This window comes from Pelobates fuscus, chromosome 1 (genome assembly GCF_036172605.1).
Source record: "Pelobates fuscus isolate aPelFus1 chromosome 1, aPelFus1.pri, whole genome shotgun sequence".
In the NCBI taxonomy this organism is placed as follows: Eukaryota; Metazoa; Chordata; class Amphibia; order Anura; family Pelobatidae; genus Pelobates; species Pelobates fuscus.
In genome coordinates this window covers 172,399,174-172,652,961 of record NC_086317.1, presented here as the reverse complement: position 1 = coordinate 172,652,961, position 253,788 = coordinate 172,399,174, and the positions used below count along the sequence as shown (strand labels likewise).

Below are 253,788 nucleotides of genomic sequence, written 5' to 3'. Positions count from 1 at the left end.
CCTGTACTGCAGCCCAGCCCCATCACAGGGCGCCAGCCGCGCTGTGTGGTACACAGGGAGCAGGGATATGATGTCATTCATATCCTCGCCCCCTCCAACACATGGCGGCGGGCACCTGGTCGCAGGGGTTGCAGGGCTGTGACCCCTGCGACCGCGGTATTTACGCCAGTGCATGCAGATGCACACACAATTAAAGGACCACTACAGACACCCAGATCACATCAGCTCAATTAAGTGGTCTGGGTGTCAGGTCCCTCTAGTTTTAACCCTGCAGCTGAAAACATAGCAGTTTCAGAGAAACTGCTATGTTTCACCGAGGGTTAATCCAGCCTCTAGTGGATGTCTCACTGACAGCCGCTAGAGGAGCTTCCGCTATTCGAAAACACTGAACGTCCATAGGAAAGCATTGAGTAATGCTTTCCTATGGGCGGTTTGAATGCATGCGCGGCAAGAGCATTCGGAGCTGAGAGGCGGAGGGATCCCCAGCGCCAAGGGAGTCCGGCGCTAGAGAAAGGTAAGTGCTGAAGACACACACTCACGAACAGATGCATACACACCAGCTAACAGACACACACATTTACTGACAGACACACTCAGCGACATACATACACACTCACTTACAAAACATACACTCTCACTGACAAACACTCACTAACAGACATCAAACAGACTCACTAATACACACACAAACACACTCAGTAAGAGACACACAGTAACACACTGACACTCACTAGCAGACACACTCACTGACACTCACTAGCAGACACACTCACTGACACTCACTAGCAAACACACACACTGACACTAGCAAACACACACACACTGACACTAGCAGACACACTCACTGACACTAGCAGACACACTCACTGACACTAGCAGACACACTCACTGACACTAGCAAACACACACACTGACACTCACTAGCAAACACACACACTGACACTCACTAGCAGACACACACACTGACACTCACTAGCAGACACACACACTGTCACTCACTGACACTCACTAGCAGACACACACACTAACACTCACACTAACACATGTTTTTTTTTTTTATTTAATCCCTCAGCCTCCTTACCTTTTTGGAGTGCTGAAGGGATTCCCTGGGGTCCAGTGGTGCTGCTGGGCTCCTGGGCTCCTTGGCTGGCTGGCTCCCTCCCTGGCTGGCTGGCTTTTTCCCTTGCTGGCTGGCTCCCTCCCTCCCTCCCTCCCTGGCTGGCTGGCTCCCGGGCGGGCGCGAGGGAGCACTCTCCCATGTGTGCTTCCTCTTCAGCTCCCTCGCGCACCGCGTAGGGATGCCGGCGCCGGAAGATGACGTCATCTTCCGGCTCCGGTATCAGTATGCGGCGCGCGAGGGAGCTGAAGAGGAAGCACACATGGGAGAGTGCTCCCTCGCGCGCCCGCAGAACCGGGCGCTCGGCCACACTACAACAGGTCGTCGGTTGGAGGGGAGCGCAGTGCGCTTCCCTCCTTCCGGTCAGCCTGATTTTGCGCCCCCACGGCCGGTGCGCCCTAAGGCGGCCGCCTGGGCCGCCTTATGGTAGCGCCGGCCCTGTACAAGTGCCCAATAAATAAGAGAGAAAATAACAGAATAAATCAAATTTACCATATTTTTCGCTCCATAAGACGCACCTCACCATAAGACGCACCTAGTTTTTAGAGGAAGAAACCCAGAAAAAAAATATTCTGAACAAACTGCCCCATAGTGTTTCTTACTATGGGACAGTTTGTTCAGAATATTTTTTTCTCCCCTGTCTCATAGTGTCCCCCCCCTCCCATAGTCTTCTCTCCCCCCCTCCCCATAGTCTTCTCTCCCCCCCTCCCCATAGTCTTCTCTCCCCCCCTCCCCATAGTCTTCTCCCCCCCTCCCCTCCCCCATAGTCTTCTCTCCCCCCCTCCCCCATAGTCTTCTCTCCCCCCTCCCCCATAGTCTTCTCTCCCCCCCTCCCCCATAGTCTTCTCTCCCCCCCTCCCCCATAGTCTTCTCCCCCCCTCCCCATAGTCTTTTCTCCCCCCCCTCCCCATAGTCTTCTCTTCTCTCCCATACTGTCCCCCTTCCCCTTGTCCCATAATTACTTACCTGTCTTGAAGCGTGGGCCGGCAGCACAGGGTGCACCGTGGTGCTGGAACTTCAATTTCAGGTTCCGGTTTCCGGCGGGACTGAAAGGAAGTGTGCACACTGAGGTGAGTGCGCACTTCCTTTCAGTCCCGCCGGAAACCGGAACCTGGAATTGAAGTTCCAGTACCGCGGTGCGCCCTGTGCTGCCGGCCAACGCTACAAGACAGGTAAGTAAAGCTTCATATTCGCTCCATAAGACGCACAGACATTTCCCCTCACTTATGAGGGGAAAAAAGTGCGTCTTATGGAGCGAAAAATACGGTAAATAAAATAAATATCTTTAGTGGCGTCCAGACGCGGCTCATTTCCAGGTGTGTGAACAGCATGTGACGTCACTGGAACGCAAATGAGGCACAGAGCACACAAAGCGCATAATTACTACATACTGCATCTCCACAGAGCGTCCATGTCATTAGACATATGAATAAACTGCAGAGCACAGGCGAAGGATCAAACCCATTATGTACAGTATGCACCAATGTCTAATTGAACAAAAACATAATAATTATTCATATAGATATCCATTTAAAAGACAGATTCAGCATAATCAATTCCATAGAGGGATACCTAAGATAATCATTCTAACAAGTGAAAACATGATAAAAAAATTATATATATATTTACTCTGCTTGAAACCTGAAGTAGGTTGACAGGGAGACACCTAACACTCCTCGTGTCTCCTACACATAGAAAAGAGTGCAAGCAATTCAAAGATGGCCACCATGAATCTTGCAATATGCAAGATCCAACATGGCCATTGGAAAAACTGAACAATCGCACAGGAGACAAGACAATACCGCCACCGAGTGTTTGAAGTACAGTGCGGCCAGAGAGCTCCCAAGTACCAAAATAAAACAGCACTAGAGAGCGCACAGTGTAAAATAGCTGAACAGACACTACAATTTGCCACAGCCCCAGAAGAGCCAAAAAAATAGTGATCTAAGGGTTCCAAAACCGAGAGAGGAAATAGGGTGACAATCACTATAGAAAACATATAGCACAGAGCCCCTGGAAAGGGTAGGGCTATTGGAGGGGTGTTTTAATTAAACAAACCAAATAAAAGGAGTGGGAGAAACAGCCTACAATAGCACACAATGCAGCAGCAGCAAATAACTCTGAGATGCTTAATTCTACGTCACCTCATATAAATACTGTCTCTTTGCAATTGGTTCCTTTGTTTCTATGTAGTATTCTTTAGTGCAATGGAGTTCGGTAAAGGATATGCAAACTATGAAGTCTCTTGTCACGTGGTAACATTTTACTGTGCATATCCTGCTACCTTTGTAGTCTATATGTTTAAGTTGTTTGTGTTTTTGCCATTTTCTGCAGTTTTTTTGATTATATAACAAAAATTGGAAATATTTCATGTACATTTCCTGGATTTATAACACTTGGCCTTATTTCTGTCTGTATTTCCAATATCAAAAGATTGAAAGGAAATCTAAACTCTTAACTCAGGTAAACAGAGAAAGTGATTTGTAGGTCTATATAGTGTACAGGTGTCTGTCAATTTTAAAATTTATCACTAGGTGGCGATAGTACACGTTGTATTTTACACCATGACTAGTTAGAAATTGATTCCTGTAAAGAAGTCACCCAAAACACTGTGATCTGCTAGGCTTCCCCCTGGTTATCTCTCTTTCCGGTATGTTTTTCTTACCCAGTGCCCCTTGTTCCCTACCCAGGAGACATTTGAGGGGAGCCAGAGTGTCCAGGTGCTAACAGTGGGAGTAACCTATTTTCGCCCTGGAACTCCGGCTCGGAGTTCGCCTGTTGTCCCGGTCCTCTGTACCTTAATTTTCCGTCCCCCAACTACCCAGGAAGACGCTTTTTAAAACTACCAGGGAGCTCCCCTGCCACAAAAAGATATAGGCCCCAGTAGTTCACAGAGGAATGGCCCTGACCGCATGGTACCCTTTTTGGTCAATCGTGTGACAGCAGTCGGCTACAACTTTGAGGCAATGGACGTTTGGACAATAGCTCATGGATCTGAGTGCTATTTTTCACAGAGTGAGCTCTCGGATCAGACCTTTTTGGAGATATATGATATGTGGGGGTACGTTGATGTTTAATGTATGTTGTGGGGGTATTTAGTAATGTGACCTCTGTATCCGGTAGATAATTGGTTTACCGAGGACTGACTCAATTATCTCCCAGACACAGAGGTGCCTGGGCATGCTTAGGATGTTTTGAATAGAGACCCCATTCTGGGGGTAGGTCATAGGCGTGCGCAGCCAATTGCATTAGGGTGTGCACCCTAAAGCACAAACACACGGCGCATATATATATATATATATATATATATACATACACACACATACATATACTGTTGTGTGTGTGTGTGTGTGTGTGAGGGTGTTTGTAGTGTGCTATGTGGGTGAGGATGCTGGTAGTGTGCTGTGTGTGAGGGTGCTGTTTGTGTGATGTGTGTGTGTGAGGGTGCTGTTTGTGTCGTGTATTTGTGAGGGTGCGGTTAGTGTGCTGTGTGTGAGTATGCTGTTTGTGTGAGGGTGCTGTATGTGTTTGTGAGGGTGCTGTTAGTGTGCTGTGTGTTTGTAAGGGTGCTGTGTGTGTGTGTGTGTGTTTGTGAGGGTGCTCTTAGTGTGCTGTGTGTGTGTGTGTGTGTGTGTGTGTGAAGATGCTCTGTGTGTGAGGGTGCTGTATGTGTGCTGTGTGTGTGGGTGCTGTATGTGTGCTGTGTGTGTGGGTGCTATATGTGTGTTGGTGCTGTTTGTGTGCTGTGTGTGTGAGGGTGCTGTTTGTGTGCTGTGTATGTGAGGGTGCCGTGTGCGCGCGCTGTTTGTGTTAGGGTGCTGTATGTGTGTAGGTGCTGTGTGTGTGTGTGGGTGTTGTATGTGTGTGTGGGTGCTGTATGTTTGGAGGGATTGTGAAGGTGGGGGCAGATTAGTAAATAACCCCCCTCCCTTCTTACCTTATGTAGGGAGGGGGGATCCTTGCTGTCCAAGGGAGAGTGAACTCTAGCCTGCGGGGCTAGAGTCCACTCTCGCGAGATCTGAGCATTGCCGCGGCAAAGCTCAGATCTCGCGAGAGGAACCTGGCGGAGCTTCTGTCTAGAGCTCCCCGGGTCCTCTCCTTCCTCCCTCCATGCTGCTGTGGCTGGTGAGGTACATCGTTGATCTCCCCGCCGGCCCATGGAGTCTAAGAGCAGAGCCGGCACTCAGATAGCGCCAGCTCTGCATGAGCCGACAGGGGAGATCTGGAGATCTCCCCTGCCGGCAGGGGTCAAGTCCTGGGGAATAATATGTGGGATCTCTCCTAGATTCCCACCCCCTCAAAATAATATACACTTGTGTGTGTGTGTGTGTATATATATATATATATATATATATATATATACGCGTACACACACATACACTCACACACATATATTCACAGACACATACACACAATTACATACACTCACACATACATTCACAGACACACACACACACACACACTTACAGGCACACACACACATACATTCACAGACACACACACACACTTACAGACACACACATATATTCACAGACACATACACACTTACAAACACATACACTCACAGACACACACACGTACACTCACAGACATTAACAGACACACACTCACAGACACACACACATTCACACATACACTCACACACACATACACTCACACATACAGACACACACACACACACACACACACACACACATACAGACACACACACACACACATTCACAGACACACATTCACAAATTATTATTTTTTTAATTAAAAAAAAAAGAAAATTGTCCACCCAGCCTCCCTACCTGGAGTGCTGGCATGGACTTGTCCCTGGGGTCCAGTGGGGCGGGCGTCTCTCTCCATATCAGCCGCGGCGAGGGAGCTGTGAGCTGTGAGCTGTGTGCTCTCTGCTCCCTCTCGCCGCGCGGGCTGTCTACAGTAGCTGGGAGCCGGAATATGACGTCATATTCCGGCTCCCAGCATCAGCAAACAGCTCGCTGCGAGAGGGAGCAGATAGCACACAGCTCACAGCTCCCTCGCCGCGGCTGATATGGAGAGAGAGGCTGATATGGAGAGAGAGGCTGATATGGAGAGAGAGGCTGATATGGAGAGAGAGGCTGATAAGGACAGGGGGGACACAGGGGGAGGAAGGGGGACATTAAGTTGCGCTGAGTGCCTGCAGGAACGGCGTTCCTGCGCAAATAACAGTGCAGGAACGCTGTTCCTGCAGGACAATCCATAGACGTGCCGTGGGGATTAGGGTGTGCCCAGGCACACCCGGCACACCCCGTGCGCACGCCTATGGGGTAGGTGTGTAAATGTCTGTGTTTTTCACTAATAAAACAAGTTATTGTACCCTTCATCAAGTCTCGGCTTGGGTATATGAGCGCTATAATTCACTAATGCCTTGCGGGATCTTGGAGAGACTACGACGGAGGTACTACTCTGGGTACAGGTGCTGTGTTACAATTAAATTGATCCGATGCGGTGGTTGCTATCTATGGAACGCTGAAGGACAGCCTATGAGAGGTCTCTTCTGCTTTCCTTTGTTAGTCAATTTCAAATAGTTTTCTTCTCCCACTTCTTATGCAGTTTTACAAGATAAGTTGCAGGTACCCTTTAAACCTGTATTGCCCTTTAGATGGTATCAGGAAAGTGTCAAAATGTTCCCAGGTAAATACCCCTACCTAAAGTGTCTATTTTCTACATATAGATCATATACATTATGTATTCCTCATTTTCTGGTCCTCTACCAGAGGCAGTGACTGCTCACTGTTGTGAAAAAAAAGAAAGATCCCCACCACGCCCCCTCCTAAACCCAATAAACCTATTAAAATAATAAAATGGGGGCTAATAAACTGATCGGGGGACATGAGGATCAGATGCCCATTATTCAATGAAAATTAAATAAATTAAATTGAAATCTCTCTCCCAGTCGTAAACTCGTAACATCCATTATAGTGAATATGAAAAAAAAATGATAAAGACGTCCCTTGGCATACATTTATTTTTATTTAGTATCATTTTGGATGACAGAAGGTCATTGTCCTATACAATTATTTTTCACTTAGTCAAAATAATTAAGATGGAAGGTGTTCCTTTAATTTAACGGTTCTATTTGACTCTCAGATATGAAGTGCACGCCCCAAATTTACTTTTTAGCACCAAAACTTTTTTCATTTGTCAAACTGCAATGTCACAGCAGTATTTAAAATGCCTAGATGTTGCCCACTGAGCTACCAGAACAGGATTAAAGTAATGTGCCTGGCACACATGCAGACAAATGGCAGTCGACACCCACCTAACAAACAGACTGATTGCTTATTTCTCTGTGGCACTGGGCTCAGGGCAGGGTACAAAAATGTAGTATAGCACCCACAAAAATAATCGCTGTAGTTTGCAGATTCAACACCAGAATTCTTTCCTAATCAGTCTCTCACAGCTGCAGCATCCTCTCCCTACACTAATATGAGCTCATTTGACGTGCGGCACTACGTGACTCCAGCTTAAATAGAGGCTGGGTCACATGCTGCACTGGCCTATCACAGCCATGCCATTAGGCTGTGATGGCTTCTAAGGGCACACGAGTCAAACGCTTGTTGATTGGCTGCCCTGCAGCTTTTCAAAACGCGCCATTAAATCACTGAACACCGAACTTGAACCTAAACTGTTACTGAAATGTCCGGGTTCGGGTTCGGAAGATCGTAATGTTCGGTACGAACCCGAACTTTACAGTTCGGGTTTGCTCAACTCTATTTATGAATAATTGTAAAACTGTTTATTTTGACATACTATTTATAAAGCACACAACAAATGGTCAGTTTGATCCTTGAGCATGCTTTGAAGCACATAGTCTTCTTAAATCAGGTTCAAATGATTTAGGATAGAGTCTTAAATGTGGAACTACATTCAGCTTACAACAGCAATTATTTTTTTTTCCAAAGGTGTAAGAAGAGAAAGCCCTCTCCACCAGCTCCAGATTTGTAAATGGTAACAGAAACTTAAGTGCATTATCAGAATGTTCATATTCCCTGGTGATGTCTGCCCAAAAGTTAAAGGGATTTTTTTTTTAAAGTCAGCTTTTAAAGTAGCATCAGTTGAAACTTCGATTAAGTTCTCATTTTCCTTTATTGATATTTTTTTTTTGTAAATATAATTTTTATTATTTTTGGAATAAGTATTGTCAAACGTAGAACTTCAACATGGAGACTCGCAGGTCTCTAGCTCACACATATACACATGGGCACGCAGGCCCGTTTATCGTCTGTTCTTAATTTTGGCTCGCAGGCCTCAAGTGATCTCCAGAAGTAAAGTGTTAAGAGAGAGACAGACCGGTCTCATTTAGATAGCATTATGCTCAACATATCTAGACATTTCAAATCTCTGGAACAGTAGCACATAGGAAAACCTTTACCGCCCCTGGCTTGGTAAACACTCTGTTCCAAGATGCTTGTGGAACAGCTATTTTCGCGTGGCTTGGCCGTGTCTGTCCCTGCCTCCTCTGTGCCCTCTCAGAGTGTCTGGTTAGGGGTGTCAGTTAGCGCCAGCTTGCCTATGGCAACTGTTACCTATGTTAGCTTCTAGTTCGGTCTGCTACTCCCGTCAGGCCCGTCTGTTATTTCTAGGTCGTAGACTTGGTCCTTCTTGGTCGGGGTGTGTAGGAGAGGTCGAGGATAGAGGGTTGGGGTCATGGAATTAGGGGGGTGTCGGGTGCGTCTGTAGTCCCTTATGGTTCGTTCCTGTCTATCAGTCTCAAGCGGTCCGTAAAGTCTGGTTTTGAGGTCTGTAGTATCCAGTGTGTCCACGTGTTAAAATATGTCTGTTGTGTGTTTGCTGCTGTGTGTTGGAATTCCTCTAGGATTCGGAGGTCTTCCATATGGGCGAACCAAGTGGTCAGTGGTGGGGTTGTGGTTTGTTTCCAATATTTGGGGATGATGGATTTGGCCGTGTTCAGTATTCGTATGGACAGCGATTTTTTTGTATGCGGATCTCGGTATCTTAGTATGGTGCAGGAGCATTTCTGCGGGCTTGAAGGGGGGTGGGTCATCTGAGAACAGTTGTAGCATCTTGTGGATTCCCTGCCAGAACGGGATGATTCCCTTGCATTCCCACCAAATGTGCAGGTGTGTGCCCCTCTCCGCTTCACATCTCCAGCATTGTGGAGAGTGTGTCGGGGAGATCGCGTGTAGAGTCGTTGGCGTGCGGTACCAGTGTGTCATGATTTTATATGCCGTGTCCTGAGTCTTGCTATAGCTAGCGCAGTGGTGTGTGAGGTAGCAGATTTTTCCCCATGCCGCTTCGTCAAGTGTGTGCCCTAGTGCCTCTTCCCATTTTCCCATGAAGCCTGGTGTGGTCGCTGGTGTGTGAGTCAGTAGTAGGTTGTATAGAAAAGAGACTCCATGTGCCAATGGTTGGGGTTCTAGGCATTCCCTTTCGAATGCCGTTGGGGTTCTCGTGAGCGATGTGCCTTGAGGGAGTGTGGCAATGTAATGGCGTAGCTGTCGGTATTTGAGTTGCGTCAGGAATGTGATTGGTGCTTCTCCTCTAAGCTCCCTCAGGGTTTTAATGCCGTCGGGTCTAGAGATATGTCTGAGCCTGGGTAAGGGGTTTGGAATTATGGCCCTGAAAGCTTTCAGGTCTTGACCTGGGGGGAACTCAGGGTTGTATGTCAGAGGCAGCATGGGTGAGGGGTGCGTTGACAGATTGTGTTTTCCCTTCGCCCTCTGCCATTCCTGGATGGTGGCCCTCACATATTGTGATTGTGTTAGCGTCTTACTCCCTGATCCTGGTGGTATCCATGGTATTATCGCTGTCGGTATCCCTGCCTCTCCCTCCTCTGCTTGCTTCCAGAGCTTGTGTACCCCCTCCTTGGACCATTCCAGTATCCGCAAGAGGTGGCAGGCTCTATAATACAAGTGGAAATCCGGGAGGGCTAGACCGCCTCTGTTTTTGGGAAGTGTAAGTGTGTTGTGGCTTATCCTGGGTCTTTTCCCGTCCCACACGTATCTGCCCAGAGCGGATCGTAATGTGGTGAAGAATGTGCGAGGAATTGTTATGGGGATGGTCTGGAACAGATACAGCAGGCGTGGTAAGAAGTTCATCTTGACCACCTGTATTCTGCCCAGCCAGGAGATGTGTGGGTATGCCCATTCCCTCATGTCTGCATGTAGCTGTGCATGCATCGGTGTAAAGTTCTCCCCGTACATGTCCCCTGCCTTTCTGGTTAGCCAGATGCCCAGATAGCGGATCTTGTGTGCTGCCCACCTAAAGGTGTAGCTTTGTCGCATGTGTGTTGTCCTGTGTTCCGGTATGCTGATGTTAAGTATGGATGATTTTGTGTTGTTGATTTTTAAATTAGATATGGCCCCGAAGTCATGTAGTGCCTTCAAGATGTTGGGGAGAGAAACCTCCGGGTTCGATATGTAAAATAGCATGTCGTCTGCATATGCCGCGATTTTGTGGTGGGTCTTCCCCACCGTCACCCCTGTGATGTCTGGGTTTGTCCTGATGGCCTGTAAGAGTGGTTCCAGTGCGAGGACGAAAAGCAATGGGGATAGGGGGCAGCCTTGACGGGTGCCATTTCGAATTTCGAATGCCGTTGTCAGTGCCCCGTTCACCACTACCTGTGCGGATGGTTGTGTGTATAGGGCCTCTATCCAGCCTCTAATTCTGGGGCCCATGCCGGTGTGTGCTAGTGTTCTAAACATGTATGACCATCCGACTCTGTCGAAGGCCTTCTCCGCGTCCGTGGACAGCAGGAGGAGGCCCCCGTGAGCGTGTTTCTGGCTGTGCATCAGAGTGAGGGTGCGCATAGTGTTGTCCCGTGCCTCTCTCCCCGACACGAACCCCACCTGGTCCGGGTGTACCAGGCAGGGCACGTGTGGTTGCAGTCTGTTGGCCAGTATTTTGGCCAGAAATTTAAGGTCACAGTTGATGAGAGAGATGGGTCGGTAGTTTCCGCAGTGGTCCCCATCTCTACCCTCTTTTGGGAGGATGGTGATGTGAGCTGCGAGTGATTGTTTGGGGAAGTGGTGTCCCGCCCTGATAGCGTTGTATGTGTCTACTAGGGGGGTGTAGAGTATGTCCGCAAATGTTTTGTAGTAGCTCCGGGGTAAGCCGTCGGGGCCTGGGCTTTTGCCCGGTTTCGTCTGTTTTATTGCGAGGGCCAATTCTTCCAGCGTGATCTCCTCTTCTAGGAGGTCTGCGGTGTTTTTGTCTAGTGAGGGTAGGTCTTGTGTAGTGAGATAGTCATTTATTTTATTCGTCAGGCGTTCGTCGGCAGCCTGTGTCGGTGGGCGGGGCAGATCGTATAGGTTGGCATAGTATGTTTTAATTATGTCCTGGATCTTCGTGGGTAGTCGGTGTAGTGTGCCTTCTTCGTCTCTAATGCGCTCTATATATGTCTGCTGTCTGCGTTTTGCTAGCATCCTAGCGAGTAGTTTGCCACTTTTGTCACCATGTAGTGCAAAGAACGCTTTGTGTCGCAATGCGTCCCTGAGATGTCTCTTCAGTAGGAGTTGGGTCAGTGCCCTGCGGAGTGTAAGAAGTTTGTCTTGTAGTGCGTGTGATTGGGTGCCCTTGTTTTGTGTGTCTATCTCCTGGATTTCGGTGAGTATTGCGGATATCTCCGCTTCCCTTCGCTTTTTCAGCAAGGCTCCTTTTTGGAGGAAGTGACCTCTCGCTACGCTCTTGTGGGCCTCCCATAGTATAGTCGGTGTCGTTTGTTCGGGTGTGTTTAAGGTGAAGTATTCTCTCAGTACGGTGCTAATGTCCGCCTTAATGTCCGGTTGCGTTAGCAAGTGTTCATTTAGGCGCCATTTGGTCACCCTAGGTCTGTGCATCGGGGACGTGATCGTGATGGAGATTGGTGCGTGGTCCGACCACGTCACTGTGCCTAGCTCCGCTCGCTCAACGAATGGTAGGTGGAAGTGAGTCATAAAGAAGTAGTCAATCCTGGTGTAGGTGTTGTGGGGGTGGGAAAAGAAAGTATAATCCCTTTCATCAGGGTGGTGGGCCCTCCAGCAGTCAATTAGCTTTTGTTTAGATAGGAGAGTTTTAAGTGCTGTTAAGTGTTGGGTCGGGATATGAGATGTCCCCGATGAGGAGTCCCATCTTGGGTCCATAGCTACGTTGAAATCGCCCCCCAGGATGAGTACCCCTTCCGCAAATTTCTGGAGTTTGCGCAATGTGTGGGATAGGAACTTATAGTGTCTCTGGTTGGGGGCGTAGATGTTGGCGAAAGTGTAGGTTTGGCCTACTATCTTCCCTTTCACGAATAAGTACCTGCCCTCCCTGTCTGTCAGTATCTCTTCTTCTAGGAAGGGGATTCTCTTGTGCATTAGGATCGCGACCCCCCGTGCCTTTCCCCCCTGGAAATCGCTATAAAACCCCTTCGGGAACCTGTGGTCGTGGAAGCGGGGCCGTGCCCCTTCTCTAAAGTGGGTCTCCTGTATGTAGGCTATGGACGCTTTTAGAGTGTGGAGTTCGCGTAGTGTAGTCGACCTCTTTTCAGGTTTATTAAGCCCTTTGGCATTGATGGACACTAATGTGAGGTTTGCTGGTGTGAGTGACATGTTTGGTGTGTGGCTGTGTGTGTGTCTATGTCTTCAGTCGTTTGGTCTCGGGGCGTAGGATGGGAGGGGGGTGGGGAAGGTGGGGAGGGTGTTGGGAAGTGAGGGGATAAATAGGTGTAGGAAATAACCGTCACCTGGGTGACGTTAGGGTTATGGCGTCGAGGTGTATGTGTGGGCCTGGGCCGTTTTGCACGCCGAGTGCCCCTCTCACCTGGATGTGGCGCCTATCCCGTCGGGGTGTGGGAGGAACACCGAGAAGTGTCGTGACCACGTGGGAAACTCCTCCCCCAGGTGGTCCGGTTCTCGATCTCTTCCTAGTCTGGGTGGTCTGGGAACGTCTGCCTCCCATGCCTCCCTGTTCAGTGGCTCTAGTCGTGATCGTAGGTGGCTGTATCCGCCTATGGACGTCTCTGCAGTCGAATCGTCACCCTGGGCATATCTTCAAGTAACACAAGAACAAGAAACAATAAATAATAACACAAGTAAACCTTCATAAACATTCAAGTTATTACTGCGCGGCTTTGTGGGCCGGCCGACCCCCCCGCTCACCCTCCCCTTCCACAATAAGATGATGGTGCCGTAATACAATAGTTTTGCTAATGCTAATACCTACAAAGTTGGCTACAGATCACCCCCTGCCTCCAGTTATTCCCAGTTACCCTAGCTCGTGGTGGTAGGTGTCCCTGTGCCCTGCCAGCTCTTCCGTGCTCTGGATGGGTATCTTGAGTGGTCTGGGCATGTGTTGGAGCCTGTGTGCGAGGTGGTCCGCATGGGGTGACCTACGGTCCCCTTTCCTGTGTATCTGCTCTCTAGGCTTTATGGAATGTCCCCCCCTCCTCCCTCCTCTAACCTCCTCCTCTACGGGCCGATAGCGGCCCTGTCAGTTCCCGAGTGAACCGGGCCCACGCCTCTCCCGCCCGCTCCTGCTGGGGTCATCACGGGTCCGGTGTAGGAGAAGCGGTTGCCCAGCCCTGTCGGCCTCATCTTGTGCCCGTCTCCCTCCCGGCCCTTGCGTTATCTGTTACCTTTTGGCTGTACCTGCCCACCCTTCAACCCCCACCCCCTCCCCAGGTGGTTTAGCCAGTCCTGTGTTAAGAGTCCAGTATATACTTGCGAGTCTTTCGGTATGGGCGCCGTCTCGGTTGTGGCCGGGGGCGGCAGTCCTGTGATATATCGAATGATTTGCAAAGTCCGGGCCGCACCCGGGGTTTCGTAGTTCCGAAGGCGGGTGTCTCCGAAGGAGGGGTTTCAAAGTTCTAGATAGAACATTAGGTATAATCCATAAGGTGGGCATTCCTCGTGTCCAGGTATGGGGAGTCCGTGTGAATTGTGATAGTCCGTTTCTGGTTAGGATTTTGCTATTGCGTCAGGGGAGTCCCTACTGGTGGTGGTCGGCCGGTGTCGTCCGCCATCTTGGCGTGTGTCGTCGATCCCCTCAAAGTTGGGCCCCCGAGGGCCTCAGCGCCTGTTACCGCGTAGTTCTCCGGGTCTGCGTACTCTGTGGTTGGGGTGGAGCCCCTCGAGCAGGCGTGTATGGTGCTAGCGGGTCCGGCCACTGTAAGGGTGCCGGCGTGATATGGAGTTCTGCTGCTAGGGCATTCAGGTCTTGTCTGTCCTTCATCAGGAAGAGGCCGTTTGGTGTCTGTACTTGCAGCCCCGTGGGGAAGCACCAGCGGTAGCGCAGCTTATTTGCTTGCAATTGTTTGGTGAAGGGGCGTAATGCTCGCCTGTAAGCCAGCGTGGCTGGTGCCAAGTCGGGAAAAAGTTGTACCTCGGTGTCACCAAGGTGCACCGTTCCTGCGTCCCTGGCCTTTCTGAGGATGTCCTCCTTGAGTTGGTAGCTCATCAAACAGCATATGATGTCGCGCGGTGGGGTCCCTTCCGGACCTTTGGGCCGTAGAGCCCTATGTGCCCTTATAAAGTCAATGGGATCATGGTGTGTGCGGCCCAGTATGGAATTGAAAAGGCCGGTCAGCGTGGTCTGCACTGGGGCGGAGTTGTCTGCTTCCTCCGGGATCCCCCGGACTCTGATATTCTGCCTCCTGCCGCGATTGTCCAGGTCTTCCATATGGCCCGCCATTTGCTGTAGTTGGAGGGTGTGGAGTCGCAGCGTGTCCGTGTTCGCAGACTGCGCCGCTGACATGTGGTCGCAGTCCGCCTCCACTTGGGCGACCCGCTGGTGTAGGCCTCGGATTTCCTCCTTGAGCGTTTGAAGCTCCGTTGAGATGGAGGTGCGGAGTTCCGAGTTGGCCGCTTTTAAGTCGGCTTTTGTGGGTAAGTTGCGTAGCATTTCCATCCAGTCTGAGTGGTGGGTGGCTGGATTGGCAGGCAGGTTGTCCGCCATGATCCCGTCTCCGTTTGGTGTGAGTGGGAGCGGGTCCTCTGGGGCCGTTTGGCTCGTGTAGGCCTGAGGGTCTGCGTCCGCTTGTGCGGTCAAGAATTGCCTCATGGAGGGGTTTTGAGACCTCCTGGGGGTATCCGCTTGTTTAGGGGGTTGAGAGGGTCGATTTGTCTTGCCCATTTTCGGGGTGAAAGTGTGCTTTAGGCGGTGATTTAGCGGAGCCTTACAGGGAGCTCTAGGTCTATGCTGCCATCTTCTTCAGCGTCCAGGCCACGCCCCGCCCTTTATTGATATTTTGTCATCGCAGAAGTATTCTCCTTCAAAGGGATTTTCAATCCAATTATTTTCTGCTCTGGGTTTGAAGAAATTCTTTTGGAAAGATGATTTTAGCCCTGTCAAGTGTTATTTTCACGATCATTTCCAGGGAGAGCTGTAGCTTGTTCTTAAATAGGTGCTGAAAGCAGCTAGGTGAATTGTAAGTGTAGGAGTAAGTTTTGCCTTGACATGGTAGGTACTAAGCAATCAAACATACTATTTACGCAATATAGGCAAGTATAAATGAGTATGTAACACTAGTTATTGACATTTGTAACTATTTGGACTTGCAAAATGTTTTAAGAGGACTACAAGGTATTCCTTACACTATAGTTCCCTCTAGAACCCTTCCCCCCTCACCGCCCACCCCCAGCATGGAAATTGTTAAAAAAAAAAAAAACTTCTTTGTGTGCTTACCCGATTCCATTCCGATCTCCCTTGGTGCTGGGTTGGCACTCTGCCTCCTCCTACGTCATTTGATGGGGGTTAATGCGCGTGCATGAAGAGCACATTATAACTTCAATGCTTTCCTGTGGGGATTTAATTGATGCTGGATGTGGGGGGGCCTTAAGGTGATTTTCAGAAAACACCTCTGGTTATTGGATTATTGTGATTTTGTTATCAGATAGAAAAACATTTTCAAATACCTCAGGTTGGTCTTTTTCAATACATGACTTCCAAAAATCAGTTTTTATTTTTAATCCTAGATTACATTTTTTCTGAAACTTTGAAGATCAATATTGAACTATTCTGAAGTGCCAAATGTAGATTGTTTATTTGCATAAAAATATCCGATAATCATGCAAGAGCCTGAAGCCAATCACAGTCGTGCAACTTTGAAGCAAGTTTGAAAGGATGGGCTTTTCTCAAGTTCGAACAGCTGGGTAAGGACTTTTCCCTGAGATAGTCACCTTACTTCTGTATGAAGGAGCAGGGTAGAATGAAGACAACTCACCTACGCACACAGTGCTTTAAAAGATCGAGACTTTATAAAATTAACTACTTTACAGCTTCAGAAAAAATGACTTATAATTCACCAGGGAGGTACTTAGATGCTGGGCTTTGCTAGCCGCTGAATAAAACTGGATTCCATGTTTATATAGCTGGCATGCTTTGTTTGTAAATGCCGCAAGAGTAAAGAAGATTTCATGCTACCATTGGATAATACTTCCCAAAACACTACGCACCAGGGTTTAGGACTGTCCTTGTCTCGTATATATGAAAATCTATACTTCATATAATTATCCAGTATTTTCTCTTTTTACCAGTTCGAAGACTGTGTCTTCTCTTTGTTTTGCACTAGAGTGTTAGATGGGTCCTTGGAAATTCTTGGTTATTGATCAATATCCACATTATGTGTCAGTGTTCTTACTATGCTGGGTTTCAGCCACTGATCCATATCTGACAATACACAAATTGAAAATTTATTTAAAACTTAAAATGATGAGGGGGGTGGGGCCGGACCGCCAAGCTGGACGGTCGCAAGACAGACCAGCTCCAGAAAAAACTAAGCCATTCAGCCACAAAACTACGACTTTTATAAAAAATACCGTCCAGCAACGGCGGCCCTCGACGGGCAGAGTGCACTGAACCCAGGGTGAGGCTTGCTCGACGAGTATTAGTCCCCTGGGGGAGAAATATTCAATGCTGAAGTTGAGGCCTACTCTGGCGGTGAGTGGAGCGGACGGCCGCCGCCCCGCTATCCTGCCGAACAGTGTCCAACCTGGGGCTTACACCCTCGAGGAACCGGCTCCGTTCCCCCCCCTCTGGACCGGCGGGGGTGATCCCGGTCCTCACCCTGAAGCCCTGACCACTACGACTGAGACTAAGGCCTAGCAGCACTAACAGATGCAGACTCTAAGATGGCAGAGAACGCGCGCCTAACCCCAAGATCTGAATGAAAGATGCCCACCCCACAAACGCTGCAACCAACGTGGTTCAGCAGCACCAAAGGATCAGACACCCACAAAATCCAGCCGCACGCACGCATCCTGGCACCCTAACGGGACACCTACCTCGGGTGACTCTCTTCAAGTTCCCGGCTCCGGTAAGGGGATGGAACAGCAACTAGCGGCGGGAAAAGGGGCACAGCACGTCAAGCCAGCACTTGCCTGAACAGCAGGGAACATCAGCCCCCACTCCACACCACGCCACCCTCTAGACACACCGGGGCCCAGGTCCAGCGAGCCGGATGCCGCCCACCACTCCGTGCAGCACCTGTCAACCAGCCCCGCAGCAGCCGCAACACAGGCAGACCACCGGACAACAGCGCGAACAAGCTGAATCCACAGAGGGCATGAATTAACCAGTCACAAGGGGACTTTCTAAATATGACCTAACTAGTCTTTACCTGCCCCAGTATAACTATGGCAATGTCGAAATATTACCTGTCTTACTGTTCTAGCCTTACTAACTGCATTCATATGTAGCTATAGGGGTCTAAGGGGTGATGCTATATCTCTCATATCTAAGCATGTACCTAGCTAAACTAAATATACTGCCTGCATGTAACCTTATCTTGCACCTAATTTACCAAAAAATGTGCAACTACCCTATTTGTTATACAAGCCAAGCAGCTCAAGGACTGCCGTTGGGGTACCTGGAGCCAGTTTGTAATTTTTTTTTACCTGCAAAGCAAAAATAAAGATTTAAAAAAACAAACAAAAAAAAACTTAAAATTATAACAATGAGAAGTCAGACAGAAGACCCAGAAGAACTTGCTTATTATGCACAGCTCGCAGGAGTGATTGAAATGCCTTCAACAATTTAGTAGATGGCAACATAATTCTGTGTTTTTATGAGGGATTGCCATATATCTGTTTCATGAGCCGAGCCCTATAATAATAGTACATAACACAAATGTATTATAATCCCACAAATAAGGAGCCATCTACTAAATTGCTGCAAAAAGATAAAAATCACAGACTAGTTTATACATGAAATGCTTTGTGCATAAAAATAATAGATTTGTTGTTTTGTTTTTTGCCTTATTGGCTGGCAGCTGCAGAGGTATAAGGTGGAGGTGCACCGCTTTTCAATAACTCGTGGGTGGAGAGGGGGTGACATGAGGATATGGCTCTCCTCATTGGCTGACAGCGGCCGTTTACAAATGGATGCAGAAGTCAGTTCTACCATTACAGAATTTTTTTTGCATACCCCTGTGGGAACTGGATTGAATCATTGGGTGGTACCGTACCACAGATTGGGAACCACTGCTCTAGGAGATCCAATTTTTAGTCTGAAGGGGTGAGGTCATACACACATCAGGCTCCTCCTATCCAAGACTCCTGTTGCAGCAGGTAGGAGTAGCCGCCCCATCAGGTATTTACTGTAGGCAGATGCCTACTCTGCCTAATGGGAAATTAAGGATGCAGATTGTTTTTAAAATATGTACTTATCCATCATGACGATCTATTTGCCCTGACACAAAAAAAAAGAAAAAATTCAAACATTGAGGCCCCTATCAAGAGCCTTGGACTTTGACAAGACTATTTACTAAACTCAGAATAAATATAATTGGAAAAATACAGGCAAAAATAACTGATCTAAAAAAATTATTTAACTTCACTACAGTCACAATATAACTTTTTGCAATTTGTATTTATTTTGCAAAAACTCAAGAGTTTCTCCTCCTCTCCCATAGTCTCCCCCTTTCCTTGTGTATATATGTATGGTGTTTGCTGGCTGTGTGTCATATGTGTGTGGTGAGCGTTGGCTGTGTGTAATATATGTGTACATGCTTTAATTTTTACCGGCTAAACTTTTCAATGAGAAGTTACTACACTACTGCTAGTGTATATTTTAAAGATATATATATATATATATATATATATATATATAGAGCTGGGCCTTAAGTTGTGGGAGGGTCCTGGTTTCCCTTCTTAAGGAGCACCAGTCCCCTCCTCACTACCACCTCGGGTCTGGCGATTTGCGTACCATCACTTCCGGTCCGTGCAAACCGGCATTTACTTACCTTTCACCTCGTGGGACCGTGTACCTGGTTTGCAGCCCCTGGTCATCCGTCTCTTTGCTTCTTGACCCGCCAATGCCTCATCCAGGATTGGCCTCGATACCGGGATATCCGCCCCTACTCCAGTCCCAGAACTTCCGTTCCACGGCAATTGCGTCGTGACCCATGTCGTAACCATAAGTCAGTAGTTGCAGGCATACAGCATCATCCTGCAATGGCCCTATACTTCCTTCCATTTTGTGCTTCTATGTTCGGTTTGATGTCGGGTCTTTCGTGGACATACGAACAGTCAGGTTACTGCCGGGAGCATGCGCACAAACGCTCAGGTTCGACATACGAATTAATAACGATTGTCTCACCCAGTCTATCTTATGCTCTTCAAGTCACCGAGAGGCTGTCACCCCACCACAACGTTCCGTGGCCGCAATGACAATAGTGCCAACTCATAGATAAAGCCTCTCAAGCCGCTTGGCTATTAGCAGGGTGTCATCTGTCATTTCTTCTTAGGTAATTTTTCGCCACTTGGCATTAGCTAGCCAGCCAGTGTAAGAGAAGCCTAGCATAACCTCCTAATTTTTATTATAGTATGTCACAACTACCTGAGGGCGGGGAAGAACTATCGATCCCCAGTACGCCAGCCAGATCAGTGACCCCGTCCCAAGTGGGTGACACCGCAAGTCCGTTATCCCTCAGATCCTGGACCATCCCAAGGATCACTGCAGAGCGACGCAAGAGAAACATCCCCTATCCGGCTACAGCCAGGAAAGCGGAATTGTACAAACTATTAAATACCCAGACCGACAACGACGGGGAAGGAGAGGGATCTAGTAGTGGCCAGTCTTCCGACCTACAGGCTGTTTTGTCATCAGTTCTATCCTCTTTAGGTCGGATTAATGACAGATAGGATGGACTCAGGACATCAAACAAGTTCTCTATCAGCACCAATTACCCCTGACTCGGCCATTCTCCCCAGAGTGGCACACTCTGAGGGGGTTACCTTGCGACCGGCGGCCCCATCTCATGTGTGGTGTATGACTGCTGTGAGTATCAGTGAGTGTGCCAGACAGCCCCCTAACGAGTCCGGCGGCACACTCACTGATCCTGGCAGCAGTACAGCTGTCAGCAGAGGAGGACTGAGGGAGGAGGCAGAGCTAACTACCATGCTCCCTCACGGTTCCCACAATTCCCAGCACAGCCACATCATAGAGTAGTGATTAATCTATGATGTGTCCATGCTGGGAATTATGGGAAGCGCGAGGGAGCATGGTAGTTAACTCTGTCCCTCTCTCAGTCCTCCTGTGACAAGGTCAGTATCAGACACAGGGGGAGGGGGGACAAAGAGACAGAGGGGTAATAGAGAGACAGAGGGGTAGGGGGGACAAAGAGACAGAGGGGTAATAGAGAGACACAGGGGAAGGGGGACAAAGAGACATGGGGGTAATAGAGAGACACAGGGGAAGGGGGACAAACAGGGCCGGCCTTAGGCATTTAGACGCCCTATGCGAAAAATCTTCACAGCGCCCCCCCCCATCATCCATGTATGCTGTAATGTTTGTGTTGTCTGTGTATGTGATAGTAGGTGTGATGACTGTGTGTGATATGTATGCTATGTGTGATATTTGTAATGGGTGTATTAACAGTGTGTGATATGCGTGTATTGGTTGTATGTGACACACACACACACACACAGAGTCAGGCGGCCATACACACACACAGGAAGACATACACACACAGGCAGACAGTCATACACACACACACAGACACACAGAGGCAGACAGCCATACACACAGAGGCAGTCATACACACAATCACACACACAGGCAGACAGTAATACACACAGACAAAATATAAGTGGAGCTTCAGTTTACCTTTTAAGACAGTAATATTGTATAACTGGACAAGGTGCTATTACAATAATCTGCAAACAATAAACAAGCAAATCTTAGTGCAGATGGTTTTTACAAAAATACGTAGAAGTAAATAATAGATGGGTAACTTACAAACATAGAGCCAATAATACACTTGGCTCTGATGGAAAACGCCTCTGGATCTTCTAAGGGAGATCCCACACCTTCTTTTTGTCTCCGCTCCTGGTCTCCTCCACTTTAAACCAATTTGGTAGAAATAGAGAATGGCAGCTCCAAGGAAGGTTTAAACAAAATTTTTATTGTATATATTAAAAAAAAAGGAGGGGAAGTCCTCCCCTCCTTCTTTTTTTTTTTTTTTTCCCAGTTTTCCTCCATAATTCAAATTGAGAATTTTATAGTTTTCCATTTTATAGTAAATTCTCCTCTCTACCCGTCTGGATTTTTTACCCATTTTTATCCAAACTTTATTATATGATTACAATAGTTTGTTCACATATATTTTTTATTATGATCATCTCCTATATTTCTAAATATTTTTAGATGTATTTTTTATATTTTCTTAATAATTTTACTATGTTCCTTTTTTTCATTATTTATCTGTATCTGGGTCCGTTGAGACCTAATGGACAATACACTCAAAGAGTTTATGTTGGACATTTATTTAATCCGGCTGTGGAACGCATGCTATGCGCTCCACGAAGAAAAGGGAAGTAGAACAGCCGACCTCGGCAATTGATGACTGTGAAACGCACGCGCTGCGTTCCACGAAGAAGAAGAGAGAGACAAACAGTCAAATCAGGTGATTGACACACGCACGTATGACCGAACGTGCGTTCCAACAGATCCTACGTGCGTTCCACACAATAGACTTCCGGACCAGCAGATGCCGGCAATTTTGAATTAAGACACACATAAAAGAACACGAGGCAACAAGGTACATTAGACCAACTGAGGAAGCCAGTTACTGGCGAAACGCGTTTTGGACTGATTCTATATAGATATATATTTTATTAATCTTTGAATCATTATTTTATATCGATAAAAAATTATTATTTTTTTAATATATACAATCAAAATTTTGTTTAAACCTTCCTTGGAGCTGCCATTCTCTATTTCTACCAAATTGGTTTAAAGTGGAGGAGACCAGGAGGAGACAAAAAGAAGGTGTGGGATCTCCCTTAGAAGATCCAGAGGCGTTTTCCATCAGAGCCAAGTGTATTATTGGCTCTATGTTTGTGAGTTACCCATCTATTATTTACTTCTACGTATTTTTGTAAAAACCATCTGCACTAAGATTTGCTTGTTTATTGTTTGCAGATTATTGTAATAGCACCTTGTCCAGTTATACAATATTACTGTTGAAAAAAGGTAAACTGAAGCTCCACTTATATTTTGTTTGTTTTGCATGTCCTGTGTTGTGAAGGTTAAGGGATTCCTTCACTTAAGTGTAAGAGCTCACTTTCACCTTACTGTTTCTGTGTGCACCCTTTTTTCTTATACATAGTAATACACACAGACACACACACAGAGGCAGACAGTAATACACACAGACACACAGTGGCAGACAGTCATACACACACACAGGCAGATAGTCATACACACAGGCACACAGAGGCAGACAGTCATACACACAGAGGCAGACAGTCCTACACACAGACACACACACAGAGGCAGACAGTAATACACACAGACACACAGTGGCAGACAGTCATATACACACACACACACACACAGGCAGAGTCATACACACACACACACACACACACAGCAGACAGTCATACACACACACACACAGAGGCAGACAGTCATACACACACACACACACACACAGAGGCAGACAGTCATACACACACACACAGACAGTAATACACACACACACACACAGGCAGACAGTCATACACACACACACACACAGAGGCAGACAGTCATACACACACACACAGGCAGACAGTCATACACACAGACACACAGAGGCAGACAGTCATACACACACACACACAGACAGTAATACACACAGGCAGAGAGTCACACTCACCTGACAATCACACAGTTACTTGTGGAGGCAGTGCAGCTCCTGGTGACTGTTTGGTGTGGAAGCAGGGACTCCTTCCTGCTTCCCCTGCAGCAGTTTTCCGGCACTTTTAGCTCCGCCCCCACCGCAAATTTTTCATCCCGGCCGCACAGCTCGCACAACCCTAAGGCCGGCCCTGGGGACAAAGAGACAGAGGGGAAATAGAAAGATACTGTGGAAGGGGGCCAAAAAGACATAGGGGTAATAGAGAGACACAGGGGAAGGGGGGACAAAGAGACAGAGGGGCAATAGAGAGACACAGGGGAAGGGGGGACAAAGAGACAGGTAATAGAGAGACACATGGAAAGGGGGACAAAAAGACAGGGGTAATAGAAACAGGGAAAGGGGGGAGAAAGACATAGGGGAAAGATAGAGACAGGGGGATGGGGCAAAGAGACAGAGTGGTAATAGAGAGACACAGGGGGAGTCCTGTAGCTCCTGAATTCTGAAATAAGAGACAAAGGAGTAATAGAGAGACACGGGGGAGGGGGGGGAGTCTGAGGGGGAAGAGAGAGACAGAGGGGGAGGGGGAGAAAGAGACACAGGGGGAGAAAGAGACACAGGGAAGAGAAAGGCAGAGGGTGGGGAGTGACACAGGGAAAGGGGAGAGAGACAGAGGGGGAGAGAGAGAGAGAGGGGGAGAGAGAGACAGAGGGAGAGAGAGACAGAGGGAGAGAGAGACAGATGGAGGAGAGGGGGCGAGAGACACAGGGAGGAGAGGGGAGAAAGCGACACAGAGAAGGTTTGTTGTGGGGGACAAAGTGACACACAAGGCTTGTGGGGGGCAAAGCTGGGCCGGGGGTAAAAGAGACACAGAGTGGCTGGGAGAAGAGAAAGAGGAACACAGAGAGTCTGGAGTTAGAAAGAGACACACATAGAGGATTTGGAAGGGGAGAAAGAGAGAAAGGGACTGGGGCTAAGACATACACAAAAGGGGCTGGGGGATATGACAGGGACCAATCAAAATAGATGTTTAGCTATTTATACTTACCTCTTTCCCTTAGTTCTTTGCCCTATCGTGGTTTCTACTACAGTTTCCTTTAGCGCTTGTGGTGTTCAGTTGTGTTCCTGCGTATTTGACCTTGGCTTTGTATTCTGACTTTGTTTTCTCTTTATCCTTATCTGTTCTGTTTGCCGGCTTGCTGTTTACTGTGTACCAGACCCCGGCTAGTCCTAGTTTTCGCTGTCTCTTTGTGCCCTTGATCTCGGATCGTTCCTGACTCTGTACTTCTCCTATATACGTCGAGTCCGGCCACTCTAAGGACCGGTAGCATATTTCCTCTGTGTTGTCTTCTGTTTAGCTGGATCCTGCGTGTTGGGGTATAATCTCGTTACAACTGTGCCCACTTGCCCAGTGCCACCACTCATATCTGGTGTCACAATAGCTTAAGCTTGCATTTAAAAACAAAAAAAATATTTTTCACTGTAATAGATTGAATAGCAGTTAGTTGTCTGCAAGCGTCTGGGTGTCAGGCCTTCAGCGTGTACTCTGCCAACCTCTGCCAGTCCACTTTGCCACTCATATCAGGTGTGACAATAGCGTGCTTTTAAAAAGAAAAAAAGTTTTTCCACTTTTATAGATTGAATAGCAGTTAGTTGTATTCAAGCGGGTGTCAGGCCTACAGCGTGTACTCTGCCAACCTCTGCAAGTGCACTTTGACACTCATATCTGGTGTGACTATAGCGTGCCTTTAAAAAGAAAAAAGAAGGTGCCGTCCGGGGTCCTCTATTCATCCGACGGCTGGAACTGGAAGGCGGGCAGTGACCGCGAGAAGCGGTCACGTGTCCTGCCTGACTCTAAGAGCGCGCTGCGAGTCTCAGGCGCGCTCTTAAAGGGACAGTGGGAGCCTAAATTAGAAAAGGTCTCCCATTGGTCCCAGGTACTATTCCACATCCCGGAAACGGCAGTGTCACGCCGTCTTGGGTTTGACTTGCTTGAAAGCAGAGAGTCACACCGGACAAGCACTCCTGTCCGCCCTGAACGCACAGGTGGAAAAGTGGCTGACTCCGCATCAACTGGATATCGGCAAAGTGGTTTGTGACAACGCAACAAATTTGTTGGCGGCATTGAAGTTGGGCAAGTTGACACATGTGCCGTGCATGGCACATGTGTGTAATCTGATCGTACAACGCTTTGTGCATAAGTACACAGGCTTACAGGACGTCCTAAAGCAGGCCAGGAAGGTGTGTGGCCATTTCAGGCGTTCCTACACGGCCATGGCGCACTTTGCAGATATCCAGCGGCGAAACAACATGCCAGTGAGGCGCTTGATTTGCGACAGCCCGACACGTTGGAATTCAACACTGCTAATGTTCGACCGCCTGGTCCAACAAGAAAAAGCCGTTAATGAATATTTGTATGACCGGGGTGCTAGGACAGCCTCTGGGGAGCTGGGAATTTTTTTGCCACGTTACTGGACGCTCATGCGCAATGCCTGTAGGCTCATGCGTCCTTTTGAGGCGGTGACAAATCTAGTCAGTCGCACCGAAGGCACCATCAGCGACATCATACAATTTGTTTTCTTCCTGCAACGTGCCCTGCGAAGAGTGCTGGATCAGGCCGTAGATGAGCGCGAAGAGGAAGAGTTGTGGTCACCATCACCACCAGAAACAGCCTTATCAGCATCGCAGATATCGACACTCTGAGGAGCGATGAACCCCTTGACTACTGGGTGTGCAGGCTTGACCTGTGGCCTGAGCTATCCCAATTTGCAATAGAACTTCTGGCCTGCCCCGCTTCAAGTTTCCTGTCAGAAAGGACCTTCAGTGCAGCAGGAGGTATTGTCACTGAGAAGAGAAGTCACCTAGGTCAAAAAATTCTAGATTACCTCACCTTTATTAAGATGAATGAGGGATGGATCCCGAAGGGACTGACAGTGGGCGATACATTCGACTAAAAAAGGCCTGATGAGATGAGCTGCCTTGGGCTAAAAATGGTCCACATGCTGCTGTATTTTAGCTCTGAATGCCGGTTGACTTGCATGACTTATCCGCCACCAACTAGGGTTCAAGCCACAATGTTTTAGGGCACTTTCTGACTGGGAAACAAACATCATTTTTTATGGCCGCTGCTACAGCAGCGGCTGCAACAATACCTAATTTTTCAGGCATGTGTACATGCCGAATTTTTCGGCCCTCTGGTGCTGCACTGTGGCTTCAAAAACCAAACCAAAAATAAGGCACATAACAGGGATTAAACTGATAGGAATAGTACTACGTAACACACCACTCCTATCTGGTGGCACATTAGATTGCATGCGCAGTGCCCCAAGTTTGAAGTAGGAGGACCGACCAAGCATCTTTTTCCATCTCCCGGTTCCTAAAATCATATACACGTACCCTGATAGGGCGCCAGCTCGTTATTCTCTTGGGCGCCAGCTCGTTATTCTCTTTTTCACTTCACTAGGGACACTTTACTGCACTATGGGCACTTAGACCCACTCTTTGTCTTGCACACTGTTATTCCTAGCCAGCATCTGTGATGGGAAATCAGGCAGTCATCTAAACGTTTAGATTGAGCTTTAGCTTAGAACACCCTTGAAGGTGTTTAAGGAGATTAGGGCTAGTTTAGAGGATTCTTCTTAGACCTCTCTGAGTCTTTATAGCCCTTCTACCTATCCAGCATTTCTGGAAACTAGCTAAGAGAAAGGGTGGCTGTGTGTCTGTGATACATTTAACTTTATATCACCTATTTGACACTTTATCACTCCGGTCTCCATACTCTCTGCCTATACCCATCTATTTAGAGGGAGTTTCCTTGCCCCTGCCAATATTATATAATAGGTAATAGTATTACCATTATTACACAATTAGGTTTCTGAGGACAGGTGTCAATCCATATCTGCCAAGTGACCCTATGTAGGAGGAACAGTCCCTATTCTGCTCTGTGTCAGTGTGTATCAGGGATCCTTAGGATAGGTGTCAATCCATATCTGCCAAGTGACCCTATGTAGGAGGAACAGTCCCTATTCTGCTCTGTTTCAGTGTGTATCAGGGATCCTTAGGATAGGTGTCAATCCATATCTGCCAAGTGACCCTATGTAGGGGGAACAGTCTCTATTCTGCTCTGTGTCAGTGTGTATCATGGTCTCTGAGGACAGGTGTCAATCCATATCTGCCAAGTGACCCTATGTAAGGGGAACAGTCTCTATTCTGCTCTGTGTCAGTGTGTATCATGGTCTCTGAGGACAGGTGTCAATCAATATCTGCCAAGTGACCCTATGTAGGGGGAACAGTCTCTATTCTGCTATGTGTCAGTGTGTATCATAGTCTCTGAGGACAGGTGTCAATCCATATCTGCCAAGTGACCCTATGTAGGGGGAACAGTCTCTATTCTGCTCTGTGTCAGTGTGTATCATGGTCTCTGAGGACAGGTGTCAATCCATATCTGCCAAGTGACCCTATGTAAGGGTCTCTATTCTGCTCTGTGTCAGTGTGTATCATGGTGGGAGGGGAACTTCCGGAATCGACGAAGACAGGTGAGTAGGGGGTTTGCTGGGTTTATATATGCCTAAATCCCTCCCACAACTTCAGGCATACGCCTTCTATTTGTGTACGGGATTATGAAAAGGGGCGTACATTCCAAGTAGGTTTAGTTTTAACAAATAATAGTCGGTTGAGGTGTGCCAAAACCGACGAGAGGCTAGGCCTGTAAAAAAGAGGCCAAAAAGTAAGTAACGTTTATATATTTATTAACACCACAACAATAAACATTATTTAGACATACTGTGAAAAGCGAGTCTGATCTCTTTCTCTGGGTTTGGAATGTACCGGTTATACACTGCAGATTTCCAGCGTCCCATTTTCTTTATTATGTGTGATGGGACATGATTACTTGAAGCCGTGGTGGCTGCTCCGATTCGAAACGAGTGTCCTGAGAAGGAGTTTGAGTTGAGGCCAAGTCTAAGTAACAATGAACGTATGTATAGCATGAAATGTTTCGTCGTGAGTGTTTTTCCTTGTAGGGACAAAAGCGGCAGTTCTGGATTCCTAATCTGCTGACTTAACAGGTTATCCAGCACCTGGACTGGGCAACATTTAGACCCTGTAGGGAAATACTTAACCTCCACGGGGGGGCCTGTTTGATTTGTTTTTGTACGGGGAATAACTAAAATATAATGATCATTTATTTTGGACAAATTTTTCTGTTTAAGGCAAGTGTCTGTGTCTGTTATTTTTTCTACTGAAAACTCTTTGGGCCGTAGGAATCCGAAAAAAGCCAAATAAGCTGCGGATTTAATTATCAGATTAGTAGGGCAATCAAAAGGACCTTTATCTAAGAGCTCAGAGATTTTCTCAAAGATGTTACTATCAATTGGGAGTCTCTCAAGGGTTTTATGGTTATTTAGTCTCTGGATACCTTTAAGAACGTTTTTAATTGGGTATGTGGACAAGAAAGGGGTCTTATCGGGATAGATAGTAAGCATGAAGTGTTGTATACCTGTTAAGTATAGTTTGATGGTGTTGTAAGCAAGCTTTAATGAGATGTGGCAAAAAGTTAAAAATGCAACCATAGTTTCTACTGAAAATCGATTTATTATGTTAAAGTTGCGTACAAAATTATTAAACATTTCAAATGCCCTATTGTACGCTTTTTTTGTGTTTGCCGATAACCCGGCCTGTGCTAGAATTCTACCCTGGGCCAATAATTGATCTAAAGCATGATTAGATCTGCAAACTGTGGGGGAGTTTTGGGTTGCTTGTTCGCAGTAGGGTGAAGGCGGAAAAAATCCTGAAAATTGAAACGTGATAATGCGTCAGCAGCGTTATTGAACATTCCTGGAACATGTACACAACAAATGTAAAACTGCCAGTTTGCTGCTAACCAAGTGAGCCTTCTTACTAACTTCATGATAGACAGGGACTGAGACCGGCCTTTGTTAATTATATTGCAGGCTGCTATGTTATCCGAAAAACACTTAACCGCTTTACCCCTCCAATTCCCACCCCAAATGTGTGCTGCTGCTACTATGGGAAAGATTTCGAATAACGCTGAGGTTTTGTCGAAGTTATCTAGTGTGTTAGTCTCAGGCGGCCAACTGTCATATACCCATTCGTCCCCAAATATTGCTGCGTACCCGACTGAAGCTGCAGCATCTGTCTAGATAACTGGAGAATCGTCGGAGATGGGAGGAATGAACAATGACCTACCATTCCACGAGGACAAGAATAGTTTCCACATTTCTAGGTCAGCCCTTGCTGAATTGTCTAAACTGATCTTTGTGTCGTCGTCAGGGAGGCCGTGTAGTAGCGAGAGTAACCTGGAGATAAAAGATCTGCCTTGCGGGATAACTCTCATGGCAAAGTTAAGAGAGCCCAAGAGAGACTGTAATTATTTCCTGGTGCAAGACCCGAGGTTGGTACAGGTGTGAATGCAATCTAAAATCCTATCCACCTTGATTTGAGGGAGGCTGGTTTGCATGGATACAGAATTGATCGTGATCCCTAAAAAGGTGATTTCTGTACCGGGACCCTCAGTCTTATTTGCGGCTATGGGAACACCAAGTTCCTCAAATAAGGAGAGTGCCCTATGTAGGCTGAGCGGTGTGCAGTAGTGAGGTTCTATATACAGAAAATCGTCGAGGTAGTGGATTACTACTGGGCATCTGGACTCGTTGAGTAACAGCCAATTCAGGGTCTCTGCAAACAAGTCGAAAAGTTTCGGGCTACTTTTTGAGCCAAAGGTCAGCCTGGTAGCAAAATAATATTCCCCTTGCCATTTGACCCCGTGTAGGTGCCAGAGCGACTGTTTAATAGGTAGCAGCTTAAAAGCATTCGAGATATCCGTTTTGCTCAACCAGGCTGCCTTACCGAGGTTGACAATGGCTTGAATGGCATCGTCTATCTTGGCGTACTGCAGTGAGAAGTCTTCGGATGGAATAAGGGAATTTAAACTTGGGGAGGTGGAAGAGTGCGGTGCAGAGAAGTCAATTATTAACCTCTTTTTGTCGTTGAATTTACCCGTGGCTATACCTAAAGGACTTGTTCTCCAGGACGTGAAAGGTGGTGTGGTGAAGGGACCTATCATGAAACCATTTTCCACCTCCTTGTCGAGGAGATGTTTTAGACTGGCTGGGTCGGATATTGCCGACTGCAGGTTGGGGCATTCTAGTGTGCCTGAAGGGAGTGCCACAAAACCTGTGTGAAAGCCTTTGGTGAAACCGGAGATGAGAAAGTCCGCTAATTGAGAAGAAGGATGTGCAGTCAGGTAGCGTTGCAAATTTGGTACATTTATTGGAGTAATTGCCTTTTTCGGAAACAGTTTGTTCGGGCACATCGTTTTTGCGTGTGCCCTGAAACAGACAGAACAAACGTGGAGCAATCTACATGCGCTATAACTACATCCCCCTTCATTAAAGTTATTACAAACCTGCGTTTTCCCGAGAAACACTATGGGTCTGCCTAATTTGTCCTTCATTTCCCTTTGACTAGAATAGTCTGGGTTAGCGAAACTAGTAGATGGACTAACTGCGGTACTAGGACAAAAGTTCGAAGTATGAGAAGCTGAAGCGCATATTGCACATGCTGGTGTCCTAAGCCCGGCGAAATGCCTACAAAATAATTCAGTGTCCAACTGACTCCAATCAGTGGGAGTGTTGAACTGTGCCAGGGATGCGGCTGATCTGGCTGAAAAGGACTTGTGGTAGTCGTAGAATGCATAACCACCGTACTTGTAGGCTAGGTCCACCAGCTTGTGCAAATATAAGTCCAGCTCTTCCCTACGGTGCGGGAAAGCGGAGCAAATTACGTCTCGATATAATCCAAAGGCTAATACGAACTCGGGAATGTTAAGTTTTTTATTAAGCCTAGGGTCCCTGGCTTTCATCACTAATGATATATCTTCAAAGGTGTAAGCCCTGTTCTCGATAACATCCTGTGATGCGATGAGGAGGGAAGCTAAGTTAACATCCTTCCCTTCTATTATGTCCCGTCTAAGGTTTTGTGGGATTAAATGAACTGGGTTAACGATATTAGACTTTTTGACAGGAGTAGTAGTGGAGTTACCTCCTAAGTCGGACTCTGGTTGTACCAGAGGAACCTGAACTTCCGTAACGCCGGACCGACCAGAGGCTTCCAGGGTATCTAACCTGGTACTTATGCTGGCTACAGAGGACACCAAAGAGGACATCATGCTCCGCAGTTCAGCTAAACTATTCTGTATAGAACCGTCAGAACTAGGGCCTGGTGAATCCTCCGCAATTTGGGCGTTAAGCAAACGGAAGAGTTCAGCTTTCCTGGCTGTAGCCGGGAAGGGAATATTCCTCCTATTCAGCTCGGCCGTAATCTTTGGAATAGTCCAGGATCTGTAGCTGGATGAAGCACTAGGCTGTCTTGGCTGGGAACTAGATCTGGACGGAGTGCTTGCGACTGATAGTTCGTCGTCTGGTACCGAGGCTGTTGACATGCTACGGCATGAGAGGAAACTTAGTGTTAATATTATTTTTTATTTTTTTTAATGTGTGTGTATGCTGGTTGACTAGCTAGTGCCACCGTGGCGAAGCAATTAAACTAGGTTGGTGACTGGTGAGGCCCTGCTAAGTGCCAAGTGGCTTGAGAGGCACTATCTATGAGTTGGCGCGAGGGGGTTTGAGGCCACTGAGCGTTGTGGCGGGGTGTCGGCCTCTCGGTGAGAAGTAATCATAAGACAGACTGGGGGTGACTGGTGAGGCCCTCTCTATACAAAATGCGAGGCGGCTAACTATGATTTGGCCCGAGGGACGTAGTACCTCCGAATTGAGGATGGGAGTTGGCCTCGCGGGACCACTAACCTAGGCGAAGAAGCCAGGGAAGATTACCGCTATTGGGCTCCTAAAACCCTAGCAACCAGCAACGACTAACTGAACGGGGGAATAGCGGCGAAACTGAACGTGCTCGTATTGTAATATTATTAAACTTACCTGAACGATGAATTAGTGACAGGATTAACTTAAGATGACCTAGAGAGTAATTTACACTGTCGGCTTGTACTGCTGACGTCCCAAATTGCAGAAAAACGGACACAGGTGATGTTAGATAAAATAGGAAAAAAAAACAAGCCAATTTTAGTTTATGAATTTTTTTTTTTTTTTTTTTAAATAGACAAACGAGTTACCGACTCCAACTAGTAATGAGCAAGGTAGGAAAGAATAACGTAGTGTAGGAAGGGAAATATTACTAACCAAACCGTAACTTGTAATACAGCTTTAATTGAGGAACGTATCCTGGAAGGATTACCCCTGTAATTTTAAAAACAAAAGCATACAGAGGAGACCCATGAATTTAACAACCAATAAAGAAAATTAAATCAGCAAGTAAACAAAATATACGCATACTAGGTTAACCCATTTGTATATACCACAACAACTGCTAGTGAAATCCAAGATATGGTAATGTGTAGAATTTAATGTTAACCCAAAATATTGCCAAACTGTCCCATAACTCCTTATACTAGATTATAATACCTTCCTGTTACGCAGAAACGTTCAAGTACTTGAATTGGTGTAAATTAGAAATGTTATATGTGTTTAAATGCTTGTCAATCTAAGGATATAAAATAACCAGTTAAGTAACACCAGCATAGACCGAAATTTACGAGACTTTGAGCTAAGAATAGCCGTTATGGAGGACAAGTGATAGTACTGAAGACATTAGATGCGTTGTTCGAATGGCGTTTTTAAACGTGAGTAAGTGAATTATGAGCTGTTTAGCCGAATGCGAATGTATAAATGACACAAATATAATCCACTAACGAAGTGGACTTACGGTTGTCGGGTGATTACTGATGCCAGCGTTCGCGTGGATACTGCACTGACCGGCGGGCTGTGCGAACGTCGCGGACGAATGACGTCAGAGGGTCTGTGAAGCGGAATGAAGGCGAACTTCCGGAATCGACGAAGACAGGTGAGTAGGGGTTTGCTGGGTTTATATATGCCTAAATCCCTCCCACAACTTCAGGCATACGTCTTCTATATATATATATATATATATATACAAACTTGAGATTGATTTGGCACAGACTATATATTTTCCCACCTCACTGTTTATCATAGCATGTCTACCCATTTCAGTGATTATTGCTCTCACTGTATCACCTTTTAACACATCTGTGCCTTATCTCTCTACAGATACCAGATCCTCTTTTCTCTTCCCTGTTTGTTTTTAAGTCTATCACTTTACTTCCACAGACACTGTTTCATATCTACAGTTGTCTTTGTGGGTTTCCTAGCAACCACATTTGTATCCGCGAGCGTCACAACGCGATGATGTCATTTGTGGTCTTCTCACACTTCCGGGTTTCGATCGGCTTGTTGGTGGTCACTGCACTTGATTGGTGAGAGTTTTATTGCTATTTTCTTATTTAAGAATGTGTGATAGTATTGTTTGTTATTTTGAGAAAGACCCCTTGATGGTCGAAACGTTGATTTGATGCAAAAGTAATTGTATTTTTTTTCATTAAACCACGTATCCGCTTAAAAGTCCTGTGAGTGCACCCTCTTTTCCGAATAGTTTTTATATACAGTGTGTGTGTGTGTGTGTGTATATATATACATATATATATATATATATATAGTTAATACAATGTTAAAGGGACACTATAGTCACCTGAACAACTACAGCTTAATGTAGTTGTTCAGGTATTATTTATAGCTCCCTGCAGGCAATCTGATGTAAACACTGTATTTTCAGAGAAAATACAGTGTTTACATTGATTGATAGGAATACCTCCAGTGGCCGTCACTCAGACGGCCACTAGAGGGACTTCCTATCACGCAGGGCCCTAAAAAAGCCCTGTACACGTCAGACGTATTAAAATACGTCTGACGTGTTCAAGAGAGAGAAGGCACTGTGTGCGCGCCTTCTCTCTCCAGCCTGTCAGCGGAGGAGGGGGGCGGGCAAAGACCGCGAGCTGAGCTGTCACTCAGCTCAGCTCGCGGCCGCCCACACCGCGCGCATGCGCGGTAGTGCGCTCAGCACTTCAGATGGTGGCATGAATGCCGCCCTCTGAAGTATGTGCGCATGTGTGGCGAAGCCGCGCATGCGCACAAGGGAGCAATGACGCTTCCAAATGGAAGCGTCTGATTGCTCCCTGCTCGCGCCCGCCTATTACGTCATTTTGACGAAATAGGGGGCACGGCTACACGAGGCTCCCGGCGCTGGAACGAGGTGAGTAAAATCTCCTCCCTGGAGAGTCCCTTTAAACAAAAATCTGCACACCAGTCAAGCCATAAGACTTGCTTTTCCCACAGAAATCCCAAATCTGCAGTGATGTTACAACCGCAAAGGATTCTGGGTGGGCATATGCAAATTAGTTTAACAAAGAATCCAAATGTTGGTGCTATATTAATGCCAATAGTAACCGTAATACATATGATTGCTATTCAATTATGTATCTTGTGGGGTCATAATTGTCACTGGTACTTTATAAAATGGGGGAGAGCGGTTTTAAGTGTTGGCTATGAGATGTTTAACAATGACTTTATTTGTTTAATTGGATTATGTTTTATTAAAAGCTGTGTAGTGCCAAAAAAAGAAAGAGAAAGGGGGAAGGGGGGGAAGCAATCTATGCCCAAAAAGTCGACTATACGCAAGTCATGGATTTCCCAGGCAGTACATGCAAGACATCAAGGCACCAGAAGGTGGTGCAAACAAAGAAAATCCCTATAAAGCTGGCTCTCTCGCAGGGATCTTATTTTAACTGTCCTTTCATAGACCATTTTTTAACACGTGGCTTATTGCTAATTATTAAAATGTGAGAAATGCACACTGGAGCTCCCCTGCAACATACATACTATTAACAAAACGTGTACAAATATCAGCTATGAAATCAATATACAAATTAAACCAAATCTATTCTATATATATATATATGCAGGTCCAATGGTTTCGGCGCATGAGCGTTCTTTTTCTCGCATCATTCTCCTGACGTGTAACAAATGACGAGCCGGGATGGGCTTGCAAAGTTTGCGCATGCGCACTCAGCTCCGCACACAGAACGCATGCTCTGTCGCCTAGTTCGTGTCGCCTCGTTTGGTTTAGGGCGCCTGTGCGAGTACGCCGAAGCCGGCGCATGCGACTGGTACCCCATGCCATCTGCGCATGTGTCACCATGTAAAACCCCCCTACAAATCGGGACACGGAGCAACGGGGACAGCACTTCAAAGAAAATTAAAACAAACAAAAATTTACAAAAAAATCGGGAGAATTGGCAAGTATAAACGAGCGAAGGCACGCCTTGTAATGTTTGGGAAGTGATTTTAAAGTTGGCTGCATTGCATGTCATGCACTTGCATTGTCCATGGGGTGGTCATAGCGTGTGTATGGGAATGGGACCAGTTGTTTTTATTTTTATCATAGTAACAATAGTCATGGGGAGTAAAATATTCATTGATCCTTGCCTTAAATGAACTGAAAAATAACCCATCTGATAGAAAGTGAAAGCTCATAGCGGTTTACATTCCATAAAGCCTCGATTATTAATTCAGCCTCTGTTCATCTGCATGACAGCAATACTTGAGCCTTCAATTAAATGTGGTCATTTTTTTGCTTCATGTAATACCATGAAAGTACAGAGACAGTAAAATTAGCTACTGGATTTTTAGATATGCAACAAATATGTGTGATATAGGATTTTTTTTATATTCTATTTTTTTTTTTTTTGTACCATATCAGTAGTCTCATCTCATTGCAACACACCCAGTAATGCACATTTGCATGCACTCTTACTGTGCACATGGGGTGAATTTGCAAGGGCTTTTGTAAATGATTGCACACAATAGTGAAGATGTGAAAATTTGCAATTTAGTTTGCTTTAATTTGGTATTTATTAAACAAACAATATAATTCTGAGGGCTTCTTGTTTGAGGAGTAAATATATTATACTTCTATTATGGTAAATACGGTTTCCTCTTTAAAGTTGCCATCCAAGCACCTTAATCACTTTATAGGTTATGTTATGGTGCCATGCGCGCCCTCCCATGTCCTGCTTGCTAGGCGACTTTTGGTTGCCTAACCAATGCTGGACGTCCTCACAAAATGCATTCTGCATGGGGAAGGTGACATCGGAGAAGTCGGAGCACCGACAAAGCGCCATTGGAGATCGGCGCTTGAATCGGCTAAGTACAGTAATGGTTTTATTGGATGGGGTGGTGTGAGGGAGGAGGGGGCCAGCTGCAGCTATAGTGTAAGGGATATAGATTTGTATTTCTTACACTATAGATTGCCTTGTAATGGACGCTATAGGCACCCAGACCACTTCAGCTCATTGAAGTAGTCTAGGTGCATAGTCTCAGGTCCTTTAATCTTGCAAAGATATTTATTGCAGTTATTAATAAACCGCAATAATTACCTTTTGAGGGTTAATTCCACCTCTAGTGGCTGTTTACTAAACGGACTTCAGGGTCGTTAGCGACTTTTGGTCGCCTATCTGATGCTGGACGTCATCACGCTATGCATGAGGACATCCAGTGGCACCCCAAACCCCCATAGCAAAGCATTATACATGCTTTCCTAAGGGTGAAATATTAATGCAAGCTCGGCACTGGAACAAAGTAGGTGGCAGAAGGGGTTTTTAACCCCTCGGAGGGGGGCACTATAGGATGCTATAATGCCAGGAAAACAGCTTTGTTTTCCTGGCACTATAGTTTCCCTTTAAGTTATGTAAATTAGTGTGTAGTGTATTTCACTATCTGTGCTGTATCACTTGAAAAGGTTGAGCTGTAGATATTAGAGGGTAACTCCGTTCACATACTGTGTTGCTTATAATGCTAGAACAAAGGTGGCCAAAAGGTAGATCATCAGAAAATGAGGAAGCAATCTGGCCTCATTATGCCATTGCTTTGAGGAAGTGGGCTTTAGGTGCAGGAAAGGTATTTTTGTTACCGGATTAGAGTTATACTCCTGAAATGCCTGTATATACATCTTGGATATGTAAGTGGTTCCATGTATTTTATTAAAGCATGACGTCACAGAGAGCACTTGTTTTTTTTTTTTCCTATACCTACTATAGCTAGTATGACAGACTACCTAGTATGTTGTAGGCTCTGGGTTGTTTTTGTTTTTTTTGTTCCCTTGAGGGATTTATCCTATTAGGTTTCACATTCAGTTGTTTGCAGTTATTTTTGTTGTTCCACTTGTGCATTGGTAAATTTAGCTTTAATACCCTCTTCTTTTGTTTGGCCAATGGCTTAGTAAACTGCTTGTTATTTAGGTATTTCTTACACTGCATTGAGATATAAGGTAAAGTTGACTGTGCCAAATTGCCGCACCCTTTCAGCACATATAAGTTTTTGTATGCTCCCTGTGTTGACTTGGCACACCCAAGTCTTCCTATGCACACTAGTGCACGCTCACACATGTACAAGCACTTGAAAGCAAGTGAATTGCTATTTGGAGGGGTTGTCTTTGGGTGCACTAAATTCCTCATTTTCATTCTTAAAGGGAAACTATAGGTAGGCACCCAGATCACATAATCTTAATAAGATGGTGTAGGTGCCTTGTTCCATTTAGTTTTAACTCTGCAGTGTAAAACATTGCTGTCCTGCAGAACAACAATGTTTATATTGCAGGGTTTAAATGCTTTTAGTCACTGTCACTAGGACAATGTTTTACAATGCATGTGCACTAGCCTACTACTACTTTCCTATGGGAAAGCATTCGATTGGCTGAGATCATTAATCATGATTGTCTCAGCCAAGAAGGTGGGGCAGCAATGCAGAGGTAAATAAAATAACATATTCCTCTCACAGAGGGGGGCCTGAAACTTTAACACATTTGTATTCCTAACACTCCGGTAAATAAGGTGATTTTGCTCACCATTTTCCAGAGCTGCGTAGGTCCAGTCTGTCCACGCTGTGCACTTTTGGCTGAGATCATCAAACTTAATGTTCTCAGCTAATCCAATGCTTTCCCGTAGGAAAGCATTGGGAGGCTATCGCGCATGTGCAGCAAAACACTGTTCTGCACGAATTAGCATCTCTGAGTCAATGCATCTATATGGGAAAAGTTAAACACCTTGTTGTGCAGCACTAACCGAGGAAGCATCTCTAGTGGCCATCTGAGTGACTGCCACTAGAGGTGTTTTCTCTGAAAAGGCAGTATTTACATTGAAAAGACTACACAGGGACAGGCAATAGACACTAGAACAGCTACATTAAAGGGACACTATAGGCACCCAGACCACTTCAGCTTATTGAAGTGTTCTGGATGCAGTGTCCCTTGTCCCTTACAATAAACTGTAGCAGTTATGGAGCTTTGAGTTTCCTCTACATCCCAAAGAAAATTGATTATAAAACAGCTTTTTGTGAGTTCAGTGTTTGTAAGTCATTTTTGAGCAGCCTTGCCTCTTGCTTGACTATTGCTAATGAGGAAGTTAATCCATACTTGGAATGTATTAATAGGACACATTTAGGCTATCAAAGCCATCCAACTTTAAATTTAAATCAGCATTGGTAATGCAGAAGTAGAAATCTTTTGAACGCCCTTATGTATATATCTCAGTTCATTATTTGTGCCGATATTTTATGGCTGTAACAAAGACGACGTAGTGTTAAGGTCTCAAGGAGGCTGTCTATGGACATGTAGTTAAAGTGCAACAGTCATCAAATTTTAATTTCTCTTTTTTGAAAGTTTATGGTATTTTTAATGATGTATATTAATGTTTTTTGAGGAAAAAATCACTTTTTATCTGGCTGAGAAGTAGCCTAGCACCATAACATTTACAGCTTGCTCGTTGTAATGGTCATAATGGCCAAAACAATAGTCTGGGGTTGCTGTATCTTTCATGCAGAGGGAATTTATTGGCATTTCGGTTCTAGACTGTCGTTGAGGGAGAGACCAGTCTGATATGCTTCAGATATGTTTTCTTTGTAATGGCACAAGTGAGCAAAAATTATTTTGAGACCTGAGCATTGATTTACTGAAGGGCAAGCTGAGTTTTTCTAAGCTTTTGTCCGTTCTCCGAGTTCTCCTATTCTTTGTTTTGCTTCAATGCAGTTTAACTTCTTGTTCAATGCTTTCCTATGGGGATTCCGGCAACGCTGGATGTCCTCATGCATAGCGTGAGGACATCCAGCGTAGTTTAAAACACTTTTTTCGTGTTCTAAGAACACAGAAGTCCCTCTAGTGGCTGTCTGATACAGCCACTAGAGGAGGACTTAACCATGCAAGGTAATTATTGCAGTTTATAAAAACTGCAATAATTACACTTGCAGGGTTAAAGGACCACTATAGTCACCCAGACCAGTACAGCTCAATAAAGTGGTCTGGGTGCCAGGTCCCCCAGGTTTTAACCCTTCAGGTGTAAACAAAGCAGTTTCAGAGAAACTGCTATGTTTACATTGCAGGGTTAATCCAGCCTCTAGTGGCTGTCTTCCTGACATCCGCTAGAGGCGCTTCTGCGATGCAGAATGCCAAAATTGTATTCAGCGTGCAGAACGTCCATAGGAAAGCATTGAGAAATGCTTTCCTATGGGCGTTTTTAATGCGCACACGGTTCTGGCCGCGCATTCCGCTCCTCTCAGGAGCTGACGTCGGAGTGGGAGGAGAGATCACCAGCACCGAGGGAGCCCGGCACTGGATTAAAGTAAGTGGCTGAAAGGGTTTTAACCCCTTCAGCCCAACGGGAGGGGGCTCTGTGGGTGGGGGGGGGACCTAAGGGTTATATAGTGTCAGGAAAACGAGTTTGTTTACCTGACACTGTAGTGATCCTTTAAGGGTGGTGGGAGTTGGCACCCAGACCACTCCAATGGGCAGAAGTGGTCTCGGTGGAGACAGTTGAAAGACAGTGGAGCTTGCATTAAAATGTATAGCACATGAAAAACAGGGAGCGTCCGCTGATTATAAACAGAGCATTAATAAGTCTATAGTTCAATTTATTTTATTTTGTGCCAAGCTGATAACTCTTAAGCAGGCAATTTTGCCAATATAGACTATGCTTATTTTTTCCTGAACCAGTTTTATGGATGATTGTTGATTTTATTTATGTATTTTTTTGAGACAATAACTTTCACTTTTTGACATCTGAATGATTACATTGTTACTTAGTTTCCTTCTATGTATTACTCTAATAATCTTTAAAATAAACAACAAAAGTAATTGCTAAGAATTGGGAAACGTAGAAAATCATAGGTGCTTTTGCAGTTTCACTGTACTATATAATTGAATCTATAGGTTTCCTGTGAGTTTCACTAGCACCATGTATAGATTGATATATATATATATATATATATATATATATATATAATTTTTTTTTATTGACCTCAAGAGGAAGGATATGTCTCACCACTTCCTGTTGTGTCTATTGGTATGCTTAAGATTCTAATTGCTTTATTTCTAAGTTGTGTATAAGAGTATGGCATGATTTCTGATGATGCCAGTGTCCCTCCCTGTTGATATCTGTCATGCCTGTAGGTACAAATTCTGAAAGCCCAACATGAATGGCATTTAATACAAATTTCCTTAGAATCTAGGAGCCAGCTAAAAAAGTTAGGAGTCCGTTTAAAACACACAAAAAAACTGTATTTAATGACAAAAATACAATTCTTAAAGGGACACTATAGTCACCAGGATCACTACAGCTTAAAGGGAATCTCCAGTGCCAGGAAAATAATCCGTTTTCCTGGCACTGGATGTTCCCTCTCCCTCCCACCTCCCAATCCCCAGTTACTGAAGGGGTGAAAACCCCTTCAGTCACTTACCTGAGGCAGCGACGATGTCCCTCGTCGCTGTCTCCTCCTCCGTGTCGCTCCTCCCTCTGATTCCGTCGGCTGGTGGGCGAGACTGATCCCGCCCACCGGCCGAGGAGACCTAATGCGCATGCATTGAAAAGCATTGAAAACCAATTTCAATGCTTTCCTATGGGGAATTGAGCGACGCTGGAGGTCCTCACACAGCGTGATGACGTCCAACGACGCTTTAGCACAGATAATCTGTGCTATAGAGCAGGAAGTTCCCTCTAGTGGCTGTCTAGTAGAGGTGGAGTTAACCCTGCAAGGTAATTATTGCAGTTTATAAAAAAAACTGCAACAATTACACTTGCAGGGTTAAGGGTAGTGGGAGTTGGCACCCAGACCACTCCAATGGGCAGAAGTGGTCTGGGTGCCTGAAGTGTCCCTTTAATGTTCTTGCAGGCTTTTCCATCCAAACACGTGTTTACATTGCTACATTCACTCTAGTTGCATTCACTCATATGGCAACTAACCTGCTTCCTATCTCAGTGCTGCATAGTGTTCAGCAGCTACATTCAGTGTCTCAACCCCCTGCATGGAGGCACTGAACGTTCTCCTATAGAGATGCATTGATACATACACAGACAGACACACACACACTGAGAGACATATACACAGACACACACTCACAAATTATATTCTTTAATTAAATGTAAGTCAACCCAGCCGCCCTACATTTTAGGAGAGCTAGAGTGGATCGGCTTTCCCCGGGGTCCGACTGTGGAGGAGAGCGGAGGCTGGCCACTGCGCTTACTGTAGGAGGGCGGCGAGGGAGCTGTGATCTTCTTGCTTTCTCTCGCGCGCTGCTTAGTGATGCCGAGACCAGAGTGATGTTATATTCCGGCCCCAGCATCACCAAATGGCACACAAAGGAGCAGAGCAAGAAGATCCCAGCCGCCCGCCTAGACTACGCATAGCTGTCTGCCCACCTGCCTCGGAGGGAATGGGCTACCAAATCTCATGTGCCAGGACAAAATCCCTAGTCGCCATGGTGACCTGGCGCTTGGGATTTGTTGGGCCATGGTTTAATAGCACAACAGAGACAGTCTTCATTAGGGTGATCTCTCAGGATTGAAATTGAATTAATCATACTTCAACCAATTTTACCACAGATTGAGCCCTTAGCTTTGAAGAACTGCTACCTGCTTCTAGCAGGTTGACTGTGAATGTGCACACTATGTATGAATGGATTTTATGTGTGTTGAAAGTGTATCTGCATGTTTTTTTGCATCTACCTTTTTAAAGGAACATTCTAACATATATTATATACAATATATATTTACTAAAACTCCCCTCTAATCAAAAGAAGAGATTGTCTGTCTCTATGCCAATGTTCTGATCAATACTGATGATCTCAAGCCAATCCATTGCTTCTCATAGAGAAAAACTGAAGACCTACGGCATATGCCTCCCAATTGTCAGAATCTTCCAATGGAGTATTTCTCATACAAAAGCTTTGAAACCAATGTCAGGAGAAATCAGAAGATAACTGTGGTAGAGACAGCTTTCACGGCTTCTTCTTGCACTCTTTTACTGCATCCTGACTCACAGTGCCGGGAAAAAGCTATACCATACCATCCTCCTAGAGCACTTGCTGAATAGAGGGCTCGGAAGTGTGATGTGAACTAGGCAACCTCTGTAACATATCATGCAGAGACTGCTCATGAGCACCTTGCTGACTCTAGAGATAATGTTTCTGTCCTACTACCTCCTCTCCAACCTACCTCATAGCAAAGTTTGAGTAGCAGGGGAGTGAGGTGGGAAAATAAACAAAATGGCATCCCACGCTTCCCCCTCTGCCAGTTCCTACTTTGGCTTCCTCTAAGATAAAGGGCTCAATTTAAGATCCTGGTACTTGCTTATTAAACTCTACACAATGCTGCTCCGACCTGCCTATCCTCACTTATGCACAAATATAACCCGTCTAGGCCCCAGCACTCTGCCGAATACCTACATCTAACCTCTGTTCGTATTCCTACCTCTGATGCTCACCTTAAAGACTGCTCTAGGGCTGCACCATTGCTATGGAACACCCTTAGCCTCTCTAATAGACTTTCACCCAGTTTCCAATCCTTTTAAAAATCTTTGAAAACTTACTTCTTCAGGAAAGTATATCAGTTAAACTACCAACAGCATTCCCTCCCCGCAACTTGATTCCTCTCCTGCAACTGTCATCAAAACAAAATACTGATCCCTCAGTGAATACTATCCCAGCAACATACTTTTCTACACTTTTTGTTTCAATATACCCCACTCCCTCTAGCATGTAAGTTCATTGAGCAGGGTCCTCGATCCCGCTGTTCCTGTGTATCCAACTCGTCTGGATCTGAAATGTTGGAGCTTTATAAATATAATAATTATATTGTATACAGGGAGTGCAGAATTATTAGGCAAATGATTATTTTGACCACATCATCCTCTTTATGCATGTTGTCTTACTCCAAGCTGTATAGGCTCGAAAGCCTACTACCAATTAAGCATATTAGGTGATGCGCAGCTCTGTAATGAGAAGGGGTGTGGTCTAATGACATCAACACCCTATATCAGATGTGCATAATTATTAGGCAACTTCCTTTCCTTTGGCAAAATGGGTCAAAAGAAGGACTTGACAGGCTCAGAAAAGTAAAAAATAGTGAGATATCTTGCAGAGGGATGCAGCACTCTTAAAATTGCAAAGCTTCTGAAGCGTGATCATCGAACAATCAAGTGTTTCATTCAAAATAGTCAACAGGGTCGCAAGAAGCGTGTGGAGAAACCAAGGCGCAAAATAACTGTCCATGAACTGAGAAAAGTCAAGCGTGCAGCTGCCAAGATGCCACTTGCCACCAGTTTGGCCATATTTCAGAGCTGCAACATCACCGGAGTGCCCAAAAGCACAAGGTGTGCAATACTCAGAGACATGGCCAAGGTAAGAAAGGCTGAAAGACGACCACCACTGAACAAGACACACAAGCTGAAACGTCAAGACTGGGCCAAGAAATATCTCAAGACTGATTTTTCTAAGGTTTTATGGACTGATGAAATGAGAGTGAGTCTTGATGGGCCAGATGGATGGGCCCGTGGCTGTATTGGTAAAGGGCAGAGAGCTCCAGTCCGACTCAGACGCCAGCGAGGTGGAGTACTGGTTTGGGCTGGTATCATCAAAGATGAGCTTGTGGGGCCTTTTCGGATTGAGGATGGAGTCAAGATCAACTCCCAGTCCTACTGCCAGTTTCTGGACCTTCTTCAAGCAGGGGTACAGGAAGAAGTCTGCATCCTTCAAGAAAAACATGATTTTCATGCAGGACAATGCTCCATCACACGCGTCCAAGTACTCCACAGCGTGGCTGGCAAGAAAGGGTATAAAAGAAGAAAATCTAATGACATGGCCTCCTTGTTCACCTGATCTGAACCCCATTGAGAACCTGTGGTCCATCATCAAATGTGAGATTTACAAGGAGGGAAAACAGCACACCTCTCTGAACAGTGTCTGGGAGGCTGTGGTTGCTGCTGCACGCAATGTTGATGGTGAACAGATCAAAACACTGACAGAATCCATGGATGGCAGGCTTTTGAGTGTCCTTGCAAAGAAAGGTGGCTATATTGGTCACTGATTTGTTTTTGTTATGTTTTTGAATGTCAGAAATGTATATTTGTGAATGTTGAGATGTTATATTGGTTTCACTGGTAAAAATAAATAATTGAAATGGGTATATATTTGTTTTTTGTTAAGTTGCCTAATAATTATGCACAGTAATAGTCACCTGCACACACAGATATCCCCCTAAAATAGCTATAACTAAAAACTACTTCCAAAAATATTCAGCTTTGATATTAATGAGTTTTTTTGGGTTCATTGAGAACATGGTTGTTGTTCAATAATAAAATTAATCCTCAAAAATACAACTTGCCTAATAATTCTGCACTCCCTGTATGTGTCTGTTCGTCCACCCATTGTACAGCACTGCAGAATTTGTTGGAGCCTTATAAATAATAATGTATGAATGTATTGCGTACGTGTGTCTCTCAGTTTATGAATATAGGCGTTTGTGTGAGAAAGTGGCAGATGTAGTGATGTCACTGTAGTTACCTAGATGTATGTGAGAAAGTACAACTAACTGTGTCTTGCGCTAGTTCAAATTTTGCATAGCCCTATGCAATGCACATTTTGGTCCAGTCAAGCTCTGACTTGCTCTGGAATAATAATTACTTGTAATTGGTAAGTTTCACATATATCATGTCTGCACTGCCTCAGCATATAATGAAGATGAGGCTTCTAAATACTTGCCTAGCTCGTGCAAACCTGATGTGGTACAAAGTTTGACAAAACTTGCCGAAAGTTTATTCCAGCATCTGTTCTTCTGTGGAATCAAAATTAAGTTATGGTGCCCAGACATCCCTGACACTTTCTTACCTGACTGGGTTAAACCGCTCACAGATAGTTTAACCCCAAAGGATACTCTCCAGCACCAGGTCTACCTTTCACCAGCTGCATCCAGCTTCTTCAATTGAGCTTCAGAAAGTGCAAAGTCCCACCGGGCTGGTGCGCTGCTGATTGAAGTAGATTGTCAGCTGACCGCTCTAGCCAATCTGCGGCACCCCTGCTGATCTGCACTTAGCGCATCCTGAAACTTAATTTAGGAAGCTGGATGCCACTGGGAAAATAGAGATCTGGTTTCATGTAACAAAGCACCGGGAGCCTCAGGGCAGTAGCGTTGCTTTAATGCTACACAAGTAGAAACCTTAAAGAAATAACTATTGCTTCCTAGGTGTGCAAAGTACTATTCAATATTCTTTATCCTGTACCTGGGTGCTCCATTGTTATAAACTCTATTCTTTGCAGCTGGCAATCAGCATGGAGAGCGCATACCGGGAAGAGGAGGAATGAAACAATGAGGGTTATGCATAAAAGTCTGTATGTTCTAGAAAGTGGACTAAAGTACTAATAGTGGGGCAGTCACCTAGGAAATCCACGTTTGCTACATGTTTCAGAACAGACACTTTTAATACATGTCTGGAGTAAAATGGATTGTGACATTGTTTGCTAAATCATCAATATAATTTAAAAGAAAACCGATCACCACATGAAAAAAGGTTAACACAAGTTCTATCTGAGTTTTAAAGCAGCTCTGTCACCATCTGGGGACTTTGCTTAAAGGGAATCTCCAGTGCCAGGAAAACAATCAGTTTTCCTGGCACTGCAGGATTCCTCTCCCTCCCACCCTCCCCAATCCCCAGTTGCTGAAGGGGTGAAAACCCCTTCAGTGACTTACCTGAGGCAGCGACATGTCCCACGTCGCTGCCTGCTCCTCCCCCGCCACTCCACCTTCTGCCTACGTCGGCCGGTGGGCGTGACTGATCACGCCCACCGGCCGAGGTGACCTAATGCGCATGCACGGCAATGCCGCGCATGCGCATTAGCGCACACCATAGGAAAGCATTGAAAGTGATTTTCAATGTTTTCCTATGGGAAATTGAGCGACGCTGGAGGTCCTGGTCCTCACACAGCGTGAGGACATCCAGCGACGCTCTAGCACAGAAAACCTGTGCTATAGAGCAGGAAGTTCCCTCTAGTGGCTGTCTAATAGACAGCCACTAGGGGAGGACTTAACCCTGCAAGGTAATTATTGCAGTTTAAAAAAAACAGCAATAATTACACTTGCAGGGTTAAGGGTAGTGGGAGTTGGCACCCAGACCACTCCAATGGGCAGAAGTGGTCTGGGTGCCTACAGGGTCCCTTTAATTTGCAAAGACCTCCAACAGAGACTTCTTTTTTGGCAGTGTTGTACTAGAAAGGTGCAGGGGAAGGTGATTTACACTTATCTGATCCTCATGGCAGCCACCATCTTCTTCCATCTGGTCTGCTTCAGCTGCCAGGAGCCAACGTCAGCGATGCACTCTTGCGCATGCGCAAGAGTAAAACACTGAGATCTGTGAAGGATAGTCTCTAGTGATGGCTAGACCAAAAAAAAGTGTAGGAAAAATGTAAAACAAAGTATCCCTTACTTTATCTTTTAGTATATCTTTTCACTGTGTGGGAATTTCAGCTGTAATGTTTTTTTTTATTTTATTTTTTTTGGTGTCATTTTTAGATACTTTACAGTATCCCTTTAAAGGGACACTATAGCAGTGCTCGACAAATCCTAGATGCCTGGTTGCCATGGCGACTAGAAATTTTGCCGGTTGGGCAAACAGAGCCGAATGCCCACCCGCGGGAGCATTGAGGCGGCCGACTCAGCAAGTGTTCTAGCCTCCTGCCCTGGGCGGTATGAAGACGACAAGCTCAAGGAGCGTTGTAGCTGACTGGCTGCCCGCCCTGGGGAGCATCACGGTGGTCTTCTGATGCAGCGTGCGAGGGAGCAGTAATCTTCCTGCAGCTCCTCTCTGCTCCCTCGCGCTTTAATGATGGCGAGAGCCGGAATATGACGTCATTCCGGCCCTGGCATCACTACAAGGAGCAGAGAGGAAACGCGGGTAGATTACTGCTCCCTCGCAGTGTGTCTGATCACATCTGTGTTTTTACTCACCTTTTTTCACACCCCGTGCTGGTTTCGCCGTGGCTTGTCCCACCTCCATACGAAACAAAGCTGGATGTCCTCACACATTGCATAGGAAAGTTTTGCGTAAATGCTTTCCTATGGAGAAGGCCTAATTCTCGCTCAGCGCGTGCCGTGCATGTGCATTAGCTTCCCCCACCGTCTGTCGGCAAAAACGATGCCAAACCCAGTGCTGAGGGACATTGACGCTAGAATCAAGTAAGTGAAAAAGATTTTTTTATTAATTTAAACCCTTATATTGTAGGGGGAAGAGAAGTTGGAGTCAAGGGCAGGGTGGCAGAGGGTTCCTATAATGTTAGTAATATAGCTTTGTATTCTTAAGATTTCTCTCATATAACAATTTAAGCCACCAACAGTGACACATGCTTGGAGACTGGTATACTACAGTTGCGCAGGCAGATATAAATAGCTGATTGAATTGCTGGCCTAATGAAAATGTCCCAGGACATTGTGACAAATGCTTTCAGCGGTTTTTCCTGTCACCTTGACTGTATTGCCCAGGGGTTTATCTCCTTGTTGTCAATAATGTAATTTTGATGGTAGGTAAAGATGTGCCAAAACAGAGCTCAGAATTTCAAAGACTGATCTATAGTCCTGACCTAAAACATTTTCAAACTTTAAATGTAATTTTGTTTTTTATGTCATTTTTGACTGCAGCATGGACTGTCAGGTACATGGGCACATGTTTTTTTCTTTTTGTGCTGGTATTTTTTGACACTCAAGTCACCAAAACCACTTTAGCTTAATGAAGCCGTGCTTGTGTATGGGTTGTGCCTCTGCAGTCTCACTGCTCAGTTCTGTCATTTACGAGTTGAATCACTTTGTTTATGCAGGCCTAGGCACACCTCCCTGCATGTTACACAGCCTTTCTAAACACTTCCCGTAAAGAGTCATCTAATGTTTACACTTCCCTTATTGCAAATTCTGTTTTAGAATGTATTCTTTCCTGCTCTGTTAATAGCTTGCTAGACTCTGTAGGTGCCTCCTTTGTGTCATTAAAGCTCATTTTACAGAGCAGGATAAACTTTTACAGTAAGTTACATCTGATTGAAAATGAAACCATTTTGTTTTCATGCAGACTGTCAGTAACAACCAGGGTGGGATGTGGCTAGGGCTGCAAATGCAGAAACAAAAGTGATCGTTAACTCCTAAAGTGAAGAGAATTGAGCAGTGAGACTGCAGAGGCATGATCTATACACTAAAACCTCTTAATTAATCTAAAGTTATTTTAGTGACTATAGTGTTCCTTTAATATGGGGGTGCCAGCGGGGGAAAAAATGAGTGGGTTTAAAGAAGTTGCTCTCTCCCGCCACATAGTGACATGACTGCAATTGTGATGTTGAAGATGTGTAAGGATGTGTCAATATCCCTTCATCTCACTTTTTCCTTTACTTCAATTTTTACACAGCCTCTCTTTTCCTTCTTGTTTGCTTAATATTGTGAAAAGGTGGTAGCCTTATCTCTGGCGTCTAAAGCTGGGGTGTGATATACTGCATATTCCTACAGTTCTATATAGCAGGGCTCGACAAATCCCAGGTCTCTTACCGCCTGGGATCTGTGAGCCCAGCGGGGGCCTGGTGGAGAATTATGGAGGCGGGCGGCATGCTGGGGGGGGGGGGGGGGGGGGGGGAGAGATCATATAGGCAGGAGCTGTATGCTGGGGGTAGTCATATTCTGGCCCCAGATTCACTAAGCGGCGTGCTAAGGAGCAGAGCAGGGACCCTCGCCGCAATACGCTCAGCATGCCATCCGCCTTCATAATCCCCCAACTTGTGGCTCGCCTGCATGTTCCCCAGCATGCTGCCCGTCTGCACAATCCCCCAGCCGGTCGCCCACTGGACCCCACAGGTATCAATACAAGCAATAATGTGTATGAGGCTCTCTATCATGGCGTCTGTGTCTCTGTCGTGGTGTGTGTGTGTGTGTGTCGTGTGGTGTGGTGTGCTGTGTGTGTTTAAGTTACCAGACCCCTTCCGTTCGCAAGGGAATGGTGTATTTATGCACTTTTTTTTTTTTTTTTGCCGTGCTGGTCTCCCCAAGCTTGATGATCTCTGCCAATCCAATGTTTTCCCATAGAATTGGCTGCAAAATGCTGAAAAGGCAGTGTTTACATTGAAAAGCCTGTAGGGACAGGCTATAGACACCAGAACCACTATTGTGTCCCTTTAAGAACTGTATTTTTGTCGTTGAATATAAAGCTATGTAAGTTTAAAAAAAATCTGGCTCCTAACTTTTTTTTTTTAGCTGGCTCCTAGATTCAAAGCAAATTTGTCAAGCCCTGGTGATACCGGTAGCTCACTAGCAGAAAAAGTACAGCTGAACTCACATCTCCAGTAGAGTGGGTAATCTTACACTACACCAGGGCTCAATTTCCACTCTCCAATGATGGGAGGAAGAGTGGACATTTTGAGACCTGGTAATAGTAATTTATCTATTATTGTGTTTGTTTCTGACTTGCAATGCAATAAAATTACAAATGGTAAAGTAGTACAATATTGATGACTTTTTAGTCTTAGAAATGAGAAAAAGCTGGAGGTGTGTTGTGACCTTGCTTTTATAAAGCTCAGTTATAATCCCTATTAATGTATTGAAGCAAAACAATATTTAATAATAATCGGTGGTTGTCTGTGTGAACTGGTTGTGCTATACTGCAGGGGGATTATATGATTTGTTTAAAAGTGGAACTTTATATATGGACTTTTATTCTGTAATTACGGTAAATTAGAACACCGAGCAACCATAATATGTCTCTACAGATATCAATACCCCTTTCCTCTTCCCAACATCAGCCTCCTCTTAATGTCCCTGTATGTCCTAGTGCCCATAGCATTGTGCGAGCATGTCTAACTATAAGCTCACACTATGCTTTCTGGAGACTTTCCTAGTGTCCCCAAAAGCAGGACACCAGGGTAAAACTTGGGAAAACGGGAATGGACCCTGGAATAGGGGCAGTCCCGCTGACATCGGGAGAGCTGGGATCCGTTACAATCCCACAGGGCTGTAGGTGCTTAACCCAGCAAGTCCACATAGGCAGGGGGTGTATTTACCACGAGGCTGACAATGAATTTGCCTTGGGCGTCAGAAAAGCCGCACCCCAATCGCCCTGGCAAATGCCTTGCCTGTCTCTTGTCCCCCCCGCCTTCTAAATACACACTCACTGACAGACACATATACACTCAGTGTCAGACACACACACATTCACTGACAGACACGCATACACCAGCTAACACATACACAATCACTGACAGACATGATACACACTCACTGACAGACAACATACACACGCTGTCCCTAACAGACACAAATACTAACACAGTCACTAACAGACACGCGCACACACAAACACATTCATGTATTTTTTTTTTTATTCGATCCCCCATCCTCCCTACCTTTTGGAGTGCTGGGTTGGATTCTCGCTTTCCCTGGAATCCAGTGGGGTTGCTGTGCGGCCGGCCGGTCACTGCAATCGGCGAGGGAGCCCTGATCCTCCTCTTCAGCTCCTGCGCTGCGTCATATTCCGGCATCACTGCGCGCGAGGGAGCTGAACAGGAGGATCAGTGCTCCCTTGCCGCCCGCCCGGAAAGTGCTGCCACTGCCATCCTCGGGGGGACCCTGAGGTGGCCAGCCGGCCAGCTACTGGGCCCCCCAGGACAAGAGGCTTGCAAGGCATTTGCCAGGGCGGCTTTTTATGACGCCATCATGAAAGTGCCGCCCAAGGCAAATGCCCTGTGTGTGTGTGTGTAGGTGTCTCTTAGGGAATGTGTTAGTATGTGTTTGTCTGTTAGTGTGTATGCATGTCTATTAGTGACTGTGTGTGTGTGTATGTGTATTTAGAGAGCATCAGGGAGGGGGGGGGGAGGGCTGAGTTTTGTCATGCCGAGGGCAGCACAAAACCAGAATACACCACTGCACATATGCAGTTCATTGGACAAAGGTCACTTTTTGTCATCGCATTTTTTTGTGTTCATTATACTTGAGTTTAGAATTGAAAAATAAATTGCTAAATTTAGGCAAAAAGTACTGATTTGGAAAAATTGGCAAAGAGATACTCACAGCTTGGCTATTTTGGATTGTATTTTGCAGTTTGTTTTACAGTTTACTTCAACTTGCTGCTTTGTAACTAAACCTAGTTTTTTATAAAAGAGTCCCATACTTTAAAATACAGGTTCATGGAACGAGAAAAGTGGTATATTTATTAAAGGAACACTATAGCATTAGGAATACAAACCTGTATCTAGCTATATTAGAGACTCTCTCCGCAGTGTGAGTGTTTGAAAGGTAAGTTTTACTTATTTTTCAGCCCTAGATATGCCAGTCTCCTTTTTGCCACTCCACCTCCGTGGTTAATAACATTCATCTTGATGATCTTTCTCATAGGAAAGCATTGGAAGGCTAGTGAACATCTGACAAAATGCCATGCTATGCCAACTAAATGGTCTTTGTGTGTTTGCGAGTTGTACTTGGCTATTTAGATGTATGCGCTTCTAATGGCTGTTAGTCTGATGGCCTCTAGAGGCCTTTTAAACATACAATGTAAACATTGCTGTCGCTGTAGAACAATGTTTTTAGATAGGAGTTTCCTGGGGCAGTGCTGCATAATGTGCAGCAAGGACATTCAGTGTCTCCACCCCCTGCATGGAGATGCTGAACCTTCCTCATAGAAATACATTGATTCAATGCATCTCCATCTGTTTGACCCTGCCCATATCATGCCTCCTTGACTGAGGTCACCGATTGTGAATAAGTCAGTCAAGAGGGCGGTGCCAGTGCTGCCTGACTCTTGTGGCGCTGGAAATAAGCTGAGTTTTCTAGTTATTTAAGACAGAGGGAGCATGTTTTTTTAACTCTTTATATGTGCCTGACCCTATAGCGTTCCTTTAAAGTCTTGCTACATGTTTCTTCTTTGTGCAAAAGAACTTGTACTCTATACATACATCTTAACAAAAATATCCAAGCAGGTTTAGCTAGGACAGGGCTCAACAAATCCCAGGTGCCAGGTCGCCACGGTAACTATAAAGTTTGCCCTGGCGCCCGGGATTTGCCAGCTCTCTAGTTAGTGTGGCAGCCGAAAGAGCTTTGAGGGCAGCCGTCACGGGGAATATTGGAGAAGCGTGGAGGCAGACGGCTGCCTTGAGGAGCATTGTGGGCGGCGTGCGAGGGAGCAATACTCTGCCTGCATTCCAGCCCCGGCATCATTACAGAGCGCGAGGGAGCAAATAGGGGCTACAGGCAGAGTACTGCTCCTTCGCACACAGGAAGAGAGAAGACCCACCAGCTCTCCCAAAGGTAAGGAGGCTGAGTGAGTTTCAATTAAAACAAAAATGTAAGTGTGTGGGAGCCTGTCAGAGTTAGTGAGTGAGAGTGTGTGTACGTGCAAGCCTGTTGTCAGCGGTCCCACGCCGTGCCTGTTTTGCCATGGCTGAGATTATCAATCTTTATGATCTCAGCTAAGCTAATGCTTTACCTTAGGGAAGGCATTGGGAGGATTTTGTGCATGCGCAGCAAATGTACCAATCCACATCTCTTTATCAAGATGCATTAAATTAATTAATCTCTATGAGGAACATGCAGCACCTCCATGCAGAGCTTGGAGGCACTCAACCTGGGTGCTGCATGTGGTGCAGCAGTGACCCAGGACTCTCTAGTGGCCGTCTGAGTGTTACTGAGCAGCAATGTAAACTCTGCCTTTTCATAGAAAAGGCAGTGTTTACACTGAAACGCCTGCAGGGACAGGCTATAGACACCAGAACAACTACATTGAGCTGTAGTGGTTCTGGTGACTACAGTGTCCCTTTAAGAATTGCATTTTCTCGTTGAAAATGACTGGCTCCTAACTTTTTTAGCTGGCTCCTAGATTCCAAACAAAATTGTCAAGCTAGGACACATGGTTATCTAAACACCAATGACCTTTGCATAGTGATCAGACATATTTTTTTCTGCATTTTGTAAAGAGCTGGTCTCCTGGAATATTCGCACACTGTCTAGGGCAAGGGTAGGCAACCTTTTAGCAGCACTGTGCCGAAATAAGATTTTGATGTTCCGTAGTGTGCCGGTCCTATTTCTTCAAATTGAGGTGTGGATGTTGCTGTATTCTGCTTGTGTTACTTATATGGCAGTTGCTTTGGATTTTGTGCGTATATGAGCTGTTATATTGTATATGTTCATGAGTAGTTTGTGGTATCGTGTAGAATACCTATGAAGGTAGGTTGTGTATGGGTGCTGTCTGTTGAATTGTGTGTGTGTGTGTGTGTGTGTGGATGGATATGTCACATTGTGTGTTTGGTAGTGTATGTATGTGTGTATGGGCTGTTTGGGGTATTGCATGGGAGAGGCTGCATGTGGGGTTGTGTGCATGTATGTGGATTGTCAGTGGTGTTTTTTTTTTTTTTTTTTGTCAATCTTTCTTTTATTTAAGGCATATATGATGGGGTACAGAAGAAAAAATATGGGAAACGTACCGGGAAGTTACATCAAAGGGTAGTTACATCGGTATTGGCATAACAGTACAGTTTCAGAATAGTGATGCCTCATTTTTTTAATTTTTTTACGTTAAACATAAGCTAAACCATTGCTTATAAGTATCTTGTATGCTGTATTATGCTTTTCTGAGCTTTAATCGTGTGCGTCAGGAATGGTCAGTGGTGTTGAGTTTGTGCGGATTGTGTGTTGTGTTTGGGCTCTTCGTATTATTTGTATGAGGGGAGGCTTATTCTGCATTCCTGTGTATATCTAGCAGTGTGGGTGGCTTCCCTGGGTTCCAGTGTGGACCAGGCTGGCCAGGTACAGGTCAAGGACAGGAGCTGCAACAACAGCTGCGGGCGGCTCTACCACAGTGTGGATTCCTATTCACAAGTGCTGGAATGAAGTGATCTGAGATCACTTCCTCTGCGTGCCGCAATGTATAAATTGTGGATTGTCCTTCACCACATTTTCGTATTACCAGATATCTGAAGTTTCACTGGGACTCCTGATAGGCCAGAGCCTGTTTGGCTCTAGCAGCCTTGAGTGCCGTGCAAAGACACCTCAAGTGCCGTGCATGGCACTAGTGCCGTAGGTTGGCTACCCCTGGTCTAGGGCTTACAGGTTATGATGCCGTAAGAAAACTATTCCATGAAGTACAGGCCTACTGCAACAGCACCATGATAAAGGTGGACTATACATTTTGAAGTCTTTGTATTTTTCCCTGACATATCAATTGAATGTGTATTTTTCCATATAGCACAGTAAAGGTATACGTAAAGGGCAGTAAGTAGATATACAAAAACTAGTTATTGTGTTTCCTTCTTTGCCAGTATCTTGAAACTAGAAATATTTGATATCTTACACCACTTTTATTTTTTTCATATCCTTGATGTAGATTAGTTACAATGTAAAGGTTGAAATTGTGACTTCACAAAATTAACCTTCTTAATTTTGTGCCTCCAGGTGTTTTTGTTGTTGTTGTTGTTGAAATCGAATCTCAATGAGTGGACCGAGATCAGCCAAGAGAAGATGTGGGGAGCTCAACTCAGACGTTACCTCAAATTGTGGACATCCCATCAAAAAACCATGTGTACTATGCAAGTTCATAGAGTTACCGTCTCCCCCACTGTCCCGCCACCAGTTAAAAAGATTAGAAGAGCATCGCTATAATAGTTGTGGGAAATCCCTCCTAGAGCCATTAATGCAAGGATTTTGGGAATGGTTGGTTGTCAGAGTTCCAACATGGATTGCACCAAATCTCATTACAATAGTTGGACTTTTAATCAACATCCTTACCACAGTAGTCTTAGTTTATTACTGTCCGACGGCCACAGAAACGGTAAGATGTTTTTTGTTCTCCTTTTTTTAAATATTATTATTATTATTATTATTATTATTCTCTCTTTCTTTTAATTGTTTATTTTCCCTGTTTCATATTAAAGGGGTATTTGGCTACAGTTGACCATATATTTAGTACATTATGCAGATTTTGCATTAAAATTATACAGATACATTTGTAGGATATGTTGTTTTGGGCTAGAGCAGTTTCCTTCATTAAAAGACATGAATACATCTGTTGCCCAATATTTTTGATTCTGTGGCCTTTTGTTTTCACAAATTATTTAAAGCAGAGCTGTCACTTTAGTTTCGGAGCTCTTTGCATATTTAGCAAAGGCCCCCGAAAGTGACAATTCTGATGTGGGGCCGAGGTGCCGTCGAAGTTAAGAGTGTTTTTTATGAAATACTGAAAAGTGACAGATCTGCTTTACATGTATTAAAAAAAAAAAAAAAAAGCTGTCCTCCTTGCCCTAAACCATGCAAAGAGCATACTTAGTTGAGGTGATTAGCATGTGTTTTGGGTGATTTACATTCCATACAATCGTTTTTACTTATTTATATGTTTTTGTAAAGTTATAATGTATATCCCCTTTACATTATATATGTTACAAGATAAATATAACTGGATATTCAGTTCATGGTCCATTAGATCTGTGGAACATCGAGAACAAAAAGGAGAAATGGTGGCTTTTTAAAAAGTGTTTTAAGCAGTCTCACAGGAAGTGTTTACATCAACAACTTTGTGCAAACCTAAGCTACTAACCAAGTCTACACTTTATTTGCCACTCCACTCCAGAGCTGCATTTTGTTCTTGTGTGTCATGTTAACAGCGCTGAGTGTCTCTGCATTTGTATGCAGGTATATATATAGTTGAGGCTTAAGTGTCTGTCTTTGTTAATTCTGTGCTCTAGATCAGTGGTTCCCAACTAAGTCCTCAAGTATCCCCTACCAGTCCATGATTTAGGAACTACCCAGTCTACCTCCTGTCCCGTTTTGTTTTTTTGCCCCACCTCCTATCGACTGTGAGCTTGTTTGAGCAGGGCCTAGTCAACCTATTGTTCCTGTAAGATTTTGTAATTGTCTCATTTATTGTTAAATCTCCCGCTTTGATAATATTGTAAAGCACTACGGAATATGCTGGCACTATATAAATAACAGTAATAATAATAATAAGGTGTTTTTAGGAAAAAAAACAAAAAAACACTTGACACACAACAGGGAACTCCCTAAATCCTGAACTGGTAGGGGGTACTTGAGGACTGGGTTGGGCACTGCTGCTCTAGATGAATGCTGGGATGTGTTTGTGGGGGCTTTCAGTGTGCGAATCCAGGGTGGGAGAATTGTTGGTATTTAAATGAAGATATACATTACCATATGCACCACGTTCCACTGGCCAAATCACGTTAAAATCCCTAACCATATGATTTTGTCACTTCCTCTCCTCATTCATGACCATTTCCCCTCTGTGTCCACGTTCGCTTCTCTTCCTCCATATCACTTCCCTTTTCTCATTTTTATTTCTCGTCTCTCACTGTTACATTCATTGCTTGCATGTATTGTGGAACTCAAGTGCTCAAAACGCCTTGTGGATGGAAGTCTAAGCAAAATATAAAATGTTTTTTTGCTTATACAGCACTTTGTTTTTGTTTTTTTATAATAAAAATATACATTTGTAAATGCTGTAAAATAAATTTTAATCTATTAAAGTAGCTTGTGCATGCAAATGGGTTACCTTTTGGCCAATTTATTTTGCACATTTGAACTCGTTTAATTCAATATTATTATTAAAGGTATACTTTACTATAGACCAGGGGTAGGCAACCTATGGCACTAGTGCCATGCACGGCACTCGAGGTGTCTTTGCACGGCACTCAAGGCTGCTAGCGCCAAACGCACTCTGGCATATCAGGAGTCCCAGTAAAACTTCAGATATTTCCTAGTACGAAGAGGTGGTGAAGGACAATCCTCAATTTATGCATTGCAGCACATAGAGGAAGTGATCTCAGATCACTTCCTCCCAGCACTTGTGAATGGGAATCCACACTGTAGTAGAGCAGCTCTCGACAGCTATCGCAGCTCCTTTCCTTGACCTGTAGCTGGCCAGCCTGGTCCCCACTGGAACCCAGGGAACCCACCCACACTGCTAGATATACACAGAAATGCAGAATAACCCTGCCCTCATACAAATAATATGAACAGCCCACACACACACACACACAACACACAATACCCACAAACGCAACACCACTAACAATCCACATACATGCACACAACCCCACATGCAGCCTCTCACATGCAATACCCCAAACAGCCCCCACACACTACCAAACACACAATGTGACGTATCCATCCACACTGACAATTCCACAAGCAGCCCTCATACACAGCCCACATTCATATGTATTATACACGATACCATAAACTAGTAATGAACATATACAATATAATAGCTCATATACGCACAAATACAACGATACAAAGCAATTACAGTAACAATAACAAGCAGAATACGGCAGCATACACACCTCAATATAAAAAAATAGGATCGGCACGCTACGGGACATCACAACCCTATATCGGCACAGTGCTGCTAAAAGGTTGCCTACCCCTGCTATAGACTATAAAACAGGTTTGTATTAGGAATACAAACCTGTTTTTCTAGCACTATAGCTCCCTCTGCCTCCTGATTCCATCCAAAACCCTCTATTAGCCCACCTTATCCAGGTTTGCTTTCCTTCGGCGTTGCGCCTCCTCTGGCGTCATCCAACAGGGAGAGCTAATGCACATGTGCGGAGAGCATTAGGCCCTCCCCGTAGGAAAGCATTGCTTTAGTGCTTTCCTGTGGGGATTTCTTTAACGCATCAGGCGACCAAAAGTCTCCGAGCAAGCAGGGAGCGCCTCTAGTGCCTGTCTGGTAGCAAGCCACTAGAAGCTGTCTTAGTACTGCAATGTAAACATTGCAGTTTCTCTAAAACTGCAAAGTTTTACATTGCAGGACTAAGGGCAATAGGGACACTGTCCAAGACTACTTCAATGCCTATAGTGTCCCTTTAAAGTAGTGATCTGCTGACTCCTTAAACAGGCCATCACATATCTCCATCAGCAGCAGAGGTTCTCTCACTACGTAAAGTGTCTTCATACAAGGAGAATTTATTTTTGTACAACATCTTTAATTTCTTATGTTGTTATCTCAAGTGAATTTACTGCTATTTCAGGCCCCTGTGTGGACTTATATCTGTTGTGCCATCGGCCTGTTTATATACCAGTCATTGGATGCCATTGACGGGAAGCAAGCAAGAAGAACCAACAGCAGCACTCCTTTGGGGGAGCTTTTTGATCACGGCTGTGACTCTCTGTCTACAGGTAACAACTATGTGACTGCACAATGTAACTGTTAACCTTAAAAGGACATGCATCACTTGACAATTTTAGCAAACACTTTTACACAAATCTAAAAACTAAAATAAACCAAGAAAAGTTTGTAAATGTTTATAAACTTACTATAAACCGTGCCTGTTTGCTTTTTCTGGCACACCTTTAAGCTAGGGGATTTTCTTTAGCATTCTCAACCCTGCCTCTTACCCTCCTATTCCACTCCCAATTCCCTGCTTATGTCCCATTCTAGTTCTTGTTCATGTGAACGCTCATGACATTTGCAAACATAACAGCTAAGGTGCTGGGAGGTAGGGAAACAATAGTGACAAACTGCTTATCTGCATCTGTGAATACAGAAAAGCAAGTGTAATAGTACATATCATAATGCAACTCGCATCATTCACATGTATGTATGGGGTACAAGGATCAGGTGAGTTGTCAGTAGGTAGGTAAGAGGGATAAGTAGAGCTATCAGTGTGCGAGATGGGGGGGGAGGGGATAGAATCATGGGAGCTGTCAGATAGGAGGTTACAAGGATCACTGGGGGGAGAGCATGGATTAGATCTGTCAGTAGGTAAGAGTGTACAATATTCAGGGGAGCATCAATTATCTATCATAGCATCTGTAGGTGGGGGAGAGATCTGCAATACAAGTTCAGTTCATCCATGTGTGATTAATTTTGCATGGCACCAGTAGTGTAGACTGTGCGTTCCAAGATTAAAAGAGCATCATTATATATTAACAAGCCCGAGGAAGAACTGTAGATGATAATTAAACTTAAGGAGTTTAAAGTATGTATACAGTGATTTCAAATACCCTTTCCCAAAGAAATCGTGGACATTGCAGCACCAGTAAATTTTAATTGGTGTTTATTCCATATCAACTCCCCAACATCCAACCAATGTCCGCCCTTTAGAGGTAGATGCTTATTGTGTAGGGGAACTGCCATGTGTGAATGGCAGGCAAGCCGCAGAACATATATAGAATAGGAATTTTATATAATAGCTACGTTTAATGAAATAAAAGGCACTCTGGCTTAAAGGAACACTATAGTCACCTAAATTACTTTAGCTAAATAAAGCAGTTTTAGTGTATAGATCATTCCCCTGCAATTGCACTGCTCAATTCACTGTCATTTAGGAGTTAAATCACTTTGTTTCTGTTTATGCAGCCCTAGCCACACCTCCCCTGGCTATGATTGACAGAGCCTGCATGGAAAAAAAAAACTGGTTTCACTTTCAAACAGATGTAATTTACCTTAAATAATTGTATCTCAATCTCTAAATTGAACTTTAATCACATACAGGAGGCTGTTGCAGGGTCTAGCAAGCTATTAACATAGCAGGGGATAAGAAAATCTTAATTAAACAGAACTTGCAATAAAGAAAGCCTAAATAGGGCTCTCTTTACAGGAAGTGTTTATGGAAGGCTGTGCAAGTCACATGCAGGGAGGTGTGACTAGGGTTCATAAACAAAGGGATATAACTCCTAAATGGCAGAGGATTGAGCAGTGAGGCTGCAGGGGCATGTTATATACACCAAAACTGCTTCATTAAGCTAAAGTTGTTCAGGTGACTATAGTGTCCCTTTAATTTTTACTAAATGCTGCTTATTCAGAAGTTACAATAGTGTTGCAATTTCTGAATAAGCAGTGTGCATAATGTTTTTATAACTGGATTTAAACTTGCATTTTGAGCATGCAAGTGTGTTTTAAGAAGGCATCTGAAAGTTTTGCAGCTTTTTGATGATGGGTTTAGTTTTTTTTTTGTTTTTTTTTTAGAAATTGACTTTTTCCTCTCGTATAGTGGCAGTACTGTACAAGTGGGATGGAACTCCTGCTGTGGACAAGAAGCTCCCTCTCAAATTTGAATCTTTTAAAATAGACCCCGCCTGCTGCCCATATAAACCCTGTACCTCCAAGGAAACTCCAGTTCTTCATGTCCCAGCAATCAGCAGGGGATCAAATACTTTGTTCCCCTCGCTATGAGGGCATATACCCTAAGAAATTACTAATTGGGTTCCTTGAAAGTACTCATAAGTGTGGTGATTTCTTCATTTGTTCTAATTTTGTCACATTCTTTACCTGTGATGTGTTTTTATTAGACTTGTGAATTGTTGCGAGAAAGTATCGCATGTAACACAAATGTTTAATCGCCACACTGTTTCTGTAAAGACTGTAATGATTTTAATGTTGCCCTGCAATGTGTATTTTCTTTTTTATCAGCTTTCCCAAAACAGTGTGAAATGTGTTTATGTTTAACATTGTGCTGGCTTTTCTTCAGTGTTTGTGGTTTTGGGGACCTGTATCGCAGTACAGCTCGGGACAAACCCAGACTGGATGTTCTTCTGTTGCTTTGCGGGCATGTTCATGTTCTACTGCGCTCACTGGCAAACATATGTGTCTGGAACGCTGCGCTTTGGGATGTAAGTTACTCTTCTTTTTTTTTTTTAATTCTTTATTTTTGTTCCAGCATCCGTAACGGCATCAAAAAAATGCAGTAGATGACCCACGCAGGGGTCTTTCATGTACATGTAATACAGTGTTTTAACATGATGTATATCGTGTCATTATACATGAGTATAAAGGGTTATGCCGCTCGGCGCTGGTTTTCCATAGTCCGGGCATTGGTAGCCCAAGTATCAAAATGAAACATACCATAAAAGAAAAAATAAAACTAAGTGTCTATTAACATGGTTATTAAAGTTCTGTACCACATTTCGTATCGCGTTTACCAGTTAACTTTATTTGGGTCTGGCAATCTGCTGGTGGGCGTGGAGTGTCTGTGTTTGCGAGGTAGTGCTCTGTATACTAACACAGTTACTAATCGCCTTTTGCGTCGTAGTGCATTATTCTACCCAGTTGAGGTAGTCGTACTTGTCTGGTATGTCAAGCCCTCTGTGGTACTGATCAGTCGTACTGAAAGGGGGTAGGATAGGGTAGGTTGGGAGTTACGGGTGAGGGGGGGGGGGGGGGAGGTAGTGGGAGGTGGGGGTACTGTGCCCGTTGGGGCGCCCGGCAGGCGGAAGCACGCCGGGCCGCAACCCGCGACTCTCGGTTATTTTGGAATCATTCATTGGCATAAATTTCCCATGGTTGCCAGATTTTTTGGAATGATTTTTCTGTATGTCTGACTTGAGCAGTCAGTTTGTCCATCAGATAAGTGTCTTTGATTTTGACTATCACGTCGTTGTCAGTAGGGACCGTGGGCTGTAGCCATTTTTGTGCTAGTGCCCTTCTAGCCGCCAGCGTAAGTTTATTTAGTAGTTGTTGTTCTTTTTTAGAAAGGCAGTCATTAGGTCTGGATAGGAGGATCGCCCAGGGATCTAGGTCTATGTGTCGTGCGAGGACCTCTTGAAGTAGTGTTTGGATACTTTTCCAGAATTTGGTCACCTCTGGGCATTCCCACCACATGTGGATGAAGGTGCCTTTGCCCCCGCATCCCTTCCAACATGTGTCTGTCGTTGTTTTTCCCATTTTATAGAGTTGGGCAGGTGTGGTGTACCACCTCATGAGCATTTTATATGCTTGCTCCTGTTGTAGCACACAGATTGACGTCTTTGCTGTTACTTCCCATATGTCTACCCAGTCCTCTCCTTCTATTGCTCCCCCTAAATCAGTTTCCCACTGGTGTATGTAATTTGGGTCTGCGGCTCCTCTGTCTGGGGCACTGAGCTGAGCATAAATTGTGGTGATCATCCCTTTTTGGATTGTTTCGGCGTCGCATAGTCGTTCGTAGAATGTCATAGGGGTCTGGGCTGCTTTCTTTATGTTTGGGAGTCTGGCAAAGTCTCGTAACTGCATGTGGCGGAAGACGTCCTTGGTCGTTAGGGGTGCTATAGTTTGTAGGGTTTCAAAGGATTTGAAGGAATCCCCTATGTACATATGTTTATATCTTTGCATTCCTGTGCTTTCTAATCCCCTGAAGTCTCGTGCGCTCAGCCCGGGCCCAAACGCTTTGTTCCGTAGGTACGGAGTCAGCGGTGAGGGTGTATGTGTCAGGGCGAATTTGGTGGCTGTTAAGTCCCAGATCCTAACGGAGTTGAGGATCGCTGGGCAAGATGTTTGCAGTGAAGGTCGGTCCTGTTTTGGTACCCATATCCAAAATTGAGGGAGGTCATTGTGCATTAGTTTTGTCTCGAGGTCGACCCATCTGTGTGCGCCCTCCGGTGTATGCCATGCTACTATCTGGGCCAGTTGGGCTGCGAGGTAGTAATGATAGAGGTTCGGGAGTCCCAGTCCACCCCTCGCTTTAGGTCGGTATAGGGTCTGTCGAGCTATCCTGTGTCTTTTTTGTGCCCAGATGAAATTGTCTATGTGTGTTTGTAGTACTTGTAGGTTTTGTTTGGTGACTTTAGTTGGAAGGGCTTGAAATAGGAACAAAATGCGTGGGAGCAGCGTCATTTTGACTGCATGCATCCTACCAATCCACGATATGGGCCTCTCATGCCATTTTTCTAGGTCCCTACAGAGCGCCTGGATGGTGGGCGTGTAATTGGCGCTGAATAGCCTCTCAGGGTCTGCCGTGAGTTTTACTCCAAGGTATTTGAAGTCTGACCGTGTGAGTTTGAAGGGGTAGGTGTTTTTTATGTTGTCCGTTCCTGCCTTGTCCATTTCTATAGGCATGGCTACCGTTTTATCTAGATTAATTTTGTAGCCTGAGACGCTTCCGTACTCTTCCAGTATTGTCACCAGTCGAGGCAGGGATTGAGCAGGTTTGGTTAGTGTGACCAGGACGTCGTCCGCATATGCAGAGACTTTGAACTCCTCCCCTCCCACCTGTATACCCGAGATGTTCTCATCCTCTCTTATCCTCTGCAGGAGAGGCTCCAACGAGAGGACGAAGAGTAGGGGGGAGAGGGGGCAGCCTTGTCTCGTGCCGTTGGTTGTCGCGAACGGGGTCGGGGTCGCTCCCGGCACTTTGGTTTGCGCCCTCGGTTGGGCATAGAGGGCATTAATGCCCTTTATGAAGGTTTCCGGCATCCGTAGTTGTTCGAGAAGTGCAAATAGGTAGTGCCACTGCACTCTATCGAACGCCTTCTCTGCGTCCAGGGAAAGGATCAGAGAAGGCGTTCGAGATCTCACCGCCCACCATATGATGTCTGCTCCCCTCCTGGTGTTTTCATACAATTGTCTCGTTGGCACAAAACCGACCTGGTCCGGGTGGACCAGCATGCCCAGATGTTGGTTAAGTCTTGTGGCTAAAATCTTCGCGAAGATCTTAACGTCAAAGTTAATCAGGGAAATGGGCCTATAGTTGGAGGGTTCGGTTGGGTCTCTCCCTGGTTTAGGTATAAGCGCTATGTCAGCCGTGAGCATGTCTGAATTGGGGCACCCACCCTCCATCCATTCTGCGTACATTTTCACTAGGTTGGGCGTCAATGCGTCCCTAAAGATCTTATAATATGAGCCGTCAAAGCCGTCTGGTCCTGGGGCCTTGTTGCCCTTAAGGTCTGTGATCGCCTTACTAATTTCCTCCTCATCTATTGGGGTCCCTAAGGTGTGTAGAGCTTCCGGGGCCAGTCTCGGCATGTTAGTCCTAGCTACGTAGTCTGCTACTTCTTTTATATGGTCCGCGTTGTCGCTGTTGAGTGTTGGTGAGTGGTTGTAAATGTTTGCAAAGAAATCTGTGAATATCTGATTAATCTCCGCTGGGTGTTGGGTTATTAGACCCTGTTTATTTTTAATGGCCGAAATGGTATGGTAGGTGGGCTTGGGGTTCAGCGCCCTAGCTAGCAAGGTGTCCATCTTATTAGAGCGTTCGTAGTAGAAGCGTTTTTTGCGAACTAAGTCTTTCCCCAGATCCTCTACTGCTATTGACCTGATTTTATGTCGAAGTTCCCTGAGGTCGTGTAGTCCCTGAGGTGTGGGGTCTTGTTTATGTTTGGCCTCTGCCCCCCTCAGTGCCCTTTGGAGCCCGAAGAGGGTTTCAGCTCTCTGTTTCTTTCTGCGGGTAGCTATTTTTATTAGGGTACCTCTCAGTACCGCCTTATGTGCGGCCCATATCGTGGATTGGGTCAGCTCTGGGTGATCGTTCTCTCTAAAGTATGTCAGAATTTCCTCCCTGAGGTGCTTCTCCGTCTCTGGGTCTTTTAAGAGTGTGCTGTTAAGTCGCCATTTCCATGGTGGTTTAGGTCCCGGGATCCTGAGGGTGAGTTCTATGTCGGCATGATCCGACCAAGTGATGAGGTTAATATGTGCAGTTTGCACCCACGGGATCCCGGTTTGGTTCACCAGGAACATGTCGATGCGAGAGTATGTGGAGTGTGCGGCCGAGAAGAACGTGTAATCTTTCACTCCTGGGTTCCGCAGCCTCCAGGGGTCAAATAGTGTTGCCTGCTGTATAAATTGTGTTAGGAGTTTGTCCTGTCCCCTCGTGCTTTGCGCCCTCTGTCCCCCAGTAGGGGTGCTGCGGTCCACTGTTGGGCAGTGAGTGGCGTTCATGTCGCCCCCTAGGATTAGGATGCCATGTGACAGGGCCTGGGTTAAGGCTTGTATTTGGTCCCAGAAACCTGGGTCCGGCTGATTGGGTGCATAAATGTTAATGAGGTGGTATGTGGTAGCATGGATCGTCCCTGAGACGATTATATATCTTCCCGACGTGTCCGCTTTTGTCGACTGTGCTATAAAGGGGCAATTTTTGTGTAGGAGGATTTCTACCCCATTCTTTTTTACTAGGGCCCTGGAGGAATACACCCTGGTGTATGTGTGGTCCTTCAACTGGATCCGGGCTGAGCGCAGGAGGTGGGATTCTTGTATGAAAGCTATGTCCGTTTTTTGTCTTTTCAGTTCCCTCATTAGCAAGCGTCTTTTGGTCGGTGTGTTTAACCCGTTTACATTAAGGGAGGTAAATTTTAGCGTCGTCATGTTGTAGAGTCTTTGAGGTTACCTTGAGTCGCTAGTGCAGCAAGACTATGCTCCGCCGCCGAGCGCCCCCCCCGAGCCCTGCTGTTCCCCGGGTATAACCCGTTGGGGTAAGTTACTCTTCTTAACAGTGAGAATCATTTACTTTGGTTTTCCTGAAACTGGAAACAATAGGGCAAGTGGTTTTATGTATATAATAATTATATAAAAAAAAAAAAAGTGTGTGTATGAATGTGAGGAACGCAGTATCCATTTAATGAATATAGAGTATCATCTGGCAGTATTACACTTTCAGTATATTAGTGGCTTTTCAAAGCTGTCTCTGGAAGGAAGGATATTTATCTATACTATACAATATCTGTATGGCCTGTTATTTCAAAATAGCCTTTTGAAGTTTCCTGTTTTTGCTGAACATTATCAAAAATAGACGAGGAAGTGCCTATTCTAACATGCCTAGGCCAAAACTGGCTTGATCAATCATCAGATTATATTTTTTCCGAATGACATTGCAGTCGTAGCTGATTAAAGCGTGAGAGATATATATATTATATATTGGTGTAGATTGGATTAGCCATATTAGTCCAGTAGACAAGATGCCAAAATACCAGAGTATTGCAGTATGCAATGATACCTTCTTTATTGGACTGGACAGGTCTGGAGAAGAGAGGAAAACGCAGTATTGCTTCAAACCTGAAGAAGAGAGGAAAACTCTTGAAAGCTTGTCTTTGAAATATGTTAGTCCAATAAAAAAAGGTATCATTGCATACTGTTATACTTTGGAATTTTGGCATTATATCGATCCATCCATCCATCTCCTTGTCTTGTTTGATAACAGGCACACATCAAACTATTGCTTCTCGAGCTTTAGAAGGAAGGGATAGTGTGATAATTATATCTTTTTAATCTCCTCATTGCTTGCGCAACTGCCAGCACTGTTTATAAATTAAATGTGTGCCTACCAGAAGTTATCTTTGTTACTCAGGATTGCCAGAGTTTGAGCTACACACAGATCTTCCAAAGGAGTACAAAAGGAAAGGCTAGTGATATATTTTTCTGAATTTAAAAAGTAATTTTGCTCTTCATACTTAAAATGTAAAAGGGCACTGTAGGCAGCATAACTACTTTAACTGATTCACATGGGTATGGTGCCTAGGGTCGCCAGGTCCTACAACAATGTTAAATGGTTTAATTACTGTTTAGCAAAGGTACTCGGTCCCCTGCAGAGTGCCTGCCTCCAGTGGCAATGTAGGTAAGATGGAGCTAATCTCCATCTTCATAAGGGAATCGGTGCTGATCATGTAATGTACAAGTGCACATCTGCTTGTACAGCATTTTCTAATAGGATGTTGAGTGCACATGAGCTTGCATGGAAGACCACAGGGTGATAATATAATGTTAAGCATTCTGCTGTGGTAAATGGTTGATTTTGTATTTTAATGGTGTATTGTAATAATATGAATAGCCACAAGATGTCAGTAATGCTTCGTGGAAGAGTCTAATTAGAAACAAAGCAAATTAGCTATGTGCGGAATGTTAAGATATGGGACGATAAGAATATATGTATTTTATCACCACATTTACTAATGTGGTACAAATGAATGAAACTTAAAAAAATATATAATTTTTTTTACTGTTTTTACATTGATTCTTTAACTTTCTATATGATGAGCATGTCGACAAGATTTGTTTAATAACTGTTATATCTTTTTTTGTTTTTCTTCCTCCCGGCACTCCTTTTCTGGCATCTTATACATAATCAGAATTGATGTCACAGAAGTGCAGATCTTCATAATAGTTATGCATTTGTTGGCTGTGATTGGTGGACCTGCTTTGTGGGAATCAATGGTAATTTAAAAAAGAAATTCTTTTAATTGTTTGTAATTTGTAAAATGATCTAATTCCAAATCACTTTTAGTTTATGAGATTAAAGGGGCAAACGAAGCACCTTAACCACTACACCTCCAGTATTTGTACTGTACCTCTTGTCAAACTATTTTGAGTGGTACAAGCAAAAACACAGGGCTATACACTGCACACCCAGATTGGCTCCTCTTAAGCTTCCTTGATAATGAGGAATTTCAATTTACACATCTACATTATCAGTTCCATTCAGCCTGGACAGCATTTATATATTAAAAAAAAAAAAAGAGAGAGAGAGTAAAATGCACACACTAAAAGAGCGGGGAATACTACTTGCAGGTAGCTCTAGAAAGGGAGGGCCAATCTATGAAGACCTCAAATGAAGAAAGAAAAGAAATATCCAGGCACACATGAGGTTTCTTCTAAAAGGCAGTCTTTATTTGAAACAAAGAAGTGGAGACCACGTTTTGACTCCTCTCTGAGCCTTTATCAAGTCTCAGCATATATAGATTTATTGGACAGCATTTATAGGCTGATAGCACACATCTGCCCCCAACACTATCCCCTTCCATTGAAGTTGGAACAGAATTGACACTGATAATGCGGAACTACAATTTACATATCATCAATGAGCTGAACATGAGCCAGTATCTTGAGTTGGGGGGTAGTCTGGGTTTTTCTCAGTACACACTCTTATTGTTTGAAAAATCAGGAACAGTGCTAACAGACTCTTTTGCACCATAACGCTTACATTGAACTGTAATCATTATGGTACTTGGACTGGCCCCCTTACAGTAGATTGTAAATTATCATAATCGTTTGTAAAGAGCGCTAATCCTAAAAGAGAATCAAAAAAATATCTGTTCTAATTATGGAATACAAAATGTATGTAATTTAATGTGGGAGATAGTGGTCTATCTAATATGCAAAGTGTGCCATTATACATTGTCATCATAAAGACAGAAAAATTACATGAAATCCACAAAATATGTGATCACTTACTTTTATGACTTTAGCTGTTACATACTTAAAATTTCTTATGACTGTCTATACACGATGGGGAATTAAGTATCTAACAGCTACAACATACATATGACTCTTTACTTTTCCATGCTATTTCATCATGCTAGATGATTTGGCATCATGGGAAAAACAGTCAATAACAGATATAGTAACAAAGGTAAGTGTATGTTTGTGTACATTAGACTCTCTGAAGGGAGTATGACTTATAGACATCTAATAGTAAGTATGAGTATGACTTATTGGACCTTCTTTCACTTATTAAGGTGATTGGGTAGGAAGGATTTTTTTTTTTTTTTTTTATTGGCTTAGGGACTCCTAGCCACATGTGGAGGGGACTTTTAAGGAAAAGTGGGACTAATGATTTGTCAATACCCCTTCTATATTTATTAAAAGTCCCTGGTTGGCCTGGAGAGGTCCCCCCAACCCTTTGACCACGGATGGTAGGGCACTAAGTTCTCTCCTCCCACCCACCCACCGATGGGCAACCATCATTATGGCCTCATGTTGGTACAAAGGAAGTTTGGACTGTGAGCAGAGTCATGTCTGCTAAACAGACCAACCACACACCTTGGAAGCTCGTGTTGAGTCGAGTCACAGCAGGGCTTACATGTTTATTTTTATTGCATATGTGCATTGTGCTCTGCATAAAAACACCCAGTGTCTTCAAATCCCCAATTGGAAAGCATTAATTTAATGCTTTCCTTTGGGGAGGGCCTACTGTGCACACGGAACTCACAGTGTATGTGAATTAGGTTCCCCATTGGTGCTGACATCGGAGGAGGCATAGACTGACCCAGCGCAAAGGGACCTTGGTGCCGGAATAAGGTGAGTGTTTTTAACAGGTTAAACTATGTGGGGAAGAGGGGGGAGCAGGGAAGATGGACACTATAGTGCACCTTAAAAAAAAATAAAAAAAAAATACTTGGATAGAACACACTCAATATAACACCAACGTGTGAAATCGAACAATGTACATGTACTACAAGAATAGTTGAGCAACTATTTATTGAAATAAAAGAATAATGTAATCCTATGCAAAGTTCAACATTTTTTAATAAAACTTCTGTTGTAGCAAAGAGCAGAGTGTAAGCAGGTATGTGTTAAAGGTCTTCAATTGTAGTTTAATGAATGGTAGTTTGATAATATCATTCTGCACTCTCAATTTAAAGTTCTAGCAATTTATGGATCCACAAAAACCAAACCTAAATAACCATAACCGTAAACAAGTTTCCAAATCAGCTGGGAGTACTGTGGTAATTTTATTTAATTGTTTTTTTTAACTAACTAAATTCTGTCTAATGTAGCCCTAATTTTCTAATTGGAGATATTCTGTTTTCCTTTCTCTTTACACCCTGATTGTTTTCTACGGTGTTTTTCTAAATAATGCTACATATGTCTTCCACTTAGATACCAATACTTAATGTTCCATTGAAGCTCGCTCCGGCCTTTTGTACTGTTGCAGGCACGATATTTTCATGTACAAATTATTTTCAAGTTATATTTACTGGTGGTGTTGGGAAGAATGGATCCACTATTGCAGTAAGTTTGTTTTCAAAATCATGTATGTTGTGTTATCTGCAGAGGATCTTTATTTATTTGGGGGGGCGGGTTCTTCTACATTCTTGAAAATTGAACAGACACAGCTTTTGCAAACTTAGCTGCAGGGTGAATCCCTGTAAGACAAATCCAGTTTCCCATGAGAGCACAGAAACGTTACCTGTTGCTAAACCTTGTAGTCTCTGCTTCCAAGCATCGGTCAGAAGACATCAGACTATAGACACGTTGTGCATGTTTGGAGGCAGACAGCTATCAGTGCTCCCATTTAGTTTTTCACATTATGCACCCTCTTTTCACTGCTGCAAATCCACACCATACAGATATAGCATTGCATTAGTCTCTAGGGTCTGCCCGTCAACCAAGTGCTATCTCATCCCTGGCAGATGCATTTAAACCTGCCTGGCCACTTTTATTCTGCACACTCTACAACCTGCCTCCCAGATCACAGCATCTTTTTCCCTTTTTCAAATCTCACATATAAGTCTGCAGTAATCTGTTTAATGTTTGTGTGTGAGTGCATTGTAGATACGAAACATTGGGGAAGGGTATGTGTATTAAAAGGACACCCCACTGCCCAAATACAAAATAAAAAGCACTGTTTAGTAGATATACCCACTATAAAAACATGCATGCATTTTATTATGATTTTTATCATTAGGGTTATATTTAAAAACAGCTTGCAAAATAGGCATTTCTCTTGTCTGCAACCTTTACCTGCCCAGACTTTTTGTGTCTGTGCAATCACAGACTTTTGAGTGCAGCTCAATGAGAAGTCATTAAGTTAGGTGCTCTGAGCAATTGCTGCCTTTTGAGGTCAGCTGCATTGAGCTAACGAAACAAGGAAGTAACATTACTTGTCGTCTGCTGCAAAGCCAAGGGGGTTGTAACCAGGTTAATAAAAGTGTCAAATTCTATTGAAATCTGTTCTTTTTGCATACATAAAGCTTTTCAGCAAGCTTAAGTGCTTTAGGGTTCTGGAGTGTCCCTTTTAAAATTTAAGGATTTTAATATTTAAGGATTTCAAATAGGCTTAAATTAAGATTTTCAAGAAATTCAAAAAGGCTTGCAATTCACAGCAGTGGTGCCAGGTGCAGTGTGTTGCAATACCATGAAAGTGTAAAGCGGATAATGTAGCAATTGCCTGGAAGGGCAGTAGCAGGATTGTAATGGTAATGTGTGTGTGCAGTAAATGTATGATTGTGAGAATGAGACATTTTAGTGCAATTAATAAAACAGCTGTGTGTAACTTTTGTTTATCCAATCCTTAGGGAACCAGTGTCCTGTCCCCAATGTTACATATTGGATCGGTCATTGTTCTTGCTACAATGATCTACAAAAAATCTGCTGTTCAACTCTTTGAGAAGCACCCTTGCCTCTACATTCTTGCATTTGGCTTTGTTTCTGCAAAAGTTACAAATAAATTAGTGGTAAGAACTAAATTTTTCCTTGTATTATTATTATTATTATTATTATTATTATTATTATTATTGGTATTTATATAGCGCCAACTAATTCCAGTGTTTTACAATATTATGAAAGGGGAAATTTACAAAAAATGAGACAATTACACAATGACACAAGAACAATTGGTAGATGAGGGCCCTGCTCAAACGAGCTTACAGTCTAGAGGAGATGGGGTACAAATACACAGCAGGGCAGCAAGGGTGACAGCCACTAAACAAGGTGGAAAAGTAGCAAAGCTGGAGGTGAGAGTGGAGTATGGCTCTTTTTAGGAGAGCAATAGACAGATTTTGAGAAGTATAGGTAAGTTACTCTGGGAGTCCATAAGCATTTTTGAACAGATGTGTTTTAAGGGACTTCTTAAACAATTGAAGACTAGAGGAGAGTCTGATGGGGGTATTCAGGCTGTTCCAAAATAAGGGAGCCGCCCGCAAGTAGTCCTGCAAGCGCGAGTTAGCAGTAATGGTGCGAGCAGCGGACAGGAGAAGGTCACATGCAGAACGGAGAGACCAAGAAGGGGCATATCCATGAATAAGGGAAGAAATGTAAGAGGGGCTTTTAAAGGGAATCTCCAGTGCCAGGAAAACCGTTTTCCTGGCACTGGAGGGTCCCTCCCACCCCCCAATCCCCGGTTACTGAAGGGGTAAAAACCCCTTCAGTGACTTACCTGAGGCAGCGGTGATGTCCCTCGCCGCTGTCTCCGCCTCCGCGACGCTCCTCCTATCCATTGCGTCGGCCGGTGGGCGAGACTGATCTCGTCCACCGGCCGAGGGGACCTAATGCGCATGCGCGGCAATGCCGCGCATGCGCATTCGGTATCCCCATAGGAAAGCATTGAAAAATAATTTCAATGCTTTCCTATGGGGTTTTGAGCGACGCTGGAGGTCCTCACACAGCGTGAGGACGTCCAGCGACGCTCTTGCACAGGTTTCCTGTGCTAGAAACCAGTAAGTTCCCTCTAGTGGCTGTTTAATAGACAGCCACTAGAGATGGAGTTAACCCTGCAAGGTAATTATTGCAGTTTATAAAAAACTGCAATAATTAAACGTGCAGGGTAAGAGTAGTGGGAGTTGGCACCCAGACCACTCCAATGAGCAGAAGTGGTCTGGGTGCCTAGAGTGTCCCTTTAAGTGTTTGTTTTTATTTAAAGGGTTACTCAAAGCAGCACGACCACTTCAGTGATTTGAAGTGGTTCGAGTGCCCTGAGTCTGTATGTGCAGCGTTTTGCTTTGAAACACTGCACATACATAATTCAACACCTGCACCTCCAGCTGCGGCATTGGGGTGTTATCAGCCAGCCTGGAAGTCGCCTGCTGAATTTGATGGACATATGTCTCTTTTCAGCCTATATAACTATGTAGATTTCCAGGCAGGCTTATTTAAATTCTGTGCACAGAATTGCATTAATTGACTGAGAACGGACAGTTGACGCTCTTCAGAAGCTAGACTACCAGTGAGCATCACGTGACCACCAGAGAGCATCAAAGCCTGGCAGGGTAACTGGGCCAGAGTACTGAATAACTGATTAAGTAGAAGACAGAATGAGAATAGAAAAGCTACTGCATGAGCAAGAAATATAAAATTTAAATTACTGCTTAATGGCTTCTTTTTTTTTTTTTTTTTTTTAATGGTTAACTGCTGTTCTGTTGAATGGTCATTCCACCTACTGCAATGGTTATGCTGTTAGGAGGTTATGGAAGCAGCCACTTCACTTTTTGTCCATTTGTTTTTAATACGGATCCTAATCACCTCTTTTTGGAGATGTGATAACCAAATATTTTGATAAGGTCTCTAAGCTGCATTTTATTCTTAACCTTGCTGTGCTACACAGTGACAAACGGGTTCCTTTTTCTGCACAACAGTTGTAAACCAAACCCTGGACCTCTTGTGAATATAGTGCTTTTTTCCTAATAGAGTGACATTCATTCTCTTTTTTAATTATTTTTTCGATACTGCACGTGTAGTATACAGGCATGGACAGTATACCAAATGAGAGCAGCAGACATTTTCAAATAATACTAGACTATGGCTGACTGACCCAATCAAATGCAAAAAATTATAAACCCTAACCATATTCTCAATGGCTTAAATCCACTTATGTCTATGTGTATCCAGGGGGTTTTAAGTCAAAGACTACGCCAGAGCTGAAGGTCATTTGCACCTTACTTTTACTGTGTTGAGCTAAATACATTTTACAGTGGATATCTCCCAGCTGTATAAGCTATATAGATAAATTACAATAGAGGCAAGAACCAATACAATAGATGTAAATAATATAAGGTTCTCCCAGGAACGTATATAATGCTCATTAAAAAAAACGAAAAAATATCAATAAAAAAACTCAGAACAAAGTAAAAAAAAAAAAAAAAGACCCATTAAAGTAATATTATTTTTATCTAACCAATTTATTGTGAGTTTAGTTAGAATATATTTTGACAATCTGGCAGTTCTTGCATGTGGAGATGGTCATCACATTCTTCAAAGCATTATTGATATTTACTTATGGAAAAGAAAGCATACATTTCACACTTAGTATCCGTAGCCAATTAAATGAGAGGAGCAGAATGATTAGCACTTGTGGAAAGAGAGAATGAGAGAGTGCAAAGTTTTTTTGTTTTTTTTAAATATTTCATTCTGGTCTGTATGTTAAAGGGAACCTATAGTCGCGAAAGTAACTAACTATTTCAGTACTACCTTCTGTCCACCCCACTTTGCAGCTAAAAATTAAAGTTAAATAAATATTACTAACCTTACTATTCTGCAGCCTCCAACTCCTCATCTGGTGATGTCAGCATCGAAGCATAAATCACCCACTATATCCCCCAATCCATTATTTCTCACAGTAAAGCAGTGGATTGGAACTAGGCTTGCATGGCCAAATGCTACACTCCTCCAATCAAATGCTACTATTTCCAGACTGAATGTTACTCATTCTATTATCTAACTTTTATTTTTATTTTTTTACTTCTAGGTTGCTCATATGACCAAGAGTGAGATGCATTTGCATGATACTGCTTTTATTGGACCTGCACTTTTGTTTCTAGATCAGTATTTCAACAGCTTCATTGATGAGTACATTGTGTTATGGATCGCACTCGTAAGTACATTTTTGTATCCCCCGTTTCAGTCAAAATGTCCATCCAGCTTTCTGGCTTGGAACTCTGATGTCTCACCTGTGAATGTGTATTTAGCATGTAGGTTGGGAAATACCACACTTTGTTTCAGACTGGCTCCGAAAAATCGTTTTATTGGTAGGTGATTTTCTCTCTCAATCCATACCTTATTAGAAAAAAAAAAACAAAAAAAAAAAAACACACACACACTCTCTCTCTCTCTCTCTCTCTCTCTCTCTCTCTCTCTTCTAATAAGGTATGGATTGATATATATCAACACACAGATGTAAACGCACAAACGAGGTACTTCTCTGTGATTTTACAATAAAATATTCTGACTTTCTCCAGGTGATGACATAAAGTAGTCTGCAGTTGCAACCCATGTCATTCTAATTCTGTTATAGCTTCTGTTAGTTGTTATTTAAAATCATGTTCATGCATTATAGTTTCCTACTCTGTATATTCTGCATTAAAACTTAATTCAATTATTTACAGGTACTTTCCTTGGTCGACCTGATCCGTTACAGTGTGAGCGTCTGCAATCAAATAGCTTCTCACCTTCATATTGAAGTCTTCAGAATAAAGACAAATACAACAAGTTTTAACCATCACTAACAGACCTAAAATAAGTCATAAGAATGATAATGAAATGCATGATTCCTGCAAAAAGGAGAAAAACCTAAAGGAATTCAGATAAACTCAGTGTCTTTGCAGTTTGGTCTTGAATTACACTCCCAAGTTTACTTTACTTTATATGAGTAATATGTATGTTTGTTTCTATAAATTACTGACAATATACTAAAATATTGCATACTGTGTTATCAATGTTGCAGTAAATGAACACACCAAAATGAACTAACAGAGGCATGCAAAGAATAAAAGATTTTGCAATTAACCAAAACAAAACCTCCAAATCAAAATTTCACTATAGCTGTTTTAATATTATTTTTTTTTATTTAGTATACTCCAAACAGTTATTTTTGATTTTTAATATAGCATTTTTTTAAAATTGTCTCTGAAAGGAGTGACTCATGAACATGTGAAGTCTCCTGTGTGTATTCAGTAAAGGAAAAAGCAAAAGCAGTTCCTAATTTGAAAACTATGAATTTGGTAAATGGGAAACCCAAAATGTTTTAAAGCATAAGATACCATGGAAGCAGTTTTATATGGATCTAAGTATGACAAAGGCACGGCAAAAGTAAGATTGTTTTATATTATAAAGTATTTCTCCCTGCTGTTAATATATTATTTACTGTTTATATTTTGTATTAATTCTGAGGAATATGTGCCTATAATAAACAGTGAAGTACCACGCTTGGGGCGTTTGTGTTATTCCTTGAGATCCCACTTAATTAGACGTGTTTTTAATAACAAGTAGGTTGGAAATATTTTGGTTATATGTGTAATGACTATAGCAAAGTCATTGTGTTATTTCTAATAAGGTATGGATTGATTACATATGTTAACTCCAAATAAGATTGCTCATTGTGTATAGCAATTAAATACATTAACATGCGCAAATATTGTTTGTATTTGAGGCAAACTATAGACAAAATCATGTCCATCACTGCTAACACAGACCGCTGCCTGAAGGTTAACTTGCAAATCCTACACCAATGTCAAAATCCTCCACACCAAAAGATGTCACCTGGCTTATAAATACAATTTAATTCTGTGTTTGTGTTCTCACTTTGAAGGGAATTCTTTCTTGCATTGTAGTGAATGCATTCTGTTGACTCTCTTTAACAGTGGGCTGAGAATTGTGGGAGTTACAGATTCGTGTCAGCTGGAGAGCAATCTATTGTGATTTAAAGGTGCATGTCATCATTAAACTCACAAGGTCACATTTTAGGTCTGAAATGCGTCCTCACACTGGACTGGGCTCACGCATATTTATGGGTTAAATGTTACAAGATGCACCGATTTTACAGATTTTGTCTCTCGGGAAATTTATCATGTCAGTGAAATGTGTAGGGAAACAATCCTATTTTAATCTGCATTTAAATAAAGCTCAGAGAAATCCAATGTATTTAGACGGGATAGATTCACCAAACGGTTTGACTAAAATACAGATATCATATATAATGTTCAAATATTGATTTCCTTTTAGTTGTGGACTTTATTCTAAGAGTAGTTCTATCCTCATCATCTCCTTTTTTGTTTTCCTACACATTTCACTGACATGATAAATTTCCTGAGAGACACAATCTTTACATCTGTGCATCTTGAAACATTTAACTCATACGTATGAGTGAGCCCAGTCCAGTGTGAGGATGCATTTAAGACCCAAAATGTGACCATGCGATTTTGACATTCACCTTCTAAAACGCAATAGATGGCTGGTCCTCATATATGCTGAACCTTATCAAGCATATCCATTTAGGGTAGCTGTATTTTAGTCAAACAGTTTTTAGTGAATTTCTCACTGAATGTAATTTTCAATTAGAAACCAGACCCCATGTAACTAGTAGGATGGTTAATTACTTATCTATCCTTATACATTGAACTAGGTAGTTTGAGAGTCTGGCTTCTCATTCTGCCTTGGGATTATTGGGATTCACTTTAACAGCTACCCTAATCTAATTAGCAAATAGGGACACACTTCTGTTTCAGTGTTCATTTTGGCAATGAATAAATAAAGCCTATAAATCACTGAATAAGTAAGAGAAGTAAGATTACCTTGTTTCTAAACTGTACCCATTTCCCCACACTTGACTGCGGTCAAGTACATTTTAGGATTGCTACATAGTCCGTCTAAATACCAAATTAGAGATCTCCCTCTTGGGATTTTTCTAAGCTTTATTTGGAATTGGTACCATTTATACCAAAATATGCTAATTTTACAACCACAAAGTTACTTTATTTTTATTAAAGCATTATTACAGAATGGATGCCCAACAACGGGGTCACTACCATAATAAGGACAGTTTTTTTGGCTATATCAATCCGTTTCCTCTTCATGCCCAGTTACAGCAATTGCAGCTGGTATCAAAAACAAGGCCTGTCTGACAGGACTCCTGATAGGTTTTCCCATTAACGCAGTTAAAGAAGCCACTTTTTTCACTGGGATTTTGATAGAGACCATTTGCCTTTCCAACACAGAAACCACTGCTGCTGCTACCGGCAGTTGGTGCTGCGGCCGTAGCTGGTTGTGCTGTATTGGGAGCAACAGTTACAGTGGGTGTCTTACAATCTGCAAAGAAGAGCAAAAATTATAATGGTGAAAGTGGCACTGATATTTTGTAGTTTTTACAAATATATAATCTATTTTACTAGTCTTATGTACATAGCTAATTTTTATTAAAATGTTGCAAAGGTTGCCATTTCAGTATGCTGTCTTTTGAAATTTCCAATCCACTGTCCCTTTTCTCATGTAAAGCATAATCGATTTGTATGGCATCGCACTGCTCATAAAGAACTTTGGCGTTTCCTGCAGTTTTACATTGACCCCCATGTTGTACTCTTGACTACACGGACGTTTAGTACATTAAGATATTTATTTCTTTGTATGCATGCAAGTCTTTTTAATTGGCAATAAAGTTATCGCAGTTATTTGGCCAGTGGAATAAAGTTTTTTTCCATATTCCTGGGATAGACACATTTCTGCTTTTTTGGAGGGTTATGCTGGAAAAACCTGAAAATAAAGGTGGTGTGCTGCCTTAAAGGCAAGGAAGCTCTTCTCATACATTGGTTATGTTTAGCTAACAAATGTATATGTGTGCTTTGCGTAAAAAGATGAAACAGCCGCTGGTGGGTTCTTCTACCAAGAACAGAAGAAAGGCAGTACAAGTAAGTATGTCTCCTTCACCACTTCAATCACTTACACACAAGAGGACATGTCCATTAAGGAGGTCTTTGCAGAGAGAGAGAGTACCCCTTTAAAACAATACTGCAAGCACCAGGCTGTATTGTGCCAGGAGTGTCATTGTGCCCTCCCATGGTAAGTGGTAAAACCGTTTGAGAACTGTTTGAATACTTACCCTCAGAGAATGCCAGAACGCACTTGGCACCATAGCCACATCATTAGCTGTATGGAATGTACTACATATTGTGTGCATTAGTTCTTATCACTGGTGGACTGTCATATTTGGGGCCCTAGTTCTATCTGTGTCAATGTTGATCTATATATACTCTTAGGCTGGGCTGTGGACTCTGTCCTCAGTCTTTATTGGTATGTTGGTTGTGGGAACCAATATGAAATTGATGCATAAAAGTTGATCTGACTTGTGCACATGTTCCTTCTAGATGGGTAGTTCTAAACATATTTTAACACAATCACTGGTCTCAGAGCTTGTTTTGCGTTGTGATTAGAATTATTTGACACTGGTGCAACTGGAATCTTGTAGCCCATCTAGTGAACTGCATTATAGCTTACTGACATCTTCAATACTCACTTGGAAATGAGATTCCAAGAGTAGATTTTAGAGCGTTCATCATGGGGTATTTGCCTTGTCCACAGAAAGTCCCACTGAAGTCATCCAAAGGAAGAGCCCAAACCATGGCACCTCCAAAGTTGTTCTTCATCAGCCACTCTGCCTTTTACAAGAGGAACCATTTTAATAAAGCACATGCAGTATAGAATAAACACAAATTATTACTGATCTATGAACAAAATTGGGAATTATTAGCTAAAAATAGATATCAGGTTCACCAAAACTTATTTTTTTCTTAATATAAACTCCGTTTAATTTAAATAGGTTGAATTAGTTTCCTTTTTGAGGAAATAGAAGTAGTATTTAGAAAGGTGCTTTAGGTGGGTCGAAAAAGGGAAATCTACATCAATAAAGACCAGGGATGTTTAACTGTCAATTCAGGACCACAAGATGTGTCCCCAGTTTTTGGAAGAGGGGCATATATTGACCTGACAGCTGCCCACAATAAGTAGTTCACTGTAGCTGCACTACCACCCCAATACAGTGAGGACCTAGATGACACATACAAATGTTTCAAAGACTTTGTTCCATTTGTTTTTACACCTAATTTTTAAAACTGCATTATGGGTGGTCAAGAAAATGCCCTGTGAGCATTTGGGTCTGTCAAAAGCAGTCAAAATCGCTAATATACACCATGCATGATTATGCTAAAAGATGATGCATCTGTTTAGTCATTTTGGATGAAAAATGACTTTGAATTTTGTCTGCGGAGGAGGAATAAGAGGGGAAAGGCACTATCGGAAAAGTAGAGTGGTAGGACTGAGGCAAATGTTTGATGAAACGGAAGAAAATGGTGTAAAGTAGGTAAATAAAAAAGTGTTAAGTGAACATCTGAAAGATGTTAAGAATGCAGATTCTTAGTGTTACATGTTCTATAGATGAAACATGAAAGTATCCAGAATTGAATTTATATGCTATGACTTGGTATTCATAGGGTAGTTGGAAAAAGTCTCCAAATGAGTACACACTTCACTATTGCTATATAGATATGGCATTTATTTCTAATTGGTTGACCTCTTTATTTATGCTTGCTAATAAATGCATGATATTTGTGATCTGAGTGATTGATAGATGTTGATATGTGATGATACTGATCAGTGCTATGTATGTGCCAATTGGGTGAGTGATGGGTGCTTTGCAAAATATGGTGGCATGTGTTGGAGCCATATGGAGCTGCTCAATATCATGTGTGACGTGGGTAAATAGTGTGGTAAATATAATGTGGCTTGTAGCTTTCTAAATGATGTTGTGTCTGCTGTGGATTACTGATAAGCATCATGTCATGTTAAATTACTTAATTTAATAAATAAATAAATGACCATTCACTATGCATTGTAGATTCTTTGTTTAATTGTTGAATGTGTTCGGTAGTGACTGAATATTACAATCCCAGGCAGACTTTGCTGCTATCTGTAGCTGCTATATTTTATTCAGTATTTTATTCAGACCCTATCCTTACAGTGATATGCTGGGAAAGTAAATGGGGAGGAAGGATTACACTGTGTCTGTCTCCCAAGGCCACCTCTTTGAACCAAGGTCTAGTTACCAGTGGGGTAATCAGGGATCTGTACTTGGACCCATTCAATGTAATATTGTTGTTATTAGTGACATTGTAGAAGGTCATGATGGTAAGTTTTTTTGCTGATGATACAAAGGTTTGCAACAGGGTTGATGTTTCAGGAGGGGTAACCCAAATGTAAAATCATTTAGGTCAACTAGAAAAATGGTCAGAGCCCTGACAACTGACACTTAATGTGGATAAGTGCAAGATAATGCATCTAAGGGCAGAGTATATAATATTTGATAGAGTTCTAACCTCAACATCTGAGCAAGGGGATTTAGGGGTAATTATTTCAGGTGACTTAGCCCCTTAAGGACCAAACTTCTGGAATAAAAGGGAATCATGACATGTCACACATGTCATGTGTCCTTAACCCCTTAAGGACACATGACATGTCTGACATGTCATGATTCCATTTTATTCCAAAAGCTTGGTGGTTAAGGAGTTAAAGGTAGGCAGACAATCTAAATGGAGTAGCAAGAAATGCTAGCAGAATGCTTGGTTGTATAGGGAGAGGTATTAGCAGTAGAAAGAGGGAAGTGCTCATGCCATTGTACAGAACACTTTTGAGACCTCACTTGGAGTATTGTACGCAGTACTGGAGACCGTATCTTCAGAAGGATATTTATACTTTGGAGAGAGTTCAGAGAAGGGCTACTAAGCTGGTCAAGGTTTGCAGAATACAACTTACAAGTAAAGGTTAAAGGATCTTAACATGTATAGCTTGGAGGACAGACAAGACAGGGGGGATATGATAGAAACATTTAAATACATAAAGGGAATCGACACAGTAAAGGAGGAGACTATATTTAAAAGAAGAAAAACTACCACAACAAGAGGACATAGTCTTAAATTAGAGGGGTAAAGGTTTAAAAATAATTTCAGGAAATATTACTTTAGAGAGAGTGTAGTGGACTGGACACATTGAATTGCCTTCCAGCTGCAGTTGTAGAGGTTAACACAGTGATAGGCATAAGGTTATCCTAGTTATAAGATAAGGCCAGGGACTAATGAAAGTATTTAGAAAATTGGGCAGACTAGATAGGCTAAACAGTTCTTATCTGCCATCACAGTCTATGTTTCTCATTTTACACTACTGAATTGTTACTTGTTATGTCTTGAGGAAGTTCTCTTGGATGAAACGTGTTGATGAGATTTGTGTCATTACGGTGTAACATCACACTGGTGTTGCGTGGCACAGTGGTACAGCTTTTACCAGGATGGCTCTTTGCTTCTGGCACATTGAGTTTCAAGAGAACTTTAACAGAAGGACTTTATTTAAATTATTATTTTTTACAATTATTTTGATGGATTTTGGTGATCTGCTAACTAGGTTCCAGCATGATTTATCATGCCAAATTGGACTTTGGACTAGTATTCGCCCATTCAAGGTTAATAATTTATGAGCCTTACCAGAGCTGACCAACTAATCTATTTTATTCGTTAAAGGTGTGTAATTTTTTATTTATTCTGGTGCACCCATTTTCCATTTTTCTTTATTTAATTGTTGCTATCTGGAAGACCCACAGGTAAATTTAATTTTATAATGTTAAATATATATATATATATATATATATATATATATATATATATAACAATTAATTTCCTCTTTCGAAACTGATCTCTGTCCGGAGGGAAGATGTGGCCTTGGGAGACAGACACAGTGTAATCCTTCCTCCCCATTTCTTTTTCCAGCATATCACTGTAAGGATAGGGTCTGAATAAAATACTGAATAAAATATAAAAGCCACAGATAGCAGCAAAGCCTGCCTGGGATTGTAATTCCCACCAATCTCAGAAAGAACAGAACATGCATATCTTGGTGCTACCTTAACATGAAAGGACACCTAACCTTGTACACTGAATTTCCAATGACAATTTGCAATTTGCTACTTACTTTGATCTGGAAGCTCTTTGGGTTGTCATATCCAATCCACTCACTTCCTTTGTAAGCATAAGGAACTTCTTGAGGGCTGTTCCAAACCACTGTAGCATCTTGTTTCAAGAAATCACAGATCTGTGGTAAAATAGGTGGAGATTGAAGTTGAACTGTTTGAGTATAACATAAATGATATCATAAAAACACATGATCATCACCCTAATATAATTGCCAGATGAGGTACTTCTTAGCTTCTTTTTTATTTTTTGCCTTTCACATTGTATGCATTCTCTCATATCAAGGGATTGATATTGCTCTACAAATTGAGTTATTCATTAAATCTTGGACTGTAAAGAATTCACCAAGGCATTGCACATTTTGTGACAAAAGTGGAATGGAAAACTTCTTTTAAAATTGTTTGTAGCTCATTTGTCAAAATCATTTGATAAGAGCAGTAATAAAAAAAAAAGAGAGAGAAAAGAAGAGAAATATGAGTATTTTAAGTCATAACATTATCATGTATGTATGTTTGTTTGACTGGCTTATTAGAAAACTGGAAGATTTCCTGGTGGGTCTTTTAGCCTGTGGCCAGCTGCTGACAGTAAAAAGTTGTGTAAAAACTAAAAAACAACCAAACATTTCACACAAAGCTAGGCAATGCGTTGTTGAACATTGCTGGCCCTAAAGAGTTCCAAGGTGGTATATTTAATTTGTACTCTGTAGCTGCCTACACCCTGGGCTGCCTTGAGTGAGTGTGAGTTACCCACATTGGGCATGGCATCGTTCTTCTCATCCTTGGTATCCTCATCTATGGTAACATTTTTTTTCTAGTCTTCCCTGTAGCTTATCTGAATGGTAAGTCTGCAGAGCAATATGCAAAACTAAAATAATTTCTTAAGAATTAATAAATTGACCCCTTTATTTTAGGAAAGGGGTTCTTCTCATCTCGATTCTTCTCATCCTTGGTATCCTCATCTATGGTAACATTTTCGTCTAGTCTTCCCTGTAGCTCATCTCAATGGTAAGTCTGCAGAGCAATATGCAGAATTAAAATAGTTTCTTAAGAATTAATAAATTGACCCCTTTATTTTAGGAAAAAAATCCAACAGCATACAGTCAGCGTTTCCATCCACTTACAAGGCTTTTCTCTAGACAACATTGTAAGTAGAATATAAAGTTGAATGTATGTTTCTGCACATCTTCAAATAAAGAATTATTTTGAAGACATATGAGAGGACTCCCTTGCATTTGAGAAATTATTTAACATTTCCCCCTCCTGTGCTAAATTGACACAGTGCATTATATGACTGATAGAAATTTCTTCCCAGTCTGGCCCTACATCTTCCAATAGATCTAGTATTCATAATGTTATGGTGGTACCTCAAAGTATGCCATGAATCCAGCCTCTTGTGTGTATGGGGCAGCAGGTCCTCCACCTGATGTTGGTGCACCAAGGCCATTATTAGATGGATTACTAAGTGTGAATGTCCGTCCATATGCTGGGAACCCAACCATGAGCTTTTCAGGTGCAGCACCATTATCTTTCCAGTAATTCATAGCATAATCCTAAAAAGAACACATACAGCAATATATCAGCTCTCAATTTGTTAATTTTTCTTTTGAAAATGAAATATGTATCATGTGACTTCCACTAATAGTAATGGTACTCCATGAGCTTACCACATTGAAGTAGATGTAGCCACCCTGATCAGCTGGACCCTGGAACAGAGGACTGTCCTCTCCTGTAAACCCTTCCCATGAACCACGGAGATCATATGTCATCACATTAATGAGATCCAAGTACCTTTTGGTGAAGAGGTGAAACACTGTTTAGTGAAATACAAAATTATATTGTCTTCTCATGTATAATGTTTACTAGACATTGCATGGTATGAATGTTTGCAATACTTGTGACAGGTTCATACAAGTTCTAAGAGAAGGATTAATTGCAGTTCTGCAATACACCATAGATGTACGTGTTAATATACCTCTGAAAGTTATTTGTGAGGAATTTTCTGTTATTTTTTTAGGATTGGTGGTGAAGTATACAAATTGTGGGGCAAAACTTGACTCTAGTCCTTGGCTTTTTGTGCTTTGCTCATTTACTCTCTCATTCCTAACCCAAGACTCAATGAAAAGTAGTGTCCTATTCAATACCATAAGCTTATAGATACACATATTTTGTAATAAACAACAAAGTATGGTTTGACTTTACCCCTTGATACTTTTACCCATTGACAACACTTGAAGAAGAGAAACAATGTAGGTCTCTCTAGTAGGTTCTCTCAGTCCAATAAAAATAAACAATGAGTGATGTCATAAATCCTGTTAGAGTAGACTAACTATGTCTCAGCAGAGCATAATTAACTATAAGGTGTTGCTGTGTTACTTTCTAGGGCCCAGAGGTGAAACAGTAGACAGTAGACATAAAGTTGCTTGATTCTATTCATCTTCCCAATATGAAGGAGGTACCCCGAACTGGGGTGGTTTTTCTGTTTTTTCATTAAGAGTGTTTAGCTATATCCACCAATATTAGAAGATAAATAAAAATATATATCTTACTTTTGGGAAAACAGCTCTCCACATTTTGGTGTTTTGATTAGTTCTGTATTTATTAAGAAGATGTACACAGGAGTATGAGCTTATAGTTTTGCCTGTTTACTATCAGTCACTTATATTAGCTTTAAGTTTGGTCTAGTAATCATATCTGGAACCTGAAAAGGTTAAAAGAACACCTCTAGCACCTTATCCACTACAACTCAGTGTAGTGGTTATGGTGCCAAGAGTGCCTTGCCTTCCCGCGCAACTCACATCTCCATTGGAAATAGTCAAACTATTATTGAATGGTGTGATTTGTTATATGGAGCCTGTCTGTCACTGCTACCCACTATTAAAACAGTTTGACTTCTTAAAATGAGGGGTTGCCAGCATACTACCAGAACTAGAACCACTACAGTGAGCTGTAGTAGTTATGGTGCTTGAAGTGTTCCATTAAATACATGTAGTCTTCATATTCTGTGGCAGGGTTAGGCAACCTTCACACTCCAGATGTTTTGGACTACATCTCCCATAATGCTCTACCCAAAGCCTCAGGGGTTATGTAGTCCACAACACCCGGAGTGCCGAAGATTTCCTACCCGTCGGGATTTCTACTGTCATAATGTTACTACCAACTAAAATGGAGAGAAGAAAATAGAAGCAGCAGGTTGCAAGTATTAGCACTTCCTGAGTCCCTTAATGGGCGCTTAGGTAGTCCCACTCCTCCTTCCCTACCCACCTTATCTCCATGATGTGTGTCACACTGATAGTTGAATTGAATAATTTTTAAACTCCACCTCACTCCTAATGTAATGTGTGCAGACTATACACTTTACTCTAGGCGTGAGGCGGATTAAAAAAAAATGATGCAACACAACTATCAGTGTCACACACATCATGGAGATGAGGCGGGTAGGGAAGGAGGAGTGGGACTATCTAGGCGCCCTGTATCAGCATACTGGTATGATACCATTTAATATGATTTACATAATGCCTATTAATAGCTTGATTTGCGGTTTGAAGATACAGGCAGTACGTTCCAACTAGAAATCACACTAATTTAACGCTAAGGATTAAATGAGAACAGTATGACTGTAATTAGCAAGAAAAATAATGAAAAAATGTACATGGCAATGTCTATTTGCCCTGTCATGTTGAAAAACTGCGTATAATGTTCGAACATTGGGAGATTTTATGTGTGATTTCCTATCACTGCTTTCTTTTTTATTCTTTTGAAATTTTGCGCCCCAAATAATTTTGCACCAAGACAGAAGTCCCTGTGCATCCATCCCCCCTCCCACATTACACCACTGAATAGCTTCCACAATATAAGTGTGGAATAAACTCTTACTAAAGACTTACTGAGATAGCTGTGGGATCTGGTAACCAGCCTCAATGGTGGACTTGCCAGCAGACACAGCAGCAGAGATGAGCAGGCGTGGTTTGTTGCTCTGACTGGCTTCTTGAACAAATGCATCATGCATTTCCTGCAATATCAAAAGAGTAAATGAATCTTAACAATTTCATAAATATGCATGTATTATTCTATTGTCCCAGCTTACATGATGGTGGGATGTTGAGGAGTATATATATAACTGTAATCCCTTTTGGCACAGACTTTCAAATGGGAAGATAGTGATGCATATAAGATTTTGCTAACAGTAGAGAAAATATGTGTTGTAAGTCATAAGGGTGTGTTCGGCACCTCAAATTGTTCACCAAAATCACTTGCCTTAGTTGCATGTTTCTCTAAATAGATGGTTATGCTGCAACAGACTACTTACAGTGTCCCTGTTTGTGTCTTCTCAAAGTGATCTTACCTTCTGAACCTTGAAAAAGTACCCCGTACTTTAGGTTACTAAAAGGGTTACTCCAAGCTCCATAACACTTCTAGCAGGCTAATCCAATTGACATTCATTGGCCGAGAGCGTTGGTTGACTACTCTCAGCCAGTGAATGGAACAATGTGCATGAAAAAGTGCACAGAATGGACATTAGACAGCCCAGGGAATCTTGTTCCGGGCTGACTAATTATGCCTCAATGGAGCTGCTGGAGTTGGAGTTCGACCACTGGCAACAAAGAGGTTAAACTTCGTATGTGCAGCATTTCATACGGAACACAGACACCACTCCAAATCACTGAAGTGGGTATGGTGCTTATATAATTTCCGTCTCTTCTTTTCTGTATTGTTTTAGGTCTAGCCTGCAGGTTTATTCACCTTTCTTTTTAAAGACACCCCTCCTCTACAAGGTCCGTTGATGTTTTTTGAATTAGGAATGTTTTATGACTCTAACCTGCAGCAGAACAGAGAACTGCTGTTGGGTTTGTGGGGGACTCCCTCTGTCTGAATCACCAGGGTATTCCCAGTCAATGTCCAACCCATCAAATCCATACTGTCTCAGGAACTTGATGACAGAAGTAATGAATGTCTGTCGGTTCTGGGAATTGGACACCATTGTGTTGAATCTAAAAAAAACAACAATGAAATAATGTTTTAAGATGGCAAAAAGCATATCATGTTTTCAAATGGCAAAATGCATACTCACCAAAACCATCTATATATTATTTTACCTAGCTGAATATATTGACTTTATCAATAAATACTAGAAGAGTAATACTATTAGTTATGAAAGAACATCTTGACAGAAGAAGGTTTGGTGTTAACAAATATTGTTCAGCTTTATCGGGACAGCATTGATGAAGGCCTGTTCTATGTTCCAATGTGAATTAATAGTTCAAGATAACATACAAGATAAAGTTAGGCTTACCCAGAGGTTCCATAGTTCCAACCTCCAACGGAGAGAAGAGTTTTCAGTTCACTGTTACTGTAATCAAAGACATGTGTAAGAGAATGCTTACTTGTGTAAAGATACTTGATGTTAAATAGAACATATTGGAAACTTACGTATTCCTAATAAATTTCTATGACTTAAAGGGTTACTCCGAGGATCATGACAACTGCAGTTATTTGAAGAGGTCATGTTACTTGGTGTCTGTATGTGCAACGTTTCATTAGTGTGTCTGAGTTATGTGCTGGATGTCAATTATGTGCATGTCATAAGAATGTTGTCAGGGTGCATAGCACTTCAGGCCTAGTGTACTTTAAAACTGATTAAATTAGAGTGCCTAGATACTTTATAATTTTGGGAATACGTTTTGATAATATAATACAGTAACATGATTGGGATGTCTTGTTAACTTACTAATTCTTCAAGGCGTTAAATGATGCATAAAGTGTTGGATCATTCCACTCAAATATTGCTATCTGGTTGTTTGTCATGGTGGCAAAAGCATAGATCAGGTGAGTACACATGCATGGGTCAACATTATCTGGCATATACTTGGCAGCTCCGGGGTAATACTGAGCCCAGTTGGTGAAATAACATACCAGCTTAAAAGAGGCACCTGGATACACAAGAATACATAGATTACATTTGATACATTTGATATATTTTGATATCCATTCAAGTATAAAACTGTGTTAAAATAGATTTTCTAATTTCCTACATCCACAGGTGTGCAAGTTAACATATTAAATTTACTTTTAAAAAAAATCCAAGTTCAAAATCAAAAATCAAAGATCAAAACACAAAGTTTTTGCTGTAGTGATAACCAAGTGTAAGGAGAGATAATAATCATCAAGCTTACAAAAACCATTGGAAAAGTGATCAAAAAGATCTAAACATGGAAAAGGTGTTTCTGGGCACAGCTGGTACACCCCTTGTACACGTCTTTGCCTACAACTCATAAAACTTAAAAGAAAATAAATGCTGTAAAAATCAATAGGGGGAAATGAACAGTAAGGTAATGTACACATTTCTACTGCATGATAATATCTGATAGTGTGGTTTGAGGAAGGCCTGTCTCCACTATCATCCTGCACTGGATTTCTACTTCCAAGTGGTGCTGTTCTGCTAAGTTGCTGTGATGGCTTGAAGCATATCCAGTGCCCTAGGACATGATGCTTGGTAACAATACGTAAGCCGTAGTGAGAGCATTAAAAATTACCCAAGGACAACATGACCAATGTACCGCTGGGTATAAGCCGGTGCCACTGAGATTTCCAGAGTCCTGGCTGGACTATTGACTTGACAATACTGATGGTTGACACATAGTGAATACTGAGTTTACTTGAGGAATATGGAAACACGAGTATTCCATCCCTTGTTGCATGTTGAAAAAACCTGCATGGCTAATTCTTGCCCACATCAATCTAAACTTTCTGATGTCTTTCTGATGTCTGATGTGCTCCGATGTTATATAAATAAATATATTATTACCATTTCCAATGGACTTTAAAGATCTTAGACATGGTTGTATTAATATTATATTTAGCCAATATTTTGGATATTTTAAGCACATGTTCTGAATATGACATTTATTGAAAACACATGACTATACAACCTACCAACAGATAAAATGTTTCATATCTGATATGTGCGAGTTAATCTTTTTATACAATTGTAGCAGTTTGACTGAGCTGATTTAAGAGAATACTTAGCAATTTAAGTTGAAGTTGATTGTGTTTTATGTTTGAGAAACTTGTAAATACAAATTTTCACTTACCTAGCTGCACTTGCAGCACTAGTGCAAGACCTAGAAAAGATATGAAGGAGATTTTCAGTATCAGATCACTAATTGATACAAAAACTGGTGAAATGTACATTGTGTTTCATACAAAACCAACCCGTGAGGAGTAGTAGCTTGTTCATGTTGAAATCCAGTAGGCACATACTCTATTCCATCTCGCTTATATAGGTCGTAGTGTCACCTCTAACTGGGCACTCAACATGCACTGTACACAAAACTCCTGTTTTGTTGACTGGATAAAAAGAGTGTGTTTTCCTTGCCCCTTCAAATCAGTCATAGAATTTTATTTGAGGTCATGGGTAGCTGTTGGACTCTGCAGTCCATTTTGGACATCTCCCAAAACAAATATCTCAAGTCTGCCAAATAAAATAAAAACTGGCCAAAGGTTCTAAAATTTCACGCACAAGTCCAAAAAATCTGGAACTTAGAAAGAGAATCACAATGCAGGCAAATGCCAAATTTCAAAATAAATAAATTAATGCTAGGTAAATATTTTATTAACATATCAACAGTGTGAGTTTTTAAATTTATCCTTGATTTGAGTTCCCAGATGTCTGTATTTTCATTTTTTTTTATGTTGCGCCACTGAGTTGTGGGAATATGCAATTCAGCAGTGTTGAATTCATAGGCCCCTTGGGCTACGTCACTTAATCAGAGACTTCCTTGTGAGGGATTATTAGTTTCACATTGGTAGCACATGAGTTCCACACACTTGCTCATATAGAACTTTCAAGTCCTGTCCCATGTGAAGTTGATAGGAGTCTTGCAGAAATATGCTGAATGGGTACCCTATCTATAACACACATATACACATTGCAGTATAAATAATTTTACACATTTGTTTTATTTGTTTCAGTACTACTTCACTGAATACGCTTTGTTATTATTCCAACCTTCAACCAGGTATGGGTTATCAAAAGGTAGAGTCCTGGTGCAACCAAGCAAAGTTTGTATTTATGGTATACAGTTTGAATTCTTTAAAGAATGGTTTGCTATAGGAAATGCTTGTATGAAGACTACATCCCCCTGAGCGCGGTCTTGAACAACACAGGACTACAAAGTCTACAGGAATGGTCAACCACAGAACAGCAGACGACGATGCACAGATTCCACTACACACAATTGAGGCACTTCTACCACAACATGCCTAAGAGAGAAGCAGTGCACAGGGAGACGACATGGTTTGAACAACTGTGCATGTCGGACTCTAACACGGACGGCAGAGTATCAGCCATCTACCAGAAACTGATCACAGGGGACCACACTAGGAAAAACGCATTTAAAAGACAATGGGAGGAACTAACCGACAAAACTTACACAGAGGCCCAATGGGAACAGATACTGATCCTATAACACAAGAGTTCCATAAGCACCAGATATCAGGAAGTCAACTTCAAGCTACTGTCTCACTGGTACAGGACCCCTTCCTTGCTCCATAGAATATTCCGGGGGACACCAGACACCTGCTGGAGATGCGACACAAACAGGTCTACATCTGGTGGGACTGCACACCGATTCAGGCATACTGGGCAGAAATAAAACTGGAAATAACGACAATTCTGGGTGACATACCCGAACTCACCATAGAAACAGCGCTCCTACACTACACCATAAGCTCGATATCCCAATATAAAAGATCGATACTAAGGCATCTGCTCAATTCAGCTAAGACACTAATACCAGCCAGGTGGAAGCAAACACAACTGCCCACCAAAGCAGACTGGCTACAAAGAGTTGAAGAGATCCACTCAGCAGAGGCAAGATACGCAGAACTGCTGGGGAGAAGCATGAAACACGTGGAACTCTGGAGACCTTGGTACACTTATATCTCACAAAACAGAACATAGGGGAGATGTGAGATGGCTCCCTGAAACCTGTAGGGACCCAGGTGCGCTCCAACGTACCCCCCTCCCCCTCCCCTCCCCCTCTCTCTCACACAGTTACAACCCTGAGGGTCGCCAACAATAGCACCACACCATGTGTCCGAATTCCGAAATGGAACGCACGATACGCTCGACATGCGTTCCAGTGACGTCAGTTGATAGAGACGGCGCCATCTGAAAGTGGAACGCATGCCGTCAGCGGTGGAACGCACGTTGCGTTCCATACGTGCGATAGCCGGAACCCGGAAGTGAAAAGACACAAGGGGATTAAGAAGACGCCAAACAGAGAAGGAAGCCCATACACCGATTGAAAAAGCCCCTGGTACGGGGCGAAACGCGTTTCGGACATTTGGACTTTTGCCAATCGGCAGGACTATATACAGTTACACTATCTTTTATTTATTTTATCGAGATTTTAATTTTATCCATGTTTTACTCCACATTGGGGAGCAATAAAGTTTTCTCCTGAAAAATTCAAGTCAAGTTGTGGAACCTGGATTATTACCCAACCGGAGCATCATATAAGTGATCTGGGAATAGGAGAGGGACATCCTGAAAAGTCCCACAGCGCTATCCATGAGAGCCATATGCAGAAATTTGGCTCTAGGCTTGTGAGTACCTGACGCTCATTTCGATTGATACAATTGTATTAGCATATTACACTATATTGCTTTTTATATTACAGAACCATTCTAGAAGTGTGAATCATCTCCTACATTGTATGTATTTTATGTTTGTATTTTATAGAGTGGTGTAAGGGGTTTCCACTCAGGTGATCTGTGGCATTTATTGCCACCACACTTAATCCCACTTTGTTTGTATATTTTGTGTTTCACTTAATATACAATACATGTCACAGAAGAAATCAAAGCAGGTCGCTGTAGTAGATCTGTCACCCTGATGTATCATGGAGGTTTCCCATGTTTCTGCCGTGAGACAGGGCTGACTTCATAGTGTTTCCGAGTCCAGACAAACCGGAGGAGTGAAATGGTTAACCGATACCTGCTCTGCTAGTACTCAGTGTCAGGTTGCAATCGTCCGTCAGAGCAGGTATCCAGGCATAGTCCATCCGCGTTGTCCTTTGAGTTCCTTGCCGTGTTCCCTTGCTGTGGGACTTGCCAATGTCGGTTGTCTGGAGGCTGGAGTCAGGTCTAGTCGGGAGCTCGGCCTCGGTCCCATGTGTTTGCTGTTTTCGGGGTGTTGCATGTTGAGTGGCAGTATGGTGCAAGGTGGTTCTTCGTGCAGGCGTAGCTCGCTCGGTGGCTGGTTCTGACATCCCATGTGGAAGTTGTCATGGGACGATGTTTCTTCCCCCCAGTGCGTTCTCCTTACTACGCTCTTTGGGGTCTCTTGTGCCACTCAGCTTCGGCATGTGTGGCTGCTGGAGTAGGGTTGTTCGCCCCTTTTTTGTTACAGGGCCAGGGTGTTGGGGTTCCGTTGTCTCCCATGAGCGTGGAGATGGTGCAGGTCTCCTTCCCGCCACCCGCGCACATGGCGCCCGCCATCTTGGTAGCCGTTCTCAGGCCTCCAGCTCCCTCAGCGTTATCCTGAGAGGGGCCTCCGGGTGAGGACTGGGATAACCCCCGCCGGTCCAAGGGGGGAGGAGGGGGTCCGGATCCACTTGAAGGTGCGCCTCGAGCTGGGAACCGTGGTGCAGGATAGTGGGGCAGCGGCCGTCTGCCCCACTCACCGCTGGAGAAGGCCCCGTTCGTGGCGACGAGAGTATCTCCTCCCGGGGACTGTAGCTCTCTGAGCCAGCCTCTCCCGGTGTCCAGCAGTCCCTGTGTTCTGGGCACCATCGTTGACGGTCTGATTGTGTATAATAAGGCATTATTGTAAAGCATTAATGTCGGTGGTTTGCAGGAGCTGCTCTTGTGTGCGACTGTCCAGCTCGGCGGTCCGGCCCCGCCCCCCGTGCCTGTTGTTTTTATTGCCATTTGTCCTTTTGCTGAAACCTCTGGTCCAAAAATGATGTAATACCTCTCATATTCCTCATGGGCCAATGCTTTTAGACCCATAAGGACTCTAAAGAATGTCTAATACATTTATTCATAGATGATGTTCATTTACAAAATCACAATTTGATTTATCGTTACCTTATTTAATAGCGACTTTATATGAGTATAGCTTTATTTTACTATTTGCTATTATATTATATTAAATTAATTAACTCGATGCTACTATACAGACTAAACATAAAGCCAAAGCCTTACCTGTTTAATGGATACCCTAAGCACTATAACCATTTCAAACTGCAAGGACCCAATCATTGCAGGGCTTCCTCTTGATATGTTACCAGATATGAGATGTTTTACTTCTTTAACTAGAGTAGCTCCACCTCTTTTTCCTGTCAATCAGCTAGTCTAAAACTATCTGGGCTGACTATATCAGTTTTATCATTTTATCCAAATTTTGAAGATGTTGAATGCTCAGGGGACCAGCAGAGGCCTTACAGAGAGTGACTTGCATGACACCCTTAAAGTTTTGGTCAGATTTATTTTAAATATCAGTATAAAAACTGCTCACTAGAATGGTAAGCAAGGAAACTATTTGTGCATGCACAAAAGCCAAGGCACTGATTGTCCTTGAAATAATCATATTCAAACATATTCTTGTTTGTGCTAATAAGATTGTTTCTCAGATTTGTGTCCAGCGGGGACTGAATACAGAGTTTACGTAACATTTACTAACAAATATTCCAGTGATTTCTAACCATGTTTTCAATTCACCTTTAAATTATGACCCTTCATAATACATTACCAAACAACCTATGGTTTGATTTAATTGGGTATATAAATAGCTAAAGGAACACTGTACTCAGTATAACAACTTAATCGAAATTAAGTTATTTAGAGTTTACAGTAGTTCCCCCTTTTTAGTATTTAACTAAATAGATGGCTTGGAGTGCGTCATACGGCACGCCTCCAAGCCCTTTTGGTAGGAGAGCTGGGACTGTTGCAACCCTAGCAAACTGTGATGTCTCGCATCCAGGATGACATCAGGAAACATGGAGACCGCGGCAGCGCAGACCGAGATTCAGCACTATAGAGAAGGTGAGTCTTTTTTTTGTTTTGTTTTTATACATTTTTATTTGTTCTACATGTGCAGGTGGGAAGGAGAGGGCGGTCCTAAAACTAACTAGTGTTAGGAATACATATATTATATGATTGTTACTATATTACATATATTATATGATTCATGCAAACAAGATGGCCGCCACCTCGTGGTTGTTCATAGGAATTGCGGCCACCCAGACGAACAATTAGAACATTGCAATGAGAAACGTTCCAAGTTGTTAATGGGTGTTAACAAGCTCCAGGGTGGTCTCTGTGCGTGCAGTTGTTCAGTAAACTAACCATATAGTCCCAATTGCACGAACAGAGCCTGTTTGAAGCATATTAGCCAGTTTTATTGCAGGGACCATAGTCACACGGTAGGAGGCTGGCAAACAGGCCCCTCCAAAAACCAGTAGCGAGGTCACTTTTGCCACAATGAATCTAAAGTGTCCTTTTAATTTGAAGTCCATAAGAAAATGATTAATCTGCCTAATGTCTTTTCTGGAAGCTGTTACTCAGCCTTCGGTACAATTAGCAGACAATTTGTCAGGATCTTCTGGAACATGAACACACAGACAGAATAACTAATAGAAATATTCGTAATACCGGTTGTAACGGACCGCCTGGCACCCCGACCGGGTACCTCCGTCAATCGCTGCTTCCTAGTACTTGCGAGCACCATAAGCGCTGCACTGGGACACCATAACCACCGTAGACCCCACAAACCATTGCAGCTTGGTTGGGGTCTCGCCGTCCTCCAACCACGCTGGACCCAAGACCAAGATCCAGGTTCCAGTGGGTAGACCTCTCCTAGTCCAGAGAGCGTAGCAGGAACAGCTCTTATAAGAGCTAGTGATTATACTCAGGGTAGTATTGTTATATAGCAATCCCCAGAGTGAATGTAGTTCTCCAATCGACCAAACATGAGCCAAGACTTCATGAAGGGGTAAACGAATCTCCTTTTAATGGGAGCCACACTTGACCCTATATGAAAATCCCCATGCAAGGGGTACGACCACAGGGACCTTGTGAAGGACTGATTTGCAACTTCACAGACCAATAACAATAAGGTTACAAGGCACGACACTCCCACACACAGCACACAGCACACAATCCCTTCCCATCTGCCTGGGAGATAATTGGATCAGTAACTGTACAAATTCTAATCCAATTATCTCCAAGCACCGAAAAAACATACTTTTTTAAAAACACCCCACATGTACCCTAAAAATACCTAATACCCCACAAATCCCCTGTTACATCCAAAAATCACCCAGATCAGTTCAGGGGTTCAGGAGTTTCCTGGAAGTATTTGTTTGACCGACCGCAGGCATTGTCCCATAACCAAATATAGTTCCATAGAATCGCGGCTAAGTGCCGCTGGAGGACCAACCAGGAACTGCAAAGTTTTCATGCTGAAAATAGTTCCAGGGCATTCGCGGCTAAGTCCCCCTGAAGTCTATTTGCGGTTTTGGTCTATGCGAACAAGATGGCCGCCACCTTGTGGTCGTCCATAGGAATTGCGGCCACCCAGACGAACACTTAGACCACTGTGGTGGAAATTGCGACAATGTATCAATTAGGTTAACAAGCTCCAGCGTGGTCTCTGGTTCATGCGGATTTTCGGTAAACGAACCATATAGTCCGAATTGCACCAACAGAGCCTGTTTAAAGTATTTTAGCCAGGTCTATTGCAGGGGTCGTAGTCATAGGATAGGAGGCTGGCAAACAGGCCCCTCCAAAAACCAGTGGCGAGGTTACTTTCGCCACACCGGTCCTTAGAATGACCGGGTTATACGAATTAACAATCAGTATATCAAACCGAGGTCAAAGGGGTACAGAGGACAGCATCATCGATACACAAGAGCCAGTTAAAGTTCCAAACAATACACAAGAAGGACGCGCTATTGGGCTACCAAGAAACCACAACAGGGCAACAAGGAATAGCAGATGTAAGTATATATAGGCTATAGTTAACAGTGATTAGATTAATGCAGTTTTGAATTAACCACTGTTTGTGGGGGTACATGGCCCTCCTACTCTGAGCCCTGACATCATTGATATGTGCCAAATCCCGTGGGTCATTCAGCCGCATATAAAAACATGCTGCACGCTAAGTGTGCAGCGTCCAACGGAACGCCAGAGGGGATCGCTGGACACTCGGAGCCGTCGGGTTAGCAGGCGGAAAGCCTGACACAATTATTTCCAATTGTTGCTCACTGGCTACCATCTTGTGTTGAAAGTTGAGGTGACTTTTCAATTTCAGCTGAGAATAGTCGTAAGAGTGAAAAGTATGTACAGTATGCTTTTGTAGTAAAATAGTCTCTTTCTCTGCCAACATTAAACACAATCATGGATCAACAGCCAGTATATTATTTTGTACTTGAAGGAACACTATTCGGTTAGGAATACAAAGGTGTATTACTAAAGCTAAAGTGTCCCTATGAACCAAAATGATTGTCCAGGCCCTGAAACCCACCAAGTTAAGGGTTATATAACACTTAAAAAATTTACCCGACTCTGGGTACCCTCAGCACTGGGTCGGGCTTCTCCATGTCGGTAATCAAGGGGAACCTAATGTGCATGCATTAGACCTGGTAGATTTGTACATCTGGTAGACAGCCACTAGAGGCAGTCCTATCACTTTTATGTAAAAATTGCAGTTTCTCTAAAACTGCATTTTTTACATTGCAGTGTTAAGAACACAGGGACACCTAGACAACTTTAATGAGATGACATTGTCTGAGTACCTATAGTGTCCTTTTAAACAACATAGGCTCACCTTAGAGTGAATTTACAGTTTTAGTTTTTTTTTTGTCAGATTATTTGAATAATTATTTTTAGTTTACCCATAAGTAAATCTACATTGCTGTTCTACGTATCACCACTTGGTGGTGCTATTTAGATGGTGTTTGGATGGTGCTGCAAAGCTCAATACATTTTTGGAGAGTAGCCATTCACTTGGTATGTTAATGAGATTAGCTTTTTTTCCCCCACATTTTATTGGTTTGGAAGAATTGTAATAATACTATTAAAATGAACATGACTGCATTATAAAAGAAATAAGTACAACAAAGGGTGGTGTTGTTTTCTTGCTGATGAAGCACACAGATCCGGGTACGGAGGCTGCTGATAGTTCGAGGTGTGTGCTTATATGTCTCTGCAGCCTCTATCAGTATAACTTGCACAGTATGAAGCAGCATTCACAAAGAAATGTGCATGGTCAAAGGATGTTGACTCTGTTTCTCACTGACTTCTTTTGTTACTGGTGACTGATGACGTGTGTGTTATGAAAATCATGATCACTGTCTCATCTCACTCTGTGGTCCTTGGCAAACACCTCCAGGCCTATCATACATACATTGTAGTCTGATAGCCTCATCAGCTGCAGATACTGCAGGCCACCAGGAAATATCCCAATAGACCAGTCTGGGTCTATTGCATTGAGAGGTCAGGCAACCATCCAGGCTAGTAAAGGCCCTATATGATTCCTGTCTGCTGCTTGTAGGTATGTCAACACAACTCTGGCATTAAAGGACCACTATAGGCACCCATACCACTTCAGCTCAATGAAGTGGTCTGGGTGCCAGGTCCATCTAGTGTTAAAGGGACACTATAGTCACCTGAACAACTTTAGCTTAATGAAGCAGTTTTGGTGTATAGAACATGCCCCTGCAGCCTCACTGCTCAATCCTCTGCCATTTAGGACTTAAATCCCTTTGTTTATGAACCCTAGTCACACCTCCCTGCATGTGACTTGCACAGCCTTCCATAAACACTTCCTCTAAAGAGAGCCCTATTTAGGCTTTCTTTATTGCAAGTTCTGTTTAATTAAGATTTTCTTATCCCCTGCTATGTTAATAGCTTGCTAGACCCTGCAAGAGTCTCCTGTATGTGATTAAAGTTCAATTTAGAGATTGAGATACAATTATTTAAGGTAAATTAAATCTGTTTGAAAGTAAAACCAGTTTTATTTTCCATGCATGCTCTGTCAATCATAGCCAGGGGAGGTGTGGCTAGGGCTGCATAAACAGAAACAAAGTGATTTAACTCCTAAATGACAGTGAATTGAGCAGTGAAATTGCAGGGGAATGATCTATACACCAAAACTGCTTTATTTAGCTAAAGTAATTTAGGTGACTATAGTGTTCCTTTAACCCTGCAGCTGTAAACATAGCAGTTTTAGAGACACTGCTATGTTTACATTAGGGTTAATCCAGCCTCTAGTGGCTGTCTCATTGACAGCCCCTAGAGGCGCTTCTGCGCTTCTCACTGTGATTTTTACATGAGAAGACGCCAGCGTCCATAAGAAAGCATTGAGAAATGAACTTGAACTGACTGAATGCACGCGCAGCTCTTGGAGAGCCCGGCGCTGGAGAAAGGTAAGAGATTAACCCCCTCTTGAGCCCGGCACCCTGTGGGGGGGGGGGGGGGGGGGGGGGACCCAAAGACCCTATAGAGTCAGGAAAACAAGTTTGTTTTCCTGGCACTATAGTGGTCCTTTAAATTTAAAGGAACACCTTACAAGAACAATTTGTATTTTTCTGTTCAGCAATTTAGTAGATCGATATAACCCAATAAAAACTTGCTTGCATGTATTGCTGCATTTTTGCATAGGGGGTATATCTACAAACAGCTTGCAAATGCTGCAGATCTGCTTTCTGCAGCCTTTGCAAAACTTTGTTTTAGACTATATCTATGTCTAATCTCTCCCCATGTTACTTTTGCTCTCTTTCTGCTGTGTTCTCTCTGCACACGACCCTCACTGCTCCTAACACTTTGATAGACATCTTCTGTCCACACAGATTCAAACAACATTTAAAAATCAAACATGTGTTATGTGTATACAATGGAAATATATGTAGCATATTGTTTCTCAAGTATAGCTTGCTGTAAGCAAGTGATTCTGCTCATCCTTCTGTAGTATGTTGTGACAATCCTATCTGTCTCACTCTCTTCTCTTCTGTTGCTGTCCTCGGCTTTACAGAAAGACAGATAAAGGTTTAGTGTATAAAAAATAGTTTTAAACATTATAAACACTCGATAATCAGGCACTTGCTCAATGTGACAACATTTCTTATACCGTTCCATTGGAAAGAGAATATTCTGTCAACTATTGGTGAATGGCTGGGCAGGGGGGAAGAGACTAGCTAGGTGGAATTAGCAGTGGCATTCTTGCAGTGTAGATCAGAAAGGTTGGCCCGCAAATGGTTTCTATTGGATTCTTTCACTGACTCTTAGAAATATAGGTTGTTGAATCTAGCTGGGGGTGTTGCTGTATCTTAAAGGCTGCTGATTAGTCCAAGCTCGGAGGCCAATTCCTGTATACGTGGTAGGCTTAAAATGCTTTTGTTGCCTGGGATCCTATCCCATTACCGCTCTCTCTCCCCAATCTTCAAACCCCACTCCTGCCATCTTTTCTTCTTTCTCTTCTTTTCATCTTCTTTTCCTTTCTTTTTTTTTTTGCAAATATATCTTTATTTGATTTTAAAAAAATTTCTCATCATATCAAAACATTATTTCATATAAACATGTAGACAGTTTCCACAATATTAGTAGACATCCAGTCCTCCAAACTAAATCATAAGACATATTTCACAGTTCATTCATACATCATACCTCATACATTCTTACATTTGTGGGAGTAGGCAGCAAGTTACAATAGAATTTAAACATACAAAGTCATTTATATCTGTTAACATTTCTGTGTATACATCACAAAAGATTACTATTGTTGCTCATTAGTTTCTAAGAGTTTTAAGCACTTTTTCCCCATTTCATATTTCTGTACACTATCCTTCCTCTTAAAAAGCCCTATCTCGTTATTAATCTGAAGTTTTAATTGTTTCTCCCAATGTTTGAACTCAATTGTCACGGAGCTCTTCCACCCCCTTGCTATCAATATTTTTACTGCCATAAAAGAATGGCAGACCAGAAATTGTTGGTATTTTAATAACTCAGGCCATTGAAGGTGTAAGAGGGCCCTTACTGAAGATTGTTCTATAAGAATTTTGTCCCAAACATACAATTTTCTAAAAACCTCATCCCATAACCTCTTAATTAATCCACAACTCCACCAAATATGGACAAAACTTCCCAAATTACTTCCACATCTCCAACATATTTTAGATTCATTGTGATCAATTCTGTTTAGTCTCATTGGCACTAAATACCAACGATAGCAAACTTTATATTGAGTCTCAAACAATATATCGTTGTGAACATTTCTTTTTAACTGTATCAACATATCCCCCCACTTTGTTGGGTCTATTTTTATATTACATTCTTTTTCCCAACTTTTTATTTGTTTAGACCTTATATTTTTGGGGGTCGCTCTTATAAGGGCGTAGCATTTTGCCATGTTTTTTCGAGTACTATTATTTCCGAAGATCTGTTTTATGAGGATACTACTACTTATATTACTCTTAGCAAGTGATTTATCCAAAAAGGATTTTATTCTTAAATATCGAAAAGCCTCATCCTGAAGAAGACCAAATTCCCCAGACAGAGTTACAAAATCTTTGATTCTATCTCCTATTATTATATCATCCAAAGTTTCAATTTTCCTATCCTTCCAAGAGTCTATTTTTAAGTCTGGCAATAGGGCTTCTAATATTTCTATTCTCATAAACCCAAAAATGTTTCCCAGGATATTTAATTTTTTTCTAATCTTATTCCATTCATTCAACAGATATTCTAGAATTACACTGCTGAGTTCTTTTTCAGTTTTTTTGGGTTGCCAAATGTACCTAGTCAGTTCTTTACCATTTAGGGCTCGGGTCTCTAAGCGAAACCAGCCCGTTTTTTCAGAATCCTTTTTATTTAATAACTGAGTATGGAATATAATAGAGGCCTCATAGTGGCTTATTATGTTCGGGAAGTTTACCCCTCCCTGCTCTGTATTATTTGTTAATTGATCTAATCCAATCCGTGGTTTTTTCCCCTTCCAAATAAAGTTTTTAATAAGCCTCTGTGTTATCTCCAACCATGGTAGAGGGATTTTTAACGGAACCATTCTAAAAAAGTATGTCCATCTAGGCACTATGTACGCATTAATTACTTTTATCCTTCCTAACCAACTCAGGAACAAGGGGTTCCATTTTTTTAACGATATCCCAGTGGTTTTCAAAAGCCTAGTAAAGTTGATCTCCACCATTTTATCCAAATTCTCCGATATTATTACCCCAAGATATTCAAAACTCCCCTTCGCATCCACAAAGCTGTAAGTTTTCAAAAATTCACTTTTCCACTCTTTGCTACAGTTTTTAAATAAGACAATCGTTTTATCTGAGTTTATTTTGTAATTTGAGATAATGCTAAACATTTCTATTTCTTTTATCAAATTATCAATTGATTTAATTGGGTCTATTAGAGTCAAAATGGTATCGTCAGCGTACATACTTATTTTTAGTTCTCTATCCGTAGTTGGTACTCCCCGGATATCCGGGTTCTCTCTTATTCTGATTGCAAAGGGTTCCATTGAGAGAATGTATAAAATAGGTGAGAGTGGACACCCTTGCCGTGTGCCATTTTTCAATGGAAACCAGTCTGAACATAAATCTATGCCCACTACCCTCGCCATAGGATTTTGATAAATAGAGCCTATTGCCGACAGCATCCATCCATCTATGCCCATTGCCCTCAGTACTCCCATCATATATCCCCACCCGACCCTGTCAAAGGCCTTTTCTGCATCCAATGACAGGGTCAGGAGGGGAGTTCGCATTCTATCACTCCAATCCAGAACATTAATCATTCTTCTTATATTAGTGCTAGCTTGTCTGGTTGGGACAAACCCTATCTGGTCTCTGTCTACCAATTCCATAATTACCCTTTTCAACCTATCTGCCAATATAGATGAAAATAACTTTGAGTCGACGTTGATAAGTGATATCGGGCGATAATTCTTTAGATCTTGCGGATCCTTATCTTTTTTATGGATAGGGATTATATTTGCTTGTAATAGTTCTCTAGGGCCTGTACCTTTCAGAGAGATTTCATTATATGTTCTAGTCAAGTAATCTGCCAATATATCTCCATAGACCTTATAAAATCTATTAGTCAGACCATCTGGGCCGGGAGTCTTATAGTTCACAAGTTTTTTAATTGCACCTGTAAATTCCACAATTTGTAAAGGGGCATTGAGCATTATTTTCTGTTCTTCCGAAATCCTAGGGAACCTAATCTCCCTCAGATAATCGTTTATAGCTGCTTCTTTTGATTGATTTGGTAAATTATACAACTTTTCATAGTATTTTTGAAACGCCTTAGCTATTGTTTCTGGTTTTCTACAGATTCCTAATTCGGTTCTAATACAGCTAATCCTATTTTTACCATTTTTTGTATTTTTAAGTTTTTTTGTTAGCCACTTATTAATCTTATTATTGTCATAATAAAAATTGGATTTCATCCTCTCCAGATTTTTCTCTATTCTTTCTTTCTCCATTTTTTCTATTTTCATTTTGATCTCAGAGAGTTGCTTGAAAGATTCATTACTTTTGTTTCTTCTGGCCAACTTATAGTACTCTATATATAGTTTTTCTCTGGTCAGACCTCTATCTCTTTGAATCCTTTTCTTAAGTTTAATCAGATACCCCCGTACCACTGCTTTGAATGCGCACCAAATAGTGGTTATCGGGAGTTCTTCTGAGATATTCTCACTAAAGTACAGTTGAATCAGTTCTCTAATTTGTAACTGATCTTTACTATTCTTCAAAATACTGTCGTCTAAACGCCAGGTCGTCTTAGATCTGTACTTTTTAACGTCGATTATAGAAAAAATTATATAGCTATGATCTGACCAGACATTCTCTTCTATATATATGCTTTTTATTTGTTCCACTAAATTAGCTTCCCCCAACACAAGATCAATTCTGGAAAGTGAAGAGTGTACCCTTGAGAAATGTGTATATTCTCTTCCCTCTGTGTTATATACTCTCCATATATCCAATAAGTTATTTTCTAAAAGTGAGTTTCTCAGAATCCTAGCTTGATTTATCAAATGTTTAGTTATGGGTTTATTATTTTTTGTTTTTTTATCCAAAGCTGTATCCACCACACAGTTAAAGTCTCCTGCAATAACTAATAATCCTGTCTTGACCCTTTCTACCTTTTCCATAATCTCTTTAAAACATTTAGTGGGTAGTACATTTGGGAGGTATACATTTACCAAAGTGTAAACTTTCTCCTCCAACTTGCATATTAATATCTGGTACCGTCCTTCTATATCTATATCTTCATATATGATTTCTCTATTTATTCTTTTTGAAAGGATTATGGCCACTCCTCTTTTCTTTTTCTTAATCAAGGCTGCTTGTGAGATTATCTCATATCCTTCATCATTCCATCTAGTCCTATCTTCCCGTATCCAATGTGTCTCTTGCACCATCGCTAGATCTATTCCTTTTTTTTTTAGCAATCCTCTCATCATAGCTCTTTTATATGGGGTATTTAGCCCCTGTACATTTAGTGAGATACACTTCATGGTTTATGTTTTCCTGTAACACCTATTCCTGCTGCCCTCTCTCCCATTTCATTCACACACGTCTGAGCTCTCATAGTACAGAGTAACCCATTCCCAAACATTCTTACTTGTTGTTTCAAGAGATAATAAAAATTAATCATCTCTTCAACCTGTAAGCCTTGACAATATCTTATGTCTAGGGCTAAGGTCTATCTCTGACCTTAAAGTGGTAGCTACTCAGGGGGAATCCGAGCAAAAGCAGCCAATCTTTCTCCTTCCCTCTGTCTGTCCCTCATACTGGGCAGAGAGAGAAGGAGGAAGAGAGGGAGAGAAAAAAAAAAAAAAAAAAAAAAAAAAAAAAGAAACCCTTACCTCTCATTTCCCCCCCCCCCATTCTAATTATTTATACTCTTCCATAAATCACTGATTCTTCTCACAGGGCTTTTGGTGAAACTGTATATTTTCCCTTGGTATTTAAGTGTTCGTATTGTTTTACCCTTAGTCCCTTATTTCACCTTATCCATGCAAAATTTTTTATTCTCGTGTTCATTTATATCCCCTACACAGCACTCCATCTATTCTATGTTATATTTAAGCAAATCTCTTACTAATTTATCTATTTTTTATGTATCCCATATCAAAATATCACGAACAGACACCCCTCCGTGTTATACAGTATCATTATAAACCTTCGGATTATTTATGATATCTCCTATGCAAACATCTTCCCTTAATCCCGGAATGCATCTTCCCATTCCATTAGTGAAAATATACTGTAAATCTTAATATTTAAGTGCTCACATTTTTTTTTATATTACTCCCTTGTTACCTCTTATACTTATAAAGATTACCTCTCATATTTTATCCGTAAACAGAATTCATTCATTTCTATCCCCTGTACCAAACTCTATCTATTGTGTAGTTATGTTTAACCAAGCTCTTATTAATGTTATCTCTTTGTATATCCCTTATCAAAGTATCACACTCAAATTCACGCCCCTCCGTATATACAATATCATTTTATCCTTCTGATTTTTGTGATACCCCCTGTACAAAGCCCCTTCCCTTAGTCCTGAAATGCATCTCCCACCTCCATTAGTGATTTATACTGTTATTCCCAAAAAATTCCTTTTAAATTATATCCCATCATTCATCTATTGTATGTACATTAAAAATCTCATATTAATTTATCCATGGGATAACATATCCCATACACAATTTCATATTCAGCACTCTTGTCGGGGGAGAGAAAAAAAAAAAAAAAAAAAAAAAAAAAAATCCTTCCTCTCTCCCATCTCTTATCTCCTTCTCCCCTCCTCTTCCCCTTTTTTGCCAAAGTTCTTGCGTTTTCTCTCCTTATCACTTAAATTGTTGAGCTGTCCATTCTTCTAATTCTTTTGGGTTCAGAAGGACTTTCCTTGTATCGTTCCAATTTATTGTAATGGCCTTGCCTGGTCCCCATCGATATCCGATATTTCTTTCTTTCAGTGGTTTTAATTTTTCAAAATATCTTTTTCTCTCCATTCTTACTGCTCTGGGTAGATCTTGATAAATTTGGATATCTTTAAATTTATCCTCTTCTGAGAATTTTTTATTTCTTATTGCATTTATTATTTGCTGCTTGGCAATCAGGGAGTGGAGAGTAACCATCGTATCTCTAGGAAAAGCATTCTGGATTCCCTGTGGCTTCTTAATTCTGTATATGTTTTCCATACACACTGCCGAAACTTGAGTTTGTAAGTTTAGTGCTGCAAACAGCCCATTCAAATAGTCCTTGATTTTATCATGAGAGATATCTTCTGGAATATTTTTTATCCGTATATTTTTAGCTCTCATTCTTTCTTCCATCATATTTACTCGATCTTCTAAACTGTTTATTTCCACCTTTATTTTGGTTTGTTCTTCTGTGATTAGATTATAATGGTTAGTTATTTGTTCTTGAAATTCTTCCACTTTTACTATTTTTCTGTTAATTTCTTCCATTTGTCTTGTCATTTGAGCTGTGCTATTTTCTGGTTCTTTTTTAAAAATTTCAGTTTGATTGTCCAGGCTTGTTTTTATAAAATCTTGAAAATTGGTTATTGAAACTCTTTTATCTTCAAATGTTGATTCATCCAGAAAGGATAGTTCCTCATTCTGTTTATTATGTGGTAAGAAAAAGTTAGAAACCACTTTTTCATTTTTGTTATCTTTTTTGACCTCCTTGGTTTTTTTTGAGATCTTTGGCATCGCCATCTTTATTTACTATTGTGTCAAGGGACCCTTATCCTTTCCACTTTCACTTTCTCACCAGCTTCTCCTTTTCTTTATCTTATCTTGAAAACAATCTGTCTTTGTAGTCAATATCTCTGGTCTTGGCTTTATTGTGCTTTGACCTTTATGACCTTTATGCTGTTTTTTCTCCCCCCAATTTCTTGGTCTTATTATCTTCACGTTTTGCAAGAAGTCTATTGATCCAATGATCCAATTAGGGATCCAATTAAAGGTCCAAAGATACCAGTGATGTCGGTCAGGGAAATCAAACGTTATAAAATTCACATCTATGATCTTGCAGTTCCAACATATATATTTTAAGTGGTATCAGCCACCTTAACAAGAACAAACCAAACTGAAGCACCAAAAATAGCACCAAAATAGTAAATTATTTACCAACTGAAAGTAAAGCTATAAGCTGTTAGATTTCTCCTCATCTGTTTCTCAGACAGTTAGCCATCAAATCTTGTGGTCATAACCTTTCCACTCTGTTAAACCACTTTATTAAGCCATTGATTATATATTTGATTATATATTTGATCTTTGTACTGTCTTTCTCATCCAAATTTTATATATTGCTATTATCTAATAGGTTGTTTGTAACAAAAAAAAAAAAAAGAAAAGAACAAACCAAAAAAAAAAAAACTAAAAGTTCAAGGTTATTGAATTTGATCTATATTTGCAGTTTCCAGATTTGCAGTTTCCAACAGTTATATCATTAAATGGTATCGGCCACGTTACGAAGTAAACCGAGCCACATAGAAATCGCTGCAATTATTTACCAGCTACTGCTCCGGTATACGTCTGGCTGTCCGGTTATAAATCCACATAACATTGGTTGCCAAAATTAGTATATACCCCGATTCTTCCTCTCCTTGTAGTTATGTAGTTATGTGTCCGCATTTCTCCGAACAGATACCAGGCAGCTGCTGTTTCTCAGTTCCCCGACAGGCTCTACACGGGCTCAGCACAAACGCCATTTCCTCGTGGCTGCGCCTTCCTCCGATACCCCCATTGAGCTCCACCTCCTAGTGCGTGCGTACGCTTACGTCCCGCCGCACTCCGTCATCCTCTTTTCCTTTCTTTTGCTGGTTCTGTACTTCTTTCCACAGGGAGGTGTCTTGCAACGTTTTTTTATTGCTTAACTTTAGTACTCGTCATACGCAGTGGTGTATTTTGGTTTTGTTCTGCCATAAGCATGACAAATCTCAAGCATCCCCCCCTCTCCCCATCTAAATGTATCTTCCTTTTTAAAACCAACACACTCTTTTCCTGACAGACACACGCCCTCACTGATGCATACACTGACATACACTCACTGACAGATACACAGTCATTGGCACACACACTGTTTAACCAACACATACACACACACACTCACTGACAGACACACACACTCACTCACTCACATTTACTGACGGACACACACATTTACTTACAGACATACATACAGACTCACTGACAGACGCACACTTACTGACAGATGCACACTCACTGACAGACACACACTCACTCAGTGTCAGAAACACACCCAAAAAAAATCAGAGGTACCAAATCAGAGTCAGACACACATACACCACACAGACACTTACAAACACAAATTGGCACTAACTGACAAACACACATACACTCTTACTGACAAACACACATTCATTGGCACACACTGGACACACACACTCACTGACAGAAACACACACTCACTGACACACACAGTGTCAGAAACACACCAAATCAGAGTCAGACACACACACTGACAAACACACATAAACTCTCACTGACACACATACACTATTTGACAGACACACAAACACATACAAACTTACTAACATTTTTTCAAATCTTCACCCCACCTCTATACCTTTGAGAGTGCTGGCATGGGCTGAAATAGGGGCATGGGCTGAAATAGGCTGTTGTGTGTTCCCTGTGGTCCAGTGGGGCTGCTGAATGACTGGCATGCAGTCAATGCAGGCGGCGCGAAGGAGCTCTGATCTCCCTGCTCAGCTCCATTGCGAGCCTCTTAGTGGTGCTGGGGCCAGAGTGATGTCACATTCCGGCTCCGGCATCGCTGCGGTGCGCGCAAGGGAGCTGAGCTTGAAGAGCTCAGGGGAAGGTGCTCCCTCGCAACCAGGGGCGGGCTGGGCCAGGGGGCAGGGAGACAATCCTTTTAAGACCGGCCGCGGCGGGCCGGCCCTTTAAATGCTGCAGCCGCCTGAGCGCTCTGTAAAGAGCCTCAGGCGGCTGCAGGACAGATTCTCCCCTCCCCTCCCCTGTAGCGTGGCCGAGCTCCTCTCTGGTCCGCGGTGCCCGGCCGGAGTGATGGGAAGGTGCACGCTCAGTGTGCACTTCCTTTCAGTCCGGCCGGTTGCAGGAAACAGAAATTCCTGTTCCGCGCGTAGTTTCTGTTTCCTGTAACCGGCCGGACTGACAGGAAGTGCACACTGAGCGTGCACCTTCCCATCACTCCGGCCGGGCACTGCGGACCAGAGAGGAGCTCGGCCACGCTACAGGGGAGGGGATAAGAAGAAATGGGGGGGGGAGTAAGAAGAGGGGAGTGGGGATTAAGAAGAGGGGAGAGGGGGAGAGTAAGAAGAGGGGAGGGGGAGTAAGAAGAGGGGAGGGGGGAGTAGGAAGAAGGGAGGGGGGTAAGAAGAGGGGAGGGGAATAAGAAGAGGGGAGAGGGGAGTAAGAAGAGGGGGGAGTAAGAGGAGGGGGGAGTAAGAAGAGGGGAGGGGGGAGAGTAAGAAGAGGGGAGGGGGGAGAGTAAGAAGAGGGGAGGGGGGAGTAAGAAGAGGGGAGGGGGAGTAAGAAGAAGGAGGGGGGAGTAAGAGGGGAGAAGGAAGTAAGAGGGGAGGGGGGGAAGAGGAGGAGGGGAGTAAGAGGAGGGGGAAGTAAGAAGGGGGGGAGTAAGAAGAGGCGAGGGGGGAGAGTAAGAAGAAGGGGGAGTAAGAAGAGGGGAGGGAGGGAGTAAGAAGAGGGCAGGGGGGATAATAAGAGGGGGGAGTAAGAGGGAAGGGGGCAAGTAAGGGGAGGGGGAGTAAGGGGAGGGGCGGAGTAAGGGGAGGGGTGGAGTAAGAGGAGGGGGGAGTAAGAAGAGGGGGAGTAAGAAGAGGGGGAGTAAGAAGAGGGGGGGAGTGTAAGAAGGAGAGGAGAAAAGAAAAAGAGGGGGGAAGAAGATGGGGAGGGGAGTAAGAAGAGGGGGAGGGGGAGTAAGAAGGAGGGGAGATTGTCAGGGTACCTGCGGTCTCTACCTCCGAAAGAGGTAGAGACTTAGCTGTTCCTCCATCCAGACGGCCTGATGGCTCCCTTTCCCACGGTCTATCCGGTCATGCAAGGCCGGCCGCGAGGGAGTGACTGCCTTTTACAGCATCTAGGCAGGAAGTTGTCATCAGGACACTCCTCCGGAACGACCTGTCACTCAATTGCTGCAGGACCAATCAGGACGCCTCGGAGGCGTGGTTACTGCTCTGAACAGGGTATTTAACAGAGCTTCTTTCATTAGCTCATTGCCCTGTCGTGGTTCTAGCTTGTTCTAGTCACTCAGTGCTTGTGTATTCTATTATCCCTTTTGGTTTTGACCCGGCTTTTTTACCTTACTCTGCTTATCTCTGTTACCCTTGATTCGGCTTGTCTCTCGCTTACCTGTCTTCTGTTACCCTCGACCTCGGCTTGTCTTTGACCATTCTATACTGTACTACTTACGTTAGTCCGGCCATTCTAAGGTCCGGTATACGTATCTGGCTACTGTTTGTACTCTGCGTGTTGGATCCCTGTCCCGATCCTGACATTACGACAGGGCCAATGGATCCTGCGAGTACAAACAGTCAGCTTGCCTCTCCTGATCCTAGGTTTGAAGCCATGGATCACAGAATGGATCAGATGGCGCTTGCGCTACAGGCTCTATTATCTCGTGCCAATAACCCACCAGAGGAGATACGTAATACCCCTGTTTCTCCTGTCGGTTCAGGTCTAGAGGTAGCCACAGTGGGTGCTTCTTCTCGCATTACCCCCCCAGTACGCTATGGTGGGGCTCCTGAGAAGTGTCGTGGTTTCTTAAACCAAATTAGTATCCATTTTGAATTGCAACCTCGCTCTTATCCTACAGATAGGGCAAAGGTAGGATTTATTATCACCCTACTTATTGAGAAAGCTCTGAGATGGGCCAACCCATTATGGGAGAACGATAACCCATTAGTTTATAACTATAACGCCTTTGTAGCTGCTTTTAGAAGAACATTTGACCCTCCAGGTAGAAAGGTTAATGCAGCCAGATTACTGTTGCGTCTGAGACAGGAGAACCGAACACTGGTGGATTATGCACTAGAGTTCAGGTCTCTGGCGTCAGAGGTCAAGTGGAATGAGCAGGCGTATATGGATGTATTTTTGAATGGCTTATCTGAAGTAATCCTTGATGAGGTTGCTACCAGAGAACTCCCTGAGAATTTAGAGGATTTAATTTCGTTCATCTCCCGTATAGATGAACGTTTAAGAGAGAGACAGAACACTCGAGAGAGGAACCGGAGACCTTCTTTTAGGTTAACCCCCGCTTTTCCAAGTCCTGACTCCACGGTATCTTTGCTTCCTAAACCTATGCAGATAGGGTATACCCGCCTCTCTGAGGAGGAAAGACAGTACAGGAGAAGAGAGGGCTTGTGTATGTATTGTGGAGCTAAGGGTCATTTACTCTCGAACTGTTCTAACCGCCCGGGAAACGCTCGCACCTAAGTCTCTCTAGAGGACAGGCCTTGGGTGTTTCTATTTTGTCCTCTACTCCTAATTATAAAGATCACAGGCTTCTGCTACCAGTTTCCTTAACTTGCGGGAGGGAAGTAGTAAGGGCTATGGCTTTGATAGATTCCGGTGCTGCTGAGAATTTTATCGACCAAGCCTTTGCTAGTAAAAACAATTTCCCATCCCAGCTAAGGGAGACACCCTTGGCCGTTGAGGCCATAGATGGTAGACTACTACTAGACCCTGTTATCTTTCGTGAGACCATACCCATTGAGTTAAATGTTGGTATCCTACACGTGGAGAATTTATCTCTTCTGCTCATTTCGTCTCCTTCCGTTCCCATAGTTCTGGGGTACCCATGGTTGAAAGAACATAACCCTATTATTGATTGGGAGTTAGGGGAGATACTCTCGTGGGGCCAGGGCTGCCAGGATCGGTGTTTGTGCAAGGTTTCTCCATTAGCTAATATTAACATACAGGAGAATCCTACTCAGTCCACAGAAAGACAAATACCAGACCTTTACCTAGACTTAAGGGCAGTGTTTGACAAGAAGAATGCCGATTCTTTGCCGCCACACAGGTCATTTGACTGTAAAATTAAGCTTCTACCCGGGACTATGCCTCCGAGGGGCCATGTATATCCTTTGTCTGTTCAGGAAAACTCGGTTCTAGAGGAGTATATTCAGGAGAATTTAGAAAAGGGATTCATCAGGAGGTCTTCTTCTCCGGCCGGGGCGGGGTTCTTTTTCATTAAGAAGAAGGATGGCACGCTGAGACCTTGTATCGATTACCGAGGCTTGAATAAAATAACTGTCAGAAATGCCTATCCTATCCCACTGATTACCGAGTTATTTGATCGTCTTAAGGGCTCCAAAATCTTAACCAAGTTAGATCTCAGAGGGGCTTACAATTTGGTGAGAATCCAGCAAGGTCACGAGTGGATGACGGCATTCAATACTCGGTATGGCCATTACGAATACACTGTTATGCCATTTGGACTATGCAATGCTCCTGCAGTATTTCAAGAGTTGATTAATGAGGTACTTAGGGAGTTTCAGCATGATTGTGTTATTGTTTACCTGGACGACATACTAATACACTCTAAGGAGATTGAGACTCACCATAGACAGGTCAGAAAGGTGTTACACAAACTTCTGCAACATGGTCTATACTGCAAATTGGAAAAGTGCAGTTTTGATCAGTCTCAGGTAGACTTTCTTGGGTACGTGATTTCTGGGGAAGGTTTTAAAATGGATCCTGGTAAACTCCAATCTATTTTAGACTGGCCTTTGCCCAAAGGACTCAAGGCTATCCAAAGGTTTATTGGTTTTTCCAACTACTATAGGCGCTTCATTAAGGGTTACTCCTCTATCATTGCGCCTATTACCAATATGACCAAACAAGGGGCTGATACTAAGTTCTGGTCTGAGGAAGCTCTTGGTGCTTTTAAGACTCTCAAGGAACTTTTTGCCTCAGCTCCCATTCTAGTTCATCCTGATACGACTCTGCCTTTCTTGCTCGAGGTCGATGCTTCTGATACAGGAGTTGGGGCTGTTCTGTCTCAAAGGTTAGGGGTGGATAAACCGTTACACCCTTGTGGTTTCTTCTCTAAAAAAATTTCTGGGCCTGAGAGCAGATATGACATCGGGGAGAGGGAACTGTTAGCGGTCATTAAGGCTTTAAAGGAGTGGAGACATTTACTGGAAGGGACACTACACCCTGTTACTATCCTAACGGATCATAAGAACTTGTCTTATATTGGGGAGGCTAAGCGCTTGTCCGCCAGGCAGGCTCGCTGGGCTTTGTTCCTCACTCACTTTAATTATGTACTTACGTATAGACCTGGTTCTAAGAACTCTAAAGCCGATGCTTTGTCTCGTCAATATGAACCATCCACTATAACTGAACCACTTCTGTCCTCCATAGTTCCTAAGGGGAATATCATCGCGAACACGAATCTCAGGATTCACTCTCCATTGCTTTCTGAGATCATGAAGTTTCAGCATTTGGCACCCAAACAGACTCCTGGGGATCGACACTTCGTTCCTGCCGCTCTCCAACTGGAGGTGCTACGCTGTCTCCATAACAGCAAGGTGGCTGGGCATCCTGGCATCCACAAGACTTATGCGCTGGTCTCTAAAGATTTTTGGTGGCCTGACTTACGCAAGGATATTAAAGAATTCATCGGGGCATGTGAAGTTTGTACCAAGACCAAGCTACCCCATTCGCTTCCATGCGGATTTCTGCACCCTTTAGAGGTTCCTGAAAAGCCTTGGTCCTGCCTGGCAATGGACTTCATTGTTGATTTGCCTATCTCTAAAAAGCAGACTGTCATCCTCACTGTGGTAGACAGATTTACTAAAATGGCTCACTTCATTCCCTTACCTAAACTCCCATCTTCGCCCGAATTAGCGGAGATATTCGCCAGGGAGATTTTCCGTTTGCATGGGATACCTTCCCAAATTGTCTCTGACAGAGGCTCCCAATTTGTTTCCCGTTTTTGGAGATCATTCTGCTCCCAACTAGGCATCAAATTGAATTTCTCCTCTGCCTATCATCCTCAGTCCAATGGAGCTGCTGAACGCACTAACCAAAAAGTTGAACAATATTTACGTTGTTTCGTTTCAGAACACCAGGACGATTGGGTCGGTTTGATTCCTTGGGCGGAGTTTGCACATAACAATCTCATTTGTGATTCTACGCATTCTAGCCCTTTTTTCTTGAATTATGGCTTTCATCCTTCCATCCTTCCTTCGGAGTCTTCTTCTCAAGGGATACCGTCGGTGGATGTTCATGTTGCCAATTTAAGAGAGTTGTGGGATCAAACTCGACAAATTCTTTTGCACAATTCTACGCTGGTTAAAAAACACGCTGACAAACGTAGAAGGGCAGCACCGGTGTTTGTTCCAGGCGATAGAGTATGGTTAAGTACTAGAAACATTCGGTTAAAAGTGCCGTCCATGAAGTTTGCTCCTCGATATATTGGACCTTACAGGGTATTGTCTCAAATTAACCCAGTTGCGTATCGTTTAGCGTTGCCTAATGCCTTACGCATTCCTAATTCATTTCATGTTTCCTTGCTAAAACCATTAATATGTAACCGGTTCTCCTCCACGATCGCCCCTCCCCGCTCAGTTCAGGTGGAGGGTCAGGAGGAGTATGAGGTCAATTCCATCGTTGATTCTCGAATCTCCCGGGGGAAACTGCAATATCTGGTCGATTGGAAGGGTTATGGTCCTGAGGAGAGAAGTTGGGTACCTCAGGAGGAGGTGCATGCTCCCCGTCTCCGCAGGGCGTTTCACTCTCGATTCCCTTCTCGCCCTGGTGTATTCCGCCCGGTGGGCGTATCTGAGAGGGGGGGTACTGTCAGGGTACCTGCGGTCTCTACCTCCGAAAGAGGTAGAGACTTAGCTGTTTCTCCATCCAGACGGCCTGATGGCTCCCTTTCCCACGGTCTATCCGGTCATGCAAGGCCGGCCGCGAGGGAGTGACTGCCTTTTACAGCATCTAGGCAGGAAGTTGTCATCAGGACACTCCTCCGGAACGACCTGTCACTCAATTGCTGCAGGACCAATCAGGACGCCTCGGAGGCGTGGTTACTGCTCTGAACAGGGTATTTAACAGAGCTTCTTTCATTAGCTCATTGCCCTGTCGTGGTTCTAGCTTGTTCTAGTCACTCAGTGCTTGTGTATTCTATTATCCCTTTTGGTTTTGACCCGGCTTGTTTACCTTACTCTGCTTATCTCTGTTACCCTTGATTCGGCTTGTCTCTCGCTTACCTGTCTTCTGTTACCCTCGACCTCGGCTTGTCTTTGACCATTCTTTACTGTACTACTTACGTTAGTCCGGCCATTCTAAGGTCCGGTATACGTATCTGGCTACTGTTTGTACTCTGCGTGTTGGATCCCTGTCCCGATCCTGACAGAGATAAGAAAAAGAGGGGGGTAAGAAGAAGAAGGGGGAGTAAGAAAAAGAGGGGGGAGTAAGAAGAAGAAGAGGAGGGAGTAAGAAAAAGAGGGGGGAGTAAGAAGAAGAAGAGTGGAGAGTAAGACGAAGAAGGGGTAAGAAGAAGAGGGGGGAGTAAGAAGAGGGGGGAGTAAGAAGAGGGGGGAAGTAAGAAGGAGGGGAGAAAAGAAAAAGAGGGGAGTAAGAAGAAGAAGGGGGAGTAAGAAAAAGAGTGGGGAGTAAGAAGAACAAGAGTGGGGAGTAATTAGAAGAGAGGGGTAAGAAGAAGAGGGGGTAAGAAGAAGAAGGGTGAGTAAGAAGAAGTAGGAGGGTTAAGAAGAAGAAGGGGGGAGTAAGAAGAAGAAGTGGGGGTAAGAAGAAGGGGGGGTAAGAAGAAGGGGGGAGTAATAAGAAGAAGGGGGTAAGAAGAACAAGGGGGGAGTAATAAGAACAAGGGGGGAAGTAAGAAGAACACAGGGAGGAGGGGGGTAAGAAGAACACAGGGGGGTGGGGAGAACACACAGAGGGAGGAGTGAGAAGAACACAGGGAGGGTGGAGGGGGGGGATGAGAAGAGCACAGGGAGGGTGGGTGAGTGTGAGAGGAGACCGCTAGGGGAGGGTGGGGGAGAGGAGAGACCACTAAGGGGCAGGGGAGAGCTCTAAGGGACAGAAGGGACAGCTCTATAGGACAGGGGGCAAGACAGGGAGCTCTTTCACACTACGCGCACACACACACACACAATGCATCCCTATACATACATAGAAACACACAATGCATCCCTATACATACACAGAAACACAACATGCTTCCCTTACACACAATGCATCCATTACACACACACACAATGCAATCCTTACACACAAAGACAATGCATCATATGCACACATACACAGAAACATACAATGCAAACCCTTTCACACACATGCAAACACAAACACTGTTTTTCTTACATACACACAGAAACACAATGCATTTCTTACACTCAATGCACACACATGCAGACACACACCTTGCATCCCTTATGCATACAAACACAGATTCACACAATGCATCCCTTACACACAACCAGAAACACATAATACATCCCTTATACACAAATACACACTGCTTCCACTACACACAAACACACTGCATCACCTGCACAAACTGGTATCCCTATACACTACATACCATAAGCACACATATTAGATCCTCTACAATAACACATATCACATCCCCTACAAACTCCACTCCCTGTGAGCGAACTCATGGGTGGGTGGAACATATAAGTGGACTTATGAGTGGGCCTTATGGGCATACTCACCGTCAGGCCCTGGGGCCCAGACCTTGAGCTGTGTAAGAGGCCCCCAAAAAATGGAGCTGCTTCCAGTTCTCCCAGAACATTGAATTTTGTGACCACAGTGGCAAACAGCCTCCAGAGATCCTGTTCTACACCAGAGCAGTGGAGCCAAACTGCAGCCAATCATCATCCTCATTTAATTGTAAGTAGGCAATCTAGTATATTATTAGTGACACTAATCTATAATTTACCTCACATTAAAGGGACACTATAGCTTAATGAAGTGGTTCTGGTGTCTATAGCTGGTCCCTGCAGGCTTTTTAATGTAAACACACACTGTGTACAGCACTGGCGTTAGTTCATATGGCAGATCATATGGGTGGGGCATTGTGATGTCACATGGGGGGGCGGCAAATTTATATTTTTTCTAGGGCGGCAAAAATCCTTGCACTGGCTCTGATCCTGGGCAGGTGCACCAGTCTACTGGTGACCCACAGGAGGGGAGTGCACTGATTGCACTGCACTCTCCTCCTTCCCAGACCCGTCTTGACCGCAGTGCAAGTGCCCTCTGCCCTCTGCCCCTAATTTACAGTGGCTCACACTCACAACAAGCAGTGCCTGGAGCCCTTTGCAGAGACGGAAACAAAGAGGTTCTGCGGCAGCTGGCCGTCCTGCAAGCATTACATTAAACAGCTGTTCCCCATGCAACCACAGGTGGCGTTGTGCTGGGAGACTGTGATTACTCTTCACTTCCTCCCAGCCAACAGAGCAGCGCATAGGGGAGAGAGAGGAGGAGGCATGATTTAATCTTACAATTAATCCTCTAAGCAAACGTTTATAAATTTGGGGGGATCAGCTCTGTTTCCACGGTATATTGGTGTTTACTCTGATGTCTGTATTAATATTGAGGGATGTATTACTAAGTAGTAATGTCAGTGTGTGTCAGCAGGGCCAGCCGTTGGGGTGGGCAAGCTGTGCGGTCACGCAGGGTGCCATGACAACAAAGGCACCCGGCGGCCAACACAGCTCACAAGTTGGGTACACCAGCATATTTAATTTAAACGATTCGCTGGTGGTCCACTGGTGCGCACCAGCAGTAGGTGCAGTCAGATCATATCCTCTCCCTCGTGGTTCCAGCGCTCAGTTAGTGAGTCAGAGCACAGGCTCAGAGATTCTCAGCCTGTGCTCTGACAACATTGAAAGTCAGAGCCGTGAAGGAGCGGGTATGGCAAAGAGCTACTGATTAGCATAACATCAATATCCGTTATAAAACCAGGAAAAGGTGGGCATGGATGGTGAACTGATTTGGTGGCGCAATGGGCCACTTGACTGGTTTTGCCCCCCAGGCCTAAGGCTGCCAGCCCTCCCCTGCGCAACCCACAGCATCCCAAGCAGATGCAAGCCTGAAAGTGCTCCGCAAGTCAAATGCCTTGTTAGCCTCGCAGTAAATACACCGCTGGTCAAATGTTAGTCCCCCATTGGGGAAATATTACACTATACTACCAGGCACGTTTTGTCACTGCCTCTTTGTTTACACACACATGTAAGTGATTAACATGTGATATTTTCTTTCAAATAAAGATTCTTTTTTTTTTTTTTTTTTAAATAGCAGTTTTTAGAAAATTCATATTTGAAAGTGATACTAATACTGATACCAAATTGACTGAAAGTGAAACTGTATATGGTGTTAAATCGTGAATTAAAAATGGATTTTCTTGTACTATTCATTTTGTTATATAGATCACGTCCTTGCAGTTTAACTGCTCATTTCTCTGCCATGAAGGAAGGAGTTAAATGTTTGTTTGTATTTAAACATCCCTACACTCACACAGCCAACATCATTTTTTTCCCTTCACATTTTCAATCAGATTTTACAGCACAGTGTGTTTACGTTAGATTTTTTTAAATTCCCTCCTCTGTTATTTAAACTCTAGTAACAAAAAGCAGGCTCTAAACAGAACAAGAGATGATTTACTCTAAACGAAACAGACTGTGCAATAAAGGACAGTCTAAAATTAGATCTCGCTTTATTTGAAGTTTGTAACGGCTGGTTAAATGTTTTTATCTTGTGTTATTCTCACACAATTCATTTTTACAAAAGCAATACAACTACACAAAAGGAAATACCAAACACAATAATTTGGTCAGGTTTAGTCTATAAATATGTAATTGTATTCAATGTATTATTACAAGCATTTGGTGACATTTTAGTTCCTACATTCATTTTCTTTTTTATCTTTTAAAATATCAGTACAATTGATAGGCCCTTTCTTATTCTGCTACTGATTAAGTTATATTTGTAGGTGGAATATATCAAGTTTAATGACAATCCATTTTTTTTCTTTATAAAAATGATTTACCAGGGAGACAGCTGACAAATGGGTCATAACTATAAAAGATGGGACATAGCAGCTGAGATAGATTGTGGAGACACAGTCATTCTGCAAATCCTGAAAACCATCTGTTTCTCTTCTCAGTGTTACACAGGGAGTTCGAGTTTTTGTAGACAATATAGGACGATCATATTTTTGGCAAAAAAAACAGACTTTAGTAATGTTAGAACAATTATTTGAATATATTATTATTTTATTATATTTTTAAGATATGCTGTGACTTTACATTTAAAATATTCACCTATACAACTGCTATTCAGTAAAGGAATGTTTGATAAAATGTCTGTCTGCCAGGAAACATAGTTGGAACATATTTTGATTCCTATTCTAAATGGGCAACCTAAGCACCAAAATTACTACAACTAATTGTAGCGGCTATGGTGGAAACATTATTTAGATGCCATCTACAATCAATGGCAAAATGTACTAATAATCTTAAATAGTTTAATTATGCAACATCTATCTGTCTATCTAACTATCCAGTGGCGTACACACAACCCATGGGGCCCGGTGCGAAAATTGATCCATGGCCCCCCCCCCGTGCTTACTCTGTGAGGGCCGGGGCCACAACACATGGCGGCGGGCACCTGGTCGCAGGGGTCGCAGGGCTGCGACCCCAGCGACCATGGTATGTACGCCAGTGCATGCAGATACACATACACTTAAAGGACCACTACAGACACCCAGATCACATTAGCTCAATGAAGTGGTCTGGGTGCCAGGTCCCTCTAGTTTTAACCCTGAAAACATAGCAGTTTCAGAGAAACTGCTATGTTTCACTGAGGGTTAATCCAGCTTCTAGTGGCTGTCTCATCGAAAGCCGCTAGAGATGCTTCCGCGATTCTCACTGTGAAAATCACAGTGAGAAGACTCTGACATCCATAAGAAAGCACTGGGCGGTTTGAATGCGCGCCCGGCTCTTGCCGCTCATGCGCATTCAGAGCTGAGAGGCGGATCGGGCCGGAGGGATCCCCAGTGCCAAGGGAGTCTGGCGCTGGAGAAAGGTAAGTGCTGAAAACACACACACACGAACAGACGCATACACACTAGCTAACAGACACACACATTTACTGACAGACACACATACACACTCACTGACAGAGACATACACACTCACTTACAAAGCATACACTCTCACTGACAAACACACACTCACTGACAGACACCAAACAGACTCACTAACAGACGCACACAAACTAACACACTCAGCAACAGACACACACAGTAACACACTCACTGACACACAAACTAACACACACTGACACAAAAACTAACACTAACACATACACACACACTCTAATACTAACACACGTACACTCTCTAATACTAACACACACACACTCTAACACAAACACACACACTCTAATACTAACACACACACACACTAATACTAACACACACACTCTAACACTAACACACACTCACACTCTAATACTAACACACACACACGTCATATTCCAGCTCCGGCATCAGTGCGGTGCGCGAGGGAGCTTTGCAGAGAGTGCTCAGAGGAGAGTGCTCCCTCGCGCACCCGCCAGCCAGCCAGCCTGGTGACACCAGGGCCAGCCTAGGGGGACCCCCAGGAGAAGAGGCTGGCCACACTGGCGTACATACCGGGTCGCAGGGCGGCCAGGCCCCCTGGTTGGGAAAGGAAAGGAGTTAGTTGGTAGGGGAATGTTGGGATCTATTTTGTGTAGGAATTTTAATAATTTGTAGGGAACGGTGGAGATGTAAAATAGCTATGTAGGGTTAATTGCCAGGTTAGTAGACTGATGTTTACTGTGTAGGGTACATGAGAGTATCATAGGGCTAGACAGTAGTGTGCAGTGTGTATCACTGCATTATAGAACTACACACTAATATGCAAGATCTGTAAATTTATCACAGAACACACAGAATGGCACATTGTTTTTTCTGCTTTAATATAATTTGGCTATGCTGTTGCACATTGCAATACTTGAGTTCTGTATCTGGCCCTGGGCAATAAAACTGTGAATAACTGTACCAGCTTAAACCAGCTGGGGAGTATTGTGAGTCAGTTTTAAATATGTAATGTCGCAAATGAATCACTATCTGAAGATAGCACTTACACTAATCAGTATTAAGCCATTCTTAAGTTGTGACTTTGTGGATCGACACAAACATAATCAAATGGTCTATTAATTTGACAACAATCAACTTTATACTTCCTACTATTAGTCATTCTGCTCCATCCTCTGTTGCTAAAACAAAAATGGATAAAAGTTGGAAAAGTGACCCAGTTGCCAGGGTAACTAATATAATCAGAACGATCACTCCATTGGTTTCTATGGTAATTTTAGGATTATAATAAAGGGGATGTGTACCTACCGTAAGGGGCATAATGCTTGAGAGCCATCATGTTTTGGATGTAGCTCATGTCGAAAGTGAATGGATCTAACTTAAAAGGGTCTGTAAAAGTACTCCTTCAGAAATGTGGGGCACAATTCATGTGAAAATAGGAGCCTTTCTGGCCACAGTGACTCCATCTTACCCATGTTTTTAATCTTTCAACATTCTTTTCTTTCAGGAAAAGTATGGGAGGATTGGAGGCAGACAGATGTGGTTCCGATATTAAAAAAGGGCTAAATCTTTGCCTGGAAATTATAGACATGTGAGCTTAACTTCTGTGACTGGGAAAGTATTTAAAATTTATTAATGGATAATATTCAGAAATTCATTGGGAAGAACGTGGTTATCAGCAAAAATCAGCATGGTTTTATGAAACATAGTTCATGTCAAACTAACTTAAAGGGACACTATAGTCACCAGAACAACTACAGCTTAATGTAGTTGTTCTGGTGAGTATGGTAAAGCATTGTGATTGGCTGAGAATGTCAATTCTGATGGTGTCAGCCAAGGAGGCAGATCAGGGGCAGAGCCAGCAGCAGCAGACTGGAATAAAGTTAAGATTTGAATATATTTACAGGGGCAAGGGAAGGTCAGGGGTGCTAGAAACATGTTTGTTTTCCTGACCCTGTAGTGTTCCTTTAATTGTATTCTACGAAGAAGTAAGTCGAAGTATAGATCAGGGTGTTACAGTGGACGTGATTTTGCCAAAGCATTTGACACAGTGCCACCAGGGCCATCTCAACAGCATTATTGTCCCTAAACAAGGCAGTGCACTGGGGCCCCGCCTCCACAACCACTCACAGGAATACAAATCTACATTATCGATAAAATTAAGCTTATATTTATTGGTAGTTATGACCCATTGGGGAACTAGTCAATTGGGTATTGTGTACTAGATTGGTACAAATATCTGTACTCATTTAGTATAATCATAGGTACAAGGTAATGCTTATCTACCAGACACTATAGCCATCAGAACAACTACAGCTTATTGTATTTGTTCTGGTTAGTATAATCAGTCCCTTCAGGATCTTTGCAGTAAACACTGTCTTTTCAGAGAAAATGCAGTGTTTACATGATAGCCTATGGATACCTCCACTTGCCAGTCCTCAGATGGCTGCTAGAGGTGCTTTCTGGGGCAGTGCTTCACATCCACACTTCACCCCTAACCTATCTGCACCCCTAACCTAACTGTATCCTAGATCGGTACAAATCTCTATCATTTAGTACAATCATAGCTACAAGGTAATGCTTATCTACCAGATAAGTATAGAAAAATAAAAAAAATTAAAAAGCCTTTATTAAAAATTAGTAAAAAGAAGAACACCATACAAAAAATGGTAGACAAAAACATATATCCCTTTTGTATGCAAGGGCTGCAGTGTGTGTAAGGGATGCATTGTGTTTGTGTAATTGTAGATTATACTAGCTTTAGTGTAACTATAATCTTAATTTTATTAATGACAGGAGGCGAATATTTGCTTAAGTCTCTCTTTACTAGTACTCCACAGCAGCACATTAACATAGAGATAAAAACACCAGAGACAAAAAAATCATGAATCTATAAAAGGCTTCTGCCAACTAACTATTTCCTCTTTCACGCTGCGACAAATAAAGTACATGAACAATACACCACAAATACAATAACAGGAGAAACAAACATACTTAACAGTGAATTCCATCCGAAATTGGGTGAAGACTTGACCTTTATCCTGTAGAGTAGACCAGGGCCGGACTGGCCTACCGGGATACCGGGAAATTTCCCGGTAGGCCGCCAGCCCTGGGGCCGCTTTGACATGTGGCTGCCTTAAGACATGTAAAAAAAAAAAATTCTGATATCATATGCGGCCGCGCGGCTGTACGGCTGCGCGGCCGCAGCCACAACCACGCGGCCGCAGCCGCAGCCACAACTGAGCCGGCGGCCGCTGCTGCTTACTTTGCCATACTTCCTGTCAGCCGCCGGATGTGAGCGTCAAATTACGACATGACGTCACATCCGGCGGCTGCGCGGCGGCGGCTCCACAGAAACTGTCCTGCCTCGCGGTCTTTCTTCCCTGAGCTGTTTGAAGTGGAACGGTAACGTGGAAAGTAAAGGTAAGAATAAAGGGGCTTGGGGGACCTATTGTATTATGTATTGAGGAGGGGGGACATTAATGTATTGGAGAGGGGGGGGGTTATTGATGTATTGGAGAGGGGGGGAGGGGGGTCACTCATTAATGTATGGGGAAGGGAGGGGGGGGTCACTCAATAATGTATGGGAGAGGGGAGGGGGTCATTAATGTATTGGAGAGGGGGGAGGGGAGGGGGGGTCAGTCATTAATGTATGGGGGAGGGGAGGGGGGTCATTAATGTATTGGAGAGGGGGAGGGGGGGTCATTAATGTATTGGAGAGGGGAGGGGGGGTCATTAATGTATTGGAGAGGGGAGGGGGGGTCATTAATGAATTAGAGAGGAGAGGGGGGTCATTAATGTATTGGAGAGGAGAGGGGGGGTCATTAATGTATGGGGAGGGGGGTTATTAATGTATGGGGAGGGGGGTTATTAATGTATGGGGGAGGGGGGTTATTAATGTATGGGGAGGGGGGATTATTAATGTATTGGGGAGGGGGATCATTAATGTATGGGGGAGGGGATCATTAATGTATGGGGGAGGGGGGGTCATTAATGTATGGGGGAGGGGAGGGGGTCATTAATGGAGGGGAGGGGGGGTCATTAATGTATTGGAGAGGGGGGTCACTCATTAATGTATGGGAGAGGGGGGTCATTAATGTATGGGAGAGGGGAGGGGGGTCATTAATGTATGGGGGAGGGGAGGGGGGGTCATTAATGTATGGGGGAGGGGGTCATTAATGTATTGGAGAGGAGAGGGGGGTCATTAATGTATGGGGGAGGAGAGGGGGGTCATTAATGTATGGGGAGGAGAGGGGGGTCATTAATGTATTGGAGAGGAGAGGGGGGTCATTAATGTATTGGAGAGGAGAGGGGGGTCATTAATGTATTGGAGAGGAGAGGGGGTCATTAATGTATGGGGGAGGGGGGTCATTAATGTATGGGGGAGGGGGTCATTAATGTATTGGGTAGGGGAAGTAGGTCAATAATGTATTGCGGGGAGGGGGTATGTAATGTATTGCGGGGAAGGGGTATGTAATGTATTGGGGGGAGGGGGTATGTAATGTATTGGGGGAGGGGGGTATGTAATGTATTGCGGGGAAGGGGTATGTAATGTATTGGGGGGAGGGGGTATGTAATGTATTGGGGGAGGGGGGTATGTAATGTATTGGGGGAGGGGGGTATGTAATGTATTGGGGGGAGGGGGTATGTAACGTATTGGGGGGAGGGGGGTATGTAATGTATTGGGGGGAGGGGGTATGTAATGTATTGGGGGAGGGGGTCATTAATGTATTAGATAGGGGGGACGGGAAAGATCTAACTAGGGAATTTGAGATGAGGCAATGATTATATTCGTGACATTTATATTTGTGGCCCAATGAATATTATATATATATGTGTGTGTAGAAGGAAATGTAAATAGAGGGGGCTACAGGGCTGAGGGAATTATATTTGTAATATATTTATTAGGAACTGTGGAGGGAAGGGGGTTGGATGAGAGCATTAAATATTATAGCATTAAATATTATATTTATGGGGTAGGAACTGTATTATATATTTTTGGTTTAGTGCAGGGGTAGGTAACCTTCGACACTCCTTTTGTTTTTTGACTACATCTCCATTAAGGCTTGCAAAGCATCATGGGAGGTGTAGTCCACAACATCTGGAGTGGCAAAGGATGTCTACTCCTGGTTTAGAGCATAGGTGTATAACCATTTGGCTTCTCCAGGCCAAAATAACCCCTTAAACTCTTAAAGGATAACTATAGTGTCAGGAAAACAAAGCGGTTTTCCTGACACTTTAGTGCCCTGAGGGTGCCCACACCCTCAGGGTCCCCTTTCCGTGGCGCTGAAGGGGTTAAAATCCCTTCAATTACTTACCTTAATCCAGCGCCAGGCTCCCTTGGCGCTGGTGACCTCTCCTCCCTGTCTGACGTCAGCTCCCCCGTCTGACGTCGCAGGAGCCGAATGCGCATGGCCGCGCACGCATTCAAAGTGTCCATAGGAAAGCATTTCTCAATGCTTTCCTATGGACGCTCTGCGCGATGGAGGCGAAATGTGCCTCCAGCGTTGCAGATGCGCCTCTAGTGTCTGTCCGGAAGACAGCCACTAGAGGCTGGATTAACCGCAAATGTAAACGTAGCAGTTTCTCTGAAACTGCTATGTTTACATGTGAAGGGTTAAAACCTGAGGGACATTGCACCCAGGCCACTTCATTGAGATTAAGTGGTCTTGGTGCCTATAGTGTCCCTTTAACTGGACTTTGCCACGTCTGTGGCTGTTAGACTGTTTTTTTTATTAACTAAATTTTGCCTTGCATGTGGATTTTAGACGGTCATTTATTAGCTGGATTTTGACATGCCAGTGGCTGGCAGACTGTTATTAACCTATTATATAAAAGTTCATTGTTTTGGTGCAGAAGGAGGCCCTCAGAGGCACTCTTACCTCAAGAGGTTAAACTGTTCTCAAATGGTTTAACCCATAAGTTGCCTCCAGCGCTGGTCTCTACTCGTCCCCTGGCAGCATCTGCCATCAGAATTTTTAAATTCAGGAACCGCGGAGTGCTGCCGGGGGAGGCACCACTGATTGGCTGAGAGCGCTCAGCTTTCTGACAGAACTCCGCTCTTCCTGAATCTCAAAATTCTGAAGCCGAATGTTGCCAGGGGAGGAGTTTAGACAAGCACTGGAAGCAAAGTAGAGGTAATCCCTACCGGGGGCATCCTGATATCCAAAAAACTTCATTTAGATGAAGTTGTGTTGGTGCCTGAAGTGTCCCCTTGAAAATATTTTACTTCATTTGTAAAGTACTGCATTGTGATTTATTTCTTCTAATTGTTGTACCAGTACCAGTGAGGTGATACAGAAACAACCTGGACTCTGGAATATTGCTGAGGCTGAGATTTTAGACCTGCACAGAAGGCAGATCACAGGGTGAGACGTCATTTAGAGAAATATAGTGAGAAAAACTGTTATATGTATTATTTTAAACACGTAGATCATGTTTGTATAAGTGAAAAGAGGATGTTGAACAACTCGTGCCAATACCTTATTTGGCTCAATATGATGCATATCATCAACAACTTGAAAATTCTACATTCCAGTTGTACTTGCAATGCAGGGTTTGCATGTATTATTCCAGGGCTTGACAAACTTCTGTAGCCTTGAGGAGCCAGACCAAATCAGGAGCAAGAGAAATGTAACATCCGTAAAGTTTTATAAAATACAATCAAAAAACTTAGGAGCCAGCAGCAGCAATTTTAGAAGCCAAGGCTCCCGGGATTTGTCGAGCCCTATGTTATTCTATTTATCTTTACTTGCAGTGCAGGTTTCACACATATTCTCCTGTTGATCTCTACCTGCCGTTGCAGTCTTTCATTATTCAGTTGATCTCTACCTGCCGTTGCAGTCTTTCATGTGTTATTCAGTTGATCTCTACCTGCCGTTGCAGTCTTTCATGTGTTATTCAGTTGATCTCTACCTGCCGTTGCAGTCTTTCATGTGTTATTCAGTTGATCTCTACCTGCCGTTGCAGTCTTTCATGTGTTATTCAGTTGATCTCTACCTGCCGTTGCAGTCTTTCATGTGTTATTCAGTTGATCTCTACCTGCCGTTGCAGGCTTGCATGTGTTATTCAGTTGATCTCTACCTGCCGTTGCAGGCTTGCTTGTGTTATTCAGTTGATGTATACCTGCCGTTGCAGGCTTGCATGTGTTATTCAGTTGATGTATACCTGCCGTTGCAGGCTTGCATGTGTTATTCAGTTGATGTATACCTGCCGTTGCAGGCTTGCATGTGTTATTCAGTTGATCTATACCTGCCATTGCAGGCTTGCTTAAATTCTTTGCTTGATGTCTGCCATATGGTATTGCGTTGATCTATACCTCAAATGCAGGGTTAGGATGTGTTTTTCAGTGGATTTGTTATTCTCTGTATGGTTAATCTATAATTTATATGCTTTATGCTTTTTACCTTGCATTGCTTAGTCAAGCCTTACTTGGTTGAAGTATATAATGCTTTTGTACATTGACTTAAAAAGTGCCTGATGGGTTCATAAAACATTTTTAATACCAGGCTTTAGCCCTGGCAAGCTTTTATTTCTGAATATATATCAGAATTTATTATTTGGCTTAATTGGGACATGTTTCAGTCTTTATCATTTTCAAATGACACAGCGGACAATTTAAATCAATTTGATTAGAATCACCATTCTAATCCATCCACTCCCATAGTTTGGGATTCTGGATCGTTTTGCCCATGGTTCAGGTGTAATAATGTGTTTTGCAGCTGAATCAAATATATCTTGTTTTTTTAGTGATTGCCATGGATAAGAAGGGTGAAAGTAAAAGAAAACAGAAAGGTGGAGCAGAAAAAGAACGTGAAAAAAAAAAAAAACTGTTAGAAAAAGATGCACACCAGTATCAAAAAGTCAGTAGCTTGTTTAAGATAGTGGAAACAAAGCATGACTTACCACCCGTATCTCCACATGAAGACATTGGCGCTAGCTGTAGCACAGCAATGCATAGCGCTATGCAAAGCACTGTACATTTGGATATAGATTCCGATGCAGGTGAAGATATTCACCACCGTATTGGAGTTCCTGATGAGGGAGAAACTGATGAACATGAAGAATCCTTAGCAAAAGAAGATATTCCAGAAGTAGTTGGCCTTAAGGAGGGCATGTCTGACACAGTTGATGATAAAATGTGGTTTATCAGACCAAAATCTGAAAATTTAAATTCCTTCCTATTGTTTCATCCATGTCAACCAGTTGTCCTTTCTTTTAATTCAACAAAGTTATATCAGAGGAGGGATGGAAAGAAGCGTCACTGGTTGACTTATTCACATGGACATGGTGCCTTTTTCTGCATGGTGTGTCTAGCTTTCAGCAAAAAGACAGACGACAGTGCTTTTATTGATGGTTGCTTTGATGAAAAGCACATGTACCAGAGAATTGAAGAGCACGAAAGAAGCAACCTCCACAGTAATAGCTCTGAATCCTTTTTGATGAGGTCAAAGAATATGGACATATCTAGTCATTTCTTTGAGAAACAAACAACAGCCAGAAAAGAGGAAGTGAAGAGAAAACGTGCCATCCTAGAGAGGATAATTGAAACCATAAAGCTGATTGGAAAAAGAGGCCTAAGCTATCGGGCAACAGCTGAAGCAGCATATACGTTGGATAATGAAAAGTTGGACCATGGAAACTTCCTGGAGATTTTGCTACTCTTAAGCAAGTTTGATCCCTTGCTGAAAAATCACCTTGATACAGTTATTAAAAAAAGTAAAAAGCAACATCAAAGTGCAACAAGTAGCAAAGGGCGTGGTGGCTTTGTTACATTGATTTCAAAAACTACAGTCAACAATATCATCTGTGTAATTTCAGCACTTTTAAAAAAAGGTATTGCCCAAGAGATCAGAGATGCCGGCATGTTCTCAATACAGCTCGATACAACACAGGATATAAACGTCTCAGACCAGTGTTCAATAATAATTCGGTATGTCACAGATGTGGTCCGTGAACGTCTGGTTGCTGTGGTAAATTGCACATCCACGACAGGGAAGGCTTTGTGTGAACTGGTTTGCAATGTATTGGAATCCATGGAAATTGATGTTACGAACTGTGTTGGGAACTCAACAGATGGAGCTTCTAATATGCAGGGTCAGTACAACGGATTCAGCACATGGCTGAGTAATAAAGCACCTGGCCAGATTCATGTGTGGTGCTATGCACATGTACTAAATTTGGTGATGATGGATGTCATAAAGACATCTGTTCAGGCAATAATGTTGTTCGGCTTGTTAAACTCCTGTGCTGTATTTATGCGTGAATCCTACCTTCGGATGAATGTATGGCGTGAAAAGTCTCAGGAAGAAAGATTTCGATCTCTTTCTGTGATTGGAGAAACAAGATGGTGGTCCAAAGATGCAGCACTTACAAAGGTGTTTGGTTCGTTTAATGATCCAAGTCAAGCCTTGTATGTAGATTTGATCCAGACCATGGCAGAAATATCACGTTCTCATCATTTTAATGCTGACATCAGATACAAGGCTGGAACTTACTTAGAATCCCTCAAAAAATTCCACACACTTCTAACGGCACAGCTGTACTTATTTGTTTTCAGGAATACCACTCCACTATCCTTGTACCTGCAAACACAAGGTATGGATGTATTGCAGGCATACCGAATGGTGACAGAAACGGTAAACAACTTGCAAGCACATGATCGTGATTCCCAAATGATTATAGATGCTGCAAAGAAGTTTGCAGTCTGGGCAAACAGCAAGTTGGATACAACCGACTGCAAAGTTTTGATTGAGGAAGACTTTCCATCACCTCGAAGAATATCACGTAAGAAAAGAATGGCTGGTGAGCTTGCAGTAGACGAACCAATTCTGTTAGCAAGTGATCAGTTCCGGGTGGAGGTGTACAATGTGACCTTGGACAAGATCATTAATAGTCTGCATAGCCGATTTACAACACATGGTCAGTTATTTGCAGATTTGGCATGTTTAGATCCCAAACATTTTGAAGATATTTTACTAGACCTTCCCAGCAGTGCATTAGAACGGCTGAGTAGCCTTGTAATTAAATTTGACTCCAATGCAACAAAAGATAAACTACAAAGTGAGCTACTTGATTTTGCATCAAAGTGGCAAAGATTGAAAATGTCACTTGATGAAGAATACACTGATGTTAACAATGAAGGTCAAGATGAAGACACCATCCATTCTCATCTTATCTCTGAAACTGAGGAACAGCCATACTCCAATGTTGGTGATAAAAGTGGAAAGTGCAAAACTTGTAAGAGCTGTATAGCCTGCTGCTACAATGTATTATTGCGTTACAACTTATACAGTCTAACGTATAGTTCACTTTTTAATGCATACAAATTGACACTAACACTTTCCTCTTCGCAAGTAGCATGTGAGAGGTCTTTTTCAAAACTTAAATACATCTTGAACAGACTGAGAAATTCCCTCTCTCAAACACATTTGGAGGCCTTTATGCTAATGTCCGTGGAGAAAGAGGCCTTGATTGGACTAAGCAATGAAACCATCATTGATGTTTTGGCTTCGAAAAGCAACTTGCTTCAAGGAATGTTGCTTACATAACACAGGTTAGACAGGTCTGTCCTAAAGGGTAATGAGCCCTGTATTTATCTACTGTTAAACTAATTTACTTATTTTAAAGCACTTTTTTGAGTAATGTTTGTACATTACATTTTGAAAACTGTTGGGTTTCTTGCCATGGTACTGGTTCAATTTTCCTGTTCTAAAATTGGACTAGAAAGCTAGTCAGCAATAGGTTTCAAGGTATTTAAACTTTATTGAATTCCAAAGGTTTTCACACATTTTGTACTGTTACAGAATTAACAGCAAGTTTATTATAACTGTTAAAATATTTAATTACTGTCTAGTATAACATTTGCACTTTTTGTTACCTCTAAAAATGTATTTGCATTTCTACTCTTTTGTGTGTTTGAGTAATTTTATATATGTTAAGTTAATAAATTTTGGAAACCATTTGTGTTTTCTATACTTGGAAGTAAAGCTCTTTGATTATTCTTTATTTGGACAATTTTGATCGGGCAGACACAATTGCATGGGATAAAATGGTCTACTATGATATTTGGAACAATGGGGGTTCTACATAAAGAGCTATTGTGGGGCAAAGTTCTAAATGTAGTCTAATCACCCTAGCAATAAATGGTCTACTCTTGATGATTGCTCCATGTTTACACTTTTTTTTACTCTATATGTATAAGGCCTTGTGTGCTTTTATATCTCATCTATAAATAATTCACTCTTCAGATGTGCTTTAAAACGCATGATTTTACCTTTTATGAACAAGAAAATGACGTTGTGCCGGTATAATTACGCAATGCTATGGGGCTGGTATGTAATTTTTTCCAGGGCTGGTTTTCACACCCAGTCCGGCCCTGGAGTAGACGGATCTAAGAACTGTAGCCAAACCATTAAACTGAAACGAGAGAAACAGAGTCGAAAGCACTGATTAGCGAATGAAATGTACTGAGAAAACAAGAATCCCCATCGTAAATACTGACAGTATAATATCCCAGAAAGTGAAAAAAACTGAATCCCCATCATAAAATACTGACGGTACCATATCCCAGATAAACCCCAAGTCCCCCAGATAACCAACCTATCCCAGGAGACCAGGTGAATAAACAACAAGTCAGTCAAACCAACAAACAACAAAGGGAGGGAGAAACTGGGAGGGAAATATTCGCCTCCTGTCATTAATAAAATTAAGATTATAGTTACACTAAAGCTAGTATAATCTACAATTTTATAGCATGACAGGAGGCTTCATATTTGCTGTTTTAACGCTCGGACAGCAAAGACCAAAGAAACACGATCCGCCATACCAACCTAAACTCTGCGAAGATAGCTCCTTGTAACCGGCAGGAAAGCGTACAATGTCTTGGAGAAAAACGCCCGTCATGTCGGTACCTGAAGTCGCAGTGTTACGGACTGAAGTGAACTGAAAAAACCTATACGCCCCGCCAATGCCAACCACAACCAAGCGGTACATGAAGGGCGAGAAAAAGGGAAGAACCATTTAAACAAACGGTGACGTCGAACACCACCTAAAGGTGGGAGCACTACCAAAGTAATAATATGACCCTCGGGTCCGACTAAGACTGATGGACAACTAAGGTCCGAACCACCGAACCCATCTGAAAGAAAAAACAAGATATAATAACTGAAATAAATCCAGAATCAGTGAATGGACAAAACCTGACAGAAACCACCATAGGAGCATGACAAAAATGCGTGTACCCCCTGGGGAGATGAATACCCATCCTCAGGAACCGTAAAGGGAATTCTAAGCAGAGCGAGGCCCGCTGACAACAGTTGTACGCGCTACCTAATCTAATTGATATGGCAGTCCCCGGTAATAAAGTGACCAAACAATACCCGAACCCTGTAAAAGCGGTAGCAAGATTAGGAGATCCGTACTACGTCAGGGTCGCCATACAGACCAAAGTCTCGTAATCCCCGAGATCAAGTGAGCAAGGGTCCAGGGAATCCAGGAACTGCAGACCGAGGCAACTGTAGAAAGGTCCTGAGACCAAACAAACGGAGGAGACTCGTCCGCGTCTCTGTGTCGAACACTCCTTGAGGGAAGCGTCCATTGCTGAGCAAACGGGTCCGTCATCCAGCCGAACTGGTCGGGGCCTGATGGGTCCTCCTCCGTGGACTAAAGTCTTGGCGCCGGGTCCTCCCAGAGAAAACTATTCCATACGTACAAGAAACTCAGGCAGTGGAGAGCGTAGGAGGCATCCCCTTGCGTCCAATCCGCCCTCCAAGACTCCATTCCTTGAGATGTAGAGGAGGTCGATATTTCCCTGGTTGAAAAAAAAACTAAATCCAGGGACTTTAACCAGGGAAAACGCAGGGAACGTCTGACCTTTCGGTCTGGGAGGTACCTCGCAGGGGTTCCGGCAAGCCCGTTCAGGTAGACCGTACAGCAAGATGTCCTATATCGATGAAGTACCAACGTGTAGAAAACGAGAAAGATCTCTTCAGATAGTTCTGGTATTCCTGAATGTTCTCAATTCCTCCCAACCTGCCAACCAGGTTGTATTGTCGCCCAAATGACTGACGCACAAGATACCTATCTCACCAGGGAGAAAATAGAGGCCACCTTACTAGAACTGGGTCCTGCGGTCCCTAGAAGTTTCTTGAGGGCCGCGTCTAATTCAAAGCAACTAATGAATATACGTCCAATCGTAGACTCGTGCCGGGACTGCGAGGGGCTCAGATCCCTTTATCCCAAGCACCTCCAGCGGTCCAAATTGCGTTTAGGATAGGGTCGTCTGCCACCCCAGACTCGGGGCCCCGTCTGGGATGTCATCCGAAAGTGGAGGCAAGAGTGAAATTCCTGGTCAAGGGTCCAATCCCCTATAAAAGGTGCAGGTTGGAGCTGAGATAAGCCTCAGTCAAGTATTTCCATGTAAAATAGGACACCTCTTATACTTCCTTGTATGTTCTGCTAGCACAACTCACTCGTGTAGCGGAGAACAATCGGCTTGCCAGTGCGGACTTCATAGTATAGGCACTGCAGTGGGCCGCTCTCAGGATCTCCTGAATACTAGACAGGTGCTTAACCAGCAAAACTGCAGTGCCCCATCGGGGTCTAAGTCTGGGTTTGCGGCTACTTTGTTCGGGATCCCGGCTGGGAATACCACTCAAGCCAGCGGTCTACGGGCCCATAAACGCCCATAAACGCACAGACGGTGCTAGGTGATCGGGCAGAGACCATTCCAAAGAAACCAGGTGAGCAATGGATCGAGGGTCGAACAGGGGTTCGTTTAAGGCGATCCACGAGACGACCTCTTCTTCCAAGGACGTCGGGACCCATGTAGTGGACTTTGTTCTACATCTCATGGTTTGTCATCATAATCCACACCCCCATCGTCCTCTCCGTACGAGGGGAACCGGTCCACCCGCCATTCAGCTAGGGCGGCCATGGTGGGGGGTTACAGGGACCTTCACCCCTGTGCCACATAGGCAGTGTCGTCTGGCCGTCAAGGTCGATCACATCAAGGCTAGACACTTCTCCGGAGTCTAATCTTTCTGGGCGTCTGGTTCCGGGCCTTCACCCTACCCGTAGTGTTTATGCGCCCTTGCCGGCTCTCCACTCGGAGAATCTGACTCCTCCAAGTCGTCTGCCTTTTTAAGAAGGCGGTCACTGCCGTGTCTGGTGGTCATCGCCTCCCCTGCGCCATATAGGCAGAGCCGTCTGGCCGATTGCAGAGGGGTTAGCCGCTCCTCGGAGCCTTATCTTTCCGGGAGCCTGGTTCAGGGCATGCACCCTTCCTGTAGCGCTCATGCGCACTTGCCTGCTCTCCTCAAGGAGAGTCTGACTCATTCAAGTCACTGGTTCAGGGCCTTCACCCTTCCAGTAGCACTTATGTGACCTTGCCTGCTCTTCCTAGGAGAGTCTGACTCATTCAAGTCGCCTGCCGTTTTAAAGGTGGGCCCTCTAGCGTTACGCTCCTGATAAGCTTAAGGGAGGACCCTGGCTGAAGCCTAATTCCACAGAGGCGGTCACTGCATAGTAGTCATTGTCTGCGCTGTTAACCCGGATAAGGGTTCTCCTGTGAGGCGGTCCCAGGCAAAGCGACCTCAAGGAGTATAGAGGACAAGAGTCACCGGCAGGGAGATAGGGGCAGCACCCCATATAGTGACCGAGGCAAGTTGGGCAGCGCATGCAATGCGCATGCAATGCGCATGCAATGGCAGTAGGTTTGGCATGCAGACATTCTGGCACAGACAGCACAGGCCAGATCAATGGGGCACAGACAAAGCAGGCCAATCAATGGGGCACAGACAAAGCAGGCCAATCAGTAAGGCACGGACAAAGCCGGCCAAGTCCTGGGGCACAGACAATTCAGGACCTTCAGAGATGTACAGGTGAGGAACTGCGCATTCCATTCTTCCGATAAAATGCACCTTTCGCTAAGATGTACATAACACTTCTTCAGATTAGTAGCACATAACACATTTCTGTGTAACTGTAATTAACACTCTTCTGTGTAACTGTACGTAACCTTCTTCCGTGTAACTGTACATAACACTCTTCTGTGTAACTGTACCTAATGCTGTTCCGTGTAACTGTACCTAATGCTGTTCCGTGTAACTGTACATAACATTCTTCCGTGTAACTGTACATAACACTCTTCCGTGTAACTGTACGTACATTCTTCTGTGTATTTGTACATAACACTCTTCTGTGTAACTGTACATAACATTCCTCTATGTAACTCTAAATAGCATTCTTCTTTTTTTTTGACAATCTTTATTTATTCACTTTTTCCAATTTTTCAATTTGTCAGGTAAAAGAGGGGTTTACAGAAGGGGATAAAGGGAGGGATGTTGGATATTTGTTTGCAGTGCACAGAAGCAGCAGTAAACCTTCACAGTCACAAAGCATTGCTTATTTTTGCCTGTACAGATCCCGAGTTAGTTGAGTACTGGAGGGTATGCATAGTAGTAATTTCTATTTACATCAGACAGTATAGGTGTGCGTCTTACGGCTCACATAGTGTCGTACCCCTGTCTTTTTGGGCCTTCGTGACGTTCCAGGGAGGTGGGTAAGCAGGGTGGTGTGGAACCATACCTGAGTCGGGTTATCAACGGGTCGTGCATGTGCGTGGGTCCGTCGGTGTCGGCCCCTCCCCAGATAGCTCCGATTTGGGTTTGTCGCTGTTATAGCTAGAGCTGCCAGACCCACCTCTCTCGTGTCCAGGTGTACGCACTTTGTAGAGCGCGTCCCTGTCTGCGTTTGGTAGGGCCTGGGTGTACAACATGTCCCTTAAGTATGTATGCAAGGTCGGAGTGTGGCTTGTGTGTTGTCGGGTTGACCCTGGTACTTGAAGTGGTGTGGCCTAACGTGTGGTTGTCTTTGCGGTTGGGTCATATAATTTTCGGGCTTTTGGGGCGTCTTATATGTACCCAGCACGTCGCTTCGATCTTTTTATCAACTGGCCCTCAACCTGTCTGTGTCCAGTGTAGCCCTCTCTAAGATGTACTCTCGGGTTGAATGTCTTAATCTAGTACATGGTGGGGGGTGGTCAAGTCAGGATGCGGTCAAGAGGATGGGGGGTTTAGGAGGCAGAGGGGGGGGGGTATAGTCTAGTTAGAAAGAGGCAAGGCAGGGGTTGGGAGTAAAAAGGGGGGGCGGGTGGGAGGTTTCCTCATTGTGATCTGAATGTAATTTTTCATGAGGCTGAGCCTTCTGCCGTGACGTACAGAATCCATGGGGTCCAGGTTAGATGACATTTCTCAGAGTGGCCTTGGAGGGCTGCTGTCATGGTCTCCATGGTGTGTATTTCTCCTACTCTGTCAACCCATTGTTGGAATGTGGGGGTGGTTGGCCTTTTCCACATGGTGGGTATCAGTGATTTAGCTGCCGTCAGTAAGTGTCTTGTGAGGGATTTTTTTATAGGTTTTCAGTGACATGGTGGTGTGGTGTAGTAGCATGGGGAGGGGCTGGAGTGGGAGCTCCGGGTCCGAAATTTCCCGTATTTTGGTGTGTACCATCTCCCAGAATGGGGTGATGGCTTGGCAAGTCCACCATATGTGGATCATAGTGCCTCTCTCTTCACCACAACGCCAGCATTTCTCATCGTTGTCTGGGTTCATGCGATGTAGTACGTCAGGGGTTCTGTACTACATCTCCTGGAATTTTGAGCAGATTGAACTCTTGTGCGTGAGTAGGAAAATCTTATCCCATTCTTGGGCATCGAGCACCTCCCCCGTCTCTCTCTCCATTCTGGCGATGTATTTCGGTGGCAGCCTGTTCTCTCCTTCCAGAAGCAGTGCGTATAGCGCCGAGATTCCCCTCTCCATATGTCGTCTATTGATGCATATTGTTTCAAAGTATGTGGGGTCTCGGTGGATTTGTTGTTTGGCCGTTGTGGAGTTGTAGAAGGATTTGACCTGATTTGACCTGATTTGAACCGATCGAGCACCGTTAGGGCATTATCTGGGATTAGTTTGGGTAAGGTTTTTAGGGAGCCGTTAGTGCACCATTGGCGTCTGTAAGCCCAGTGCGTCCGTCCAAAATTTTTTAGGTCTGCCGGTGTCAGTCCTCCTCCGATTTCTGGGTTGTGGGTGAGAGGTGTGAGTGGGCTGTTGTGTGTTGTCAGCTGTTGGGGGTAACGGAGTGTACACCAAGTCTTGAGGGTTGCGTCTATCAGGGGGTTGCCAGTGCTGAGAGCGTGAGGTGTAATTCCCGTCCTCCATAGTTCCGAGGGTATTTTCCCCTCTGCCTGCGCTATTTCTGCTTTCACCCACAACTTCTTCGTCGGGTGGGAGTGCCAATCAGTGACCCTCAGCAAATGTGTTGTCCGGTAGTAGCCTATGATCGAGGGGAGACCCGTTCCCCCCCGCAGTTTGGGTAGTTCCAGTTGATGCCTACTGATTCTTGGCGCTCTTCTCTTCCATACAAAGTGTCTAATTGCGGTGGAAATGGCTTGGAAAAATGCTCCTTTGGGATGGTGAACGGCACCGTCTGGAAAAGATAGAGGATGCGTGGGAGGATATTCATTTTTATTGCGTCAATACGTCCGAACCACGAGATATAGTGGTCCATCCATTTGTTCATGTCTGCCTGTAGGGAGGTGAGGATTGGGGTAAAGTTCGCCTGGTAGAGGTGTGAAAGTTCTGTGGTCAGCCAAATGCCAAGGTATTTCAATTTGGTGCCGCACCATCTGAATCTAAAGTGGAAACGTATATGTGCCCCAAGATCGGCAATGACAAGATGTTTATGGCCTCCGACTTTTCGGTGATAAGTTTCAGATTCGAGATCCTCCCTAATTGTCTGAATAGGCCTAGTGTGTTTGGAATGGAGACCAGGGGCTGTTCCAGGAAGAAGCGCAGATCATCTGCATACCCGGTGTTCCGTGTTCCCTATTGTGTGTCCCGCGATTCCCCCATCCGTCCTGACCGCCTCCAGGAACGGTTCCAAAGAGAGGGCGAACAGCAGGGGGGATAGGGGACACCCTTGTCATGTACCATTGCGTATTGGGAATGGCTCTGAGAGGGCGCCGTTGACTCTTATTTGTGCCGTGGGTGACGTGTAAAGCGCAGCTATCCAGGCTCGGATGTTGGGTCCGAGTCCCATGTGTTGTAGAGTAGCCGCTAGATAGGACCAGTCCACTCGATCGAAAGCCTTTTCAGCGTCCGTGGAGACCAGGGCCGGACTGGCCCACCGGGATACCGGGAAATTTCCCGGTGGGCCGCATTAAGCTGGGGCCGGGCTGACAGCCCTGATGATTATTATAATAAATCCTCCCCTCGGACTGTGCCAGCCTGTCAGTCCGAGGGGAGGGAGGAGCTTGGGGCTGGTGTGGCTGTCAGCCACTGCAGGGAGACCTGTCAGTCTCCCTGCACAGTCTCCAATAATTTTGGCTGCATGCCCCGCCCCCAAATGGAAGCTCCGCCTCCCGTCCACAAGCTCCGCCCCCACACACAGTGCTGGAAAGCTGCCTACCGGACCAACAGGAAAATAAAGGTATTTACTGTTTTACAGCCCCATACCCACCATACAGCCCCCCACCTTACAGACAGTCCCCCTACCCACCTCACAGCCCCCCTACCCACATCACAGCCCCCCCACATACTATACAGCCCCCTACTGACTATACTGCCCCCCTACCCACATCGCAGCCCCCCTACCCACTATACAGACCCCCTACCCACTATACAGCCCCCTACCCATACCACAGCCCCCCTACCCACTATACAGCCCCCCTGCCCACATCACAGGCCCCCTACCCACCTCACAGCCCCCCTACCTACCTCACAGCCCCCCTACCCACCTAACAGACCCCCTACCCACTATACTACCCCCTACCCACCTTACAGCCCCCTACCCACTACACAGCCCCCCTACCCACTATAGAGCCCCCTACCCATACCACAGCCCCCCTACCCACTATACAGCCCCCCTACCCACCTCACAGCCACCCTACCCAATATACTGCCCCCCCTACCCACCTCACAGCCTCCCTACCCACTATACAGCCCCCCTACCCACATCACAGCCCCCTACCTACCTAACAGCCCCCCTACCCACTATATTGCCCCCCTACCCACCTCACAGCCCCCCTACCCACTATTCAGCCCCCTAAACACCTCACAGCCCCCTAAACACCTCACAGCCCCCCTACCCACTATACAGCCCCCTACTCACTATACAGCCCCCCTACCCACTATACTGCCCCCTACCCACATCACAGCCTCCTACCCACCTCACAGCCCCCCTACCCGCCTCACAGCCCCCCTCTCACCTCACAGCCCCCCTACCCACTATACAGCCCCCCTACCCCTTCACAGTTCCCCTACCCACCTCACAGTCCCCCCACCCAGCTTACAGGACACCTACCCACCTCACAGGCCCCCATCCCCACCATATTATATATATATATATATATATATATATATATATATATATATATATATATATATACATATATATATATATATATATATACATATACACACACATTAATAATATGTAAGGCATATATGTATCAGTGGCGGATCCAGAAGCTAATCTCGGGAGGGGCACTGGCAGATCATTTGAAGAAACAATCCAGGCACAATAACCACTACAGCTCTCTGTAGTGGTTTTGGTGCCAGGATTTGCTGTGGTGCCCTCCCAGAGTAAGTAGTCAAACCGTTTAAAAAAAACAAAAAACGTTTGATAACTTACCCAGGGTCTGCTGGGATAGTGGCTGTAGTGTGTGTGTGTGTGTGAGTGGTGCAGTGTATGTGAGGGTCGCAGTATGTGTATGGAGGGGTAGTGCGTGTGTGAGAGGGGTGCAGTGTATGTATGGGGTAGCAATTTGTATATTGGGAGCAGTGTGTTTGTGTGTGAGTGGTGCTGTGTGTGTGTGTGTGTGTGTGTGTATGTATGGGGGGCTGTGTTTGTATTGGGGCAGTGTGTATAAGGGGGCAGTGTGTGTATTGGGGCAGTGTGTGTAAGGGGAGGGCTGTGTGTGTAAGGGGGGGCTGTGTGTGTAAGGGGGGCTGTGTGTGTAAGGGGGGCTGTGTGTGTAAGGAGGGCTGTGTATGTAAGGGGGGGGCTGTGTATGTAAGGGGGGCTTTGTATGTAAGGGGGGGCGGTGTATGTAAGGGGGGACGGTGTATGTAAGGGGGGACGGTGTATGTAAGGGGGGACGGTGTATGTAAGGGGGGGCTGTGTGTGTAAGGGGGGGCTGTGTGTGTAAGGGGGGCTGTGTGTGTAAGGGGGGCTGTGTGTGTAAGGGGGGCTGTGTGTGTAAGGGGGGTCTGTGTGTGTAAGGGGGGCTGTGTATGTAAGGGGGGCTGTGTATGTAAGGGGGGCTGTGTGTGTAAGGGGGGGCTGTGTATGTAAGGGGGGGCTGTGTATGTGAGGGGGGCTGTGTATGTAAGGGGGGGAGTGTGTATGTGAGGGGGGGCTGTGTATGTAAGGGGGGACTGTGTATGTAAGGGGGGGCTGTGTATGTAAGGGGGGACTGTGTATGTAAGGGGGGGCTGTGTATGTATGGTGGGGCTGTGTATGTGAGGGGGGCTGTGTGTGGTGCAGTGTGTGAGGTGATAGGGGGGCAGATTAAAGATATTATTTTTTTTATTATTAAATAATAACTAACAAATTATAGCTAATGTTCCCCCTCCCTTCTTACCTTTGCTGAGGGAGGGGGAGACATTGCTCTCTTCCAGTCCCTGGTGGTTCTAGTGGAGAGAGTGAACTCTAACCTGCAGCTCAGGTTAGAGTTCACTCTCGCGAGAACGGAGCGTTGCCATGGTAACGCTCCATGCTCGCGAGAGGAGAACCCGGCGGAGCTGCAGAGAAGAGCTCCCCCGGGTTCTCTCTACCTCGCCCTCCCTTGCCGGCCGCCCAGCAATGTGCCTGTGGGCCGGGGAGGAAGATCACTGATCTCCCCTCCGGTCCGTGATGGCAATCAGCAGGGCTGATGCTTGGATAGCACCAGCCCTGCATGGGCCGGCAGGGGAGAGCCTCGGGCAGCAATATTTTCTCGGGGGGGGCAATTGCCCCATTGCCCCCCCCTGGATCCGCCAATGATATGTATATGTATGCATGTCTTGCCACCCCAGATGATTGAGTAATATAAACACATAAAAAAATAAAATATATATATATATATATATATATATATATATAGTGTATATTTGTATATATATATATATATATATATATAATTACTCAATCATCTCGGGTGGCAACACATAGCCATACGTATTACATGTGACAATACATGGCGTAGTTACTTATGGGGCTGGCATTGATTTTTTTCCAGGGCTGCTTTGTATCCCCAGTCCGGCCCTGGTGGAGACCATTCCCCTACCATGCCTTCGAGCCGAGTGGATGATGTTGAGGGCCCGTATGGTGTTATCCCGGGATTCTCTGCCAGGGATAAAGCCCACCTGGTCTGGATGGACCAGGGAGGGCAGCACCCTGTCGAGGCGGAGAGCCATGGTCTTCGCGAACAACTTTAGGTCGGCGTTTAAGAGGGAGATGGGGCGGTAACTCGCGCAGCAGGCTGGATCTTTCCCCTCTTTTGACAGGACTGTTACGACGGCCCGGAGTGTGTCTACCGGGAGTTGTCCGCCATCCAGCAGCGAATTCAGGCCTGTCAATAGGTGTGGCAGCAAGAGGTCTCTGTGTGTTCGGAGGTAGCTCGCTGGGAGTCCGTCTGGGCCCGGAGCCTTGTTTGATTTGGTTAGCTTAAGCGCCGCGGTTAGTTCTTCCAGGGACAGGGGTTGTTCCATTACTGCCGCGGGTAAGTTTGTAAATAGCATTCTTCTATGTAACTGTACATTGCATTCTTCTGTGTAACTGTACATAGCATTCTTCTGTGTAACTGTACATAGCAGTCTACTGTGTAACTGTACATAGCAGTCTACTGTGTAACTGTACATAGCCTTCTACTGTGCAACTGTAGATAACGCACTTCAGTTAAATAGTGCCTGACACTCCGTAAATAGTGGACTTGCATATTGAGTACACCTGTAGTCAGGGAACTCACCAACTGAGTTACTTCACAAGAGGTGCTCCATTGGTCAAAATGATAAAACAGAGCGCTGCAAGCAATCATCTGAACAAACAAAAAAGGGGGGGGGATGAGTATAAGTGGTAACACTGCCAGTTGTGTCTGTAACCCTTGATGGGTTATGCACAGCTCTATATAGCATGCCTGTGATCTATATCATCCACTAAAGTCCACAGTAGCCTAACCTGCCAGCCACATGGGGCACAAAGCCATGACAGCCTGAGGGTGCAATGCGTCCAAGTCATAGCTGAGTCCCAGTCAAAGCTACAGCACATGTGCCTGCCATCGACGGAACTAATGCGGTAAGTCTGGTAACTGGCTAATGAGGTCGCGGAGAAGTGGGTACTCGGGGCCGCCGCACTGCATGGGAAGGTAACCCCCCCACCCACACCGTGGGAGCAGTTATACCGCGAACGGAAGCGTGGGTCGGGTGGGGTGTGGAAGCAGAGGATCTCGCTCGGCGGATGGAGCCGGTGGGCGGGATCCAACACGTGGGACCGCCAGAGTCTTACTCCGGGGTCCCGGCGGTCGGCAACGGAAAGCGGTCGGAAGACCGCTTTCCGGCGGCCGCAAAACGGACGAAAAGTGAAGGGGGCAAAGCCACCCAGAAAAGGTAGAGGGAGGGAGGGAAAAAAGGGAACTCCCCCCCCAAACCCAAGAAAAAAACGATCCCCAGACATGGGGCCCAAAACAGGAAAATGCAGAAAAGTCATAAGAGAAGCAAAAAAGTAGGGACAGAAAAATACAATCTAAATAAATAAATCATAATGGCAGGGGGGCTGACATTCTAAACAAATAAATCCCTGCAGCCATAAGAAGGTAGATGCAGAAAAACAGAGTAAATAAATCAATCAAGCAATCACTAAGCACTTAGCAGGTAGGTGAAGAAAATACAGATAGCTAAATTAATCAGTCACTAGAGCACTAAGAAGGTAGATGCAGAAAATACAGTATAGCTAAATAAATCAATCCTTACAGCACTAAGTAGGTAGAAGCAAAAATACCCTCTAAACAAATAAATCAATACAGTAATAAACATATAAATACAGTAAAATATCCACAACCACACATATAAAACAGGAGGCAGTGGTACTCTGACCTGTACTGTCTGCGGAGCAGCAAAGAAAGAGGAAATAGTTAGTTGGGAGAAGCCTTTTATAGATTCCTGATTTTTTTTGTCTCTGGTGTTTTTATCTCTATGTTAATGTGCTGCTGTGGAGTTCTAGTAAAGAGAGACTTAAGCAAATATGAAGCCTCCTGTCATGCTATAAAATTGATGCATTGTGTGTTTCTGTGTAAGTGTAGGATGCATTGTATGTTTTGGTGTGTCTGTGTGTGAGTAGTGATGCATTGTGTGTTTCTGTGTATTAACTGATGTGAGAAAGCCTGACCTTGATGAACACAAGTCCATTTTCCGCTTATGTAACTAAGTAACCATAATAGTAAACCACCTCATCATTACAGACCAATACAAATTGATATTTCTGTTAAAGTTTCATTGTATGTCCTCAAAGATCCCACCTTCCAGGACTTCACTCAGGTCATCTTCCCACCGGTGCTTATATGTTTAATCACCATAAACCTTGGATTTAGAACAAATGGATTTATACATGACCATTGTAAACCTTTTCTGTTGAGTTCCCAAACAGATGGACATTCTTGGAAATGGACATTTCAGTGAGGCTACTTGTCTGACTCCCTTCTGATTGCCAAACTCACTTAGCTGTATATGCCCAAAGAAATCACTTGGACTCAGGGGAACTGATTAAATACACTTTTTATGAATCTCCTGGTAAGGACTATTGTATTTTTATTTATTTTTTACTGTGAACCAAATACATTCCAACAGCAGATTATTTACCATATCCTTGTTTGAAACGTAGTAGGTCATGTAGCCAATATGTTTTACAATGATACATATATAACCTGTATTAAATGCTTTACATAACGTAAACATACTTTTTATATTGTGTTACTATATATACAGTAACAAGTACCTTACAATTTTAGACAGTGTCTGCAATATTATAATCGAAGCAGAAATTAAAATATTTGAAACATAATTGATTATTGCATTTCTGGGTATTCAATTTACTTTAAATGCCATGACAATGCGTACAAATATCATGTTGATTTACTAGAAGCATAAAGAATTTTGCTGGTGCTAAAAGCAGTTATGCTGAAAATAATAGGGTTAAAGGAGCACTATAGTGCCAGGAAAACAAACTTGTTTTCCTGGCACTATAGGGTCATTAGGTCCCCCCCACCCTCAGGGCCTCACTCCCGCTGGGCTGAAGGGGTTAAAACCCCTTCAGCCACTTACCTTTCTCCAGCACCGGGCTCCCTCTGTGCTGGGGAACTCTCCACCCCCTGCCGACGTCAGATCCGAATGCACATGCGCGGCAAGAGCCGCGCACGCATTCAAGCAGCCCATATGAAAGCATTACTCAATGCTTTCCTATGGACGTCCAGCGTCTCAGTGAGAATCGTGGAAGTGCCTCTAGCGGCTGTCAGTGAGACAGCAACTAGGGCTGGATTAACCCTCAGTGAAACATAGCAGTTTCAACTGCAGGGTTAAAACTAGAGGGACCTGGCACCCAGACCACTTCATTGAGCTGAAGTGGTCTGGGTGCCTATAGTGGTTCTTTAAGTATGTGAATTATAATTGCAATGAGAGAAACCTCATCACCGTTTGCAGGTAAAAAAAAATGTTCACTTGGGTCTGTGAGATGGCATCATGCAAAACTGGGTATGTCTTGCATGAAAAATGATTTTACTATCAGAGAACAATGTCCTGACCAAATATTCAAGGCGACTGAGGACTCTATGAAGGCCTTCAGCCAGGAGGATTTTTAGTAGCATTTTTTTTTACATTGAGATATCAATTGTTTGGCCATTTTCAAGGTCAAAGACAGAACATTGAAGAAATAAACTCTTCAATAAACATTTTGATAGGTAAATATAAAATAATTTCTTGCTACCGATAATCCCCCTCCTCAATCCCCTCCTCCCCAAATGTATGGATTTTAAGGGGTTAACTCCTTAGGGAGGTAATGCCTTCTGGGTGAGATTCTATGGTCAAGAGATTGAGCATCTCCTGGCTCTGTTTTCCTCAGTCATGACCTTTAATCTAAAATGTTGCACTATTAGGGTAAAGGAAAGGGCTGCATATACAGTTCCTCTGCAGAGACGTAGAGGACAAGTATTGAGTCTTAGAACACATAGCTAGTTTTTTTTTTAAAGTAGATGCCAATGGCTGAGCAAAAGGGAAGGGAAGGGAAGTTATTGTTTTGGGCAAATTTCATATTTGAAACTTTTGCAATGAAAAGCAAACGTTAAAGGGACACTATAGTGACCAAAACAACTTTAGTTTAATGAAGCAGTTTTGGTGTATAGATCATGCCCCTGCAGTCTCACTGCTTAATTATCTTCCATTGAGGAGTTAAATCGCTTTGTTTATACAGCCCTAGTCAGACCTTCCTGCATGTGACTTACACAGCCTTCCTAAACACTTCGTATAAAGAGACATCTAAAGTTTACTCTTAAACTTTGTTGTTTTGCAACTTAAATTATGTTTAAGTTAGAATTTCTTATCTCTTGCTCTGTTAATAGCTTGTTAGACCCTGCAGGAGCCTCCTGTAGGTAATTAAAGTTCATTTTACAGATCAGGAGATAAAAACTTTTAAAGAAAGTTACATCTGATTGAACATGAAACCCTTTTGTCAGTCACAGCCAGGGGAGGTGTGGCTAGAGCTGCATAAACAGTGATTTAACTCCTAATTAACGATGACTTGAGCAGTGAAACTTCAGAGGTATGATATATACACAAAAACTGCACTGCCTAAATACAAAATAAACAAAAATCGCTATTTTGTCGATATACCTCAAATTAATACTTGCATGCTTTCAATTATGCTTTTTTCATTGATTTATATCTAAAACAGCTTGCAAAAGTTGCAGTTCTGCTTTTGCCAGTCATCGCCTTCTAACCCCGCCCAGACTTTCTTCTGTAACTGTCCAATCACAGACTTCCCAATGCAGCTCAATAAACAGTGTTTGCAAGGAAGGCGCCACTTGAGTTTAGCTCCACTAAGCTAAAACCAAACCAGGAAGTAACAGGACCTATTGTCTGCTTGAAAGCCAATGGGGTGAAACCAGGTTAATTTCTAAAAAAAAAAAAAAAAATTGAATTTCTATTGAAATCTGCAATTTTTTGCTAAATGAAATAATGAAGAAATACTCTTCACACATAACGCTTTTCAGCAATCTAAAGTGCTTAAAAGGTATGGAGTGTCCTATGAAGTTAATGCAATGATTTTGACAGAGAAGAGGTTTGCGTATAGGACTGAGAGTTTATATTGCAACTATCTGAAACAAAAATCGGCTTGCTAATTTCTTAAAAACAGCAATTACACTACATTGCAAAGTGATAATAAACATAAATATCACAACAGAAAATTAACTAAGCATTATAAAGTGATTTTTAATGTTTCAATATTAAATATCAATTTATATTTAAATCAGCCAATGTCAAATTTACATTTTTGATATAAAAATAAACATAGTAGTTATTTTATCTACTTAAAAATGATAAATGACTACAAAACTTTGTGGTGTTTAGGGCAGAGTTATTTCTGTTCCAAGAAGCTGAGTGCAGTGATGCTTTAAATAAACAGAAGCAAGTTTGAAAAAAAAAAAAAAAAAAAAAAAAAGAAGAAAAAAAACAGATGGTGTAGTATAGTACCTGGCAAGCAGCTATATAAATCAGAGACAGAAGAAACTCACAGCAGCAGTTGTCAAGAACAGACAGTCAAACATGCCCGCCAAAGCTCCCATTAAAAAGTCCCCAGCAAATGCTGCTGCAGCCAAGCCTGAACCTAGCAAGCCAGAACCGGCACCAGTGGTACCTGAACCTGTCCAAGAAGCCCCAGCTCCTGCCCCAGAGGCCCCAGCTCCTGCCCCAGAAGTCCCTGCTGCTGAGGTCCCTGCCCCAGCCCCTGAGGCCCCTGAGGCTCCTGCCCCAGCTGCAGAAACTCCTGCCCCACTGGCAGAAGTAGAAAAGCCTGTGGAAGCAGCACCCGTTGCACCTCCTGAACCAGAAGCCCCAAAAGAAGGTATTTATTTTCTCTATTTTTTTTTTATTTCTACAATTTGGAGATGCATAGGCCATAATTATTTAATGAAAGCTCAAATGAAATGGCAAATCTGGAACAGTCACCGTAGACATCAATGGAATATTTCTGCTGTTTGGTCTAAAATCGAATCAATAAAAACATAGAAAAAAAGTTACTTACGCACTATTGCAAATCCCTATGCTTATTTAAATTACTAGAGTTTTTGTTGGTATCACTCCAATGGCCATTAAAGTGTAAGCTCACCTACAGGTGTTTTATAGTCATTTCTGCTGCCAAGGAGTAGTGGGAGTTTGAGTGCGGGACTTAATTTTGTATGCCAAAATCTAATCAATTCACTCAGAATTTTTCCTTTTCTACATTGATAATTTTACGTTACAATTCCTCATTATGAGAATGAAGAAGCGATAGGAAATAAGTTGTGTTTAAAAAATCTTTTAAACACAAATCTTTTTACATGAGTAAATGAATTTCTCTTGAAACAAAGGTTTGGATCTCATAATAATTTTTTTTTACAAACAGACTTTTCTGAAATATCGAAGCTTGTATTAATATACAGTATATTGTTATTAAATGTTTGACTAAAGTCCAATGAAGAACAATGGTTGGGGATTGTTGGAAATTGCACATTGAAACATTTAAAGTAGATATCATATTTTAGGCTAAAATAATCTAAAACCCATAGCTGGCTTGGAGAATTTTTCCAATTGAACTATTTTGGCCTATGATGTGGAAAATTCACTTTGAATTTAGTTGACACTTTAGTGATTAACACGGTGGGTTTATTTACTAAACAGTGAATTTTAGTACAATGAAATCCAAATTGCAAAATCTAGGCTCAAATAATTGATTTATAATAATTTTCAACCCAGCTATAGTCATAGCGTGGCTAATTGAAACTAAATCTTACTGTTTTCTGTTCACTGCAATTCACTGTTTAGTATATAAATCCCACTAACACTTATAAAGAGTGAAACGTTGGCAAGCTTTGCCAAACTATAAAACGCTATTAAAATAATAATGTTTGATTTACTTATTTAGGATTGAATTAAAACAGATAATAATTGCACTGTTCTTACAAATAGCATAATTCCTTTTTATTTCTAAATTTGAATTTTGAAGTATGATTTTATTTTGCAACTATAAAATGGAAGTGGTATAGATAAAAGGCAGTTTTGCAGTTTTAAAGGGTACAAAATAGGATACCACAGTGCATGTGTTAGGAGGCAGCACCTGGTCCTGCTTCTTATATTACAATTCAGAGATTTTATTAGAATATCAGCAAGGATGTAAAGCTTGCTATAAATATATTTGAAGCCAGACAGTTGCAATATAAATTTTCTTCTGATCACTTGCTTTATTAAAATGACATATACAGCTTCTTATGGAAACCTTGAAATATTTTACGTTTGCATGAATCAAACCTCGCTTTTATTTTTGGCCATTTTTGATTGTGGTATAAGCAGGGTGACCAGATCCAGCATGTTTTCTGGCACACATATCATCATATATACATATTGATTGGCAGCACGTGAAAAGGGTAAGCCTATAATATGTAGAATTCAGAAGGTGGAATATGGGATTAAGCAATTAGGCAATGAAGACTCCTGCAGAATATTATTATACACACTGCAGGGCAACCATGGTGGATCTGGTCATCCTGATTATAAGGGAGCCCTGACCATGTATTTTTGACATGACATCCACGCTGGCTTGACAGGTTTCCCTTGTAAACCAGCATGGAAGAGAGCGCACATCGGATCAATGCTGTGCTCCTCAGACATCAAAGTACATAGGAACTTTTCATTGAATGGCAATATTCTTGTATGTGTCACTGGTTAAAGAACTAAATTGCTCATAGTGGTCTACATATATTTAAATGTGTAATGTGGTATGTGTTGTGCTCCTATAAAGGGGACTGTGTGTGTGTGTGTGTGCGTGTGTGCGTGTGTGCGCGCGTATATATAAATATTTATATATTGAGGAATTACTCTTTGAATGCTAAGACTGTGAGTGCTGAAAAATATAAGGATTTGGCACCACTTAATTGCATTTATTATTTTTACAAAACAATGGTTGGGCTCACATATAGGACTACAATGATTTTGCACTCCCCACTATACGCAAGCACTCTCAACCTATGATCCCATGAATGAAATAATGCCTGCTCATGCCATCCAAATATTTCTACAGATGGTAGTATACATGAGTATGTAGATATTGTTCACTGTCTTAAAATCCACAGTGACGGTTACTTCTATAAAAGAGTATTGAAAATATAAATATAAATGATAGATAGATAGATAGATCACATGTTACTATTCACGTTCAACATATATTTTATTTCATAATATTTTAAATCTATAAAATAGTTTTAATGCAGAAATTTATGATAGCATCAGAGAGGGGATATCTGTCTCATCGTCCACTTGTAAAATACACTCCCTCTAGAGTTTGTACTCAAGTGGCTTGCCATATGTGGCAATGCCTCTTGCAATGCTATTTATGTAATTGTTATAGACTATTTATAATTCTTAGGCATTAATGACAGACACTTTAAGTGAGCCTCTAAAGTTGATGGACAGTTTATCCCACTTACATAAGCAATGAATGAAAAAGAAACCCATAATGGAAATAAAGTCAAAGTAAAGTATTCTCGATGAAAGCATGTACAAGAGAATGAGATTATAAAAAAAAAAAACCCCAAAAAACAGTGCTTTGAAATACTCTGTCACACTATATGAATTTCAATAGAAAACAAGAAGTATAATATGTATCTAAGCAAGAAAAAAATGCACAAAAAGTGCTGAATAAAAAACGTATTTATTAGGAGTTATGTAAAATGAGACAAAACATTACACAATCAGGAAAAAAACACTATAATCACAGTAAATAAAACAGAATTTAACCGCTTATGATTAACGGATACATTTTGTAAAGCCATTTGATTAAGAATTCTATATAAGAAGTATTAAAGGAACTCTCCAAGCACCATAACCACTGCATCAACTGAACTTAGCCTGTCTGTGCAGAGCACAGATCATTGATTGAGATCACTCAGCTGATGCTCTCAGCCAATGAGGTGGACTGAAGTGCAAGGTTTAGCGCAGGGGAGCTAATGAAAGCTCCTTGCAGGAGCTTCCGTCAGAAGAAGAGGAGGTAGCGCAGCAGTAGCGCCTGGCAGGCCCCAGGTGAGTTGTCAAACTATTCTCAGAATGGTCTGATTTCTTACCCTGGATAATGTTAGGGCATGTCTGACATTATACCCACTACAGCAGGCTGTAGTGGTTATGGTGCTTAAAGTGTTCTTTAAGTAAATTCTAAAAACAGAAAACTAGATCTCCCAGGAGACCACCAAAGGAAGGCTTATTTCTGGTTCTAATATTTCATATCTTTATTGCATATTATTGGCAGTGGTAGCCCAATATGACGGCCAGGAACATGCTTTTCCTGTTGTGAGCTTATCGCTTTATGCTGCCTATTGACTGTAGGTCTTAGCTGTTAATAGGCAGAACTACTGCCAGTATGCTTTGGTAATTGAAAGATGCTTCATCTACATTTTACATAAAAAAGAGACATTTAGAGAAGGTTTCTGTAAAATCTGTAAAATCTATTAAATTTGACAGTACTAACTGATCTAGGGCAGTGATGACTAACTTTGTCATCTCCGATATTTAGGAACCACATTTCCAACTTGAATAGAAGGCATCAAGAATAAATATGATTGGGTTGTTTATGAATTAACATTTTACCCTATAGACAAGGACTGACTTCTATGGACTTTTCATTGAAGGCTTATTCACCTATATCCCTTTATACTGTGTTAGCTTATTTCCGTAATTTGAAAATGTGTTTTTTTTACTAGACATCATAGTAAACGTTACACAAAAAGTTGTTTGCATATAAGAGCCAATTTCAGTATCAATGTCAGCTATAAAGTACCGATGCAAAAAATATACATAAAATAGTGCTATAATACTTATAGTATTATATAACATAGCACAATTCTATGTATAATTTACTGTAAGTATTATATAACAACATAGCACAATTTTATATATATTTTAACTCTACGTATTATATAACAACATAGCACTATTCTATGTATATTTTTTTGCAACTGGCACTTTATAGGTGACATTGATACTGAAATTAGCACTAATATGTAAACAACTTTATTTGTTAATTTTGCGATGTTTTGCATTTATAGTATTATAAAACATAGCACTATTTTATGCATTGGCACTTTATACATTGATCCCGAAACTGGCTCTTATATGCCAACAGCTTTTTGTGTAAAGTTTACTATGATGTGCACTTATTTGTAAACAACTTTTTGTGTAATGTTTGCCATGTTCTGCACTTTATATACACCGTATTGTTTGTTTTTATTTATAATGTTTGCATTGGCACTTTATAGGTGACATTGATACTGAAATTAGCACTAATATTTAAACAACTTTATTTGTTAAGTTTGCGATGTTTTGCATTTATAGTATTATAAAACATAGCACTATTTTATGCACATTTTTGCATTGGCACTTTATACATTGATCCCGAAACTGGCTCTTATATGCCAACAGCTTTTTGTGTAAAGTTTACTATGATGTGCACTTATTTGTAAACAACTTTTTGTGTAATGTTTGCCATGTTCTGCACTTTATATACACCGTATTGTTTGTTTTTATTTATAATGTTTGCATTGGCACTTTATAGGTGACATTGATACTGAAATTAGCACTAATATTTAAACAACTTTATTTGTTAAGTTTGCGATGTTTTGCATTTATAGTATTATAAAACATAGCACTATTTTATGCACATTTTTGCATTGGCACTTTATACATTGATCCCGAAACTGGCTCTTATATGCCAACAGCTTTTTGTGTAAAGTTTACTATGATGTGCACTTATTTGTAAACAACTTTTTGTGTAATGTTTGCCATGTTCTGCACTTTATATACACCGTATTGTTTGTTTTTATTTATAATGTTTGCATTGGCACTTTATAGGTGACATTGATACTGAAATTAGCACTAATATTTAAACAACTTTATTTGTTAAGTTTGCGATGTTTTGCATTTATAGTATTATAAAACATAGCACTATTTTATGCACATTTTTGCATTGGCACTTTATACATTGATACCGAAACTGGCTCTTATATGCCAACAGCTTTTTGTGTAAAGTTTACCATGATGTGCACTTATTTGTAAACAACTTTTTGTGTAATGTTTGCCATGTTCTGCACTTTATATACACCGTATTGTTTGTTTTTATTTATAATGTTTGCATTGGCACTTTATAGGTGACATTGATATTGAAACTGGCTCTTATATGCAAACAACTTTTTTTGTTTGTTTAGGGTTCGCCATGGTGAACATTTTGTGTTCATAATTGTATTTTTTTTACAGATTTTTTTTTTTGAAGCGCTACACTACATTTTAAAGTTTATACTTCATGCTTAAATATCTTCTTTATGACAAGTGGAAGTTATTTTTTTAAACTTTGCGCTCTAAATATTTGCTGTATATATATATATATATATGTGTGTGTATATATATATATATATATATATATATATATATTAATTAGGCCATAATAGACTTTTTGAAAGGTTCTCCCAGTCAGTTACATTTTCCTTTCAGCTCCTTTGGTCTCAGATTTGAAGTTCAATTTGAATTGCCTGCAATGCTACTGTTGCTGGCAATGCATATTTTGCACTTGTTCATGGGAGCAATAAATGTCATGTTCCATTTTTACAGGAGGCTTTGGGAATTTAAAACATTTAGCAGCCAAGTGTCCTTCTTAATCACACCCATGCTTATCTGTGAGACAAAACTACTACATAGAAACAAGATCCAGATAATGTTTATCTACTTCAGACACATATTTTACATTTGAATTCAATTTAAAGTTTTCTTTGTAAATTCAAAATTGTATATTAAAATAGTCAGACACGTATGTGTTTAAATAAATATAACTGCTACTCTCCTCTGCTGACTTCATTGAATATTGCTTTCCCCGCACTGCAATTAGGCCCACCATAAAATATTTTTAGCATCATTCAATCAGAAAAGTCTTGCAAAGTCATGCACAACCACCAGGGGGCGTTGCTACGGACGGGGCTAATTAACCTGGGCTGAAACCCCAAGCGGAGTCCTCAAAAGTCCTGGTTCAGATTTTAGCACTTTTTCTTTGTTAGCTTCAAGTCTCCTGATTATTTCTCAAGTTGTAACATTGAGAGAGAAGTAACACCAATTGCAGATCTTCCAATAGTCCATTCTTCCTCTAGTTATGGGATTTCAAATTATTATACTTACTCAATAATTTAACATACAAGAAGCAGAGTTTTGAATAGCAAAAAAATATTGGGAGGAATGGGCGTACAATCTACCCCTGGACAATTTGACAAAGACTTGGCAATCACTGGTCACTTGAGTGAGTTTTGGAGACCATCCTGAGTGATGATTTATGTGGTCTAGAAGTAAGGCTAAAGATTGCTGCTGTTGCCAAGGAACACAAATCAATATTAAGCACCATAGGAACAGTGTGTACTCTGGAGTGTGGCAACAAACAAGATAATGGGATTAACATAAATGCAGCATGGGGGAATCTAGGTCAGTGGGTAAGGAACAGGGCAGTATATCAGGAACAGAATTATTACAAAGCAGTAAAAAAAATGCTAATTAATGGTATCTTATTTGGTTCAGTCCAAATTTCTCCATGTCCTAACTACAGGCGCAAACTGCAACATGGTACACAATGATAAATCAAATATAAAAATAAAGCTTAGATTACTTTTTTTAAATTTACCTTTTCAAATGATCAAAAAAGGCTATAAATCAAGATATTGCGACATTTTACTGTGTTAACATAATCAGTCAAAGTTCCAATGTTTGGTATATGACTGCATTTTTAAAACTGGTCTTAAAAGTTTCTTAGGATTGTCAGCTTCAGACAATAATTGAATTTATTAAATTATTAGGGAATGTTAAAGAAGCACCTTTCAATTATAATAGAGCACAGGCAGGAGTAGAGAGGGAAATATTTTTTATTTATTTTTATTTTAAAAAGTGTGGCTGGTTAACACACCTACCAGCTGCCCCTCTTAAGGAAGCAGAGTTACTATTTTGGGCCCAGTTCCCTCTGTCCCTCTTTTATATACTAATGTACCTAGGAGCTCAGTATTGTTGATGTGTCAGAATTTATAGCAAAACTTCACAGCAATAATACTTACAGTAATGTGCCTTAAACTGGAAATAAATGTGTTTAGAATTTATGTATCTATTTACTTTTATGAATCTATGTAAATATATTGTTCTTGTTTGTTGTACATTGTTCTTGTTCTAAGTTACATTTTAGTTGCATAAATTATTCTTAGTAAGTCACCTAAAAATTCTCAGAGCAGCCCTTGCTACACCCACACTCACACCCCTAAAATTAGGTGTCTTTCTTTGTAAGTTAAAATGTTAAAATGTTTGGGTCATTGTTTCGTATTTTAGACTGTATGTAACAATTCTTAAAGACAACCTATATAGTGTGTTGGGTACTACTGGACCCGGGACACGCTTTGCATTTTTTTCATCATATGAAGAAAACATACATCTCCTGTTCTCTGAATCAAGCTCATGTATTTTGATACTGAGTATTTAGGGGACACTTTTATATTTACTTTAATTTGTGTATACAGTATACTTAGGATCCACGTGTCACACAGTTTTCTCATGTTCTCAACCACCAGACTATGGAAGAAAGTGTAGGACGTGGGTCTTACCAGCAGGTGAATGCATGAGAATGTCATAAGCTGCATGTCTAATTCCTTGCCTTAGCTGCATTACGGCCATACAAATTCAATGTGTACAGTAGAAGTAGTAGTTTTAAAAGGACACTCTAAGTACCAAAATAACTTTTGTGTAATTACGCAGTTTTGGTGTATAGGTCATGCTCCTGCAGTCTCACTGCTCAATTCTCTGCCATTTAGGAATTACATCATTTTGTTTATGCAACCTTAGTCATACCTCCCTGCACCCCATACCTCATATGCAAAACTGTTGCTGTCTGAAGCACACCTGAAACAAAACTGGAACTTTTCCAGGAGGAAGAAGAATCTAGCATATACTGAAAAGCAGGGCCGTCTTTAATTTGGATTGGACCCTGGGCAAGCATTTACTTGGGCCCCCCTGACTACATATAGATACGCACAAATACACTACCTGACACACACACGCAGATACACACTGAACGCATATAGATACACACAAGAACATACAGATACACACAGACTACATATAGATACACTGACACACACATAGACACACACAGATACAAACACTGGCATGCATGCAGATACAAAGGTACACACACTGACTTCATATAGATACACCGACACAAACACTGACACCCATACAGACACACAGATACACAACCTGACACACATGCAGATATACAGATACAAACACTGACACATACAGATACACACACAAACACAAATGGACAACATACAGATACAGAGACACATTCTGACAGACGTACTGACACAGGCAGCCATACTGAAACACACATACACAAAGACATACTGAACCACACAGACACTGACGGACTCACACACACAGACATACAGATACACTGACAGACATACCGGCCCATATACACACAGACAGATGGACATACTGAAACACACATACACTGACAAACATATTGACAAACACAGACATACAGAACCACACAGACACTGACATTCTGGCACACATACACACAGACAGACAGACAGACATACTGACACACTGACAGACTCACACACACACACACACACACACAGACCTACTGACACACTGACAGACTCACACACACAGACATACTGAGACACTGACAGACTCTCTCTCTCTCACACACACACACAGACATACTGACACACTGACAGACATACACACATATACTGACAGACATGCACACATACTGAACCACACAGACACTGACAGATTCACACACACAGACATACAGATACACTGACAGACATACTGGCACACTAACACATACACACATACATATATACTGACACTGACACACACACACACACACACACTCATGCAAAATTTGATAACCACCCTCCAGTTTCTTACCTTTTCCTGGAGGGTGGCTTCCCTGGGGTCCAGTGGGCTGGCTGGGGTGGCTGGGAGTTAAGCTCTCCCGGCCTGGCCCCCTCCGGAACAGCTTCTTCCTCCCTCCTGTTTCTGTGGGAGGAAGTGACGCGCGGCTGTCACTTCCTCCCAGTCGGCTGCCGAAAAGCAAGGGCCCGGTCGCGCTGTTGAAGCGCCACAGCGCCCGACCGGGCCCCTGCTGACACAGGCCCACCTGGTGGCCCTAAGAGCATGGGCCACCCGATGGGCCCCCATAGTTTGCGGGCATAGGGCAAACGGAGCAGCTGTCTTGGGCCCCCCAGCAGGGACAGGGCCCGGGGCAGCTGCCCCGTTTGCCCCGCGTTAAAGACGGCCCTGCTGAGAAGAACAATCTGCCTACAGTTAATAATGGTGGTGGTTCGGTGAAGCCCTGGGTCTGCTTTGCATTCTCTAAGACTGGAAATCTGCAGAGTGTGGAAGGCAAGATTGATTCCCTGAAGTATCAAGAAATCCTAGGAGAAAACGGTGTGCCGTTTGTGAGGAAGCTGAAGCTTGGGCGTCATTGGATCTTCCAATAAGACAATGATCCCAAGCATACCTCGAATTCCACCAAGGCTTGGTTGCAGAAGAAGTCCTGGAAAATTTTACAGTGGCCATCACAGTCACCTGACTTAAACCCCATAGAAAATCCCTAGTGGAATTTGAAGAAGGCAGCTGCAGAATGCAAACCTTACTGAACTGGAGGCCATTGCTCATGAGCAATGGGCTATGGTTCCTAAGGAATGCTACTAGAAGCGGGTGTCTGACTATAGCCTACCGAAGATCCACAAGCAACAGAAGATTTTGACAGGCAGACCCATTGTCTCTGGCAACAATAATGACCCAAAATGTTAGTGTCTACTTGGACCATATTATGAAACCATTGGTTGCACAGCTACCGTCATACCTAAGAGACACAAAACAAACCTTAGCAGTCCTGACTCAAACCCAACTACCAAACAAGGCTATCATCTGCAGCTTGGACGTGGAGTCCTTATATAGCTCAATACCTCACCCAATAGGGATAAAACATACAGAGCATTTCCTGAGGAGGAGAGGGGCATCCCTAGACAAACATAGTGACCTGGTATTGGACCTCCTAAGATTTGTGTTAACACACAACTTCTTCCTTTTTGATGGGGTATACTACCACCAGGTGCAGGGGACTGCTATGGGGACATCTTGCGCGCCCTCATATGCCAACCTGCACCTGGGTTGGTGGGAGGAGCAAGTGGTATTCGCATCTCCCCCATCAAATCCCCTGACCCAGTACATACATCTCTGGAAAAGATACATAGATGACATTATAATCATCTGGACTGGGTCAGGGGATCAGTTTAGGCAATTCACACATAGCCTCAACACTAATGAATTGAACCTTAAATTCACCGCCGAAATAGGCACTCCATCCTTAAGTTTCCTCGACCTCATGGTATCCCCACTACAAGAAGGGGTCATTAAGACTAACCTGTTCAGAAAGAGTACAGCGACAAATAATCTTCTAAATTGGAAAAGCCATCACCCAATTCAACAGAAGCGGGGAATACCAACGGGCCAGTACTTACGCCTGAGACGTAACTGTTCCGATTGTTCTGATTTAGAAGATTTTAAGACACAAGCAAGAGACCTGCGACAAATGTTCAGGTCCAAAGGGTACCCCAATAAATGCCTCAAGAGGGCATACCATAGGGCTCTCCTAACGGAACAGGAAGACCTATTAAAAGAAAAAGGAGTTGTCCCTTCAATATCAAAAGATGGTGAACAGAAACAACTTAGGTGTATTGCCACCTTCGATGCCGGTTGGGATCAGGTCAGAACCATCATGAATCGCTTCTGGCCTCTCCTGAAACAGGATACACACCTTAGAGATGCCCTCCCTTCTTATGCTTCTTTGACAGCCAGAAGGGGTAATAATTTGAAAGATATTTTGGTGCACAGCCACTTTCAAATGAATAAACCACCCACTCACTGGCTGTCGCCAAAAATTAAAGGCACCTACAAATGTGGTAGGTGCAAAGCCTGTAGGTACATTAATACCAACTCAAAAAACTTCAGTAATAGCTCTAATACCGAAAACTTCACCTCACCCTCTTTCTTCAATTGCAATTCGAAGGGTGTGATATATCTCATCACTTGCCAATGCCATGTGATGTACGTGGGAAAAACCTTCAGACCATTTAAGAAACGCATTTTAGAACACATAAACTCAGTCAAAACAACTAGAAACATCGAAACATCTGTCTCCAGGCATGTGAAAACAGTCCATAATGGAGACATTAATACCCTCAAATTTCAAGGCATAGAATTAATCAAACAGGACCAGAGGAAAGGCAACTGGGACCAACGTCTAAGAAGACGCGAATGTTATTGGATCTATCGCCTAAAAACTCTGTCTCCTAAAGGTCTTAATGAGGGCTTCTCATACTCCCCCTTCATCTAGAAGTCTCTTCAGACAAAACACATATTTATCTTGTATATTTGTAAATAGCCTATTTCATCTATCTTAATTACAATTTTTTTATTCATTTCTTTGATCAATTCACGGGATTTCTGTTTAACATTATTACTATTATTATTTTTTTCATATATCACTGCATTATGATTTGAACTGTAGGACATTATTTTGTCCCATACTTACCGTCTAGTTTCTCCCCTTTGTTATGGACTTTTCACTGACGAACTAAGGGAGATTTCCCCTATAAATTTTTAATTTTACGTTCCAGTGATCTCTCCATATATACCACATATAAGATTATGAGAGGACCCTCCGTAATCCAAGATATATACAATTAATCGCATCATATGTCATGTTTCCACCTTCCATATAACACTCTTATGATGCAGTAACTGTATTGTATGATATATATAAAAAAATTTCGGTGGGTATCCGCTGATCGCCATATATTTGAATGGCTTACCAGCAAGAATGAAACTTCTATTTGATTAATCATCTAACCGGTAATGCACAGGTACACCGGTATCATTAAACTATCTTCATTGAGCGAGGAACATATGCCAATCATCTGACGTAGTAGCTATTAGTCTCCACCCACATGACGCTCACGTCAAGACACCAGGTCACTGATGACGACTAAATTACCTCCTCCATGATTGGCCACCTTGCATTTAAATGCTGGGGGGGTTCTGGCGGTAACTTTCACCCCTGACGAAGGAGTTTTCAGACTCCGAAACGCGCGTCGGGTTAAGACGGGGGGTATTCCCACTCACGGCACTTGGACACTTCACGTGCACCACCGAATATGCACTAAGGGAAACCCCTCTCTGCACTTTTTTCATTATGTTTAATTTTTGTTAACCACTCTTATTGATCATCTAATTTTGGTTTGGAGTCCGATACCATTGATAGGAACAGTATCTAGTTTAACCATCTAGCGTTAGAACACCCACGAAGGTGTTTATTAGCAGAAGCAAAGGGATTTTAAGCAGTTTAGCGATCGATTGGTGTTACCCAAGATTAACCTTTTCTCATTACACTTTACCATTATCGCTGCCTGTGTCTGTCAGCAGACATCCTCCCTTTTTGCTGTATTACTGTGCATTAGTACTTGTTGAACGTTTTTCTCTTTCCTCTTTTCCCTACTGAATACTGTGCCTCTCATTGTTATACGTATAGACGGCACGATTGATAGTTTTAAGGGATCATATTAGAAGTTAAGAGAATCACAGCAGTTTAGCGATTTAACTGTGTTATCAAAGAGATCTTTCTCTCGTTATAAAGTACTATCATCGCTACCTGTGTCTGTCATTAGACATCTTCTCTTTTACTTTACTACTGTGCATCAGTATTGGCTAAACGTTTTCCCTTTTTCTCTCCCTATGGAATATTGTGCCTCTCATTGTTACATATATAGACGGCACGATTTATATCTTTAAGGGATTATACTGTCTAGGGGTTGATTGTCGCATACTTCTCTGGGAATAGCACTCTTAACAAAGTATTCATTTGCATACCAGGGACAGACTTTTCAAACATTTATAGGATACAGAAGTATGTATGGATACACAGTGGCAAGTGTATCCCTCTCTATAAGCAGTTAATAAAGTTTCAGTGTAACACTGTTGATTTCGAGATACTTTTTCTTGCACTGTATCCACTACTTCCAGCACTATCTATTGCTGTTTTTTCCTATATATATATTTTGTTCCCCTAGTTCACCCCTATCTACTGGACTCCTAATCTTAAGATAGATTAGGCTCATATCAATATTCATCTGTCATCTTACCAGCTTGCTGGGTAGTCTCCCCTTTTTTCAAGGGGCACTACCACAGCATACAGTGCGCTTTCCTCATTATATCTACAATTAAGGGTTCATGCCCATTAGGTGGAGCTGGTACCACCCACTCTGACCCATTTCCCTAACCACAGATCAAACCTTGTTGATCTAGGGCTAAGGGGAATTTCTTCGTTTTCTATATTTTGGTGTCTGACTATGCATCTTATTTGCAGCAGGTCATAACAGCAAAATAGTGCTCTACTAAGTACTAAAGATGCTTCCATGAAGGGATTGAATACTTTTGAGACTGGAGAAGTCATTATAAGTTGCATTTTCAGTTGAATTTGGAGAAACCACTTGAAGCATTCATTGTATTGAGCTATTTCAATTGCTTTTGTTTGATTTGTTCATTGCAAACAGCTGAAACTCTGTAAATCTTGACAATAAACCTGATTCTCAGTGGTGGTTGAATAATTGCAATAATAATGACTAACTGCGAATTCCATAACAAAATATAATTTGGCTAGAAAAGTCTTAAACAGTCAAAGGTTTATAGGTACTACAAAACTAACACTGTGTCAGGTTTGATCCATTTTTATTTGTATTCATATATCTGCTAACTCCTCACACACACTGATTCCTGCATGTCAACAGGGATTAGATCATGAAATGTGTTTAATAAAACTCATCTGTGACATATCTGTTGCTTGCTACTACTTCCAGCCTAATGATGACCTCTGATCCCATGATATTTGAATGCAGAAACCGACTAGTGCTCACTCCTTAAAGGGAGGTGGATCAGCTGTTCAATCAAGAGATGTCAGGCCGTATGCTTCTGATGTCCCTACAACCATAAAATAGGTATTTTGCTGGCAGCATTAATTTTTCACGCAGGCAAAGAGTTCCAAAAAGTAAAAATAAACAAACAAACAAATGAGTGAGCACCTATTTTAAACATTCAAGCAGCCACATGATTTTATTTCCAGTAACCCCCACTGAGTGGCAAAGCAGGGGGGGAAATAAGCTAGGCAAAAAAAAGACCCCTACTAACCAGGGGTGATATTGGCATTATATGGTTTCAGTTCCACACCCTTGATGGGCCATATGAGTGTATCTTTCCATCTTACATTCCATGAAATGTGGAATGTTGGGAAGTATAATTTATAGGGGTCCTTTGACATGCCATTAAACAGGAAGAATGAATGGGCCCCTCCAATCCTTTTAAACTATAAACTGTAGGGTAAAATGAAATACGTAAACTTTCAGCATTGTCTTCCCTGTTCCCCAGCAATAAAGGTCCTGTCACTCCACATGGTAAAAACAAAAATCAGGCCCTGTCCCTCTGATACTAAATAATGCTTCCTTGGAATAAATTCCTAGCCCCAATACATTTATTTCTATCTATGACATTACGTGCTTGGATATTTGGACACTTGGACATGGAGTGGTGTCATCAGTTTTAACATGTGTACTGCTAAATATTTTAATATTTTAAAATGGAAAAAGAGAGTAAGCGCTAAATAACAGATAGGCAGCAACCCTATAAGGGAATCCCTCAAATACCCTTAAAAAAATAATGGAAGAAAAAAGAATAAAGAGAAAGGGCTGCGCCAAAGAGAATCAATGTATAAATGACAATTTATAAATAACAATTAGTCCAAATAAAAAAGAGTCATATCTAAGAATGCTCTTATGGAGGATGCGGAATCTGTAGATGCTTGGTCAGGAAAAAATATCCTCGCTCTCCTTCTTGTAAATTCACTCGTACATAAAAGATAAAACAAATAGAGAACAGGATAGTGCAATACGTCTGGTTATAAAATAGATAAAATATTAAAAGCTGGTATAAAACTCACATTTATAAGAGCTATAACTCGCTCTAGTGTAGACGGCGTACAGCGGTATAATCCCCGCTTATGGGATATAGGGAAAATTTCCTCCGTCAATGGTGTGTTCCACGCTCAAAGATAAAAGAGAGACAACCAATAGTGCTCACTGGATAAAATATTGAATATAAAATACGTATAAAATGGTACTCACAAGAGAGGAGCAGACCAACTGCTCCTTGGAGATAGCGCTGGTGGTATTATCCCCACCTCGGATTACTTGGAGTCCAGGGTAATAAAAATGCCAGGTAAAAAACAATATACAGTGTATTAAAAAGAAAGATACATGGCACTAATTAAAAGTGAAAAAATAATCTTTAATATGTTTTAAAATACACAATAAAATATCCACAAACGCGTTTCGCCAATACGGCTTCATCAATATGGAGTAAGACTTACTCCATATTGATAAAGCCGTATTGGCGAAACACGTTTGTGGATATTTTATTGTGTATTTTTTTTTTTAATTCTTTATTTTATTTGTGCATAGGAAAATCACAACTGGCTTACAATGCCACAACAGCTAGAGTAATCATTTTTCAACATAGCATGACATTAGTTAGGCATCAGTGAGTACTGCACATTTTTTATATATAGTATTTTTGCTTATCTAGGCAGTGTTCTTTGCTGCTGAACGTGTATGGTAGATTACAAGATTAGACAAAGTAGAATAATATATGTTTAGAGGTATAATGTGTTGCTGTTGCAGAGTATGCTTGTGAGCGGTTTACTAGTAGTGTCTTATGAGTTTCAGCATGTTGCATGTTAGGCTATTGCTAGCAGTGGTGTATCTTAGGCCCGGCTCCTAAGTGGCACTGAGGTCAGTCTGCTTTGTCACCACCCACTTCCTCACATCTCACACTCCCACACGTAGCACATAGCCAATCATGCACCATCCATCCCACACTCATACATGTAGAATATATCCAATCATGCATCATCCATTCCACACTCATACATGTGCCCCTGTCCGCTAAGCTGCGCACTCTCCCTGGGGCCTGATGTGCTCAAAATAGTAAAAAACAAAAAGTTAGCATTTAGTAATTATAAAAAAAAAACAGAGTGAGGAAGACAGAATGATCTATATGATTAGGCAGAAAGAGGCTAAGCAAGTTATAAGAGCTTCCAAATCACACACAGAAGAGAAAATAGCACAGTCAGTAAAAAAGGGGGACAAGACTTTTTTTAGATACATAAATGAGAAAAGAAAAGTAAAACAAGGATTAGTTAAATTAAAAACAAAAGAAGGAAAGTATGTAGAAGAGGATAAAGGTCTAGCTGACTGCCTCAATTAATATTTTTGTTCGGTATTTACAGATGAAAATTAAGGAAAGGGACCTCAGTTAAGAAAAAGGATAAATGAGTCATTTATTACATGTGAGTTTACAAAGGAAGAGGTTCTATTTCAATTGTCAAAAGTAAAGACAAATAAGTCAATGGGACCTGATGGAATACACCCAAAGCTATTAAATGAGCTTAGTGGTGTACTAGCAAAACCATTAACAGATTTATTTAACCAATCATTGATAACAGGAGTAGTCCCAGGAGATTGGAAGTTGGCGAATGTTGTGCCCATTCACAAGAAAGGTAATAGGAAGGAGTCGGGCAACTATAGGCCAGTAAGCCTTAATTCAGTAGTGGGGAAAGTGATGGAAACCATGTTAAAGGATAGGATTGTTGAACATCTAAAAACACATGGATTTCAAGATCAGAGACAACATGGGTTTACTTCAGGGAGATCATGCCAAACTAATCCTATTGATTTTTTTGATTGGGTAACTAAAATGATAGATCAGGGTGGTGCAGTAGACATTGCTTACCTAGATTTCAGTAAGGATTTTGACACTGTTGCACATAGAAGGCTTATCAATAAACTGCAATATTTAAGCTTGGATTCCAATATTGTTGAATGGGTAAGGCAGTGGCTGAGTGACAGGCAACAGAGGGTTGTAGTCAATGGAGTATATTCGAAGCTTGGGCTTGTCACCAGTGGGGTACCTCAGGGATCTGTACTTGGACCCTTTCTCTTTAATATTTTTATTAGTGATATTGCAGAAGGTCTTGATAGTAAGGTGTGTCTTTTTGCGGATGATACTAAGATATGTAACAGGGTTGATGTTCCAGGAGGGATAAGCCAAATGGCTAATAATTTAGGTAAACTAGAAAAATGGTCAGAGTTGAGGCAACTGACATTTAATGTGGATAAGTGCAAGATAATGCATCTTGGACGTAAAAACCCAAGGGCAGAGTACAGAATATTTGATAGAGTCCTAACCTCAACATCTGAGGAAAGGGATTTAGGGGTGATTATTTCTGATGACTTAAAGGTAGGCAGACAATGTAATAGAGCAGCAGGAAATGCTAGCAGGATGATTGGTTGTATAGGGAGAGGTATTAGCAGTAGAAAGAGGGAACTGGTGAGACCTCACTTGGAGTATTGTACGCAGTAATGGAGACCGTATAGGATATTGATACCTTAGAGAGAGTTCAGAGAAGGGCTACTAAACTGGTTCATGGATTGCAGGATAAAACTTACCAGGAAAGGTTAAAGGATCTTAACATGTATAGCTTGGTGGAAAGACGAGACAGGGGGGATATGATAGAAACATTTAAATACATAAAGGGAACCAACACAGTAAAGGAGGAGACTATATTAAAAGAAGAAAAACTACCACAACAAGAGGACATAGTCTTAAATTAGAGGGACAAAGGTTTAAAAATAATATCCGGAAGTATTACTTTACTGAGAGAGTAGTGGATGCATGGAATTGCCTTCCAGCTGAAGTGGTAGAAGTTAACACAGTAAAGGAGTTTAAGCATGCGTGGGATAGGCATAAGGCTATCCTAACTGTAAGATAAGGCCAGGGACTAATGAAAGTATTTAGAAAATTGGGCAGACTAGATGGGCCGAATGGTTCTTATCTGCCGTCCCATGTTTCTATTCGGTGTCATCTGTCATTTTGGAGAGGTGTTCTCTTCACGGATGAATCCCGGTTTTCACTGTACTGGGCAGATGCCAGACAGCGTGTATGGCGTCGTGTGGGTGAGCGGTTTGCTGATGTCAAAGTTGTGGATTGAGGGGGCCCATGGTGGCGGTGGGGTTATGGTGTGGGCAGGCATTTGTTATGGACAATGAGCGCAGGTGCATTTTATTGATGGTATTTTGTATGCACAGAGCTACTGTGACGAGATCCTGAGGCCCATTGCTGTGCCATTCATGATAATGCACGGCCCCATGTTGCAAGGATCTGTACACAATTCCTGGAAGCTGAAAACATCCCACTTCTTGCATGGCCAGCATACTCACCGGACATGTCACCCATTGAGCATGTTTGGGATGCTCTAGATCCACGTATACGACAGCGTGTTCCAGATCCTGCCAATATCCAGCAACTTTGCTCAGTCAGGAGTGGACCAACATTCCACAGGCCACAATCAACAACCTGATCAACTCTATGCAAAAGTGATGTGTTGTACTGCGTGAGGCAAATGGTAGTCACACCAGATACTGACTCGTTTTTGGTTTCCCCCGGACCCCTTCAATACAGTAAAACTGCACATTTTAGAGTTGTCTTTTATTGTGGCCAGCCTAAGGCACACCTGTGGAATAATCATGCTGTCTAATCAGCATCTTCATATGCCACACCTGTGAGGTGGATGGATTATCTCGGCATGTTGATGGATATACCTGCATGCTAGTGTTTCTCTTTGTATTAGATTGGTGCATATGTGTTCCTCTGCATCTGTATCTATCTATTTTTGCAATTGTGCATCTTTGTGCTAGTGTGGTTTTAGGCATGTGTGCTTGTATATCTAAGTCTTTGTGTGTGTATGTGCAGCCCATGTTGGCTGCTCTGTGAAGCAACATGTCATCCTGGAGCATACGCCCCCTGGGATGACACAGCAATTTTACAGGCAGGTTGTCTGTGACACTAAATACAACACACCTATCTGCGACCTTGCCACAACCCATCTCTATCTCAATATACGACCTGCCAAATTTAGCATGTTTTTTTTTCCAAATGGAAAGTACTGTATGTACACATTGTGACTGCAGCTAGCACATTGTGGCCAGCTCATGGACCCCCCTCTCCCTCCGACAGGCAGAACACAGAGGACCTGGTCCTCAGTGACTCCTGTAGTTCCACTTCAGCAAATTAGCTTGTTTGATCTTTAGTATTCAAATCTGCATTAAATTTTGTGAATACCCTGTGACAAGTGTGTAGCAATTGTTGATACTTTTATTCATGTATATGAATTCTGACCACATTTTTAAAGCGTTTAAATTAAAATCTATACATTTGCTAGCATTTCCATTACAGGTGGAATTGAATGCTCTTTTTTCATTTAAATTTTTTAAACACACACTCCAACTAAGCCATTCACATACTCATTGGCACACCCACTGTCTAACCAACACACACTTTCACTGACAGATTTACTTCACTGACAGAAACACATTTTCACTTATATACATACACTGACATACACTCACTGGCAGACACACTCTCATTGTCACACACATAAGATTTAACCAACACACTATCAGTAAGAGACACACAAATTCTCACTGACAGACACACACTGACATACACATACTGTCACACACACTCATTGATACACACACAAACACTCACTGACAGACACACACACACACACACACACACTTACTGACAAACACTCAGTGACACACTGACATACACTAACTGTCACAAACACTCACTGACAGACACGCATACTTATTGACAGACACACACATTTACTAACAGACACACACACACACACACACACACACACACACACACTTACTGACAGATACACACACTTACTGACAGAAACACACTCTCACTAATACTGACACACTCACACACATTCCCTCTCACACACACAATAATTTAATTCATAGTTTTTCTACCTTTGGGAGAGCAGGTGTGGATCCTCTCCAAGGGGTCTAGTATGGACTGCTGTAATCTTTGTGCGCTGGCGAGGGAGGGAGCTGTGGCGATCAGAGCACGGTCTTCCTGCACTGTAAATTAGCTAGTTTGACTTTAAATATTTTCTCTAATTTAGTTTAGTGAATTCCCTGTGACAAGTGTGAAGCCCATGTTGTTAATTTTATTCCTGTATATGAATTCTGACTGTGTATTAAGCATATATGCAAGCGTAATAACCTTTGTTTTTTTAAGTGAGGGAAACTGTTGCTTCCCAGTATTTTTAATATGTTTAACCCCTTAAGGACCAAACTTTTGGAATAAAAGGGAATCATGACATGTCACACATGTCATGTGTCCTTAAGGGGTTAAATATCCCTGCACTCTTCCTGGTAGTGACTGCTCTTTAAGGACTTCTCTTAATAAACTGTAATACAGCTCATTGAGAATTCTATGATGTGCACAGATGGTCCACATGCACTTGACCGGGCAGAGAAAAGACTCATTATGAATAAATTAGTAGGAATCAGAAATAATCTGGCAAAATACTGGATATCTCAATGTTCTTCACCCATCATTAACCTGATAGCCTCATTTTACTCCATCGTTGAAGAGATGTTGCATAGACTTAAAGGTATACTATAGTGCCAGGAATACAAAGCTGTATTCCTGGCACTATAGCTCCCTCTGCCATCCCCTCTCTCGCCTATCCCCCCCACGGCAAATAAAGGGTTCAAAACCCTTTCTTAATTTACCTGATCACAGCGCCAATGTACCTTGGCGCTGGGTTGTGGCTCCTCCAGCAACGTCCCTCGATGAGCGGACTAAAAATTGAAATGTAATAATTTGAAAACCAAATTGCAAATTAAGTATATATACAAAACATGATGAAACACAAACACACACACAAACACACTGCAAAACATACAAATACACATTGACACACACACACACACAAATGCATGCTACCAGACCCACAGACACTACCAGACATACTCACACACAAATACTCACTAGACACAGAGACACACACAACTACACATTACAAGGCACATGCTTAATAACAGACTTAACAGATACTCTCAGAAACACACACTCTTACACTCTTACACTCTTACGTACACTGCCCAGGGCCGGATTAACATAGGGGCTGATGGAGCTGCAGCTCCAGGCCCAGGCCCATGGAATAGGCCCATTTAAAAAAAAAAAAAAAAAAAATTATAATAATAATTTTTTTTTTTTTTTTTTTACACACTACTCTTAGGTTTACCACCTGACTGGTATTTTACTGGCACAGCCGGTATTTGAGGCTGCCTGGCCGTGCCGGTATTGCAGTAATAAGTAATACCGGCAATACAAATGCAGGTATTTTTCTCAGAATAAATGAGAAAATAAATAGATTACGCTGCAATACCAGCACCGGCCAGTAGGGGTCACTGTGTGTGGAGAGAGGCAGGGATAGGAAGTTACAGCATAGCCCTGCCTCTCTCTACTACTCACTGATCCGTGGGGGAGCAGCAACACAGCACAGAGTCCAGACAGCAGCTCTACAGCTCAGGTAAGTGAGGGATGGGGGGAAAGGCAGCAGGGACACATGGGGACACTGAGACATTAAGGGACATATGGGAACACTGAGACACTTGGGGACACTGGAAAACATGGGGACACTGAGACACTAGGGGACACAGACACTAGGAGACACAGACACTAGGGGACACATGGGGACACAGACACTGGGAGACCTGGGAACACTGAGACACTTGGGGACACTGGAAAACATGGGGACACTGGAAAACATGGGGACACTGAGACACTAGGGGACACTGAGACACTAGGGGACACTGAGACACTAAAGGACACTGAGACACTAGGGGACACTGAGACACTAGGGGACACATGGGGACACAGACACTGGGAGACCTGGGAACACTGAGACACTTGGGGACACTGGAAAACATGGGGACACTAGGGGACACTGGGACACTAGGGGACACTGGGACACTAGGGGACGGTGGGACACATGGGGATGCTGGGACACATGGGGACGCTGTGAGACATGGGGACATTGGGAGACACTGAGACGTGACTGGGTCTCGCCATGTCTCCCAGCGTCCCCATGTCCCCCACCCAGTGTCCCTAGTGTCTGTGTCCCCAAGTCTCCCAGTGTCTGTGTCCCATGTCTCTCAGTGTGCTTAGTGACCCCATGTGTCCCAGTGTCCCTATATGTCCCAGTGTCCACATGTCGATGTCCACAACTGTCCCCATGTCTCCCAGTGTCCCCAAGTGTCTGTCTCCCAGCCAGTGTCCCCTAGTCTCCCAGTGTTCCCATGTCTCTGTGTCCCTAGTATCTTAGTGTCCCCAAATGTTTCAGTGTCCCCATGTCTCCCAGTTTCCCTAAATGTCCCAGTGTCCCCATGTCTCCCAGTGTCCCCGGGTCTCTCAGTGTCCCCATGTTTCACTGTGTCCCCAGTATCCTAGTGATGGGGACACACTGAGACATTGGGACACTGGGAGAAATGGGGACACTGAGACACTGGGAGACTAGGGGACTGGGCGACATGGGGACACTGACACTGTGATATATAGGGACACTGAGACACTGGGTGACTTGCGAGACTGATACACTGAGAGACAGGGAGACACTGGGAGCAATCCATCTATACAGCAGAATCAAACTGTGAGTAGTTTGTTGGTGATTTTACAGAATTTTCTCTGATGTCACTCCTTGTGATTTACATCATGTGGTGTCATGCATAACTAATTAATTATACAAATGAGTAAGGCTGGTATTTTTTTTCCAAGAAAGGTGGCAACCTTAACTACTCTTCACATACTCTTGCTTAAAGGAGCACTATAGAGTCAGGAACACAATCATGTATTTCTGACCCTATTATGTTAAAACCACCACCCTGGCCCCTTCTTGCCTCCCTAAATATAGTAAAATATTATTTGTATTCAAGTCTGCAGCTGCTGGCTCTGCCTCTGAACTGACTGTCTGCTGACATCATCAGAAGTGGTGGTCTGAGCAAATTACAATACTTCCCCATAGGATTGGCTGAGACTGTCAACTAGGCAGATCAGGGGCAGAGCCAGCACAAGTCCAACATAGCCCTGGCCAATCAGCATCTCCTCATAAAGATAAATTGAATCAATATATCTCTATGAGGAAAGTTCAGTGTCTGCATCCAGAGGGTGGAGACACTGAATGGCAGGGCGGCACACTAGGCAGTACTGCCCCAGGAAGCACCTCTAGCAGCCATCTAAGGAGCGGCGAGTGGAGTTATTTTCTCTGAAAAGACAGTGTTTACTGCAAAAAGCCTGAATGGAATGATTTACCAGAACAAATACAATAAACTGTAGTTGTTCTGGTGACTATAGTGTCCCTTTAAGTTTGGAAGCTTAAGAGGGATGTATGGGAACAAAACTTGTGTGGATTGGCTGACAATAAAATTAATTTAGGTAATGCAGACGTTGGTCTCTCTAACACTGTGGCATGTCCACTTTCTTCTACACTCACTACATACACCTTTTCTCTGTCTCAGACTATATACCAGGAACTTCTGCCTGCTAGTAAGAAGGTAAGGAGACTAGTGGACCAGTGTTAGGGGACAGTCAGGGGCGTATTAGCCGCGAGGCAAACAAGGCATTTGCCTTGGGCGGCCTTTTCCAGGGGGCGGCAAAAAAAGCCGCCCCCAAATGCCCAAGGCAAATGTCTTGTTAGCCTTGCGGCTAACAGACATGCCGGCGGGCTGCTGGGCGATCGGGCGGCCGGCCGGCCGGCGAGGGAGCACTTCCCCTGAGCTGTCTGCTCAGCTCCCTCGCCAGCCGCAGAGTGAGGCTGGGAGGCGGAGCCGGAATATGACGTCATATTCTGGCTCCCAGCCTCACTCTGAGGCGCGCGAGGGAGCTGAGCAGACAGCTCAGGGGAAGTGCTCCCTCGCCGGCCGGCCGCCCGCCATGCAGTGCCGCCCGATCGCCCAGCAGCCACTGGACCACCAGGGACGAAGAGACACCCCCCCTCCCCAGCATTCCCAAAGGTAAGGAGGCTGGGGGAGGGGGGTTAATAAAAAAAAAAAAAAAACGTGTTAAAAATAAATATAAAAAAAATATGTTAAAAATAAATTTAAAAAAAAAATGTGTTAAAAATAAATTAAAAAAAAAATGTGTTAAAAATAAATAAAACAAAAGTGTTAAAAATAAATAAAAAAAAATGTGTTAAAAATAAATTAAAAAAAAATGTGTTAATGTGGGTGGGTGAGTGTGTGTCTGTGTCTGTTAGTGTGTGTGTCTGTTAGTGTGTGTCTGTGTCTGTTAGTGTGTGTGTGTCTGTTAGTGTGTGTGTCTGTTAGTGTGTGTGTCTGACTGTGTGTGTATGTTAGTGAGTGTGTGTGTCTGTTAGTGTGTGTGTCTGTTAGTGTTTCTGTCTGTTAGTGTTTGTGTCTGTGTCTGTTAGTGTGTGTGTCTGTGTCTGACTGTGTGTGTATGTTAGTGAGTGTGTATGTTAGTGAGTGTGTATGTTAGTGAGTGTGTGTGTCTGCTAGTGAGTGAGTGTGTGTCTGTTAGTGAGTGTGTTTGTCTGTTACTGAGTGTGAGTGTGTCTGTTAGTGTGTGTGTGTGTTTCTGTTAGCTAGTGTATGCGTATCTGTCAGTGAATGTGTGTGTGTGTATTTAGTATGCGGGGCGGGGGGAAAGGTTGGGTGGGGGTGGCGCGGGAGGAGGGGAGGGCGCGGGGGGAGGGGGGGCGCCTGAGTTTTGTCCTGCCTAGGGCAGCACAAAGCCAGGATACACCACTGGGGACAGTCCTTAGAAAGCATGGAGTGAGCGCATCATTAGACGCATTTATGTCAAGCTCAGGGTGCTGCCTGCATAGTATGCCCTTAGTTGGACAGCCTGCAGGATTGGCAGGCAGCCTGACATGCATTCATGCCAGGCTGACCTTCCAATTCTTTGGACAAACATGCCCCCTTTTTGGGCATGTTCACCCCTTTTGGCAGGTCTGGTCACGTGATTCGCGCCAGTGCACACCCTTTTACCGCACCCATTGATTTTTTGCTTCACTGGACACTGCTGTTAGGGGTTATGGATTTACTTGAAAGATGAAAGCATAAATTAGAGAGAGATTAGCATAGAGTATGTGTTATCTTTATAGCTGCATCCTATGAGTTTCCCTCCAGCACCATCTCCATCAGATACATGATGCTTGAGGGGTTTGACAGTTTTAGTGTTTTTGGTCGATGAGATTCCGTAATTAGGCCCATCATAATTGTCAGCACCAGGCCCAGTGTGCTCTTAATCCGGCCCTGACACTGCCAAATACAAAAACACATTCACACAGATATGCAGACATACTGATACACATGCACAGAAATATTAAAGTAAATGTATTTTTAGCCACTCTATTCTCTCTGCTTATGGTGGTTTTTACTTGGGGTCCAGTAACAAGTTTGCTGCAAGCACTGTTGTGCTTTTTCTTCCCTCTCAAATAGCTTCCTTAGATTGCTGGGAGGAAGTAATATGATATCACTTCCTCCCAGCGCTGCCACTTATGCCACACATACCCCCAGGTCAATTAACCCAGTCTGTCTGACCATCGTACAGGACCTACAGCTCTCATCCCTTCTCAATAATCACAATCTGCCTGTTCAGGGCTCACTTGTCCATTCCTCTCCTCTCTTCTTACGAGCATGCAGAACCTGGGTCCTGCCCTGGTATTCAGCCTGGGGCATAGAAAGGGATATGCCACACTGCAACATGATGGCATAAGGATGCTAAGCTGTTATAGAGCTAGGAGCAGCAAAACCAGTCACTCAGTAGCTAGCCAGTATACACAACTCTATAAATTCTCATATTCAGTTTAATCTGCACAACATCATAGAACGAAAGCATAGAGTAAACCCCTCCCCTCGCCCTTATAAAAATTGTAGTCCTATGCTATTAGCCAGGCCAATGACTAGTTGCAAGTAGACATGTTGAGTCCTGATATATACTTCAGACCTAAAGAAGAGAGGAAACTCTAGAAAGCTTGTCTCTTAAGTATTGTGTTAATCTAATAAAAAAAAATATCATTACATACTGCAATTCTCTGATATTTTGTCATCTTGCCTACTGGACTAATACGGCTAACCCAGCCTACACATATCAATATATATATATATATATATATATACACATATATATGTATATATATATATATATATATATAATACAATAATATTATTAATAATAATAATATGTGCATATATATATATATATATATATATATATATATACATTTATTTATTTTTTTATAAAACATTTTTTATGGGCCTATTCTTTTCCATAGTTATGAGCTCAATTAGCCCCTATGTCAATCCAGCCTGCGGGTTCTTGTGATGAACTGAGTGCTAAGAACAGACCCTCTCACCCTAGCTCACACCTTTTCCTTCTTTATTATCCATTTAAAGCCTGTAAAGTGAAATCTCCAAATTGCCTAAGAATGTGCAGATTTGGGTTGCAATCCAGAGGTAATTATGAGCTTAGTGGGTTATTCCCTTAGTGTTACCGAAAGTGATTGCAAATGCTTACAGGGTTATTTACTATTATAAAACTTCAGAAGGAATTTAAAGTAAATTTCAAATTTAAGGCCTTAGTAGCCGAACTGAAAGCATAGCTGACTTTTTTTTTGTTTTGTTTTTTTAATCCAAAATGATTTCTCACTTTAGCGAATAACCCTGTGAGTGTAGTATTACGGCTAAAAAAAACTGTGATAATATTTTTTTGCTTGTTTTTTTTCAATCAGTGGGATATTTTATCACCATCTAAGTACAAGTGCTTAACCCCTAAAGGACCAAACTTCTGGAATAAAAGGGAATCATGACATGTCACACATGTCATGTGTCCTTAAGGGGTAAAAAAGGGAAATTTTCACTTGTCTGGAAAGTACTCCATTGAATAAAACATTGAAAATCACTAATAACTCATTCCCTATCCAGTTCAGCCAAGGCACAGCCAAGGCATGTTTTGCAAATGAGGAGAAAAAAAAAGTTTAATTTCTAATATTATCTGTGTGCTTTCTCTATGCTGACTGCCAGGAGCAAAGGACAGATCTAATACCAGTAAATAACACCAAAAAGGAGCAGTCCAGTACCAGTAGTAGGATAAAGGGGCATTAATTTCTACATTTCAGTTTACTTTTCACCCCTCATAAATACATTATTTTTCTAAATACAAAGTCATGTTAAGAATCTTGGAAGCAAAGAATCCACCCTCATCTCAATAAAAAAGGTCTACACAGCCGATTTTCAGTGTTTTTTTTCAATTGTGTAAATTCTAGAGAAGTTTCAGTTCCATTTTAATATCATGTTTGATGTTCAAGTAATTTTGGAACCCGGTGATATACTGTGTGCATCTTATACTTTTGTAATCATGCAAACACAATGGAAGTTTTATAATTTGAAAAAAACATCCTTAGTTTATTATATATTGAAATGCACGAGGGTCTTTACTGGCATTATTTGGATTTAGTCAGTCTATCTCTTAACTTGTTGCTTGTGGCATTAGATTAGCGCTGTGTCCATTCCCCATCCCATGCCTCTCAGAGGAATGTCAATTGCTTACTATTACAAAACTCTACTCATCTATTTTAGCATGTGAAGATGAGTCTAATGTCATGTCTTAGCAAACCCAACCCTTTTGTCCATAGCATATGGGCATGGCTTGTACAAGTTTAAATATAGTAAGGAGAGTCTTGACAGTTTTCCAGAACATTTGAAGTGTGTGCAGTCAGCAGGTGTCAAATGTGACAAATAGTGGTAGGATTTTTAGAAAGAAAAAATATGTGTGCAATGCGAAACCTGTCAAGGGCGACCAACAGGAGGGATTTTCAAGTTAACACGTACCTTCAAACTATTTAACTGTTGTAATGTTAGCTAATTCTTTTAATTTACAAGGAAAGTGACACTATAAAAATATGTGCTTTACCATTTTTCCTCTTGCCACACAGTATTAGAAAAATGTTTCATAGTCTTTTATGTCATTCAAACTCGTGTCAATCAAATCTTTTAAGTCAATCAAGATCCTATACAAATTGAGGGGCATATGAACGTGGTAGCTTATTGTAACGAATATTATAGAGTTGAAAGGGGGGGGGTTATGTGAAAATTGCAGTAGAAAATTATTTCTATAAACATTTAAATTGATTTGGCTAACTGGTCAACATATTATGCTATCGCCAATAGCATGCTACAGCTGCTTAATACTTAGATTTAGTGAAGGCATTTGAACAGTTCAATAACTTCCTGCACCACAGAGGCACAGCTGACAATTCAGTAATAAAGACCAGTGATTTATTTTTTTAACATGTTCCTAAACTTGCTGTGGTGGTGTCAGGATTACAAATCCCCATACGAACGCACATTTTCTCACGTTCTGTTTCTATTTATTTTTTACTGATGGCTAAGACATATTGTGCGTAATTAGTGTATCATTTTTTTTATTTTCGGGTAGAGCAAAGCTTTTTTTTTTTAAAACATTTATTTATAAAATGAAATTTGATAATGACAGATCAGAGAAAATGTTTATAAAATATTAGTTTTATTGAAAAACATAAAAAGAAAAAAAATTCTGCTAGAGTTAATTATGGCCGTAGGATCACCTATTTGACTATAAGCCGAGAACGAGGCATTTTGCCAAAAAAGCCATCTCAGAATTATATTTTGATCAGCTTCTCAGCAGCATCCTCTGCCCTTAGTAATGGGGTGGAGGAAACTACAGAACTAATCATGACAGCCAAAACATGATTTTCTTTAAAGGGACACTATAGTCACTATAACAATACATACATTGTATTTGTTCTGATGAGTATAATCATTCCCTTCAGAAAAAAGGCAGTGTTTACTGTACAGCCTAGGCATACCTCCACTGGCCTCTCCTCAGATGGCCACTAGATGTGCTTCCTAGGTGCAGCACTGCCATTCAGTGTCTCCACCCTCTGCATGGGGACACTGAACGTTCCTCATAGTACTCAGTAGCTCTCTTGACTTTGTAGGAATGTTTTGGAAAGTGTATAAAATATAAAAAAAATGTCAGTGGGGGAGGGATGGGAGCAGGACAGTGCCGGTTTAAAAAGACATTTTAAAATACTTTGGGTGTATTTTTTATAAAATGTAACACTAAAATAAGCCTAGGCAATTTCAGGATTGAAGGGAAGACAGGCTAATAGAAGATAGAGGTTAAAAATGTACAGTCCATTAATATCATTTGTATACGTTTTGTGTCCATGCACACCAAACAATTGAAGAATAAAATTAAGTTACGACACAGAAAGACAACTTTGATAGGAGGGAATTTGTCGGTTCATTTGCCTAATCACAGTCAGTGTTATTCACTAACATGAGAAGTGTTGGAAATCCAAAGTGAATTCTAAATTTATGGCCAAAAAAGCTGTGAGGTATTCTCCAAGACAGCAAAGGTCCATGTTCAGCTACTTCGGCCTTTAAAATTGAAATTCACTTTGAATACACTTGGAATTCCTGACTATTCTCACTTTTGTAAATAACCCTCAAAGGGTTTATGAGGTTTCCTTGAAAATTGAAGGAAAGTCTGATTCAGATGGCAATGCTTGGCGTGCCAAAATATGGAATTAGCCCTTGAGAGATTGTGCACAGAATGAACACTTCACCCGCACTCCAACATTGCTTGCTAACAGCTAGGTCACAAACTAAACTTTGTTATTGAAACTGCAATTTGTCAGATCTACTTTAAATCTATTTCATAGATTTTTAATTTTTTAAATTTTCTAGAACCACCAAGCACTCCTAGAGATTTGATAGTGGATGATGTTAACGACACCACCCTAGCACTAAAATGGAAGGTTCCAGAGAAAGAAGGAACCTCTGCTGTAGATGGATACCTGTTGGAATACAAAAAGGAAGGCAGTAAGTACTTTTTTATACAAATTTGATTAAATGGTGACTTTTATGTCTGCCTTTGTTGAATTTATTTATATTTGATGGGAAGCTTGTCGTTAGCTCTGTGCATGAGCACTCTGCAGTATTGTCATACAAATCTATGTTTCATTAAGCCAATATATTTCACAGCTGAGGTGACATTTTCATCCAGTTCCTCAGTATGAATGTGACACCAGGGAGTCAGTCTGGGATGGCAGACCTCCAAATATTTCTCTCTCCAAATATAACCCTGTTTCTCTTACCTTCACTTCCAACTTCTGCATCTTGCTTAACTCCAATTTCTCAAGTTGCAAGCCCCGACTCCTGTATTTATTCTTCGGACTATTGAAAGATAATCTTGAGCGTGTAACTTACATTATATCACTATGCATGTGCAAACAATCTACCTTGTGCATATAAATTATGTCATATCATCAAGCATGTGCAAGTGCCAAATCCATGTTTGATTTAGCACGCATGTGTACAAATTGCTGAATACACACAGAAGATGTGTAATAGGGTTTTTGAGAAGAAAGAAGAAAACAGAACATATGCATGGTTATGTATTAAATCAAGAATTGTCAGGAATTCAGAGTGAATAGAAAGCAAATTTTAAGTTTTAGGTCAAAATAGCTGATTTGAAAAAATCTCCAAGTCATCTATTCTACCACCAGTTATATCAGTCTAAAATGTAAAATTTACTTTGAATTCTCAATGATTCTCATTTTTGTAAAGAACCCTGAGAATATTTACAAATGTCACACAGACATAAATACAAAACATATATTGAATGCAAACTTACACCCTTCACAAGAGATGATTAGCCTTTAGTTTAGTCTTTTTTACAATCAACAAAAATAGAAATCACAATGCAGACAGAACTCTACTTATGTTATCGTATTATTTTTGGTATTCCTCAAATTTATGGATTTACCAGTCTTCTGGCCTATCTAGTTGTACTTACTCTCCCTTAAAATGGTAAAAGTAAAAAGCAGTGAGACCTGTAAATAGTGATGTACCGTACATAGCGTGTTCGCGGTCGCCACCGCGGGCGAACACATGCGCGGTTCGATCCGCCCCCTATTCGTCATCATTGACTAAACTTTGACCCTGTGCCTCACGGTCAGCAGACACATTCCAGCCAATCAGCAGCAGATCCTCCCTTCCAGACCCTCCTACCTCCTGTACAGCATCCATTTTAGATTCATTCTGAAGCTGCATTCTTAGATAGAGGAGGGAAAGTGTAGCTGCTGCTCATTTGATAGGGAAATGTATAGCTAGGCTAGAGTAGTCAGTGTCCACTACAGTCCTGAAGGACTCATCTGATCTCTGCTATAAGGACAGCACCCCAAAAAAGCCCTTTTTAGGGCTAGAACATCAGTCTGCTTTTTCTTTTTTTGTTTAATCTAATTGCAGTTGCCTGCCTGCCAGCTTCTGTGTCAGGCTCACAGTGGATACTGTGCCCACTTGCCCAGTGCCACCACTCATATCTGGTGTCACAATAGCTTGCATTTAAAGGGACACTATAGTCACCTGAACAACTTCAGCTTAATGAGGTTGTTTAGGTGAGTGCTACAGCTCCCTGCAGCCTTTTTCTTGTAAGCACTGTATTTTCTGAGAAAATGCAGTGTTTACATTGGAAGCTTGGAACACCTCTTGTTGCAGTCAATCAGACGGCCACCAGAGGGACTTCTGAGTTCAGAGGCCCTAAAAAGGCCTCGTTCACGTCTGACGTATTCACGCATGGGTGAATACTTCAGACGTGCTATCAGCACACAAAGCACTGTGAACACGCTTTGTGTGCTGAGGCTGTCAGCACTGCTGTGGGAGTGGCTTGAGCTGACAGCTGAAGACCGAAGAGGAGGATCCACAGGGACTCTTTCTGGCCACAATAGTGGTTGAAGGGGTGGGGGGGAGGAGACCTACTCTCCTCCCCCCCCCTGGCCCCCACCCCTGGGCGGCGGGTGGGGGCCATGAAGATAATGAGGGGGGACCTACTGTCCTCCCCCTCTCCGGCCCCCATCCCTGTGGCCCTAAAAATAACAATAAAGGGGGACCTACTGTCCCCCCCCGGCCCCCACCCCTGAACGGTGGGTGGGGGACCTAAAAATAACAATGAGGGGGGGACCTTATGTCCTCCCCGGCCCCCACCGCTGAGCGGTGGGTGGGGGCCCTAAATACAAAGGGGGGGGGACCCTAGTCACCCCTCCCCCCAAAAAAAATATCTCCCTACTTACCCCCCTCACCCTTAAAAATAATGAGGGGGGGGACCTTTAAATAAAAACCTGTAAAAAAAAAATGAGATAAAAACAACTTACCATTCGATGTTTTCTTTCCTCTAAAATCTTCTTTCTTCAGCCCCCAAAAAGGCCAAATAAAAAAACATAAGAACCGACGCAATTAAAAAAAAAAAAAAAAAAAGAGCGCCCAAAAAAAAAAATGCCATGTTCACCCATGGAGGGCTCCGCGCAGACTGCAATTAGGCTAAGAACACTCTGATTGGCTGGTGTAAGCCAATCAGAGTGCTCTTTGTCATTTTACACAGCGTGGGAAAATTCCAAAGAACTTTCCCACGCTGTGTAAAATGACACAGAGCACTGGAATCCATTTTCCAGTAATCCCACTTACAGTTTACAGTGGAATATCTAGCAGGGATGAAATTTCACAAAATGATTATTGCAAATGTGGCATCCTATCACAGTACCACACTTGAATTCACTGAACTCTTCAGAATGATCCATCTTTTCACAAATGTGTGTAACTGCAGACTGCAAGGCTAGGTGCTTGATTTTATACACATGTGGCAATGGGTTTGATTGAAAGAGTTTGATAATTAAGAGGTGTGTCCGAATACTTTTGTCCATATTGTGTATACTGTATTAGGTTTTGCGTGGCTGTGCAAAATGCAACAGGATGTCATGGCATTGAGAAATGCAGGCATATACACCCTGTTCCAAATTATTAGGCAAATTCTAGTTAAGTGTCACAAAGATTAAATATTTTGTTTTTCAGTTTAACTCATGGATGGAATTGTGTCTCAGGGCTCTTTTGATCATTGAAAACAATCTCGGGCACCTGTGATAATTAGATTGCCAGGTGAGCCCAATTTAAGGAAAAACTACTAAAGGAGGGTGTTCCACATTATTAAAGGGACACTCCAGGCACCCAGACCACTTCTGCTCATTGGAGTGGTTTGGGTGCCAACTCCCACTACCCTTAACCCTGCAAGTGTAATTATTGCAGTTTTTCATAAACTGCAATATTTACATTGCAGGGTTAACTCCACCTCTAGTGGCTGTCTATTAGACAGCCACTAGAGGTCACTTCCTGGGTTCTAGCACAGGTTTCCTGTGCTAGAGCGTCGCTGGACGTCCTCACGCTGTGTGAGGACCTCCAGCGTCGCTCAAAACCCCATAGGAAAGCATTGAAATTATTTTTCAATGCTTTCCTATGGGGAGACGTAATGCGCATGCGCGGCATTTCCGCGCATGCGCATTAGGTCTCCTTGGCCGGTGAGCGAGATTAGTCTCGCCCACCGGCCGACGTAATTTTCACCCCTTCAGTAACCGGGGATTGGTGGGTGGGAGGGAGAGGGACCCTCAAGTGCCAGAAAAACGGATCGTTTTTCTGGCACTGGAGTTTCCCTTTAAGCAGAGCACCATTTTCATGCAATATGGGGAAGAAAAAGGATCTCTCTGCTGCCGAAAAGAGTGAAATAGTTCAATGCTTTGGACGAGGTATGAAAACATTAGATATTTCACGAAAGCGTAAGCGCTATTAAGAGATTTGTGGCTGATGCAGAGCACAGACGGGTTTGTGCAGATAAACATTGAGGCACATTGAGGAAGATTTCTGCCAGATCCATGCATCGGATCAAGAGAGCAGCTGCTAAAATACCATAACATAGCAGCAAACAGATATTTGAAGCTGCTGGTGCCTCTGGAGTCCCACGGACATCAAGGTATAGAGTCCTCCAGAATCTTGCAACTGTGCATAAACCTTCTATTCGGCCACCACTAACCAATGCTCATAAGCAGAAATGGCTGCATTGGGCAGAAAAACACATGAAGACTAATTTTCAAACAGTCCTGTTCACTGATGAGTGCCGTGCAACCCTGGATGGTCCAGATGGATGGAGTAGTGGATGTTTGGTGGACGGCCACCCTGTTCCAACAAGGCTGCAATGTCAGCAAGGCAGTGGTGGAGTCATGTTTTGGGCCGGAAACATGGGAAGAGAGCTGGTCGGCCCCTTTAGGGTCACTGAAGGTGTAAAGATGACCTCTGCAAAGTATGTGGAGTTTCTGACTGACCACTTTCTTCCCTGGTACAGAAGGAAGAACTATGCTTTCCGTAATAAAATCATCTTCATGCATGACAATGCACCATCTCATGCTGCAAAGAATACCTCTGCATCAATGGCTGCTATGGGGATGAAAGGAGAGAAAGTCATGGTGTGGCCTCCATCCTCCCCTGACCTCAATCCTATTGAGAACCTTTGGAGCATCCTCAAGCAAAAGATCTATGAGGGTGGGAGGTAGTTTATATCCAAACAGCAGCTCTGGGAGGCTATTCTGACATATTGCAAACAAATTCAAGCAGAAACTGTCCAAAACCCCACAAGTTCAATGGATGCAAGACTTGTGAAGCTGCTATCAAATACGGGGTCCTATGTTAAAATGTAACGTGACCTGTTAAAATATTTAAAAAGTTAAAATGTTGTTATAAGTTTGATTAAAATAGCTTTTGATTTCAGTAAATATGTTGCAAACATAACAAATTACAATTGTCAGTTCTTTACAAACTATAAAGTGTTTTGAAACTTACTGTGCGTAATCATTTGGAACAGTGCATTCTAAGTTTTTTATGTTTAAAAAAAATACTGTTATCATTAGGAGGTTTGTTCAATAAAATTTGAATTGTACTCTTAATAGTTGATAACATGAGAATTATGCTGACTGTTATTTACATCAATTATTTAGGTAAATGAGAAAAATATAATTTGCATAATAATTTGGAACAGGGTGTATATGATCATAGAGTAAGAATACATGGGTGTAACCTCCACTCATAGTAGGAAAAATGGATGGGTCTCTGGGGAGAGAGTAGTGAATTTGTAATTACTGTCTTTTGTGGTGAATAGTATTAAATAGGTCCTGAAAGAAACTGAGTTAACCTTGGGTGAGGTCTCCAAGTTCCCTCACACCTGAAGCAAACCAATTCTTAATGTTGGCTATTCTCCTCTAAAGATAATCTATAGGAGTACTTCAAGTCAGTCAGACAAGATAGGAAAACTTTCAAACATGTAGGTTCTGTATGAGTAAGGAATAACAATAAGTTAAAATAATGTGTCAGAATGATGAAATATTAACTTCCTCGAAAGGGCTTGTAAACTATGACTTAAACTGCTACGTGAAGTAACAGTTGCTGTGGTGCTTGTTGTGTCCTTTAAGCTCATCAAAGGATGCTGCACAATATATAATAGATGTTTTAATTATTGTTCTGCTGTGGGAAGCACCACATTTTAACAAACCAAGCAGCTAAGATCCTTAGCAGGCACACACTGTACAAAAAAGGGACCTATTAAAAAGCAGGTAGTGGGTGTGAGATGCACCCTGTCTCATCAAATCTTAGATGGTGGGGTTAGAACTATTTAAAACAAAACAATTGGTATAATTTATGTAGAAATAATAATGTCGAAAGCAGTGTCCACCTATTATGTTCTGCACGTCATGCCAACAAGGTAATGTAAGATTGCAATTAACATTTCTCACCATTCCACATATGATAGCTATGAGAAGCAGCTAATACCGAATACAGTGTGCAACTTGTAATTGAAATAGCGTTGGGTGGGTACGTGGAGCGCCACTGTTCTCAGTTGCAAGAGAATATTAAATAACGAGTGACCTTTTACATTCATTAGCAGTATGTAGCTAAAGCAACCACTCTATAGATTCTGTAGGAATTTCAACACACATACTTGTTTATTATAGATATGAACAAAATATAAACCAAATTATATTGATCTAAATGGAAGTTACCATAGCAAGTTATCTGCGCAATTACTTGTATTTGTATAGAGAAATTCTGCAAATTGCACTGATTAACTATTTAAATCATTACAGTTTCTGGGAGACAACTTAGTTTTATGATAAATTTAGCTAGATAAATGTCGATCACTTGATCTGGTCTTTGTATGTTATTGCTAAATACAATGGCAAATTTGCTAATTTGTTAGATTATTTTACATTGTCACGAGATAGAATCAGATCACTGCGTGATTACACATTTTGATATGGAGGCAGGAAAAAGTACTTGTTAAACGCTATAGGGATAATTTGACACTAAAGCGATCATTTGATAAGCACCACATCTATGTTGAATGAGACATCTAAATTTGCAGGGTTATTCCTTTAACCCCTTAAGGACACATGACATGTGGGACATGTCATGATTCCCTTTTATTCCCGAAGTTTGGTCCTTAAGGGGTTAAACTAAAAATTCTAAGAGAATTCAAAGTGAATTTCAGACTTTAAGCCAAAGTAACAGAACTTTAAACATAGCTAACTTGTACAATTTTTGCATTTCAGCAGGTTTTGCCTTAAATTTGAAATTTAATTTGAATACTCACTTTAGTAAACAACTCTGTTGGTTATTCTCTGAAATTTCAAATTCAGTATAGGACAAGTCAGTGTATGTTGAAAAATATGCCATATTTTAATGGTAAATAATACAATTTGATTATGTTCCAGCACCTGAATTATGACCAGTGTTTATCAGAATTTGCTTAATGGGGGAGATTTTAGTTTGACCCCTCTTGAGGTATGGAGTTTAAGTGTAGATTGATAAATAAATGAATGCATAGTCTACATAACTCCCCAAGAGCACAGTATTAAAATACATACATGAAATCTGCACAAGGTGGGTGTTTAGTTACCTCACCGCTGAGCCAGCCTAAAATGAGTCAGGACAGTGGACCATTGGACTATGGTGGCTGTCCACATCCCAGCCCAGACCATTTTCATTCCTCCTCATCTGCAGTGTAAAGGTGATAGCCAACCCCAATGTTTACATTTGAAAGAGCACCATGCTGCTTGCTGCACATGAATTTGATAACACAGTTATGACAGAATCTGTAGAAGATATAACTATTCCAGTATTCAAAGACAACAGGATTTCACATACACTGACAGAACTCTACTAACATGTGTGAAGGGCACATGGTTCTATGGCTTACAAGCCTCAGTGAAATGTAAGGCACCCTTGGGGTGAAAGGAAGAAACCGCAATCGCTGTCACAATCCAGTGACCCTCATGCTAGACCAGCAGGGCAAGCATGAGGGATCATGCTGTGTAGGGAAGTAAGATGTCATTGTGAAAGGAGAAGAGAATAAAATTATGTAGGGAACGACAATAGGGTATAGGATGACATGGGTAAAGCAGGGGAAGGGATGAGAGGATATGTAGAAAGGGAGGAATGTGATAGGGGAAGCTAGAGAAGGGAGCAAGGGGATAAAATGACTTAGGGAATGAAGGGGAGGGAAATGATAAAGGAGGGGATTTAATAGGATGACAAGGAAGGTAATATAGGGATATCATGACATGCGGAAGGGACAGTGGGAGTAAGGTGATATGGGGAAAAGATAGGGTTAGATGACATAGAGAAGGGAGTAGGTGAGATCATATGGGAAAGGTAGGGGTAAGATGATATGAAGAAGGCAGGTGTAACATGATATGTAGAAGTAAAGGGATGGGACACAATGACGGGGAAAATGGCATGCGGTAACAGAATTCACTGCTTGATGGTCTGGATGGCAACATGTGTGCCTCAACTCAGCATGAATGCTCTACTGCTATGGTTACATCATAGCCCATCCTGTGTTGGTGTAGCTAAAGCTTGGAAAGCATGGTGTTATATACATTTAATATCATTTTTGAATTATAGAAGCAAACCTTGCCAATATTGATTTTTATCAACAATATAGAAATACTGCAACACAGGTGATAGCTATGACTGAGACTGAACAGCAAAAATATATTGTAAAAACTGTCTGATAGGAAATCCCTGAGTAACTTCAAAATAAAACATTCATACATTACAAATATAAAACAATATCTGACTTTGTTTTTGACAATGTGTATTTTACTGTACAGAGTAAGTGTTAAAGGGACAATATTACAACTTTAATGCATTTGATAGATTTTGGCCTCATCAATATGCTGTATTTTTTTTTTGCATGCTCAAATCTTTATAGTTTTAGCTCAAAAAAATAAATGTTTTGCAGAATTCTGCACTATAAGCCTGCATCCTTAGCCACACCCCTCATTCCAGGAAGACTTCCTTATCAAAAGTATGCACACAGTCTTAGCCCCAACAGTACTGAGTGAGCTGCTTTAATTACCAGATTTTACTAATTACATGACGTAAAGTCATGATTTTATAAAGGACACGGAGGCGAGTATTAGGCTTTATTTCTTTCTTTATTCCTCAGCAGCAAAGAAAGGATATTAATATTTTAATATAGCAATAACAAGAAAACACAAAATACCCTTAAGGGTTAACCATATAACATTCCAAACATATTAACCAATGGGATCAATCCTTGTTCTATGTCTCCTCATGTGACCTAATCCACTTCCTCTTTCTAGCTGACGCCGAAGCTGAGCATATCAACTGGTAAAACAATTAACTTGAACTGTCTCAGGTAGAGGGTTCCAGTGAGTCTGTTCCAGTATAGATAGGCAGGAGAAGGTGATCCTGAACATTTCATTACAGGGTTAAGCTGTAGGAAACAGAGATATGTGGTAAAATATATTCCAACATCGTTGTCACACATATAAACTGTAGAAGGTTTTAAAGAAGCGTTATATCTTAACTCATAATTTTATTTGGGCCCAGCAAAAAATATTTGAAACCAAATCATTATTAGTATATAGTACATCACTTAAATATCTAACTCACTCCTACCTGTTTATCGGTAATTGGGTGTCAGGATCGGGACAGGGATCCAACACGCAGAGTACAAAGAGTAGAGGGTACGTATACCGGACCTTAGAATGGCCGGACTAACGTAAGGACTAAGTAGAGAATGGTCAGAGACAAGCCGAGGTCGAGGGAACGAGAAGACAGGTAAGCGAGAGACAAGCCGGGTCAAAGGATAACAGAAAATAAGCAGAGTAATACAAACAAGCCGGGTCAGAACCAAAGAGACAAAACGAATACAAGAGCACTGAGTGACTAGACAGGCTAGAACCACGACAGGGCAATGAGCAAATGCGGGAAGCTCTATTAAATACCCCGGTTCTAGGAGGTAATCACACCCCCGACGGGTCCTGATTAGTGCTCAGGACTTGACTGACAGGTCGAGCTGGATTGGTGTCATGACGTCGGCTACTGAGCGTCGCGTCATAAAAGGATGTGGATCCCTCGCGGCCGGCGTGTAAACGACCGAGAGAACCGCGAGGAACGGAGGAAACAGCCCTTCTGGAAGGAAAAACGTCTAAGTCTCTCCTCTTATCAGAGGTAGAGACTACAGGTACCCTGACAGTACCCCCCCTCTCAGAAACGCCCACCGGGCGGAAGTAACCGGGACGAGACGGAAAGCGGGAGTGAAAAGCCCTGCGGAGACGAGGAGCATGTACATCCTCCTGAGGTACCCAAGTCCTCTCTTCAGGACCATATCCCTTCCAGTCGACAAGATACTGCAGTCTCCCCCGAGAGACTCTAGAATCGATGATGGAGTTGATCTCGTATTCCTCCTGACCCTCAACCTGAACAGGGCGAGGAGAGGAAACAGTGGAGGAAAATCTGTTGCAAATTAGCGGTCTCAACAAGGAAACATGAAAGGAGTTAGGGATGCGTAAGGCAGATGGAAGTGCTAGACGATACGCAACCGGGTTAATACGAGTCAGGATCCTGTAAGGACCAATGTAACGAGGAGCGAATTTCATAGAAGGAACCTTTAAACGAATGTTCTTTGTACTCAACCATACCCTATCACCAGGAGCAAAAACTGGAGCCGCCCTTCTGCGCTTATCAGCGTGTTTCTTGAACAACATGGAATTATGTAGGAGAATTTGTCGAGTCTGATCCTACAACTTCCTCAGATTGGCAACATGAACATCAACCGACGGTACCCCTTGGGAAGGAGAGACCGAAGGAAGAATGGAAGGATGAAAGCCATAATTCATGAAAAAGGGGCTAGAACGAGTAGAATCACAAACAAGATTATTGTGCGCGAACTCTGCCCAAGGAATCAAACCGACCCAATCGTCCTGATGTTCGGAGACAAAACAACGCAAATATTGTTCAATCTTTTGATTGGTACGTTCAGCAGCTCCATTAGACTGTGGGTGATAGGCAGAAGAAAAATTCAATTTGATGCCTAGTTGAGAACAGAAGGATCTCCAGAAACGTGAAACAAATTGGGGACCTCTATCAGAAATAATTTCGGAAGGTATCCCATGTAAGCGAAAAATCTCTCTCGCGAATATTTCCGCCAATTCAGGAGAAGTCGGAAGTTTAGGTAAAGGCACGAAATGAGCCATCTTAGTAAACCTATCAACCACCGTGAGAATAACAGTCTGTTTTTTAGAAACAGGCAAATCCACAATAAAGTCCATGGCTAAACAGGACCATGGTCTCTCTGGAATGTCCAAGGGATGTAACAGACCACATGGAAGAGTATGAGGTTGCTTAGTCTTAGTACAGACCTCACATGCTCCGACAAAATCCTTAATATCCTTTCGTAAAGAAGGCCACCAGAAATCTTTAGAGATCAAGGAATATGTCTTGCGAATGCCAGGATGCCCAGCCACCTTACTTTCGTGAAAACACTGTAAGAGCTTCAGTTGGAGTTCAGGAGGAACGAAGTGTCTTGCCACAGGAGTCTGTCTAGGTGCCAGATGTTGCAACTTCATGATCTGGGCAAGCAGCGGAGAATGAATTTTGAGGCTTGTGTTGGCGATAATATTGCACTTGGGTACTATAGAAGACAAAACCGGCTCAGATACCGTAGAAGGTTCATATTGGCGAGACAAAGCATCGGCTTTAGAATTCTTAGAACCAGGTCTATAAGTGAGTACGTAATTGAAATGAGTGAGGAATAAAGACCAACGAGCTTGCCTGGAGGACAATCGCTTGGCCTCCCCAATATAGGACAAGTTCTTGTGGTCCGTCAAAATAGTAACAGGGTGTAAGGTCCCTTACAATAAATGTCTCCATTCCTTTAAAGCCATGATAACCGCTAGTAGTTCCCTGTCACCAATGTCATATCTGCTCTCCGGGCCTGATAGTTTTTTGGAAAAAAAACCACATGGATGTAATGGTTTATCCACACCCAACCTTTGGGACAGGACAGCACCTACACCCGTCTCCGAGACGTCTACCTCGAGTAGGAACGGCAGAGTAGTATCAGGGTGAACTAAAATGGGTGCAGAAGCAAAAAGCTCCTTGAGAGTTTTGAAAGCAAGAAGCGCTTCAGTAGACCAATTCTTAGTGTCAGCCCCCTGTCTGGTCATATTGGTGATAGGCGCAATAATTGAAGAGTATCCCTTAATGAAGCGCCTATAATAATTGGAGAATCCAATAAACCTCTGAATGGCCTTGAGACCCTTAGGTAAGGGCCAATCTAAAATGGACTGGAGTTTATCCGGATCCATTTTAAACCCTTCCCCAGAAATCACATAACCAAGAAAGTTAGTCTGGGATTGATCAAAGCTACATTTCTCCAATTTGCAGTACAAGCCATGTTGAAGAAGTTTGCGCAAAACCCTTCTGACCTGTCTGTGGTGAGTCTCAATCTCCCTAGAATGTATAAGTATATCATCCAGGTACACAATAACACAGTCATGTTGAAATTCCCTAAGAACTTCATTGATCAAGTCCTGAAATACTGCCGGTGCGTTGCAGAGACCAAAAGGCATTACTGTATACTCATAGTGCCCATATCGAGTGTTGAACGCCGTCATCCACTCGTGGCCCTGCTGAATTCTCACCAAGTTATATGCCCCTCTGAGATCTAACTTGGTGAAAATCTTGGAACCCTTTAAACGATCAAAGAGCTCTGTAATCAAAGGAATCGGGTAGGCATTTCTAATGGTTATTTTGTTCAAACCTCGGTAGTCAATGCAAGGTCTCAGCGTGCCATCCTTCTTTTTAACAAAAAAAAAACCAGCCCCGGCAGGGGAGGATGATCTCCTAATGAATCCTTTGTCTAGGTTCTCTCGAATATACTCCTCTAGGACTAAGTTCTCTTTAGTAGACAAAGGGTATACATTGCCCCTGGGGGGCATAGCACCAGGAAGTAGATTCATCTTACAATCAAAGGACCTGTGTGGAGGTAAAGTATCAGCCTTTTTCTTGTCAAATACCGCCTTTAAATCCAGGTACAGTGGCGGTATTTGTACCTCTGTAGAGTCGGTAGAATTAGTTGGTGTGTTAACTATGCAAAGCGGTGACACTTTCCGTAAACACCTCTCCTGACAACTCTGACCCCATGAGAGTATCTCCCCTAATTCCCAATCAATAATAGGGTTATGTCTCTTTAACCAAGAATACCCCAGGACTATGGGAACAGAAGGAGATGAAATGAGTAATAGAGATATCTCCTCCTCGTGTAAGATACCAACAGTTAAGTTAACGGGTATGGTTTCACGAAAAATAACAGGCTCAGCTAAAGGTCTACCCTCTATGGCCTCAACGGCCAAGGGCGTCTCCCTTAACTGAGATGGGATAGTGTGTTTAGTAACAAAAACTTGGTCGACAAAGCTCTCAGCAGCTCCGGAATCTATCAATGCCACAGTTTTTAGCACTCCCCTCTCCCAAGTTAAAGAAACGGGTAGCAGAAGCCTGTGATCTTTATAATTATGAGTAGAGGACAAAATAGAAACACCCAAGGCCTGTCCTCTAGAGAAACTTAGGTGCGAGCGTTTCCCGAGCGATTAGGACAATTTAAGCGTAAGTGACCTCTGACTCCACAGTACATACACAACCCCTCCCTTCTCCTGTACTGTCTCTCCTCTTCTGAGAGGCGAGTATTGCCTATCTGCATAGGTTCTGGAAAAGGTGATGTTTTGGTTTCTGGACTTTGAAATGAGGGGGCTAGTTTAAAGGAAGGTCTACAGGTTCTATCTCGAGTGTTCTGCCTCTCTCTTAAGCGTTCGTCAATGCGAGAGATAAAAGAAATTAAATCCTCCAAATTCTCACGAAGCTCTCTAGTAGCAACCTCATCAAGTATTACATCTGATAATCCGTTTAAAAATACGTCCATATAAGCCTGTTCATTCCACTTAACTTCTGCCGCCAAGGACCTGAACTCTAGTGCATAATCCACAAGTGTTTGGTTATCTTGTCTAAGGCGCAACAGTAATCTAGCTGCATTGACCTTTCTGCCAGGAGGGTCAAAAGTTCTTCTAAAAGCAGCTACAAAGGCATTATAATTATATACTAACGGATTATCATTTTCCCACAACGGATTGGCCCATCTCAGAGCTTTCTCAACGAGTAAGGTGATAATAAATCCAACCTTCGCCCTATCTGTAGGATATGAGCGGGGTTGTAATTCGAAGTGGATACTGATTTGGTTTAAAAAACCTCGACACTTCTCAGGAGAACCACCATAACGTACAGGTGGGGTAATACGGGAAGAGGCACCTACAGTGGCTACCTCTAGACCTGAACTCACAGGAGAGATAGAAGTATTACGCATCTCCTCTGGTGGATTATTAGGACGAGATAATAACGCCTGTAGCGCTAGGGACATCTGGTCCATTCTGTGTTCCATGGCGTCAAACCTAGGATCGGAAGGACCAAGCTGACTGTTTGTACCTGCAGGATCCATTGGCCCTGTCGTAATGTCAGGATCGGGACAGGGATCCAACACGCAGAGTACAAAGAGTAGAGGGTACGTATACCGGACCTTAGAATGGCCGGACTAACGTAAGGACTAAGTAGAGAATGGTCAGAGACAAGCCGAGGTCGAGGGAACGAGAAGACAGGTAAGCGAGAGACAAGCCGGGTCAAAGGATAACAGAAAATAAGCAGAGTAATACAAACAAGCCGGGTCAGAACCAAAGAGACAAAATGAATACAAGAGCACTGAGTGACTAGACAGGCTAGAACCACGACAGGGCAATGAGCAAATGCGGGAAGCTCTATTAAATACCCCGGTTCTAGGAGGTAATCACACCCCCGACGGGTCCTGATTAGTGCTCAGGACTTGACTGACAGGTCGAGCTGGATTGGCGTCATGACGTCGGCTACTGAGCGTCGCGTCATAAAAGGATGTGGATCCCTCGCGGCCGGCGTGTAAACGACCGAGGAAACCGCGAGGAACGGAGGAAACAGCCCTTCTGGAAGGAAAAACGTCTAAGTCTCTCCTCTTATCAGAGGTAGAGACTACAGGTACCCTGACATTGGGTGGGAAAATAACATGTACGACTTACCTGTCATTGGGCGGGCTAATACTCACCTCTGTGTCATTTATAAAATCATGACTTTACGTCATGTAATTAGTAAAATCTGGTAATTTTATTAAAGGATACGGAGGCTCATATTAGGCTAGTTTAAAGCTGTGATATAACCATAGATGAAATATGTTCTGTTGGCCTGAAGTAGTATTCTTTGAACGTTGATTCCCGGGACCAATCAGCTGTGCGGAGAAGGTCTTCCAATTTACAGCCAATAGAGAATGCCTTGGAGGCCATAGCACCTCTTGTGGAGTGAGCTCCGTAGACTGATGTGTCGATGTTAGCAGCTGACATTATCCATTTTACCCAGCGTGCCAGAGTTACTGTGGATATTGGGTGATGAGGTTCTCACCGCCAAGAACAGGTCGTGTGTTGTTGGGTTCCGAAATGCCTGTGTCAGCCGTTCGTATTCCTGGAGGCACGCCACCGGGCAGAGGTTAGCATTGTGAGGAAAGGAGGGATAGAAGACTTACGTGATTTTCGATTTCGTACGTCTGGTAATAGTAAACAGGACACCTTGCGGGGTGAAGGACCATGCATCAATATCCAGGGCTCGAACGTCTGACACCCTTTTGCAGGAGATTAAGCACAGGAGCATAACTAATTTTGTGGACACTTGTTTGAGTGTGAGATCTGCGTTTGGAGGCCAGTCTTCCAGTAAATGAAGGACCATATTAACATCCCATAAGGCCGTGTAGCGGGGTTGAGGTGGACGTGCAAATTTTATGCCTCGTAGAAGATGGCAGACCAATAAGTGTTTCCCAGCCGGGAAACCGTCCCATCCATCATGGGCAGCTGAAATCGCTGATCTATACACATTTATGGTGTGATAGGCCAAGCCTTGATCATACAGGGTAGTAAGAAAACGGAGTACCTGGTTTATAAGAGCACATAGGGGATCCACGTGTCGTTCCAGGCACCAACTACACCATGCGTTCCAGGCATGAGTATAGGACCGTCTTGTTCCTGGGGCTCAAGCTCCTGCCAATAAATCCAGAGTTGTTTGTGAAACATTTGACATCGTCCCGGGTCCCCAGAGAGGAGCCATGCCAGGAGTCTGAGGTGGCTTTGCACCAGCAGCAGGTGAGGGTTCCCATAGGGCTCTGATAATAGTTCCGTGAAACCTGGAATCAATCTGGGGAGGTCGATAGACATTTCCTTGACTGAAGGGAACCAAGGCTGTGCCGTCCAGAACGGTGTTATTAACACCAACGATGTTCGGGAGTGTTGCAGGTGTAGGAGCGTGCTATGAGTGAGAACGGGGGGGAAAGCATATAATCGGTTGCTCGGCCAGTGTTGTAGGAAGGTGTCATGCCAAAAGCATGAGTTCTTGTTTGATGTGTGTTTATATATGTTAAGAGTTGTTTATTTTGTAAACCTTGGGATGACATTTATTGTGGTCTTTGATCTTGCACCAGGCCTAGACCATAAAACATCTAGATAGCCATCACCAGAGCTGGACACAAGGAATTTCATAGAGTGGGCAATAGACTGCCAGACCAACCCCCTCTGATCCCACCCAGGGGTCTGCCCACTGAGAAACAACTAGTAAGATATATAATGAGGGTGCTGGACTATCCAGAGAGTTCAGTTATTCATTTTTCTTTTGTCAGTAACTAGGAGATCAATACCATCTAAGACTCCCACAAGAATTCTATATGGGGTAAATATATGTAAGGAATTTCTTGTGTTTTCTCCTATTTTATTTTATGTACTGTTTTGCAATTTGTTATCTGTATGTCATTTATTTCTGTATTTTGTACTCAGCACTGTGAATCTTTTATTGTCAGATTAAATATTTATTTAATCAGCTTGTGTCTCTGTTCTATAAGAGCTTCACTCTCCAGAGGAAAGCAGGTAACACGTTACCAAAAAGGGTTAATTATATGTATTTGATCAGTAAAAGTAGAATTGTGATTCTATAATTCTCCTGTGTGTGGGGTAACCTAAGACGTCTGGGTTTAAAAGTCTTGGTGGTGGCAGTAAAGTGTGTACTAGGGGGTTAGTGTAGAAGGGATTGCAGGGGTTAATTGAGTGGTTGCTGGGACTAGCAACAGGTAACCAGGGGTCTGGTGTCATTATCCCTGTCACTTCCACACTCTCCCCACTGTCTCGGCTGGGCCTATAGCCCACGCTCGTGACAGAAGGTGTCCACTGCCATGGCGTCTGGGTCCGGTCTCCAGCTGAAGAATGAGGGAAGTTGAGCGTTCAGCCGGGAGGCAAAGAGGTCGATGTGCATCGGGCCCCAGAGTTGTTGGAGTCTCTGGAATATCGTTTGATTTAGTCGTCAGGCGCTGTTGTCCTGTAAATGTTTGGAGTTCCAATCTGCTACGGTGTTGGAGAGTCATGGAAGGTACTCTGCCTGTACTGATATGTTGCAGCCCAGACAGAAGTGACAAAATTATTTCGCTAGGTCTGTGAGCATTGACGATCTCGTGCCACCCAAGTGGTTGATGTAGCGGACGGACGAAATATTGCCTATACAAAGAAGTATGGAACAGTTGGTCGTGTGTCCGAGGAGGCTCCGGAGGGCAAATGACCCAGCTAGGAGTTCCAGACTGTTGATGTGGAGTTCCTTTTCTTTTGAGGACCACTGTAGAGGTGGCACCACAACGAGCGCCCCATCCGAGTCTGCTCGCGTCGGATTCTATGATGAGATCCGGGGTGGTTCCGAAGATCACCTTGCCATTCCATGCTTCCATGTGTTGAAGCCACCTTGCTAGTTCCTCTTTTGCTGCGTAGTCTAGCGGCACAGAATCTGAGTAAGATTGACCCAAACGTAAGTGGGTGGCTTTGAGTTGTTGCAGGGCTCTGTAGTGGAGAGGTCCTGGGAAGATCGCTTGTATGGAAATGGAAGCAGTGTGCAGGCCAATTATGCTGGCTAGTTGTCGTAAGGTCAGGACTGGTCGTGACAAAGTCCGTCGGATTTCCTTCTTGATGAGTTTTACCTTTGTGGTAGGAAGACTGAGCGTTCCGTGAATTGCATCTATATTGAACCCCAGAAACTCTATTGATTGGGAAGTTTGCAGGATTGACTTGTCCCAGTTGATTAGGAAACCCAGGTTTTGCAGCAGGGTCAACACCCAGGATAGATGTTGATTGAGTAGATGGGTGTCGTGAGCCATGATCAGCATGTCGTCGAGGTATATGATCATACGTACACCTTTGCTGAGGAGAAGGGCGACTACCGGTTTCAGCAATTTGGTGAAACACCACAAGGCTGAGGACAGGCCAAAAGGGAGGCATCGGAAACGCCACATTGTCTTTTCCCATTGGAATTGAAGTAAGTGGTGGCATTCCTCTGCGATTGGTATCGTGAGGTATGCATACTAGAGGTCCAGTTTTACCATCCAGTCTCCCAGTCTGAGGAGGTCCCAAAGGCAGTGTATCCCTTCCATCTAGAAATGATGGTATGTGACAAAGGCGTTGAGCGGTCGCAGGTTTATTACTAGTCTCATGCCTCCGCCTTTCTTGGGCACTAAGAAGATATTGCTTAGGAAACCGGGGGCGGTAGCTGAGACTTTGTAGATTGCACCATTCCTTTCTAGTGTGCAAATCTCGTCTGCTACCAGCTTTTTGTCTTGTGGGGAAAACACAATCCGATGTGGTAATGAGAATTGAATCGGTTGTTGTGTGAATTCGATGTGGTAACCTAGAATGGTCTCTAGGACCCAGACATCTGAGGTAAGTTTGTGTCAGGCATCGTGGAAATAAAACAGTCTACCCCCCACATGTGATGAGGAACGGGTGTGTAAAAGAAAATGACTCCAACGTCAACGGCCATAGGAAAATGACGCCAACGGCCATAGGAGGATCCCCTGATTCCACGTGGGTGCCACGACCTGCCCCTGGTCGGGAAAAATGGTGGCTGTGTTCTGGGTTCGGGAGGCTGGAATCGTGTTGTGGCAGAGCCTCTGTAGCCCCAGTATGAAGTCTGGGGGGAGCGGCCGGACAGACGGCCCCGCTGTCTGCCGGCCCCACCAAAAAACGTCTACAAGAACACACGCTTCATATTATTTTGTGCCTTGTCTAGTGCCGTGAAAGTGCTGACATAATTTCTCAGGGTTTTTACAAAGTCGTCCCCGAATAGAAGACCTTTTGCCTGTATGCCAGGCTCAGAAATTGCTAAATGTATTAGTTTTGGTTCAATTTTCATTAGTATGGCTTTGCGCCGTTCCGTAGCCAAAGCGGTATTGGCGTTTCCAATTAGACAAATGCCTCTCTGGATCCATCCCCTGATGGCCAGTAAGGCAAATGAGGCACAAAGAGGATATTGGCACAAATAATATGGCAGCTTACCGAATGTTCCCTCAGGAATGACTCCTGGGGGACACTGGTAAGCTGCCCAACACCTGTATGGGCCAATCTGCTTGCGACCCTCCCAAAACAAGCGTCGCGAACCACTGGTAAAAGCGCGTCAAATTTGCCAACCCCAAAATGACGGCCGCGATGCGTGGGAGAGAACCGCGCATGCGCGAGCAGTCAAGGTGGCGGTTAAGTGAATGGCCGCGATCCGTGAGCGGCTAAATCGCTCGTTATGAGCCGAAGAGGTGCGGGCGGGTAGGGGGAGGGAGCGGGGACCTCGGGGGGCCGTCCCCTACACTGTGGGGAAAGAGAGACAAACGGGTTATAAACAACCCGGACGGCAGTGCAGGATAGGGGCTTGTCCCAGGGAAGGGACAAGTACCCTGTACTGAAGGGAAATAAAAAACACAGAATACAAAGCACTGGTACAAATTATACAGTAGAGAACAAATACTAACAGAAAAATTACGAAATAATGAAGTATTATCAGGAAGAACACAGTAAATACTACAAAGTTTTCAGAGCATGAAAAAAATATGTGGTACTTAGCTGAGGCAGCAGCAAAGAAAGAGGAAGTGAATTAGGTCACATGAGGAGACATAGAACAAGGATTGATCCCATTGGTTAATATGTTTGGAATGTTATATGGTTAACCCTTAAGGGTATTTTGTGTTTTCTTGTTATTGCTATATTAAAATATTAATATTCTTTCTTTGCTGCTGAGGAATAAAGAAAGAGATAAAGCCTAATATGAGCCTCCGTGTCCTTTAATAAAATTGAAAACCTGGCTGCTTACAGTCAAATAAACTATAGACAGGTAGTGATATCCTTACTATATGCCTCCCTGGGTGACCTCTCCTTCTAATGCAGGTTGTTTTCATACATTTGATAAGAAAGTATTTTTCTGGAGTGAGGTGGTGTGGTTAAAGAGGTAGTCTTATGGTGTAGCATTGATTCTGTAAAGCATTGATTTATGTTATACAAAAACTATGAATATTTAAGCATGCAAAAATACTGCATATTAATGAGACCAAATGCATTTAAGTAGTATTGGTGCCCAGAGTGTCCCTTTAAGCATATTTAAAAACATTTAGCGTTAGAACACCTCTATGCACAAACCAGCAATTACTTGTTTTGTAATAATCATATGGTGTTTAAGGAATGAGAAGTGAATGATAAGTGATGTTTGTAATAGCTGATTACATTTGAGCTGACTGAGATGGTAAGCGAAACCCACAGCACTAATTGCCTATTGTGTAGTGCTAAGATATGTGTTACAGATAAAGCTGCACTTCCATTTTTAGGCCTCTAGTTCAAAGGAACGTTAATGTCCAGTTCCACTGGGAGTTAGACAGGTTGTGTTCCCAGAGAAAGAGAAAGAAGGCCCTTAGCAGAGGGGAAGGAATTGGTTGCATGAATTTCATGATAAACGCACACATGGTCTGTGAAGCCGACATACAGATGATCCATCTCTTTCCATGAACTGCCAGTTCTGGAGCAGGAAACTATTTCATTTAATTAGCACACATGTGGCATCTGACATCAATGTGAAGATCATCTAGTCTGTTTGCTGATTTTTCCAAGAAGTGCCCTTTAAATGCAGAGTGATGATGGTTTGTGAGATGGCAGACTAATTACAATATGACTTTCATTCTGTCCTGTCACCACTAATTGAAACATCATACGCCCATCATCGACCATAAGAGGATTCTTCATAACCATCACAGGAAAGCCAGACCCTAAAAACTGTAATACAGTATGAGTAGTCCTAGCTCTTAGTCAAAGAAGACGTCAAAGTAACATGTACTTTTACACAACTAGTTAATACAAAGAAATAGTGTAGCTGTGCATCTTAATAAATTATGCTTAAATGTAAGGCTGATGCATTAAGGGAATAATGGGAATTTTGCAGTTTTCTTGTATACAGTACTTAATGGATCCAGTTGGCAGTATTGTAGAATTGGAGGATCTTTTTTCTGGTTGTTTTAGTGTAGCGTGATTAGTCCATTATAAAGTATAGGTAAAATGAACATGTCCTTCAAGCACCCTCTAAACAAACATTTTGATAATATACTCTTTGATAGTAAACATGTGTAAGGGAGGGTGTTAGGAAGCATGTTGCAACAGGTGTTTGTGACTGATTCAACATATAGACAATTCCATACAAGCATAGCTCTCCAATGTTTGTGTTTGATGGCAAATACCCATTCATATTTACCGTATTTATCGTCGTATAACACGCACCGGCGTATAACACGCACCTCATTTTTAGAAAGAAATTCCAGTAAATTTCCCCCCCTCCCATAGTATTCCCCCCCTCATCCCATAGTGTTCCCCCCTCACCCCATAGTGTCCCCCCCTTTCCATAGTATTCCCCCCTCCCATAGTATTCTCCCCCCCTCCCCTCCCATAGTATTCTCCCCCCTCCCCTCCCATAGTATTCTTCCCCCCTCCCCTCCCATAGTATTCTTCCCCCCTCCCCTCCCATAGTATTTCCCCCCCTCCCCTCCCATAGTATTCCCCCCCCTCCCTCCCATAGTATTTCCCCCCCCCTCCCATAGTATTTCCCCCCCCTCCCCTCCCATAGTGTACTTTCCTCCCCCTCCCCTCCCATAGTGTACTTCCCCCCCTCCCCTCCCATAGTGTACTTTCCTCCCCCTCCCCTCCCATAGTGTACTTTCCTCCCCTCCCATAGTGTGCTTTCCTCCCCCTCCACTCCCATAGTGTACTTTCCTCCCCCTCCCCTCCCATAGTGTACTTTCCTCCCCTCCCATAGTGTGCTTTCCTCCCCCTCCCCTCCCATAGTGTACTTTCCTCCCCCTCCCATAGTGTACTTTCCTCCCCCTCCCCTCCCCTCCCATAGTGTACTTTCCTCCCCTTCCCCTCCCATAGTGTACTTTCCTCCCCCTCCCCTCCCATAGTGTACTTTCCTCCCCCTCCCCTCCCCTCCCATAGTGTACTTCCCCCTCCCCTCCCATAGTGTTCTTTCCTCCCCCTCCCCTCCCCTCCCCTCCCATAGTGTACTTTCCTCCCCTCCCATAATTATTTACCTGTCCTGAAGCATGGGCCGGCTTCACAGCGCGCACCGCGGTACAGGAACTTTAATTTCAGGTTCCGGTTTCCGGCGGGACTGAAAGGAAGTGTGCACACTATTGTGCACACTTCCTTTCAGTCCCGCCGGAAACCAGAACCTGAAATTAAAGTTCCTGTACCGCGGTGCGCGCTGTGACGCCGGCCCAGGCTTCAGGACAGGTAAGTAATTATGGGATATCGGCGTATAACACGCACCCACGATTTTTCCCCTATTTTCAGGGGAAAAAAGTGCGTGTTATACGCCGATAAATACGGTAATTTGCAATTCTATACCTCCTCTTAGAACTTTCACATGATCACTGGCATTATCCCAGTGCTTTCCACTAATTTCTTCCAAATAATGCGATTTCTGCACACAGTCGCCTGTTCCTGACCCTATAGTGTTCCTTTAAATCTAACTGTGTTGTTTGTCCTTTCAAAATGAAAATTGACAGACATGAACACAAGGCAGACATGTATTTCCTCAAACTGGCGTGTTTGGACATGTTTTTTCAGTATTCAAGGCTACTGGCATATGCCTGCCACACATTGGTCAGCGACTCCAAACTGTTTCAAATATAAGTGCCTATATAGTCAATTTCTGTTGCCATAAGGATATCCTAAAACTTTATCATTGTGTACTTTTCCCTTATTTTTAGATTGCAAGAATTTAACATTTATTAGCTTGGATTTCTCTAGATGTCTGGTCCATATACCTGTATAGGTTCTACATTTGCAGCTAGTGTAAGCACAGACATACAAGATATAGCATTAAACAACAAATTAAAGCTTAATTGCAAAGTTCGGTCATTTGGACACTAGGAAAACCTTTGCATAGTCTTTATTTGCTCTTCCTTTAAACCCTTTCCTCCAATGATTAATATACTTGTGTTATAATGATACTCTGGTGACAAACACAAAATTAAAGGGACACTATAGTCACCAGAACAACTACAGCTGATTGAATTTGTTCTGGTGAGTAGAATCATTACCTTCAAGCTTTTTGCTGTAAACACTGTCTTTTCAGAGAAAATGCAGTGTTTACATTACAGCCAAGTGATAACTTCACTGGCCACTCCTCAGATGGCTGTTAGAGATCCTTCCTGGGTCATGGCTGCCTACAACTCATCCAAACATTCAGTGTCTCCACCCTCTGCATGCAGACACTGAACTTTCCTCATATAGATTCATTGATCCAATTCATCTCTATGAGGAGATGCTGATTGGCCAGGGCTGTGTTTGAATTGTGCTGACTCTGCCTCTGATCTGCCTCTTTGTCAGTCTCAGCCAATCCTATGGGGAAACACTGTGATTGGATAAGGCTACCACTTCTGCGGATGTTTTTCTGAGACAAACAGCCTGCAGAGTTACAGTTTCAGGCTTGAATACAGTAAGATTTTGCTATATTTATGGAGGCATGAGGGGCCCAGGGGGGCTAGATGGTGGTTTTAACACTATCGGGTCAGGAATACATGTTTGTGTTCCTGACCCTATAGTGATCCTTTAATCCATTTGATGTGTTTTGACCTCAATAATTTGCTGTATTATTTGCATACTTAAATTGTTGTAGTTTTACTTTCTACCCCCCCAAAAAAATATCTAGCAGAATGTGGAACTACAAACTTAGCCAAACAACTCTATTCAAAAAACACTACCTAATCTAAATTGTAATAGATATGATAAGTCTATTTTAAATGATAAGTCAGTAAACAAAAGAAACTCACATAATAAAACCAATAAGAAGAGTGCAAACCCAAGCAAATATAATATGTAAATAATGTATAAGACTTGTGATCACTGTAAACTAATCACTAAGATACGCTCTTTGTTCTTGGTTTAGGTGAGGAATGGATAAGTGTGAACAAAGAACCCAGTGTCTCCACTCGCTACAAAATTACAGACCTGACTACCGGTGAAAAGATACTGCCTCGTGTTACAGCAAGTAGCAAAGCTGGAGTGAGTCCCCCTGTCCAGTTGGAAAACTTTGTTCAGATTCGTGAAATTGTTGGTGAGATACTTTTACATTTTTTAAATTCTAATTTTTATTGCAGACATCTACTGTACAGAATCGTACCTTCACATTGAGAAACTAAAACAGACAAATAATGGCATTACAACTAATTTTTGTAGTATACGAGATTGAAAAAAACACGGAGAACAAGTCTCTTTATAGTGGTAAAAGTGTGAAAAGTTGATAGTTTTCCAGTAAAGTGAAGAAAAGGCACTCTTGATACCAGACACCTTCTGACATAAAATATTTTAAAGATATACATCGTAGCAACGTTTTTTCAATTTAAATTGGACATCTCAAGTGTCCCACATCTAAGGGAACATTTGGAATATGAGTACACCAAACCTAGTCTGTCCTTCCATAATCCAAAATCAGGGTGTTAGTGGAATGGTAGGTGGGAACCCAAGGGGCAGTAGTTCGCTAAGACAAGGCAATCCAGGGAATGTAGTCAGACATTCCAAAAACGTACAAAATCCAGGCAGCAATGGTTCATGAATGATAAGCCAGGCCAAGTTCAGATACCTTGTAACAGATATATAATATAGAACCAAGTGTTCACAAGCCAGTGCAGAGGACATCTGAGTTTTCATAACTCAGTTATACTGAGTTTAAATGGAGTGCCCTCATAGCCAGGCCCCACTGTGTCCCACCGCAGCCCTCTACCTCATTGGTGTATGTGTGGGGGATTGTGGTTGCTATGGGAACAAATGGGCTGGAATCCCATTGTAGTTCATCCGCCAAGTATTTGATGGTTCTCAAAAAAAAGGCCAAATCATTTGCTGATGTACAGTAGGTAATAACTGGCACAATACTGCTAAAACACTTGTCAATCCTAATGCTAGGATTTTTTTTCTCAAATGGACTTATCAAGCAATCTCAAAGCTGTTGAATGTTGATCAACACTCCCAGTGTGGAGCCTATAGCTTAAAGGACCACTATAGTGCTAGGAAAACATACTCGTTTTACTGGCACTATAGTGCCCTGAGGGTGCCCCCACCCTCAGGGACCCCCACCCACCGGGCACTGGGGAGAGGAAAGGGGTTAAAACTTACCTTTCTCCAGCACCGGGCGGGGAGCTCTTCTCCTCCGATCATCCTCCTCTCCTCCCATTCGGCTGAATGCGCACGCGCGGCAAGAGCTGCGCGCGCATTCAGCCGGTCTCATGGGAAAGCATTATCAATGCTTTCCTATGGACGCTTGCGTGCTCTCACTGTGATTTTCACAGTGAGAATCACGCAAGCGCCTCTAGCGGCTGTCAATGAGACAGCCACTAGAGGCTTTGAGGGCTGGAATAACCCATTTATAAACATAGCAGTTTCTCTGAAACTGCTATGTTTATAAAAAAAATGGGTTAACCCCAGCTGGACCTGGCACCCAGACCACTTCATTAAGCTGAAGTGGTCTGGGTGCCTAGAGTGGTCCTTTAAAGTTTTGAAGTATGTATTTGGATTCTGGTTTCTTATGCGTAGAGCATTATGAACCTGACCTCACCTGTCAGCAACTACACTCTGCAGATATACAGTACCTCGCAAAAGTGAGTACACCCCTCACATTTTTGTAAATATATTATTATATATTTTTATGGGACACTCTGCTACAATGTAAAGTAGTAAGTGTACAGCCTGTATAACAGTGTAAATGTGCTGTCCCCTCAAAATAACTCAACACACAGCCATTAATGTCTAAACCGTTGGCAACAAAAGTGAGTACACCCCTAAGTAGAAATGTCCAAATTGGGCCCAAAGTGTCAATATTTTGCATGGCCACCATTATTTTCCAGCACTGCCTTAACCCTCATGGCATGGTGTTCACCAGAGATTCACAGGTTGCCACTGGAGTCATCTTCCACTCCTCCATAATGACATCACTGAGCTGGTGGATGTTAGAGTCCTTGCGCTCCCCCACCTTCCATTTGAGGATGCTCCACAGATGTTCAATAGAGTTTAGGTCTGGAGACATGCTTGGCCAGTCCATCACTTTTACCTCCAGCTTCTTTAGCAAGGCAGGGGTCGTCTTCGAGGTGTGTTTGGGGTCATTATCATGTTGGAATACTGCCCTGCGGCCCAGTCTCCGAAGGGAGGGAATCATGCTGTGCTTCAGTACATGTTGGCATTCATGGTTCCGTCAATGAACTGTAGCTCCCCAGTGCCGGCAGCACTCATGCAGGCCCATACCATGACACTCCCACCATCATGCTTGACTGTAGGCAAGAAACACTTGTCTTTGTACTTCTCACCTGGCTGCCGCCACACACGCTTGACACCATCTGAACCAAATAAGTTTATCTTGGTCTCATCAGACCACAGGACATGGTTCCAGTAATCCATGTCCTTAGTCTGCTTGTCTTCAGCCAACTGTTTGCGGGCTTTCTTGTGCATCATCTTTAGAAGAGGCTTCCTTCTGGGACGACAGCCATGCAGACCAATTTGATGCAGTGCGCGGTGTATGGTCTGAGCACTGACAGGCTGACCTCCCATCTCTTCCACCTCTGTAACAATGCTGGCAGCACTCATACGTCTATTTCACAAAGACAACTGAGCACGTGCACTCAACTTCTTTGGTCGACCATGGCAAGGCCTGTTCTGAGTGGAACCTGTCCTGTGAAACCGCTGTATAATCTTGTTCACCATGCTGTAGTTGAGTTTCACGGTCTTGGCAATCTTCTTGTAGCCTAGCCCATCTTTATGTAGAGCAACAATTCTTTTTTTCAGATCCTCAGCGAGTTCTTTGCCATGAGGTACCATGTTGAACTTCCAGTGACCAGTATGAGAGAGGGGTAGAGAGATAACACCAAATTTAACACACCTGCTCCCCATTCACACCCGAGACCTTGTAATCCTAACGAGTCAGATGACACCGGGGAGCAGGTGTGTTGCCAACGGTTTAGACCATAATGACTGTTTGTTGAGTTATTGTGAGGGAGCAGCAAATTTACACTGTTATACAGGCTATACACTTACTACTTTGTAGCAGAGTGTCATTTCTTAAGTGTTGTTACATGAAAAGATATAATAAAATATTTCCAAAAATGTGAGGGGGCACTTACTTTTCTGAGATACTGTATATATCAACCCATCTCCATGTACATATACAAAACTACCTGCAGTGACCATGGTGACATGTTATGAATATGCCACTGCACATCAGTAGATCACCAAAAATCTAGGCAGCTTCTAGGGCCTGTTGCAATGTGTAGGCGTGGAGATTTGGTTCCAATGGATCCTTCATTAATCTGGTGCTGAATATGGAATCATCATTATGTGTGTAAGGCCAGCTCATTGGGTTTATGGTTCTATAACATTTGTGTAACAAAAACACTAATCATAAAATGGTCTGCTTGGAGGGTTTTTGCATTGGCAGCACTAAAGAAAGAGCAAACTTTGGTTCCAGCTGTGAGATGTGAATCCCTGCAATAAATAAATTATATATATATATATATATATATATATATATATATATATATATATATATATATATATGTGTGTGTGTGTGCTTAATGCTTAATTCCTCTGTAAGAAAATGTAATAAACCAAACTTTCCATTATCATAAATTGACTAGTGTGTACAGATATAAATGGTACAGTAATTGGAGAATGACTAAATCCACAGATGATGTCTTCAATTCATAATGGACTTTTTAGAAGTATAAAGATCAATCCCACATGGACAGGAAGCAGGGCTACTTCGGGACATTTTAGATGATTACATGAACTACTGAAGCATTTAACTGAAATTGATCAAAATATATTACTGATATGCTAATTTCTAAACATATTTACTTTGTTGTAAAGGTACATTATTGTAGATGTGATTGCTGTAAAGCTCATATATTTGACTGTGATAAAAAATTGTTTGTATTTCTTGTCATTAATTATGGTGATAATACATATATAATTTTTTATTACTGTATAATTTAATGAAGTAATTGAGATTAAAATTTTTCTTGTTTTTTGTTGTTATTTTTTTTGCTTTTTAAAATAGGCTTCTCTTTATAGAGGTGTAGATTAACGAGAAAACATTACATTTGTATTCATAATACAGTTCAGGAAATATTCTCCTGTGTAAAAGAACTTTAGTTGTGAAATGTTTGCGTTCTACATTCTATATTCATGCTGTGTATGGGTCGTTAAACAAAGAGATATGGAGAGTTGAGAACAGGCTGGTAAAATAGAAGTTAAAATACTAGAGTGAGATAAAACTGTCAAAGGATTTGGAGATAATTTTTTCTAACATTTTTCTGGCATTTTAGACATTAGTTTCTCAGTTACAGCCTCCGCTTAGTGAATAAATCCCCATGTGTAAGATGAAAGAATGTCAGAAGAACTACTTTGTCCCATGCTTTTTGGAGTGGTTGTGTTGTGAACAATGAACATATTTCTATGTATAAGATAATGGCACTTTGCTATTTGAAGTGGTTGTACTGTGAAGTTGCCAAGTTAGGATGTGGAATGACAGGAGCTCAATAGGTCAAGGCATGCATTTAGTGTATCTAATGCAATGACATATCAGAAGAAGTGGAATGTTGGCTTACCGACTCACATGCGTAAAGGTTAATTGGGTTCAGTTTCAAAATAGTTAAGCTGGAAAAATTGTCAATCTTGGATATTTGCAATTCCCAGGTCTTTTCTCCAAAATTATTTAACACTGTAGCATCTCCCTATGCATTTGAGGAAACCAGAGTGGAGATGGACTGATTTACAGCTGCCCTCTAGACCTAATAAACTCCCTAGTCAGAAATGCACCATAAGTATGTCCTTACACGACTCCTTTCCTGTTGCCTCAAGTGTCTCATATAACCAATAACCATAGGGAGTAAGTAAGAGAGACATTATTACAGAGACATTATAACAGGAATCTATTAAAGAAGAAACGGATACATGTATTCCCCGAGGATAAAGGAGACTATTATTGCTAAGGTTTCACATTTTTGCCACATGTAGAATGTTTATGGTTTAGTCATTTTGTTCAATTTAGTTTCTAATTGTCTACTATGTACTTTTATAAACATATGTGAATATATTTTATTGAAGACAGGTATTATATAATAGATAACACATATAAAATAAACCATAATGGAGAACAAATGTAGGTATTAACTTCATATAGTTTCTTTTTTTTTTATCTTCATTAAGGAGCATGGAGTAAAACAAGCAAGGCAGTACAGCAAATTGTACAATTTTGTCAAATTCATACTCAAAAACCACATGATCCTACATTTTTCTATTCATCTGTCAGTGTGTGTCCAAGTAATAGTGTGTATGCCATTGTTTGTCAGTGTATATGAGAGTGTGTGTCTGTCAGTGAGTGTGCGTCTGTCAGTGAGTGAGCATCTGTCAGTCAAAGTGCGGCCTTGACAGATGCTCACTCGGTTACAGGCATGTACACACACACACACTCAGTTAAAGGCAGTCACACATACAGGCACAGGCACACACAATGGCACAGCTACAGCGACACACACAATTAGAGTCACACACAGACAGTCACACATACACAGACAGTCACGCAGACAGACAGTCACACACACACACACACACACACACAGACAGACAGACAGACATTTACACACGGACAGACACACAGGCAGGCAGACAGTCACACACACACACAGGCAGTCACACACACAGACAGGCAGTCACCCAGACAGTCACACACACAGGCAGGCAGACAGTCACACACACACACACACACACACACACACAGGCAGTTACACACACACAGGCAGGCAGTCACACAGACAGTCACACAGACAGACAGACAGTCACACACACACACACACACACACAGGCAGACAGTCACACACACAGGCAGGCACACAGACAGACAGTCACACACACAGACAGACAGTCACACACACACGCACACAGGCAGGCCGACAGTCACACACACACACAGGCAGTCACATACAGGCAGGCAGTCACACAGACAGACAGTCACACAGACAGACAGTCACACACACACACACAGAGACAGGCAGTCACACACACAGGCAGGCAGTCACACAGACAGACACACACACACGCAGGCAGCCAGTCACACAGACAGACAGTCACACAGACAGACAGTCACACACACACAGGCAGACAGTGACACACACAGGCAGGCACACAGACAGGCAGTCACACACACACACTAACCTCTTTCCAGTGGATGCAGTTGGCTGAGGGGGAAGCAGGGACTCCTTCCCTCTTCCTGTGCAGCAGGGGCTTCGGGAGGTATTTGCCTCGCCTCCGCCCCATGATAAGCCCCGCCCCCGCCGCTCGGTAAGCCCCGCCCCCTCTGCCGCGATTTTTTTTTTTAATAGACCCAGGTGGAGAATAATTAATCCTCCACCCTGATACCTGTTTTAGCTCCCCTGCACTCAGGCCATGTGCGAGCTGTGTCGGCCACAAGGTGCCCCTTGCTCCATGGCGCCCTGTGCAGCCGCACAGCTCGCACACCTTGAAGGCCGGCCCTGGTGGGCAGGAGCAACCCATCTGAGAGGACATCTTGTCAAAGGTGCCATCTGATGTCATGTGCAGGCCTCCATCTCCTAGACCTAGCTATCAACTCCTTTTGGGAACAAATTTGGGCTACAGTTGTGAGCCAGCCACTCCTGGTGAGAAGATAAGGTAATGGTAATGGCAGTGATAAGTATTTAAGCTGTTTTAAGAAGTTACAACAGCAGAGAGTTTGTATATTTAGAGTGAGAGTGTGGTGTAATAGCAATGTCTCTAATGTGAACAGAGGTGGAGAGTCAACATTCAGAACTTCCCTGCAAAAAAGGTACTGTCAAGGGCCAACACCACCAGATTTGAGAGCACATGCCAGGGTGCAAGCTACAAATAAGGCAATAAGAATCACTATATAGGAAAAGGTATTTCAGTACTGATCAAGTTTTATACCAGTATGTCAGTAGCTTGTAAGACATATTGATAACGTATGGTGCATAAATGTGTAAGTGAGTATATATTTTGTCCTACTGTTCATCAAACAATGAGATATTTAGTTCCTCCTCCTGTTTGGCTTGGAACAGAAAGGAATGAAAGGAGAAGGAAGAGGTAAGAAAAAGGAGAGCATGTATTTTAGAGATGCCTTGAGAGAAATTGCCAGGAAAATAGGAGAAAGATTCAGAGGGTGATACTGAAAGTCATCTGAGCGGCATGAAAACAGCTCATGGATAGCAAGGCTTAGGTAAAACTAATGGAAGTGAAGAAGTGCTGAGGCTACAAGTTCATCATCAAATACTCACAGTGGATTAAGTCTGCCTGAGAAGTAACATATTGCAAAACTGAGAATAGGTGGGATTTTTGTAAGACCAAGCCTCTGATAGGTGAGAGGTTCTGAGTGTGCTGGGAGAGCCAAACGAGAAAGCAAAACTAAAGGGCTAGATCTAAAACGTGGGGAACATTGACATCTTTTCCAACAAGCTATAGATGGAGAAATTGTAATGTGCGGCATGTAGAACCTATCAACAAGTTAGGTAGGATCCATAGCAGGCTGCCAGGGGACCGGAAACCCAAAGTTGTTCCAAGGTCACCTATGGTTTATGAGAGGGAATCTGCTCTACTTTACAAGATACAGGAGGAGGGAGTGTTACGCTACTAGGGGTGATTTGGATTGGAACTCAACTGCAGCTTGTAATCTCCCTAATTACAATAGTGAAGAAATGGAGAATCCTTAAGTATCAATACTGTAGCTTTAAGAAGAGAGAGAATCACTGGTAGTTTTAATAAGTGTTAAACTTAAATGAATTGCATTTAGGCAATAATCCAATAAGAAGAAGTGCAAGTAATCTACAACACAAAGTTCATTATTAAGTATTTCTTCAGAGATGCATTAAGTAACATTAGTTCATGAGAATAATCTTCAATAGGAACAATAATCAAGTAGCTAAGGATATTTGCAAAGCAAGAACAGTTCATAGTGAATAAGCATGATGGCAGTTGTCCTTCATGAGATTAGTAACTTGAAGCACTGAATGTAATTGCAAAGCAAGAAACAGTTCATAGTGAATACGCATGATGGGAGTTGTCCTTCATGAGATTAGTAACTTTTAGCAATGAAGATTTGAGTAAGCAAGCATTAGTTCATTAATAAATGATATTGCAGACAAATAGCTGAAAGATATACTTAAGGTTAATATGGCTAGTCCTCCAATAGTTCAGAGATATGGTCCACTTGCAAAGTATCCGTTCTCCAGTAATCCTTTATGGCATGCAGCATTCCTTGCATTTGCTCAAAGGCTGGAACGGCTTGTCTGAGCTTGTGGAGAGGTAAGTCTGGTGGAAGTAGCTCCCAGTAGCTGAGCCTGTGGAGCCTGCGGTCTCGCGGAGGCAGCTCATACGTTAGCTCACACAATCAATCACCAAGCACCCTCTCTCTGGCCCAGTCTCCCTAAATACCGTCAGAGCTGTGTCAGAGGGGGGCGGGGTCCAGCTACTCACCGCTGAGTGCCAAACCCGGAAGTGTTACTCCATGACAGGGAGGCTCAATATTAATTGTACATATAGGGCACTCCTATTCCCCCACTAATTTTATGTCTAATAAGAGTAGAATAACATAACCAAGGAAGCCTAGTGCCCCATTTGTTTTTATAAAGAGCCTGGTGCATGGAAGAAAAATACATATACACAAGATCTGTAATAGGGTTAAGAAACAGGGAGGATATTGACTTAAAAACACTGATGCTACCTGTTCATGTCACAACACGAAATTTCAGAATTATGGTAAGTAGAGTACCTCAGGGTTCTGTTCTGGGTCCGCTTCTGTTTAACATATTTATAATTGATCATGAAATAGGCATTAAAAGACATGTTTTAGTGTTTGCAGACAGGGCCGGACTGGGAAAGAAATTCGTCTCGGGCATTTTTGGATCACAGCGGCCCACTGAGAAGGGGGCGGGCCAGCTAGGGGGGTCTTTTGTCATCGCCAATGACAAGCATGCCCCCTCTCAAAGTGAGCGTGCTGGTTCAATGCTCTTCGAGGGCAGTCCATGCACTGAGCCTTGATGAAGAGCTCTCCCATGAGAAAAAGGCCCTGTATTTGTTCTGCACAGCGCAAGCTTGCGCTGTGTTTGCTTGTGACTTGTCTCTGGTGTCTCTATATGTGGGATACCAGAGGACAAAAGGGCCAGGAAAGAGTATTGTGCATGTAGACTGAGAGAGTATGTGTGTATAGGGGATTTAGCGAGTGTGTGCATAGGAGCTGTAGTGCATATGCTTATAGAGGATTTAGTGTGTGTGATATAGTGTATGGGATGTAAAGTGTGTGTTTAGGGAATGTAATTTGTGTTTGCTTACAGGGTATCTAGTGTATGCATAGGGGATTCATAATGTGTATGCCACGAATATAGTGTGTGTATTAGATCTAGTGTGTGTGTTGAGGACCCAGAGTCTGTAAAAGAGATTTAGTGTGTGTGTATAGTGGATCCAGAGTTGTATAAGGGATCTAGTGCTTGTGTCTAGAATGTAATGCTTGATGGGTGCAGTGTGTGTGTGAGGGGTGAGGGGTGGCAGTGTGTGTGTGTGTGTTTGTGTGAAGACTTCAGTGTGTGTGAGAAAGGTGTAGTGTGTATGTGTATGTGTGAAAAGTGCAGTGTGTGTGTGTGTGAACGGTGCAGTGTGTGTGTGTGTGTGAAGGGTGCAGTGTGTGAGAAGTGCAGTGCGTGTGTGAGGGGTGCAGTGTGTGTATGTGAGGGGTGCAGTATGGCAGTGTGTGTGTGAGGGGTACAGTGTGTGTGTGTGTGTGTGTGTGTGTGAAGTTAGTGTGTGCGGTGTTCAGTAAGGGGGGGGGGAGATTGACGTAATACATAAATATATATTTTATTTCTTTTTTATTAAAAAAAATCTATACTTTATTTTCCCCCTCCCTTCTTACTTTTGCCTCGGAGGGGGGACATGGGGGTTAATCCTTGAATCCCTGGTGGTCGTAGTGGTGAGGTGAACTCCTGGGGAGACCCTGTGATTTCCCCTGTCTGCCTCGGCCCATGGCCATCTCAGCCCACAAGCATTTGCCCAGTCCGGGCCTCCTTGCAGATTAAAAAAATCACTAAAGTGATCCAAGGACATAAAGTCAGAGGAGCACAGCAAAAGTCCTCTGGGTATGCAAACACATATACAATAGATTAAAAACACATTTTATTATTATAGAACATAAGTAGCACAGAAAAAATAATTATTAACCTAAATAAGTCCCAACACGTCAAAATTGTTGAGGCCTGTAGCCAAAATGGGTTCACAGGTGTTAGATGGTTGCTAAATAATGAGCAATAATACAGTCTAGTGAATGGTTACAGCTAGCTCTAAACCGCAATCACTATGTCTCCTATTAAATAAACAGCAGTATCCTTACTTGGTAGGTGACAAACCAAGCCTGCAAAGCACCCATAGATACACTAAAGTAAACTTAAGAATAGTAATGCATACTTAGTGAAGAGCACAAAACAATCCAGATAATTGACTGAATGTAAAAAGATATATATTTTATCTTCACCTAATGCGTAGCTGCAAAGTTCTATAGGTAATAAAAGCATACAAGCCACCTATAGGTTTACTGGGGTTAATATAGAGAGCTAATTATAGTGCTATGTAGTGATCTTATAGTAGTCATAGATTCTAACTGACTGTCGCTCCACACTTCCTAATAGAAATATCAACAACCCTTAATAATTAGCCTATAAGAGAACCCTAAAGTTTCCTCAACTTCAATAGCCATTCCTATAGCCATTCCTATAAATATGCTACAACGAATCTCCTAGTCATCACTCAAAACCCAGTGTAAACAAAAAATAGTGCCGTGAAATTTTAAAATAAAAAAAAGAACCATAAAGCCTAACGCACGTTTCGAAGCTGCTAAAGCGCCTTGTCAAAGGCAATAACCAGGTGTACTGACCTGTACAGCTATTTGTACGGCAAGGTTTACTACCGTGAACGCCCACTGCACCTGATTGGTCCACGGTAGTGCACCTTACCATACAAATAGCTGTGCAGGTCAGTACACCTGGTTATTGCCTTTGACAAGGTGCTTTAGCAGCGTCAAAACGTGCGTTAGGCTTTACACCCTAAATGGTAGTGTATTAGGGATAACAACACATGAGAAGGATTTTGGAACTGTTATAGACAGTAAACTAGGCAACAATATGCAATGTCAACAGGTCAGGTCTACAGCTGCTAAGGTCAGTAAGGTATTGTCATGTATAAGTAGTAGTATTATCTGGATGAGAATATCATTATGCCACTTTATAAATCAATGTTAAGACAACACCTTGAATATCCTGTGCAACTGTAGTAAAGAAGGATATTATGGCACTAAAAGTGCAGAGGCAGGCTACCAAATTGATAAAAGGAATGGCGCATTTTAGTAATGAAGAAAGGTTAACAAATTTACCTCTCTTTAGTTTGGAAAAGCTGTGCCTCAGAGGTAATATGATAGCATTATACAAATATATTAGGGGCCAATACAAAACATTGTCTAGAAATCTGTTCATAAACAGGACTATACATAGGACACAAGGTCACACACAACAGTTTGTGTGTGTGTGTATTCAGCAGTGTTTGTATTTAGCAGCCTGTGTGTATTCAGCAGCCTGTGTGTGTGTATTCAGCAGCCTGTGTGTACTTATTCAGCAGTCTGTCTGTATGTTTTGTGTGTGTGTGTGTGTGTGTGTACTCAGCGGACTGTGTGCATGCACTCAATGGACTGTGTGCATGTACTCAGTGGACTGTGTGCATGTATTCAGTGCACTGTGTGTATGTATTCTGCAGACTGTCTGTGTATATTTAGCAGTCTGTGTGTTTATTCAGCAGTCAGTGTGTGTATTTAGCAGTCTGTGTGTGTATTCAGCAGTCAGTGTGTGTATTTAGCAGTCTGTGTGTGTATTTAGCAGTCTGTGTGTGTATTCAGCAGTCGGTGTGTGAATGTGTTCAGCAGTCTGTGACTGTATTCAGCAGTCTGTGTGTATGTATTGCATTTGTTGGAGATACTAATAAATATAAGCTGAATGTTATCTATTTATATCATTATTTAACATTTGTATCATTGAACTCTCTGTTGTTGTGTTCTTCTTTTAAAACAAAAGTTGATAATTAGTTTGGACAATTGTACAAGTTGTTTTTTATAAACTTAAACCTCAGTATTCAGGTTTAATTGCTGTGTTGGCACTTTGAGGAAAGTTGGCATGTATTGCGGTTTGGGCACTCAGGCTCAAAAAGGTTCGCCATCACTGCCCTAAGTGATAATACAATACCTGCCTCTATGTCATTACCCAAAAATATTCTTGGTTTTATTCTTCTTTTACTATTTCCTCTTATATAGGACTGCACATTTTCCAGAACTTGGGCAGAGAATTAATAGCCGAATAGGCCATATATTCCATTTGACATATATTATTTTTAGTAAACCTTGCATTGAAGGAACTACAGTGCTCTTACAGTTTTTAGCAATAAAGGTCTTAACAGTCTTAACAGTCAAAAAGAAAAAGGATATCAATCTTTTGGTTTGTAAGGGAATTGTTGTCGGGTAGTTATTTAACAGTGCTACCTCTACGAAAAAGGAAATGCAGACCTGAAGGTTTGATTCAATAAGATCACATATTTTCCTCCACACCTGAAAATTGTTTGGCAATCGCCCCATATATGGGACAGTGAGCCTACCTTAACTCAAGTCCCGAAAGAACTTCGCTCCCGATCCATTCCATGCACGTGTTGTCCTTGCACATCATCGGATTCGGCCTCTCCTCGCCTGCAATGTGAAGAAGGTAATTATGTCACTTATGACAGGTCCCACTTTTGTCACAGAATTGAGATGTAGCAGTCTAAAACAGAGGTGCAACTAGCCCCTGGAATGCAACTAGCCCCTGGCACAAAAGTAAATATATCTCTGGAATATCTCTGTGTTTGTGTTAGCTTAATAAAGGCTCCTGTGGGAGCTTAAATGTATGGTTTTCCAATAAATTCTGCTTTCATACCACCTGTAATTGCCCTGTCCAACTTTCTTGCTGATTATCGTTTAAATCTTAAAGTGCTGCAGAATTAGTTGGCTTTATATAAATGATGATGATAAGGCATGTTCTGATTTTTCTCCACAGAAAAGCATACAAACAAACAAACAAACAAACAAACAAACACATGTCATTACATATCCTTTCTAAAATGGCAGACCCAATTTAGTCTTATCTCCCCCATGCAAATTGATCAAGTGCACATGTAAATTGTACTGGCTTTTCATATTTCTTTGGTGTCATGGATATAGATGAAACCAAAGGGGAAAATATCTCTATAAGTCCCAATGAATAAGTAAGTTGGTCACTGTGTAGGCAATAACACTGAGTCAGAAGAATGAACATGCTGGAAATTGTATAGAAATCAAATAACTATTTATATTTTTTAATTGAAAATGAAACAAGCAATAATTGTCTAATATCATCTTGTATTTTATTATTGCCATTTAGATCGTCCAAAAATTCGTCTTCCAAGATACCTGCGCCAAGTATTTATTAAGCATGTTGGAGACACAGTGAATCTTGTGATTCCATTTCAGGTAATGAGTTTAAGCAATGTAATTCCAAAAATGGTTTATACTGATATAATTTTATTTGCTCCTGGAATGTTTCTTGTAAAAATATTTTAGTCACATTACTTAAAAGAACACTATAGTCACCTAGACCAGTTAATTTAATTGAAGTGGTCTGGGTACAGTATCCCTGTCCATTTAACCCTGCAATGTAAATGTTTTAGGTTTTGAGAAACTATTATTATTATTATTATTATTATTATTGCCATTTATATAGCGCCAACAGATTCTGTAGCGCTTTACAATATTTTGAGAGGGGGGGATGCAACAATAAATAAGACAATTACAAGAAAACTTACAGGAATAATAGGTTGAAGAGGACCCTGCTCAAATGAGCTTACAGTCTATAGGAGGTGGGGTATTAGAAACATTAGGATAGGAAATATCAAGTAGGAGTGAAGCAGAGCTGGAGGAGAGAGCAAAGCACTATCCCATAGGAGAGCAAGAGACAGGTATGTAAGGGAGAGATTACTCTGGGAGGCCATACGCTTTCCTGAAGAGATGGGATTTAAGGCCCTTCTTAAATGATTGAAGACTAGGGGAGAGTCTGATGGCAGTAGGCAAGTTATTCCATAGGAGAGGAGCCGCCCGTGAGAAGTCCTGCAAGCGTGAGTTGGCCGTACGGGTGCGAGCAGCGGTCAGGAGGTGGTCGCGGGCAGAGCGGAGGGTACGAGGAGGGGCATACCTCTGGATCAGTAAAGAGATATAAGAGGGGTTGGAATTGTTCAGTGCTTTAAATGTATGGGTTAGCACTTTGAATTGACTCCTATAGGATACAGGGAGCCAATGTAAGGACTGGCAGAGGGGCGAGGTGTGAGAGGACCGACTGGATAGGAAAATCAGTCTAGCTGCAGCATTCATTACAGACTGTAGCGGGGCAGTACGGCTTTTGGGGAGACCAATCAGGAGAGGGTTACAGTAATCCATGCGGGAAATTACTAGAGCATGGACAAGCTCCTTGGTAGCATCTTGCGTAAGAAAGGGGCGGATGCGGGCTATGTTTTTGAGTTAGAACCTACAGGACTTGGCAACAAACTGGATGTGAGACTCAAAGGTGAGACCAGAGTCAAATATGATGCCAAGACAGCGCGCTTGTAGGGATGGACTTATGTGGATATCACTGACTTGAAGGGAGAGTGAGAGTGTAATGACAACATTAAGTTTAACATTGAGTCGCGTGATGCAAAAGACCTATAGGAAAGCATTTATTCATCAGTTTTTTACAAGAAAGTATAAATGTGCACATGGCCTCTATGAGGAGCATTGGATTAACCCCTTAAGGACAGCGGACGTATGAGGTACGTCCGACAAAAACGGTCCTTAAGGATCTTCCAGCGCTTAAATTTACCGCGGACGTATGAGGTACGTCCGCGGTAAATTTAAGCGCTGGAAGGGTATAATACGATGCTTCGATATCAAGGAATCATAGAATACTGACAGGCAGTCAGTCCCCCTGCTGGTGAAAAAGTTAAAATATATATATATATATATATATATATATAAAAAGTTAATAAATGAACAAAAATATATATATACATATATTATATATATAGTATGTATATATATCTTATATATAACATCATACTAAGTGTATTTTTTGTATTCATATATACATATATTACTATAAAAATACACTTAGAGTAAAATTATATATATATGTGTAATTTTATTCTAACTGTATTTTGATATTAATATACATATTAATATGTATATTAATATACATATTTATATCAAAATACACTTGAAATTATATGAAATTATATATATATATATATATATATATATATCCCCTTAACAACAAAAAAAAGGTCGTTAAGGACCGCAGGCTTACCTAGTACGTCCGCGGCAAATAGGAGCCCTGGACTTACCTGGACTGGTGATCTGTGGCGATCACGGTCTAGGGGAACTGCCGGAGACCCCAGCAGTCCCCCTGCAGCAAATCCCGCCACCCCACGCCATGATCACATCGCCACAATAGGACTCTAGGAGCTGCCAGCAGGGGCCCAGGCTGCTAAAAAGTAAAAAAATAAATAATTAAATAAATATATTATACATATAAAGGTGGTCCTCATTTAGCGACCTACCTGTTTATGACGGCTCGCACTTACGGCCAGGCGTATGTGGGAGTCGTCGTGGGGATATTATACATATATAGGAAATAAAAGTGTGTGTGTGTATATAGGTGTGTGTATACATATATAATATACACACACATGTTATACACACACAAATATATAATATAAATTGAAAAAAAAAAATTTATAAAAAAACTAATAAAAATGCTAACTTTGGCCAGCGTTTGTGACTAAGTGGCTACTACTAAAGACTGGACATACCCCATTTCGAATACCCTGGGTTGTCTACATTTGAAAATGGTATGCCATGATGGGGTTATTTCACATTCCTGGGCTACCATATGGTCTCAAAAGGCAACACCGACCCAGCAAACCAATCTGACAAACTGAATCGGGCAAGTCCTCTATTGACCCTGTAGCTTTCCAAAACACTATAACACCTGTACATGGGGGGTATTGTTATACCCGGGAGACTTTGCTGAACACAAATATGAGTGTTTAAAACAGTAAAACGTATCACAATGATGAAATCACCAGTAAAAGTGCAGTTTTGTGTAAAAAATAGCAAAAAACAAATATTATATAACTTTGGCCAGCGTTTGTGACTTAGTGGGTACTACAAAAGACTGGACATATCCCATTTTGAATACCGTGGGTTGTTTACAAATGGTTTGCCATGATGGGGTTCATTTTTATTCCTAGGCTGCACTACGTTCTCAAAGGCAACATAGGCCCAGCAAACCAATCTGGCAAATGTCAATGTGCAAACATGGAAAAGGGGAAAGCCCTACATTTTACCCCTGTAAGTTTGCAAAAACCTATAAAACCTGTACATTGGGGGCATTGTTGTACTCAGGAGATGTTGCTGAACACATATTGGGGTGTTCTTTGTCAGTAACACATAACAGGAACTGAGAATCCATGCCTAAAGTACAATGTGAGAGACAAATAACACAAAAAAATGACTACCCAAAAGCTTGACAAAGAATGGTGGTAGAATTAGTGCATGGAAAGTGTTAAAATACCACCATTTGAAATACCCTAGGGTGTCTACTTTTCAAAAATATATGGTTTGATGGGGGTAAATGACATTGGCCGGCTTCAAAAAAAATCCCAAATAGGACATGGGTGCATGATGACCAGCTGTGAAAATTCCAAGTTGGAAAACTGGAATGCGCATCCTCCAAATAAGGTCTTTTAGACCCCAGAGAACCTGACACACCTATACATGGGTGGTATCACTGTACTCAGAAGATGTTGCTGAACACATATTGGGGTGTTCTTTGGCAGTAACCCTTAAAGTTCTCTGTACATGTATTCTTAAATTGCTATGTGTGTCAAAAAAATCACCAATTATTTTTTTAAATTTGTCATAGATTGGTGGTAAATTGGTTGCATGAAAAGAGTCAAAATACCCCAAGTTTAATACCTTAGGTTGTCTTCTTTTTAAAAAAATATATACATGTGAAGGGTTATTCAGGGATTACTGACAGTGAGTGTGTGTGTGTCTATCTGTGTGTGAGTGTTTCTTGATGTATGTGTGAGTGTGTCTGTGTGTGAGTGTTTTTTTTATATATTTATGTATGAGTGTGTGTATTGATGTATGTATCTGTGTGTGAAGATGTGTATCTAGAAGATATTAAGGAGTGGAGGGGTTGGGCCTTGGTCTGCCAATTAACCCCCTTCCCCAATATACAACTAACATTTCCCTTTCAATTAACCAGCCTTCCACATTTCACATCCCAACCTTATACTGTCCATACCATGTCACTGAAACCAATAACAAAACGCTCATATGCACTGTGTCAAATATATGTATCCAAAGCAGTAAATCATGGCAGCAATTGATTGGAAAATAGCAGCTAAATTACTTTTTAGTTTTAGTTTATATAACACTGGTTTTATTTTATTGGTTTTCTAGGGAAAACCAAGACCACAGGCAATTTGGACTAAAGATGGACAACCATTGGATCCCAAGCATGCTAGTGTCAGAACTAGTGACAGTGACACAATTCTCTTCATCAGAAAATCTGAGAGGAAGGATTCTGGAATATATGAATTGACCATAAAAATCGACACTTTGGAAGACAAAGCCAAAATCGAAATAAAAATTGCTGGTAAATATTTCTGGTGTTTTTTTCCCATTCTATTAAAGGAAGAGTCAGCATTTTATAAATGAATGTAAAACATCTCCCTGTCGCTACTTATATTATAAAAATTGGGGTGAACGACAGTGTCTGTTTAGGAATTGCCTCATGGTTATCGATAATATGTCTAACATCCCCATGTATTGTCTATAACGCTTTAACCTCAACAAAGAAGAGAATGTAAAAAAAAACAGAAAAACTTCTCCCTGTCAGACAGCTGGGATATGCTTCTTCCTGCCAGTTTAGCTCCATGAAGCTTTCAAATGCATTAATCAAACAGAGAAACACATTTACCTTATAGTTTCCAGTTAAACTGTATAATTGTACATACATATTTATTTTCAATTCAATAAATTTATCAGCTAAATGTCTAGCTAGAAATAAAATGGATTAAATAACAAACAAGAAATTGGCGTCATATACACTAACACTTGCATTTCACAGTTAGTATAATGCAAACTATATTTATTTTTCATTTTACTGACTTTTTTTTCTTCTAAGAACGACCTGGTCCTCCAAAGAGCATTAAATTGCTAGACGTATGGGGATTTAATGCAGCACTTGAATGGACTCCACCAGTTGATGATGGTAATGCGGAGGTAACAGGTTATACTGTTCAGAAAGCAGATAAGAAGACCGGGGTAAGTATTGGAAGTCCATTCTTGTTTATTAGTTAATGAAGTGAAACAGAGGTAGATCCCATTATTTGCTCTCATATTTTACATTTTCATTTTACGTGCTGATGAATGATGTTTTTCAATTAAAGTTTTCCTGTCATGGTACCGTATATAAGTCATTCTGCTGCAAAGCCTGGGGACAGCTTGCAGGTGGTCGGGGACCTTCTTCATGGTCCTCCTCCTCTCTACAGAGCAGAGGTCCAAACTTCAGCTGCTGTGACTTCGCCCCTTATATGACACAGCGCGTGTGTACCTATGTCATGACGCTGATTACATCACAGCTTACCAAATTGAAAAAATTCTAACTTTTTGGAGGAGTGGCTATTGAGTTTGTGCCAGACAATAAATTGTTTGCTAGGGCTCAGGTCCTTGCCCTCTTGTGGTTCTGTTTTTGTTCCCAATGGCACGTTATATACGTCTCATTGTATTTCTGGTTTTGATCTTAGCTATAACTGACTATTGTCCTATCTATACTTCTTGATTAGGCTATTATAACTCACTAGTCAGATTTCTGGTTTTCCTGACTCTGGCTTGTCACTGACTGTTCTCTATCTTTTTGTATGTTAAGCCTGGCCACTCTAAGGTCCGGTATACGTTTATACTTGATTAATTATTTACACACTACGTGTTGGGTCTCGCAGTATTCCTGACAGGTCCAAGGGAGTCCACAAGAATATATATATAATAAGTAATGGATCTTTTTGCTCTTATTGGTAAGCTTAGTTTTTGGTTTTCCCCTTAGGAATGGTTTACTGTTCATGAACATCACCACCAAACTAACTGTACTATATCTGACTTGATAATTGGTAATTCCTATTATTTCCGCGTGTTCTCTGAAAACCTGTGTGGATTAAGTGAGAAAGCTGCTGTGACTAAAGATTTTGCCGTCATTAAGAAACAAGGTCAGTTACTTATTTTTAAATTAAATTAATAAAAGGTTTACATATTAAAATGTGCGTTTTTGCTAGTTCATAGTTTATTTGAAGTGATTATCACATTTTAAGCATAAATAAGTTGGACATTTTCTCCAAGTTAACTTTAAAGGACATGCATAACTTTGAGACAACTATCTAATTCAAAAGTTTTAGCTTGAATGATATAGTTGCCTCAATCTGCATGTTGAAAAAAGCAATTACATTTGTTTTGTTTTTTATATTTACCTACTTCTTCTTTCTTATGCTTTCCACACCCACTCCAGGGTTGACACTGATCTAACCAATCCGTGTCCTATCCCTAGGAATGCTGGAAAAGTGCATGGGGCATGCCTGAAAGATTTGTGCAGTTGAAAGATTTATTGTAACCTCCTGACAGAGGGAGAAGAGAGGTAGTCTGATCTGTGTGTTCATGCAGTGTTGGGTCTCTCTCTCATGCTGCTGCACAATGATGCCCTGATTTTGTCATTAGTGGACTGGTATGAAATTGAAATGGGTGGGTAAAAGGAAAATGAGTGACTAAAGAAACTCCCCTAAATGGCAATCTTCTAAAGTTTATAGTAAGTTTCTAAACATGTTTTACATACTTTTTTTTAAAAACAAATAGCTTGCTTCATTTTGTTTAACTATTTGTTTAACAGTTTGTTTGCTGGTTTAAAAAATAATTATTTAGTGATATTTAATTTAATATTCAGTTTATAGTAAACTCTATCCTTTACAACACCATGCTTGATCATTTTAATAAGTTAAAATAAAAACAGATATTCACTGTGTTAGACGAGTTTACTTGTAACATTAAACCACAAATTGAAATTCAAAAACTCTATGTGTATTTTATTTACAGGATCTACTTACACCCCCCCAGAATATAAAGAACGGGAATTTACCGAAGCCCCCAAATTTACTCAAGCTCTTAATGATAGAACAACCACCCATGGATACAGTACTAAACTATACTGTTGTGTGCGTGGCAGTCCTAAGGTAAGAAATTGAATTGCATTATTGATACAATATCCATGGGGGCTGCTTTTTCAATTTGTGAGACGACTTTGCCCTGTTTCTCTTTTTTTCTGCATTATTGGTACAATCCTTGCTATTTCAAGGGCCATGTAGCAAAATTCACATTTAGAATACTCAATAAAGCGGAGTTAAAAGTTTATTTTTCGAGCTCCCAACTATCAAACTTTAACCCCTTAAGGACACATGACATGTGTGACATGTCATGATTCCCTTTTATTTCAGAAGTTTGGTCCTTAAGGGGTTAAGTGAGACCGTCCCTATTTTAGGTAATGTCCTGCCATCCCGATTTAGTTCTCTGGTGTCCCCCACCAGGGCCCCGAGAGCCACCTGCATCTTGATCCTACATATCCCAATGCAGGTGTATAGTTCCTATAAAACAACTAACCCACTGATGAATATTAATCATTGTACCAACATATCCAAAAAATATGCAAAATAGAAAAATTAAAGAGGACCGCACATACAGAAAATCTGCTGACACTCCGACCCAATTGATGATGTCCAAAATTGGATAAAACAATTCTTGCTAAAGTGGAATGAAAACGTATGCTTAAGCAATAGCATATTATAAGTACCACTTCAAGGGGTATCAAAAATGTAAAAAACTGTTCGACCCTTTACTGTGGGATGCTACAAGAGAACTCATAGAATGTGACGGCAGATAGGGACCATTCGCCCCATCTAGTCTGCCCAATTTAAGACTATGTCCTCTTGTTGTGGTCCTTTACTGTGTTGATTTCCTTTATGTATTTAAATGCTTCCATCATATCCCCCCCTGTCTCGACTCCTTGCAATATAACGACTGCATCGCACTATATTTGTAATGGTGTGTAGTGTGCTTTTCTGTGACATGAACTATAGTGAGCTGTAGTGGATATTGTTAATATAGTGCCCCTATAATGGAAAAATAACACATGAATGGGTTTAAAAATGGATGAGTCAGCTATGCAAAGAATGTACATTCACTGTATAATTAGATTTGTAGTACCATTTTTAATTTTACAATTTCTTCTTTTACTTTCTGTTATCATTTACACCATAAATCCCAAAGGTAACATGCATTTATGCCTTTTTCTAATACATTATCACATTAAAGTTAAGTGTGCATATCTAGCAAGCTTGATGTTGTAAAACATGTTTTTTTTCCCAGCCAAAAATTGTGTGGATGAAAAATCAAATGATAATTGGAGAAGACCCTAAATATAGAAGTCTTGTTAACCACGGAGTCTGTACACTTGAAATCCGCAAGCCTGGGGCTTTTGATGGTGGTGTGTACACCTGCAAAGCCATTAATTCTCTAGGAGAAGCAGCTGTAGACTGCAGACTTGATATTAGAGGTAAACTTCATGCTATTGTTTTCAAAAATATAATACCTGACAGTATAACTAGCCCACTTGAATTTAGAATATATAACAATTATAATTTAAAGGAAAACATAAAAAAAAAGGATTTGTTATTTACACAGGAAAAAACACAAGCATAAATATTTTAGCAAATACAATTTTAGAAACATACAAACCAGTTGCTTAAAAGATGTTGGGCTATAGAACATGTTTTTGCTAACTTAAATGGGCACTCAATTAGTTTTAAAGGCTGCATTTGTGTGCAGTTGTATTACATTCAGGTTATTTTGCAGCTGATTTCTATTTATCTAATTCAAGTGCCCTGTATATAGCATTTTTTTTTACTGTATTTAAAGGGATATTATAGTCACCAGAAACACTACAGCTTAATGTCCCTGCAGGCTTTTAAATTTAAAAACTGCCCTTTCTGAGATAAAGCCGTGTCTACATTACTGCCTAATAACACCTCACTTAGACGTCCACTATAGGTGTTTTCTATATCGATGCTGCACAGTGTGCAGTACCTACGTTCAGCATCTCCACGCTCTGGAAGTAAACCTTGAATGCACTAAATCTATGAGGAGATGTTGATTGGCGCAGCACATGGCGCATGCGCAGTAGCCTCCCAATGCTTTGCTATGGGAAATGGTTTCAACAATCTTAACTGAAATATAGTTCCCAAACCATGTCAGATCATAAACTAACGTGCATTCATTTGGTGACTCACTGTGCACCTTCACACAGAGTCTGTGTCATCAGGAAAATACTGCTATATTCATTCTGTTGCTTTCTGTTATATTTCTTAAAACAGTTATTTTTGGCAGTAATGTCGCATTTTGTGTTCACCTATGCGCACTGTCAAATTCCAAGTTGTCTCCCCAATATATTCCACGCTGCAAGGACACTTCAGCATGTACACAACATAGAGAGTCTGATAGTTCATGAAATCCCATATGGAGTACTTCTAACCAGTTTTTGAAAGACATACCATATCCACGTGTATCACATTGTTACAATTAATACAGTGTCCACAGTGGAACATACTCTTCACTGTGGAGAGCCTTGTAGTATTTTCCTTAGTCACAGGTGGTGCATTGACCAGTTTGTCTCTCAAATGACTTGATCTTTTGAAAGACACAAAGGAAGATCCCTAAATAGATCACTCAATTTTGGGTCTGAGTTTAGAACATGCCAATGTTTTTGTTGTGGTAAAGGTAGTTACTAGAGTATTCTGTTCAAGGTTTCACATGTCCTTGGTGTTTCTAACTCTGCATTTTCAAGTCAACCAATCCTAGAGTAGTACTTCAAAAATAAGGACCAAAATGTATATGAAATACAGATTAAGGCAATAGCACACTCAAAACTATGGTTGCAAATCTTACACGGCTAATTCAAATATTAACAAATATTATAAATATTACGGATTAGGTCACCTAATATGGTCATACTGTCTTAGACCTTCCACTGCTTCGCTGTCGCTGGAATCCATACGCACCCTTCAACTTTCCAGCCTTGTGTTTAAGAGCTTTTCTGGGAAACTCCCACCCTACTTGAGCAAAATGCTCTCCTCAACTTTTCCCACCTACTATAACCTCCGATCCAGTACCAGCACTTTATTTAGTCTACCTCAAGACAAAAAGAAAGCGGCCCGATCCTCCTTCTCCCACAGAGCAACGCAATTGTGGAACAACCTCCCGCACAATTTAAAATCTTCCCCAAGCCTAGAGTCCTTTGAAAGATCCCTCTCTACATACCTCAATACAGAATGCACATGTCATGGGTGGTTATATATTTTCTACCTGTTCTATGGTAAATTTTGTATATATTGTGTATTAATATTGTTTTTGTATTTGTATTGTATTTGTATTTTATTGTACCCTAATGTAACAATGCAATGTTTTGTGGACCTAGGACATACTTGAAAACGAGAGAAATCTCAATGTATCTTTCCTGGTAAAATATTTTATAAATAAATAATGAAGACATTTTTTCCCCTGAGACTTCATAAACGAAATATTGAAGGAACATCTCCAAGTAGCTCTCATCTATTCACAAGATTTAGTTACTCACTGAACACATAGTATAGCAGTTCTCCAAGTGTTCTGAAAAAAATTCTTTTTTTTTGCAACATACATAACAAATACAGATGAAAACAACTATCCAGATGGAAACAAAAATTTTTTTTAGGGTACATAATCCAGGCTTTACAATGGATCTGCAGAAACGGACTGCCATCTTGGATTGACCATTACACATTGCCCTTCAAAGATTCAAAGGATTAATCAATTATTATTTGAAATTTGTACTGGGAATCTCCTCCGTTATCTAATCTATTAATGCCCTGACAAAAACAAGGGAGCACTAAACTCGGTAAACATTCTCTAAGAGAGTTTACTTTGATCATGGTTCTAAAACATGGTTCGTACCGAACATTAGGTTTTTTGGACCCCGGACCCGGACATATCACTGTATGTTCAGGTTGGAGGGCAGCCAATCAACAAGCGTTTGACTTGTGTGCCCTTAGAAGCCATCACAGCCATGCCTACTAATGGCATGGCTGTCATTGACCAGTGCAGCATGTGACCTAGCCTCTATATATAAGCTGGAGTCGCGTAGCGCCGCACGCACATTATTAGTGTAGGGAGAGGATGCTGCCGCTGATAGGGACAGCTTAGGAAATAATTCGGCAAACTAGTACATTAGTGAGGTGGGGTGCACTTCATATCTGAGAGTCAAATAGAAGCTTCAAATACTGCGGTTACATCTGAGTTTTAAAAATTAAAAAATGTTGGGTCTTAAACTGCTAAATAGTATTTTAGTGGGGTGCACTTCATATCTGAGAGTCAAATCAAAGCGTCTAATAGTGTGCTTACAGCGCAGTTGTAAACATTCTTATTTTCTGGGTGTTAATCTGCTAAATAGTACATTTTGTGGCCTGCTCTTCATATCTGAGAGTCAAATAGAAGCGTCTAATAGTGTGCTTACTGCGCAGTTGTAAACATGTGTTTAGACTGGAAGAAAGAAGATTTCGTCTAAGGCAAAGGAAAGGTTTTTTACTGTAAGAACAATCAGGATGTGGAATTCTCTGCCTGAAGAAGTGGTTTTATCAGAGTCCATACAGATGTTCAAACAGCTACTAGATGCATACTTGCAAAAACAGAATATTCAAGGATATAATCTTTCAATGTAGGGTAATAACTGCTTGATCCAAGGATAAATCTGACTGCCATTCTGGGGTCAAGAAGGAATTTTTGTGCTTCAAACTGTTTTTTTTGCCTTCTTTTTTTGCCTTCTTTTGGATCAACAGCAAAAAAACAAATGTGATGAACTTGATGGACGCAAGTCTCTTTTCAGCTATGTAACTATGTAATCTGCTAAATAGTACATTTGCGGCCTGCGGTGCACTTCATATCTGAGAGTCAAATAGAAGCTTCAAATAGTGCGCTTACTGCGCAGTTGTAAACATTCTAATTGTTTTACTGCTAATCTGCTGCTTACATTGGAGTTTTAACAAGTCAATTTTTTTAATCTTATTTTTTTGGTGCTAAATAGTACATTTGCGGTGTTCACTTCATATCTGAGAGTCAAATCGAAGCGTAACTTTGATTCGAATTTACCAAATAGGTCACTTGTAATATTGTTTCACACCTACAACACTTGTTACACAGATCTAAGTGATAGAAAACAGATTGATATTTCTACCCTAGAAACTACCAGATAACAAGATGCTATATTTAAACCAGTTATCAATAGATAAGAGGTACTTCAACAATATTGTAATTCTGGGGCAATACCCTCACAAGTCAAACTGAGAGGTCAGTTTACAGGGGAAACTGTTGCCTGGATACAATTCTAAAACAATTTCCATATGCCCTTTGCAGACTGTACATGCTGGAAAAACACATGTGCCAACTGCTGTGGCTTTTTGCAGTGTGCATACCGGCAAGGAGGGCAGGGTTGAGGAGTGGGTGGAAGATGACGTAGAGGATGCTGAGGTCCTAGACCCCACATGGAATCAAGGTCATGCAAGTGACCTGTGCAGTTTGGAGGAAGAGGCGCTGGTCGCACAGAGGCACCAGCACAGCATAAGAGAGAGCAGGGTGCAAAAGCGGAGCGGCCGTCCCCTAGCGCTCGTCGGCATGTATTAGCTCGAGAATTACCAGTTATCCAAGTAATACATTTAGCGATCAAAGGATCCATAATAGAGGTGAGCGAACCCGAACTGCAAAGTTCGGGTTCGTACCAGATTTAACGATCCATTCGTAGTTTCACAGTCAGGTGGGCAGTCCGGTGACCAGGACCCAGACACTGTCTGGGCGGCGGTCGGACGACCGGGACCCAGTATGTCTGATGTTGAAGTTAGGAGTCACAGTGTGGAATGGATTAGCAGGGTCTGGTGCAGGGTAACCGCACGTCTCCTGGTGTTGAGCACCAGTGTTTGTGCGGCCATATACCAGGACCCTGATGCAGCTTCAGTAAAAAGAGTACTGGATACCAGAAGCCATCACCAGACTGATCCGCAACTTGGAACAGGATGTGACATTCACTGTAGCGGCTGTGCGTGCTTTTGGCGTTGTCACCCTGCTGCTGCTCGCCTGTCTGCGCTGCAGTGTAACTTCGGCCTTCCCGCTCACTGTCTCATTAGACTATGCGAGCAGCAGCAGGCGATAGTGGAGTTTCAGCTGCAGCACGCACGGGTCAGTGGCTCTGCACCAAACTTCCCTCCAATTGATCAGAGTTAAAGGATTTCAAGTGGACTCTTTACAATTACAGGGCCTCTAAAGAGTCCTGTATTGTTATTTGTCGTCACTACCTTCCCGCGTCGGGAGTGGGTAATTTGCGTGCCTGCTGCCTTCCTGTATGAAATGGAACCCTGATTCCCCGTTCCCCTTGGTCACCATGGTAGGCGCAAAAACTGGCATCGAAAGTTGATATGGATGACATCCGCATGCAAAGTTGCCGCCACGGGGATGTGCGATTGGCCCGAGGTTCTCCAGAGTCCTGCGCAACTATAATGTCAACAGCTACTCTGCGGAACAGAGTTGTCTTTTTTTATATGTCCCAATATTTTGGGGGCTACCCCAATAAAAAAAAAATATATATATATATTTATAAAAAACAGTGTTGGCTACCTCATCCTCCTTCTCCACCGCTGCTTCCACCTACACCGCCACGGTAACCGCCTCCTCAACCTATGGGTCACTTAGTATAAATTAGGTACACATTAGCAGAGGCTTGTAAAGGCCTTTTCTCCATGCATCAGGAGTTGAGCATTTCTCCATGCATCAGGACTGCAAGAAATGCACCGCAGGCCGCAAATGTTTCTTTTTTTGTATGTCCCAATATTTTGTGGGCTACCACAATTAAAAAAACAAACAAACATAAGAAACAGTGTTGGCTACCTCATCCTCCTCCTCCACAGACACGGTCACCGCCTCTTCAACCTATGGGTCACTTAGTATAAACTAGGTACACATTAGCAGAGGCTTGTGAAGGCCTTTTCTCCATGCATCAGGAGTTGAGCATGTCTCCATGCATCAGGACTGCAAGAAATGCACCGCAGGCCGCAAATGTTTCTTTTTTTGTATGTCCCAATATTTTGTGGGCTATTGCAATTAAAAAAACAACAAAAAAAAAACATAAAAAACAGTATTGGCTACCTCATCCTCATCCTCCACCGCCGCTTCGACCTACACCGCCACGGTCACCGCCTCATCAACCTATGGTCACTTAGTATAAACTATGTACACAATAGCAGAGGCTTGTGAAGGCCTTTTCTCCATGCATCAGGAGTTGAGCATTTCTCCATGCATCAGAACTGCAAGAAATGCACCGCAGGCCGCAAATGTTTCTTTTTTTTATATGTCCCAATATTTTGGGGCTACCCCAATTTAAAAAAAAAAAAAAAATATATATATATATATATATATATATATATATAAAAACAGTGTTGGCTACCTCATCCTCCTCCTCCATCGCTGCTTCCACCTACACCGCCACGGTCACCGCCTCCTCAACCTATGGGTCACTTAGTATAAACTATGTACACAATAGCAGAGGCTTGTGATGGCCTTTTCTCCATGCATCAGGAGTTGAGCTCAGTTTGAACAATGAAAGAGAATACCCTGCACTCCAACCCTCTCTCAAATCGATAATTCTGGTGATCCTCCTGACAGCCATGCTTTAGATTTTGATTGTTCTTCCAAAGCTAAAATCAAAGATTCCATCTAGTGCTATTTTATGGCTCAGCTGTATTTTAAATTTTTATTTTAAGTGATTTCCCTATCCACATTTGTTTGCAGGGTACTTGTCCTACTCTTACCCCCATTTTACTTGCTTTTGCAGCTCTCTAGCTCTTTCCAGGAGTTTTTTAGAGGCATTTTTGTGGCCAAAAGTTTGGGTCCCCATTGACTTCGGGTTTGGGTTCGGGGTCAAGTTCGTGGTCAAGTTTGAGCCTGAACCCGGACTTTTTTTCAAAGTTTGGCCGAACCCGCCGGACCCGAACATCCAGGTGTCTGCTCAACTCTAATGCTGTCACTTAAAGCGAATCGTCACCATCGTGGGTCTTTGCAAATTATCGTTACTGGGCATCCGATGGCTACGGGACAGGCAAAGGTGAGTTTTACTTACCTGAATCAGTCCCTTGCAGGCACTGCCATTGTCTTCCTGCCATTCCTATTCTGTTCCTGGCACTTCTGTTGCTAGAAGCCGTCACTGCTGTACTCTTGTGCATGCAGAAGAGTACAGCATTTATGGAGCTCATGGAATCCTCCATAGAAGAGCTACCACTCTCAAGCCGTGATGACTGGGTGCAATTACATGTGTTGACAGGGATAGCTCTTCATAAATGTTTTGCCGTGTCAGGCATAGGAGAAATACTGAGACAAAGTAGGAAACACTTTGTCTCTGCATATCTTTTGAATGGGTTGGAATTTCAGTGGAAAAGCCAACACAGTCAATATGATTGTTTCATATCTTTACAAAATACTCATTTTGCGGGCGGTGGGGGGTGACAGTGCCACTTTAACAAGTTTTGCCTCCAAGGTCAATTTAATTCACATCCACACGTTGTTATTTAAAAAGAAAAAAAAAATCAATATCAGGGGCAGAATTTCCACAACAGAGAACTCCTGGCCATTATTTGTATCTTAAAGGAATAGGCATCTAATGGAGGATTCTTTGAATCCAGATTCTGTATTTTCCGACAAAAACAATCTTTCTTCTTTGCGTCACTCAATGAGTTACAACATGACAGTCATGGCTGGGTTTATTCTAATCCCTATTCAATATTGATCGGAAACTAAGAGCACTGTGGAGCTGATATAATTTCTAGGTAAACAGCAAACCTTTCATCCAGTTTGCCTCCCTCTTTTCATTTTTTCTTCCTACTAGAACTAGAGTCACTAAGACACGTTCCTCATTCACCTGCTAGTGCTAATAGACAACCATTAATATAATACATATTAATTATAGATAGTAATAAAGAATATTATTATAGATTTACAAAAACTCATTTGTCTTATTAAATCAAATACGCACAGTTAATATCAGCTCACGTGCACACAACTTTAATTTGTGTTGATCTTAGTTTTACGTATTGAATACCTGAATTGTACTCTTAAAAAAGGAATGCTTGTCTTAATGTATTCCACTAATGGCAAAATAATATGTCACGCCTGCCTAGTCATCAGTTTTAAAGCCTGTGCATCTTTTTCATGTATGGGGATAGATTTCATTTAACTGTGGTCAGCAAGACATATCTATATTGATTTACGTCCTGACCTTGTTTTCCTCTCCTGCTAGTGCTAACATTTCACTGGTTCAGCGATTGAGTTATATTTTGACTTAAGCATTTTTAGGTTACACCTGATTATTTTTCCATATGTATTTCAGTATGTTCACAGATGATTTAATATTGAAATACAAAATTACAAATGTGAGAGTGCTATCATGGATTTTAAAGAAGTTAGCAAAAAGGTTTGCCACATGCAAACATAAAATAGCAAGACTAGCTTTTTAAAACAGAATAAAGAGTTACTTTAATAACACTTCATTAAAATCATTAAAATCTAGAAAGGCAAGTAAGTAATATAGGCAATCTGGCTTAAAAGGTCTGATTTTCTTAAGGATCCTCATCACTTTATCATATTAAGTGCTATTTACTAAAATGAGAATTGTTTGGAATTCAAAGGGAATGTCAAATTTAAGGCCAAATTAGTAAATTATGCTTCCAATTTGCTTCAAGTAGAAACATTTCTACTTTGCTCCAATAAATCCCCCCACTGGATTGAACTTGAGTGCCTGGACCATCATTACTTTTTTGCAAAAGACATTCAATATCCACTTCAAGATCATTTATAAATAGATTAAAACACGGGCATAACTAGAAACCACAGTACACCGGTGCAAAAATTGCCCTGGGGGCCCCCCCTGCAAGTCACCCCACCCCCCGCCACCCTCCTCCCATACATCTATCGTCCCTCTCCCATACGTTACTCCCTCCCCCCACACATACAAACAGATACACATGTAGACACACATGTATACACACACACACATACAGGCATACACACACAAACACACACACAGAGACACATACATACAGACACAGACAGACACACACACACACATACATACAGACATACACACAGACAGACATACAAACACACACAGTCATACATACACACACATACACACAGACAGACATACACACATACAGACACACAGACATACATACATATTGACACACAGACAGACATACACACACATACAGACACACACAGACATACAGACACACAAACAGACATACACACACTCACATATAGACACACACAGACAGACATACAGACAGACATTCACACACATACAGACACACAGCCAGACATACACACACTCACATACAGACACACACAGACATACAGACAGACAGACATACACACACATACAGACACACAGACAGACATACACTCACATACAGACACACATACTTTCCCTGGGGTCCAGTAGTTGCTCAGGTAGATGGGAGTCAGAGTTCCCGGGGCAGTCACTTCCTCCCAACCTCTGACATCAACTGGAATTACATAGCATCAGGTGGCCCTAACAGCATGGGCCACTCGATGGGCTCCTTCAATGCGGCCCTGACAGTTAATCCGCGAGGGCCGGAGCCGCATTACTCAGCTGGTGGTCACAGGGGTCTGTAGGGCGGCCGGACCTCCTGAAGTGATGGGCCCAGTCGCAGCTGTGGCCCCTGCGACCACGGTAGTTCCGCCACTGGATTAAAGGGAAGTGGACACAGGATAGAACCCTGAGACATTCCGCTTAAAATTTGTGGGCACTCAAAAAACATAACCTTTTTTGTGTAAACCAGCTGGTTTTAGTTTTACTAGTAACCATTTATGTGGAACTCTATCAATTGCCTCAGCAAAATCCAAGTAGACCACGTCTACTGGAACACCCTGATCACTTTCACTCATAACCTTTTTGGCATAAGCGTAATTAAAAAAAAGTTTTGGGGTAGGTCTCTTGCTCTCTTTGGCTATGAGCTTTTCATTTTCTAATGTAGCCCAGCTAAGTGCTCTTTTGCAAGCCCTATTGGCATGCTTATATTTGTAACAGGATGCAATCGACCCCTCTGACTTGCTTTTCCTATATTGCACTGAAAACTGTTATTGATTTCAAGGTTGGTGACTTGCAGCCAGTATTTTGGAACAGTACATGTCTCTCCAAATGACACGGTTTGTCAACACTCTCCTCATGTAAGGACTGTCTCTGGAGAACTAATTTTGGACAGGTCAATTTTAATACAGTATTTCATAAAAGCTCTATATATAGTTCTAAGATACAGCTTATGTAGAATCTAACATGAACTATGAGGCATTTTTGTTACACTTACTATGTATATTATACTACTGCATATACTGTCTGCCTCATGTATATTCAAATGTTCTTAACTTATATATGTTGTATAAAAATGACTTCTTAAAAACAACATTTAATGTGATATTGATAATATTCCAACTATTTTCTTTAATAGGCCCTACTTCCATCTCCCATATGTTACAAAATAGGTTAGACTAGCAAGTATTGCTATTCTAGATATACAAACAAACATATTTGCAAGTTCCTTTAATGCTTAGCACTCGAAGTCTATTCCTTTTTTTTTTGTATAAAGTGGTGCTTGCTGACTTAAACCATTCATTTTATTTTGTAGGTATATTCGTGGTGCAAAATATATATATTTTTTTGACAAGCAAATTGTATTTCTAATTTTTTGTCTTTGTAGATCATTAGGTAATTTTAAATGCCCCTGGATTTATGAAAAATTAAAGTTAAGTGTTCTAGTGAACATACAGTCACTTTGGTATATAATATGTTTAAAATATAAGTACTACTGCATTGGCTTAGTCTGGGACATAATCTGTTTCTAGGTTTGTCCCCTTCCAACTATCGACCCATATCCCTGCTCTCTTTTTCCTCAAAGCTTCTAGAAAGACTTGTCTTTATTCGTTTAGCTTGCTTCCTCAATTCCAACTCTCTCCTCGACCCACTTCGATCTGGCTTCCGCCCCCTCTACTGAAACTGCTCTGACTAAAGTCACAAATGACCTATTTGCAGATAAATCCAAAGGCCACTACTCCATACTAATTCTTCTTGACTTCTTTGCCGCTTTTGACACTGTTGATTATGTCCTCCTTTTCCAAACTCTTCAATCCCTCGGTCTCTGTGACACTGTCCACTTGTGGTTCTCAACCCAACATTTGTTCAGTATCTCCTTTTCCAAAGTCACCTCCTCCCCTCATCCTGTCTCGGTTGGAGTCCCTCAAGTATCTGTTAACGGTCCCCTTCTTTTCTGTCATTATACTGCCTCTCTGAAACTTATTAAATACTGTGGACTCTCCTACCACCTGTTTCTGATGACACACAAATACAGTATCTCCCAGCCAATGGTTTAGAAATTAATGGCTGTGTGTTTGTGTGTTGAGGTATTTTGAGGGGACAGCAAATTTACACTGCTATACAGGCTGTACACTTACTACTTTACATTGTAGCTGAGTGTAATTTCTTCAGTATTATCACATGAAAAGATATAATAAAATATTTACAAAAATGTTATGGGTGTACTTATTTTGAGAGATACTGCATATCTCTCGTCCCCTGATCTCTTTCACACTATCCTACAACGTGTCACCACTTATCTTTTTCAATCCATGCTTGGATGAACTGAAGTGGTTTGGGTGCATATAGTGTCCTTTTAAAGTAACCACCAACACATGCTCACAGAACAGGAAGTCACATCATGGTAACTGCTTCCTGTACATTATGCACACACTGAACTGGTTAAAGATGGAGTCTGTGACATTCCAAATGCCTTTCATGTTCCTTGCTAAAACCTCTGTTTTGTAATAGTTTAAACCTTTTGTATCTCTCCCTCCTGTTAATGTGAAATCCAGACCATTCTAGACCTCAGGATTTCAGGGATAAACTCAAATTCCTGGGTTATATCACGGAAAAATGGAGGGCACAAGAGAAAATGAATTGCTCTATGTTTGCATTTAAAAAAAAGAAATTTTCAAACAAATAAAAATCTGTAAAAACCAATGTGCCAGGGATTACTAAACAATGCTATATAGCACGATGCAGCAAATAGTTGATACAAATATATTCACTATATGTTGCATATAAATAAAATAATACTATGAGATATAATCAAAGAAAAACATTGAAATAGACACTGGATGATGGAATAAGTACACGCTAAACATGGCCATGAGTTACATGGCATATCGCTAAACAAACAATTCTCCAATTGATACAAGGGAGATATAGATTTAAAAAAAAAAAAAATATGTTACCAGTCCTCTGGGGATTACAGTTGAACTAACAAAGTTGTAACAATATGCATTGTAGAATGTTGCTCCTGCAAATAAAAGTATGCAAAGCCGCACACGTGGCGGCAGCCATTTTAAAGTCCCGAACGGCCAGCTGTGTTCAGCGCCCAAACTATGGAGCTGGAAATGGACACTTATTTGTGCGAACACCGCTGAGCCGTCAGCCTCCTTGCTTCTACGGTCGGTCATTTAACTGGATGCCTATTCATTTGGTAGTTTAAACCGTATGAACAGCATTTCCCCAGATAGCCATCCAGTGGAGTCTATTCGTATGGAGAACAGACTTTGTTAACACTTTAACTCCACGGTGATTGGACTGTGTGCATAGGATCTGAGCGCTATTCGGTACTTGTGTGCGCTCAGATCCCAGCTATCTGGGGATGGGTTACATGTATATATGTTATGTGACAAATGTAATATTATGAATTTTATTGTATTTTAGTGTTTTACTGTAACCATGTGGTTAATGGAGTCTGCCTCTATCCCTGCATATAATTGGATTATTTTCCCCATTGTCTCCAGGATAGAGGGCTCTGTAAAAACGGTTTGGGCCAGATAGCCATGCTGCCAGCCATGCCCCAAAAGATACTTTACTAACTTCTGAACCCCTGGTCTGATTCATGCCATTTTTTGATATGTTGTTCCCCTGAATGGATTGATTGTGAATCTATAATTTTTATGTGAATGTGATGTATATTTTAGAAGTTATGAATACGGTGTAAAAACTGTATTTTTACTGTCTGTGAGGGAGAGGGGAGGATTTTGTGTGTAATTACTAAGGAGTGTTTTATGTAATGTACGTATGTGATTGGTTCTTTTGTAACGCCCTGTGGGTGGTCCTATCTAAGGGGATCCTGCATAAAAGAAGGTTCTTTTGATGCCAATAAACAGAATGACTTGACCCTCTTACTTGCAGCCTTGACTCATGTTTGTAGGGGACAGCTACAATCACTACAGGGATTGCTATGCTCTTCATACTCCCTTAGCTACTGCGCTCTTGTAAGAGCTCTTGTTCCTGATCCTGCTTTGCTCTGCAGAAGGAAGAGAGATCACCCACTGGACCCTGGAGCCTGGTCGTAGGTCCAGGGTGGATAGCAGACAGCGAGATACCAGCCCAGCAGCGGTGGTTCGTGGAATCTGCAGTACTAATGGTGTCTACGCAGTAGTTATGGTGTCTACGGTGCTGATGGTCCTTTGGTGAGCGCTAGGAGCATCCTTTTCTACGGTCCAACTTCCAGCCAGCCTGGAGGCAACCGTAACACACCTATATTTGGAAAAAATTCATTCGATAATAAAGACGTTCTCCGACACCCCCTCTTCTAACCTGATACATTCCTACTGCACCACACCAAAGCCTGCACCTCAGCTTGTAAAATAGTCTTTGAGAATTAGAATCCTTAATGTGGCCAAGCTCTGATACCGCTGTACTTGAAGCAAAACATCCCACCTCCTTTTATCCTGTGGCTCCAACGTGTGGAGTAGCTCCACTCCATGGAGGAACTTAAACTTAGTGTTAATCGACACACTCACACTTACCCTGACATTTGGACCAACTGGCTTCTCTCCACAGGGGATCTTCCAGCCTTTTTACAATTAGGTGCTAAAACCTTAAAAAAAAAAAATGTCAATTCCAGATATCCTCATTCACTCCCACCCCCAACCTCCTCCTGTGCACTCCTAGACTTATACTAAATATGAGAAGCTTGAGGTTTTACTGTTCTTGTTTTCTACAGAATATTGTGACCGCTCTAACCAACTAAATAGTCAAGTGTGACTGGACCTTCACAGCCTTTTGCACACTTGACTTTTATATATCCATAAGTCTAAAGTTAAATTATTGCAAAATTGATCACAGGATTGAAAAAGACCTCTTGGTGGGTCGAAACGTTGCTGTCTGTTTTGTTTCAATAAATCTGCCTGCGGCTTTCACACTTTGAGTGTCTGGGAATATTTCTTGCTGCCCTAAAGTTAAATTATTGACTCATTTGAACCCTCCTTTTCTTTTTATTGGTCATTTAAAGTTGTTACATCAAATGTGTGACTTTTCTATACTAAACATAAGAAAGAATTATGCAAATAATTAATTTTAAAATATACATATTCATGTTTATTGCATTGTTTAAAGTATTTAAAATTAGATTAATTGCAAATGGAATGTGTTAAATATGTCTGCTTATAGCCTCTTAAAATATAAATCAACCTGTAAAAGGAATACGTTTGTACTTGTTTGCAAGACTTGTCATTTTTCATTTTCCCATAGAATCTTCATGCATTCCTAACCTTGGATTGTGTTTATTTTTCTTTCAGCTCCACAATAAAATTCACGTCAATCTAATGTAAGTATAAAATAAATGTTTGTTTTTTTCAAATAAAAGATATGCATTTATATTTCTCCATAAGTACTAAAAGTACCCCAATTCTGTAGTTTATGTATTGTGTATTTTGATTGGGCTCCTCTTTTATCACTGTATGACATTTCTTTTTCAGTTCTGATACAATGTTCTTAGCAAAAGAGCTTTACAAAATATTCATAGATTTGTGTGTAAATACATTCATTGATGTGGGTACAATATTTTATTAAAGGAATGCTCCAAGCACCATAAACACTCATGCTTTCTGTGGTAGGTATGATTCCTTGAATGCTCCGATGTCCCTCATCCCCATAATAAGTAGTTACACAGTTTTCTAATGACTAGACGTCTTACCTATGATTGGCTGAGAGTTGTCCCCTGCCTCTCTGCAGAGCTGGAAGCTCTGGGCTTAGCTTAGTGAAGAGAGTTTCTGGCTGCAGAGAGGCAAGGAGATGCGACTGGCAGAACTCAACTGTATGACTACTTACATTGGTGGATGCCAGGGCACCCCGACACAACAAATACTACTGCATGCTATAGTGGTTATGGTGCCTGGTGTGTGCCTTTGCAGTTCCGCTGTCAATACTCCGCACAGTCACAGTGGCGTACATACCGGGGTCGCAGGGGTCGCGGCTGCGACCGGGCCCGGCCCACCAGGGGGCCCGGCCGCCCTGCGACCCAGGTATGTACCCACAGGGCCAGCCTCTTCTGCTGGGGGGCCAAGGAGCTGGCCACCTCAGGGCCCCCCGAGGCTGGCCCTGCTGTCACCCTGCTGGCTGGCGGGCGCGCGAAGGAGCACTGTCCCCTGGGTGCTCCCTCTTCAGCTCCCTCGCGCACCGCACTGAAACCGGAGCTGGAAGATGACGTCATCTTCCGGCTCCGGTATCAGTAGCGGCGCGCTAGGGAGCTGAAGAGGGAGCACCCAGGGTACAGTGCTCCCTCGCGCGCCCGCAGGACCGGCCAGCCGGGTTACCGCCCCCCCCCAGGAGCCCAGCAGCACCACTGGACCCCAGGGAATCCCCTCAGATCTCCCACAGGTAAGGAGGCTGGGGGGATTAAATTTCAAACAAAAAAAACGTGTGAGTGTGTTAGTGAGTGTGTTAGTGAGTGTGTTAGTGAGTGTGTTAGTGTTAGTGAGTGTGTTAGTGTTAGAGTGAGTGTGTTAGAGTGAGTGTGTTAGTGTTAGTGAGTGCGTTAGTGTTAGTGAGTGCGTTAGTGTTAGTGAGTGTGTTAGTGAGTGTTAGTGTGTGTGTGTTAGCGAGTGCGTTAGTGTTAGTGAGTGTGTTAGTGTGTGTGTGTGTGTTAGTGAGTGTATTAGTGTGTGTGTTAGTGAGTGTGTTAGTGGGTTAGTGTTAGTGTTAGTGTTAGTGAGTGTGTTGGTGTTAGTGAGTGTGTGTTGGTGAGTGTGTGTTGGTGAGTGTGTTAGTGAGTGTGTTAGTGAGTGTGTTAGAGTGAGTGTGTTAGAGTGAGTGTGTTAGAGTGAGTGTGTTAGAGTGAGTGTGTCAGTGAGTGTGTTAGTGTGTGTTAGTGAGTGCGTTAGTGTTAGTTAGTGTGTTAGTGAGTGTGTTAGTGTGTGTGTGTGTGTGTTAGTGAGTGTATTAGTGTGAGTGTGTTAGTGAGTGTGTTAGTGTGAGTGAGTGTGTTAGTGTGAGTGAGTGTGTTAGTGTGAGTGAGTGTGTTAGTGTTAGTGTGTTGGTGTTAGTGAGTGTGTTGGTGTTCATGTGTGTGTTAGTGTTAGTGTTAGTGAGTGTGTTAGTGTTAGTGAGTGTGTTAGTGTTAGTTAGTGTGTGTGTGTTAGAGTGAGTGTGTTAGAGTGAATGTGTTAGTGTTAGTGAGTGCGTTAGTGTTAGTGAGTGTGTTAGTGAGTGTTAGTGTGTGTGTGTTAGCGAGTGCGTTAGTGTTAGTGAGTGTGTGTGTGTGTGTGTGTTAGTGAGTGTATTAGTGTGTGTGTTAGTGAGTGTGTTAGTGGGTTAGTGTTAGTGAGTGTGTTGGTGTTAGTGAGTGTGTTGGTGTTAGTGAGTGTGTTGGTGTTAGTGAGTGTGTTGGTGTTAGTGAGTGTGGGTGAGTGTGTTAGTGAGTGTGTTAGTGAGTGTGTTAGTGAGTGTGTTAGTGGGTTAGTGTTAGTGAGTGTGTTGGTGTTAGTGAGTGTGTTGGTGTTAGTGAGTGTGTTGGTGTTAGTGAGTGTGGGTGAGTGTGTTAGTGAGTGTGTTAGTGAGTGTGTTAGTGAGTGTTAGAGTGAGTGAGTGTGTTAGAGTGAGTGTGTTAGAGTGAGTGTGTTAGAGTGAGTGTGTTAGAGTGAGTGTGTTAGAGTGAGTGTGTTAGAGTGAGTGTGTCAGTGAGTGTTAGTGAGTGTGTGTTAGTGAGTGCGTTAGTGTTAGTTAGTGTGTTAGTGAGTGTGTTAGTGTGTGTGTGTGTTAGTGAGTGTATTAGTGTGAGTGTGTTAGTGAGTGTGTTAGTGTGAGTGAGTGTGTTAGTGTGAGTGAGTGTGTTAGTGTTAGTGTGTTAGTGTTAGTGAGTGTGTTGGTGTTCATGTGTGTGTTAGTGTTAGTGTTAGTGTTAGTGAGTGTGTTAGTGAGTGTGTTAGTGTTAGTGAGTGTGTTAGTGTTAGTGAGTGTGTTGGTGTTAGTGAGTGTGTTGGTGTTAGTGAGTGTGTTGGTGTTAGTGAGTGTGTTGGTGTTCGTGCGTGTGTGTTAGTGAGTGTGTTAGTGAGTGTGTTAGTGTGTGTGTAGAGTGTGTGTTAGTATGTGTGTGCGTCTGTCACTGAGTGTGTGTCTGTCAGTAAATGTGTGCGTCTGTTCATGAGAGTGTGTGTGTGTCTAAAGCACTTACCTTTCTCCAGCGCCGGACTCCCTTGGCGCTGGGGATCTCTCCGTCCCGATCCGCCTCTCAGCTCCGAATGCACATGCGTGGCAAGAGCCACGTGCGCATTCAAACCGCCCATAGGAAAGCATTACTCAATGCTTTCCTATGGACGTTCAGCGTCTTCTCACTGTGATTTTCACAGTGAGAATCGCAGAAAATCCTCTAGCGGCTGTCAATGAGACAGCCACTAGAGGCTGGATTAACCCTCAGTGAAACATAGCAGTTTCTCTGAAACTGCTATGTTTTCAGCTGCAGGGTTAAAACTAGAGAGACCTGGCACCCAGACCACTTCATTGACCTGATTTGATCTGGGTGTCTGTAGTGGTCCTTTAAGTGTATGTGTTTATGCATGCACTGGCGTACATACCGCGGTCGCACGGGTCGCAGCCCTGCGACCAGGTGCCCGCCGCATGTGTTGCGGCCCCAGCCCGCGCAGAGTAAGCGCGGGGGGGGGGCCCACGGATCAGTTTTCGCACCGGGGCCCCATGGGTTGTGTGTACGCCACTGCGCACAGAACTGCACTGAATTGAAATTTGAGTTGCAAAATGTAGGCTAAAATGACCATGCTGTGATAAGTTTAGTTGAAGAAATGTTTTTAAATCAACTATTTTGCCCCAAATTTTTAAAATCATTATTTAGTGAATAAATCCCTTTGTACTCAGCGGTTATGCAATAATAATGAGACATATCTTAACACTGATGAAGTCAATTCAGATGTAATAAACTAATTTGGAACATAATAATAAGACATATTTCAATTTTTATTTCAGAATGAAGATCATTGTTTGCATTTCCTGATACCTTGAAATAAAGAAATATATTCAGTTAAATAAGTATTCATTTAACAACCATCTCAGTGTCTTGTGGTAATCTATAATTGGAGGCTTGCTTGTTGTGTCAAAAATTTCTAATGACAGCTGAACATAAATGCCATTGTTAATGTACTGTCACCTCCATATGCACAGTGAACATTGTCATAAAGTCCATCATCAAAAGCTCTATGTGTCTGGCATAAGGACGGAATTCCTCTATGGACTCAAAAGGTCAGAATGTATAAGGGAAGCACAACTACTCAAATCATTTCTTCACTGGAGGTCAAGAAGTACAAGAAAGCAGAAATGTGTGCCCTATGGGTACAGATCTCTGTTGCATGGGTACTTCTTTTTTTTGGAGGGGGGTGAAGGTATGGCAGTTGGGAAAAAAAACTAATAGGAAAGAGAGGTAAAATTACAAGAGGGCAGAAGAGGTATGGAAAGGGAAGAACATGTTATGGGGAGAAAGTGCGTGTGGGTGGCTGGATGTCAATCTAAGGGCCACACATAAAGATATAGTTTGATCAGAACACCTGGGTAAGCATTTAAAATCATCTCAGCGTGTTTGTATTAGTACACACTTTAAATATACAGTATAATAATGCTGAGTGCAAAAATTTGTCCGATTCTCAAATGACAATTCATGTCAGCAAAGAAAACAAAAAAACTAATTATATATTTATTAAACAATATCTTGTGTTAATTTAACCCACGCAGCACTCATAATTTCTATCACTTGTAGTTTCTTGTTTATGTCAGAAATTGGGATGATCAGATGCACCAGTAGTGTTACATAGTAATCTACTTCCATCTGGTCATAGTCACAAAACACGATATAAACAACTCATGTATTTCAATATGCTGTCTAATAAAGAGTACGATTGGCACTAAACAAATAATATTTGTGAGTTGATATCTTTTTATTTCACATAACAAAATATATTCCATAGCAAACTTTAAACATTCAGAATTATTTTATTGTTCTCTTGGCTGTAGGATTTGTGCACAACATAAGATGCTCCAAATTGTACTTTTACATTTTTGCTTATATTTGATTGTAAACAAATACTGATTAAGATAAGCCAAACAATAAAATGTGCTGTGTCTTTAAGACCTTAGTGGTTATTTTGAAGTGCAAATATATAAACAATCAAACTGTACATACAATGGTGTAATATAAAATTTTAACAAAGTACTAAAGTGCACTGTGCCAAAACACACTATTAAGTGTATTCTGTGCAAGTTCAAAAGTGCTGCCACAAATGTCAAGGTGCCTAAAACAATCTTAATACTCTACTCGCAAAAGGATATAGGAAAAAATGAATCTACAATACAATAATAACAGACATAGCATAATACTGTTGACTTATAAGAAAGAGTGGAAGTATAGATAGTAATTCACACTCACAAACCAAAATTGATTGTAGGCATATCTTATAAAGCGATGTAAATCTCAAGGTTGGTGGACCATCATAGGATACATAGAAGGGAATAAGAAAGCAAAATAGTGCAGAGTATCTTGGTAACAAATTACACTTTAATGATAAGGCACACTTACAGTGTTGTAATGGCAAACAGGCATATAAAATCAACCGGTCTCAGGATCAAGTGATGATTTTCAGGATCAAATTAACCCGGTCAAAAGTGATGAAGATAAAAATAATAAAACAGCCTAATCTAAACAATAAAAACTCTAACACTATCAATCAGCCCTGTTGTGCTTCTTCTTTAAACATTTCTATGTCGGTACAATTTCTTATTTGTATCCCTTTGGGGATAGTTTTTAACCACGGAGTATAATGGCCCCTTTTATACAAAACAAGTAATTAATACTCCCATTAGCATGACATAATGCAAAGGAGAGATCTATCAGGGAAAGCTGGGTATAAAACAGTTTTAGAGGAGGTTTTTGTCCTCCAAAAAAATGTCAAAGAGGACACCTTCTGGAGTAAAGGAATAAGCAACCACATCAAGAGCTCGTACGTCAGAATCCCTCTTGCAAGAGATTAAACACAAAACCATGACCAATTTGGCTGACAGCAGTTTAAGAGGTAGCAAAGCATTATCCAGCCAAGATTAAAAAGAAAAACAATTCAAGACAATAGAGACGTCCCACAAGACAGGGTATCGTGGTACGGGTGGATGAGCAGAACAAATTCCTCGGAGGAGTCAACATATGACAGGATGTTAACTGACAGGCATCCCATCAAAATCATTGATGACGGGGCGTGGCTTGGCGGCGAACAAGAATGGCGGCATAATCCCTGCGCTCCGAGCCCTGCCGTCACCAGTCGCTCACACTAGCACACACAGAGACCTAATGGGCCGCACAAAGCAAGGCACAATGACCCCTACCACACCGAGGACGCAAGGTGAGGGTCCGTCCTCCTGCATCTGTAGCTACCTGCACACGCCGGGGATCCTCGCCCCACACCACGAGGCATCAAACATGGCGCCCTCCTCACCAGGCTCCACTGTCTCTGAGGACAGCCTACTCACTGCCGCCGGCTCCCGAGATCAGGGGACTCCCACGCCAGACTGGTATGCTCTGTTCACCTCCCTGCCCAAAAAAGAGGACCTCCAATCCATAGTGCAGGAGGTTAAAACCACCCTTAGAACAGAGATTGCCTCCCTGCGCACATCCTTGCAAGATTTGGAGGGAAGAGTGACAGCGCTGGAAAATGCTGGCCCCACAATGCAGGTACCTGCGGCTCCATGTAGAAGATCTGGATAACAGGAGCCGTAGGAACAATATCAGAATAAGAGGACTCCGCGAACCCATAGGCCCAGAAAACCTAAGGGAGACATTGATCCCGCTGTTTAACCTAATACTGCACAGACCCCCAGAAGCACGTTTATATATTGATAGGGTGCACCGTGCCCTCCGCCCAAAGCCATCCCCATCTGCCCCACCGCGAGATGTCATTTGCTACATACAAGACACTCAACTAAAAGAAGATATCATGAAAGAAGCAAGGACGGAACGATCTTGGCGGTATAAGGGCCAAACGGTGGAGTTGTACAACGACCTCTCCCACCTCACCCTACAAACTCGCAGGGCCCTTCGCCCGATCACCACACTGCTCCAGGACCACCAGATAAGATACCGGTGGCACTTCCCGTTTGCTTTTTTGTCACGAAAGGCTTGTAGGGCCACACTCTAGATAAAAGGTTACTGCTTACTAAATGTTAAGGTTAATACGGATCATTACCACCATGTTTAAACTGTCAATGCCTAGATAACAGGTACCTGATTGTACATGGCTCAAGATGTCACGGTTTGCATAACCGAAAGTTTAAATTGACATGTCTAGCTAAAAGGTTACTAACCATTATATGTTACGGTTACCATGGATCTTTAGCGCTAACGGCTTCTATCGGCGAAGCCTAGACAAACGATAACTGATTGCCAAACGTTAAAGCAGACACAGGCCTGCACGACCAAATGTCTACACTGCCGATGCCTAGATAAATGGTCACTAATTGCTAACTGCTAACGGATACCTACCACTCACTGTTTATACTGACAAAGCCTAGATACATGGTAACCGAATGCTACAGACTCAGGCTGAACCGGGCTTGCACAACTAAACGTTCAAACTACAATGCCTGGTTAAATGATTACTAACTGCCAAATGTTAAGGTCAACGTGGACCTCTATCGCTAAATGTTTCTAACGACATTGCCTGGATAAAGGGTTCTCATTGTCCATTGTTAAGGTTGCATGCAACCGTTGTTGCATAACTAGTCTTCTTACTGGCTACTTAAGGCCTCTATACTATCTGTACGCACCCTGACGGCAGGGCTCGGACACTTCCAACACTTGCTCGAATCGACAACCCACTGACTTTGCCAGAGTGCAGAGACTCGCCACCCACACCCCCACGGGTTACTGCCCTCCCACAGGGCGAGCTCACTGGACTCGCAACTCCTACGTGAGCCCCCGCCCTAGAGGCAGTCCACCCCTTTTTACCGTCTCTACTGACCCTTCTCTTGACGCAGAAGGGGAACACAGACAACGGGAGACAATACACATAGGACAACCAAGCTCCAGACCATCCCAAACCCATTCTAAACCTCCCACACACACCTCGTACACCCCCTCTTACGCTCACAATCAACTTAACCGCAGCTCCCACAGCCACAGAGCGAAACAGACAAAAAGGCATACCTAGGTCAAACTACACGAAACTCCGACAAACCCACGTGTACCTGACACCCCAACCACCACCTCTAACCCCTCTACCGACCACAGTAAGGGAGAAACAAACCGCACCAGACAGTCGGCATTAAAACCCTCATAATACACAGCACACGCACTAAACGCACACCGCACCCCCGTCGGAGCCCGCCTGCGTGGACATGGCTCCCCCTCAGACACACCCCTCCTGCAGGCATAAGAGGCCACCCCAACCGGACCTCAGAATTTACACGATCAACACCAAGGGGCTCAACTCCCCTCAGAAACGAGCAAGGGCACTGAGAGAACTGAAATCCCTGCACATTTCCACTGCGTTCTTCCAAGAAATGCACTTTCAGACAGCCAAACACCCCAAATTCTCAAACAAACACTACCCACTGAGCTTCCATGCCACCAACCCAGACTCCAAGACCAAAGGGGTCTCAATACTCGGCAGACATACCATTCCGCAAAGAAGAGGAACTTGCGGACCCAGGAGCCAGATTCCTCTTCCTGAAAGGAACTATACATAACACGCGATACACGTTCGCCAACTTATACCTCCCGAACAAGGGACAAAAACCCTTCCTGGGGAAAACCCTTGCACTGCTCGACTCCTTCAGTGACGGCAAACTAATCCTTGGAGGAGACTTCAATGCGCCGCTAGAACCTAAACTGGACACCTCAACAGGCCACTCGACCCTCCCGAGCCATGTCCTCAGAGGCATGAAAGCCAACCTACATGAACGCCAGCTATCAGACTGCTGGCGGACCCTACATCACCAAGAGAAAGACTACACCTTCTTCTCCCCCGCCCACAATTCATACTCACGAATTGACTACCTGTTCCTCCAGCACCGCCACCTGGACGACCTCCTTACAGCAACAATAACCCCCATGACTTGGTCTGACCATGCCCCGGTCGTCATCACACTCACCTCACCAACCCCATTCCAGAAACACTTGAACTGGAGACTTAATGAATCACTGCTAGAGGACCCCCTAATCCACCAAGATGTGAAAACACACCTAGAACAATTCTTCTGAACAAACGGCGAGCAGGACCCCTCCACCCCGGACAAGATATGGGAAGCACACAAATGCATGATCAGGGGCGTCCTGATCAGACATGGCGCGCAGCGCAAGCGACTACGCACCCAAGAAACCGCTGAACTGGCACGAACGGTGGCAGACCTGGAGAAACAACATAAGTCCACCATGGCCGATGATACATACTCACAACTAGTCATCGCCAGGGCAAAGCTCAACTCCCACCTATCCCAGAAGATCGCATTTCAATTCAGGCAAACACAGAAGACTTTCTACGAATATGGTAACAAAAGTGGGAAATTACTAGCGAGAGCCTTGAGGAAAACCAGACAAAAAAGCTTCATATCTGAGATCACACATAATGGCACCACCCATAACACACCAAAAACAATAGCGGACGGATTCCGCACCTACTACGAAGCACTATACAACCTCCGCAAACTGGAAGACAACGGGGAAGGGTTGGACACCACCAAGACCCACAAACGCAACGAGTACCTCACCAAATACCTCACCAACACGATGGACACAGACACGGCCGACGCCATGGAGGAGCCAATCACAGCGGAAGAAATATCACAGGCCCTAAAAATGGCCAAGAATGGGAAAAGCCCAGGCCCAGACGGCTTCACGATCAAATACTATAGAACATACCGCGACTCACTGATCCCGCACCTACTGAATATGCTAAACGCAATCAGACAAGGGGGGACCCTCAACCACAACACCCTGAGAGCGCACATAGTAGTGCTACCCAAAGAAGGCAAAGACCCCATGACTTGCCCGAGCTATAGGCCAATCTCCATCCAGACCAGGTAGGGTTCATCAGCAATAGAGAAGCCAGAGACAACACCACCAAAGTAATTAATCTGATACAGGTGGCCAGGAGCAAACGGACGCCCGCACTCCTGATCTCCATGGACGCGGAGAAGGCGTTTGACAGGGTAGATCGGACCTTCCTCTTCGCAACGCTACAACACCTAGGACTGGGACCGAACATAAGGAGGTGGATTGAAGCTCTATACAATGGACTGTCCGCACAAGTCTACGTGAACAGCACATTATCTACACCATTTCAGATACACAACGGCACCCGGCAGGGCTGCCCCCTCTCGCCTCTCCTGTTCGTGTTAAGCTTAGAACCCTTCCTTAACGCGATCCGCACCAGACCGGATATCGTGGGCATAAAAGGCAAATGGGGGGAAAGCAAAATCTCAGCCTACGCCGATGATCTGCTGTTCACGGTCCGAGACCCGCAAACGGCACTCCCGGCCATCATGCAGGAATTCGTAACGTACGGCTCATTATCCAACCTTCGCATCAACTACTCCAAGTCGGAGATCCTACACCTGGGATGCGACCGCGCCCTAATCACGGCCCTCAAAGCACGATTCCAGATCCATTGGCGTAAGGATGAACTCAAATACTTAGGCATATGGCTTACAGCGGACCCAACCCACCTGTTCAGACAAAACTACCCCCCCTCCTGGATCGCGTACTCAAAGACCTAGCAGAATGGGACGTACCACACATCACCTGGCTCGGCAGAGTAAACGTTCTTAAAATGAACGTCCTTCCGCGCTTCCTATATGTGCTCCAAACGCTCCCGGTACTTGTCCCGCAATCCTTCCTGGCCCAGGCTCGTAAATCCTTCACGAAATATGTCTGGCGGGATCGACCGGCCAGGATAAAATACGACATCCTCACAAAAACCAAACCGCAGGGAGGACTGGGACTCCCGGACCTGACTAAGTACCACCAGACGACCCACCTACAACGTATAGTCGAATGGACCCTGGGGACAAAAGACAAACTCTGGATAGCCATAGAAGCCAGCTTCTCCACAGACCCGCTAAGCTCGCTCCCGTGGCAACTCCCAGGCCAGACGAGAAGGTACGACACTAGACACCCCACAATAGCGGCCACACTGAAGGTGTGGAGCAGGATAGCAGGGAACCCGGACCTGGCCCCGATCGGTCTCCCCTCTATACCAACTCTTGGGCACAACACAATTCCACATGATCAACAACTCCCAGACATTGACTAACTTGGGCCTACCCTCCCCGTGCAGGCTACACCACGTCCTAGACCATTCCCCCATTAACGGAACTGCCCATACCCACCCCTCCTGATCACATGACCAAATTCCGATATCTCCAATTGGTGAGCGCACTGAAGCGAATCCCCAATCTACCCTCGGCAACCAGACCCCTGACCACGTTTGAGGCCATCTGTACGCAAGACGCCCCCACGCCGCAACCCATATCACTCCTGTACCGACTGCTAAACTCACCACAGGGAAACACCCGACCTCCCTACTTTACCAGATACTGGGAAAGGGACCTTGGACATCCGCTGACCCAAGACCAATGGACCACAGCATTCACGATGACACACAAAACCTCCATAAGCACTAGATACCAAGAATCGGGATACAAAATGATATCGCACTGGTATAAAACACCAGAGAAACTAGCTTCTATATATGTCACGAGCGCACCGGAATGTTGGAAATGCGGAACTGAACTGGGCACGCTATATCACATCTGGTGGACATGCCCACGGATCAAACCTTTCTGGCACGACATACATCAAGTGGTCACGACGCTCACAGACAACGCCATAGACCTCACACCAGAAAACTACCCACTACACCTGACTCCTCTACAGCCCCTTGCCTATAAAAAAACGATCACCCCATATCTGCTAAATGTAGCACTCAGCCTAATCCCAACATTCTGGAAAAAAACACAATACCAACCCTGACGGACTGGATAACAAGGGTAGAAGCTATAAGGACCATAGAGGAAATGATTCTGACAGCAAAAGGAAGACCCCAGACATACATGAAGACATGGTTCCACTGGCTACAATGGCTCACCACTAGACAAAACCCGGGACCACGCCCACGAAGGATGGACAACGACAGTGGAGGGCCTACGGACCTAGGGGCACACACACCTGGGGACAGGACACTTGAGGACCGAGGCAGCGACACCCGCAGACCGCAACGGGAACACACGTAACAGATTGTGCCGAGGGGGGGCCTTGGTGCTGACAGGACGCGGGGACCCAGGCACCCTGAGGAGACATCACCCTAAACCCGCTCCCCTCAGGAACATGACACACTCCCCCACAAAACACAAAGACAGAACGAACACAGACTCACCACCACTGTACCATGCGGTACCACACTGGATACCAGAATCCCCCCCCCACTGTCCTGACCCCCACAAGACACAAGTGACAACATCACACCCAAGTAGAAAGGAGGAGGGAGGACACCCAAGACCTCACCCCGACTCAATCACTCGCCACCCCAACACCCCTAACGCACCCATGGCCCGACAAGTCGAGACACGAACCTGCCCTGAATCAAAACTGAAGCCCGTCTGTAGACAGGGGAAAGCTGTGACCGAGATCCAGGACGAATGAGACCAGACGCAAAGACCAGGGCACCACACTAGATAAAGGGAGGCGGACACTACCCATCGAAGCCCGCAAAACGAGCCCCCCACCTGTCGGGACTATAAGCCATTAACCCCCAAAATACTAAACTAGCACCACCAGCGGCGCACCCGCAAGCACACATCCCCCATACCCACAACCACACGACAACACGCAGTTAGCCCGACTGACCCCAGCCCGGAGACAGCCTTGAACAGAGAGAAACAACACAAAGGCCCCAAGACACGGGTTCTGCCACGGACACTCCTGCAAGGCAACCAGTAGAGACGTACCACTCCACACCTCTACGACACATGACCTAGGTACATTGTATAGCACTCTAACATCGGCTACCAGATTCCCTATGGAATGCACGCAACAACAACCACTATGCAATATACCATAAAACAATATCACCATAGCACCTACGCCCCATGAGCCCACACACACCCAATGTACTTATGAAAGGTACAACACAAATTGACACAAAATGCCGACCTCAAAAAACACAGGGATAATACGTTATAAGCCTCTGCGTAGGCTAATGTTGCAAAGCTACAGATGCAACAACCATGCATCTCAAAACATCTAACAAATCTACAACACTACCCCTGTGTGGGTAAACTGCTCTCTATCAAAAGTCAAGAATTGCCCACCTTCACCTAGGTCGGAACCACTACGAAATATGTAATAAGCCTTCCTCTTGTTTGTTTTATGCCACATGCCTCTGCGTAGGCAACAATGCACCCTCTTTTCAGACTTGTTACATGTCTTCTAACATTTCACATAATCCCTCCACCCTATTCCTGACTCCATGGAGAGTTATTTAATTGTTAACTTTAATTTTAATATCGTTTTAATTTTAATATCGTATCACTAAACCAAGAGGCTATGCTTGCTGAGGCCGATTTGGGCTGTTGGTGTTTGACAGACACTGCAGGGTTCGGAGTTATATTGACATGTTTAAATAGGAGAATGTTTTGCTATGCGCTACCATCGACCAGCCAACCTACCATGTAACTGTAGAACTACCTATTATTTACCTGCCTTTCACTACTATGCCATTAAGTACGATGTTATACTATGATGTTATCTTGTTACATTATCTTTGACGCACATATATGCCTTTCTGATGTACACACCAATGAAGCTAATAAACCTTGAATGAAAAAAAAATAAAATAATTGATGACCAGCAGAAACAGACGATCGGTAAGGTTCAAAGAGAGTCTTTACTTTAATCATACAGAGAAGTCAGAAAATAATGCACAGACATAAAAGGAGCCAATATGGGATCCAAATTGAATTCCATGCACCAACTATTCCATCTGCTCCAAGCAGACTTATAAGCCTGTCTCATGTCGGGTGCCCATACACCCTCGATAAGTCGGAGAGTTGATTGTAAAACTCCCTCGACCAGCCAAGGTGCCCTGAAATCAATCACACCATGAGATGCAAGAGGCCTTGGAGAATAAGGGGATGAGGCAGACCGTCCATATCCGGAAGAAGGCACTCAAGAGATGGAAGGAGATGTAGAAGGTCTATAGCTATCTCCTGAAGAGGAGGAAACCATGGTTGGGATGGCGAAAGAGGAGCCATGATCACCAGAGTTCCGGATTAGTGACGTAGATGGAAAAGGCAATGGGGAATCACTGCAAATGGTGGAAAAGCATAATGCCATGAAGAAGACCAATCTTGGGAGTATGCATTCGTAGCCAGTGCTGTCAGATCTGGTCTCCAACTGAAAAAAGTTTGAAGTTGAGCATTCCAATGAGAAGCGAAAAGGTCTATTTCCAATAGACCCCATAAGTTCCAGATGTCTTGGAAGACCATGGAATCCAAGTGCCAGTCAGTGGAATCTCTGATGTGGCGTGAATACCAGTCTGCCGCAGTTTTGGAGAGACCTTGAATGTATTCTGTCATGACTGAAATGCTGTGCATCAAGCAAAATTGCCAGAAATCTCAAGCGATGTTGACCAGAATTTTGTATTTTGTGCCTCCCAGGTGATTGATGTAGTGGACAGCCGACATATTGTCCATCTTCAGAAGGATTGCGCATTGGCTTGAGTTGGGGAGAAACTGCAAAGGAACCAGACAGAAGTTCCAAACAATTGATGTAGAGTGAAATTAAACAAATGTAAGTGTACAAAAAGTAGGCGCTTTGGAAAATGTTTTTGATATTATAAATTGATTTAGCAGCTACCACACAAATATAGGGAATCTCTCCTTTACAAATTAGTATAGAAAAGGTGCACACAGAAGTGAAAAGTGAATATATTCCACCACTGGTGTATAAGTGGAGCACTTTTGATTTTAGACTTACCCCTATGGGTTAACACAGTTTTCATTTTTAAACAATTTGTTTCAATATATGAATCTGTAACAATAAAGCTAACATAGTGCAATATTGTAGTGACACAGTGATTATAGTGACACAGTGATTATGGTTTCACTCACATGGGACAGAGCCTCCTGGGATAGGCTTAAGTCACTTGGGCGTATGTGTACTCTGGTGACACCAAACCCTTGATTTTTCTGGTTCACAAGTACCTCATAGGATCAACTAATATCGTTTTACACGCGTCATCTGGGACTGTTCGCGTGGGCATTCATCACGCAATTTATTTCACTTGGCCTTCACAAAAGGCTTGTGTACTCTGGATGCAATATACTTGGCTACATGTTCTGAGGAGATCACTGGGTGATGTAGGTTGTCGCGGAATCCTCCCACCCCCCAAAAAATATCTTGTGCCGTAACACAACCCTTTTAATTAGCAGAGTGTAATGTTTTCTTTTTTTCACAATTTTGTTTTTTGGGGTATATATACACACTAGTTTCTACAGATAATATGCGTTTGTGTGTACAGTTGTTGTTTGTACATCATTTTAGCATTTTAATACGGGGGGTGTTTGTATGTAATGTTTGAATTTGAGTGTAGGGATGTGTTTGGCTGTAGTTTTAGCTTTTAAATGCAGATGTACATTTGTGTGTAGTATTTGTGTTTGACTGAAGGTTGTGTTTGAGTGTTTGTATATAATTTTGGAGTTTGAATTCAGGGGTGTTTTGTATGTAATGTTTGTGTTTGTAGAGGTGTGTTTGCATTTTGTGTTGGTGTTTGATTGCTGGGAGGTATGCACATACACTGCCACATACATATATGCTTACACAGATATACACTGAAAAAAAATTATAAACACAACACTTTTGTTTTTGCCCCCATTTTTCATGAGCTGAACTCAAAGATCTAAGACTTTTTCTATGTACACAACGACACTGACACTCTGACACACAGATACACATATACTGGCACATATACACACTCAGATACACACAGTAACACACAGATACACACACTGGCACATACACACATACTGTCAGATATACACACTGGCACATACACACACACAGATACACAAACACAGAAATATACACACACTGGCACATACATTAAAATGCACACACTGACACTGATACACACTGGCCCATACACACCGACACATAGATACACACAGTGATCAATACACACAGATACACACTGGCACATACACACACACAGATACACACAGTGACACATACACTGACACACAGTGACACATACACTGACACACAGTTACACACATATACACACACTGACACACAGACTCAGATACACACAGTGACACATACACACACTCAGATACACACAGTGACATACATACACTGGCACACAGATACATGCACACTGACACACACACACTCAGATACACAGTGGCACACACACAGTGGCACATACACACACTCAGATACACACACTGATAGATAAACACACACACACACACACACACTTACACATAGATAAACACACTGACACATACAACACTGACACGTGAAAAACAATCTAGCACTGATCATAGTAGATAAATTATATTGTCTAGTGTAAATTAACTATATACAATAAATGAGCTCCATATGGTTTCCAAATTTGCTAATTTAAATGATGAATATATAGCACCTAAACAGACAATCATACAAAAAATAAGCATCAAGAAAATGTACTTAAAATAGCCAAAAAAAAAACTGAAAAAGAATTTAATGTAACTTAAAAAAATGACAAGTGAAATAAATCACATATCAACCTAGCAAAGAATACAAATTGAGTTAACACTTAACATCGAGATTAAGTTGTTATGGTGCCAGGAGTGTTCTTTTAAGCTCTTTTTCTAAAGTAAACATATCTTGCTAAAGAGTTTTTTTTTTAAAATGAACACAGAAAGTGTGTAGCGAGGCTGTGTGCAGGGCCGGCGCGTCCATAAGGCGGCACAGGCGGCCGCCTTAGGGCACACCGGCTCCGGGGGCGCAAGATTTCAGTGACCGGCAGGAGGGAAGCTCTCCCTCCTGCCGGCCACCATCTCCGCCCCCAGTGCGGCAGTGCTGCGATCAGGCGCTGCGAGGGAGCTCTAACCTCTCTGCTCTGCTCCCTCGCGGGCTGTCTGCTGATGCCGCGGGAGCCGGAATATGATGTCATATTCCGGCTCCCGCGGCATCAGCAGACAGCCCGCGAGGGAGCAGAGCAGAGAGGTTAGAGCTCCCTCGCCGCGCCTGATCGCAGCACTGCCGCACGCCGCCCAGCAGCCCCACTGGACCCCAGGGAATGATCCACACCAGCTCTCCAGGTAGGGAGGCTGGGTGGATATTATTTATTTATTAAAATAATTTGTGAATGTATGTGATGTGTCTGTGTGTGAGAG

General features: G+C 42.6%; 3 protein-coding genes across 4 annotated transcripts; 2 read left to right on the top strand and 1 right to left on the bottom strand.

Annotated features, from left to right (window-relative positions):
- Positions 1 to 35,265: 35,265 nt before the first annotated feature.
- CEPT1 (choline/ethanolamine phosphotransferase 1) lies at positions 35,266 to 75,846 on the top strand. Its single transcript, XM_063452722.1, has 9 exons — positions 35,266 to 35,427; positions 54,907 to 55,282; positions 58,497 to 58,644; positions 60,939 to 61,080; positions 67,279 to 67,363; positions 69,809 to 69,940; positions 71,227 to 71,385; positions 74,391 to 74,516; positions 75,028 to 75,846. The coding sequence occupies exons 2-9, from the start codon at positions 54,944 to 54,946 to the stop codon at positions 75,145 to 75,147; spliced, it is 1,251 nt and encodes a 416-aa protein (XP_063308792.1). The 5' UTR covers positions 35,266 to 35,427; positions 54,907 to 54,943; the 3' UTR covers positions 75,148 to 75,846.
- A 1,550-nt stretch (positions 75,847 to 77,396) lies between these two features.
- LOC134609172 (acidic mammalian chitinase-like) lies at positions 77,397 to 213,462 on the bottom strand. Of its 2 annotated transcripts, none has more exons than XM_063452685.1 (10): positions 213,359 to 213,462; positions 89,510 to 89,539; positions 87,712 to 87,768; positions 87,238 to 87,409; positions 86,306 to 86,430; positions 84,086 to 84,209; positions 83,786 to 83,971; positions 82,424 to 82,543; positions 78,927 to 79,068; positions 77,397 to 77,725 (listed from the first exon to the last, which is right to left on the bottom strand). In XM_063452685.1, the coding sequence occupies exons 1-10, from the start codon at positions 213,424 to 213,426 to the stop codon at positions 77,490 to 77,492; spliced, it is 1,260 nt and encodes a 419-aa protein (XP_063308755.1). In that variant the 5' UTR covers positions 213,427 to 213,462; the 3' UTR covers positions 77,397 to 77,489. The 2 variants fall into 2 exon arrangements, with proteins under 2 accessions (XP_063308755.1, XP_063308766.1); XM_063452696.1 differs by lacking the exon at positions 213,359 to 213,462 and adding an exon at positions 146,350 to 146,428.
- IGFN1 (immunoglobulin like and fibronectin type III domain containing 1) lies at positions 146,371 to 241,283 on the top strand. The gene is made up of 11 exons (XM_063452660.1): positions 146,371 to 146,719; positions 176,727 to 176,861; positions 200,556 to 200,723; positions 214,156 to 214,244; positions 218,274 to 218,469; positions 219,001 to 219,140; positions 219,919 to 220,078; positions 220,953 to 221,089; positions 222,279 to 222,465; positions 236,667 to 236,695; positions 240,343 to 241,283. Exons 1-10 carry the CDS (start codon positions 146,422 to 146,424, stop codon positions 236,675 to 236,677), a joined length of 1,521 nt encoding a protein of 506 aa, XP_063308730.1. The 5' UTR covers positions 146,371 to 146,421; the 3' UTR covers positions 236,678 to 236,695; positions 240,343 to 241,283.
- Positions 241,284 to 253,788: the final 12,505 nt, after the last annotated feature.

Bases quoted from the DNA above. Each gene is read 5' to 3' on its own strand.
- CEPT1 (XM_063452722.1), top strand. From the start codon at position 54,944: ATGAGTGGACCGAGATCAGCCAAGAGAAGATGTGGGGAGCTCAACTCA. The intron at 58,645-60,938 runs GTAACAACTATG...GCTTTTCTTCAG, and splicing joins CTGTGACTCTCTGTCTACAG to TGTTTGTGGTTTTGGGGACC. The intron at 74,517-75,027 runs GTAAGTACATTT...AATTATTTACAG, and splicing joins TTGTGTTATGGATCGCACTC to GTACTTTCCTTGGTCGACCT.
- IGFN1 (XM_063452660.1), top strand. From the start codon at position 146,422: ATGCCCGCCAAAGCTCCCATTAAAAAGTCCCCAGCAAATGCTGCTGCA. The intron at 214,245-218,273 runs GTAATGAGTTTA...TTGGTTTTCTAG, and splicing joins ATCTTGTGATTCCATTTCAG to GGAAAACCAAGACCACAGGC. The intron at 219,141-219,918 runs GTAAGTATTGGA...TTTTCCCCTTAG, and splicing joins AAGCAGATAAGAAGACCGGG to GAATGGTTTACTGTTCATGA.
- LOC134609172 (XM_063452685.1), bottom strand. From the start codon at position 213,426: ATGATGTGCAAGGACAACACGTGCATGGAATGGATCGGGAGCGAAGTT. The intron at 84,210-86,305 runs GTAAGTCTTTAG...CTTCACCAAAAG, and splicing joins CAGATCCCACAGCTATCTCA to GTACTTGGATCTCATTAATG. The intron at 77,726-78,926 runs GTGAGTATTGAA...TCTTCTTTGCAG, and splicing joins TCTTGGAATCTCATTTCCAA to ATTGTAAGACACCCACTGTA.